Source organism: Lagenorhynchus albirostris, chromosome 18 (genome assembly GCF_949774975.1).
Source record: "Lagenorhynchus albirostris chromosome 18, mLagAlb1.1, whole genome shotgun sequence".
Classification (NCBI taxonomy): domain Eukaryota; kingdom Metazoa; phylum Chordata; class Mammalia; order Artiodactyla; family Delphinidae; genus Lagenorhynchus; species Lagenorhynchus albirostris.
In genome coordinates, this window is record NC_083112.1 from 39,511,932 (window position 1) to 39,800,289 (window position 288,358).

Sequence of the window (288,358 nt, forward strand, 5' to 3'; positions counted from 1 at the left end):
CTCTAGGACCTCATTAAGTTAGATTTTTGTTAGTAAAATATGTATTTTGAGCATTGGTAGTATATATGCTATACACAGTGTGTGTACAATACATTCTACATATTAACTATGTATGCATATATTCATGTATCCTATGTTGTGACACACATAGTAGAACAATTGAAGATCATAAAATATTTTTTATTATACAGCTATTATGGGAAATTTATTTAATAATTTAATTTAAAATTCATTACTCATCCATTAGGTCAATACTGAAATATTGATGTGCACACAAATCTTCAGGGGATCTTTTTAAAATGCAGATTCCTGAACCCAACTTCCAAAGATTTTTATCCAGTATGTTTGGAGGCCTGAATTTCTAACTCTCAGGTAACACTGATGCATAGACTTCAGTGTGAGGAGCATTACACTAGATTTATAAGTCTCTATTAGATTATAATCTACTTGGAAGCCTTGTACCTTAGTAACTTTCTTCCTCAAACTGCATGTTTTATCAAAGACAAACATCTGAGACACAGGAATACTTACATCAAGATTACGTATGCAAAAAAAAAAAAGATTATATATGCAACTATGAGGGCAAACCTAAGAGATTTATAGTGTAATGAAACATGTCTTACTGGTGAAAAAAAAAAGAAAAAAGAGACATCACCAGAGACACTGTATGGTGATCCTACCTTAATCGGTATTCTCATATTATTCCCATATTATTAAACATGAGTAATCCAACATTCAGAGATGTATCCACTAGAAGTTTAAGAATATTCTTGGAGGAGAAAAAAAGATTTCCATAGAATTCATTTGAATAACAGAGTACTTACGAATTTTATTTTTAAAAAACAAGTTAGTGGAAAAACAAAGTACATAAATTAATGGGTATTTTATATAATTCTTGACACAAAAAGCTAAGTAGACAAGAACACTGTTAGTTTCTCAGAATTTAATTAATATCAGAACATAGTCTATTACTTTGTCGACCACCAGGAGAGAGGATCTGACAGATGTTTTAGTGAGGAGGAGGTGGAATTTTATAACAGAAGTCATTAAATAAGCTTTATAGTTAGTTGTAAATGAATTTGTAGAAAATGCATACAGTTCTCAGTTTAAGAAAGCATTTAAACATTATTTGTAAGCTCTTTGACATCAAAGTGTTTTAGAAGTTTTCAGATATGATTTTGAACTTTGTTTTGAAGAATTCTACATTACAGTTATAATGAGGATTCCAGCAACAAAATAAACAGATACATTTAAAAGCACACTGTATAGAATTCTGTATTAACAAGGATTGTTTCTCTGGGTACACCATAACTTTTGAATCACGGTGAATTCATGGCTATTTTGTCCCTTTCTTTTGTCAGCTGCGTAAAATAGTAGCCATGATTTCTGAGTATTGAAAATCATCTTAGTAATATATATTTTGCTGTTCTATTCTAATATTCATTTTCCTTTTAAATAAAAAATGGCTAAAACAAAACACTTGTAATGATAGCCAGATCTTGCTTTTCTCTATTCTCATTTTTAACCAAACCAGTTTCTTTTACAATGAATAAGAAGGCTTTTAAAAGATAAAACTATAACACAATGATGTTTTATTTAATAGATGTCTGTTTCCATTTCCTAATATTTCTGGCAACCAATGTAGAAAGACTATAAAATTGCAGTGATTTTTAACTTGATATCTACTCTAAAATCTGTTTAAAAATACATTTCTACTGAAAAACCAAACCACTAATGTTTTAGAATGATATCTGAGTGTTTTTATTTTAAAAATCGAATAGTTATTAGAAAAGTATGTAAAAGTAAATAGAAAAAAAGGGTAGCAAAATATCAAAGGTGTCTGTATTATCACAGTCCTGGGTTTGATGCAGAAGTGCCATTTAGCATTTATTCCTATAGGAGAGAGCCATTCAGGAAACCCTGGAAAATCATCCAGTCCATGTTAGTCATATGCCATGTAGGGGTATGTTTGAGCAAAATCCTAGAGGTCCTATACCTGATTACAAGTTGAGCTGTTTTCATTCCCCATAACCCTCTATTAGTTTATAACCTCCCAGTGTCAGAAAATTTTCTTGCTATAAATCACTGAATCATTTCAACAACCTCTGGGTAAAAGCTACACCTGTTCCATATATAAATGGTCTAACAGGCTTTATTGTTAATCTATGAGCTATACAGAGTCAAAATAAATGCTATTGTTAATGATATTCAAAGTTTGTGATGCTAACCAAGAACCATGATAATATACTTTCTTCATTTTGGGCAGAAAGGAAAATGGAAGACTGAACAAACCAGTTAAGATAATAGCAAAAGTTCAGTTAGGACTCTTAAAATATTCATGCTCCAAAAGACCCCAAATTTTTGTAGTTGGAAAAATTTTTTATAGAGCAGAGAAAAGGAAAGGGTGTCAAATTCACACCCTAATGCCATCTCTTCTTGCGTTCAACTGCTAACATAAAATCCAGATTTATTTTCTATGTTCATAATTTCTTCTTTCTCTCACTCTATCTCAACTCCTGCTGTGGATTGACAAATTCATCAGATTTGTGGGTGGCCATTGTCTAAATGTTGTAACTATGTGTTGATTAGGTCAAAGTATTAGTCAAAATTATTTGAAGATTTATAACTTCTCTACTAACTTTTTGTTTTAGAAATAATGAAGAGACAGGTCCGTGCTCTTTTTGAATTTCTTCACCCCTCACACCTTTTATACAAAACTGGACTTTTCTCATTAAGTTAGACTTCTGTGTTCATGAAAACTCAAGGATTTATAAAATGATTTCTTCCTAGGGAAGAGATATCATTTATATACACTTGGGAAATGCTTAGATAAGATTATGCCGTGAGCTCTATGATCATTTTAGTAAACTATTAAGAATTATATGCTATCATATGATATAAGAAATTACATTCATTTATAAATTTTCTTTCACCATGACTTATCAAACCAATTATTCTTATTACCAACTAGCTTAGTGTTTGTTTCTGTTTTTCTTTCTTTACAATTGTTGCCATAATTTTATGTGTAAGCAGATTGGCCACCTTTGTAATTGATGAAAATTACGTATTATTTCAACTTCGTTAATAATGACAGACCAAGAATTGAAATACATTATAGCAGAACTTTAATATATCAGTCCTTAAATGAGTAACATTATTAACTGAAAAATAAAATGACACACTATACATTTTAATGAGTGTACATTTTAATGAATCTCAAAAAAGTTTGGAAGTCATTGGCAGTGTTTTACTTCTTATGGTTTTATAATAAGCTGTTCAACAAGAATAGGAAAATATAGTTAGTGTTTAAGTTTAAAGAAATCTAATTTTATACTACTACTAATAGTCCTCTAGGTTTTAATCTAATCCATTATATAATGGAGTGTTAATTTTTTATTTTTGAACATGTAAGAAAGTGTTGTCTCTGAGTATTTACTCCCAAAGGTAATCCTTTTCGGCTGAGAAGGTCATTGGGGAATTAGGATCTGAGCTCTTATTAGAATAAATATGTTATCTATTTTTTGCAGTATGTTTTATTTGTCGTGATCACTGTGACTGCTTAGATAACGTCTCCATTTTTGTACTTTGCTTAGACATCTATGTGTCACCCTCTCCATAGAATGTCAGTGGCTGAGAAATCGGAAATGGAGGAATCAAACATTTTCAGACCATTCTGTTATGGTATTAGTGACTATAAAAGATTATGTTTGAACTTAGTGGTATAAATTTAGAGTAAGCAATAGAAGGCAGGAGAAGCTGTATTAGCTAGGGCTTATCTAGCCTAAGATTTATACACAAAGGTGGTCAAGCTGAATGTTAATATCAGACAATCCAAGATTTGGTAGAAGGAAATAAGAAATGCTTACGCTGTTCCCATTAGATAAGGAAAAGAATGAGGAAAGCAAGGTAGAAGATAACCTGTCTCCTGTGTTCTTTCTCCAACTAGTTTTTTCTGTCAGTATTTTCATGAAACTTGAAGAAAAACAATTTAGTGTTTCCTAAAACACCTTGATTTCATGAGTCAGTTTCCATTATTGCAAAGGAGAATGAGGATTGTTTTCCATGCTAGTTAATCTGTCATCATGGGTCCACAGATGCAGAAAACTGTCTGTGATTTAATATATTCATCAGCAGAAGAAATATTTTTAAATAAGGCTTTAATTTTAAGCAAACACAACTAAAATCTATTTTTTATTCTCCAGATGACAGTTGGGAAATGTTTGTCTGGAAATAGTTATGATTATAAGTATTCCCCACCCGGGTTCACTTTGTTGTTTACAAACTGACCGGGTTTGCTATGTGCTGATTTACACATGCTTTGGGGAGTATTTTCTTACCTTTTAAAAGTGGCCACTTTTGAAAGTTTTCTTCAAAATGATGATAGTATTCAGTATGATATATAAAATATAAAATCATTATGATAAAATTAATAATTCTAGGGGGAACCTTCAAGAAGGTGGAGGAGTAAGACGTGGAGATCACCTTCCTCCCCACAGATACATCAGATATACATCTACATGTGGAACAACTCCTACAGAACACCTACTGAACGCTGGCTGAAGGCCTCAGACTTCCCAAAAGGCAAGAAACTCCCCATGTACCTGGGTAGGGCAAAAGAATAAAGAAAAAGAATAGGGATGGGACCTGCACCTCGGGGAAGGAGCAGTGAAGGAGGAAAACTTTCCACACACTAGGAAGCACCTTCACTGGTGGAGACGGGGGGTGGGTGGGGGGAAGCTTCAGAGCCATGGACGAGGGTGCAGAAACTGGGGCAGAGGGCAAAATGGAGAGATTCCCACACAGAGGATAGGTGTTGACAAGCAGTCATCAACCTGAGAGGCTTGTCTGCTCATCCACTGGGGCAGGTGGGGGCTGGGAGACAAGGCTCTGACTTTGGAGTTCAGATCCCAGGGAGAGGACTAAGTTTGGCTGCATGAACACAGCCAGAAGGGAGCTAGTGTACCACAGCTAGCCAGAAGGGAGTCCAGAAAATAGTCTGGAACTGCCTAAGAGGCAAGAGACCATTGTTTCATGGTGCTCAAGGAGAGGGGATTCTCCTAAACGAGCTCCAGAGACAGGCATGAGCCACAGCTATCAGCACAGACACCAGAGATGGGCATGAAATGCTAAGGCTGCTGCTGCAGCCACCTGGAATCGTGTGTAAGCACAGATCACTATCCATACCTCCCCACCCAGAACCCTGTGCAGCCCACCACTGCCAGTGTCCTGTGATCCAGGGACAACTTCCCCAGGAGAACACATGGCACACCTCAGGCTGTTACAATGTCGTGCGGGTCTCTGAAGCTGCAGGCTCACCCCACATTCCGTACCCTTCCCTCCCCCCCGCCCTGAGTGAGCCAGAGCTCCCTAATCAGCTGCTATTTTGTCTCCATCCTCTCTGGGCAGGGAACAGACGCCCTCAGGTGACCTACAGGCAAGGTGGGTGTGGGGGATAATCCAAAAGTGAACCCCAGGAGCTGTGTGAACAAAGAAGAGAAAGGGAAATTTCTCCCAGCAGCCTCATGAGCAGCAGATTAAATCTCCACAATCAACTTGATGTACACTGCATCTGTGGAATACCTAAATAGACAGCAAAGCATCCCAAAACTGAGGCAGTGAACTTTGGGAGCAACTGTGGACTTGGGGTTTGCTCTCTGTATCTAATTTGTTTCTGGTTTTATGTTTATCTTAGTTTAGTATTTAGACATTATTATCATTGGTAGATTTGTGTATTGGTTTGGTTGCTCTCTTCCTTCATTTTATATATATATATTTTTTTCTTTTTTATCTTTTTGTGAGTGTGTGTGTATGCTTCTTTATGTGATTTTGTCTGTATAGCTTTGTTTTTACCATTTGTCCTAGGGTTCTGTCTGACTGTTTTTTATTTTTAGTATAATTTTCAGCACTTGTTATCATTGGTGCATTTGCTTTTTGGTTTGGTTGCTCTCTTCTTTCTTTCTTTCTTTTTTTCTACTTTTAATTTTATTTTTTATTTTAATAACTTTATTTTATTTTTCTTTCTTTCTTGTTTTTCTCCCTTTTCTTCTGAGCCATGTAGCTGACACAGTCTTGCTGCTCTGGCCACATGTCAGGCCTGAGCCTCTAAGGTGGGGGAGCTGAGTTCAGGACATTGGACCACCAGAGACCTCCTGGCCCCATGTAATATCAAATGATGAAAGCTCTCCCAGAGATCTCCATCTCAATGCTAAGACCCAGCTCCACTCAAAGACCAGCCATCTCCAGTGGTGGACACCCCATGCCAAACAACTAGTGAGAAAGGAACAAAACACCATCCATTAGCAGAGAGGCTGCCTAAAATCATAATAAGATCAAAGACACCCAAAAACACATCACCAGATGTGCTCCTACTCACCAGAAAGACAAGATCCAGTCTCATCCACAAGAACACAGGCACAACTCCCCTCCACCAGGAAGCCTACATAACACACTGAACCAACTGTACCCACTGGTAGTAGAAACCAAAAACAGTGAGAACTACAAACCTGAAGCTGGTGAAAAGGAGACTGCAAACACAGTAAGTTAAGCAAAATGAGAAGACGGAGAAATACATAGCAGATGAAGGAACAAGGTAAAAACACACAAGACCAAACAAATGAAGAGGAAATAGGCAGTCTACCTGAAAACGAACTCAGAGTAATGTTACTAAAGATGACCTAAAATCTTGGAAATAGAATGGAGAAAATACAAGAAACGTTTAGCAAGGACTTAGAAGAATTAAAGAGCAAGCAAACGATGATGAACAACACAATAAATGAAATTTAAAAATCTCTAGAAGGAATCAATGCAGAATAACTGAGGCAGAAGAATGGATAAATGATGTGGAAGATAAAAGAGTGGAAATAACTACCACAGAACAGAATAAAGAAAAAAGAGTGAAAAGAATTGACGACAGTCTCAGAGACCTCTGGGACAACATTAAACATACTAACATTCGAATTCTAGGGGACCCAGATGAAGAAGAGAAAAAGAAAGGGACTGAGAAAATATTTGAAGAGATTATGGTTGAAAATTTCCGTAATATGGGAAAATAAATAGTCAATCAAGTCCAGGAAGCACAGAGAGTCCCATACAGGTTAAATTCAAGGAGAAACCACCAAGACACATATTAAACAAATTATCAAAAAATACAAAGAAAAAAATTCTTAAAAGCAGCAGGGAAAAGCAACAAATAACATACGGAGAATCCCCATAGGGTTGACAGCTGATCTTTCAGCAGAAACTCTGCAAGCCAGAAGGTAGTGGCAGGACATACTTAAACTGATGAAAGGGAAAAATGTACAACCAACATTACTTTTCCCAGCAAGGATCTCATTCAGATTCAAAAGAGAAATTAAAAACTTTACACACAAGCAAAAACTAAGAGGATTCAGCACCACCATACCAGCTTTACAACAAATGCTGAAGGAACTCCTCTAGGTAGGAAACACAAGAGAAGGAAAAGACGTACAATTACAAACCCAAACCAATTAAGAAAATGGTAATAGGAACATACATATAGATAACTACCTTAAATGTAAATGGATTAAATGCTCCAACCAAAAGACATAGACTGGCTGAATGGAAACAAAAACAAGACCCATATATACACTGTCTGCAAGAGTCCCACTTCAGACCTAGGGACACATACAGATTGAAAGTGAGAGTATGGAAAAAGACATCCCATGCAAATGGAAATGAAAAGAAAGCTGAAGTACCAATTCTCATATCAGACAAAATAGGCTTTAAAATAAAGACTATTACAAGAGAGAAAGAAGGACACTACATAATGATCAAGGGATCGATCCAAGAAGAAGATATAACAACTGTAAATATTTATGCAACCAACACAGATGCACCTCAATACATAAGGCAAATGTTAAAAGTCATAAAAGGTTAAATCAACAGTAACACAGTAATAGTAGGGGATTTTAACACCCCACTTTCACCAATGGACAGAACATCCAAAATGAAAATAAATAAGGAAACACAAGCTTTAAATAGTATATTATACAAGATGGACTTAATTGATATTTATGGGACATTCCATCCAAATACAACAGAATAAACTTTCTTCTCATGTGCTCATGGAATATTCTCCAGGATAGATCATATCTTGGGTCACAAATCAAGTCTTGGTAAATTTAGAAAATTGAAAACATATCAAGTATATTTTCTGACCACAATGTTATGAGAAAGGATATCAATTACAGGAAAAAAAACCTTAAAAATTCAAACATATGGAAGCTAAACAATACACTGCCAAATAACCAAGAGATCACTAATAAATCAAAGGGGAAATAAAAAAAAATACCTAGAAAAAAATGACAATGAAAAAACAATGGCCCAGAAACTATGGGATACAGCAAAAGCAGTTCAAAGAGGGAAGTTTATAGCAATACAATCCTACCTTAAAAACAAGAGAAATCTCATATAAACAACCTAACCTTACACCTAAAGTGATTAGAGAAAGTAGAAGAAGAAGGAAAAAAAAAAAAGAAACAAAGTTAGCAGAAGGAAAGAAATCCTAAAGATCAGAACAGAAATAAATGAAAGAAACAATAGCAAATATCAATGAAACTAAATGCTGGTTCTTTAAAAAGATAAACAAAATTGATAGACCATTAGCCAGACTGATCAAAAAAAAAAAAAAAGAGAGAGAGAAGACTCAAATAAATAGAATTAGAAATGAAAAAGAGAAGTAAAAATTGACACTGCAGAAATACAAAGGATCATGTGAGGTTACTACAAGCAACTCTATGCCAATAAAATGGACAACCTGGAAGAAATTGACACATTGTTATAAAAGAACAACTTCCATGACTGAACCAGCAAGGAATAGAAAATATAAACAGACCAATCACAAGCACTGAAATTGAGACTGTGATTAAAATTCTTCCAACAAACATAAGCCCAGGACTAGATGGCTTAACAGGCGAATTCTATTAAACATTTAGAGAAGAGCTAACACCTATCCTTCTCAAACTCTTCCAAAATATAGCAGAGCGAGGAACACTCTGAAACTCATTCTACAAGACCACCATCACTCTGATACCAAAACCAGACAAAGATATCACGAAAAAAAAAAAGAGAACTACAGGGCAATATCACTGATGAACAGAGATACAAAAATCCTCAACAAAATACCAGGAAACAGAATCCAACAGCACATTAAAAGGTTCATACAACATGATCACATGAGGTTTATCTCAGGAATGCAAGGATTATTCAATATACACAAATCAATCAATGTTATAAACCATATTAACAAACTGAAGGAGAAAAATGATATGATCATCTCAATAGACGCAGAAAAAGCTTTTGACAAAATTCAACACCCATTTATGATAAAAACCCTCCAGAATGTAGGCATAGAGGGAATTTATCTCAACATAATAAAGGCCATGTATGACAAACCCACAGCCAGCATCATTCTCAATGGTGAAATACTGAAACCATTTCCTCTAAGATCAGGAACAAGACAAGGTTGTCCATTCTCACCACTATTTTTCCACATAGTTTTGGAAGTTTTAGCCACAGCAATCAGAGAAGAAAAAGAAATAAAAGGAATCCAAATTGGAAAAGAAGTAAAACTGTCACTGTTTGCAGATGACATGATACTATACATAGAGAATCCCATATATGCTACCAGAAAACTACAAGGACTAATTAGTGAATTTGGTAAAGTAGCAAGATACAAAATTAATGCATAGAAATCTCTTGCATCCCTATACACTGGTGATGAAAAATCTGAAAGAGAAATTAAGGAAACACTCCCATATACCACTGCAACAAAATGAATAAAATGCCTACGAGTAAACCTACCTAAGGAGACAAAAGACCTGTATGCAGAAAACTATAAGACACTGATGAAAGAAATTAAAGATGATACCAACAGATGGAGAAATATACCATGTTCTTGGATTGGAAGATTCAACATTGTGAAAAGGACTATACTATCCAAAGCAATCTACAGATTCAGTGCAATCCCTACCAAACTAACAATGACATTTTTCACAGAGCTAGAACAAAAAATTTCATAATTTGTATGGAAACACAAAAGACCCTGAATAGCCAAAGCAATCTTGAGAAAGGAAAATGGCGCTACAGGTATCATGCTCCCAGACTTCAGACTATACTACAAAGCTACTGTAATCAAGACAGCATGGTACTGGCACAAAAACAGAAATACAGATCAGTGGAACAGGATAGAAAGCCCCGAGATAAACCCACATATATATGGTCACCTTATCTTTGATATAGGAGGCAAGAATATAGAGTAGAGAAAAGACAGCCTCTTCAAGAAGTGTTGCTGGGAAACCTAGACAGCTACATGTAAAAGAATGAAATGAGAACACTCCCTAACACCATACACAAAAATAATCTCAAAATGGATTAAAGACCTAAATGTAAGGTCAGACACTATAAAACTCTTAGAGGAAAATATAGGCAGAACACTCTATGACATATATCGCAGCAAGATCCTTTTTGACCCACCTCCTAGAGAAATGGAAATAAAAACAAATGGGACCCAATGGTACATAAAAGCTGTTGCACAGCAAAGGAAACCCTAAGCAAGATGAAAACACAATTCTCAGAATGGGAGTAAATGTTTGCAAATGAAGCAACTGACAAAGGATTAATCTCCAAAATATACAAGAAGCTTATGCAGCTCACTATCAAAAAATGAAACAACCCAATCCAAAAATGGACAGAAGACCTAAATAGACATTTCTCCAAAGAAGATATATAGTTGACCAACAAACACATGAAAGGATGCTTAACATCACTAATCATTAGAGAAATGCAGATCAAAACTACAATGAGGTATCACCTCACACCAGGGAGAATGACCATCATCAAAAAGTCTACAAACAATAAATGTTGGAGAGGATGTGGAGAAAAGGGAACCCTCCTGCACTGTTGGTGGGAATGTAAATTGGTACAGCCACTGTGGAAAACAGTATGGAAGTTCCTTAAAAATCTAGAAATAGAAGTATCGTATGACCCAGCAATCTGACTACTGGGCATATACCCTGAGAAAACAATAATTCAAAAAGAGTCTTGTACCAAAATTTTCAATAGCAGCTCTATTTACAATAGCCAGCAACCTAAGTGTCCATCGACAGATGAATGGATAAAGAAGATTTAGCACATATATACAATGGAATATTACTCAGCCATAAAAAGAAATGAAATTGAGTTACTTGTAGTGAGGTGGATGGACCTAGAGACTATCATACAGAGTATAATCTGTCAGAGAGGGAAAAATAAATACCTTATGCTAACACATATATATGGAATCTAAAAAATAAAGAAAAATCGTTCTGAAGAACCTAGGGGCAAGACAGGAATAAAGATTCAGACATATAGAATTGACATGAGGACATGGGGAGGGGGAAGGATATTCTGGGACTAAGTGAGAGAGAGGCATGGTCTTACATACACTGTTTTGAGTTATGTCATAGAGTGTTTTGCCTATGTTTTCCTCCAAGAGTTTTATAGTGTCTGGCCTTACATTTAGTTCTTTAACCCATTTTGAATGTATTTTTGTTCATGGTGTTAAGAAGTATTCTAAATTCATTCTTTTACTTATAGCTGTCCAGAATACTACTCAGCCATAAAAAGAAATGAAATTGAGTTACTTGTAGTGAGGTGGATGGACCTAGAGTCTGTCATACAGAGTGAAGTAAGTCAGAAAGAGGAAAACAAAAACCGTATGCTAACACATATATATGGAATCTAAAGAAAAAAAATGGTTCTCATGAACCTAGGGCCAGGATAGGAATAAAGATTCAGACATAAAGAATGGACTTGAGGACACAGGGAGAGGGAAGTGTAAGTTGGGACAAAATGAGAGAGTGACATGGACATATATACACTACCAAATGTAAAATAGATAACTAGTAGAAAGCAGCCACATAGCACAGGGAGATCAGCTTGGTGCTTTGTGTCCATCTAGAGAGGTGGGATAGGGAGGGTGGGAGGGAGATGCAAGAGGGAGGGTTTATGGGGATATATGTATACATATAGCTGATTCACTTTGTTATACCGCAGCAACTAACACAACATTGTAAAGCAATTATACTCCAATAAATATGTTTTAAAAAATTAATAATTCTAGACAATTAAACATATGAATGAATCAAATGAAAAATGTTATTTTCTTCTTAATAACCAAAACTATTTTAATGGTATAGTTGCTTTGAGGACACATCTCTGGGTTTCTTTTTCTCCTACTTTGAGCAATGAAAACACTGTTTGTAGTGCAACCATGATTACTTTCAACTTCATGTTAAACTAGTCTATGTATTAAAAATGTATAAGCTGCGTCTTTGAGGAAGCGATTGTAGATTAGGGTTTAGTTCTGTGTGGCACCTTACTTTCCTTAAGAAATCACTGTACTGGATTTTCTTCCAATTTCTAGGCTTCTATCCCTGCAGAGTGGGGAAGCAGCTGCCTTGCTCCCCCATACTGTACACTCCTGTCACATTGTGCTTTGAGGAAATGAAAGACACAGCCCAGCAAAGTGCTGCCTGTCCAGCTGCTTTGAGGAAGAATGCAGCCCTCCTCCAACTCCCAATTTCTCTTCCTCTTTGCATCTGCCCTTGTTAGTGAAGAGGGCGGGGTGTCCTTCAGACTTTCAAAAAAATGATTTCTAAGGGGGACATAAAAAGTCACCTGGGTTTCTGCCATTTGAAGTTATAAATATTCTGAATATTTTCTCTTTATAACTACACCAATAAATAAGCATCATTAGCATATGAATTCATGAAGGGTTTTAATGAAGAAGAGTTATATATTTGTTTATTAATTAAAAAAAAACTTATTTTCCTATACACAGGTAATTTATCTCTTATCTTTGAATATTGTTGAGTATTGTCACAGAGATTAGAAAAAAAGTAGAAAAGAAAGGACATTATAAGAGACAACACATGCCAAAGCAGAAAGGTAAATGTAAGGAGTCCCTGAAAAGGGAGAAAAAAATAAAATTGCTATTTAATAAAAATCATGTTCTAGTCTTCTGGCATATTATTCATCTTGTCTCCCTATTTGAAAGATTTTTCAGTTTAGCTCCTGTTGAATTCTATGTATGCTGAATTTTGAACTATATAAATTCCATATAATTTAGGCTAGCATTTATGCTCCTCCATAATGTGCCCCTAATTTTATCATGTATCTTTCCTTATACAGAATTCTCCACCTGAAATTCTTTTATCTCTGTCTTTACAAATATAAATTCTGTCAAAGCTTTGATAAAATGCCTCTTCTAACACTGAGATTTCCTTGATTCTTGAAATTTTCTTGGTATTTTCTCTGCTCTATCTGTCCTCAATGGAGTAGGAGAAAGAGAGAAAGTGGAGAATAACTTTTATTTCTTTGAACATTTATAGGACATTGACATCTTCTGGAAACGAACTGAACTGAACTGAACCATTATTGACTTAACTTCTATATTAGAACCTAAATGTTTTAAGATGATGTTCAGGTCTGATTAATCTTTGTACTGCCCAATGGCATTACATGGTATTTGCTCATAGTAAATGTTGATTCTATGTACAATAATTGCATGACATTTTTTGAAAAATAAGTAAATAAATCTTTATTATTTAATGTCTTATTTTATTAAATATTCAAAATATATTTATTCCATCAGTATTTCTTTTGAATTATTACAAATAATTCTCCACTTGCCTGAAGAAGGTAAATGACTTATATTTTCCCCATCTCTGCAGTTTTCTGCCTTTCTCATCAACTTAAGAATCATCTTAGTCAATGGTACCATGTGTATGTGGGTGGAGTAAATAAAAGTGAAGAATTTTATGGAAGATTATGGAAGGTATATTTGAGATATTTGATCTAGAATTCACTATTATATTTAAGGATTAATGGTATGGAGTATTTGAAATTATGATTATCATAGAAAATCTAGTAAGTATGGTACTATGTTTATTCAAATCTTCCATCATCGATAGGGCAGGGTGAGATGGGAAAAGGATCACCTAACTTAAAGATTATATATAGTGACATGGAATAGAAAAAATATGCCTGTAGATTATAATGATAAATATTTTATGAGATTCTAAGGTTGACTATGCACTAAGTAGTGGGATCTGAATTTAATCCATCCAATACTAATTAAATTAATACATTTGCCCCATGTAATTTCTGTTATATTTATTAAGGTGCACTGGATTTTATTAGGACTCATAACTGTCCTCTAATTTCTGTCTTTTCATGGTGTGATACCTACTGTTGGTGTTCTACCTCTCCTTTCTGGCTAAAATAGTTGTGGGGTTTGTTCCGGTGTTTGTCAAATACTGGACGATATCTCTAGAGAATGAACTCATTCATTTTGCTAATGATTCATTTAGAAATGGTTATATAACCAGGTTTGGCAAAAATATATAAGAGGAGATTTTATAGTAAAGAGAATTTCTTCAAAATACTTAATAGAAAGAAATGCTACTCAAGCTGTCTCACCATCTGTTCATCTCATACTTCTTTCTTCTTTTTGGACATTTTTATGCTTCTTAGGCATACTAAAAGCCATTTTGTAACCATAAAGAGATGGTCAAGAGCTCCACAGAGAAGCTGACCCAGATCCTGATATTATGGAGTCACTGAATAAATTCTGGAACTTCCAACCTAATTATATTTATTATGTTAGAATAATACATATTTTACACTTAAAAAAAGTGTATTCTATTTTTTGTAGCAAAAAACCATAATTGACATAAATATTAATTTTGGCATGTCCCCATCATCATATGAATTATCATTGCATTAAAGAGTATTTAATACTACATAAGGAAATCAGTAGCCTCCTGGCAATTAACCTTTAGAAACAATTTTTACTACAGTACAAACAATATATGATGTCTTCAAAATACCAAAGCCTGTTGAAAAACAATGCTAGTTGATATTATGGCAGAGGCTACCATTCAACCAAGAGTGGCACCTCACAGAAACTTTGGCTCCTTACCACCATTTAATGGAACTTCAAGCTCAGGAGATATGTGGTCTTCCTACCAAGGTATTTATAATGATGAGTTACCAAATAGTTTGTCATCGCCTGACAAAGATCTCTAACTTTCCAATCTCTGATATCACTTTTCTCACCCTGCCTGACCCTTATGCCAGTGCAACAATTTCTTTTTATATTACAGAGTAACTCCAGTTATACTACCAATACAGATGACTGAAGACTGAAGGAATAGGCCTTGAGTGACAAAGGTCTTGTAAGGCTTTTCATTTAAACAAATGACAGCATCATTAACATTAGAGCTCTAATCTGTAACAATAGGCTTTAATCTTTTCTGTGATGTTAAAGATCTGAGCCTTTTGTTTTGGATTGCCTTAAGGTAGCTGTCAGAAAATTAAAAGGGACAGGGACCATGGATGCAGGGAAGCCAAAAGCAAAAACAACAAAAAAAGGGCTTAAAAAATATTTACAGGAAGGTACTCTGAGTATGGTTACTTTACATGGAACAGACTTGAAAACATATCACATATACTATTTCTAAAATTTTTAATTTTGAAATTATTATAGATGCACCGGAAGTTGCAAATATAATGAAATAGGTCCCATGTATTCTGCATCCAGGTTCTCCCCATGGTAACTTCTTCCATAATTATAGTACAATATCAAAACCGGAATTTTGACATTGGTATAATGTCTATGTATAATTTTATATCACTTTATCACTTGTGTAGATTTGGATAATCACCACTGCAATCAAGATAACAAGCTATATTCCATTACCAAAAGATCTCCCTCATGTTATCTCTTTATAGTCAGGCTCACACCCTACTCCCCACCATCACAAACCATTGGCAAACATTAATGTGTTTTCCACCTCTATAATTCTGTAATTTCAAGAATTTTATAGAAATAAAATCTTTTAATATGTAAACTTCAAGGATTGGTGTTTTTCACTTAGTATAATTTTCTGGAGATGTATCATGTTGTTATTAATAGTTCTTTTTATTGCTCAATATCATTTATGGTATGGATGTACCTTGTTTGTCTAACCATTTGCTCATTGAAGAGCATGATTTGTTTCCAGATTTTGGAAAAAACTATTTTTGCTATTATGAATAAAACTGTTATAATTTTTTCTGTACAAATTTTTCTGTGGACATAAGTTGTAATTTCTCTAGGATAAATGTTCAGGAATGCAAGCATGGGCCAAATGAAAGTTACATGTTTAGTTTCTAAAGAAGCTGACAATCTGTTTTCCAGAGTGGCTGTGTAATTTTACACTCTGACATGCAATGTATAGGTGATCCAGTTTCCACCCTTGCCAAAATTTGATGTCACTATGTTTGTTTGTTTGTTTGTTTTAATTTTAGGTATTCTAATAGGTGTGTAGTGATATTTCATTGTGTTCAATTTGCATTTCCCTAATGGTTAATAATGCTTAACATCTTTTTATGTACTTATTTGCCATCTGCATATGCACTTTTGTGAAATATCTCTTCATGTCTTTTGCCCATTTTCTAATTGGATTTTTTTAACTTTTGAGTTTCCAGAATTATATTTTAAATTCTAGTCTTTTGTTTGATTTGTGCTTGTGATTTGCAAATATATTTTTTCCTGTCTGTAGCTTGAGTTTTCATCCTCTTAACAGAGTTTTTCATAGAACAAAAGTTTCTACTTTTGGTAAGGTAAAATTTATTGATTTTTCTTTTTATAGATTACATTTTTGGTGTCAAAATTCGTTACCATGTTGTTCTCAGAACCTGAGGTCACCAGCTACTCTTTCTTCTCTTTAACATTGAGTCATTTAACATCTGTTTATACATAATGGACAAGGTTTTCTGTTGTGCTTCTTTAGCAGGAGGAATAGGGAAAAGTATGAAATCAGTCTATACTAAGTTTTTGAGACAATTTTTCCTAAAAGAAACCACCTACATGGTCTTAAAAGAAACAGCTTGCAATAGTTTGACAAGCATTAAAACAACTTTCATAGGAAACAGACTAAGATCCTGTCCATTCTCCCGTGTCCAATTCAGATGTGTCCATAGAAGTTAATACATGCCCCAATTGTCAACTCAAGGATTAAGAGGAGATAATCCTCCTACAAAAGATCATCCATTTCTTTCTTTTTCTTTCTTCAATTTTTCTTTTTCTTTGGTCAGCTTTATTGTGATAAAATTGACATATAATATTGTATATGTTTAATGCATACAATGTGATGATATGATATGTGTATATACTGTGAAATACTACAATAAGGTTAGTTAAAACATTGTTTACCTCACATAATTACCATTTTGTTGTTGTTGTAGTTATGGTAAGAACATTAAACCTCTAACCTCATAGCAGCTTTCAATACAATATAGTATTGTTACTCTAATCACCATACTGTGCATTAGATCCCTGGAACTTATTCCTCTTCGAACTGGAAGTTTGTAACCTTACCACCATCTCCCCATTTCCCCCACCCCTCAGCCCTAGAAACTACCATTCTACTCTCTGTTTATATAAGTTCAATGTTTTCCAATTCCGCAAACATACAGTATTTTTCTTTGTCTGATTAGTTTGCTTATCCTAATGCCCTCAAAGTCCATTCATGTTGTCACAAATGGAGTAATTTCATTCTTTTTTCAATGATTGAATAATATTCCATTGTACATTTATACCAAAGGATACCAAATCCTTACTTCGTGAGGATACCAAATTCCTACTTTATCTCTTCATCTACGGTTGGAACTTTAGGAGGTTTTCATGCCTTGGCTATTGTGAATAATGCTGAAATGAACACAGAAGTGCAGATGTCTCTTTGAGATAGTGATTTCATCTTCTTCAGCTACTTCTGCAGAAGTAGGATTGCTAGATCATATGGCAGTTCTATTTTTAATTTTTTGAGGAACCTCCATACTGTTTTCCATAGTGGGCATACCAGTGTACATTTCTCCCAAAAGTATGCTGGATTTCCCTTTTCTCTACATCCTCACCAGTATTTATTACCTCTTGTCTTTTTGATAACCATTCTAATGGATGTGAAATGATACCTCACTGTGATTTTGATTTGCATTATCCCAATGATTAGTGATATTTAGCACTTTTCCATGTACCTGTTGGCCATTTGTATATCTACTTTGGAAAAAAGTTTATTCAGGTCCACCTTGTAACTTTATTTTTGGCCCACTTTTTAATTGGAATTTTTTTTTTTTTGCTTTTGAATTGTCTAAGTTCCTTATATATTTTAGATATCAACCCCTTATCAGATGCATGGTTTGCAAATATTTTCTCTCGTGCTCTAGGCTGCCTTTTTAGTTTGTTCACTGCTTCTTTTGCTGTGCAGAAGCTTTTAGTTTGATGTAGTCACACTTTGTTTTGTTTTGTTTTGCTTTTTTTGCTTGTGCTTTTGGTGTCATATCAAAAAAAAAATCATTGCAAAACCAAGGTCAAGGAGCTTTTCCTCTGTGTTTTCTTCTAGGAGTTTTATGGTGTTAGGTCTTGCATTTAAGTCTTAAATCCATATATTAAGTCCTTAATTTCTGTGAGTGTTATAAGTTAGGGGTCCAATTTCATTCTTTTTCATGTGGATTTCCAGTTTTCCCAATCCCATTAACTGGAGAGACTCTATTTTCTCCATTGAGTCTTCCTGGGAACCTTCTCAAATATTAATTTACCATACATGTGTGGATTTATTTCTGAGCTCTTGATTCTATCCTATTGGTCTATGTGTTTGTTTTTATGTCAATAGTATACTCTTTTGATAGTAAAAGCTTTGTCGTATAGTTTGAAATCAGGAAGTGTTATCTCTCCAGCTTTGTTATTTGTCAAGATTGTTTTGGCAATTTGGGTTTTTTTGTGGTTTCATGCAAATTTATTTATTTATTTTTTCGATTTCTGTGAAAAATGCCACTGAAATTTTGATAGTGATTGCATTGGCTCTATATGGCTTTTGGTAGTATAGACATTTTAACAATATTAACTTTTCCAGTCCATGAACATTGGATATCTTTTCATTTATTTGTGTCTTCAATTTCTTTCATCAATATCTTGTAGTTTCCATGATGGACATCTCACTTCCTCAGATAAATTTATTTCTAAGTATTTTATTGTTTTTATGCTATTGTGAATGGGATTGTTTTCTTCATTTCTTCTTCAAATAGTTCATTGTTACTGTATAGAAATGTTACTGATTTTGTATGTTGATTTTGTATCTTGCAGCTTTATTGAAATTGTTTATTAGTTCTAACAGTTGTTTTTGTGGAGTCTTTAGGATTTTTTATACATACGAAATCATGTCATATTCAAACAGAGAGAATTTTATTTCTCCCTTTCTGATTTGGATGACTTTTATTACTCTTCTTGTCTAATTGCTCTGGCTAGGACTTCCATCACACTCTTGAATAGGAGTGGTGAGAGTGTTCAGTCCTGTCATGTTCTTGATCTTAGAGGGAAAGCTTTTCAGCATTTCATCTTGGAGTATGATGTTAACTGTTGGTTTGCCATCTATTGTTTTTATTATGTTGAGGTATGTTTCCTTCTATGTTCAATTTTTGGGAAGTTTTTGTCATGAAATGGTGTCAAATATTGACAAATCCTCTTTCTGTATCCATTGAGATGATTATATGATTTTTGTCTTCCATACTATTAATGTGGTGTATCATATTTACTGATATACATATATTGAATCATCCTTGCATTGCAGAAATAAATCTCACTTGATCACAGTGTATGATACTTTTAATATGCTGTTAGATTCAGTTTAATAGTATTTTACTGAGAATTTTTACATCTATATTCATCAGGGATATTGGCCCATAATTATCTTGTCTAGATATGGTATCGTGGTAATTCTGGCCTCATCAAATGGTAAGCATTCCCTCATCTTTTTGGAAGAGTTTGAGAAGAATTATAAGAATTGACATCAATTCTCATTTAAGTATTTGGTAGAATTAACCCATGAAATGATCTGGTGCTAGTTTTTTTGTTTTGTTTTTAATTGAAAGTTTTTTTTTTATTACTAATTCAATCTCCTTATTTGTTACTGCTCTGTTCAGATTTTCTAGTTCTTTATGATTCAGACTTTATAGGTAATATGGTTCTAGAGATGTATTCATTTCTTCTAGGTTTTCCAGTTTGTTAGCATATAATTTTTCACAGTATTCTCTTTTGAGCTTTTGTATTTCTATGGTAAAATTTGTAATTCAGTGTAATATTTTTTTTTCACTTATAATTTTAACTATTTGAGCCATCTCTCTTTTTCTTGGTAAGTTAGCTAAAGGTTGGCCAATTTTTTTACCTTTTCAAAATACCATCTGTTAGTTTTGTTGATCTTTTCTATTATTTTTCTCTTCTCTATTTCATATATTTCTGCTTTGATCTTTGTTATCTCCATCCCTCTGATAATTCTGGGCTTTTTTTCCTAGATCCTTGAGGAGCAAAATTAGATTTTATTTGATATCTTTCTTTTTTTCTTCATGTAGGTATTTATCACTATAAACTCCCCTTTAGTACTCTTTTGCTGCCTCCCATTAGTTTTGGTGTGCTGTATTTTCATTTTCATTTATTTCAATATATTTTTAAATTTCTCTTCTGATTTCATTTTTTACCCAATGGATGTTCAGGAGTGTGTTATTTAATTTCCACACATTCATTAATTTCCCAGTTTTCCTCCTCTTGTTAATTTATAGTTTTATACCATTGTATTTAGAATAAATACTTAATATAATTTTAATCTTCTTAAATTTGCTGAGGATTGTTTTGTGACTACATATGATCTTTCTTGGAGTAGGTTCTGTGTGCACTTGGGAGAATGTGTATTCTGCTGCTATTGGATGGAGTGCTTTAATTATCTATCTTCAATTCCTGGATATCCATTTCTTTGGGCCCAGTTACTAAAGGTGTTCCATATTCCTTTCATGAAGAATTATTTCCTTGGTTCTTCTCCCTGTAACATTGTACCTCTGCATTTTAAGATGCTGTTACCTCTTCCAAAATTTATAAACTGTCTCCAATAAAAAAATCTTCACCTGTGGATGCAGGGATGATGAAGCTTGCTATGCTTAGTGAAGGAAACCAAGTGTGGAAGCCTGTTTAAACCAGGTCTCAGGACATGGTAACTCGTTGGCTTAGGTTATTGTAGTCCTCAGCATCAACAATCATATGGTCCTTGGTAAACACTGTGGGGTAATCCACAGAGACTGCAAGGGCTTTTATGGTCCTCAATGGTGCCTCCTAGTCTAGCATCTAAGATTGTGACAAGCAGTGGTATTGCCTGGAGCCAGTGGTGTGTACAATCTCAGTTGTGGGGGCCAGCTGCAGGTTTTTGTGTAGTAGCAGGGGCCAGTTACAAAAACATGTAGTGGTGAGAACTAAGGTATGCAGCAAGGTCTGGGGCCAACTGAGCACAATAGAAGCTGTAGGGGCCCTGGCTGTCAGTGTGCACTGCCATGATTGCTGGGTGTCTCCGTGGGTGGACAGCATTGGAGGCTGGTGAAGGGAGTTGGGGAAGGGTTGTCAGGTGTGCAGCTGGAAGAGTGAACACAGTGGTGCAGACCAGTGTCAGAAGATAGGGGAGAGCTGATGAAATCTACAGGGGTCTATGACAGCTCTGCTGACTGTTGATTTCTTCAGTGTCAAAAACTGTTGCAATTGTCTACAGAGCATGTTACTGGGAACACTCTTTCTCCTGCTATGTGACTGGTATTGGTAGCTTCTTCTTTTCTTTCTTGTTATTGGCCATCTCTATGAGTCTTACCTTTGCTGACCTCTTAGTGGGAGGTGAAACTGAAGCAGATCTGCAGGAAGTAAGCAAAAAAGCTGGGGTAACACCTTGCTCACTCAGTTCTTAGTTTCCCAGGAAGGAGAACTCTTTCTAGGTGGGGAGTTTCCTCTTGCTGCTGAGCAATGGCAGCTTTTGGGATGGGATAATGCAAACAAAATAAAGTTGTTCTTCCTTCTTTTTCTGTGTGGTTATTCTCAAGTTTTTTGTTCCTCTGTGTTGTTGAAGCTTCTGAAGTAGACTCCAGGGTTCTCCTAGTGTTGTTTTGGTATAGCTGTGTGTATAGCTTGTTTTGTTTATTGGGGTATAGTTGCTTTACAATGTTGTGTTAGTTTCTGCTGTACAACAAAGTGAATCATCTGTATGTATACATATAACCCCTCCCTCTTGGACCTCCCTCCAAGAGGCACATGAAAAGATGCCCCAAATCACTAGTTATTAGAGAGATTCAGATCAAAACTACAATGAGGGATCACCTCACACTAGTCAGAATGGCTATGATAAAAATCTACAAACAGTAAATGCTGGAGAGAGTGTGGAAAAAAGGGAACCCTCTTGCACTGTTGGTGGGAATGTAAATTGATAGAGCCACTGTGGAGAATGGTATGGAGGGTCCTTAAAAAACTAAAAATCAATGTCTAATTGTTAATCTTTTGGGGAGGATGGAAGCTGGAGCACCAGTTTATGACAGTCTGTGAAAAGCATCCTGGGAGGTCTTCAGTCACTCAGTCTACCCACCCTGGGCTGTCTGGGTTCTGGTGGCACTTTCTTCATCCCTTTCTTCCCTTCCTCCTTCCTCTCTCCTCTCCTCCTCCAGGCATGTGGCACCTCCATGCCCTATGCCTGTGCCAGGAGAGGCACAAAGGACCAGTAGGGACACTAGAATGGACTCAGTGATGCCACCATCAAGAGAGCAGGATGCGTGTGTCATTTTGGGGCTGAAGTTGTTAAGAAATGAACCTACCTTTCTCATGTTTACTTACTCCTTAAATAGTGACTTTTGAAGAAACATGTTGATGATGCAGACAAAATTTGGAAGGAACTTGACTCCCTGAATTGCTTCCTAGAAAGTTTCTTAATGAAAATCCACATTGGACTGCTCAGTGAGTGAGAAGGAAAATTCCACTAGAGTTTATCCCTTAGAATGATCATTATTATCATAACAATTACAGGACCTACAGAAACTATTACATTTAGTAGCCATATAATTCCAAAATTCTATTTTTTTTTCTCATGACTCTGAAGCTACAGAAAGTAGAGAGACACCACAAAATAGAAAGCAGAGTTAGTTTTCATAAAACCTAGAGTTTCTCTTTCTGTTACCTTAAATTTTCTTATGTCTTCTACTTCATTTATAAAGTAAGTATTTTAACCCCCAAACAGATAATAGAGTACTATATGTACTAACAAAATTCAGCACGTTTTTATTGTCCAAGTGAGCTAGTATGTAAGTAAATATGCATGAATAGTACATAAACACAAGTACTTTTTTTCTCCCTAGCATGAGTATAAAATGTGTTACCTTACTAGAAAAGCAAACAAAGATTATAATTTTCCATCTAAATGTTATGGTTCATACCAACTGGTGAAACTTCAGTGAGGGAAAGTACTGTTCTATGATATGTTATCCTTGTCTGTTTCAGGAAGAATAGAGCCTGGTGTTGAAAGACTTTATCTCATTCCCAGAGTTTAAATATGTATGAAGGAAGGTATTTGTTTTGATATACTGGACTAATAGTGTTAATATTTAAATGGTTCCTCTTTTATTCCTAAAGTAACGCTTCATTAATATGTGAAATATAATATCAGCTTTGGTCATATTGTTTCAGTCTGTTTGGCTGCAGGCCTTGTGTGACAACCTTGCATCGATTTACATAGTGAAGACTATTTTTGCTGCTGAAGGGGACTAAAACTTCATGTTTAAACATAGGCTTTTTACAAGGAATAAGAGAAACTGAATTATTAGGATTTGTAGATTACAAATGACTGTTGTATTTGAAATATGTTAGTATGTCTAATGGTTCTTCTCTTTGATTAAATAATATATGTTGGCATCTTAATCGTTAGAGATCATCATTAAACTGATAGAGATTGAAAATTTATATTCTCAAACTCTTTTAGGATTAGTAATATTTAACAACTTTCTTTCAAAAGTCAAACCCAGAAGTATTACTGATAAACATTTCTTAATATTTTTTATGAGTAAAACTTCTGTATTTAACTTTTTTTATTATGGAAAATTTTAGACATTTAAAAATGTATGATGAATAGTTTAATTAACCTCAAATTATTAATTCATGACCAATACTTTTTTATTTATATTCCCACCTATTTCTCCTCCTTCTGAATTGATATGAAGTAAATCCCAGATATCATAAAATTTCCTTAAATCAACAGCTTTAGCAGAATTAGCATTATGGTAAACAACAAAGACTATCAGTCCCAAAATATTTATGTATGTATATATATAGAGAGATAGATAGATAGATAGATAGATATAGATAGATAGATATAGATAGATATAGATATATAGATATAGATATATATATTCCACAATAATATACAGTTTGTACATATATACTGTTTCCCTTTCTTAGAATAATTAATTAATTGAGAGTAATTATCACCATCCCAATCTACTATAACTCATCTTCATTATTAATATTTCCTTAGCAGCTTACTATTTTTGTTAGTTGAAAAATACATTGTAAGACAACTCTTGCCATCCTGGAGCTTACATTATAGAAAGGTAGATAGAAATAGATGAGAAAACAACAGTGATGATAAGCCATATGTCAAACACACAATGTGACTTGTTAAAATACTAAGACAAGAGAAATGGAATAGAAAAATTTCAACTCCCTGTTTATTTTCATCTTCTTACTCATCTGTGAGTAGATGTGTTCACAGTTACTGGCTCAAGATGTAGCAGTAAATGTCTGTAGGGGAGCAAAATTTGCCAGCCCAAAGTGTGTCTCCTTGGCATGAGGATTAATTTAGGTTCATCATTTTAAATGCCTGACTCAGGAAAAACCTTTGACTTTCCCCCTAACTGCTTAAAAGAATGTAGATAGAGGAAGTGTTACAGGACGGGAGCTATCCCCACAGATAACTATAGTATGAGCTAGGTGTATAGACAGGAAGGAACCTAGCAAAGTCTGCTTGTTAAAATTCCTTTCTGTGTCCCATTGTCTCTACGAGTCCCAGAAAACATTTGCTTACCAAACATTTGCTTTTCCATCTCCATGCGAATTACATTCCACCCCTTTGAAGTCCCAAACCACTACCCCGAACATCCTCTTTAGTCTTTAACTGAAGATGGTATTATATTTATGGTAGGACTTTGGCCATTTTGGTGAATTACTCATTTTACCCCAGTCTCTCCCATGTATTAAAAATGTTATCAAGCTTTTGTTTGATTGTTCTCCTTTAATCTGTCTCATGTCAATTTAATTCTTAGGGGGCTTCCCTGGTGGTGCAGTGTTAAGAATCGACCTGCCAATGCAGGGGACATGGCTTTGATCCCTGCTCTGGGAAGATCCCATGTGCCGCAGAGCGACTAAGCCCATACACAACAACTACTGAGCCTGTGCTCTAGAAGCTGCAAGCCACAGCCACTGAAGCCTGTGCACCTAGAGCCTGTGCTCCACAACAAGAGAAGCTACTTCAGTGAGAAGCTCGTGCACCGCAACGAAGAGAAGCCTCTGCTCACCACAACTAGAGAAATCCTGCATGCAGCAAAAAAGGCCCAATGCAGCCAAAAATAAAATAAATAAATTTTAAAAAATTGATTCTTAAATGAATCAGAAGAACCAAGGAGGGTAAAGAAAGATTTCTTCCTCCCCAAAATACCCATGCCTATTTTTAGGAAGCACTGCCCATAGATATATCTAATGTACTTTAAAAAATGCATTGAACAGCCTCTGGATATAATTTTAAATTGTGAGCTATTCCTGATGTTTTGATGTTGACATCTTTAAACTGATTGCCTGAATATATGCTAACATAAGTAAGAGATAGGAACAAATATTACAGAATATATATATAGTACTTTGGAGATGGCTTCATATTCTTGGACAATCCTCCACCAAAATGTGGGGTTTGTGGTCCCTTCCTTTGAATTTTTGAGGACCTGTGATTAATTAACCAAAAAGAATATAGAAGAAGTGGATTGTGCCCATTTCTGGGCCAATGCCTTACAGAACTGGCAGGTTCTACTTCCTGTCTCTTAGAATATTTATTCTTGGAACTCAGCCACCACCTGGTAAGGAAGCTCAAGCTTCCCCATACAAAGGGGCTTGTGTAGAGGGGAACCCAGGTCCTACTACTAGCTTCAGCTATGCTTCCAACTGACTGCCTGTACCAATTTACTTGCTATGTGAACTTACCTTCTTAGAAATTGTCCTCCAGCCCAAATGGAGATGCTACATTTCAAATTGATTAAAACAGAGATGACTGATTTAAATTGCAGATTAAAAGCAAAATAATTGATTGCTGTTGTTTTAAGCCACTAAGTTTTATTTGCTATGAAACATTAGATGATCTTAAAAGAATAAAACTCCACATAAGTTACCTTTTTGGGTAATGGACTTTATGAAGGAGGGCTATTTCTGAGGTTTATTCTGTATTCTCAGACAATTACCATCATCATTAAAACATCAAGTTGTTTGTTGAATGATCTGTGTCCTCCTTCATGCCTCCACTGATGTTATATACTACTCTTCAAATTTCTTTCATTTCCCCCCCCCACTGTATGTCCTGCATTCCTCTTGCATTGGAATTTTTAAAAAGGCATAGTGTATGTTTGATATATTTTCAATAACATATGACGTATCAAAGTCTCCTCTTCATGGGGTATAAAATCTTTGAAAATAAGAACCAATTTTTTCATGACTTGAAGGATCATGTTTGTCACATAATCAATGTTTATTTTTGAATGAATGAATGATTTAAACATTACCTTGCTTAGTGCTCTTATTCCATGGGTTTATATTGTTTTTGCCTACTTAAATACATCTCACTATAGTAACTTTATAAACTCTATCCTTTTTCCAAAACAATTACTTGAAGTAGGTTGTAATGAAAATAATTTTTTTTATATATAAAAATGATATATGTGGAAATGAAACCCAGTAAGTTACCTGTAGGATACAGCTTTTTTGCCAGAGGAAAATACTATAAGTCAGTCTTATGATCCAGTGTTTTCTAAGGGGAAACTGTACATGCAAGGGAATTAAGGAGGGAAATTAACTTTGAATTTTTATCTTCTACTCAACTACTAGTAGCTAGGTGATAATTGCCAAAATTAAAAATAGTATATCAAGCAAGGTCCATTCAAGAGATTAGAGACAACATCATTATTTTAACAAAGAGAATTTAATATAATGATTTGCTAACAAAGTATTAGAGAAAGTAAAAGACAAAAGGGGACAGTAAGATGATAACTGTTTGGAGTATCTACCACATCTAGAGTGGGAAGAGGTAAAAATTATTATACTTCAAAAACTGGGTGAGGGGCACTGGATTTCTGAGAAAGGGGCTCAACAGGCTACAACTTGTTCTTCTGAAGGAAGATAAGGGGCTTCTTCTAATATAGGAAACTCAAACTGAAGCCAGCTGCTACTGGAGGAGCCAACAGCTACAGTCAAGGTGAAGAACCACTTGTAGAGCTTCATAGGAAGTGGAGTCCCCCTTCTTCCTCTTCTGGTAGCTAAGTCTCCTTCAGAGCTCTCTGTTGGCAGAGTTTAACAAGGGTCTTTTGGGAAAGCTGAATGTGTTTTCCAGAGTCCCAGCCTCATCATTACATAGCAAAGAGTAAAAGGGTTGCTTTGAAGATGAGGAGAAATAGCTTAAAAATCAACCCATATGGGGTGTTAAAAACCATTGCACAACTTTGGTTCCTGTACATTCTCACTCACCACGGTCTGTGTTTTACATTATAGTCATTTAATGTTCCTCTTTTAGAAGTTTTCTCATATAGGAAGGATATTGAATATTTTTCCCATAAGTAAAGGAAGGAATGTGGACTACTGATATAATAAGTGAATATACAATTACTCTGGATTAGTCAGGATTCAATAAGCTTGGACTAAAGTAATAATAAAATTGGATGCAGATACAGAAGGAAGTATGGTTATATGTGCATGTATGCCTATTTGCATTGCTTAGCAATTACAGGTGGAGCAATGCATGAAAAAGACAAAGGTAAAGGATGAAAAAATAAGTAGAAACAAGGATCAAGTAGGAATAAGAAGCAGATAAACAAATAAATAAGAAAATAATGATACTGACAGATTATTCAAAAGGAAACCAATCAAAAACTAGTGCAGGACCAATCTTTTGTAATCTAAGTGCAAAACATATTCCTAGCCTAATGTAATTTTAAGAAGTGAGGTCAGGAAAGAGTGTAATCACTTTGACTTCTTCAGAATAGATTACTCTACCTCTGCTTCTCTGTTCCTAAAGCCTCAATAAACTATTCCTGTAGTTAGCAGTTTGTAGCTTTGTATTCTTCCCATTTTGGCATCTGTAAGAATGGGTATATCTTAGGCATTTTTTGTTTTACAAGAAAAAACAACATTACCAGTTTAGTAGAACATGCTTATTACTTACAGAATTTCACTCCAAGTAAGAGATGCAGTACATTTTGTAAATCTATTAAGTATTGGGACATTATTTAAGATTGAGAAAGGTAAGAACTGAATATGGTGTAAGTCCTACAAATGTGACAAAGGAAAAGTCATTCTCTTATTCATTATATACCTATATTTATCTATCTGTATCTCTCTATATTCATATATTTTATGTTTATAAATATTAAATTTATGTTTAATAACTATTCACATACTTTGAAGAATGTTTCTGTAAACATGATAGACTATCACGCATCCAGGGAACAGTGCTTATATTTCCTAATTAGATTTTCTAGGATAAGTTGACCATGTGATGCAGCATGACCCTTGAGCCCTCTGTTCATTTCAGCCTGGACAGTGGCTCAGGGGATAAGTATTTTGACTAGCAACTAGTGGCAGTCATATGGCAATATAATCAACAATATTTGTATTTGTGTCTGTCTCCACCACCATCCATGTGTGAGTTTATGTTGTCATTAGATAACATTTTCAGCATCCTTACTAACATTTTCTTACCTTATGTTAATACCTTTCCTTACTTTAATTTGCCTGTATAAAAATATCAAAAGAAGAATAAACCCGCATCCCACTTAGTTATTTTCTTGGGCTATTATTCTTTGAAGGTTGGTGTCTGTCCCAAATGTATAAAACAAGCACAACCTTCCCTCTCAACTACATATTATGAACTTAGTCCATAAAGTATCCAATACTGTTTATATTCTTTTCCGTTTGGATACTGAATTGTCATGGTACTTTGATAAGAAAGACTAAAGTATTAGAAGATTGTTTCTTTACAGCCTCAATATTTATCATTTAAAATAAAAGGACCTAACTTAATACTTATGATTTTAATTAGATGGACTTAATTCAGTGAAACAATGAAACAGAATCTATAAATTTGCATCAATTTGGCCTGTTAGTTTGGTATTTGCCAAAAAATACATAGGTGAAGATACATATACAATGCCCAGGTATCTCCATTGGTTATTTTAATTGCATCTAAAACATTAAGATATTTCGTAAAAACAAAACAAAACAAAACAAATCTCCAAAATATTAACTACTTCAATGAGGGAGATAACAGAGAGGGTGAATAGGCTCTCATTTTCAAGTTTATTCTTTCATTAGGGACACAATTAAAATATTTGAAATTTTAAAAAAGGTAAGAAACAGGAAAAAAGAAGAGGGACAGCAGAAAGAAAAAGAGAGAAGGAAAATTTAAAAAAAAAGGAAATAAAAGAGTGAAATGAGAATTGAAGAGAGAGGAGATAGAGAAAGGAAAGGGAGAGTGAGAGTGAGAGCAAGCAGGTGAAAGAGAAAGATGTAAAATAGTACTGCTAAACGATGTCTGAGATTATATCTGATTCACTAGTGAAAAGAGACTGCAGAGTCATAGAAAATCTTCTAGTTTAGAAGTTGTTTTTTTATAACTGAATTGTCTAATGATATTAATCAGGATATGCTTTTATGTACATTATGCTTTACATAAGCATTTCTATTTTTTCAGATTCCAAAATTTCACTAAAGCTTAGAATTTTCCACTTTTAAAATACTCCACACATAGTAAATTAATGCATGATTTTCTTGTTAAAATCAGCATTGCCTAAAATGATCTGTAACTGAACAGGAGCAATAGCAAAGGTGTGAACTACTTCAGGGAAGTGCTAACTTCAGAGCCCAAATGAGAACATTTAAATGCTAAAATTTTTCAGCAACAGCAAACAGATATTTCTGCAAAATATCATTTTTTTCATGTTTTCCAAACTGCTTTTTCTATGTACATTTACTTCTTCATTCTTCAAACTTGGACTTTCCTGCCACTTTCCCAATTTTCTGTGCCCATTCATCCTTGAAATATTTCATTTTTACTTCTCAATTTCTCCTCCTCTGCAGTAATTGCAATGGAAGATGGGTGTTTGGTTCTGTTCTAAAAAATGTGTTCAGTATTAGTGACATGTACCAGGCTGATGACATTGCAAACTGAAGGCCATTGTTTTAATCACAGTAACCCAGGCACCAAACAACATTATCTCACAGTTGCCTGAACAACTATTCTCAGTTCTATTCTGAAAGAAGGGACAATAATTAAACCTTTGGCTTAAAACATAATTTGTGTTAATTTTTAAAACGACTGTGCATGATATAGGTTTCTGCTTGAAAAGACATATTGTATTGATGATGCCAATCAAATAGCCATTAGATGCTATTGAATTTGAATGGCTCACTAAGGCAGACACCTGCCTACTAATTTTAAGTTCCAATTAAGTTTGTGATTGCATAGAAATTAACTCTCAGAAAGAGATAAACACATATTTCAAAGGTAACTTGGATGATTCTAATGTCATTGTAAGCAAATATTTTATTCCACGGGGCATATACATTTCTAGTAATGTGTCTTCTAAAATATGAAGGAATTAAAACTCCTCTCTCCCTGCATAAGCATATATAACAACTACGTACAAACTGGTAACTCCAGAACAAGTTTCCTACTGTCTAAAACAACATCCTATCCCCACAAACATCAACTGATAGTGGTTTTGTGGGGCTAAGACAACAAAAATACACTAAGATGCAAGATGACTAGATTTACTAGATTTAAGTAAGATATAGATATAGGGTAGAGTAGATAATCACAAAGGTCTCATACTCATCTAATAGTTTCCAACTGAAATAGGCATGGCCTTTTGAAGCTAAAGCAAAGCCCTATGGAAATGTAGAGAAATCTAAAGAGTCTGTCTCAATGAATTTTTTAAAAGAGTATGACTTCTTTTGGGTAGTTAGACTCTTTCTCAATATTACTGTTTGATGTAGCCTTAAACAATTTCTAAAATGTAATCCCATCACATAACTTCACCCCACCATTGGGACTTATTTACTTTAATGGATTTTGCTCATCAAGATCCCCCTTAAACAGCAAATAACCTTTAGGATACACAATAATTTATGTTTTTTATTAGCTAATATAAGAACCCAGGTGGGTTTATTGCTTAAAACTGTGGGGGGATAGGACATAAACAAAAGATATGGGGCTTAAACCTTGTCTTTGAGAAAGGGAAGGGGATCAGAAAAGGAAAGAACAATTCCTAACTGCTAACTTAAGGATTTAGGAGACTAACTAGGTTACAGTTAATCAGCAATGTGATTAGGAAATGACAAATTCTAATTATGAGAGGTAAAAATGAATTAGAAGGATTTCGTTTAAAAAAAAAAACTAGAGAGTGAAGCTTGATAACATCTTCAAATATTAGAATGACTATCAGGGGATCAAGAGATTAAAATCTAAGGTCATAACCAGCACAAATGAATAGAAATTACATGAAGTAAATTACAATTAAATATCAGCATAAACTTCTTAATATTTATAACTGTATAGTTAAAAAATCATGTGTCTACAGAAGTAATAGTTTCTTCATCCTTGGAATTTAAGTAGTGTTTAAACAGCCATTGCCAGAAAAATATGCAACGTTCTTGCCTAAAATGAGCATTTAGGCATTTGGTAAAAAGTTTTCCACAAAATGTTAATTCCAAAGGTTATTAATTGTTACCTCTAAAGGGTAAAGGATTCTATTGTCAAATAGGTATGGTAAATACCATTGAAGTAAAGTTAATCATGCAACTTTAATGCACATCTTCTCCCAATCTTCAGTATAATAATGCACTATTCAAATCCCCAGTGGGAAATAGTCAGTGCTTATTAAACATGGAAGACCATGAAATCCCTTATGCATTAATGTTCATATGGTATGATGCTTTTGGGAAGTATAATCTATTTCACAAATTAGAAAATATCTTATGTTCTTTCAGAATTTAATCTGGTTCAAACTATTAATAGGCCCTGTTGAAGTATGATGTGGTAATTATGATTTAAATATGAAATATTTCTAAGCCATACCACTTTTTCCTTAAATCACACCTCATAGATAAATGCCCAGCTTACCTATATGAAAGATTGACTTCATATCTTTAGAAAGTTAATATTTAGCAATCTTTATTGGAAAAGCTATGGCAATACTATAAATATACATGATACTTTTTAAGAACTCAATATGAATCATGGCTGTTAATTCTTAGAATAAGCATATGAGGGTATATTATTATTGTCATTTTACAAATGAGAAAACTGAGTATCAGATAATTGAAATAACTTGTCCAAGGCTATAAACTTAAAAAATGAGTAGGACTCAGTGGTTTTTTTTCTTCAGAGTCTTTGTCCTAAAATTCTTACTACTTTATTATTAAATAAAATATGTGTGATTTTTTTCAGCAAGCTTTTAAGGAAAGATCTTTAAAAATAGAATAGGCCATGAGTCATCTTAATGATTCAAATACTTTCTTATATGAAAATACCAGGGTGGATAAATTATCTCTGGAACTTCTTTTTGGCTTTGTGATAGTAGATATAAATTGAAAAATAATTTTCATACAATAAAGAAATTTGCACACTGTTATTAGATAAAAAGGTTTCACAATCACTTGTTATAAACTTCTGTGAAAAACCGGATTGATTTTTATCAGTCTGAAATTTTTCAGTGGAAACAGTCATTGCTTAACACAGAAAAATGAACTAAATTGCTAAATGCCATTGCTAAATGCAATTTACATCCTATATGAATGTAGGAGGCAAATTTTAACTACTTTTCCTGGAAAAGATACATGTGATGAACATTAAAAGAAAAGATACATGGTCTTTTCTGAGACTTAATAAGTTTTTAAGCCAGTAACACTACCAATTTGCTAAGAAACATAAAGAAAATTAAGCTTTAAATTCAAGGCTATGAGGGAAAGTCTAGCATTACCATACGTATGTCAAGATGGTTTTTAATTCTTTGGATTGAGTATTTTAATTTTTTGAAAGTGCCACCTTTGTTAGGAGATGATAAACTAAATTAGTAGTTACTGCAAGAAAAAAAAAAGGTTGCATTTTCCCATTCATGGACATGGTTGAACATTAAATCTGCATTAATTATAGAGCCATGAAATATGTAGTTTCAGCTATTTTTTTCCTATTGTGAAAAATAGTAAAAATATAAAATATAAGCAGAAAAATTCTATCCTCAATAGTATGAGGCAAGAATAAATCAGAGATAAATAGTCTAGACCTAGTCTTGTCCATTTTTCAGATTTTGCTTTTCTGCTGACAGGTATATAATGTAAACCTTATTCTGAATCCACATATGAATGAGCTTTCAGGACTTATTAGATCAACTCAAGTTGTCTTTTCCAAAAAAAAAAAAAGTTACACTGTCCATGATTCTTAATTGCTAAGATGGTCAGAATCCATAAACAAAAAGACCACTAAATTCATCTATGGCTATCTAATTTTCTTTGGTTTTCCTTTATTTTATTGAGGAAGAGTTTGCATTGGCTCATAAATATGACTTTCAGACAATGTAAAGCTCAGTGACTTTGGTTTATCTAAGATGTCCTGGTAAGACACTCATGACTGAAGCATTAAAACCCATTATGTTGTTTGCTTCTATCACTGTAGTTTGTGGAGATATGACATTCTGAGGGAATGTCATATACTTTGTGAACATTCTGAAATGAACGATGCCTAGTTAACTAGTGAGTAGACCTCTAAAATATTGATTTTGTCTGCTGTCTTTTCCTTGATTTCTTTGTTTTGCATCTCAAAAATAGAAGCAAACAAACTGGAAGAGTAGAAAAAAATTGAAGGAAACAATTCTCTCTCTCCTCCCTAATATATGTATATGGAAACATTTAAATTTCCCATAATTCTGTAAAGTTATACAAAAATTTACTAGTCAATTATATTGCTGAAAACTCAGATAACTTCTCTCACCCTGCATTGTTCACATTTAGTAAGAATTAGATATTTTCTTTTCCAAAATCTGCAATTTGATTAGAGAAATCAGTTCTTTATTTTGATGAACAAAGTTTTTTTCATATATGACACATATTAAAAATAGTACTTTAGTATTTTCCTTGTCACAATTAGCTACTGATAATGTATGTTCTATAAATATATGTCCTATGAATATATTAAGGATTGTGGGTAGAGATAATAATATCTTCATGGAACAAGAATAAGATTTTCTCCAACTTTAAATTAAAAAAAAAACTGTTGAACAAAACTTTAGAAAAAATACAAAGGTTAGCCAAATTTTATACCATCTGGAAACTACAGTCATTCTCTGGATATTTAGAATGATGCAGTAGATCCCAATTGCTGGATACATGCCAGTAGTCACAAGGAACAGCTGACAATAGGTGAGTCTATTTCTACCCTGTTCTTCAGCATGTTTATGGGAGTCATTTAAGGTTTGAGATAATATCTTTTGTTTCTGTCCTTCTTCCTTCCTCCTTCCTCCCTTCCACTCTTCCTCCCTTCCTTCTTTCCTTCCCTCCTTCAATGATGATTGCTATTTTATTGCTAGGCTCTATGCTAAGATATGGGATTCAGTGGACAGTGCAATAATGTGGTAGTTCCCTTCATAGAGCTTAAAGTCAAAGGGGGAGATAGTAAACTATCAAAATTGTATACAAATAAATTTAAATATGAAAATTTTTATATTGTGTATTATGACAAGTATGAAGCCAATGGCCAAAGATTTTAAAATCAATTAATAGTGGTAGGGAGTATAACTACAGCATTAAATAGCATAGTAAAGGAAAGATTCTCTGAGAAAGTAGCACTTAATGATATTTGAAGAAAGAAGAGGAGACATCCCTGAAAAAGAATGTGTTTAAGGGAGAGAATAATTCACTCAAGAGACTAGCATAAACAGTTAGACTCTGCATGTGAAAGACAGGCCTTGTGGACAAATGGTATTGAGTAAGTGCAAGAGTCATTTGCCTTGAAGTTAGAGAAATAAGCATAGGCTGTATCAGACAGGTCTTACAATCTACATTAAGCACTTTGAATTCTTGTCTAAGTGTAATGGAGAAACATTGAAAATGCTAAGTGAAGGGATTATAAGCTGAATTGTATATTTACAAAATATCTCTGTAATTTGTATGGAAATATAGCAAGCAAGAAAGAGGTACATAAATTAGTGGTCTATTAAAATTATTAAGGTTAGTGTGGGTGATGGGGCAGACTAGTGCAAAAGAGAAGTAGGAAACTGGAAAGAATGTAAGTTTGATTTTTGAGGCAATTTTGCAGAATTAGTGATGATATGGAGTTCTCTGAGATGTAATGAGAAGAATCTAGTGTTATTCCTCAATTTTCAGTTTAAATGACTCAGCAAATAGTAATACCATTCACTGAAATGTGAATGCCTGGTGTTTGGGGGGAGGGAAAGAGAGGGGATAGGTGACAGTTTGTTATTGCATATGTTACATTTAAAAGTAGATTTTGTTTGCTTTTCTACACATTAAATGTGAATGAAAAATATTATCTGTGTTTGGAGACCTTCAAGATGGCTGAAGAGTAAGATGTGGAGATCACCATCCTCCCCACAAATACATCAGAAATACATCTACATGTGGAACAACTCCTACAGAACACCTACTGAATGCTGGCAGAAGACCCCCCAAAAGGCAAGAAACTCCCCATGTACCCAGGTAGGGCAAAAGAAAAAAAGGAAAAACAGACACAAAAGAATAGGGATGGGACCTAAACCAGTGGGAGGGAGCTGTGAAGGAGGAAAGGTTTCCACACACTAGGAAGTCCCTTCATGGGCGGAGACTGTGGGTGGCGGAGTGGGGAAGCTTCGGAGCCACGGAGAAGAACACAGCCACAGGGGTGCTGAGGGAAAAGCAGAGAGATTCCCACACAGATGAGGGGTGCCGACCAGCACTCACCAGCCTAAGAGGCTTGTCTGCTCACCTGCCAGCCAGGATGGGTGGGGGCTGGGATCTGAGGCTCGGGCTTCTGAGGTCACACCCCAGAGAGAGGACTGGGGTTGGCTGTGTGAACAGAGCCTGAAGGGGGCTAGTGTGCCACAGCTAGCCAGGAAGAAGTCCAGGAAAAAGCCTGGACCTGCCAAAGAGGCAAGAGACCATTGTTTTGGGGTGAAGGAAGAGAGGAGATTCAGAGCACCGCCTAAATGAGCTCCAGAGACAGGCGCGAGCCACAACTATCAGCACAGAAACGGGCATGAAATGCTAAGGCTGCTTTTGCAGCCACAAAGAATCCTGTGTGCAAGCACAGGTCACTATCCACAACTCCTCTTCTGGGACCCTGTGCACCCCACCACTGCCAGGGTTCCGTGATCCAGGGACAACTTCCCCGGGAGAACACACGGCATGCCTCAGGCTGGTGCAACGTCACTCTGGCCTCTGCTGTCAAACGCTCACCCTGCATTCCATAACCCTCCCTTCCCCTGGCCTGAGTGAGCCAGAGCCCCCTAATCAAAGGCTACTTTAACCCTGACCTGTCTGAGCAAAGAACAGACACCCTCAGGCAACCTACATGCAGAGGTGGGGCCAAGTCCAAAGCTGAACCTCAGGAGCTGTGCGAACAAAGAAGAGAAAGGGAAATCTCTCCCAGCAGCCTCAGGAGCAGCGGATTAAATCTCCACAATCAAGTTGCTGTACCCTGCATCTGTGGAATACCTGTATAGACAACAAATTATCCCAAATTGAGGTGGTGCACTTTGGAAGCAGCAATGTATATATATATCTTTTCCTTTTTCTCTTTTTGTGAGTGTGTATGTGTATGCTTTTTAGTATGATTTTGTCTGAATAGTTTTGCTTTCACCATTTGTCCTAGGGTTTTCTCTGTCCATTTGTTTGTTTGTTTGTTTTTTTTTTTTGTATACATTTTAGAACTGGTTATCATCAGTGGATTAGTTTTTTGGTTTGGTTACTCTCTTCTTTCTTCCTTCCTTTTTCTTTTATTATTACTTTTTAATTTTTTACTATTAATAATAATTTTTTTATTTTAATAATTTTATTTTATGTTTTTTCTTTCTTTCTTTATTTTTCTCTCACTTTTCTTCTGAGCCATGTGGCTGACAGGGTCTTGGTGCTCTGCCCAGGTGTCAGACCTGTTCCTGTAAGGGGGGAGAGCCGAGTTCAGGACATTCGTCCACCAGACACCTCCCAGCTCCATGTAATATCAAATGGTAAAAGATCTCCAAGAGATCTCCATTTCAAAGCTAAGACTCAGGTCCACACAATGACCAGCAAGCTACAGTGCTGCACACCCTATGCCAAACAACTAGTGAAACAGGAACACAACCCACCCTTTAGCAGAGGGGCTGCTTAAAATCATAATAAGTCCACAGACACCCCAAAACACACCACTGGATGTGGTACTGCCACCAGAAAGGCAAGATCAAGCTTCATCCACCCGAACACAAGCACAAGACACTTCAGCAGGAAGCATACATAACCCATTGAAGCAACCTTTCCCACTGGGGGCAGACACCAAAAAAACCCAGGAACTATGAACCTGCAAACTGCAAAAATGAGGTCCCAAGCACAGTAAGTTAAGCAAAATGAGAAGACAGAAAAACACACAGCAGGTGAAGGAGCAAGGTAAAAAACAACCAGACCAAACCAATGAAGAGGAAATAGGCAGTCTACCTAAAAAGGAATTCAGAATAATGATAGTAAAGATATCCAAAATCTTGGAAATAGAATGGAGAAAATACAAGAAACATTTAACAAGAAACCAGAAGAACTAAATAGCAAACAAACAATGATGAACAACACAATGAATAAAATAAAAAATTCTCTAGAAGAAATCAATAGCAGAATAACTGAGGCAAAAGAATGGATAAGTGATCTGGAAGATAAAATAGTCAAAATAACTATCACAGAACAGAATAAAGAAAAAAGAGTGAAAAAAATTGAGAACAGTCTCAGAGACCTCTGGGACAACATTAAATGCACCAGCATTCGAATTATAGGGGTCCCAGAAGAAGAGAGAAAGAAAGGGACTGAGAAAATACTTGAAGAGATTATAGTTGAAAACTTCCCTAATACAGGAAAGGAAATAATCAATCAAGTACAGGAAGTGCAGAGAGTCCCATTAAGGATAAATCCAAGGAGAAACACACCAAGACACATATAAAGCAAACTATAAAAAACTAAATACAAAGAAAAAATATTAAAAGCAGCAAGAGAAAAACAACAAATAACACACAAGGGAATCCCCATAAGGTTAACAGCTGATCTTTCAGCAGAAACTCTGCAAGCCAAAATGGAGTGGCAGGACATGTTTAAAGTGATGAAAGGGAAAAATCTACAACTAATACTACTCTACCCAGCAAGGATATCATTCAGATTTGATGGAGAAATTAAAATCTTTACAGACAAGTAAAAGCTAAGAGAATTCAGCACCACCAAACCCGTTTTACAACAAATGCTAAAGGAACTTCTCTAGGCAGAAAACACAAGAGAAGGAAAAGACCTACAATAGCAAATCCAAAACAATTAAGAAAATGGTAACAGGAACATGCATAATGATAATTACCTTAAATGTAAGTGGATTAAATGCTCCAACTAAAAGACATAAACTTGCTGAATGGATACAAAAATAAGACCCATATATATGTTGTCCACAAGAGACCCACTTCAGACCTAGGGACACATACATACTGAAAGTGAGGAGATGGAAAAAGATATTCCATGCAAAGGGAAATCAAAAGAAAGCTGGAGTAGCAATTCTCATATCAGGCAAAACAGACTTAAAAAGAAAGACTATTACAAGATGCAAAGAAGGACACTACACAATGATCAAGGGATCAATCCAAGAAGGTATAACAATTGTAAATATTTATACACCCAACATAGGAGCACCTCAATACATAAGGCAAATGCTAACAGCCATAAAAGAGGAAATCGACAGCAACACAATCATAATAGAGGACTTTGTCATCCCACTTTCACCAATGGACCGATCATCCAAAAGGAAATAAATAAGGAAACCAAAGCTTTAAAAGATATGGTAAACAATAACATATTGTTATGTTATTAATATATTGATATTTATAAGACATTGATATTTATAGGACATTCCATCCAAAAACAACAGAATATACTTTCTTCTTATGTGCTCATGGAACATTCTCCAGGATAGATCATATCTTGGGTCAAAAATCAAGACTTGGTAAATTTAAGAAAATTGAAATCATATCAGGTATGTTTTCCGACCACAACACTTTGAGACTAGATATCAATTACAGGAACAAATCTGTAAAAAATACAAACACATGGAGACTAAACAATACACTACTTAGTAACCAAGTGATCACTGAAGAAATCGAAGAGCAAATTAAAAATACCTAGAAACAAATGACAAAGAAAACATAACAACCCAAATCTATGGGATGCAGCAAAATCAGTTCTAAGAGGGAAGTTTATAGAAATGCAATCCTACCTCAACAAACAAGAAACATCTCCAATAAGCAACGTAACCTAACACCTAAAGCAATTAGAGAAAGAAGAACAAAAAAAAAAAAAACAAAGTTAGCAGAAGGAACAAAATCATAAACAGCACATCAGAAATAAATGAAAAAGTAATGAAGGAAACAATAACAAAGATCAATAAGACAAAAGCTGGTTCTTTGAGAAGGTAAACGAAATTGATAAACCACTAGCCAGACTCATCAAGAAAAAAAGAAGACTCAAATAAATAGAATTAGAAATGAAAGAGCAGAAGTAATAACTGACACTGCTGAAACACAAAGGATAATGAGACAATACTACAAGCCACTATATGCCAATAAAATGAACAACCTGGAATAAATGGACAAATTCTTAGAAAAGCACAACCTTCCAAGATTGAACCAGGAAGAAATAGGAAATATAAAGAGACCAATCACAAGAAATGAAATTGAGACTGGATTAAAAATCTGCCAACAAACAGAAGACTAGGACCAGATGTCTTCACAGGCGAATTCTAACAAACATTTAGAGAAGAGCTAACACCTGTCCTTTTCAAACTCTTCCAAAAAAAGAGCAGAGGGAGGAATACTCCCAAATTAATGCTACAAGGCCACCATCACGCTGATATACTAATCAGACGAAGAAGTCACAAAGAAAGAAACTACAGGCCAATATCACTGATGAAAATAGATACAAAATTCATCAACAACAAACTAGCAAACAGAATCCAACAGCACATTAAAAGGATCATACACCATGATCAAGTGAGTTTTATTCCCAGAATGCAAGAATTCTTTATTATATGCAAATCAATCCATGTGATACACCATATTAACAATTTGGAGGAGAAAAACCTTATCATCATCTCAATACATGCAGAGAAAGCTTTCGACAATATTCAACACCCATTTAGAATAAAAACCCTCCAGAAAGTAGGCAAAGAGGGGACTTACCTCAACATTATAAAGGTCATATATGACAAAACCACAGCCAATATCATTCTCAATGGTGAAAAACTGAAACCATTTCCACTAAGATAAGGAACAAGAGAAGGTTGTCTACTCTCACCACTATTATTCAAAATAGTTTTGGAAGTTTCAGCTACAGCAATTAGAGAAGAAAAAGTAATAAAAGGAATTCCAATCAGAAAAGATGAAGTGAAGCTCTCACTCTTTGCAGATGACATGATACTACACATAGAGAATCCTAAAGATGCTACCAGAAAACTAATAAAGCTAATCAATGAATTTGGTAAAGTAGCAGGATATGAAGTAAATTCACAGAAACCTCTTGCATTCCTATACATTAATGATGAAAAATCTGAAAGAGAAATTAAGGAAACACTCCCATTTACCATTGCAACAAAATGAGTAAAATACCTAGGAATAAACCTACCTAAGGAGACAAATGATGTGTATGAAGAAAACTATAAGACACTGATGAAAAAAATTAAAGATGATACAAATAGATGGAGAGATGTACTAAGTTTTTGGATTGGAAGAATCAACATTGTGAAAATGACTATACTATCCAAAGCTATCTACATATTCAATGCAATCCCTATCAAACTACCAATGGCGTTTTTCATGGAGCTAGAACAAAGAATTTCACAATTTGTATGGAAACACAAGAGACCCCAAATAGCCAAAACAATCTTGAGAAAGAAAAATGGAGCTGGAGGAATCAGGCTCCCAGACTTCAGACTATACTACAAAGCTAGAGTAATCAAGACAGTATGGTACTGGCACAAAAACAGAAATATAATCAATGGAACAGGATGGAAAGCCCAGAGATAAACCCATGCATGTATGGCCACCTTATTTTGGATAAAGGAAGCTAGTATATACAGTGGAGACAAGGCATCCTCTTCAATAAGTGGTGCTGAGACAACTGGATAGCTACATGTAAAAGAATGAAATTAGAACACTCCCTAACACCATACACAAAAATAAACTCAAAATGGATTAAAGACCTATATATAAGGCCAGACACTATAAAACTCTTAGAGGAAAACATAGGTAGAACACTCTATGGCTTAAATCACAAGATTCTTTTTGTCCCACCTTCTAGAGAAATGGAAATAAAAATAAACAAACAGGACCTAATGCAACTTAAAAGCTTTTCCACAGCAAAGGAAACCATAAACAAGATGAAAAGACAACCCTCAGAATGGGAGAAAATATTTGCAAATGAAGCAACTGACAAAAGATTGATCTCCAATATTTACAAGCAGCTCATGCAGCTCGATATGAAAAAAATATAGAACCCAATTCAAAAATGGGCAGAAGACCTAAATAGACATTTCTCCAAAGAAGATATACAGATTGCCAACAAACACATGAAAGAATGCTCAACATCATTAATCATTAGAGAAATGCAAGTCAAAACTACAATGAGGTATCACCTCATACCAGTCAGAATGGCCATTATCAAAAAATCTACAAACAATAAATGCTGGAGTGGGTGTGGAGAAAAGAGAACCCTCTTGCACTGTTGGTAGGAATGTAAATTGATATAGCCACTATGGAGAACAGTATGGAAGTTCCTTAAAAAACTAAAAATAGAACTACCATATGACCCAGCAATCCCTCTACTGGACATATGCCCTGATAAAACCATAATTCAAAAGGAGACATGTACCACAATGTTCATTGAAGCTCTCTTTGCAATAGCCAGGACATGGAAGCAACCTAAGTGTCCATCAGATGAATGGATAATGAAGACGTGGCACATACATACAATGGAATATCACTCAGCCATATAAAGAAAGGAAACTGAGTTATTTGTAGTGAGGTGGATGGACCTAGAGTCTGTCTTGGAGAGTGAAGTAAGTCAGAAATAGAAAAACAAACACCAGATGCTAACACATGTATATGGAATCTAAAAAAACAAATAAACAAACAAAAAAAAACGTTATTAAGAACCTAGGGCAGGATGGGAATAGAGATGCAGATGTGGAGAATGGATTTGAGGACACAGGGAGGGGGTAAGGTAAGGTGGGATGAGGTGAGAGAGTGGCATGGACTTATATACACTACAAAGTGTACAATCTATAGCTAGTGGTAGGCAGCAGCATAGCACAGGGAGATGAGCTCAGTGCTTTGTGACCCCCTAGAGCGATGGGATGGGGGGGGTGGGAGGGACACACAAGAGGGAGGAGATATGGGGACATATGTGTATGTATAGTTGGTTCACTTTGTTGTAGGGCAGAAATTAGCACACCTTGTGGAGCAATTATACTCCAGTAAAGATGTTAAAAAGAAGAAAGAAAGAAAGAGAGAGAGAAAGGAAGGAAGGAAGGAAAGAAGGAAAGAAAGAAACAAAGAAAGAAAGAAAAAGAAAGAAAGAAAGAAAGGAAGGAAGGAAGGAAGGAAGGAAGGAAGGAAGGAAGGAAGGAAGGAAGGAAGAAGGAAAGAAGGAAAGAAAGAAAGAGAAAGGAAGGAAGGAAGAAAGAAAGAAAGGGAAAGAAAAACAATACATTTTGAAAAATAAATAAATAAATAAAAGGCCCCCCAAAAAAATATTTTTTTTTCTGCCATATCAATAAACAAAGAATGTTGCAGCCATCAAGCCATCATATAACACAGCCCTGATGGTGAGCCCTGAGGGAACTCAGGATGAGAAAACACATGATAGTGACCCCAGATAGCTGAGGTGTATATCAAAGGGATGATTTCAGTGAGCCCAGACTCTTGCAACTTCCTGTACATAGAAAAGCACTAAATGCCTTAACTTGAAATACCTGGTTTTCTTTAATTAACAGTGATCTTTAGACGTTCCTACTACCTTGTCTTTGTTGCAAAATAACCCGGTTCCCCTGCCCCTGCCCTTGCCTCTTGGGAACAGTCCCTTAGAGTTATCTGAGTCGTGTCTCCCAGGCTTGAAGTCCTTAGATTGTCCGCCAAATAAAACATAAGTCTCAACTTTTAGGTTGTGCATTTTTTCAGTCAACACTTGCATTGATGATGTAAATTTGAATGGAATTTAATCTTGAGGAGAGAATAGGTCACTCTATTAGTTTCCTAGGACTGCTGTAACAAAGTACAAAAAAATGAGTGACTTTAAGTCACTTTAAGCAATAAAAATTGTTTTCTCATGGTGTTGGAGGTTTAATAAATCAAGGTGTCTGCAGGGTCATGCTCCCTCTGAAGTCTCTAAGGGGAGACATTTTGCTTTTTTTCTTGCAGCTTCTGTAAGGACTAGGTGTTCTTTGGGTGGCAGTATAACTATTATCTAGGTCCCCATATTTATATGGCCATCTTCCCTCTGTGGCTCCGTATCTTCACATGATGTCTGCTTTCTGTGTACATCTCTCACTTCTTCTTATAAGGACACTGATTATATTTGATGAAAGTCCCAGATTATTCCAGTATGATCTCATCTTAACTAATTACATCTGTGATGACATTATTTCCAAATGAGGTAACATTCTGAGGTATTAGGGATCAGGACTTCAACATATCTTTTTGTGGAACACAATTCAGCCCATAACTGTCACCTATAAAGAGAGTGTAGAGAAAGAAGAAACAAACTTAACAATGAACACCTGAGGAATTTCAGCACTTAGATTTCTTGTGGTGAAGGCCCTGATGGAAGGTCTGGAGTGTTAGTTAGGAGGAAGTCAGGCATGTATTTCCACCACATTAAGTGAAGAGAGTAATTAAGGCAGGAGTGGTAAAAAGCATTCAATTCTATTATGAGGAGTAAGATGAAGGCAGAAAATGGCTAAGTTCATCAATGAGCAATGGAATTGCTGATGTTTGTAATGATAATCCTGGCCATAAGTAAAACATTAAATTATGTCAAGTCAGCATTACTCAACAAAGCAAGAATATGTGAAGTGTCTTTTAGAAAGATTTACATTGAAGTTAGTACTAATATTATTATGTAATTTAGGTGTTGATGTTCTCTGGAAATTCTATGGTGAATAACAGCTAATTTTCAAGATTAAAAGGATTCTGTATGGCTAATTAGTCTTATGTTCTCTATGCATGTTCTCTATGTATATGATGAAATAGTGGAACATTCCTTTCAGCTCACTGTGGAAGAAAATATATTTGTACTTTTTACACTGAACAAAAATAAATTTTACCCCATAAGTGACATGAATGCAGAAAATAAAACCAACAAAAATTTGAAAATATAGAATCTGAGGGATTTTAAAAATATTGGAAAGCTAAAAGTTATAGAAGAATATATAAAAATATTTGGTTATATATATACATATATATGCAAAATATCGCAAGATATATCATAAGCCAAGTCAAGAAAACTAATTTAAAAATTATTTCTAATGCTAACATTTATAATAAATGACTCTCTTATATATTAATTTTACAAACACCAAAAATGAAAAGTCTACAGTAGGAGTGGAGTAAGAGAAAGAAAAACATTGAAAACAAATGTGTATATGGTAAAAATAACACTATGCTTTCTTATTTAAGTAAAAGTACATGTGTGTATGTATATATGCACAGCATATATATCTGTGTAAAGAGATGCATACAATTATAGTCTCTCAATGGAGTTTATTTTAAGGAGGTGAGAATTTAGGTGATATTTATTTCCTTTCACGTACTAATATTTGTAAATTTAATATAATGCAAAGAAAAGCAACAAATACCTTCTCATGAATAAATTAGTGGACTCAGCTTTCCTCGATATTTTTGGTTCTCTACAATTCTATCGTGTACATTTTTAATGATTTACTGAATAGATGTTTATGACTGTCTTCTCTGAATAAAGAATTAGGAACGAAAACTATATTCATGCCCTCATAGGATTGGTATTTTACTGGATTAAATCTCAAAATAAGTGCATTCTTTTAATATTTTTTTAAACTTTTTACTTTACAAGCACTGTAACACAGGCCAAGAATTTTATATATTAAGATTTTTTTGTATCTCTTGTTCCTTTTTCCTGTTCTTAAATGTCTCAGCTCTAGATAATTTTTACCCTGGACTGCTTATCTTGCCTAGTCTTAAAATTAATGAACAAGAGTTGGCTAAAGAGGTCAAAGTAGTAATAAAAAATAACTTTCATAAAAATGTGAATAAAATATGGAAATCACAAGAATATATGTACTTAAACATGTGAATTTTCATTTTATTAAAAAAGTACCCTCACGTTTCTCATGATAATACATAAAGGTGATGCAGTTCAGTAATGGTAAGATGTAATTCATTATGAGACAGGTAAATGCAATGTATTAGTGAGCCCAAGGCTAATCATATTAATTTGTGTGCCATTGTTTAGGAGAGAAAAAGGTCAAATTAATCCCATAAGCAAATTGGAAAATATTCCTAGTCCTCCAAAACTTTTGAATGAAGAAACAACATTGCAGTCTCTATATTACACTCAATGAAATAAGTAGAAAATAATGAAAATCTAGGGAAATGTAGGTTCATATTTATCCAGTATTGTTCTGAAATACTCCACAAGAAAATTTCTAGAACTGAGGAAGCGGAAAATATTCTCCCATCATTTTCCTGTACTCTCTCCATAAAGCTTGTTTGAAGGAGGAATTGCTCAGTTAATAGTTTCTATAGAAGCAGTTTAACCAGTTTCCTAGGGAGCATAGTTGCTTAGGAAACTCAAATATATTAGAGCACAGACGCTGTGATAAGACACCTGCTGGTGCCCTTTATCATTTTTTACCAGCTTCTTCTCACTCTCCTGGCTGTGCTCTCATATGGCAGAAATGCAGAGCTGGAAAACCAGTGTGGTTCTTGGCACGGGGTGGGGTTCGTATAATTGCTTACAGGCTTACCATAAAAACCACCTTTGGTAGACAAGTTGTTTTTGAGGGCAGATTGGGCAACATTTTCCTACTCTGCAAGTACATTCCATTGGCCAATGGGATAATCTCTGAGGATTTACTATAATCATATTCTCTGAAAACCCTGGCACATTAAGAAATGGTAATTGAATTTCATGAGAGCTATTTTCAAAATCTGCCCAGTTAAGAAAAAAAACAAGGACATAGTTATACAAGACACATTCTAAACCTTAGGCTGGTTTCCTGAAAATAGCAGTGATGTTTTCCCTTTGAAATGCTTAATGATATACAAAAATAGAGTACATGTTATAGAATCACTCTGGGATTTTTTAATCAATGAATAATTCTGGTGTTAATGAACTGTTTCTGTTTTTTATCAAAAATAAAAGTTGTATGAATGTTAAATTTTATGCCTGTTTTTCTACCTACTATCTAAACTGGTTTTGTAATGCTTTTGAAATTGGACCACTCATTTTCAGTTGATATCCTTTAAAAATGTGAAATGATGATGGCAACATGGGGACAAGTGCTGCAAATGTGACTTGAGATCTCAGCACACCAGGCTGCCACATTTCACAGCTGTTTGGTAGACATGAGGAACTAGGCTACAGGACCCATGCCAGTGGGCTGGGAACCCCTAGATGACGCAGCGTTATAAAAAGAGCAAAAAAAAAATAAAATTTGCAATTAACCAACAGCAATCCCTGAGGTTTGAGGCTCAGCATTATTCCTTGCCATCTGCATTCTCTCTGTGAAACTCTTAGAGAGAGGTCATCACGACTTTTTCTCAAAAATGTTTCATAACAGATTATGGTAAAGCTACTCATATTTTAACAGTCCTAGATATTCAGAGGGAGAGAGAGAGAGAAGAGAGAAGAATTTCCTAAACTTAATTCAAGTTACCCCAGAGTTAAAGTGAGCTTTAAATTGTTTTATAAATGTTTAATTTCCCAATTAACTTTGTGTGCTTTTGTGTGTGTGTGTGTGTGTGTGTGTGTGTGTGTGTGTGTGTGTGTTACGCGGGCCTCTCACTGTCGTGGCCTTTCCCGTTGCAGAGCACAGGCTCTGGACGCGCAGGCTCAGCAGCCATGGCTCACGGGCCCAGCCGCTCCGCGGCATGTGGGATATTCCCGGACCGGGGCACGAACCCGTGTCCCCTGCATCGTCAGGCAGACTCTCAACCACTGCACCACCAGGGAAGCCCCCACTTTGTGTGCTTTGATGGTGAATGGAACCCTGAGACTCTATTGTTCAGACACTACCTACCTGCTTAGGGTCAATATCATACTTCTGTTTTTCATCTTCCTTTTGTGTCAAGGTTTCCTTGGCCATAAAAGAGATAAATGCCAAATATTTTTATCCACAAATAACAGTCAATGGCATGATCTTCTAAAAAGAATCCTCTAATTTGGGCACCCCTCCGTGATCCCTGGCTCTCCAAATTGGAATGAACTCCCAGCCTCACTGCAGCTCATGCTCCATCTTGGACTTCTAGGAACATATGCCTGTTAGTGACCTGTTAATTGCTGGGCTGGTCTTTCTGGATTAAAGATAAATAGCACAAACTGTGCCTTCTCTAAGACAGCAGCTCAGAGATTCAAAATCTTCTCTTGCTTCTTCCACTTTTTTTTTTTAGTTGCAGTCAATATTTACTAGGCACTAACTTTGTGCTTAATTGTTCCAGGTACTGTATATCTATATCTATATCTATAGATATAGAATTAGATAGATAGATAAAAATATGACTCACCATCTTTGTGGAACTCACTTTCTCCCATCACTAATTGCAGGATCACACCCTCCTGAGGAACACTGGCTATGTCCAGGGCAATCTGTTGATGCTGACCTGATTGTACACCCTGGACCTTCTTGGTTTTTATGGCTGTTTGACAACATCCTTGGGGCCTTTCTTTAAGCAGAAGCAAATAGCTTCTTTAGGGAAACATTCTACTCCTGCTGATTATCTTGGTGTCTTCTGTTAAAAGGCAAGAAGAACATAGTGGAGGGTTACTATGAATGGGGAAAAAGAGCAAGAGGAAGAAATACCCCAAAGCTTATTAAATCATTTTATATATAACAAATATCTACATGTCTAAACTAACGAAATGACTCTAGGTCTATGGATATTTCCAACAAGGCAATGTAATCTTTTTTTTTTTTTTTTTTTTTTGCGGTACGCGGGCCTCTCACTGTTGTGGCCTCTCCCGTTGCGGAGCACAGGCTCCGGACGCACAGGCTCAGCAGCCATGGCTCACGGGCCCAGCCACTCCGCGGCATGTGGGATCTTCCCGGACCGGGGCATGAACCCGTGTCCCCTGCATCAGCAGGCAGACTCTCAACCACTGCACCACCAGGGAAGCGCAATGTAATAATTTTTATTTATCCTCAAGTTTTCCATTTTCTTTGCAGAATTTCATATTATTTAAAAAAAATACAATTTTACTTGGTTCAATAAAGATGTATTTTCCACAGAGCAGTCAAAAGGAGCCATTTCAAACTTTTTTTCAGATCCAATGCCCCTGCTCAAAACACCTCAGTGTCCTTCCATCACACCAAGGAAAAGCCTCAAAAGTCATGCAGTGGCCTACAAGCCCCTCCATGATCTGCCCCCTGATTACCTCCCTCCCCTTTGTATCCAGCACTGGCCTTTGCACTCTTCATCTGTGTGCCCTGCATGCTCCTGTCTTAGGTCCTTTTCCTCATTATTCCCTATGTCTTGAAAACTTGTCCCCAGATTGTTGATGGCCCATTCCCTCAATTCCTTTAGGACACTAAAAGTGCCTTCTTCTCAGGATGTTCTTTTCTAGCCCCATATCTAAATGTCAGTACTTATCCCTTTTTATTCCTTTACTCTCCTAATCATTTTATTCTTAGCCTGCTTTACAACACTATGTATTATATATCTATTATTTCATTCTGTTTACCAAATAGAGTGTAAGTTCCATGAAACAGAGATTATCTTGTTAACTGTTGCATTCTAAGCCTCTAGAAAACTACTTGGAAAACAGCTGAGCTTAAAAAAAAAATTAGTGATCTGAATGAAAGAATAAAAGAATGATTGGAAAGGTCTTTATAAGCAACAAGTAGAATATTGTTCATGGTTCTCTTGAGTTGCCTCAGAAAACCTCCTCAGAGCGCCACTTTTCCAGATGATTCTGGCTGTCTCTTCATGAGAAAAAAACAAAGAACATGCGTTGAAATACTTCTTTCAGTGATGGGTATGCAGCTTTCAGATGACCACTCATTATATTATAGAGGACAGTTTATCAACACTTCTTCTTGAGAACTTCAAAAGAAAACACATACGATTCTATGTCTTATTAATTAATATTAATATTTTATTGTGAAAAACATGAAATTATGTTAGTCTACGTGTTAGTAGTTTGTGCTATGGGATACATTCTGCTTTTGTATTTTGTTACATTTTATAATCAGGTGTTACAGTGAATACAATTTTGCGACGATGATTCAAATACCAAAAGGAACAGAAAAAAATGGTCTCCTGTGTTAGCTTGGGTGTCCTCAAAATAGGGTTGAGACAATGACTTGTGTGCAGATAGTTTGAGAAGCAATGCCAGAGAGTAAGTGGGAAGAACAGAAAGAGTGAGGCAGAGAGGGAAGAAAACCAGTGTAAAGGCACATTATCAATTCCACTGCTGTATGTAACAGATGCTTCTAGGAAGCACAGGAAATGCCTTCCAGGACTGACTACTTAAAGCATTTTTCCAACATTGCTCATGTCCATTGATCAAAAGTTGATTCCTTCAGAGTGTTTACACCTGTACTGCTGACCTGCCCACACTGTGAGCACTTCCTACTTCTACCCTAGAGAAACCCTGGGAAAGGCCAAGAGGATGTGAGGCTGGAGCATTAGCAATAAAGAGGTGAAAAGTCCACCCTGCCCTCCATCCACAAGTGCCTTGCATGAAATTCACTCTGTTACTGAGTCTTCAAAGTCTCTACTGATGACTTACTATGCCAGGGTTAGTGGGATAAGCTACAGTCCTCTTTTCTGAAACAGCTTAAGGCTGTTAGTGATATTTATCATGTCCCTTCTCCACCACCAATTCTAGATATGCCTCCCCTTCAAGCAGCATTTCATCTGTTCTTGGTTGCTTGTCTGATGGAATCACCCAAAACTTCATCTCCGAGAAGTCTAAGCCTGGAGATCCTCGGCCCTGACTGTGATTGCTGCAAAAGTTCTTTCACCATAGTACTAGGTATATAAGCACCAGGAGAGGCCCAAGTAGATCTCCTGTTGTCCACACATACTCCCTGCCCCCAGAGAACCTAGTTCTACTATGTTCCTGAGTAAAAATGTCCTCACCCTTCTACTCCCAAGAACCAGAACATCTAATCCAGCAGAAGTTAGGGCATTGGTCAAGGAAACATAAATTCCACATAGGTGACAGGCAGTGATGGTGAGAGAAGCCAAACCTACTTGATCTCTGCACTGCATGTTCTAGTTATTGGGTACTAAGTTCCATATTTCAAGAAGTCAGTTCAAGGCATACACTGCATCCAGACAGACAACATCTCAACCCTGAGAAGTGTTTTGTCAAAAACAGTTCCTTGGTTGAATCTTTAGTAAAATATTCTGTTATTCTGTTATGGCAGGTGGTTCTGGATAATACTGCATAGGGTAGAATCAGAGGGTCTCATAGTCATGTGCCCATCATAACACTACCTTCTCTGTTAAATCGACGTTTTAGACTGAGGTGACGCCACATGTTATAGATGTTGATGTTGGCAAAACCTATGGGCAGGGAAGGCAAGTCAGTACTAACATAAGATTCAATTCTCTTTGGGATGAAATACTACCTTCCAAGTTGGAAGGGCCTGATATAATTAGCTTGCCATGAAGTGACTGAACAAGTCTCCTTGAAGGACAGGACAACTTCATGGTCTCAGCATCGGTCTCTGCAATGAAAATTTCAGATGTTCAAGCATCAGTAGAAGGTAGACCTGCTTTTTGAGAAGAAGCTCAAACCACTGGGCCCATGCATAGTCTCCATCCCTGCTACAAGGAGTTTACTCATGACTTCTTCCACAAACGTAAGTGGTAAAGAGCAGAAGTTGGCTAATGTCTGCTGGTTGGGTCATCCTGTCCACTGATTTTTGAATGTGTCCTTTGTGTCATATCAACATTACTGGGCATTAATTTGAGATTCAAGAATCTTGACTCCTGTAAGTCTATCTGTGCACTATTTTCCAGACCTCTTTGACTCTGAACTTCTAATCTCACTCATCTCACGCCCCTCATCAACTGTCCAGACAACATGTGTAACCTGATCTCACTTCAGATCTTTCTTCACGACAAGTGACTGACCAAGTATACTCCCAGTTCTGCTCACAGTGAAGAGTCTCCTTGTCATTGCCCTTTAGTGCCACTTCTTTTTGTCTTGAATTGTGTCTCCAAAAGATCTGTTGAAATTCTATTAATGTGACCTTACTTGGAAACTTGGCAGATGTAATCAAGTTAAGATGAGATCATAATGAATTAGGGTGACCTTGATTCAATAAAGGGCATCTTTACAGGAGAAGGGAGAGGGAGATTTGGACACAGAGACACACACAGAGAAAATGTTGTGAGGCAATCAAGGCAGAGATTGGGGTGGTGCAGCTGCAAGACAAGGAACAACAGATTTGTGGTAACCACCAAAAGCTAGGAAGAGGCAGGAAAAGATCCTTCCCTGGAGCCTTGGAGTCAGCCTTCTAGTTTCCAGAACGATGAGAGAATACATTTCTGTTGTATTAAGCTGCCCAGCCTGTGGTGCATTTTTATGACAGTCCAAGGAGTCAGGTAAACTCCTCATTGTCTGTCCTGTGGTGGCTTTACATTTTCATCTTGCATCAAGATCTGAAGCCAGCCCATCTGTGAACTGTGCTTTTGTAAGCCATGTGACCAGAGTTGGGAGCTGAGGAAGACACACTAGTAAAACAGAGGCCAGGCTACCTGCCTCTGCAACTTTCTTGTGTCCTTCAGCTCTGTTCAGACCAGTTCCAGGATGTACTATTTCCAGTACACAATTGATTACTTCTGCAACCACCTGACCTTATGATTTGGTAACCTGACAATATGGGGATGATGTTGGCCTGCTCTGATAAAGTGTCCTTTGCTGTTTTTTGGTCAGGCATTCATCCATATAATAGGAGCTATTTTTCACAAAAAGAGTAGTTCTTTGCTGCTGAAGACAGGGCTTTGCTGTAGAACATGAGCATCTGTGCCAGGATACTCTAATTAGGGCTTTCTGGAGACCACATACAGCTTCTCCATCTCACACAGGGGCCTTTAGTATCATCGTGTTCACTGAGTCAGATCCTCAAGCTACAGGGTCTCTTGCACAACAGCTTGGACCTATTTGCAAAGACTTCTCTTTGTCCCTTGAGCTATATTTTACTAATCAGGACAGGTTTTATGCTTTAAAGTCAGGAATTCACTCATTTTCTTGAGCTACATGTCCCTATGTGGTAAGTAGACCTATGAAAAGTTTCATTCCTTGGGCTGACTGAGTTTTCAGGATCAAATTTCTTTCTCTTATTTTGGAAAATCTGCAAGCATACTGTGATGTGAGTTTAATCAAGCCAAGGCCATCACTGCAGATTTCTCTATTTCTCTCTCACCATTAGTCTGATAACAGGTGTCCCAAAATACTGCTGAGAGAGGAAGGACATTGAGATGATTAGGGTCTCATTTAGCCTTCGATTCTAACTCTGTGTTCCAGTGCTGACTTTTCTTGAGTTTGATGGTGTGTAGGGGTTATAAATGCTATTTATAAAGTGGTAGCTTGATTCACTCTGCAGATATTCCTTTTGAATAAATCTCCATCTAGGGCAAGATTTGAGTGTTTTTGCATCTCTGGACATAAAAACTATCAAACTCTATTAGAAAGTTAACCTTTATCTATAGCAATGCCATTCCATTTTCTCTTTTTAGATAAGTAGATGTCTAAAGTACCCTAAAGAGATATTTATAGCTTTCTCCAACAATTAGGTCTGTATCAGGTATGTATACAACAATAGTCTCTGAATTTGACTTTTAATGTCCCAAGGGATTAGTTTAATTACTGTAACCCCAAGTACATTTTCAGAAAAGGCCTCCTTACTTATTATTCAGTAAAAGCATACAAAAAAATGTCCATTTCATTGTTAGGCCTTGTAACCTTATATTACCCTCCCCCAGCAGAACCCAATCTTCATGCCATACACATTTGACTGTTCAGTGTGGAATTATGCCAGTATATGCTTACATGGACTAAACTTTTCACTATCACTTCAGAGTTTTACAGGGAACATGCCCAAGAAATGAACCCATTTAATATACTGTAAATGTGAAGCTAATTAGAAAAAAAATCTTTCCTCAAGTTTTGCTTCTGAGAAATAATATCCAAAACATGCAAAATTTGGCTCAAATCCATTCCTGTATACAACAGAAGAAATGCAAAACAAATGTGTCTGTTTGTTAATAAGAATCTTTTGTTTGCTTCTAGAGTATGTGAGCAGCAGTTACACAAGGTGTGATGTTTCTGAAGTTTAAAAATAATGTTGAAATAGCTTCATGATCTAAGGTTTTTTGTTTAAAAAGTTTGATTCCTAAAATTTAGTAATAAATTATAATTAGTTATATAATTTCTTTCTGAATATTTTCCTGATTAATTTTCTATGTAATTGCCTGGATATATTTTGAAGTTTTGGCTTTAGGTCACTTTCTTGATGCTCATTTTCATCTCTTTTTGTCTTTATTGTGATGAAGGGAACAGAATGAGGTACTCCTTTTCCTCCATTCTCATCTCTCTCTCTCTCTTTCTCTGGCTCCTTCTTCCTCTCTCTCTCCCCCTCTTTCTCCCTTTCTTTCACCCTCTCTCTTCCCTTTCCTCTCTCTTTCTCTCTCTTTCAGTCTCTTCAAACACTCATTGGTTATCCTATTTGTGCTGTCCAAAGAACATTCAATGACTTGCTGACAGAAAAGAATGCCTTTTCCTTACTGTATTATATATATATATATATATATATATATATATATATATATAACCAGAATCCTCTATCCTCACTAATTAAAAAGTAGAACATTAGTTTGTCTTTATCTTGAAGTTGATGATTATCTTGGGTGGGCCTGATGTAGCCAGTTAAGCCTTATTTAAAAAACGGTGAAACATCAGAGAGACTCTCTCCTGCTGACCTTGAATATACAGCTTCCATGAGTTTTATAGCTGCAAGGAGGTAAATTCTTCTGAAACCCCGCAAGCTTGGGAAAGGAACTTAAACCTCAGATGAGACTCTGATCCAGGCTGACACTTGATGCAGCCTTATGAGAACCACAGTAGAGACCCCTGCTGAACCTCGACCTACAGACTGTAAGAAACGAAAAGCTGTTGTTTTAAGTCACTAAGTTTGTGGCATTTGTTACACAACAATAGAAAATGAACATACTGAACCAGGGTTAGAAGGAGACAGCTCACAGGTGCTATGATTGTATTTGTTCATCATTCTAACTAAATTGATTTCCATTAAAAAGAGCTATTATTAAAATATTAACAATAACAATTGTAATATATGGAATGCCTTAACTCTTTATATGTATTAGCTAATATAATTATTATTAAAAACTCTATGAGATAAGCATTAGAGTTCTGAATTCATAGGCAGTAAAGGGAGTATCAGGGAACCAAGCTCTCTTATCAGAAGTGGCAGAAGTCGTGTGTAAAGTGCTGACTGGGAGGGATGTGGAAAAGCCCTCTGGCAGACAAGTCCTCTCATGTGGTTTCCTAACCCACACCCTTTCCACTTCAGTACACTGCACTGTATTATTTATAGGAAATTACATACAAGGTATCCTGTACCAGCTTGCTAAGATCAATAAGGTATGAGCTTATAATGAAGAGCTGTAAAATCTAGTGGGGAAAACAGATATGAATTACCCAGTATCACCCAAGATCTAATGAAGTACTTGCACACTGGGGTTATATTCTGGCGGGATTAGAAAATGCTTAGAGAAGTCATGGCAACTGAGCTAAGCCTTAAATACTCTAAATAATCTCTCTGGTAGAAAAATTGGGGCAGCAATTATTTGGGTGAAGAAATAAACTGCTGCATTTGGAATTGTGACTGTATGGAACATGTTCACAGAATGTTGAGTAGACAGGAGCACAGGGGATTCAAAGGTATAAATAGTTTTTAATCCTAAATGTATGCTTCCTACATTGTTTACATGTTTTCTCTGTTCATCTCTGTCTGTTTCCTTCTCTCAATCTCCACACTCCCAGTCTAAATGGTTTTTGCCTAGTAAACTGCAAATGCTTGGATCACGGTTTTAGCACCACATTTTGAAAAATACCTCAGTCAAAACTTCATTTTAAGACCAGTAACACACTCACACATACTCACACACACACATGCACACAGGCACACACACCTTATATGTGTTTGTAGTTTATTGTCAGAATCATGGTTGATGCTTAGAATACATAGTATATGTTACTTATTTATCCTTTGTCCTCAATATCTAGAAGTATTTTTTTCAAGTGATATTCCTGATTCCTAGTGGTGCATGACAAAATCCTAGGTATTAAGGACAAAGAAATTAATCAGTTTGGCAAGTACACTGATATTTTAATGTGTGGGAATGATGGCTGTTAGGGAAAATATACCAGGACAAAACTAAATGAAGGTGTGTCAGAGAACAGTAAATCTTAGAGAATGAAACAGAATAATACGTAGGAAGTGACTGAGGAAACTATATTAGAAGAGGTGGTCAGAGAAGAGCTTTCTAAAGAGATAACACCTGAGCATGTATAAATTCTCTGATCTATCAAATATATAGTTTACAATGAACTATTTCTGACTAGGAAGAACTTTTGCTTAATTAAGTGTAGCTTCCAACAGAAGGAAAATATTGTAGAAAAACCTGACTTCTGTATAAGGAAAATATACATGTCTAAGAAAAAATAAATATAAAATACTGTAGAAGTCACTATTAATGTATTATAAAAATAAAAGCTGCTAAAAATATGTGATCATGGACAATTTTCACAAGCAGAGTAAATTTATCAAATTAATTTCCCTGTTGTATTAATATTACCAATAACAAATAAATTAGATAAACTGAACTGAACTGAAAGGCACCTATCAACTTTTCCAAAATTATCATTCAGGGATTCTTATAATTCAAACATTTTATATAGAGGAGGTGTAAGTTTTACATGCTCTTTAATTTCACAAACTCAGGTATGTATCCTCTTTATGGGCTTTTTCTTTTTTAACCTTCGAAGAAAAAAATGAAAGAATAAAAAGCCCCTCACAAAACAGTTAATCACTTCACTTGTGGGAAAAGCCAGAGTAATATACATCTAGCAGCAACTGAGAACAATGCAGGAGAGGCAATTTTTGTGCTCATTGGAGAAATATAAATCTTCAAAAATTTTTTCCACTTATCATTTCTTGTATTCTATTTGGTATGTTAAATTCATATACAATAAACTTGAAAAACAGTCATTTTACATGAAACTAATTACATTCAGTGGAGACCCAGAGGACAGATTCATCCTGACAGAGTACTTTCAACACCATTTACTTGTATGTAGCTTGCTGTACACAGCACAATGCCTCAGGTGGAATCATAGCTAGTGACCTACTCTTCCTAACTCACTGGCAGTTATTTTTATGTTGTTATTTATTTAATTCTTTTTGAAAGACTCATGAAAAATGTTTCCCAGATATGTATGGATTAAAGGAAGCATTGATTTTGAAATTATAATTTATATACACACAGAATAATAACTGATTTCACAGTTCATTAATTCAATTGATGAACAGCAATAAAAGAGAGGTATAGCAAAATATAACCAGGGTATAAGGTGGGAGAGGAAGTGTATAGTTTTACCCACTCACTATTCAAGGGAAATAAATGATCAGATGTACTTTATATAAGATGGTAAATTCACTATAGAAAAACATTAACTTTAATTAAGATAGAGTTTCAAAATTGTACTTCAAGTATGAAATTGGAGGGGTAATTCTTTTGGAAATATGCAATTCTGACATAATTTAAGAAGATTTAAATTTGTGCTATGGGGAATAAAGTCTACTGTTTACAGTGAATTACATAAAATGTCCAGCTTTCCTTCTGAGTTAATTTGTGTTTGATAGTTGCAGAAAATATAGATGTTGTATGAACTACATATATGTGATATTTTGTATTCACAGTAGGGATGTATTTTTTTTTCTAGTTCTGTATATTTTTTAATGCTTATTACTCTATTTTCTCAATGAAAATGGACAGGTTTTATTTTTCAAATATAGATCATATTAATAGGAAGATATGGCATATTTTTCAAAAACTCTGTTTCCAAATGAAAATAAATTTCACAATATATAAACTTTCATGTTTGTGGATAAAAATATATATAGTGAAAAATGTGTGTATATATATACATATATGTATATATATATGTATATCATGATGAGAATAGGGGAAACATGTTAGATAATTTCTGCATTTTATTACTTTACCATCTTGTAAATCTTCACTAGTTTAAATAATTCCAATGGTATAGATGGATATATATATATATATATATATATCTTAATAAATGTCATAGCTTTTTTATGTTAAGTTATAAAAAATATTAATTTTGTATGTGGGTATGTAAATAAAATTCCCACTCTAATGAACCTAGAGAGAAAAGTAAAAGGAGCATTTTCTTCTTCTCATCATGGGAAGAAAGGTCAGTAAAGTACTTTTTAAATGCCAGGATAAAGTAGCCATCCATAAGCTAGTCCAACAAGTGATTATATTAACATTATTCTACAATTAGAAATACTGTCTCATAACCGGAACTTTATTATTTCCAAATGAATGTTTAAAATAATAAAATAAGTTTACTTTATTTTATTTTTTTGCGGTACACGGGCCTCTGACTGTTGTGGTCTCTCCCGTTGCGGAGCACAGGCTCCGGACACGCAGGCTCAGCAGCCATGGCTCACGGGCCCAGCCACCCCGCAGCATGTGGGATCTTCCCGGACCGGGGAACGAACCCGTGTCCCCTTCATCGGCAGGCGGACTCTCAACCACTGTGCCACCAGGGAAGCCCAAAATAAGTTTATTTTGAAGGTTAAGTGTATTCAAGTCTGAACACTATGGAGCACAAATAAAGATTAAAAATGGAGGGTCTGCAGCATGAAGTCTTTAGAATTAATGTAACGTGACTGAGGTAGTGACAGAGCCGATGAGTCATTGCCCACTCTGAATAAATACTCGAAGCAGCTACAGAGAAACTGCCAAGGTCAAAGCTCAGTGCTATTTCAGACGGATGTTATTCTCTATACAGCAGTCACTCTCTCCTGCTTCCAGCTTTCCAAAAGGAGCTGGTGCACTGCAGGTACTCAGGATGAATCAGCCAGGTTTAATAATAATCAAGAACACTCAAATAAATGTCTCCAGCAAGAGAAGCTATTGAAAAACTTAAAAATAAAAACTATTTGAACTGTGGCTCATCTCAGAAGGCACACTTTTCTTGACTCATTTCAGAACAAAGGTACTAAAGAAGAATAGGGATGAAACTCCTGGAGAGTCTTTCCTTGCAGCCACAAGGATTAGCACACGTGTCAATTACCTTGGTCATTCTAATAACCACACAGCAAACATTCTTGGGCAATGCAAAGGTGGATAGGAGCAAGCCACTTTGAATCAATATTCATTGGTGGAGATTTGTTTTTATTTTAATGCAACTGTACGGCAGGTAGGTAGTTCAGCCTTCTAAAATTTAGAGTGAAAGATTTAGCAAAGCTGTGATGTTGAAGAGAAAATAGGAAACAAGTATATTCTGAGAACTATTTGAGTGCTTCATAGTATCAGTGTTTGAGTAATTTTTTTTCCTTGCTACTATATTCTTTTCTTCTTTTGGGATGGTAGGTGTATTCCTAACTTTGGCTGTCACTTAGCCTATCACATAAAATGTTTCCAAGTGGAACTTGTGACATCTTGTGTGTATTTTGGCTATCAATACAATTTTGACATTGCAACAGAATAAATAGAATTTTTGAAAGTTCTAAACAGTAAAAGTTAATTAGGAAATACCTTAAGTCAAGAAAGTCATCACCTCACCACATTTCACTACTGTGACAGCCACCACTTCTCAGAGCAATTTTCATACAACATCATTACTCATTTAATAGAGTGTCCATGAGAGATGCAGATATTTTATCTAGGAACACTCTTTTAATCACATTAGTCATACATAGCTTACAAGATATTCTGAAACAATGGGATGTTCTAGCTACTATTTATGTGTAACAAATATCCAAGATTGCACAATTCTGCATTGACCATTCATTGGATGCAGGTTGACCACAGAACAAGTCATGACTTTGGGTGAGGTGGCTCTCTTCTGGAAGGCAATTTCCAGGTAGGCAATCAGTTGAGAACTGACAATCCCTAGAAGTTGTGGGATTGCTTCATTTCTGAAAGAGGTGGGGCTGGGGCTGGATCTTGCACAACAGCATCTTCTTTCACTAGTTTCTTTTTTTTTTTTCAAATCTCTCTACCTTGTTCCAGTCTACGGCCACCATTCTAATCAAGGCTACATCTAGGTTATTGCCATGGCTCTTCATTGTTTTCAGCCTATTTACATTGCATAGTGAGTTAATATTACCAACAGAAAATCTCTTCCTATCAGATACTTCTTTCTTAATACACTTGGATATTTTCTCACTCATTACTCTATGTAAAATAAAACACTCTAAGAATTGTTTACAAAGCTCATCATGACATTGTTATTTCACTACCTTTATATACTCATGCTCTCCCACATTTTTCCTTCACTCTTTGTCTCCAGACTGAAAGGGTATTTTTAAGATCTAGTAGCCCTTGTGATTTCCACATAAGGGCTTTCAGACGTATTATTTCTTCATCCTAAAACATCCTCCAACTTCACTTTTCTCCCTTGCCCTTGGCATAACAAATGTTTACCAATCTTTGAAAATCCACTTAGTCAAGGCTCCCAGATGTGTTTAGGAACCAATAACATTTTGTCTACAGCCAGACCATCAGTCAAATATTGAACCTTACAGGACTAAAGATAGAGGCATGACAAACTTCTTGAAAATTGATATTGATATATTAACTCACATTGTTTTTGATCCCAACACCAGACACTGCCTGACTATAAGTAGATTTTCAATTAATATTTGTGAATAAGTAAATAAGCCAGGTAAGAATACACTTAATTATTAGAAACCATCCATTTATATCTGTTCATTTTATCCCAAATAATATCATGAATGACTCTGTCAAATGCTTGGAAAATTTTCAGATACATTATATCTATAACAATTGTTCTCAACCATGTGAAATTTTGCCCACCAAGGAAGAGAGACAGTTTGTTACAACACCAGGAAGTTGAGAGGGAAGGAAAGATCCTTCTAGCATCTAGTTGGTTGAAGCCAGGAACACTGCTAAACATCCTAGAAGACAACCTCCTTCCCCCAACAAAAAAATATCAGGATAATGACAATGCAATGCCAACACTGAGAAAACTAATCTATATAATTTCTTCAATTAGCTATGGCAAGTGCATACAAATAAAGAAGGAAAGAATGAAAGAACAAAGGAAGGAAGGATGGGGGAAAGAGAGAGAAGGAGAAAGAAAAAGAGAGAGAGAAGGCGGAAGGAAGGAAAGAAAAAGGGAAGGAAGAAGGGAAGAAAAAAGGAAAGGAGGTATGCTTGATGAGACTTGATATTTGTTTGTTCTTTGTGGTTTTATTCTGTTAACAATGACCTCTTCCCTTCTTGCCTTTCTAAGTTCTCAGAGGCATCTACTTGATAAAACCTTCTTAAGCTGTGTCTGTCATTTTCCACAAATTAGCCAGCCTGACAACTTCTGGGACTGTGTTATTTTCAACACAGTTCCTCAGAGATCATTAACTGTAGTTCAGTCATATCAATGCAGATCTTACTGCACCTCAGAAAATAATTTGTCAGACTCAGGACATCCAAAATTCCTTAGAGTACCAAGGTGCTCACCTGTTATATCCTAATGTATTTTGGACTTGTATTATCCTCTATCAAAGATGATTCTGCCTCTTTCATATGATAATCATTAGACTTGAAAGGGAAGTTGAAGGTGATATATTCCTCATCAGTTTCTACATTTAATGGACATTTCCAAGCCTCTGCACCTTGTTCCATGATGTTTCTTCAGATTTTATAACTCTTCCTCTTTCTTGCATATTTGAAAAGGCATCTTCTAACCATAAAGTCTTCCATAACCATACATAAGCATCTCTCAACTCCTATTTCAGAACCATATTCTACTCCATTTTTTATCTCTCAAATCACTGAATACTGTATCTTGTACAAGTGTTTAATAGTGTTCCTAGAATCAAGGATTCAGAATACAAAGGAAATTAACCTATGTATATTTTATACATAGGTTTGTTAATATGTCTACTCATACTTAATTTGTACCTTGACATTTCCAACTTTGTTTGGTCCCTTTAAAAGAATAAAAAACAAAATTTAGAATTTAATTACATTCTTATAATTTTTAAATTTATTTGGTAAATGGTTTGACTATCCATATTTTATTAATGTATAATATTTCATACTGATTTATTTTTGCTTCTTAAATGTATCATTCTCTTTCATCTTAAAAAACTGCTTTATTCTCTTGAAATTTTACTTTCTTTCTTGGATGTCACTCTTGTGATTACATGTAGGTTTATCCCACAGAATGGCATATTAAACCTTGTTTTGTATTTGATATAAATCTCACTTTTAACTTTTATTATAACAAATATTTTCCATGTATTTTTATTTTTGCATATTTTGAACATTTATATTTTAACCAAATTTACCTGTTCTGCTTTCAGAAATATTGTGTGTATCATCCTGAGGATATTATCAGGTACACTATAGAACAGATGGTAAAAGGCCTTCTAGTGACATTCTTCCTGGAAAATATCTCTTTTATCCCAATACTCAGAATGCACATAGAAGGTAAAAGTGAATAAATCAAAATGTTAGCATGTATAATTCAGTGGCTTACAGCTTAGCATCACACTGCATTTAGTACTAAACCAGAATGACTTATGTGATCTGTTAGAATGGAAAGATTTAATGGTCAGTGTGGAGCCAGTCTTGACTGCAACAGTACAACTTGTAGAGTCAAAGAAAGGATTACTTTCCTTTGAAGATGGCAGTGGTGGGAGATAAAGACCAATGAGAGCAATGATATGCTACAATGAGAAGACATCTGAAGCTCCATTTGAACAAGTGACAGCTACAAAAAATATGTTATGCTAAGAGTTATGGGAGCAGGACAGCAATAGGTACAGTGTTTACGGTAATGCTACACATGGTTGTACAGGAACCAAGAGAAGGCAATGTAAAATTGACAACAGTAAAATTGTAACAGTAGCTAAGAAGTATTTTAATAAGGATAGGAAACCCTTACTGGAATTATGGAGGCCATGTTTAGCAAAATAAACTCATTACCAGAAGTCTACCAGAGGATTATTTTTAACTTGTGAAATCATTTATATTAACAACCTTGCAAATAATTTAAAAATTATGTTAAATGATTTTTTAAAAGTATGTAAAATCAAGCTGACCTGTATGGTCCTAGCTATACCGTTATTTTAACTACAGCAGGTATACATTGAGAATCTGCAAAGGAAATCTTTGAGACACAGAATTAATGGTTGAGTAATTTACTGTCAGGTGGTGGAATAGGAAATAACATTCCAGAGATAAATGGAACTTGGTCACAAGGAATTTTTCATTAAACAAAACAATCAATAATGGTTCCCTTCACACTTTTGAAAATGTAAATCCTACGTAAGTTTAGAGAATGGACAATTCTAGAAAAAAAATACTATTAGTAATATGAAATGATATGAAGTTCGAGATTTGAAAAGCTAACCTCTGCTAGATGCCTATTCCACCATAACTCTTTTATACTCAGGTTAAACCTGGTATTTATTATTATTAGATACATTCTTTCACTTAAATATTTTTAAGTGATTAAATTGACCCAATTAAAAAAAACTTTCTAAAAATTCTGTCAAGGAATTTTATCATTGTTCTCATGACAGAGCTTAATTGAAATAAATTTAAACCCTTCCCCACCAAAAAAATCTAGATGATATGGACATATATCTAGTCATTATTCTATGAAGGAGACAGTACATTGATTTATTTTGTATGTCATTAAAAAGGAACTTAAATTTAAACAGAACATTTAAAAATTGGACCTAAGTCCTAAGATCCCTAAATAAAATATTAGCTAATAAGGAAAAAACTTGCAATAGATAAGTGATAGATAAATTAGCTTGTTTATGGACAATGAATTCAAGAGTCTAATAGGAGATTTTATAATCCTTAATCATACTTTTGCAATATTTGACTAATAATTTAGTGAAGTATTTACCTCAGTGAATTATTTGAGCACGTGCCCAACTTTGTCTCAGCACATATACTCCGAAGGTTCTGAGACAAAAAAGAAATAGGGGAAGCAAATTGTAACTAGGCAAATTTACCTGCTTAATTATTTTGCCAAAGGCTCATTTTTTAGACATCATTGCCTTAGTTAAAAAAAAAATTTTGTGTGTGAGTGAGCATGTGTTTACGTTTGACCCTAAGGAAGGGTCAAAAATGTGTGTTGAGATAAAGCATAGGGTGGGAGACTTTGAATAAACTTTCTTCCCTGTCATCCTAGGGAAGTACTTAAGAATTTTTATGTTTTTAAATACAACAGTCCCATTCTCAAAAAAAAAATGTGATATAGCATTTTTTAAAGTGGTAGTAAATACTAAGAGGGAACTCAATTAGAATAATTCTCCAAATTGTGCTCTGAATACCTAGATGTTAAAGTATCCTTTATACATATATACGGAAATAAAACACATTTCAAAGGTGGCTGCCAACTCTGACCTGCCGTGCTGTCTCCATCAATAGAATATCATTTTGCCCTTGGAGACTTCTCTTTCATTTATTTAAGGAGGAACAGGAGGTAAATGAATACATTAAATAAAACAAAAAAGTATAATTTCACTTTGCAAATTTTTGTGTTCTTGTCAGCTAACTTATTTAGATATCTGTTATTAATTGTATTCCACCCATTGCTTTGCAATATATATACTGCATCTCAAAGAGCTGGTTCTACTTCCCTGATATACTTTATTATTTCTTCCTCTTTCTAGCTTGTTATATGTTTTTATTCCATCTTAAAATTCACCCCCAACATGGGTAGATATTTTGATTTGTTCATGTTAAGGCCTAGAAGGGCCTTGCATCTGCAGCCCACCTGTGGCTTTTGCTCTCAATTTTAGTTGAAATCTGGGTTTCAAGCTTTTAAAAATGGATTCTAGACAACAAGAATAATTTAACTTCTATGTGAGACATCATTACCATAACACAGGGAATGTCCTTATTCCAAAGAACAGGTTTACCAGTATGACACAGTAATACAGTAAAATGCTGTTTGTATTACTTAAGGCATCTCAGGTTGCAAGTGACGGAAAATGAACTCAACCTAGCTTAATCAAAAGATTATATTGGCTTAGAGTACATCCTCCAATTACATAAATTAATATGTATATGTACTTATATATTTATACTTATATTTATACTTAAAATACATAGATGGAAGGACAGGAATGAAGGTTGACTTCAAAAGAACTGCAAATCTACCATTCTCATTTCTGTTTCTCTTTGGATATAGGTTCACAACTTCATTGCAGATTATTTTCCTTCATTAGGCAGAAACCAGAGTCAACCAACAATACCAGAGTCCTATCCAAAACTCCTAAAAGAAGTAATTGTTTCTTTTTCTCTTCTCCTCCTCCTGTTTCTTCTTCTTCTTCTTCCTCCTCCCCATTCTCCCCCCTAACTCCTCCTCCTCTTCCTCCTCTTCTCCTTCTCCTTCCTCTTCCCCTTCTTCTTCTTCTCCTTCTGCTTCTCCTTCCCCTTCCCCTCCTTCTTCTCATTCTCCTTCTCCTTCTCCTTCTTCTTCTTCTTCTTCCTCTTCTTCTTCACCTGCTTGAACCAATCAAATATGGGAGATTGAATTTGTGGGAGAAACAAGCAACTCCTGTGAGAACAGTATGGAAGAGGTAAGTAGGAGAAAAATACCGAGAAATGTAGTTTGCTTTCTTAAAATGAGGAAGTGTTCTGGAAAGAGGAATGATTTACTAAAATTTATCAAGTATTAACCACACTGGAATAAGAAAGTCTTGCTTTCTAGAACATTTATATAAATGTACAACTTAAAATCTGGAAATGGAGGACTTCCCTGGCAGTCCAGTTGTTGGGAATCTGCCTTCCAGTGCAGGGGGCGTGGGTTCAGTCCCTGGTTGAGAGAACTAAGATCCTGCATGCCGTGGAGCAACTAAGCTGGTGCACTGCAGCTAGAGAGCCTGCATGCTGCAACTACTGAGCCCACGAGCCCTGGATCCCACATGCCACAGCTAGAGAGAAGCCCGCACACTGCAACAAAGAGCCTGCTCACCACAACGAGGATAACGCATGCTGCAACTAAGACCCAATGCAGCCAAATAAATTTAATTTAAAAAATGGAAATGGAAAAGAATACAGAAATATGTAATTATGACCAGATTTATGAGAAGACTATTTCAATGTAGCCATCAAAGCATTTTAATATTGCAAATATTATAGAATAGATCAAATATTGCTGTATTTTTCAAGTTTTAACTAAGAAAATGAAACCAACAAATTTAAAGCAGAGAGAACTTAATAAAGAAAATTGGTTGCACTGGCAATGGAAAAACTGAGCAAGAAAATGGGGACAATGATATGTTGCAGATATTGGCAACAATGGGGAGCCAATAGTATTTTTTGGCTAGAGGTACAAAGAAAAGAGGCCATGTTACCTGTGTTCAGGAGAAAGGTTTATCTGCAATAGCTGGATTCAGGCAGTCCTGTTTAATGGGTGTTAGAGCCCCAGAGGTGATATAGACATTGCTGGAGTTATCACTGTCAGAGTAATAAAAATTTTGGCAAAGGGGAAGAAATCCTTTGGCTTCTTCCTTCCTCACATTCCTCTGTCTCCTACCAGCACTTCTTATTGGCCAGAGTCAGATGTCTGCTGCCTTGAGAGCTCAGGAAATGAACCCCTCGAAGGTCAGGAACCTTATCATATAAGCAGAGAAAGCAAATAGTGAGGAATTGATCTTAAGGGAGTATATTTCTGTTTTTCTTTTCAGAGTAATAGAATTGCTTTACTACCTTTTTTTTTTTCTACTTAGCTTGTTTTTACTGAGAGATTACTAAAACATCATCTGAAGTATACTAAATATTGTCTATTTCTGACTTCCAAGAAAATGAAATCTAGTTTTTAAATGTAAAGATTTAAAACAGTCTACTTATATAAATTTACTACAGATTTGTTCAAATTGTATTTATTTTTAGTTTATGCATCATAATATTATTTCAGGGAAAGTAGTTGTCCTCGGTGTGCTTAAGATTCTAGAAGTTCACAATGGCAGCAATCAAAAATGAACAGATTGAGTGTGTACAAGACATAAGGATGTGTATTGAAAGCCGACATACAAAGAAATAAGTATTGGAAACATGAGAGTCCTTGAGGATAGGAGAAGGATCCAAACAACACTGTTGTACTTGATGATGTTTGTTTCCTCCGCCCAAGGCTGAATAATTTTTCCTGCTGATTTGTTCAGTGAAAAAGACAACAATAACCCTTTCAGTATTTTTTCATTTATAATACAAAATATCTGCTTACTGGTTATTTCCTATCTAAATTGCTCTGATATGAGAAACGCATGTCATAGCCATCGTTTCCCCTTAAACATGGGTTCAGTTTAATACCCTGTCTTCCTTTCCAGCAAAATACTTTGTATGAACCTTGGTTGTTTAGAAAAAGAAGGTTCTGTTTCTTTTCTTTCTTGTTTTAAATTTTTGTGTGTTTTTACTTCATGGAAGATGAATGACCAGCAATCATGAAAGCCTTTTTCTTCTTCAAACTTTGAACAGTGAAAACATTGTGTCCTTCTGAATTGAGAAAGAAAAGGGTAGCTTTTCACCTTTTTTCCAGTTTCCTTGATATCACAGTTTCCCATTGCCTTCTAGTAGTTTTTAAAAGTATAACTCTCTCTTTCTTCTAACCTTCCCCCTCCTCCCATATCATTCTCTCTTCACCATGTTTTATTTCTTCATAATATCTACTGCTAGTTACTTTTCCTTATTTGTCTATTTGTTTATATTGTGTTTCTATTCTGCCCCACTGAACTGTGAGCTCCTTGAAATTATGGAACTTTTCTTACTTGTCATTCCATCTCCCAGGCCTAGAACAATGCAACACATTCCACGTTCTCTTTAAATATTTATTAACTGATGGACAAGGAACAAATTAATATGCATGTCACATAAGAGCTCCATATATAGAAAGGGATAGGTATTAATCTATTATTTAATATTCCACTAGTTCAGGAGATTCTCAAAAATAAGGACTTGGTTTGAATCAATTGTATAATGTAACAGGAACAGGCAGTGACTAACATTCGGTTATTCATCAGATGGTTACTGAGTGAGAGACTACATGAATGAGTAAGGGTCTACTAAGTCTCTTTCAAACACTCACTGATTCACTGATTGACTCATTCAACAAGTATTTGAGTACCTGTTATGTGCCAACATCTGTCTAGACAAAAAAGCTATATCAATTATAAAACAAATTATCTGCTCTCATGTATCTTACAAATAGATTTTAGAAAAAAGCAAACAGAAAGAAGATTTATTAATAATAACTGTCCTATGAACTGGTGACCAAATGGTATTAGTTCATGTGTTCTTAACCTCTGTTGGAAGGCATGCATATTTATTTGAAACTTGGTCAGCCGTTCCTAAATTTGAGGTCAAAGACTTTGTCAGCCTGGTGAGCAGCAGATATTTTCCTTTGGGTAAATGTTTTCCTGGGAGGAACACTACTAGCAAGGTACAGCATTGCCTTATCAAATTGTGGGCCATGGCCCATTTAGCAAATTATAAACTCACTTTATTTTATTTTGATCATTTTATCATTGATCATTTATTTAGATTAAATGAGACAGAAGACTAGAATAAAAAGTAGACTAGGATAGAATAAAATAGGAAAAAATAGAAAATTCAGAATGCTGACACTTGCCAATTCACTTGTAAAGGGTTAGTATTATTTAATACATGTATTTAAGTGTGTTTGTGTTTGTGTGAATCTTTGTATTACCTCATTAGGTTATACATTATTTGATGTAAGCTGAAGGAAAAAAAAAGAAAGAAAGAAAGAAAGAAAGAAAAGAAAGGAAGAAAAAAGATTGGAGCCATTAGCTGATAGATAAACAAGAAGAGGGTCCAAACCCTAAGATAAAGAATGGGCAGCAAAATAAGGCTAGGACTCAGAGAAGGATTAGTGGCGCTGAAGTGAGAGTGGATTGAGTAAATCTCCTACCCACCACAGGAAAAACTGTCCAAAGGCAAGGAAATGAGGTGGGAGTGATGAAGTGGTGGCTAGTCCTGTGAATGGGAGACACAAGGGGATGACTAAATATGATGTGTGTGTGAGCAAGTGCGTGAACAAGGTGGTGGTGGATTGGGGTGTAGTGGGATGGAGTTGTCCAGTGGGATTACTGGTTTACAAAGGAGAAAAAAGTGGATAGGTAATTACTTTAATAAGGCAGGGTCTAGCAGGGTGTTCAGATACTGAACCAGACATGCTGAATCACAGTTTCAGATACATAAAATAGATGATACGTAATAGACTAAAGCAAAGCAAAATTTCCTGTATTCTGAAATGGGGGTGAGAAAGTGCTGAGAATATGAGAATAGCTGCTGTTCTCATTGAATGCAGTTGACTCAGAACCTGGTTGAAGTTTCTGCATTTGTAGAAGTTTCTCTGTGTGTTTCATGGGGAAAGGCTTGATAAGCCTGAGAAGCTGGAAATAAACTAGCAACTGCAGATTCACAGTGTTGCTAGAGTTTATTTACTAATCTTTCAAATGAAGACAAGAAGGCTTGACTTATCTATCTCCAGGACTACTGAGAGAATCAACTGAGATAACATATGTACAAAGCCCTGATTGTTTAGGAATAGACATTATTACTGTTGTTTTTGTTGTTGTTTTATTATTATTTCTTCTTAGTGAGTAGGTGAGCTACCATACAGCAGAGATTGGAGAAATAGCTTTAGAGCAGGAGAATAAAGCCCTGACTGAAGTAAGATGGTGGAGAGGAAAGTTATAATAGAGTAAGTCTTCAGTACTAAAGACTGTTAGAAGGGACAACAATAATAATAAGAGCAGAGGAAGAGAACATTTAGTTGAAAAGGATTATTTTTTCTAATTGCTTCAGATTCTCAAAGATAAATATACATATGTGAGCTGTGTGATTCTTGTACTTGGTGATCACATTACAATTCACATTCTTTCTATCCATTTAGATATGCCAACTCAGTTTCTTGGCTTTTACTTATTTCTTCTACACTGATTACTTTGCTATTGATCTTAGAATTTTTATTATTTTTTTATTTTTAATTTGAACTGTCTTCATTATATGGAGAAACCATTTTTAACCTCATGGAAGAAATAGTGACTTTTCTTAAAAATTTATCATAAGTGATTTCTTTTAAAAAGGGTGTAAATGGATATGGTGAGGTCCAAATGAAGAGGACCTGTCACATTTTCTTTGGATGTTTAAAGGAACCAGTGAATACTAGTAAAAATATAAAACTAAGAATTTGTCTTTTCTTTGCCCTAAGCTACTTAGGATAGGTCCTGATCAAGGGAATGAGTGGCACTTGATAAATATCTGTTGAACTTAATTACGTGGATGTGGCAAAATTGTCCTACAAAGGTTTAAAATTTGTGTTTTTCCTAAAAAATTCAAAATCAGAAAAATATTTTTGGACATTCATGCTTAATAAATCAAACTGGATTTCTTGCTTCATATTTCAGACACGAATAAAACAGTTCTAAACTGAATGTTAGCCCATGAAGTCAGCATCTGTTTAGCAAGCAAATATTTGGTGAGGATAACTTTCAACCATGTGAAAAGGAGTCACACTGGCCTTTTCAGGGTGCTACTGATTCCAAATCTAGTTCATATGCTGCCAAAGCAAGCTAAATTCTACACTCAATTGGACAAAGTTCACGACGCTTGGAATAAATTACATTAAAATAGTCCCTTACCTTTATCTGCCATCTAATGGAATAAAAAAAAAATCTATTATTTTCTTCAAGTTTTAAAATCAAAATTAGTAGAAGTTTAAATGTTAATTTTGTGGGTTGCTAAGAGTAACCTTCAAAATTTGGGTTTCTTAGATGTTAAATTTCTTTTGCTGTGACTGATGTATATGCTTAAAAGTTATTTCTTTGGAAAATATCCACTCTTATTTAAAATCTATTAAGATTTTTAAATAGAAATTTTTAGATTTATCATCTTAGCAATGTAGTTTTATTAAACAAAAATCCTCAAAGTTTAAAGCCAACTGAAACTTCTAATTTTCCAAGCTGAAGAAGAGATCATCTTAGGTCATTTTGAGGTCCTCAGTGGAGCACATTTATTCACTTTATTATACAGATCATCTATCATCCAGAATAGTAGTTTTCTCAGAATATCCCAGTGACACAAAAAAGAACTTAAGTTTGAAGAGTCATAAGACCTACTTAGACCTGCATCACATCTTTGAACTCCTTATGGAAATCTGGATGAAATCTCCTTTCTGGGATGCTGCACTTAGCAATCTACAACAGCAACACATTTATGTGGGTCTCTTAAACGGTCATTACCTGGTGAACTCTAAAGAAGTTTCAGTTCCAGCAGTGATCCCATTAAAAGTTTGTTATCCTCTTAAATTTACAATTTGGGGAAAAATAAAAAATGACCCCATGATTTTACACAGGACAGCAACCCAAGGAAAACTTAATTTAAATCATTTCCCTGTGGTTCTGAACATAAAGTTTGGTTATTTATATCTTATAAGAAGAATTCAAAATAAAAGTGTCTTGTATTTTCTGATTCTTTACTTCAATAAATGGGAAATATTGCCATTGTATAGAATAATTACTTCTGCAGAATATAATGTAAGAAATCTTTTACTGTTTTTTAAATTACATATATATATATTCCACAGGTAATAATAAAACTGATGAGGATTCTAACACTTGGAAATTGTCAGGTCAAAAATATCACACTTCAAAATACAATGATATTTTATTATATTGAAACCCAATTTATATCTTAAAATTGTAGGTGTCAGTGTATTTCTTATTAAACTGATATAAGTACACATTAGAATAACTAAAAGCAAAGTTGAATGGCTAATAATTTTCCTTCTTTCAAAAATATATCTGGTAGAATATTACATTGAGATATTAAACTAGGCCATCTTCCATTATATTACAATGTACCCCTTGACTGCTCTCAAAATAGTTAATTTCAAAAGCCAAGGCTAGAAAGTTGGATTTAAGAAACATTAATTTTATAAACAAAGATTAAGAAGAGTAGATTGAGTCAAGACTAAAATGAACCAGATAAGGATGCCCTAGATTGAGAAAAAGTAAATGATTGAACCAGATGTTAAGAAGCTTATTACTGCTTAACTCTAAGAAAGAGTGTTGTTAGAATATCCAGATAATTTGGGCAATTGAGAGTAAGGTCCTTTGCCTGAGCCCTCCAGCACCTAAGTCTCCAAGTGTTCCTGCACCAATGTGGTGAGAGATGAGTAGAAATGTCTTCATGAGCTGTCTACACAAGTGTGTCTGAGGCAGCCTGCAAAGTTTTTTCTGACTCCAGTGTGCTTTCCATGTACCCAAGAGTACCATGGACACAGTGTCAAGAACCAATAAACTTGATGGGTTTTGCAGTCTGGATGAGGTGGAAACAGCCGTGAAATACACAGACCTCTAAAGATCAGCTACAAAAGTAGGTCTCTCCTACTAGAGAATGGACTTGAGGATATGGGGAGGGGGAAGGGTAAGCTGTGACAAAGCGAGAGACAGGCATGGACATATATACACTACTAAACGTAAGGTAGATAGCTAGTGGGAAGCAGCCGCATAGCACAGGGAGATCAGCTTGGTGCTTTGTGACCGCCTGGAATGGTGGGATAGGGAGGGTGAGAGGGAGGGAGATGCAAGAGGGAAGAGATATGGGAACATATGTATATATGTGACTGATTCATTTTGTTGTAAAGCAGAAACTAACACACCATTGTAAAGCAATTATACTCCAATAAAGATGTTAAAAAAAAGAGTAGATCTCTGTGTAAATCAGTGAAATTAGATGTTAATACCTCTCAACATACAATAGTCTTCTAATGTCTCAAGCCCTTGCAACTCTGATTCAACCACAGGAAACTGAAGCAAGTGGGGACAGAAGAGATGGGAAGAAGCTGAATTGACTGAAAATCAGTATCTTCTGTGTGCAGGACAGAAGTTCATAAAACAAAGCCCTTTGCATGTTTGAAGGGTGGCAATAAATATTTTGTACAATTGAATTTATGGAATAAGATGCTTACCAGTTACATATGTGTAACCTATATAAACAGTCCCTGACTTAAGATGGTTTCACTTACAATTTTTCAACTTTAAGACTTGATGATGGTGCAAAAGCATACCCTTTTAGTAGAAACTGTACTTCAAATTTTTAATTTTGATCTTTTCCCAGGTTAACAATTTGTGGTAAGCTACTCTCTTGATGCTGAGCTGCAGCAGCAAGCTACAGCTCCCACTCAGTGAAGCGATCACAAGGGTAAACAATCTTTACTCTCACAACCATTCTGTTCCCATAGTGCCATTCTGTTTTTCAATTTCAATACAGTATTCAGTAAACTACAGGAGTAGTCAACACTTTATTATAAAATAGGCTTTGTGTTAGATGGTTTTGCCCAACTCTAGGCTAATGTAAGTGTTCTGAGCACGTTTAAAGTAAGCTAAGCTAAGCTCTGATGTTTGGTAGATGAAGTGTAATAAATGCAATCTCAACTTAGGAAATTTTCAATTTTCTATGGGTTTATCGAGAGGCAAGCCCATCGTATGTCAAGGAAGATCTGTACTCCAGTTAACACTATTCATTTTTAACTATGTGTTATAATTTGTTAATCATTTGTGATATATACATCAAATATTGGCATACATCATATTGGAATTATACCATGGTGATGTGACATGGTTATGTGGTGTAGATAGAAGTAGGGAAAGGGCTCTAGCAGAATAAAGAGTGATACTGTGGTACAATGCACAAAACAACAGACTGGGATTCTTGTTTTATCATTGTATAGGTGTTTGAAAACGTTCTCTATAGTGTGCCTTAGTGTCCTTGGACAATTTGCTTTGACAAAGAGAAAAAGAGCCACTGAAAGCTAAGAGATGGTCTGACACTATCATTTATGATAATGATCTCACTAGTGATCTCACTTTTATGTATTTGGCTATTTCATGTTAACTATAATTTAACAATATGTTATGTAGAACTGTGTGGAAACTGAATATCAAGTCAGCTATGGAATCATTTATGCCTCAAGGTAGCTCAAAGAGTAACAACTTTTCGATATTTTGCTATGTTTGAAGCTCAAAATAATACATGACCAATATCTTAAACTTATTAGTGACTGGATCATATTTTTTATAAATATCAGGTTTCTTACTGATATTTATAAAAAATAGCTTTCCAAAATTTATGCTGATGTTCTGAATATTTTCCATATCTTATGGGAAGTTTATAACAATGTTTGTGGTTCTCCAGGTATTTTGTCTGGTGCAATCTTAATATTTCCTAGAGACTGCTGATGATTATAATTTTTTTTGCACAATTGCACATTACAAAATTTCTGAATAATTCACCAGATATTGATTAATATATAAACTAAAATACAGCCTGTAAGGTCAAGGTAACTGCATCACTCGTTAAAATTTCTAATGTATTAATAATGTTGTATTTAAATCATTCTAAAAATATTATGTTATCAACTAAATAAATGAATATTTTGATTAATGAAAAAATTATTTAGAGTGGAAAGGTATGGAGATGTTTACTAACACACTGTAATTTAAAAATGAACAGAATATTGGTCTTTATGTTTAACATTAGCATCACAAGTAGGGACATATTCACAAACACACAATCCTGGAATACAGCCAACCCAATAGCAGTGAGGTTATATTTGTTACAATGCAGCTCCACTGGACTGCAGAAGTGTAAAAAATGGATGGCAGCAGGATACCTGGCCAGCTCTTGTATGGTGAGCTGAAGTGGGGCGATATCAAATAGGGCAAGCTGAAGGAACATGATCCAGACACACTGAAGAACAATTTCAAGTAATGAAGCATGGCTGCAGAATACTAGGAAATAATATCAGTGGAAAGACCAACCCAGTGTGGAGAAATCAGAGCGGCAAAGGTGGTGTGCAGCCAGGTGAAGAAGCAGCGCTTCAGATTGCAGCAGCTTTTGCAAAGAGCATTCACTCCCCCAAAGAACTCTGGCCACCAGTATTCATTGAGTATCATGGCTGATTTCTTACCAAATATTTTAGTAGTATTACCAATAAACAAAAATATTATATTCTCATGAAGAAAATTCCTGTCAAAGCTATCTTCCCAATTATGTACAATGATGTCTAGTTTCCTAACATTGTTGCATAAAGACTAGTATTATATGCAAACAAAACATATAGCATATTTAGATACATGTTCGCAGGTGTCCAATCATACAGCAGTCCAATAATTGCTGTATAATTGTGTTAAGGAATTTTCACATACAGGGAGATTTTTGCTTTGGAAACTTTCCTGGAAGGTCAGTTAAACTGTGACTGGTAAGATATAGTGAAGTAGTTAAGATCAGTCTCAGGAGTCAGGCCATCCGAGAGTTGAAATCATATACCTGACAATTTACCCAATTTTCTCCCTGGGCAAGTTGTGAACTTCTCTTAGCTTCAGTTACTGTATCTGTATAAAGGGGCACTCTATTGGGAATAAAATGCACAGAAAGTGTTCAGCACTGTGCCTGACCACATGTTATTACCAGCAGATATATAAATATTTTCTTAATGGTCTATATAAACCAGTAAGAATTCAGTAGTTCCCATTCACAGTGTTGGTACCTGAAGCATGTGTAGAATCCATGCAGAATGAGGTGTGTTTTCCAGCCAATATTACTGTACATTTTTTATGTAAAAAGAAACTAAAAGTGGTAAAGAAAAAAATGGTTTCTGAAGGCATGCTTAAATGAAAGTGAATAAAATTTCCTTATGAATTATGTTTGAAACTGACTAGTAACTGAATTCTAGGAGGATCTTGCATTTTTCATCTTTATATATCTGGTGCCTAGCACAGTGCCTGGGAAAATTATTTAGAAAGTAAATAGTTGTAGTTGGAATGAATGTGTGTGCACATAAATCAACCTCTAGGGCATGATTTAGTTACTAATCTAATAGATATTATTTAATTTTAATAAATCTTTGGCAAGCGATTATGTCTTCTTGTCTTCAAATATCAGAAGATGCTGTTAAAAAAATAACATTATTTGGTCCCCTGACAATTGCATGAAATTGGGCTTCCTTTTCTGAATTGTATATCTAAAGCACAATAAAACTTAAAATAATTGAATAATTCTTAGTTTTTCCTTTACTTTGTGAAGGACAGGACCACAATACATATTTTTTTTAATTATTTATCTCTTTTAGTGAATGTCTTCATATCCTTAAAGGATCCATCTTTGATCTTATTAATTTTCTTTATTTTAATTCCTCTGTATTTGCCTTATTAAACTGTCTAATCATTTTTTCCAAATGTATAGTTTGCAGATTATATAATATGTGATTTACAATTTTCCATATTGGTATAGCAATAATCTATGGCCATTTCCTGCTATTTTTCATAAGTAAAGTAGAAATTTATCTTGATCTTAACATATGTCAAATAATAATCTCTCTCTGCCAAAAAGCAATTTTTTAAAAAGATATGTTTTGAGTTGCATCTATATGTTGTATAATACTTTCTACCAGATATTTAGAAACCATTGGAAATTCAGTCGTGGAGATTAAATAATTTACCTTAAATTTTACATTGGTTTGTTTTTGGTGCCTAATTTCCCATGTTATGTTTTGTGCTTGTTGCAAACCAAGATTTTTAATCTTTGGCTTCAAGGTTCCCACTGTTCTTAATAGGGGCCTTGGATGCCCTGAGGTAGACAGAAAGATTAAGAACTGTCATTGAAAATGCCAGTTAACTGGAGACTGGTAACATACAGAAAATTTTAGGTGATAAGGTTGGAAGCAAATACAATGATTGGAAGAAATGTATAGTCCAAACCAGAGCTCTCCTACCATTGCCATTAATATGGCTAAACTATTTAAAGGCATTTAGTGTCTTTGCCATATCTACCTCCTTAGTAAAACTTTCTACAGACATATCTTTATGTCTTTGCCATATCTACTTCATTAGTAAAACTTTTCTACAGTTTGATTGACCTTACTGTCAAAAAGTTTTTCAAATACCTAAGATAAATATAACTTTCTTCAATTTCATTTCAACATGGGTAGTTTTAACAATGGCATCTGTTGTTAGTATTTCTTCCTCATCTTTGCCAGAAACTTTAATGTCACCAGAAACCTTAATTACCTATCATATTTTATTTCTAAATTATTTTCCTGATTTTTTAAAGTGAAATATCAATGTAGTTTTATTGCTTTTATGATGTATCCATTCAAAATTCACAGTAGTTTTGTCTTTCAAAGAGCTAAGCACTTGTAGAGATCACCCCATAGATCTTCACTACTTTCCTGTGAAGCAAAACAAAGCATTTATACCATGTAGGGAGATATCTTATAATTCTGATTTCCAACTACTTAACTAGAAAAGATTTACCACCCCACAGTACAATTCAGGATTGCTCCTTCATTTATCAATCTATATATCCTTTTCATTTTACCTTGTGCATTTAAATATAGCATTTGTCTGAATAATTGACTACATTGCTCTCTTTGAAATATTGTATAATCTTTTGGCATTATATTCTTAATATCAGTAACAACTTTTTATCACAGAATAAAAGTACCTAGAAAACAGGTTCTTAATATCTCTTCTAAGCAATTTTGATTCCCAGTGCACCTTTGGCAGGGAGCTAGAAAAGATGGTTAAACAGGGTTACTAGAAAGAAGGTTCACAGTCATTTTGAAAGGCTACTAAAAAGCACAGGTTGTACGTAATTGGTAATCAAATTACATTAATCTATTCCTTAGGATACATATATTCAAGTAATTTTAGTTAATGTATATCAGAGAATTCTTAGATTTTTTAAAATAGTAGATAGTGACTTTAAAAAATGTTTCCATCAGGAAAAGAAAATGTAAAAAATTTAATAACCGTAACTACATAGCCAAAAATTTTAGTTCTACATCCACGCTAAGAAATTAGTTTTCCTTTCCTAATATTGGAATTAGTTAATCATTATGCTCTAAATCCTTTCAGTATTTGCTGACCAGCTATATAAAAACCTGGGGGGTAGGGGCGAGGATGAAGACATACAAAGAAATACATCCTCCCAAAAATATTTTTCATAAAATTTTAGTAATTCTTTTTTAAATAGGAAATAATAATTGTTAAATTATTTAAAATGAATTTAATAATAGAAGTCTTATTTCCTTAATGATTATTCTCAGCTTCCACTTAACCTTCTTCTAGTTCTTTAATTCTAGCCATTTTAGAGGTTCTAGCTTGTTCTTAGTGACTTTGTTTAAAATCCATATTGACCATCAATTACTCCTAAATATTCATCTCCAACCCTCACTGATTTCCTGAGTTCTAATCTTCAGTTTTCAGTGGTCTGCTAGAGAACTTCACAAAGATGTCTTGGTTTAATGTTAGTTCAACAAATTAGATGCAACAGGTGACATCTAAGGCAATGAGGACAGCTGGGAATTCAACAGAACATAATCAGTCTTTGTGAAAATAATATCCCAATATGTGGGACTGAAATAAATACAGTTAGAGGGTATTGTATGTTAAAAAAGATAATAATTACTTTTGGAAAAAAAAATCAGACTATATAAGAGGTGTGTGGGTGTCAGGATGTTGCAGTAAACCTTATCGAGAATTTGACATTTGAATAAAAACCAAAAGATGGGGAAGCAACTCATGCATACGTCTGGGGTGTGGAGCGTGAACATTCCAGGTATAGGAAACAGCTAATGCAAAGATGGTGTTGCAGGAATATTCCTGGTATAATTAAAGAACAACAAAAAGGTAATTGTGACAATAATATGGGGGATTAGTAGAAGAATAGATAAATAATAGAAGGTCAGAACTTGTAGGTCATCAAAGGCTATTGTTAGCTTTTACTATTAAAGAAAAATGGGACCATTATAAGGCTTTTTTAAAATGTGACAATTCATGTTTTAAAACTATCACTCTGTCTTCTCTATTAATAAAAGAGACACATATCCAAACATAAAATAATGGTGGTTTAGACAAAGATAGTAGGTAGCACTGCTGATGGAAGAAGTTTTCAGCCATTATTTCTTCTATTTCTAGTTTTCTGGTCCTTTCTCTCTTTCTTCTCCTTCTGGGACCCCTATTATATTCCATAAGTCTGTTGGGTCTTTTCATTCTTTTCCTTTTTTTCTCTTCTGATTGGTTAATGTTCACTGCTCTGTCTTCTTGTTTGTTTGCTTGTTTGTTTGGCTGCATTGCACAGCATGCAGGATCTTAGTTCCCCAACCAGGGATCAAACCCGGGCCCCCTGCAGTGGAAGTGTGGAGTCTTAACCACTGCACCACCAGGGACATCCCCCACTGCTCTGTCTTTAAGTTTGCTGATCCTTCCTTTTGCTTGATCTAGACTGATTTAAACCCCTCTATTGAATTTTTCAGTTTAGTTATTGTATTCTCCGTGATTTGTCTTTGGTGCTTTTTTTACTGTTTTCTTTTTGTTGAAATTCTCACTTTATTCATTCTTTGCTCTCCTGACTTCAGCGAGCACCATTATTTTGCATTCTCTATCAGGTAAATCACTTATCCCTATTTCATTACATTAGTTTCTGAAGATTTATGTTGTTTTTCATTTAAAACATATTATCTTATTTTTTTCCTTTTCCTTGACTCTCTGCGTTGGTTTCTGCAGAGTAGATGAAACAGCCACCTCTTCTTGTCTTGACAGACTGGGCTCATATAGAAAGTAACCTTGTCAATCAGCCAGCCCCAAGCTCCTGGTTGCCTTTCAAACCTTTGTGATCATCCAAGCATCCAAATTTGTTCTTAGTGGCCACCCATAGTTGAGGGTGTTCCAAGACCTATCAGTGTCCCCAAAACTTGGGAAATGCCCATTAGTGTGTTCAGGCCCCAAAGGACTGCAAATTGCCTGCCCCTTCAGTTACCCACTGCAGGCTAATTGGAAGCCCCACCTTCACGCAGCAGTTGGGAAAACCAAGATATTAGATATACAGTTTAACCCCTATTAGGGAGAAACTGGGGGCTGGATGTTTTTGCTTATACTCACTCTGTGCTGAGCCAGAGGAATAGCCATTGGGAGTGCCTATGTGCCCAGATAGAACCACATCTTTGTTGTGTGGTACAGGGGGAAGTCATGAATGCCAGTTCTTTGTCAGAGCTAGTTGATTGGGAGCCAGTCCCTTAAGTGGCAGCCATAGCAGTTCGAGTGCTTGATGTGTGGACAAGCTCTTTCCAGGGAGAAGCTGGAGGCTTGGTGTGACTGTTGGAGGCAGCTGTGGGGAGACATGGGGGACATGTCACCAGCTCTGCCAGACTCTGTAGGATCCTGGTCATCTCCTACATGAAGCAGACAGGTTGAAAGCTGGAGTGTCAAGCATCATCTGGGAATGATGCAGTAAAATCCCTTCCAGGGAGAAACTAGGAGGTGGGTGTTTTTGCCTGCTCCCTCTTTGTTGAATCCTGGGAAGGAGCTGTTGGAAGTGCTTGTGTGCCCATTTGAAAATTGTTTCTTTTGTTGTTTGATATGTTCCTGTGGGACTTGAATGCAAAGCCCTGTTGGTTATCAGAGCTAGGTGATTTGAGGGTCTATCTTTCAGGTAGCAGCTGCAAAATTTGGGGCTGTAGCTGTATTGGCAAGTTGCCTCCAGGGAGAAGCTGGAGACTTGGTTTTGTTGTTGGAGCTAGCCAGGGGGAGAAGGTAGGGGAAAAGCCCACTGGCTCTTTCAGGTTCCAGAGAGGATCCCATTCAGCACCTAGATGTGGACTAATTAGGAGCCACACCCTCAGGCAGCATCTGAGAAATCATAAAGTTAAATCTCTTCCAGGGAAAATCTGAGAGATGCGTGTTTTTTTTCTTCTCCGTCCAGACTGAGCCTGGAGAGTGTAGCCACAAGAGTGCTTACACACCAACTTGATAACCCCCTCTTTGTCTTCTGTAGTCCTGTGGGATTCATAAACACAAGCCCTGTTGGCTCTCAGAGCTAGATGATTTCGGGGCCCTTTCTTCAGCTAGCAGCTTTAAAAGTTGGGGTGCTAAATGTTAAGTCCAAATCCTTCACTCCTCAGGGAGAAGCTGGGAGTTGGAAGTTCCCTCCTCACTGCAATGTTCTGTGGCTGTGTCAGTGGAGAACTTTACGGTTGAGAGTGTCTCAGCCTTTCCTATCTGTTTCAATGTGGGTATTTTCTGTTGCTGAATGTGTAGTTTCTGGAATTCTCTCAGAGGGGATTGATCTATGGGTAGTTGTATGCCTTCATGGGAGGAGGGAATTTCAGGAGCATCCTTTTTGACATCGCTTTTAGATATTTTTTTTTTGTTTTTTTCCCAGTTTTATTGAGACATAATTGACATACAGCATTGTATAAGTTTAGGTAGAACAGCATACTGATTTGACTTACATACATCATGAAATGATTACCACAATAAATTTAGTAAACATCCATCACCTTATATAGATACAAAATTAAAGAAATAGAAAAAAAATGTTTCCTTCTGATGAGAACTCTTAGGATTTACACTCTTAACTTTCATATGTAGCATAAAACAGTGTTAATTATGTTTATCATGTTGTACATTACAGCCCTAGTACTTATTTATCTTATAACTGGAAATTTGTACCTTTTGTCAGCCTTCATCCAATTCCCCCTCCCTCCAATCTCTGGCTCTAGTAACCACATATCTCATCTCTTTTTTTCTATGAGTTTGTTTTCTTGTTTTTGAAGTATAATTAAACTACAACACTATGTTAGTTCTTGGTACACAACATGGTGATTCGATACTTCTGTACATTACAAAATGATCACCATGATAAGTCTAGTCACCATCTTCCACCATACACATATATTACATAATTATTGACTATATTCCCCATACCGTACATTTATATCCATGACTCATTTATTTTGCAACTGGAAGTTTGTAACTCAGTCTCTCTCACCTGTTTCTTTCATCCCCCAACCTGCCTCCCCTCTGTCAACTATTTGTCCTCTGTATCAATGATGGTTTCTGTTTTGTCTTTTTTGTCCATTTGTTTTGTTTTGTTTTTCTTTTAGGTAGGTAAAGATGTTTTTCTTAATAAGATTGCATATAATAGATACTCAAGTTTTATAAAAAAATGTATAAAATGCATGCACCCATTTTATTTGGTTTCCTCACACAGCACAAAGCAAGCAGAAAACTAAGAGCTATTTTTGCATGACTCAACAACTAGACTGTCTGCTAATTCAAAGACAATAGATAAGGGACATAAGTGAAAAAGGAGGTTAGATTAGATCTTAAATATCAGGATATAATGTGATGTCAAATGATACAATTTACTCCATCAATTTTTTTAAAAAAAATATTAATGTGTGTGTATGTTTGCTCTTTTTTATGTGAATGCTAAGGCAACATACAGGTTCATTTTTCCACAATGAAAATAGCAATATTATATGTGTCCTTTACATAGTTTACCTCTAGTAATTACCAGTATACAATTGGTACTTAATAAAGTTCCTGATTTTTACTTTTTCAAATTATTTTCCATTTTTTATGACAATAAATGATAATAACATATATGTGATAAAAATATCTTTGATAGTGTGTTTCATTGAATCAGAGATACCTATTGATTTGTTACTCTAGTTTTAAAGAGGGGGAGCCTAGATAAAAAAATAAATATTCTTTGGTATTATTTCTTTCTCTGCTTGCTTCTTTGCATCTATAAAGCCTTCAGTAAATATTATAATCTTTCAGTTTTTCAGTGTAAATTATTTTCATTGTATCATTTTTGATAAGAAGTCTCTATATTTATAAGTATAATAAAATTTCATTTTTCCATTTATACATAAAATCATGTATCAGTTAGATTCCACAAGAGACAATCTAATAAAATCAAAATTTCTGTGACCAAAGAAATGCTAGCAAACCACCTCTGCTCAATTGTTTACAGCTAAGCATGCTACTCATTTTCAATGCAATCAGTAATCTATCTTTTTTCTATTTATTCCTACTATGAGACACACTAATTAAATTCCCCTTTGCCCAATTCTTTTTGTGTACCACATGAATAACAGGTAAAGTCAATTTGTGAACTCATTGTCCTTGACACAGTGTAGAAGTGTTTCCAGCTGGAACTGATTATGTTTATTCTTCTGTGTTATCCAGGTAAAAAATAATGCAAAAGATAACAGTAAATAATTGCAGCTCTAACTGTATTTAAATTTATTCTGCTACTGTTATGGAACAATGCAGATAAATAGCAAAGGATCTTTCACACTGTCCAAAGAATGTCGCCATAGCTGTAATTATCTTCTTGCACATGACCATGTGCTCTCTGCAGCAGGTGATAGGTAAATGATTTTAAAATAAAGAAAATCAAATTGAGATACTCACTATCCTTTGAGGAAATAGATTTAGCACTAGGATATGCAAGTCCTGTACTCCATCTTCCTGAGCAAGGCAATATTATACACATTTTATAAGGTAAACTTTTTTTAAAAATTACCATTTTTAAAAATTGTGATAAGAACAGATAATGTGAGATCTACCCTCCCAATAAATTTTAAATACACAATATAGTATCCTTAACTATAGGCACAATGTTGTACAGTAGATCTCTAGAATTTATTCATTTTGTACAATTGAAACTTTTTATCCATTAAGCAGCAACTCCTCATTCCCCCTCCCCAGAGCCCTGGTAATCAATCACCCTTCTACTTTCTGCTTCTATGAGTTTGACTATTTTAGATACCTCATATAAGTGGAATCATGCAGTATTTTTCTGTGTCTGGTGTTTTTCACTTAGCATAATGCTCTCAAAGTTCATCCAAGATATTGTATATGGCAGTGTCTCCTTTTTAATGGTTAAATAATATTCCTTTTTAATGTATATACACCACATCTTCTTATCCATTCATCTATCAATGAGCATTTAGGCTGTTTCCACATTTTGACTATTCTGAATAATGCCACAATATACCTGGGGATGCATATATCTCTTCAAGATCTAGACTTTAATTCTTTTGATTAAATACCCTGAAGTGGGATTCTTGGATCATATCATAATTTTCAATTTTTTTAGGTAAACTTTTATGTATATCTGAAAGAAACATTTGGGCTTTCTCCTATAACATACTCTTAAAGAAGTGATTCTTGCAGGCTAATCACAGTGATTATTTTCAACATGTCAAAGGTTGGTATACAAACATGACAGAATCTTTAAACTATATTTTGGACAGTGTGAGAGTATGTATACATATTATGTAAATATTATTCAAGTAATATAAATGCATTATATTAATATATATAATGCTCATATATCATACTTTATAATTTTATGTAATATTTAAAACCTTAGTGATACAACTAATATATAAGTGCCAAATTTCATAAACTGAATTTTTTCTGTGTGTGTGTGGTTCTTGGGCCCCTCACTGCCACGGCCTCTACCACCGTGGAACACAAGCTCCAGACGCGCAGGCCCAGCGGCCACAGCCCACAGGCCCAGCCACTCCACGGCATGCGGGACCCTCCCGGACCAGGGCACGAACCCGCGCCCCCTGCATCGGCCAGTGGACTCTCAACTACTGCACCACCAGGGGAGCCCCTGAATTTTTGAAAAGAAATAATCTAGACTTTACTTACATAATATTTTAAATTTCAGGCAAAAGTACTGAACATCTAAGAAGTAATTCATTTTATTGAAACTGAACAGTGTGCTATGGTTTTTAAACTCATATGGACTTGTGAATTTTAAACACAGGCAGAATAAAAAAAAAAACTTACATGTGCTAAGTTATATTAATTTGGAATATACACATACAATTTAAATAACACTGCTTTGGGTATTTAATACCTCTAATGAATGTTTGTCAGTCCATAGAAAATATATTGTAATTAGAAAGTAGTATCTTTCAATCTTGGAGGTTTATAAACTTTAATCCATTAAAAAAACTTATTTTTTATAATGTATCTATATTAATTTCCTTTTAAAATGAAATGATGAAATGATGTATGGTGTATTAAAACATTATCCTATGTAGTTTATTTCATCATATAAGAACTCCCCTTATGTTTTACTTGTTTTCATTTGAAGCTAATTTACATTTCATGGAAAACTATATACAATGTCAGGGAGGAAAAGATACTTTATGAGAAATAGGTAACACTTAAAAGATATTTTAGCATTTTATCAAATAAAACAAAGTCTCATAAATGTATCCAATTTTTTTACATTAAATTTATCCAATTATTTATACCAAAGATATAATATACTAACACTAACACTAACACAGTTCTATATAAACCAAATCTCTGAATAATCCAGCATGGATCAAAGTTAATATGTTAAATCAAATTCATTTTTGTAGAGAATCTCATTTTGTGTTTAGTTCTCTTAATCTTACTTGATAAGTTCCTCAGAGTTTAATGTTTACTTGTAGAATCATAAACTTCAGACCTTGATTTTCATTTTACTCTGAGATGCATGATCTTGTTTGGTTCTGTTCAAGTTTATGATGGAAAGAGAGACAGTACTGCCATGCCAACTAATGAGTGAATGTGTGGGCTAGAGAGATTAGGTGGTTTTTTACATGTCATACAGTAAGTTTGTTGCATAGTTGAATGTATGGACAATTTCTTCCAAGCCTTGTAGCCAATTATGTTGTGGATTTCTTCTCCTTAGCACTTTTTATGAGGATTCAATATTTAAAACACACACACATGCACACACACACACACACACACAGTCATTAAAATTGATATTTGTGATAATTTTAAATAAGTAAAGATTGGTAAAAAAAATGGAATAAAATTCAAAATGCAGCATAAGAGATTTGTGAAGGGAAAGAGAAATAATACAAACCCTAGTCTTTTTACCTAGCAGCTAATGGATATAATAGGTTGATGTTAGATGGTTAAATGTGAATGTTTAAACATCTCAGGGATTTGGGTCACAGGGTGAAGCATTTTTCCCGGTGCTTCCTCTCCTAACCTTTTGTCACTAATCCCTGAAGCAATGGAATTCACCATAATATATTTTGCTACATTTTCAACTACAATCCAGTGATATACTCTTCTTTACTTGGACTCAAGGTCCTGCCCTGGACTTTGCCATTACCTGTATCTTAATCCTTGAAATAACTTTCTTCAATATCCCAGCTCAAACTACAGCCTTTCTTTTCCTTGCTTCAGGTATAACTATGAGTCTAACCGTCTTCTGACCCTGAATTCTCTTCTAATTCTTCTGTGGCTCCTGTGTTTATATCCTTACTTCTTCATCTGGAAATCAGGATTCCTTTACTTTCATCATTTTCTTCTCAGTGACTTGAAACTCTCTGCTCCATCTTCTATATGAAGACAACAGTTCCTCATTTATCAATATATTTGTCATTTCTGTACCCCATTTCTGAGCATTAATTAAAAAAATCACCCAGTTGTATAGATTAGTGATAATATACTTGTAAAAAACCTTATCTTTATCCTCAGTAATGTCTACACATTATTCTGTTTCCATTATCTGTTTCTTTTCCATTTCTCGCTTGCAGTGTCCTGAATTCCCTATTCTGCCTTCACTTTCTGTTGACAACATTAATTTCTGTTTCCCATGGAAAATAAAGAGCAAGATAATAATAGCTTTACTGTTCTATATGCCCTGCCCCACTTAAAAATGTATTTATATCCACTATCTTCTTTCCTTCCCTCCTGTAGAATTGGGAAAATGTTTCTCTTCTTGCCTGAGGTTTCTAGATCCATGTGTGTGCTAATTGCCACTTTCTTCTTCGTAGACCTTGCTCTCCTTCAATTCCTTTATTTTGAAACCTTAATTTCTTTCTCCTGCTTCCCCAGCATCTGAATGTGAACAAGTCTCTTCTCTAAGCCAAACCAATCAGAACATTTACATCCACCAATTTACACTCACTGCTTTTAATGTAGTGTATCCTATTTATACTTTAACATTTTTACAATAAATACATTTTACACAGTAAAAAGTCTATTTAGTAGATTTGTGCAGTCTAAAGAATAATAAAGAAACACCCACTTACTCATTACCTACCTTAGAACATGGAAAATCACCAAAAAACTCAAAACCACCTGTGTTCTCCTCCACAGTTGCATTATTCTACATTCCCCAGGAAGTAAAGACTATCCTGCACTTTAAATGTTTTTTTAAAGATTTTATGACATATGCATACTTTTGTATTTCATATAAATTAATTTATATTATATGCATTGTTTCATGATTTGTTTTCTTCATATTTTTACTTTCTGATATTTCAGTATTAATATGCATTGCATTATTTTATTCATCTTCACAACTGTAATATTCCATTTTTAAAAGATGCCTTAAGTTATTTAGCCATTCCACCACGGATGAACGTTTGGATTATTTCCATATTGTTTCTGTGATAAACAATACAGCTTCATGTTCATGTCTCCTGGTGACATTTGCTAGGCAACATATCTGTATATCTCTATGCCTATATAGGTGTATAGAGATATAGATATAGATATAGATATAGATATAGATATAGCTGTGTGTATGTTTGTGTATACAAAACCTAGAATAGAATTTCAGGTCATAAAGTTATGCATGATAATGGTAAATCGTTTTTCAAAGTTGTTACATCAATTTATATCCTATTAGCAATGCATGGGAAATCCCTTTGACTTACAATCACAGTAGCAAATAATTATCCTTCGTAGCTTTTACTTGAATTTTCCTGATTCCTAAAGTGAAGTTGAGCACTTTTTTATATAATTGCGTGCTGTTTCTGTTTGTGTTTTATTTATTGGGAAGTTTTTGTGGATGATATTCCGCCATTGTTCTCCTGGGTTGTTGGTGTTACTGATTTTTAGGTGTTTATATTCTTCATATGAATCCTGCTATGGTATACATGTTGAAAATATTTACTTCCAGTATAAGGTTTATATTTGTTACTTTTTGGGGATATATTTTAGTGAATATAATTTGAATTTTAATATGTTTGAAGTCATTATTCTTATCATGCATAGATTGGCTTTTGTTTTGCTTATGAAATACTTTACCACTGCAAGTTTATAAAAATATTTTCCCATGTTTTCTCCTAAAGGTTTTAAAAGTTCTAAAATGTTGAATTTTTAATGTAAGCCCAGATAACACTAGCAATTGTTTTGACACTTGGTATATATAGAGATAAAAACATGCTTTTAAATATTATATTCTTTCAACACTGATCTAAAATACCAGCTCTATTGTATTCAATATATCAGATTCTCACTTTAGGCCTTGGATACCCTTTGCTAATTATATGTTAGTGCCAGACAAAAATACATGCACACACATACCAAACATCCAGGTTATATGCTTTTTCTTACTTAATGATTTTTCTTTCTATGAATGAAATTTATGATTTTTATATTAATATTATTATTGAACCTAATTTGAACACTTTATATTATTATAACCTTCTTTATTCTGTATGACTGTTATAAAATCTAATAGTAATATGCACATAGTAGTTAACTATTTATTGACATAATAACACTATGAAAGTCAGTACAATGAGGTACTTCTCCATTCTCAAAAACTTTTACATATAATATCCAAAGGAAAAAGAAGTGCAGTAATATAGCTCATTGTAATAATGAAGTAAATGTAGATTGAATTTTGAAAATCTGCAAGGCAGTATTGGGACACTACAAATTATTTCATTCCAAGGAGAGTTTCCATTTTTTTTAAGTCTCTAAAGAGTGTGTGGATAGTATATGTAGAGTTGTTCTCCCTATTTAGTCAGAGACTGCCACCTTTAGGAATATGTGTATGGTACTAATTCAAATGATAACATAATGGCCTTGTCAAGAATCTTTGCTTTGAGAGAGTGTTTCATATCAAAATGAAACTGAAACTGTATGCTCATCTCCAACTAAGGTGGTTGAATACAGGTTAGGATGAGATCCTGTTCTGAGTTCCTGTTTTACAGTATCATTAACAAATAGAAACAATTCAACAGTTCAGATTCTTGCTTCTGTAAAATATTCTTCAGAGTAAGTCATATATTTTATGAAGAGTAAGATAAAAAGACATTTAATTATTATTAACAAATAGAATTTTATAATATTTATATTTAATTTAGAAAGATAAGAATCTGTGCCTTAGTAGAATGATTTAGAGATTTACAGAAAAAAGTTTACTACACTGTTATTGCATTTTACTGATTTCCAAAATAAGCCTGTAACAAGTTCAAAATCTCTATACTTCAGGTGCTTCGTCAAGATCAAGGGGACAATAATATTAGCAGTTTCCCCGTGATATTGTATAAATTATAAAGTGCTTTGAGGATATGTCATGCTGTATGCATGCCATAAATATATCTGTTGAAAAATGTAATATATTTGGTGTTTTAAGGAGATATCTTTAAAAAGTTACAGGCTATGAATTATGTATATTGCCATTATGGCTCTTGAAATTATCGACTTTAAACTACTGGACACTATATTAAAAGTACCTAATTTTTCTTTAAAATATTTGCAAATTTTTCAAGTTTTCCAAAAATCATTAGGAAAGTTTCTTCAACTATTTCATGTCAGTAAGTTAATATACAACAGAAAACAGAAATGTATAAAGCTATTTATGATCATCAGTTATATGGTACACTGTAGATTTATAATATGATTATGAGACTTAGTTTACTTGAACTTTGATATTATCTAGAGTCATATCTAATATATGCTAATTTGAGATAAGTTTATCTGAATTTCTTATTAAGAATGATAGGGAATAAATTTACCTTAGTCGTGTTTTTTCTTTGTTTGTTTTTTGTTTTTTTGTTTTTTTTTTACTTTCAGTAAGAAGAAAATAGTGTTTAACATTTAATTCCTGACATAAAAAAGGATCAAGGAAGCAGATAGAGAAAAACAGCTGGAGTATACAGATATTCAGTTTGGTTTTGCTTTAAAAAGGCTTCACTCTAGAAAGAAAAATAAAGGAAATGGTGGTAATGATTCCAAGAGGCCTTAAGTGCTTTGGCACAACAATAGGTAAATAACTCCACTGAAGTAACTCATTGATACAGAGAACTGTTGCTAACTTGAGGCAACATTAATTTCAAAAGTTCTTAATAATCTAAGCAAATGCATTCATATTGGTAAATCACACATTTTCATATGTGACTGGTAGATCATTTTGTTTTTACACCCTACTTTGCCATTTCTTTTACAATTCAGTGTGGATGTTAACTACAACCAGCATTCTGAATCCACCTTGGAAGAGCAACATCATGTGTGATTTAGTATATAATGTTGTACTTATTGGTAAAATAACTCTAAACTTTTTCTAACAGGAAAATTTTGGGGATAGTATTAGACACTTAGTTTTCAGGCCAAGTTAGCAAGTAACATCAGTAGCTAAATCCTGAAGCTTTAGACACATGTGCATGCACACAAACATATAGACACACATACACACACACCCCATGCTCCTCTCCCACCAACACACACAAGCAAGAAGAAATAAAACTGGAGAGTTTAAATTCTATTTAAGATAAAGTACCTTAGGTCAAAGAAAATTTGAAGGGAAGACACAGACTAAAATACAGTACCAGTGTATTGATAGGTCCTATCTGTGCAGTCCATTGACTAAAATGTTAGCTTAGTAATTTTCAGACTGCAAGTAATCACAAAATATAGAATGTAAATATTATAAAAGGAAATGAAGAAACAACAACATATTGATTATCAGTACATGATGTTTAAATAACTAATACTATACCTAAAAGATTGCTTGGATATGAAAAATTGATATAGTCTTTTTTCCTCTAATTAAATAGAAGCAGTAGTCTGAAGAGAGGTTTTTATGCCAAATATGTAGCTTTCTTTTTCAAAATTCAGATACAAGGAGAAGGAATATCAATAATCTCAACCAGCATACAATTCAAATAGATTATAGATAATAATACACTAATTCAATTAGTATATCCAATTTAGCAATCTATATTTGTTATACTAATATTAACATTGAATACCATTAATTATTCTTTTTCAATAGGACATGTTGTCAAATTTTAAAAAGATCTTAGTAAATATCATTAGGACTTATAAATGACTATGTATGTGATTGAATACTTGCCCATTATTTCTATATTTAAGGAATTTGTTCATATTTTCAAGCTACTTATACATATTGAATGTGAATGATCCAAAGAAAGAATGATCAAAATTTTATTTTAAATATGGATATAAACAAATTTTAGTTATTTTAAGTAAGTTTTTCAAGTAAAATTTGGCTTTGAATAATGATTTCTATTGTTAATACTTTTAAATGTTATACCATTTTCTTCATTTATTTAATAGTCTACATTTTTTCTAAGTTAATAGAAAAGATTTTTAAAACCTGACAAGAAATAAAATAAAGTTAAGGAAAGGCATTTTTGAAAAGGAAATGTTTAATTCATTTTAAACTTTGTTTCCACTGTAATGTATTACAACAAATTTACTTATGTCGATGAAAGAAAGTAATTTGTTTGACTTTATATTTACATTTTATGAAAAATAAAGGATTAAAATAGCTACAAAGCAGGCAAGGATGTGAATAGCAAATTCCCCCATTTCTTACGTGAGTGTAGCTGTTGCTATAGCTACTGAGTGGCTTACCTTCAACATTGGTTTAGATTTGACCTTCAGATTAACCTATGACTCCAACATTATGGGTGTATGCTATAGGGTATCATTTTCTTTCTTCTTGTTTTTTTTTTTTTTTTAACCAACAGATGAATTGCCTGTAAGGTAAAACCCACGAAGAATACATACTGACAAATTTCAATTTACATAGACTGAAAGGTGATTATAAACTATGCATGTATGAATTTTTCCAAATTATTTACCATTGAAGGCTATTTATGTATCCCATTCACCATTTTATTTCCTGAAATAATTTATCTTCCAGATATACTTCTTTTATAACTGTAACTTTGAAATTTCTTCAACTTTGCTCTCACTACTGAAATTATTTACAACTTTATCTAGTAAGGTTATAACACTGCTAATTTATTCACTTTTAATTATATTTAGATATGACACTTTTTAATCTGATAGGTCTTTTATCATTTCTTCTTTATTACACACAATCACTTACAGATAAAAATATGACTTGGAGGGGCTTCCCTGGTGGCACAGTGGTTGAGACTCCGTCTGTCGATTCAGAGGACACGGGTTCGTGCCCCAGTCCGGGAAGATCCCACATGCCGTGGAGCAGCTGGGCCTGTGAGCCAAGGCCGCTGAGCCTGTGCATCCGGAGCCTGTGCTCCGCAACGGGAGAAGCCACAACAGTGAGAGGCCCACGTACCACACACACACACACACAAATATATATATATATATATATATATATGACTTGGAAAAATAATGTATTTACATATTAATTTAATTGTTATATTTCTATGTACATACTATAGAAGTACTCTGAAGTCCAAAGGTATATTGGCATTGACAACAGAAAATGAGAGACATATTGAGAAAAATAAGTTTAAGGTAATGACTTTGAAAATAGTCAAAGAAGTAATTTTAAAGGGCATGTTTTAGATAATGTTTGGAGACTACAGTCATACCATATAAGGCTATACAAGATGTTCAAGACACATCTCTAAAAGCTGCTATTCATAAAAATCACAATAATAATTTGTTTCCCTGGAGTTTTATAGTGTGGTGGCCTTTGGACTGTTTATATGAAAATTTGTGCATATAAATGAAAAGCATAAAAAGACAATAGTAAAAAGTAAATATGTGGGTTAATATATAAGGCTTTTCATAAAATTGTTATTCATAAATAGATATGTTTACATTGTTAAAACATTGCTAAGGGATTATTGCATTGTAGGAATAAAATATATGAGAACAAGAACACAAAAAGTAGAAAGGTAGTAAATGAAATCAAACTGAAGTAAAATTCTTACATTTTTCAGGATGTAGATTATTTCTGGAATAACCTGATGACTTAAAGATACTTGCTCTACTATCTAGAACAACAAATAACATATAACACATAAATAGATCTAAAAAATCAATAAGCAAGATAAAGTAAGATAGTAACAAATATTTGATTCACTTGAAAGAAGTATGGTAATGAGAAACAGAGAATCATAGATCAACAGAAGCAAATAACAAGAAGGTAAATTTTAACCCAACTGTAACAATAATCACCATAAAAGTAAATGGACTAAACACACTAATTAAAAGGCAGAGATTTAAAAATATTGAATCATATGCTGTTTAAAAACATTTTAAATATTGAGAACAGAACAGCTTGAAATAAAAGGGGAGAAACATGTATCATTGCAAACACATTGAGTATTAGAAAGTTGATGTAGCTACATTAATATAGAAATACACATTATGGCCAAGTTAAAGAGGGATATTTCACAGTATAAAAGAGTCAATTCATCAAGTTATAATAATCTTAAATGTGTACACACTTAATAACAAAACTACTTTAGAGCAGTAAAACTGACAGAACTACAGGAAAAAGTCACAGTAATATTATGTGATTTGGAGAATCTTCTCTTGGTGTTAGGCTAATAAAAATGTTAGAAAATAAAAGATTTGAGCAACACTATTAAACAATTTGACCTAAATGACAATTGCAGAACACTGTAGCTACCACTGAATGCATGTTTATTTTCACTTGCACATAAAACATCCATTAAAAAAGTATCAATACATTTCAAATGATTGAAATAATGCAGAATGTGCTCTTTGATCAAAGTGATATTAAATTAGAAATAAATAACAGTACTGTATATTAAAAAACTCTAAACACTGGGCTTCCCTGGTGGCGCAGTTGTTGAGAGTCCGCCTGCCGATGCAAGGGACACGGGTTCATGCTCCGGTCCAGGAAGATCCCACATGCCGCGGAGCAGCTGGGCCTGTGAGCCATAGCCACTGATCCTGCATGTCTGGAGCCTGTGCTCCGCAATGGGAGAGGCCACAACAGTGAGAGGTCCGCATACCGCAGAAAAAACAAAACAAAACAAAACAAACTCTAAATATTTGGAAATAAAATAATATTGTTCTACATAGTCCATGATTCAAGAAATCAAGAAAAAATTTTAAACATATGAACTAAATGATAATAAAAACATCAAAATTTGTAACATACAGATAAGGCAGTACTTAGAAATCTTATTGTGTATGGGAAGTAAATAATTAATTTCTATGAATTTTATTTTATTATATATATTACTCTCCATAAAAAGGGAGAAAAAAAGATAAACATTGAGGAAATTATCTAATTCAGTGTCACACCAAATAAAAAATTGATCAATGGAGATGATGATGATAATAATGATGATGATGTTATACATAAGTCAGGTAAACTTTAAAAGTAAGAACTTCTGGACTATTTGAATATGGTGACATTAATATATTTTTCATAATATTTAGTTTTAATTACAGTTTTGTTTTATTTTGTATCTTTCTCCTTCAGTTATCAATATCTCCTTTGCTTTCTAAATGTCTTCCAAATGTGAAGGAAATTATATACTTTCAATGTTTTACTTTCAAAATTAGAGGTCCCTTTTTTTCATATTCTTTCAAAGTTTTCAAAGCTTCATATTCATAGTTTTGCGTATTGATTTCAGTCAGACTGTAAATTTTTCCAAGCAGAAATATTCATTTAAAAAAAATTTATCAGGGCTTCCCTGGTGGCACAGTGGTTGACAGTCCGCCTGCTGATGCAGGGGACACGGGTTCGTGACCCGGTCTGGGAAGATCCCACATGCTGCAGAGTGGCTGGGCCCATGAGTCATGGCCGCTGAACCTGCGTGTCTGGAGCCTGTGCTCCGCAATGGGAGAAGCCACAACAGCGAGAGGCCCGCATACCGCAAAAAATAATAATAATAATAATAACAATTTATCTTATTGTATGTTGAAATATTTATTACTGTTATTTGTAAAAGTTCAGACATCAATGAACAGAGGAAAGATAAAGGAGAAGAATCATCACTACTCACACACTATTCATAAAGCTTTTCTGAACCAATTCCTGCTTGAGGAATTTTAGAATGTCTTTTCATAAGAAAACCCTCTGTAAAAAAGTCAAAATCCATTTTGTATCTTAACAAAATATTATTTCTTCTTGTAGCCCTCATTTTCCTTAGAAAGGGTAGCAGTGGGATTACAGGATTTGGATTCTGTTTTGGCACTTGTAAATTTACTGAAAGGTATAAATTACATGTACTATTTTAACCTCCTCTTTTAAAAATATTGACCTTGTCCTGTCTTTGCACAGGTGAACCTCCTCCTTTTTACCTGCTGTAATTTTAAATTATCCCATGTTGCAAAGCTTCATCATCAAATACATTTGGTATACCAACACAGATTTCTATGTCTCCTCTATTAATCTCAAGTCTACTGATAAAAGTTTTGACATTGTATACAGTGTATAGAGGTGATATGGATTATCAATATTGGTGTGGCAATTAAGAAGCAGTACACAGAAACAAACTCCAATTTCTTGTTCTGACTTTAGCAATAAGTATCCAGATTTTATTTATAATTGAATTTTTGTTTCATCACTTTTAAAATATAGAAATAAATTGTTATAAACACTCACTTATTTCTTGTAAGAATAAAATAGAACAATAAAGTATAGAAAAGTTTTTTCAAAAACTTCAAAACATTTAAAATCAGACATTGATATCACTTGATGAACATTTTTAAATTAGCTTATGTAATTTTAATTAACAGTAAAGGTATCTCAATGTATTGAATCCCAATGTTACTATAAGTAAAAAACAAAATATCAGTTATTTTATTGATTTTTTGCATATATTATTTTACACATACTTAAAAAGTGCAGGATGTTGTTTCTATGTCTCTTTTCAAATTCTTGTATAATCATAGGAACTTGATTTGTGGATGTAGTTGAAATTTTGGAATGCAGAAATTAGGGAAAACTGTGTGTTTCCCTTAAAAGATATGGTTTATTAGACATTTTGCAATGATTGAATTGATCTTTAGTGCATTATTTTCCTTGTATCACAATCAACATTTTAGCAGAAAATTGGAACTCAACACATATGCTTTGAGGCAGATAATCTAATAATTAGTAATAATATGTATTTCTATCTACTAATGGAAAAAACATGATTAAAATGGTTAATGAAGGGGGAGACCAAGACGGTGGAGTAGGAGGATGTGAAACTCAACTTTCCTGTAAACATATCAAAAATATATCTACACAGGGAGCAATTATCACTGAAAACTAACTGGAGACTGGCAGAAAGACTCCCATACAACAAAGGCTGTAAGGAAAATCCACACAGAATTGGGTAAAAAGGGAAGAAAAGTGATTAGGTAGAGACCTGTGTCCCTGGGACGGGACTCAGAGGAAAAGGGAGGTTACATGGGCAGAGATCCTCCCTGGGGAGTGAGTGATTCAAGCTACATACTGGATGCCCGAGGCCTGTGGTCTGCCACAAGGAAGAAGAGCCACCTTAGCTGGTTGGAAGGCCAGTAGGACTAACAGGAATTCTGCGGGAAGCCTGGACTCTCCTTGTGAAGAGCATGAGCACACATGCTTGCTTCTGAATCAGGGAGGTGAAGGTGGATTAAAAATTGCACCAGTAGCTGGTCAGTATTCCATGAGCACACCAGAACATGACACTTCCTGACACCAGTGATTGCTCTAACACCACTTGATTTCTGACTCAGCTCTGCATTGTGAAGAGGGCTTGGCTGTGAGGCACAAAAGCAGAGCTTGGCTGTGAGACATGAAATCAACTCAGACCCTGCCATAAGACAAAGAGGTGGCATCTTCAGACCTACATGGCATCTGAGCAGGGTATGGGCAGCCATTACAGGTCCTAACACACAGCATCAGAAACAGTCTGGATCTTGAACCCCAGGCAAACCACCACAGCCTGTGTCCTGACACATGCTGAATGCCAACACCAGCCCCACCATGCCAACACTGCTTGCTTCAGCACTGCTTCCCTTGGGGGTGAGATTGCCAGTGCTGGGAGGTGGGAGAACACATGTTTACATGGAAAAAATCCAGCTCAGACCTGACCCTCAGGCCTTCTGCTCCAGCAACTTGAGACCAGACTTCCACCCTGATAGGGCAGTAATGGCCACTGAGAAGCGGGGAAGCCTCAGTTCACACTTAGCTCTGGCTCTAGACATCTCATCTTCAGCCCCACCTCCCACCAAGCTGAGAGATGCCAAACAAACCTGAGAAAATATGTGACTCGTGTTCACATCAATCCAGCTCTCCCACAAAGCCACTGTGCACACCAATTATATAGGGACAATCAAACACAAGTAAACCTCTTCAAGAATGCAATAGGTAATTGTATCACATAATTTCACAGAGATAGGAAAAGTTAAGCAAAATGAGAAGAGGAAGGAATGCATCTCAATTGAAAGAGCAAGAGAAAACCCCTGGAAAAATAACTAAAGAAACAGAAACAGACAACTTATTGGATAAAGAATTCAAAGCATTAGTAGTAATAATAGGAATTGGATTAGGGGAAATAATAGATGAACATAGTTAGAACTCTAACAAAGAACTAGAAATATATAATAGAATGAGTCAGACCTTAAGACTAAAATAACTGAAATGAAAAACACAAAAGAAGAAATGAATGGCAATCTAGGTGATACAGAAGAATGCCTATATGATCAAGAAGAATAATAATGGAAATCACCTAGTGAGAACAGCAAGACAAAAAACAAATTTTAAAAATGTGAACAGTTTAAATGATCTTGGGGTAACATCAAGCTTACCAATATTCACATTATAAGGGTCCCCGAAGGAGAAGAAAGAGGGAAGAGGGTCAAAAATGCATATGATGAAATGATGGCTGAAACTTCCCAAACCTGAAAAAGGAAACAGATATCCAGGTACAAGAAGCACAGAGGGACCCAAACACGATGAACCCAAGAGACCCACACAAAGATATATCATAATTAAAATGGCAAAAGGTAAAGATAAAGAGATAATTCTAAAGACAGCAAGAGAAAAACAAAGAGTCACATACAAGGGGATCCCCACAAGGCTACCAGCTGATTTTTCTGCAGAAACTTTGCAGGCCAGAGAGGAATGGTGTGATACATTCAAAATGTTGAAAGAGAAAAGCCTGTAACCTAGGGTAATCTACCCAGCAAGATTATCATTTAGAATTGAAGGAAAGATAAAGAACTTCTCAGACAAGCATATACTAAAAAAGTTCATCAATAATAAACCTACCATCAAAGAAATGTTAAGGGGTCTTCTCTAAGTGGAAAAAATGCTATAAGAAGAAGAAAGAATCTATAGGAAAAGAAAAATCCAGCTAATAAAGCAAATATATAATGAAGGCTGAAGATCAACCACTTAAATAAGCTAGTATGAAGAGTAAAATACAAAAAAATTATAAAATCAACTGTAATGATAATAATCAGTAAAAGGATAAACATGAAGATGTTAAATATGACATCCAAAACACAAAAAGTGATGGAGGGGAGTAAAAAATGTAGATACAGTAGAAAGTGTTTGAACTTAAAGGACTACCTGTTTAAACCAAGTAGATATAGTTATAGCTTAACATATATGAACCACATGGTAATCACAAATAGAAAACCTAAAATAGATACACAAAAACTAGAGAGAAAAGAACACAAGCAACCACTAAAGAAAATCATCAAACCACAAGAGAAGAAACAAAAAGAAGAAAGAACAGAGAAGAACTACAGAAACAACTTGAAAACAATTAATAAAATGGCATTAAGTACATACTTATCAATAATTACTTTAAATGTCAATGGACAAAATGTTCCAATCAAAAGGCACAGTATGGCTGATTGGATTAAAAAAAACAAGATCCATCTATATGCCACTTTCAAGTGACTTATTTCAGAGCTAAAGACACACACAGACTGAAAGTTAGGAGATGGAAAGAGATATTTCATGCAAATGGAAATGACAGGGAAGCAGGGGTAGCAATACTCATCAGACAAAATAATATTTTAAACAAATCTATAAAACAAGACAAAGAAGGATGTTATAAAACAATAAACAGACCAATAAAAGAAGAGGATATTACCCTCGTTAACATATATGCACCCAAAACAGGTGTGCCTAAGTATAAAATCAAATATTAACAGACATAAAGGGAGAGATTGACAATAATACAATAATAGTAGGGGACTTTAACACCCCACTTTCGTCAATGGACAGATCATCCAGACAGAAAAATCAGTAAGACAACAGTGACACAATAGACCAGTTGGACTTAATAGATATCTACTTCACATTACATTAGAAAACAGCAGAATATACACTCTTTTCAAGTGAACAGGGAATAGTCTCAAAAATAGATCACATTTGGGAGTTTCCTGGTGGCCTAGAGGTTAGGATCTCAGGTTTTTGCTGCTGTGGCCCAGGTTCAGGCCCTCAGGTTGAGCAACTGAAATCCCACAAGCTGTGCTGCATGGCCAAAAACAAACAAACAAAATAGATCACATTCTAGGCTACAAAACAAGTATCAACAAATTTAAGATAGAAATTATATCAAGCATTTTTTTCCAACCACAATGGTATAGAACTAGAAATCAATTACAGAAAGAAAAATGAGAAAAGCACAAACATATGAAGACTAAACCACATACTACTAAAAAATCAATAGGTCCAGGACATAATTACAAAGGAAATCAGATAATACCAGAAGAAAAATGAAAATGGAAACATGACTTTCCAAAATCTATGGATTGCATCAAAAGCATTTCTAAGATGTAAATTTATACTGATATAGCCTACCTGAAGAAACAAGAAAAATCTCAAATAAACAACTTAACCTACCATCTAAAGAGTTAGAAAAGCAAGAACAAACAAAGCCCAAAGTCAGTAGAAGGAAGGAAATAATAAAGATCAGAGAGGAAATAAATTAGAGACACAAACAAACAAACAAACAATAAAAAGAATTAGTGAAACCAAGAGTTAGTTTTCTGAAAAGATAAACAAAATTGATAAACTTATAGGTAGGCTCATTGAAAAGAAAAGAGAGAGGACTCAAGTAAACAAAATAATAAATGAAAGAGTAGAAATTATAACCAATACCACAGAGACACAAAAAATCATAAGAGAATACTATGAACAGTTATATGCCAAAAAATTGGACAACCTAGAAGAAATGGATACATTTTTGGAAATATACAAACTTTGAAGTCTGAATCAGGAAGGGACAAACAATCTGAACAAACCTATCACTATTAATGAAATTGAATTTGTAATAATAATAATAATAATCATAAATTCCAGCAAACAAAAGTCTGGGACCAGAGAGTTTCCACAGGGGAATTCTATCAAACATATAAAGAACTTATGGGCTTCCCTGGTGGTTGAGAGTCCACCTGCCAATGCAGGGGACGCAGGTTCGTGCCCCAGTCTGGGAAGATCCCACATGCTGCCATGGTCACTGAGCCTGCGTGTCCGGAGCCTGTGCTCCACAATGGGAGAGGCCACAACAGTGAGAGGCCCGTGTGCCACAAAAAAAAACAAAAAACAAACAAACAAAAAAACTTATACCTATCCTTCTCAAACTATTCCAAAAAAATTGAAGATGGAACATTCCCAAATCCATTCAGGGCCGTCATTACCCTGACACTAAAACCAGATGAAGACACTACAAAAAAAGGAAAATTACAGGCCAATATCTCCAATAAATATAGATGCAAAAATCCTCAACAAAATATTAGCAAACCAAATTCAAAAATATGTAAAAAGGATCATATACCATTATCAAATGAGATTTATTCTGGGGATACAAGGATGGTTCAATATTCGCAAATCAATCAATGTGATACACCACATTAACAAAGGAAGTACAAAATCACACAATCAACTCAATAGAAGCAGAAAATCATTTGACAAAATTCAAAATACATTTATGATAAAAACTCTCATCAACATGAATATAGAGGAAACATAATAAAGACATGACAAACCCACAGCTAATATTATATTCAATGATGAAAAGCTGAAAGGCTTTCCTCTAAAATCAGGAAGAAGACAAGGATGCACACTCTTACCACTTATATTTAACATAGTATTAGAAGTCCTACCCACAGCAACCAGACAGAAAAAGAAATAAAAGTCACCAGAATTGGAAGGGAAGAAGTAAAACTGTAACTATTTGCAGATGACATGACACTATATATATATATATGGTGTCATTAAAGTCTCCACCAAAAAATTGTTAGAACTAATAAATGAATTCAGTAAAGTTGCACAATGCAAGATGAATATACAAAAATCTGTTGCTTTTCTATACACTAATAATGGACTATTTGAAAAGGAAAGCAAGAAAATAATCCTGTTTAAAATGTGTCAAAAATAATCAAATACCCAGGAATTAAATTAACCAAGGAGGTGAAAGACTTATTCTCTGAAAACTGTAAAACACTGATGAAGGAAATTGAAGATGATACAAAGAAATGGAAAGATATTCAGTGTTCTTTGATGGAAGAATTAATATTGTTAGAATGTTCATACTACCAAAAGCAATCTACAAATTTAATATAATCCTTATTAAAATACCCATGACATTTTACACAGAAGTGGAACAAATAATCCTAATATTTATATTGAACACCAAAAGACCCCAAATTGTCAATGCAATCTTGAGAAAAATGAACAAAGCTGGAGGTAGCACACTCCCTGATTTCAGACTATACTACACAGCTACAGTAATCAAAACAGTATGGTACTGGCACAAACACAGATATATAGATCAGTGGAACAGAATAGAGAGCCCAGAATTAAACCCACACACAAGTGTCCCATTAATCTAAAACAAAGGAGGCAAGGCAATACAATGGAGAATAAACAGTCCTTCAATAAGTGGTGCTGGGAAAAATGGACAGCTACATGTAAAAGAATGAGATTAGAATGGTTCCTCACACCCTATACAAAAATAAACTCAAAATGGATTAAAGACATTAATGTGAGCCCTGAAACCATAAAACTCATAGAAGAGACCATAGGCAGAACAATCTTTGACATAATTCATGTCAATGTATTTTTGTATCTGTCTCCTAAGGCAAAAGAAACAGAAGCAAAAATAAATAAATGGGACATAATTAAACTTAAAACCTTTTGCACTACAAAGGAAACCATCAACAAAATTAAAAGACAACCTACTGAATGGGAGAAAATATTTGAAAATGACATGACTGATAAGGGGTTAATATCCAAAATATATAAACACCTCATACAACTCAATGTCAAAAAACAAAAACCTGGATTAGAAAATGAGCAGAAGACATGAATAGACATTTTTCCAAAGAAGGCATACAGATGACCAACAAACACATGAAAGTTGCTTAATATAGCTAATGGTCAGAGAAATGCAAATAAAAACTACAATGAGATATCACCTCATACCTGTTATAATGGCTATCATCAAAATGACACGGCACTAATGTTTGTGTGGATGTAGAGAAAAGGGAGCACTCATACACTGTTAGTGGGAATGTAAATTGGTGCAGCCACTCTGAAAAACGAGAGGGAGGTTCCTCAGAAAACTGAAAATAGAATTACCATATGATTCAGGAATTCTTCTCTTGGGTCTATATCAGAAAGAAACAAAAACACTAATTTGAAATAATACATACACCTTAATGTTTATAGCAACATTATTCACAATAGCTAAGATATGGAAGAAACCTAAGTGTCCATCAACAGATGAATGGACAAAGACGATATGGTATTTATACATACAATGGAAAATTACTCAGCCATTAAAAAGGGAAATTCTGTGATTTGCAGAAAGTGGATAAACCTAAAGAATGTTGAGCTTAGTGAAATAAGTGAGACATAGAAATACAAATACTCTATCTTATCACTTACATGGATAATCTAAAAAATAAAAAAAATGTGTATAACAGAACAGAAACAGACTTACAGATATAGAAAACAAACTAGTTGTTCCCAGTGGGGAGAGTGGAGGGGATAGGGGCAAAATAGGTGAAAGGAATTAAAAGATGCAAACTACTAGGTATAAAATAAATAAGCACAGGGAATATAGTCAGTATTTTACAATAAATCTGTATGGAATATATTCTATAAAAATATTGAATTATTGTTTGTACACCTGAAACTAATACAATATTGTAAATCAACTATACTTCAATTTGAAAAAAGGGCAAATGAAACACTTCTTCAGCTTAGGTCAAAATGAACAGACTTTGGTATTCATATTAACATTAGAATATGAACTGTGATTGTAATCAAGGATTAATCAATTTTGTATCCCTAAAGTCTAGCAGTGAACTTAACCTATAGTCAGTGCTCAAATTAATGTTCTTGGGTGGATCTTCTAAGCCATATTATGTATTCTACAAATGTATATATATGAATCTCATTCCTTCCTTCTCCGTTTTCGCTATCTTCCATCTTCTGGTCTAATATTGGCAAAGATGAAAAGAGGAACCTCAGGAAAGAAGCATCAGAAAATGTTATAGTATCAGAACCCTTCATACACTGGGAAATGTTGAAATGGTTCAGCTGTACATAATTTAACACAATGGCAAAAATTTTGAAGACCACAATAGTTATCTTGGTTTCAAAGGTCAGTACGCACATTGCTTTACATCTTCTGAAGACTTGAGGAAAAGAATAAATGAAAATTTTTTTCTCATTCTTCCTATGAGAAAGGGAATTCTTTCTACCAAATTTTTAAAATTCTTTTTAAATTTTAAAATAAAAAAAAAAATCTACCAATACCATATTCTCCTGTCTCCATTGCCATTTAGATTTCAGACCTTTTATCCACACTTAATGGCTTATAGTTGATAAAGCATCTCTTCTCCCAAGGGAATCTTTGAATTTTAATAGGAATCAAAGCCTAAGGATAAAAGGATTAACCTCAAAAATAAAACCTCCTTTGGATTTTTCTTAATTAACACTAAATGTTTATCTACTCTGTGCATAAAAGTGACCTAGGATATTGAACTTTAATGATATTCTTTAGCTTGTTCTGTTACTATTAAGAAAAAAAACTGCAGCAATCTATTATTTTAATGGTGTAAAGTAGTTGTATACAATGGAAGATTTTGTCTTTTATGTATGCATGATTTAGAAACTCCATATCTATTGTGGAGATTCTGCAAATGTGCCAATAAACAAACATTTTCAATCCTTTTTTTAGTATCTAAATATAACATGATTTTACGTGTACACATGATGAATTAGAGAGATGAAAAATATGTCATTGATGTTGGTTATACTTTGTAAAATCTACAAGGGATTTACTTTAAGTAGATTAGAACATTTATTTCAGATTCCAATGGTGATATTTTAAAATTTTATAAACTATCTTGCAATTCTTGTTATAAAATTGAAAAAAAGATAAATTGAAGAAAAATTTAGTCATAGTCACTTTATCGTCAAGGGTTTAGAAATAAACCTATCTCAACATTTCTAAGGGGCTTTAGATAGGATTCATGGATTTTATCACATAATACCCACCCACAGAATCACAACTCTATTGTAAACATTTGTAGATATTGTACAGTTTGAAGTTTATTTGGGAGAAATTAGCTTATTGAGAGCCTTTTCTAAAATGCAAAGTAATCACTATCAATTTCATACTCAGCAATCTCAGATACTTTCAAGTAAAACAAGATGGAGTGTGGGAAATGACAATCAACAGGAAAGATTTAAGGTGATCAGGTGGGTGGGTGAAATGGAAAGATTTTGGCCATTTAGAGTTGAAGAATGTGAAAACAAAGTAAAATTTAAAAATTGACAGTGTAACAGACTCTTGAAAAACTGTAATTTGAAGATTGACTATTACAATGCTTAATCTATTTTTCCAAATATTCTCATTCTTTTTTTTTCTCTAGTTAAGAAATAGCAATTCTTCTATTTATAGAAAATGTAGAATTTTCCTTCTTAATTGCAATTTTTCTCTCTCTTGGATATTCTTGTAAATGTTTTCAGGTAAAACTAGTTTAGCTATATAATCCATAAGTTTCACACTTAATTTACCCTCCTCTCTTAAGTATATAGTCTTTAATATTTATGCATATCTAGTAGTGGTAGTCTGGGGAAAAAGAGCCTGCTGTTTTCCCAACTACAATTACCTATAACATATACTTTTTCTTCATATGAAATGAAAATTTTATGATTTAGTAAAATTGATCCAGGCATTTCAGCTTGCAGAAACATACTAGAGTATAACACTTTTTATTTGACACTTTCCATTTTCTAATACTATTCTACCTGTTTCAGGAATCTCATGATCCTTAACTCTAGCACACATCTGCTATCTCATCACATCATGGTTGGATTAGTTATTTCCATTGGAAATCAGGCTGATTGTCTTATTCTCCTTCTCTCCTAAAATATTGTTTTGCAAGTGTTTGAACAAAGGTTATGTGAATATCTTATCACAATGCCTTTCTGTTTTAAAGTATTTCACAAAAGAGCCCAGAGTATCTCATAGAAGAAAAGATATATATTTTGAAGAATATGAAGTAAGTACAGAATGATTAATACATTAAAAAATTTATTGAAAAATATAGGTCTAAAACATTGTTAAGGCTTATATATACTGTGTTGCTGAATCATCTCAAAGCCTCATGTGTATTAAAGTACAGCTACATTTATTTTAACTAATAGAAACTGAGTATCAGAGTTGAAATATCATTAAAAATAGTACTCTCCCAGGTAAATAATAATAACAGTTATAGCCTATATATACCTAGATTGAAGTGTTATCGATGCTGATTGAAAATACTGAGGAATATTATTTTAAAAACAAATATAAAAGTTGGCATTCCAGAATATATTTTTAAGCTACATTTCAAAACAACTTAAAATGTGTTATATACATGATTTAGGACATCACTTTGATTTTGGGAAAAAAAATCAGCTGAAAGGGATATCTTAACATGTTATATTTCTCAGTCAATAAATTGCAGTACAAATTTGAAAAGTGTTTAATGGGGTGGGGGAGGGGTGAGGTGGTAAGTTATATTCTCTCATTCAAGCTTTGAATTTCATGTACCCTTAAGATTACTTAATTCATAATAAGACGTTTTTGAAAATGCCAGTCAAGAAAGTAAAGTTGTATTCACTTTTAAAGTTAAAATAACTTTGTATCTCTCTCCCTCTCTTTTTTCTCTAAATCTTACTCTGAGAGTCCATACTATTTTTTTTTTCCTTTTGGCTAGTTTTTAATGTGGGCAGTTGTACTTTAGCTCTGATGAAATGTCATTCTCTGTCTACCTAGAAATAAGATTGTTCTTGACATTGGGAGTTTGTCATTGATTAAATTGTCATAGTCTATTTGAAATCTAAATGCTGCCTTTAGTCATTGTTATTTTTCTTCTTTAGAAAGTGAACTTTGTGAATAATTGCATGCCCCAGATGTGTCAAAATGAAGAGAAAGCAGCATTCCTAACTATGAACATACTATATACTATTTGTCTCTGCTGTCTTGAGCAGCTTTACAAAGTGAAATATTTCAAAACTGTATTGTAGAGTCAAAGACTTAGTCTTAGGTGTAAGATAAATTTAGTGTAGAACTATAGGATTTATTGATGTTCTTCATTTTCCCACCAATACCAATTTATTAATATTATTATATTACATTCCTAAGAAAAATTATAAAACATTTGTGACCTTAAGCTTTAAATATTTGTAAAGATGATGGATTCCAAAATGTAAGGACATTTTAAAATGTATTTATTCATTATATCCTCTTTGGGCACATCGGGGAATTTTAAGTATCTCCTCATGTAAAAGGAGTAATATTTTCTCAAGGTGCTTTTAAAAATATCTCTAACACTTTTAGGGACATCCCTGGCAGTCCAATATTTCCACCCTTACACTGCAAGGGGTACCGGTTCAATCCCTGATCAGGGAACCAAGATCCCACATGCCTTGCTGTGCAGCCAAAAAAATAAAAAATAAAAAAATAAAAACTCTATCACTTTTGACTTAAAGTAATTTATATTAGTGCAGGTATGTAAAAATCGTTACAAATATAGTATGTACACATACTTATTTGTAAATTAGTATTTTTTTATAAATTTAACTCTTTTACTACCTACATTTAGATTTATAAACCACTTTCCAACTTTAATAGTTGAAGGTACTTTAAATTGTACTTCCTTGATGAGCATGACTAAGAATATAAAAGGTAGCTTCTCACACCGCAGGAAGTAAATATGTAAATAAGACATACATAAATAAGCAATAATATTCAGGGTACAAGATATAAGAGAGTTTGAAATCTAAAGAAGAAATAAAGACAAATATCATATGATATCACTTATATGTGGAATCTACAAAAAGGTTACAAGTGAACTTATTTACAAACAGAATTAGAGTCACAAATTAGGAAACAAACATGGTTACCAGGGGATGGGGTGAGAAATAAATTGGGAGATTGGGATTGACATGTACACACTACTATATATAAAATATATAACCAGTAAGAACCTGCTGTATAGCACAGGGAACTCTACTCAATACTCTGTAATGGTCTATGTGGGAAAAGAATCTAAAAAAAAGCGTGGATATATGTATATGTATAACTGGTTTACTTTGCTGTACACCTGAAACTAACACAACATTGTAAATCGACTATACTCTAATAAAATATTTTAAAAAAACATATAAAGAAGAAATAGTTCAACATGGGGTAGAAGGAGAATTAACGGATATATTTAAATTTAGCTTTAAATGATGTATTTCATATGGGTATAGAGACGGGAAGAAAAAATAAAATAATTTGAAGCTGGGTACTAACATACTGAATGATATGGAGGAGAAAATAAATATGGTCCACTGTTGCTAAGAAAATAAATAAAATAGTAAGTTAATTTTAAAACGATCCAATCTTATCAAAAGATTTTAGAAGTTTGGTTTGGGAGGAATGTGTGTGTGTGTGTTCTTTTTACATAGATTACTGTAAACCACTCTGGGTTTTTGTATGGGGGCAAAAATAATGAAAAATGTCTTTTCAAATACAGTCTGGTGGTAGTGGATTGTAGAAAGAATCTGGAGGCAGTGACCTAGATAGAAAATATTTATAGTTATTCAAGAGTGAGTTAAGGGATTAGAGTGAGGACCATGGGAAAAGAAATATAAAGGATAGGTTCAAGAGGGACTGTGAAGGTCGTACTAAGAGCAAACAAAGCAAAAAAAGACAAAAATAAAGAATATTGATTTCAAGATGATGCCAAAATTTCTAGCCTTGGACATACCAATAATTAAACAGAAAATCTGTAAGGAGAAAGACATATAAAGAAGAAAATTTATTTGTTTTTAACCTGGCAAGGCTGAGGTAAAAGTCCATTATCTAAATCATGCCACATTTCAAGGTGTTAGGTTATGGTCCTGCATGTAAAAGATCAAAATTGGACAAGTGGTTTTCAATGTAAATGTAGTAGATGGAGTCATGATCATTGGTAAACTTATTTAGCAAGGTATAAATATAAGAACAAAGGATATAAGACTAAGAGATAAGTTAGAATCAATAGAACCAACGGAGAAAAAGGGAAAGTTCCAGAAGAGGATTGAAAGAATTAGAAATATGAAGGGATGCTGATGCTATGAACAAAATAATTTATGTAAATTTTTTAAAAATGTAAATATTAGAAAACTCTTGAGCTACACAAATCTTTTCTGCAACTTTACTACAGCCGGGAGATATCAAATAACCACGTTCTGTAGATGATTGTGTATATATAATTATAATCTTAAGCAGAAGCCACTTAGATCCATAATCATCCCAGGATGGGAACGTACTTCCCTCCCCTTGCCACCAGGATATACAACACATTCACCTAGCATTCAGCTGTGTGGCTACTAGATGTCAGGAACTATGTCAAGTACAAAAATGAAAAGGTGAACTAGGAAATCAAAGACCCTAATCCTCTGCATATACTTTTGCAAGAAATAGACAATAAGCAAGTAAAACAATAAATACTACTCTCAGAGACTGGAACAAGTGTTATGAAGGGATAACAAAAATCCAAATGATGAGATTAAACACTGAACTAGTAAAGGCCACTTTAAATGAGGAACTACAGAATAGCCTCCATAAGGTGACATTTTTAGTTCAGAACCCCAAAACCAGCCTTTGAAGAAGTAACTTTACAGTTACCGAATGTAAATCATGCAAAGGCCTAGAGGAAGGGAAAAGTTTGTGTTTACAGAACAAAGGAGACCAGTGTGTCTAGACGAGAGTAGTGTGTAGGAAATAAAATAGTTTAGGTTGAGTTTGCAGAAGTGAGAAACAGCCATATTACATCCAACTGAAAAGCTGTGATTAAACACTGCATTTTCATTTGAGGGTGATGGGAGTACACTGAATAGTTTAAATAAAAAGATGACATTTTTTTAAAACATCACTCTGCCTGAAGTATAGAGAATTAATTGAACATTACAAGAATGGAAGCAAGAGATCAGTTAGAAGAGGCTTCTAGGGGCTCTCAGGGCAGCTTGGGCTAAAATGATGTCAGCAAAAATTCACAATGTATCTTCAAGGGTCTGGGTGAGGAAAAGGACAGAAACTAACTATGAGAATGTTGTGGTTTGTTTATTAGGCATAATATAAAATACAAAAGAGTGAATCACAATTATGTATCTTTATACATGTAAAAACATTTGACATTTAGATCCACATACAATCACACACACTTATTACATACTTTGAGATATAGGACTCTGAAGAAGACTGTTTTCTAAATTAAGTAAATGTTCATATTTATTACAACCTTGTTATATTTCTTAACCTCCCTGTAAATGTAGTCTGCTGAGCCCAAAAAAGTGAGGCACTTTTACTCTCTTGAGGTTATTTTCTGAGCAGAGAAGACCTTGAAACAAGTTTTCCCTTGTGGAATTTACAGGAGAGATAGAGAAATACAACAAAAACAACAACAAATATTCTTGAGTATAGTCTCTCAATCTGTCTTTGTGTTATTTTACCTAAGTTTTAAAATTTCCCTGCTGGAAGAATAAAGAGATGGATAGAAGCATGCTGTGGATTTAACCCTCCATTATCTTGAGAGTACAAGAGACGTTTTCAGTGACATGTATATAGAAATGCATGCCTACTTTATATGGATTTGTGCTTATTGGGAGGACCTAGAAGCGAGAGTAGAAATATGTTAGGGTTATAAATAGCTCTTAATACATTTGCATTTCCTTAACCAGAAGAGCTGGGATTTACTTTATGAATAATTGGTTTACATTGCTGTTATCACAATATCTCTCTTATCTTTGATTATCATTTGTGTTCCAGGAGGAGAATTCTTTGAAACAAGCACACAATTTTCACCACTTAACCAAATGTATGAGACACATAGTAGGTACACAAAACTATTTTAGTGAATAAATGGCTATAAGATGTTGAATTATCTGTTGCAAATTTCTGATGCATTGTTAAGTGGAAAGCTAGGATTGAACTATGTAATATATAATACCAATTTGATTTAAATTATGCATAGAAGTAAAGCATATCCTCCAAGACATTAATTAAAAATGTAATTACAAAATCATACTAAACCCAATTATAAATAATTCTTACATCATCTTTTATTTGGTGTTTTATGTTTCAACTCCTTATCTCGAGTGTTTACAAGATAACATTCACTCTAGCTCTGTGTTGAACACTACAACTTTTTTTTCCTGCTGGGGAAAAAAAAAATGTCTTCATATAAACCAAACTGTGAAAGATTCTGAAGATTTTCGAGGTTCATGCCAAAAACTGATCATTTAGATTAAAAGAGAAAAGGCAGCCAAGTAATAAATTTTTCTTGAGTTACCAGAGGATGCTAGCAAAAGGTCACTCAGTCTAATTCAACTAGGATCTATATAATCTAATTATGTTCATTTCTAAAGTAAATGTGTTATTTGCACTGCATTGGTATGCAGATTACAAAGGGTTATTATAGGATTATAAATGGAATGCTGGTTAGTACTTTGTATGAAAAAGACCTGTAAATACAATTTAGCTTCACTTTTATGTGGCTGGGATTTAGTGCACACTAAAAGGCTTAGCAAGTACAATATTAGAGTTCAAGATAGTGAAGTCAGCTAACTGAGCTAAATAAAGCCCCTCAAGTGTAGTTTCAGGCTCATCTCTTCATCTATTACATTTTCTTTCATCAATCAGAAATATGAAGTTAATAAATCTGATGTTTCATCCCTCTAACAATTAAAGAAACTTTTGTTTTAACCAATTAGAATAAGAATTCTTTTGTGGGAATCAAATCACTGAGCCATTTTTTTTGAGATTTGATGCATATACTTTCATACCATATTTATACATGAAGCTAGGAGGCAAATGCCTTTGCTTACTTTCTTTAAAGAATTGTGTAAAATACAGTTTGGGGACTCTGGCAGGTTTAATAATATTTGCCTCTGCAGTTAGTACTATTGCGGTTTAACAGCTGCATTCGCAATGATGCTTCAACATGATTTTCAAGTAATGCATTACTTCCCTTTCTCATGCATTAAATTTAATATAGCTTGCAGGTTTTAATTCATCTTCATGCATACTAATAAATTGTGCACTACAAATAAATTCTGCATTAGTTTTAAAGCAATTTCACTTCATCTATATATCAAATATGAAGTCGTTGTTTGGTTTGTAGCTAGCTACAAGTAAGTCCAGAATCTTATCTATGTACTTACTTACATGATCAATGACTATAATAACCCATATTTGTAAAGATAATATATTCCTTTAAAAATTTTTTAAAAGACAATATATACATATATACACACATATATGTATTTATAAATATTTACTTTCTAAGGCAAAAACTCTTCAGGTCACCACTCTAGTATTTGAATGAACTCAATGAAAGCATCTTAAAATTCATATGCCATACCACAACAATTCTCTCCTTTTATATCTGGGCTTTATAACTAGAACTGCAGGGGAAAGAAAATCTTCATTCCTCTCCCCTCTTGGATGCTTCTATCAAATTGCTTTAGTGCTGGCAGTCTTTGCAGCTGCTGAATGACAGTTTCTTAAGCAGTTTTCATAGCTAAGAAAAGGAATTGGCAAGACTGTGGCACTGATGTTGAGCAGGGTAGGAGTGGAAAGCACCTATGCATACAATAACAATATAATATGCTTATATAGTGCTTTATCATTTAAAAAGCAATTTCATGTATATCATTCTATTTGAATATTAGAATATTTTTAATTGAGATATAATTGACATATAACATTGTGTAAGTTTATGGTGCACAGTGTGTTGACTTGATACATTTATATATTTAAATATGATTGCCACTGTAGCATTAGCTAATATCTCCATCAGGTCCCATGATTATAGTTTCTTTTTTGTCATGAGAACACAAGATTTAATCTCTCAACAACTTTCAAGTGTATAATACAGTATTATTAACTATAATTACAATGCTGTGCACTAGATCTCCAGGACTTATCCATTTTCTAATTGTAAGTTTGTACCCTTTGACCAACATCTCCTCATTTCCCACCCTTCAGCCCCTTGGTACCATCATTCTACTCTCTGTTTCTATAAGTTCACCTTTTTTATTCCCACATGTAAGTAATGCCATACAGTCTTTTCTTCATCTGAATTGTCTTATTTAGCATAATTCCCTTATCCATGTCACAATTGGCAGGAATTTATTCTTCTCATGGCTGAATAATATTCTGTTGTATATTAATACCACATCTTCTTTACCATTCATCTATTGAAAAAACTTCAGTTGTTTCCATATCTTGGCTATTGTGAATAATGCTGCTATAAACATGGAAGTGCAGACATCTCTTTGATATCCTTTTATTTCCTTTGGATATAAACCCAACAGTGGGCTTGCTGGATGATATGGTTGTTCTATTTTTCATTTTTTGAGGAACTTCTAGATGGAATAATCTCAATCTTGCATGAAAGGAATTTAAAAAAAAATAATGTTACATGAATTCAATGCTGAAACTTATAATCAAATTTAAGTTGTCTGATAAAGAAATAGTTTTTTTTTCTCCCTGTATCACACTTTATCCTGTGCTTCTGTCTGTTTATCCCACATAAAATGTGGGTTAAATTTTTTACTCTATTCCTCAATAAGGTCTCCAGAAGAAATATTTTAGTCATACTTGTTTTAACTGCAAGTTTGGGAGGAAACTCTCTTAAAACTGTGCTACTCAAAATGTGGCATGTGGATGAGTAGCATTAGTATCACCTGGGGGTTTGTTAGAAATGCAGAGTACAGGGCTCACCCCAGGTCTGCTGAATCTAATTCTCCATTTCAGCAAGGTCCCAGGTTATACGTAAGCAACTTGAAATTTGAGAAACACTGTTTTTGAAGGAAACAGAAATCAGTTGTAGAAAAAGGTCTTTGGAGTAAGATAGTACAAAAAAAAAATCAGTAAGACGGAAAAAAAATTCAATAAGATAGAAAACAATTGAACCAACATTGAAGTGATAGAGTATATATACGTGTGTGTGTATATATATATATATATATATATATATATATATATGATTTATCTCACACACAGAATTTTTGAAGTTCTATAATATTTATAATACTTCTTCCACCCATTCATTTTTGGCGGTATATTTGCTGTACGTGTCAGCAAAGTACATGAGTGATGGGGGAGATTCTGTCTAGAGAAGTTTCTGAATTGTAAGAAATTGACTAGGAAATGAAAATTTGAATAATAGAAATTGTGCTTATGAAATCTGTGTATTATATGTCAGATTGCTTCAGTAGCTTTAAGGTTATGACAAACAAATTTGTAATGAAACTAAGTATTTTCTCCAATCTGTTTCCTGGCTCTAATACAAGGAAGTAACCAGCTCTTTGTATAGTTATGCCAAAATTTCTTAGCTTATTAAACTAAATGGAATTTATTTCATAATCAATGTATAATCATTTTAAGGTAGTCTTTTTGTTGTCCTTATAAACACATCAACCCTTAATTTTCCATTGTTTCTGAAGATAAGTACCAGGAATTTTACTGTCCTAATCATTACTTTCAGTGTTTAATTTATGTGCAAATTATGCAGGTCCAATCATTGGTATACCTTACAAAATTATAACTGGGCAGCCCTCTTGCAAAGACATGGCACAAAATGTGATTAGAATGTGGACATAAACACATTGTTTGTTGATGTAATTATCTTGGAGGATTACTCTCCTAACACAATCAATGTTGAAGCACATGGAACTTTTCGATGACCCTGGGGAAGAGCTGGTTTATTTGCAGTTAGACTGATAAACAGCAGACTGAGATAGATAGATAGCTAGATAGCTAGATAGCTAGATAGATAATAGATAGAAACTATCCTGTGTGTGTGTTTATCTGTTATATCATGTTATATGAACAGCATACCTTGGATTCTGGCCAGACTTATCCAGTTTTTCTTTTTAATAATTGAATGTTAGTTTGATTCTGGATTTAGGTCTGAACTTTGCATTTCTTACTGACTTCTAGAATATTCACAACACTGCTTTAAATGAAACCATCACCCTATTCTTACTCATATAACTGCTGTGTGATTAAATTTAACTATATATCTTGAAATACTATTGTTCCAGGGAACAAGGGATAGTGGGTAACTATTAATAATAATAAGTATAAATAATTACTCTGAAATATCTTTTCAGAGGCTCACCTATTCTGTTTAGTGAAAATACTATCCAAAATTTTGTATTTCTCTAGTTCAATAAACGAAAGGAAAGAGCAAATTTTAAAATTTCCCCTTTTAAAATTTCCCTCTTTTCATGGAAAATATGCTATTATTCTTGTTAACTGAAAAGTGCATGTTGTGGGGGGGGGAGTCCATTTTATTGTATGTTTGGAACAGGACAACTTTTTTTACATAAATTTGAAAACTTAGAGGCAAACTTGTTATATATGGAATCACAAAGTTTGAATATCTCAGAAAGAATCAGTTCAAATCATCCTTTTATAAATCCAGAAACACACATTTCAGTTAACATAAAAAGCTTGTAGCAGCGTAGAAATTGGAATTCTAATATACTCAAACCAGTAGTGCAGTGCCTCTCAAAATTGAATGTACATATGGATTCCCAAGGAGATGTTCTTAGAAAGTTGATCAGGGTTCTAGCAAGCTCCCATGAAATGCTGTTGTAGCTTGATCGCTGAACACAATTTGAATAGCCAGGCTCTAGTAAGCATGCCCAATTTCTTAAATAATGAGACAAAGTGACAGAATATGCTATCTTGCCTTTTTAATCTTTAAGATCATTCCTGGTGACACATCATATTTTGCTATTTTTACTATCAGCTGCCTTCTTTTCTTGTATATTTTTCAACCTTCACCTCTATGAGTCTTGTGAAGCTGGATCTGTGATTTTCTCCTCTTTATGTTTATATTACCTGCCTCCTGCCTTTAAATACTTCAAGCACCACAGTTGCAACTCTTTCAGGCTTTTCCACAGATTCCATTTCTCTTCAGGAGGAATCCAGTAACTCTACATTTAGGCAATTTTTCTACTTGGCTCTTCCTTATATTGTGGCCTAGTTTGATTACTAGGCTTAACATTATCACTTTTAAACTTATTATTAACATTTTTCTTTCTATCTGACATGATCCATTCTTTACTTGTGTTAAGTGAGCTCCGTCTGTCTGTTATAGGATGAATTTTGTCTTTCCAAGAAATAAATGCAGAAGTCTTGTCCCTCATTACATCAGAATATGACTTTACTTGGAATAGGGTAGATGCAATTACTTAAGAAGACATCATACTTGAGTAAGATGGACCCCTAATCCAATATGACTAGTGTCCTTATAACAACAAAACCATACGAAGTCTGAGACACACAAGAAGAACACCATGTAACAAGGAAGCAAGAGAGTGGGGTTATGCTGCTACAAGCCAAGGAACGCTGAAGCTTGCCGGCAAACCACGAGAATCTAGGAAGACTTAAGAACCCGCAGGGAAGGAAGTAATGTCACACATGTCCATATCTAGTAAACGTCAGGTAAACTCACACCATTACAAGAATATTGGTATTTGTACTTTTAACACAAACAGTTTTGGGGGTTTATCTAAATGAGAGCAATAGGTATTAAATGAAAGGAGTTGAGGTTTCTTAGGTATGTTCTGTTAGTAAAATAGTCCCCCCCCCTTATTTTTAAGTAGGGGAAATAGATTTTTCTTAATTGTGGAAGAAATCTAAAGTAATCAATTAGAAAAACAGTAGACAAAGTGAAAAGTTACTTTTTTTTTTCTTTTTTAAAAAGACTGGCTAATAAATTTAAGAGGTGCCTCTGGAACCAATTAAAAATTTCAAAAGGAAAAGAAAGAACTTTTTCAACAAAGCTCTTTATCTTCCAAATTTCTTTTAGTTAAAAAATTACCACTGTTTCATCTAAACAGGCATTTCTACAAAAAGCAAGTGACCACTTAAATCTCTGGAAGATGCTGTCATTTACATTATCCTCAATATATTTAATCCTAAAGGCTAAGTCCTACAAAGAAAAAATTATAACCCATCAGCTCATCTCATATTTCAAAGATCCTGCTCAATGTGAAGTCATATTCATTGATCATTGTGAGTATAGCTATTTTATTCATTCTTAATATATAAAGAAGATGTGTAGTGAAAGCTTCTTTGCTTTATGAATTTTCAGTGTGGGCCATACAGTGACTGCACTGAATAGTTGCCAATGTTACATCCAAGCCCATAAACATATCTGAGTTTGATAGGCTTGCAGGCATACATGGGACAAATAACACTTTAAAATAAAGTGTAACCTACATATTTATCACAACTAAACTACAGTAGGGGTAATTTGTTTGCCTGCTGCTTCTTTTAACCAACTCCTATTTGGTGAAAGCCTTAGAAAAAACAAAATTTGTAAATTTAATTATACATTTCTGAGCTTTGAAGTATTTTTTTGTAAAATACATAATAAAACCGGGGAGTTATGATGGATTATTAACCAATGGAAATCTAGCATGTATAAAATTTCATATATTCATTATTCAACATTAATATAATTTAATATTATATGCTATATTATTAGTAAGAAATTGAGGCGGGTACATATATATTTCTGATCTTTTGTGAACTGATATGTTTTGGAAACCCAAGGATAAAATCATTTTGCTAGAGTGTAATTGAAGAATACTGTGTAGTTAATAAAATTTCATGTCTTGCCTCATACATTGTTTCTTAAAAAGAAAATATTAGTAATTTATATAGAGGAATTAAGTATCTGGATAGTTGTATATCAATCTGTTACTGTATTACATTTCTAAAAATAGAAAGCAAATATGTGCTTTACGTTCATTTTAGCAAAATAATATTTTCATATATAATATGTAAAAACTGAGTGTTCAAAAAGTGGATATATAGTTTTCTCTCATGTTCACTTAGTTTGATGGTTGAATTTTATTTTACATTTCAACCTTTTTAAAGTAGTGAAAAAAGATGATGCTTTAGATATTTTTGAAACCATGGCATATGTCATGCCATGGCATATGGCATATGATGGTACAGTCTAAATTTATCTTCCTCATTACTGCTTAATATGTCTCTGGCATATAATGGCTAATCAATGGGTACATATAGGGTAAATGAATACATGAATAAAAGCTTGAGATTGTGAAAGAAGAAAAACTAGAACTCAAAAGCTCAAAAAATTATCAATAAAATAGAAAACTATGTGTTACTCTTTCCCATATCTTAGAAATTTCAAAGGTAAACAAACTAGCAGTCTCAACATAATTATTTTTCACAACAGTATGTTAAATAAAATATTTTCCTCTGTTTAATTTTAATTTTACTTGGAAAAGATGTATATTATCTAAAATTAATTGGACCGTAGGTACGTTTGAATTTCTTTCAAAGATATACAATGAATGAAAGGATTTATATGTTTGGATTCTTTAGGTTAACTTTCTTATCAAATATATGAATTAAAGATGTTTATGCTTTAGGCTAAACTGTTTAACATTATTAACATTCTCTTATCTTTGATAGCCACATATTCAAAAGTAATCTATAGGAAGTAAATTAAATATCAGAATAGTAATATAATATGCTATTTCAGTTTATAGAAATAAATATTAGCTGGTAGCCATAATCTAGTTAAAGCTTAATTTTGTGATGCTAAAAGGGTCTTCATGATTAGAATTCTGATACTCAAATGGGTCCAGAAGCTAAGAAATAATAATAAAATTGTCAGTCTGGACTATTACTGATTTTGGAAGTTTAAGTTTTAAAGTAGTTTTTAAGGCAAATCAGTAAATATTTTAAAAAATTAACTTGGAGTTAACTTATTTCAGATATAAGATTTTAAGTATCATAAGCTTCTCTATAAAATATGAGCAGAAATAAATTACACATGGTGAAATACATATATTTTTAATGTTCTTAAAAACAAAGCAAAAGACATATTTGTCATTAGAAAAATATAAAGTTCAGAAAATAAAATTGCAGGAGAGAACATTTTAAAACATGCTTTAGCTATGGAAATATTCCCTTCACCTGTATGTTAAAGAAAAAATACTACTTTGAGAGATTGTCTTACATTGAATTATCCACTTTTCACTTTACAAGGTTTGTAGTGTTTACTCCAGCATCCTTTTCTTTAAATTCCACCTGGGCAAAAGATCAAATTCACTGAGCAAGAAGTGCTTGGGACAATCAAATCACATCTGATTAACATGTTGGTAGATGTCACTGGCATCATTTTTGAATGACTTTCATAATACAAATAGGAAATTTTCTAATTGAATAATAATGTTAAAATGTCACTTTGTGTCCAACACAGAGACTGTTCTTTGAGTTTCTAATATGCTGAATATATCTTACTCTCAATCTCATTTGTCTGGAGAATAAAGCATATGATTCATTGACAATCAATATGGAGGCTACTAGAATGCTGAAAAGAATACTATTGTCTTAAGTTCCACCTGAGGACTAGTAGCCATTCTATCATTTGTGTTACTTAAATTACTTACAAGATTTACATAAACTATATATATATATATATATATATTAGTACTCTCATCCATGTGATGGGCATAGCAATATTTGCTCTCTCTGACATGCACATGTCAAGCTCAAATGAAATCCACTTGTGAATGAAGGGTGCACTCTGTGAAGAAACTGATGTGGCCATAGATGTTGAAAAAGAAGAGTACTAACTTTCACAGCAACTGTGAAAGATGTTCAGATAGAAGTATCAAATTTTTCAAGGAAAGAAAAATAGGAAAACAAAATAAGAATCTTATAATAACCTCAGCTTTTTGCCTTCTCTAGTATTATCCAGGGTTCTGTGAAATCTATATCTATATCTTTACTGCTATCTGAAGAATTGTTAAAGTTTTCTTGATTTTTGTCTCTTTTTTTCTCTTCATTTCATAAGTCATTGCATATTTATTCTTAAATTGTTCATGTAAATACTTGATTTAACAAATAGTAAATATCACCCCTCTACCAGAATAAGATGAGGACATTTGGGTGAGTTACCTCATCATGCCATCTATATTATTACCATCTTGTATTTTAGTTCTTCCTTTTTTTCTAAACCCCATTAGTTAATATAATTATCAGAATTATTGTTCTACTAGCAATGTTTGTTTTGACTTGCCTATATATTTACTAGTCTCCATTCCCTGTTCCTTCTGTCATCCATCCAAGTCAGTCTTTTAAATTTCCTATTTCTTTTCTGAAAATAAACTTGAATCATGCAACTGAGAATAAGCAAGACTATTCATTCAGTGATTACTATAGCAAGCTGAGCAACCACTACCATTTTCTTTCGCAGAGACTCAAAGGCTCAAAGACTTCAGGTGTGTTCTTATTGGAGGTTGTTGACATGGGGAAACTGGAGGAAGACTAAGTAGAAATGGGGCATCTTACGTAATTGGTTGGGAAAACATATTTGGTTTCATCTGTTTTGTGCTGTGTTAGAGAAATACAGGCAAATTATAGGGAAGTTGGTCATTCCTGGACAAATGGCCCCAGAATTTATTGTTTGGTTTCCTGGAATGTTTGCTGCAGAGTTTTGGGGTGAGAGTCCCATTCTCGTATATAGTCTGGCCATTGTCCATTTGTATATTCAGTCTCTCACCTTATTCCTAAGGACACTGTAATTATTACTCTAAACTCTTTGAGTTGTAAACCTTCTCATTTGTAGCATTTAAATATATTTTTGGTTTTTCCCCACTCTTGAATAACAATTTTTTTGAATTGAGAATTTCATTGTGTTGGATTTCTTCTCCACAAAAATTTGAAGATATCTCAATGTTTTCTAATAGCAGACTTCTTCTTCTAGTGAAGAATAGATGTTTCAAAATTCTTATTTCTAGAATATGTGTCCTGCCTCCTTCACAAACTAGCTGATTCTCTCTCTCTCTCTTTCCCTCTCTCTCTCTCTCTCTCTCTCTCTCTCTCTCTCTCTCTATATATATATATATATATATATGGATTTCAGCTGATTCGTTGCCTAGTCAGAAAATTTCTGACCATCCTGTTAAAAGTAGGCCCTTCACTAGATTTTCATTTTGTTTATGTTTCATATTTGCTATAATATTTATTACAACTTAAAACAATTTTTACTCATCTGTTTTCTTTCTCTCCCTCTAGAATATACACTCTTTGAAACCATGTACTCTGTTTGGTTGTAATATTGGGATTTCTGGGCTTACTGCAGTAACCAGAATGTTTTTGTAATTACAATTGTCTTACTTCTATACTCTTCATATTCTTTGGGAGCATATTGTTTATGTAAATTTTTAAATCAAAAGTCATAAAATATAATAATTTGGAAGTTAAAAGAATGTGTGTATATTATAATTCTTGTTCTTTTCCAGCAAATATATTTAAATCAGATTTGAATTCGTATAAAGGGTAGGAATTATGAGAAAAATTGTGATCTACTCTTATGAATGAAGGAGAATGTGTAGGGTATATAAAACATATAGAGTTTTAAAATTTTAATCTCATATTAAATTTAGGGGGACCGGGCTTCTGGTGGCACAGTGGTTGAGAGTCCACCTGCTGATGCAGGGGACACGGATTCGTGCCCCGGTCCAGGAAGATCCTACATGCCGCGGAGCGGCTGGGCCCGTGAGCCATGGCCTCTGAGCCTGCGCGTCCGGAGCCTGTGCTCTGCAACGAGAGAGGCCACAGCAGTGAGAGGCCCGTGTACCGCAAAAAAATAAACATAAAAATAAATTTAGGGGGACCGTAAGTATTATTTTATGACAAGATGTTTTGGAACTTTTTTATGTGTGCACGCATAATTGATATGTGTAATGTACTTCAGTATTTTACAGACACAAACTGATTAAAAAGAGACACAGTGTGGCAGTAGAGATAAGATACAGTCATTAAACAAAAAAAAGACATTCTGCTTTTCACAAGTAGGATTTGAGGTAAGAGAAATGACATGAGGCATAAGTCACATTAAGAAAAGGTTGTAACAGATCACTACTTGTCAGTTTCAGCACAAGCCGGAACTTTAGGAAATAAGAATGTTTTATTCTTTGAGAAAACCATCACAAAATTAGTCAAAGCCTTTTATACCCTTGAGGGATGTCTCTTAAAGGACTTGATTAGTTCTGGATACCTCATTTTAAGATGGACATCTACAAACAAATTGAATCCAGACATTGTAACAGTGGGGCATAAAGATGTCATGTGGAAAGAAATAAGGGAATAGAGAACTTTAGCCTGGAAGAGACAACACTTAAAGCAGCATACCAAATTGTAAACTTTATATATATATGTATACATACATGTATATATATATATATATATATAATATTGTGTTATGAAATAGAAATGTGCCTTAGTCTGCATAGGTGCAGAATTCTTAAGTAGAGTCAACAAAAGAATGTGTGTTGAGAGACTGCTTTCTAATATAGAACAAATGTTAGGATGTATTTTCTGACAATGAGAAAGGTTAAACATAAGATGGGCTAATGTGGTGGAGTAATAAACTGCATTTAAGGATTGATATTCAAATGAAAGATGGTTGACCCCTTTCCAGAAATATTATACATAAATGTATAAATGAATACATTATTTCAGTTAGCGTTTCAACTATTAGACTTCAGATATGTCATCAAAATTTCCATGATAAGCAAAGGTGCCTTATTCACTAGCCATTGTAAGATGAAGTTGAAAGTCTTTTAAACATAATTAGTGATTTTTTTCAGTTTTAGAAAACCAAAAAAAATGATAAATCAAGCTTTGATGCAAAAATTCTACTCAAATTTCCAGGTGTATGAGAATTTTTCAATGCCCAAGTAGCTATTATGTACAACTTTGCTAGATAATAAAAGTCATCATAGCATGACATTATTTACTAATAACACAGATTTAACTGGCTCCCACTTCTAATTTCCTTCTGCTTCCCAACAATATTTATCCCAATACACTGAGCAACATCTTTTTCAGTCATTTTCCTTCTGATTTTGGGTTACTGTATACATCTAACAAACCCATATAGTATAATGCAAAGTGGAATTGCAATCTTATAAGAACTACATGATTTCATGAACCTGATGAAGTAAAGGTACAATTATTTGTGTCACAAGTAAAGAAAGTCTTTGACAAATGAGGGTGTAGCAGAGTTAGACTGGTCAAAAATTGAAGAAATATATTGGTAAGAATGATGATAGAATATGTGCTTCAAAAGAGAATGATTTGACTATCAAGGAATTGAAAGAGGTCCTTGGGAAATTTGCTGAAGCCCTAAAATATTTTGGCAAAATGGCCTTCTTTGTGATTGTTCTCTGAAACAATCACAGTGTAATATGCTATTAAATTTTGACAAAATTACAAACCCAAACAAATACACAAACACAAGTTAGCTTAATTCATTTTTGAAGTATTCAAATAATTAATGCCATTAAAATAACCTTATCCTATTGTACCTTATAAGATAAATTGAATTATTTTAAATATTTATATTATTTTAGATGCATTTTCTAGATAAAATCATAATCACATCTTTTTTTAACCATTCTTCTATGAAATTATGGTGAATGCTTTAACTACTTTAAAGTGTCTTTTTTTTTTTTAGAACTAATTATGTTTATATAATGGTGATCTCTCATGTGTTCTTTTAGCAAGTCTCATAGGATGTCATTTTTGTGCTACTGATAATGAGTGTTATTATAATTTGTGAGTGTGAAAAGTGATCTGTAAGTACTAAACTGCTGTACCACTGATTTTTAAAAATCTTTTCATCAGCAGTACATCAGCTAATATTACGGCTATAGCCACACAGAACCTGTACATTTCTTAGAAACTACAAAAGGAACCCCAATATATTAACTACATCATTCACTACCCACTACTGATTTTCCATGAAGAATATTAATTTTTAAAAAAACTGAAATAACACAGTTAAAAAAAGATTTTAGAGTTGGTATCACACATAGATGAAAAATAAATTGACATAATATCCTGTGGGTAAACCTTCAGCCATTTAAGAACGTGCAAAAAATTGTAAACATAACTTACAGAAAGAAAAAAGTAATTAACAGTGAGTCTCTGTGTTTGGCAAGATTATATTCTGTATGTATTAGGATTTGTGCATCTGTGACCCAGCAGGTTGTTAAATTGTTCAGCTATCAGAGATAGCATTTGCCATTTGTTCAGATGAGATAACTTGCTAGAAACTACATGAAGCTGCTTTAAAAGAGCCTACTAGTATTTGTTTTTCAAATTTCTGCTGTCTTGAGGTGTAATCAATATTAATAGATATGTATTTCAAAATATAAAGGCCTATATTAAATTTACTAGACATTATTCAAAGTATGTTATAAATTCATTGGCTTATGAATCTATTTTATGTTTATTTTTACACATTATTTTTGTTTTGCTCCATATTCTTCACAGAGTTGAAAAATTATTTATACTTGTGAAATTGATAGAAGGTTATGAGATTATTGATGTAATTCAGAGTGGGGGTGTTGTTCTTTTGTTCCAGTATGATTTTATATTATCATTTAAATGAGAGGGTTGAAATTCTTCAGATAGTTAATTAAATTTTCTATTTTGTTAACTTGTCACGTATAGGCATACCAATAGAAATTTCTTCACTTGAAAGTCAGTGTAGGTTTGTTATCCTGAATATTTTGACAATATTTTAATAATACCGTCCAGTGTAAATTCAGGCAGTATAATAATTGCTAGCATTTTTGAGCTTACTCTATGCTCCCTTAAGTGTTTTGCATAAGTTTGGCCATTATATCCTCAAAAGAATCTTGTATGGAAAAATTTAAGCTTATTTTACAGATGAAGAAACTGAGAAAAGAGCAATAAAAGTAACCTTCCTAAGTATGTTCACCTAGCAAGGTATGGCTCCAAGATTTTGCATGGCATTAGCAGTCTGACTCTTGAAAGCTGAAGACTGACAGCTCACACTTAAGTGACAAGCTGTTCTTTCTCTGCTATTGTACCTTTTAGAAAATATCACATAAGCACATACAAACATGCATTTCATAGCAACTTAAAATTTAATTCTATAATATCCACCTAAAGAAATTTGGACATAATAAAAAAAAAGATTTTAATGTGTTACAATATATATACAATATCTCTTCCATTTCAACAACTTTTTTTTTCTTTCTTTCTTTCTTTTTTTTTTTTTTTGCGGTACGCGGGCCTCTCACTGTTGTGGAGCACAGGCTCCAGATGCGCAGGCTCAGCGGCCATGGCTCACGGGCCCAGTCGCTCCGCGGCATGTGGGATCTTCCCGGACCGGGGCACGAACCTGTGTCCTCTGCATCAGCAGGCAGACTCTCAACCACTGCACCACCAGGGAAGCCCTCAACCACTTTTAAAGGTACAAATCAATAACATTAATTGCATTCACAGTACTGTGTAATCTATCACCACTATTGATTTCCAAAAATTTTTATCATTCCAAACAGAAACTCTGTTACCATTAAGTAATAACATTCTCCACTATTCCCAAACCCTGGTAACCAATAATCTACTTTTTGTTACTATTCCTCTATTGTAGGTATTTCATGTGAATGGGATACCATAATTTCTTTATGTGTCTGGCTTATTTCACTTTATCATAATTTTTTCAAGATCCATCTATGTTGTATCATAGATGTATACTTGTGAGTATATCATGTCCTTTTATACTCACAAGTTTTTAATTTCGATGAAGTATAATTTGCATGTTTTTTCTTTTGTTGTTCATGCTTTTAATGACATATCTCAATTATCAATATATTCCATTAGTGCATATGTCTATTCTTATGCCAGTGAAACACTGTTTTGAAACAGTGTAGCATTGTACACTGTAGCATTGTAGTACAACACTGTAGCATTGTACTAGGTTTTGAAATCAGGAAATGTGAGTCTTTCATCATTGTTCCTATTTTTTAAGATCATTTTGGCTATTTAAGTTGCTTGCAACTCCATGTGAATTTGATGATTGGCTTTCCCATCGCAGCAAAAAAGTGCTGTTGGAATTTTAATATGGATTGCATTGAATCTGTGTGTTGCTTTGAGTAGAACAATATCAAGTGTTCTTATCCATGAATGTAGGATATCTTTACATTTCTTTACAAGATTTTCACCTCTTTGACAATTTACTCTGAGCTATTTTATTCTTTTACATGATATTATAGGTGGTACTGATTTCTCATTTTCCTTCTCAGGTTGTTCATTGCTGGTACATAGAAACACAACTGATTTTAATGTGTTGATTTTACACCCTGTAGTTTTGATGCATTTGTTTATTGCTCTAGTTGCTTTCCTGTGCATTCTTTGGGAGAAAAAAAGAAAAAACAAATAAACAAACACCTCTCCCAATTTTTGCAAATAGGCTCTGTGCTGGAGCACTCATTCGACTTTTTTAAAATTTTAAAAAATATTTATTTATTTTGGCTGCACCAGGTCTCAGTTACTGCATGCAGGATCTTCATTGCCACATGTAGGATCTTCATTGTGGCATGCGGGATCTTTAGTTACAGCATGCAAACTCTTAGTTGTGGCATGCATGTGGGATCTAGTTCCCTGATCAGAGATAGAACCTGGGCCCCCTGCAGTAGGAGTGCAGAGTCTTAGCCACTGGACCACCAGTGCTTACACTGAGCCTAGGAATCAGCTCCAGGTGAAAACTTAGGGTTTTCTCAGGTCTTTTCTTGGGCATGTTGTGACCTTCTAAATTCTCCTATATACATTTGCATGTCCTAATTTCCCAAAGACACTTTCAGCAGATTTTTCTCTCCCAGGTGGTCTATTGTATGTTTCCATTGTAATATTTTAATGTCAGGTTACCTGTGAGTCCTTAGTTCTGCTTGCAGTGTTTTCAAGTAATGCACCATTTCCAGCTTGAAAACCACATTAGTCAAAACAGAGCCAAACACAAAATCCTTCAGGTAGTCCTCAGACAGATTAGAACAGACACGCACAAAACTTTTCAAATAAATTTATGCTCTCTTAAACTGCAGACCAGAGTCCCACACTGGGAAATCAGACTTCCCTCTTTGAGAGCACACTGCACTGGGAAAGTGGTGGGGCAAGCACAGATAAAAATGTTGCAGTTTTCCTACCATTATTAAGTTGCCTTTTTCTTAATCCAGCTTTTTCTTGGTTGCTGTAAACCTTTGACTCTTTCAGAGTTCTAACAAAGTTGGTTCTGATAGTTTCTGCTTGTTTTTGATGTTTCCATAAGGGGGAGGGGGTGGAGCAAGAGCTAAGAGCTGCTTACTCTGCCATTTTGTTCATGTTCTGAAAATAAATTGCTGTTATTTATATTTAAGCTCTTAAAAATAAATTCAACTGTCTTTACAACTAAGTTTAGAGTATAAGAGAAGAAAGTTGAAAATATGAATAATTATGAATTGAAGAATTTGTGACTGGAAAAATGTTATAGGATTCACATTTTTCAAAATATATTAAAAGATTTTCAATATTTTTAATGAGATGTGGGAAACTAATTATGCAACAAAAGGAAATGATTAAATAAGGTATAAACTATTTCAATAGGATGGAATACCAACACAATATTAAAATTGTTTTCCTAAAAGAATTAAAAGTTTTGGAGAAACTCTGACAATGTAATGTAAATAAAAAAAGCATACCTCCCAATTAAGAAGGAATTTGAATACATATATCTACTCTTCTATATCCTCAAAAACCATTATAGCAATGGTAAAGATAAAAAAAAATTATATCTGTAAATTTATTTGTTTATTTATTTATGTTATAGTAAACACCCAGAAAGGAGAATAGTAAATGACATATCATCAATGAAACTATTGATGTTGGAAATAAAATGGATCTGTTCTAAAACTATTTAGAAAAGCTACCCAAATTGAATCCTTGGTTAGCACTGAGGAAAGCTAAGAAATAACTGAGTTTGTACCTTAAAATATTCCCAAAGCTTTCACCTACCACTGAGAATGTGGAAGAGGGCAAAAATTAGGCTAAAATAAGGAGATTTAATCAACAGACTGCAAAGAATATTTTACATTTCTTGATGCCGTACAATATCAAAGAAAGCCGGTATCTGCCATCTTCTACTGTGGCAAAAAGGCCTGAGAATTATTCTCTGAAGAGGGTAGAACAAAGCATCTCTTTTTGCATCTCTATTTAAAGTCAATTTTGCCAAATTTCATTTTCTTTGTTTCTGTCAAGCATGTTTTTCTTTTCTTCCTTTTTGGTCTCCTCAATCCTTAACAAAGTTTTGTTCTTTAGATATCTTATCCTCTGTTCATACATAAAAGTATATGACTAGTTGATTAGCAATTCTCTGAGCTATAGAGAAAATAACATTTTAAAAACAAACCTTTAAGCTAACAAATGAAGTCTATTTAAAAAAGGGAATGATAGAATAAAATTAGACTCTAGAAAGAAAAAAAAAGACAAATTCTCAAGAAAAAGAAGGGAAGATATTGCATTCATGAAGCAAACAGGATGATTATATATAATATATGTGGGTATACACATAAATATATGTGTGTGCATGTATATGTATTATATATATGTATAAACAAAAGGACATTGTTTTGCAATTGGAAATTAAAAACTCAATACTATGGTTGAAAGATAAAGTTGAGAAAATCTTACAGAAAGACGAGAAAAAAAAACGAAGAAAAAGATAATAATGGAGAAGAGGATAAGAAGTATAAGAAAATGAGAGACATGTTCCATTAATTTAAATATCCAAATAATAGGAGTTTGAAGAAAAAACTACATGAGATTAAAAAGAAAAAAATAAATAATTTGAGTAGTTTTTATAGATATTAAGGGCATGCATTTTTTTAATTTTAATGCTTCATTAAATGTGCATAACTAGTTGAGAAAACTAGACCAATGCCAAAGGCATACATTTGTGAAATTTCAGAATATTGGGTTAAATGGGAAGATCCTATAATATTCCAGAAAAAAAAAAAAAAAAACAGTCTACACACTGAGACACAGTCATTAGTATGTCCTCAGGCTTTTTATGAGAAACAATAGAAACTAAAAAGAAGTGGAAAATACCTTAAAAATTCAGAAGAAAAGTGAAAACTAAACTAGATCCATAATCAGACAAACTATCATTCAACTGTTAGTCTAATATAGACATTTTTATAGAGTGCAGGGACTCAAAAATTAAAGTTTGTTACTTAGATCTGAATAACATACGTACAGTAATCATGAAATAAATACAAATATTTATTTAACCAAAATTATGACAAATCATAATGAGAGGATAGGGTGATGGGTGGAAAGTGATGAGTGTGTATTGTAGTTAGAAACAGAAACAAATTAAATGCTTATTCTTCACCGAGGGAAGAGAATACATATGTTTTAAAAATAAATATAGCAATACTAGCTTATTTAGAGATATAAACCAGTCCTAAAATAATGCCTAAAATATGTGAATGTAGCTGTTTCTGCTGCATAGTAAATGTAAGATGATAAAAATGGAAGATGAGACAGAGAAATATTTTGAAGAAATTCTGTAAAAACTGTTGAACATTTAATATTTTCATATTTATACACATACTACTGGGTTTCAAAATGTAAGCACATACATAAATATAGTAACAGATTTTGGGGGACTACTCATAATGATAATTCTCTTTTTATGTTTTCATTTTTAAAAAAAATCTACAGTTTCTATATATGTTTTAATAAGCTTAATTAAAAGAAATGGCATAGAAATATACATTTCTTTTGAGATCTTTTGTGTTGAACATTATGTCTACCTAAGTGAGCCAGGGCAAATCACAAAGACTTATCCAAGTTTAACGTGTGTTGACAAAAAGTAATTCCAACTACACTATAAGGATAAGCTAAGTTATTCCACTGTAACAAACTTTAAACAAGAGTGACTTTAAAGATAAAGATTTACTTTTACTAAATATGTCCTCTGCAGAGCAGCAACCATCTCTGTTTCATACAGCATCATTCATGAGCCTAACAGAGGGATCCATACAAGATGCTGTGGCAAGACTAAGAGTACACAGTGAATTTATTCTGGATCATGAATACTTTGACTGAAAGGAGCACATTGTTTTTGCTTACTTTTAATTGGCCAAAGTAAGTCATATGATCATAATTAAATCTGAGGGAATAAGTAGTACAATCTTCCCATGTGCTCAGAATGGGAAGTAAACTGGCACAAATCCACAAGGTCTCAGCTAAGGTTAATTATTACTACGATTATTATTATTTTAACTTAGTTTCCTTACTGAGCCCGCAGGTTGAAAACCTTGTTTCCCTGCACATTTGCAGGCCCAAGAAGTATAAATTACGGATTATTCTTGTTACTAGATGGCTTAAAATCAAATTTCTGTTTTATTAAAAAACAAAACAGGGACTTCCCTGGTGGTGCAGTGGTTGAGAGTCCGCCTGCCGATGCAGGGGACACGGGTTCATACCTCGGTCGGCGGCTAGGCCCATGAGCCACGGATGCTGAGCCTGAGCGTCCAGAGCCTGTTGCTCCACAATGGGAGAGGCCACAACAGTGAGAGGCCCACGTACCAAAAAAAAAAACAAAACAAAACAGGACTTCCCTGGTGATCCAGTGGTTAAGACTCTGCACTTCTACTGCAGGGGACGCGGGTTTGACCCTTAGTCAGGATCCTTGATCAGGGAAGTCCTGTGTGCTGCATGAAGTTCTGGCCAAAAACAATAAAAAAACCCACCCTGTTATCTGTAACCCAGACAAATTTATAATATTTATATTTATAATATTTCTTCCTCTGCTACTTATATTTGTATGATTTTAGCACATTACATAAACTTTCTTATCTATAAAATGATAATAATAGATCTTATCAATTTTTTGTAAGGATTTAATAAGTTAATATATATACAGTTTTTAAAATAGTGCTTGGAAAATAGTAAGTTTATTAAGTGTTTTCTGTTATTACTACCAGTAGTAGTATATTTTTATTTTTGTCTCAGGGTGATTATGGAGGCATAAGATGGGGGGTATGTAGACAAAAAAAATGATCTCCTTTGATGCCTAGTGTTTAAATTTCAAGAATGTCCTAGAAGGGCTAGAACTACAATGAAATTCCTAAACAGCTCACTTCTGACTGTGTCAGACTGATCAACCTCTAACTCTAGTCTCTTACAGAAGGAAGAATGTTCCCTCAGGTGGAAGGGGGAGAATACAAATGTAAACACACACACACGCGTGCGCACACACACACACACACACATACACAACCTGCTTCACCTCTATTGTTCTCTACATGCAAGAGTAAAGCATTGCAAGCCATGTAAAGATGCAATGTGACATAAAATTAAAAAAACAAAATCAGTCAAAAGAAAGAGATGCACTAATGTTCCACATATTGGAGTTGGAGTTAAATACAAGAGCTTTGATCCAAAAGAAGAAAAAAATTAGGAGGTTACTATGTTTAATGCAAGGTGTTTTAACCAAAAAACATGGGAAATGTATTCAACATAGAATAATAGTAAATTGAATTGTTCCCAAATACTAAATGAAATATTTTAATAATAACTATTAACATTTAATAATTAAAATGACAGGAAACATGGAAGGATAAGCATGGTATAAGCATATGCAAGATCAAATAATTATATACATTATAATTAATTCTAGAGAAAATAAGAAAATAAGTTGAAAGAAAATGTAAAAATTAATTGTATTTAGTTTGTATCTTGGCATTAAGAAGGTTTTATCTTTTCTAATTTTTAATGAATTTATACAAAATTTATAATGAAAAACATGTTTAAGATTCTAAAATGTATTTTTATATGTTAGAAGACTGAGGAATGAGAAATGAAAAAATAATATGATTGATTTAGGCTAATAGAAGAAACTGGAAAACTGAGTTTCTGATGTTAATTTTAGAGTATGCATATCATGGTGGTAAAATATTTTATACTAGTCATGATTTGGATGGAGTACTGGAATTTCAGTCCTTTGACATAACATTTCATAATATATATATAATATATACACCTATTATATATGTACATATATATACAAATTATATTTTCTGTTTTACATATTAGAAAATTTATTCACAACCATATTAAGAACTTTCATTTCTGAAGCCATGATTCAATCCCAATTCAATCTGACATTTTTTTCATCAGTCCATATTTTCAAAACTTTTGTAAACTTTCACCCTATAAAATAATGCAAAGAGTTATATTAATGCAATATTTGCAGGTCCCTTATAATAATCAGATCTCAAAGAAATAGTTTTAAGTCATGGCACTGAAAGAATCAGCTTGTATATACTTAGGCATTTTCAAAAATTTAATAGATCCAGGAAATTCTCATTAATGATTTTTAACACAACAAAAAGGGAGTCAATTGGGTATTATTTACTTCCTAAAAGGTATACAATCCAAATATGAAGTGTACAAAACAAAAACAATTTGAAAAAACCTCAGTCTTCAAAATAAGGGGACAGAAAATATTTTCTGTAGAGTCAGAAAGTAAATACTTTAGGTTTTATTCACCATGAGGTCTCTGTTATGACTACTCAACTCTGACTTTTTAAGTGACAAAAACCATACACAATACATAAATGAATGGTTGTGGCTATTTTCCAATATTTTTTTTTAATAAAAATAAGCTGCAGGCTGTATTTGGTCATAGTCTATAATTTGCCAACCCCTACTGCCTACCTAATTAACAATTTCAGGAAATGCATAGGACAAAAAATGTGTTTAAAAATGCTATGAGGAAAAATTCAGCAAAATCCAGACTTCAGAGAATACTACAGGACAAATATCACATTTTTTTCAAAAAAGTTAATTGCAAGAAAGAAAAAATAAAGATGGAATAGTAACCTACATATTAAAATACAGTTATGAGACATATCAACTAATCTAAATGTAAGGACTTTATTTTGATACAAATCCAAATAAGGAAATTGTAAAAAACATAAGATGAACAGGAAAAAATTGGTAATTTCTTTTTATTTTTTCATTAAAAAAATTTTTATTGGGGTATAATTGATTTATTATGTTAGTTTCAGATGTACAGCAAAGTGAATGTTATACAAATACATATATCCACTCTTTTATAGATTATTTTCCTATATAGACCATTAGGGAGTATTGAGTTCCCTGAGCTATACAATAGGCCCTTATTAGTTATCTATTTTATGTATAGTAGTGTGTATTTGTCAATCCCAGTCTTCCAATTTATCCCTCCCCCCTTGCACCCCCAGTAACCATAAGTTTATTTTCTACATCTGTAGAACTATTTCAGTTTTGTAGATAAGTTCATTTGTAACCATATTTTAGATTCCACATATAAGTTATATCATTTGATATGTGTCTTTCCTTGTCTGACATACTTCACTCGGTATGACTCAGTATGAAAATCTCTAGGTCTATCCATGTTGCTGAAAATGGCATTATTTTGTTCCTTTTTATGATTGAGCAATATTCCTTTGTATCTATGTACCATATCTTTTTTATTCATTCCTCTGTTGATGGACATTTAGGTAGCTTCCATGTCCTCACTGTTGTGAATATTGCTACAATGAACATTGGGGTTCAAGTATATTTTTGAATTATGGTTTTCTCCAGATATTCACCCAGGAGTGGGATTGCTGGATCATATAGTAGCTCTATATTCAGTTTTGTTTTTGTTTTTTTTTTTTTTGCAGTACACGGGCCTCTCACTGTTGTGGCCTCTCCTGTTGTGGAGCACAGGCTCAGTGGCCATGGCTCACAGGCCCAGCCGGTCCGCAGCATGTGGGATCCTCCCGGACTGGGGCACGAACCCGTGTTCCCTGCATTGGCAGGTGGACTCTCAACCACTGCACCACTAGGGAAGCCCTATATTCTGTTTTTTAAGGAATCTCCATACTGTTCTCCATAGTGGCTCTATCAGTTCGATTTCCCACCAACAGTTTAGGAGGGTTCCTTTTTTCCACACCTTCTCCAACATTTATTGTTTGTAGATATTTTGGTGATGGCCATTATGACAGATGTGAGGTGATACCACATTGTAGTTTTGATTTACATTTCTCTAATAATTAGTGATGTTGAGCATCTTTTCATGTGCTTTTTAGCTATCTCTATGTCTTCTTGGAGAAATCTCTATTTAGATCTTCTGCCCATTTTTGATTCAGGTATTTGTTTTTTTCCTATTGAGCTGTAGGAGCTATTTGTATATTTTGGAGATTAATCCCTTGTCAGTTGCTTTGTTTGCAAATATTTTCTACGATTCTGAGGGTTCTTTTTTTGTTTTGTTTATGGTTTCCTTTCCTGTGCAAAAGCTTTTAAGTTTAATTAGGTCCCATCTGTTTATTTTTGTTTTTATTTTCATTATTCTAAGAGGAGAATTGAAAAAGATCTTGCTGTGATTTATGTCAGAGAGTGTTCTCCCTATGTTTTCCTTGAAGAGTATCTAGCCTTACATTTAGGTCTTTAATCCATTTTGAGTTTATTTTTGTGTATGCTTTTAGGAAGTGTTCTAATTTCATTCTTTTACATGTAGCTGTCCAATTGTCCCAGCACCACTTATTGAAGAGACTGTCTTTTCTCCATTGTATATTCTTGCCTCCTTTGTCATAGATTAGGTGACCATAAGTGCGTGGGTTTATCTCTGGACTTTCTATCCTGTTCCATTGATCTATATTTCTTTTTTTGTGTCAATACCATATTGTTTTGATGACTGTAGCTTTATAGTATAGCCCGGTCAGGGAGCCTGATTCCTCCAGCTTCTTTTTTCATTCTTAGGATTGCTTTGGCTATTTGGAGTCTTTTGTGTTTCCATACAAATTGTAAGTCTTTTTATTCTAATTCTGTGAAAAATGCCATTGGTAGTTCGACAGGGATTGCATTGATTGTTTTGGGTAGTATAGTCATTTTCACAATATTGATTCTTCCAATCCAAGAATGGGGTTTATCTCTCCATCTGTTTGTGTCATCTTTGATTTCTTTCATCAGTATCTTATAGTTTTCTGAGTACAGGTTTTTTCCCTCCTGATGTCAGTTTATTCCTATGTATTTTATTCTTTCTGATGCAGTGGTGAATGTGATTGTTTCCTTAATCTTTTTTCTGATCTTTTGTTGTTAATGTACAGGAAAGCAAGAGATTTCTGTGTATGTATTTTTTTTCCTGCAACTTTACTAAATTCATTTATGAGTGCTAGTATTTTTCTGGTAGCATGTTTAGTATTTTCTATGTGTAGTATCATGTTATTAGCCAACACTGACAGTTTTACTTCTTCTTTTCCAATCTGGATTATTTTTATTTCTTTTTCTTCTCTGATAACCATGGTTAGGACTTCCAAAGCTATGTGAATAAAGGAGCAAGAGTGGACATCTGTGTCTTGTTCCTCATCTTAGAGGAAATGCTTTCAGCTTTTCACCATTGAGTATGATGTAAGCTGTAAGTCTGTCATACATGACCGTTATTATGTTGAGGTAGGTTCCCTCTAAGCCCACTTTTTGGAGAGTTTTTATGATAAATCAGTGTTGAAATTTGTCAACAGCTTTTCCAGCATCTATTGTGGTAATTATATGGATTTTATTCTTCAGTTTGTTAATATGATGTATCATATTGATTGATTTGCTTATATTGAAGAATCCTTGCATCTCTGGCATAAATCCCACATGATCATGGTGTATGATCCTTTTAATGTATTGTTGGATTCTATTTGCTGGTATTTTGTTGAGGATTTTTGCATCTATATTCATCAGTGTTATTGGTCTATAATTTTTTTTTTTGTAGTATCTTTGTCTGGTTTTGGTATCAGGGTGATGGTGGCCTTGTAGAATGTGTTTGGAAGTGTTCCTTCCTCTGCAATTTTTCGAAGAGTTTGAGAAGAATAGGTGTTAGCTCTTCTCTAATTGTTTAATAGAATTCACCTGTGAAGCCACCTAGTCCTGGACTTTTGTTTGTTGGAAGATTTTTAATCACAGTTTCAATTTCATTACTTGTAATTGGTCTGTTCATATTTTCTATTTCTTCCTGGTTCAGTCTTGGAAAGTTATACCTTTCTAAGAATTTGTCCATTTCTTCCAGGTTGTCTGTTTTATTGCCATAGAGTTGCTTGTAATAGTCTCTTATGATGATTTGTATTTCTGTGGTGTCCATTGTAACTTCTTTTTCAATTCTAATTTTATTGATTTGAGTTCTCTCTCTCTTTTCCTTGGTGAGTTTGGCTAAATGTTTATCAATTTTGTTTATCTTCTCAAAGAACTAGGTTTTAGTTTTATTGATCTTTGTTATTGTTTTCTTTGTTTCTGTTTCATTTATTTCTGCTCTGATCTTTATGATTTCTTTCCTTGTATTAACTTTGGGTTTTGTTTGTTCTTATTTCTCTAGTTCCTTTAGGTGTAAGGTTAGATTGTTAATTGAGATTTTTCTTGCTTCTTGAGGTAGGATTGTATTGCTATAAACTTCCCTCTTAAAACTGCTATTGCTGCATCCCATAGATTTTGGGTTGTTGTGTTTTCACTGCCATTTGTCTCTATGTATTTTTTAATTTCCTCTTTGAGATTTTTCAGTGATCTCTTGGTTATTTAGTAATGTACTGTTTAGCCTCCATGTTTTTGTGTTTTTTACATTTTTTTCCCTGTAATTTAATTCTTATCTCATAGCATTGTGGGTGGAACAGATGCTTGATATGATTTCAATTTTCTTAAATTTACTGAGGCTTGATTTGTGACCCAAGATGTGATCTATCCTGGAGAACGTTCTGTGTGCACTTGAGAAGAAAGTGTAATCTGCTGTTTTCAGATGGAATGTCCTACAAATATCAATTAAATCTTTTTGCTCTCTTGTGTCATTTAAAACTTGTTTTCCCTTATTAATTATCTGTCTGGATGATCTATCCACTGGTGTAAGTAAAGTGTTAAAGTCCCCTACTATTACTGTGTTACTGTCGATTTCCTCTTTTATAGCTGTTAACATTTGCCTTATGTATTGAAGTGCTCCTATTTGGGTGCATAAATATTTATAATTTTTATAACTTCTTCTTGGATTGATTCCTTGATCATTATGTAATGTCCTTCCTTATCTCTTGTAACAGTCTTTATTTTAATGTCTATTATATCTGATATGAGTATTGCTACTCCAGCTTTCATTTGATTTCCATTTGCGTGGAATATCTTTTTCTATCCCCTCACTTTCAGTCTGTATGTGTCCCTAGGTGTGAAGTGGGTCTCTTGTAGACAACATATATATGGGTCTTGTTTTTGTATCCATTCAGTGAGCCAGTGTCCTTTGGGTGGAGGATTTAATCCATTCACATTTAGGGAAATTATTGATACGTATGTTCCTATTACCATTTTCTTAATTGTTTTTGGTTTGTTTTTGAAGGTCCTTTTCTTCTCTTGTGCTTTCCGTTTTAGCATTTGTTGTAGAGTTGGTTTTGTGGTGCTGAATTCTCTTAGCTTTTGCTTGTCTGTAAGCTTTTTATTTCTCCATTGAATCTGAATGAGAGCTTGCTGGGTATAGTATTCTTGGTTGTAGGTTTTTCCCTTTCATCACTTTCAAGATATCATGTTACTCCCTTCTATCCTGCAGAATTTCTGCTAAAAAATCAGCTGATAACCCTATGGGGATTCCCTTGTACGTTATTTGTTGCTTTTCCTTGTGGCTTTTAATATTTTTTGTTTGTATTATTTTTTGTTAGTTTGATTATATTTGTTTTGGCATGTTTCTCCTTGGGTTTATCCTGTATGGAACTCTCTGCACTGCCTGGACTTCAGTGACTATTTCCTTTCCCATGTTAGGGAAGTTATTGACTATAATTTCTTTAAATATTTTCTCAGACCCTTTCTCTTTCTCTTCTTCTTCTGGGACCCCTATAATTTGAATATTGTTGCATTTAATATCGTCCCAGATTTCTCTGAGACTGCCCTCTTTCTTTTCATTCTTTTATTCTTTATTTTGTTCCATGGCAGTGATTTCCACCAGTCTGTATTTAAGCTCACTTATATGTTATTCTGCTATTGATTCTTTCTGCTGTATTTTTCATTTCATTTACTGTATTGTTCATAAGTGTTTATTTGTTCTTCTAGGTCCTTGTTAAACATTTCTTATATCTTCTTGATCTGTGCCTCCATTCTGTTTCCAAGATCTTGGGCCATGTTTACTATCTTTACTTGAATTCTTTTTCAAGTAGATTGCCTATCTCCTCTTCATTTATTTGGTCTTTTAGGTTTTTACCTTGCTCCTTTGTCTGCAACATATTTTTCTGTTGTCTTATTTTGTCTGACTTACTGTTTTTGTGGTCTCCTTTCCACAGGCTGCAGTGTAGTAGTTCCTCTTGCTTCTGGTGTCTGTCCCCTGTTAGGTGAAGTTTGTTCAAGGGCTTGCATAGGCTTCCTGGTGGTAAGGACTAGTGCCTGCGCTCTGGTGGGTGGAGCTGGCTCTTGTGTCTCTGGTTTGCCAGGTAGTGCCAAGAGGTGTGTTTTGGTGTGTCTGTGAACTTAGTACAACTTTAGGCAGCCTGTCTGCTGATGGGTAGTTTTGTGTTCCTGTCTTGCTGGTTGTTTGGCCTGAGGCATCCAGAAGCACTGGAGCTTGCAGGCTGTTGGGAGTGAGCTGGATCTTGGTGCTGAGATGGCGACCTTGGGGAGAGCTCACGCTTATCAATATTCCCTGGGGCTAGAAATTCTCTGGTGGTCCAGTGGCCAGGACTCGGCACTCCCAGACTTTACTCCTGGCCAGGGAACCATGACCCCAGAAGCCACATGGTGTGGCCAAATAAAATGGTGGGGGGGGGGTGGGAAGAAAGCAAACAAAGAAAAACCAAGATATACAATAAAAACACAAGCAAACAAAAAACTTGAAAAACACAAAGAAACCAGAAAAGAAGAAAACAATTAAAGAAACAAACAAAAAAGAAACAAACAATAAAAAGGAAACTAACAAAAACAAAAATCAAAACAACAAAAAAGCAAAGAAAATAAAAAATAAAATGACACAAACAAAATGACAGCAAAACAAAACAAAAACCCACAAAAAACAAAAAAGACAACAACAAAAAATATTAAAAGAGACAAAAATATATATATTTAGTAATTAAAAATAATAATCAAAAAATGTTAAAAATTAAAAATATAACTAAAGCAACAACAAAACAAAACAACAACAAAAAATTTCCTAGAACCTCTACCATCAGTGTCCTTGCCCCCACAGTGAACATCCACATACCCTCACCTCCCCAGGAGGCCCACCAAGACCTCTAGGTAGGTCTCTGGACCTGCTGATAGCAGTGTGGGGGCAGCTCAGATTCTGACCTGGCCCAACCCGTACTTGTACATGTCCCCAAAGTCCACAGCTGCTAAAGCTCGACCAGTCTCAGTTGTGGGAGTCCTTGTTGTCCATTCAGATGTTCTGCAGGCGTTGGATATACCAGGCCAATCTTGGGGGTTTAATCCATACCTTGTACAGTTGCACAGAGAGGTTTCAGTTCCTCTTCCTTAGTTGCACAGCCCCTGGGGCTTAGCTTCGGTTTTGGCCCCTCCTCTGCATGTGGGCCACCCTCAGGGTTCTGCTCCCCACCCAGATGAGAGGGAGCAAAGATCACAACTGAGGGGAGCCATGCTTGCTTGCTTAGGTGGGATGGGCCAGAGGTGGCAACAGATTGGTGCACACGTACTTGCTCAGGCAGGAGGGGCATAAGTTGACTGACTGCAGTAAACATACTTGCACTGATGGTTTCCCCCTCCAGTGCCCGCAGATGCCGGGGTCAGCAGGAAGCAGTCATAGACTGGGCATGCACACTTGCTCTGGTGGGAGTCCCTCCCAGTGCCCATGGAGGCAGGGGCTGGAGTGTGGGGAGAGAGGCTGCGATGGTAGCCCTGCCCATTTCATGCCACTCAACAATGGCGCCTCACTTCCAAGGCAGTCCATGCTTCCTTCAGAAGCATTCTTGGATGCAGAGCTCCTCACTCCCATCCCTTCAGGCTATCTCTGGGCAGCCAACAACAGTCCTCTTCCCGGGTCCACTCTCCTAACCCCATGCTTCAGCACCCAGACCCCACCAGCACTGGCAGACATCTATCTCAAGCTGGGACATGCAGGGCTGTGACACAGACAGCCAGTGAAAGTCTCTCTGTGTCCTGCCTGCCAAAGACTGGCCATTGCACTTTCTTCCACTAGCTCCCAAAGCCCCCCTCTATTTCAGTATATCTTGCCTCTGGTGAGGGGGCCTCCTGGATGTGGTAACCTCTCCTCTCCTTCAGCTCCCCCGGAGGTGTGTGGGTCCCATCCCATTTTCTCTTTTCTTTTTCTTCCCTTTTTCTCCTTTGTCCTACCTGGTTATGTGGGGATCTTTTCTTGTCCTTTAGGTGTAAAGGTCCTCTGCTAGTGTTCACCAAGTGCTCTGTGTAAATTGTTCCACTTGTAGATATATTCTTAGTGTACATGTGGGGAGAAGTGAACCCCAAGTCCTCCTATTCCAACATCTTGACCACTCTTGGTAATTTCTTTTTAAATGTGATAATGGTATACTTGTTAGAATATACATATAAATGATTTCTTGTATTTTGAAGGTATAGATTTAAATAATTTTAGATAAAATAATTCTGGTGTCTGATTTGATTCAAAATAATCTGGGATAAGGTAAGAGAGTGTGATAAGTGGGTCTGGTTACAGATGAGACAAATTAGGCCAAGAGGTGACAATTATTGAAGGTGGATGATAGGCACATGGGAGTTCATTATACTATTTTACTTTGCAGACATTTAAAATTTTCTGTAATAAATTAATTTTTTTTTAATTTAAAGTTGCACACAGCAACACATAATAGGAATGCCACTAACCTTGTTATATGGATACATCAAGAAATACTTTGACTAGAATTGTGTAGAATTACAATGGGGTTAATTGGCAAAATAACAAAGCTGATAGGTTTGTTTGGTGCTTTCTTTTCTTTTCTTTTTTCATCTACTCTTCACCTATTCAACTTCTATAACTTATTCATTTTTTAATCTCTTTTTCTTCCCGTCCAGGCCCACCTTACCTGAACAATTTATTTTCCTACAGAAGAAACTCTCAAGATTTCCATTGTTAGGTTAAACTGATTTTAGTTAACTAACAGGGTTGGAAAAGATTCTGACCTAATGTCAAATTACATTCCTGGAATTTCACATATTCTCTTTGGAATGAAGTATGTTTTTCTATTCTAAGGCACTGAGTGGGTATAAACATACTAAGAAATGGAGTTTGTACATCCAGTCTAAGAGGCTGAGTGTGAATGTCCATGCTGAAGAATTGAGTAGGTATATCCATGCCAAGGAACTGAGTGGGTATGTGCTGCTAAGGAAAGGAGTTCATCATCCATGCTAAGGAATTAAGTGGGTATGTCCACACTAAGGAAGTATGTTTAGTAAAATTTATATGAGTTTTTGATGTTCTCACTCTCTTGTGCCGATGAGAAAATCATTAAGCTGCTGGTTTGGATAAGTAACATTTTTCCCTATGAGGATGCAAAATCCCAGAATTGTAGTGTTGCAGTGTAATCCTGGAACTGAGCAGAACCCTGCAGAGCCCCCCATAGAGGGGACATAAAGACCCCTCTATGTCCCCTGCCTCTTGTTTATAGAAAAACTGAAGTCTCCCAGGCCTCCCTGAATCACAAAAGAGCAGGCTCGAGCAGTTAATGATTAGGACAATAAAGTCACAGACTAAGTGTCTGATACACATTCTTGAGTTGTTTGGCAGATACTGACACTAGAAGGAAAAAGCTAACTGTGTGATGACCAGACTGTAACCATGATATAAACTGTTCTATCTTGGGCAGTACTGAATCTATGGTTAGCACAATTTCAAGGACTGGCCTCAAGCAAATGGGATTAACATTATTGCTCAAAATAATCTATATCTTTGTGGACATCAACATATTTGTAGCTTGCTCTGCCCCTATATGTAAGTGGGCAAATAAAATTTTCAGCAAAGAGATGATACATACCCATGTCAACATCTTCCACTCTGAAAATATGGCACCCTATGTCAGTATGAAGAAGTTACAGAAGACAGATTTTGCCCCTAATCCCATAGAAATGAGACAAGTGGGGATTTGTAAGCCGCTCTTTTGCCCCTTTCCTGTTTGTCTGTTTCTGTTCCCCTCAAACCTTAATTATATAAATGAAATTACTATGTAACATTTAACCTAATTTTTGACTTCTGCTCTACTGAATGTGCACAATGCCTTACCTAATCTGTTGATACCTTTCCTGGATTAAAAGGAGTAGGAATGAAGAATTAAGTAGTTAAAGAATGACTGGCTCTCTACACCTAGCTTCCCCCTTAGCAAATTTGCAGGCAGACCACACAGGCAAGATAGCATCCAAAGGAAGATCAGAAGTCAGCAGGTCTACATGCAATGGGAAAGTGACAAAAAATCTGACCTCTTACCTTAATAATTAACTGAGATTTTTTCCCTTTTTCCCTTTAAAAATTGTCATGGCTGAGCAGAATCTTTGGAGTTGGTCTCAGGATATGAGTCCACCTTCTTCCCAGATTGCCAGCTTTTCTGAATAAAGCTGCTTTCCTGTCTACCACCACTTGCCCCTCAACTATTGGCTTTTGAGCAGTGAGCAGCCAAACCTGAGTTCTATTACAATCCTAAATGAAAAAGAAATGGTCAGAGGAAGTACTAAAAAAAACAAAAGAAAACAAGATCATAAGCTTCAAGAAGGCAATTTGTTTTGATGTTAAAAAGCCATTTTGTTTCATTTCTGTGACTCAGACATGCATCTTTCCTTTCACTGCTCCTTATTTTTCTCCACTTAAGATAAATATGTGAAAACATAAGCTGTTAGTAAAGTTTAAATTAAACTCAGAAAATTCTTGTCATTTGAATTTCTGCAAATTTAAGATTGACTATAAATAGTTATAACTGGGTTTCTTTCCAATACAGAGTTGCTGATTTACCTAATTTTTAAAAAAATTTCCTTACATTTATTTGTATAGCATTTGATTTTGAACTCTATGTAGAACAAATAATTATGTAAATAAAAAATTAGATCTTTCAACCCTTCAAAACCCCACAACAAATTTAATTCCTATAGGATACCACAAAGAATCAGTTCATTCCAGAATAGTTCAGCATCTGCTAACAAATGAAGTGAGAATGCTGAATTTATTGTAAATCTACAGATGCATTGTGACATAGCAGGTGGTATTTTTAATGGCCCTGAGAGTTATAGTGAAAAATTAGATGAAAAAAATAGTCAGTGGCAGAAGCTTTACTACTGCAATATGGATAGGGAATAAAAGTTTTTCCAGCACCAAATAGTTAATGAGCATCTATATGTGCAAAGCACTGTAGAGAGGGCAGATCATTTTATTTCCTTGGAACTTAGTTTGGTGCCAGAAAAGGAATTTTATGTGTTGAGTTGACTGGTACAATCTTTCAGGTACAGTACTTTCTGCATACTACAGAAAAACATCAGACAATTTATTTTCAGGAAGACTTCCAAATGCTGCAGCATTAGCAAAGATTGAACAAGGGGCCGTCTGATCTTAAGTAAACCTCCCATCCTTCTAAAGATGTTTGTGTTGAGAGAAATGATCTTTGAAAGTGTTTGCTTGGAAATGTCATGAGCACAAACAATTACCAGGCATGGTGGCACTGCACATTGGAAAAGGTACAAAAAGTTGCAACTGAGAGTGGAGAGGGGGCTGCTTAACAGAAAAATGATGAGTTTAAATTAGTGGTATGATATAATTTGAATTTAAATGATTTGTTATGGTATTATGTGTCATGACAGAAAAAAAATTGTCATTTGCTGTCATGAAAGAAAATTTAAGATAAACTATAAAGTGGCCTTAGTCCTTTTAGGTATTAATTTTGAAGTACTAATTTGAAATAATAAGAAAAGTGTATCTGTGTCATTATTTTCTGTTTCAGATTTGTAAAAAGTAATATTTTTCCTACTATATACTTTAGCAAGTAGAGGCCTTTATGCTCTGTTATTAAAAATTCTGACTTTAATTTAGAACTTTGGAACTCATGACATAATTTAATTAGGTATTCTCTTAAAAGAGGAAAATATCTAAAGAAAAAAATGATCTAAGGTTGTTTTCTATTTAGTGTAAGTACTTTGATGGCAAGATATTTTTTTACAGTGGTTGATGCAATTAGATCTCATTAACAATAAATATGGAAAATGAACAAAATTTAAATCAGAACCTCTTAACTAGAGGATATTTTTTGTCACTTTATCAAATGTATTTAATTATTTGTTTTTAATTATAATCCCCAGATTATATTTTTAGAAAATAATTAAGACAAAAATAGAATACTTACTAAAGGTCAATCAGTAAAACTGTGAATGACAGAAATTAGAATAAGAACCAGCAGTCCTGACTTGTTGGAAGCGATTCATTTTTAAATATCCAGAGCAAAACCATTAATCATTATTACATGTATTATTTGCCAGTTTCTATATAAAAGTTTCAGTTAGCAGAAGCATTTCTTGAGTTCACCTGGCACAGTTACTATTTTGGAAAGTTGCAACTCTGTTTTTCCTGTTCTAATTAGTGTTCCTGTATGAGTCATTCAGCAAAAATTTTAATAATCTGTTCTCTGAATATTTAAACATTGTTATCCACAAAATGGAAAACTATCATTAAAGCACAATTAGTGGAGGAGAATCAGGTTTAGTGAAACTACTGTTTGAAGTGTTTTAGCAGCCTTTCTTTAGACAGATAGATTTATGTGATTAGCAAAACAATATTACAGAAACAATACTGGCTTTATAAGAATTCTGTGCACAAAGGAGGTTTAGATTGACTACTTACTTTAGTACATCAGTGCATTAATGAAAGTCTTTGTATGGAAATGCTGGCAAAACAACTTGCATAAGAGATGGAAAGATTATGTGTGTTTATCTATAAAGGAAAAATTTAATAATAATCCATAAATTTATGATCAAAAGATTTTTCAGAACAAATACAATCTCAAGCAATTTGTTGAAATTATGTCATTATACTCTCTCCACTAATTTCTTACTACCATCCTTTTCTGTGGCAATGTTCACTCAGCCATGCAGGATGGCTTAGATGGTAACAAAAGTAGAATAAGAAGTACTGAGTGTTTCTGTTCTTTTTTATGGCTGAATAGTATTCCATTGTATATAAGTACCACATTTTCTTTATCCATTCCTCTGTTGATGGACATTCAGGTTGCTTCCATGTCCTAGCTATGGTAAATAGTGCTGCAGTGAACATTGGGGTGCATGTATCTTTTTTTTTTTTTGTGGTACACGGACCTCTCACTGTTGTGGCCTCTCCCGTTGCGGAGCACAGGCTCCAGACGCACAGGCTCAGCAGCCTTGGCTCATGGGCCTAGCCGCTCCGTGGCATGTGGGATCTTCCCAGACTGGGGCATGAACCTGTGTCCCCTGGATCGGCAGGCGGACTCTCAACCACTGTGCCACCAGGGAAGGCCGCATGTATATTTTTGAATTATGGTTTTCTTCAGGTATATGCCTAGGAGTGGGATTGCTGGGTCATATGGTAGTTCTATTTTTAGATTTTTAAGGAACCTCCATACTGTTCCCCATAGTGTCTTTGCCAATTTATATTCCCACCAACAATGTAGAAGGGTTCCCTTTTCTCCATATCCTCTCCAGTATTTATTGTTTATTGATTTTTTTGATGATGGCCATTCTGACTGGTGTGAGGTGATACCTCATTGTAGTTTTGATTTTCATTTCTCTAATAATTAGTGATGTTGAGCATATTTTCATGAGCTTTTTGGCTATCTGTATGTCTTCTTTGGAGAAATATCGATTTAGATCTTCCACCCATTTTTTGATTGGGTTATTTGTGGGGGTTTTTTTTGATATTGATCTGTATGAACCATTTGTATATTTTGGAGATTTAATCCATCAGTTGCTTCATTTGCAAATATTTTATCCCATTCTGACAGTTGTCTTTTTTGTTTTGTTTATGGTTTCCTTTGCTGTGCAAAAGCTTTTAATTAGGTGCTGTTTATTTATTTTTGTTTTTATTTTCATTATTCTAGGAGGTGGATTTAAAAAGATCTTGCTGCTATTTATGTCAAAGAGTGTTCTGCCTATGTTTTCCTCTAAGAGTTTTATAGTATCTACCTTACATGTAGGTCTTTAATCCATTTTGAGTTTATTTTTGTGTATGGTGTTGGGGGTGTTCTAATTTCATTCTTTTCCATGTAGCTGTCCAGTTTTCCCAGCACCCCTTATTGAAAAGACTGTCTTTTCTCCATTGTATATTCTTGCTTCCTTTGTCATAGATTAGGTGACCATAGGTGCATAAGTTTATCTCTGGGCTTTCTATCCTCTTCCATTGATCTATATTTCTGTTTTTGTCATACTGAGTGAAGTAAATCAGACACAGAAAGACAAACATCATATGATATTTTCATTTTTAAAATCTTAAAAAAAGGGTAGAAATGAACTTATTTACAAAACAGAAGTAGAGTCACAGATGTAGAAAACAAACATGGTTACCAGGTGATGGTGGGGGGCGGGATAAATTGGGAGATTGGAACTGACATATACACACTACTATATATAAAATAGATAACTAATAAGAACCTGCTGTATAGCACAGGGAACTCTATTTAATACTCTTTAATGGCCTATATGGGAAAATAATTTTTAAAAAGGGTAGATACATGTATATGTATAACTGGTTCACTTTTCTGTGCACCTGAAACTAACACAACGTTATAAATCAACTATATTCCAACAAAAATTAAAAAAAACCAAAAAGTACGAAGTGTTAATCTCACTTGAACAAGCAAACCAAAGTTTAATTACTTTCTTTTTTACAAAGAATTAAGTTTCAGAGATGACTGTAGTGATTTAATGGAAGAGGACTAATTCTTGAACCTCTTCCTCCATAAAGTGTCAGTTTTAAGGCAGGTTTTCAACTATATACAAAACTTAAATATTTTCTCAAAAGAAATCATCTATTTGTTTTTTAAATCTGAAACGGCAGTTCAATATTCTTAATATATTATGTAAATTTTAAATGAGAATAATAACAGCAATTTCTACTACATTTAGAATGTTCAGAATGTGTATGTTTCCCAATTTATTCAATAAATTGTGAACTTGCCTGTTTACTTTAATGATTATTAATGGGGAGAGAAAGAGAGGAGAGAGAGGATTACCCACTATATTGTCAGATGGAGCACCTACACCACAGTCCACAGTATGATATTAAAGGAGAAATCTGGCTAAACAAAGTTAAAAATATTTAGTTTACAATGCCTTAATCCAGAAAGTGGTTAAGTCATCTTGCAGATATTCATAAAATATGGAGTGATAACTTGGAAAAAGAACTAAATTAGACAATGAACTAAGGGAAATCAAGGATGGATGAGGATTTTAAATGAAACCAGGAATAAAATGAGCACATTCAATGCACACCCTAAAATCTTGCAATGTTTACAAAAATTCAGAGATAGTGAAACCTGAATTTTACCACTACCATAAGAATAAAACTGGTTATTTGTAGGATAAGCCTCCATTTTTGCCAATTTTTAATTTTACTAGAAGCAGTGTATGCACAGTGTAAGCAATATCAAATAGATACTTTCAATAAGAATCAATAGTTATTCACCCTAACTTTCTCTCCCTCCAGCCGCATTACCCATAAACAATTTTAACTTTTTTTTTTTTGGTGGGGAGGGATTCTTTCTTGTGATCCCTTATCATTTTAAATAACATGATTAAGTCTCTATCTTTTGATTCATCAACCTGCATATTCTCCAATGTGTACCTTCCATGTAAGATGAATATCCAGCTCAATACTTTAATTTTCCTCAACCTTTACTGTTTTTTTTTAAATAATTAACAATTCTTCTCTGAATGATTCTTTTAAATTTGAATAACATATTTAAAACTATATTTCTAACTCTGTCAGGTTTCTGTAGTATGTCTTATCTCCGTACAATGAGGTTAAACCAAATTGTTTCCACTAAAAATTTGTTACTAATATTACATTCACTTTTGCATGGGCAAAACAAAAAATATACTACTAATATAATAAACTGTAATAAAGTAATAAGAATAATGAAATAGTATCATAATAATTAATGTCAATAGTAAATGCAATAATATTGTAATATGTAATCATACTAAGAGTTTTTAATCTTCTTGTTAACCTCCTTTAAATCTTCAGACTTTGCCTTTGCTGCATTGTGGATATCTAATTAAAAGCCAACATATAACATGTACATTAGTTGAATACAGTTTCTGTTAAAGACAATAAAGATGCAAAGATCATTCACAGGCATACCTTGGAGATATTGTGGATTCAGTTCCAGACCATTGCAATAAAATATTGCAATAAAGCAAGTTGCACAAGTGTTTTGGTTTCCTAGTGCATATAATTGTTGAAGAGTTGTCACAAACCTTCAATTTGTGAACAAAGCAATACCTGTGAAGCACAGGAAAGCAAAATGAAATAAAATGAGATATACCTGCATATATTCCTCTATAATCCAACGGGGGAAAAAATCCTATGTCAATTAAAGGAGAAATCTCTTAAAGGAAGGTAATTATTTTTCTTAATAGTATCAGTTGTTCAAATTCATTTGTATCATATTTGAGTAACAACTTCTTGTACAAAACTTGGGGTTGTGTTTTCTTTGTTTGATTTTCCTTATTTGTTATTGCATGCTTTATTCAATTTGAAAAATAAAGATATACTTTATTTTAACAATATCTGTAAGATCTTCCTGGTTTTATTCACTTATTTTATTGACTTGCATCCAAGTCCCACTATATTTAGAAAACATTTCTTTTGAAATTTTTACCAATTGAAAATAAACAGTTTTTTTTGGTTCATGGATATTTTTTACTATAAGGAGACTATGCCAATACATTCTTATTATGAAAATTTAACTAAGCAGATAGGGAAAAACATATATTCTTAATCCCTGGTTGCCACAGTTTCTGATTTCCTCCCTAGAAGTAAACACTTGTTGTCATTATGGCTTTCATGTTTCTAGGCATTTATATACATTTATAAATATGTATGTATAAACATATATGTAGATCAGGTGATGGTGGGCCACCCAGATTCTCCTTTCAAGACTAAAGATTCTCTTTTCATATTCCCAGTTGGCTAATAACTCTCAACTGAATCTCTCTTCAGAAATCATCTTCTACTGAAAAGAGTCACCTCACCCAAAGTCATGCATCCTGCCTGATGGTAGTCCACATCTAATACCTATTTGATATAAAGGTATAAAGGTTTGGTCTTCTTACCTCAATTTGGGGTATATCTGAAGGGCCTTAACAAAATACCTGTGGGATTAGCTGAGGCCTTTGTTTCAACTCTGCTGCAGTTCAATTTCTTCCTCTGCCCAATCCTCCTACATTCATATGTGAGAACATATGTTGACTATGAGAGCATTTCCCCACAAACTTCTTGTATCTCTCTGTGTTTATTTCCTAAGGAACAAAATCTAAAAGAGTCAAAAGCAAGAGTGGGCTAAGGAAGCAACTGTGAAATGGGAATTGGAGTCAGATCATGTACTGGTTAGCTGGTAATAAAGACCAAGTACTAATAGTAGGTGCAGAAATAATAATCCTTGTCTTGTGGTGGTAATCCAATTGTTAAACCATTCATCTCTGGTGCACTGGAATGGGTGCAGTTAATGAGAATTCACTGATGAATGTAAGGAATCTGGCATATAAGGACTACAGTGAAAAGCTCTAATTATAAAGATTATGGAATTAAGTGGTATTTACCTGAGAAAATTGATTCACTGGAAAAAGATAAAAGGTTAAGGGTGATTAATCACCAATTAAAGGTTAAGAGTGACTTTGAGGAGGCTTTCTTGGTACCATAAAAATATTATAATTTCCTATAGCTGGAGGAAAAAATAAAAATAAACCAATGTTCAAGCCCAGGATTTACATAATTAGCAGAGATATAAAGAAAGTTTGAGTTTTCAGTTTTGGCAAGTCCCCTACACCAAACCCTGAGGGCTGATTAGGAAGGACTGAGATTCTGAGTTTGTATATGTGGGCAGTTGGATTTGTACACATGAATATATTAAATCCTCAGAATTCATGTGTATGTGGTACCTATGGAAGAAGCCTACTCCCCTCTCTGAAGTTTTACACTATCCCTAAGCCTGAAAATGATGCAAAACTCTCTGCTTGCAAGAAAACATGTGTTTTCTTCAAGGTAAGACACCTGTTTCCCTGGCCACCAAACTAATAATTACTGTGAAGTCACATAACTATTCAGGTCAGATTACTTGACATAACCAGAACCCCTCTACTTCTAGTAAAAGGGAAAAGTAACCGTATCCAGGAAGAAGCTCAGGATCTCACCAATATGTAAGAGCAGAAATCCAGGGAATATATCTGATGCTGGATCTGAAGATGCTCAATCAACCATGCCAAACAGAAGGGTGATATTTTATGATTATGAGAGACGTTTCTCATGATATAGGATTAATTTCTTGGCAAGAGTCAGTGCTAACACACCATGAGAAAGCAAAGCCCCTTATAAGGTGAAGTAGAAATACTAGAATTACCATGTCAGTTTGTGGTAGTAGCGATTAAAAGTGCTCCAGGAATTGGGTTAGTAAAGTAGGGAAACTCACCAGATAACTACAGTCTACTGGAAGGCCTTGATGTCAATCCATTCACTAAAGTGATAAGAAATGGACAGGTGAGAGGGGAAAAAGCATCACTGAGACATGCAGTGGTAACTGCTCTCTATATAGGTGATTCCAGTGGTGGCAGAAGATGCTATTACAGCATTAGGCTCAGTACTATCAAAAGAGTTAAAGAATCATGAAATAATAGAGGCCCAACTATCAAAGTTTAACTGTCAAAAGCAAGGTGGGAGAAAATACAGTGATGAGTGATGCCATTAAAATTGCAGCATGATAAAAAATGATTATTGCAATATGATAAGCAATACAGATTATCAAACAATCTTTGCCAAATGAATGAATGACAGCCTGAGGGGCAGTCAAACCAAATCACTGGACCTGAGCCAGTTTTCTTCAAAGGACACAATGACTGAAGGAGAGTTTGGATCCTCAGTAGCAATAACCCTGCAACACCATGGAAAATGTACATGATAATAATATTGGGTTAGCCAAAAAATTTCCTTTGGGTTTTTCCATAACAACTTAAGGAAAATCCAAACGAACTTTTTGGCCAAACCAATATATCCAGTTCTTCTACAAAGACACTATCTTCCATTTACTCAGAAAACTACACTGGAGAAAGGGGAATACATAAACATTTTGACGACTGTTGGAAAAAGTTTCCAACTTTACATTAATATCTAGAGATTTGAAGCTTCATCCTGTGCCCCTTCCTGGATTCTTTCCTACTTGCTGTAGTCTTCCTTGCCCATATCTTGATCTCCCATCTTAGATCAGACTAATGATCCCAGGAGAGAGGGGAAGCTACCTGATAGAAGCTCACTTGTAAATATTCTTTCTCTAGAATATTACTCTTTTTCTCCTTGCTATTTCCACAGAAATATAACGCTTTAAAATTATAATATTTTTAAAATGTACTCCTCTTTCTAGTTGCTGTTAATGCAAATTTTGATCTGTTATGACCTCCTACTTAGAGGTAGAAATTTTTCTTGAATTTCTTTTAACTTAACATTGAGCCAGATCAACTACTTTCTGAATTAAGTTCCATATAGGTTTTCACTCTCATTTGATTGTGATATGTTCTCAACTAATTTCTTCAGAAAAGATAGATACAGATGTTGATATAGGTATAGATGTTAACTATATATATATATATATATATACACTTATTTTTTAATTTTGTAATGCAAAAAATCCGTATATATGTTCATTTGTGTTTTCATAAGTGTATAAGAATGTATTTATTTTTCCTTGCCTTTAGTCGATAATTTGGCCTGTAAAGATATAAAAATATTTTCCCTCAGACCTTTTAACTTATGGCTTTTTTCTTCTTTTTTATCTATTATCTAGAGATTTGAAGCCTGTCTCTCACTTATTTTGAATTTTTTATTTTGTATTGCTAACCACTCACTCTCACCCTAAATTTTCAAGACTAATTTTAATTCTCTCTTTATTTATCTTATTTTATTTTCAAAGAATCCTTTCATGCTTAAGATGCAGGAACTTTTTCATCTTTGGAAACATTTTTTATTATTGTTGATAATTTTCCTCCTCCAGTTTCTTTGTTTCTTTATTGCACTCATATTAATAGGTTGTTATACATTCTGAATAGTTCTTATATTTTTCATCTTATTTTACATTTTCCAACTCTTTGAATTTCTGTTCTGTGTTCTGTGAAATATTGTCAAGTTTAATCTCTAACGCAATGATTGAAATGTTATTTCTAAAACTTAAAAAAAAATTCTCAAGAGCATTTTCTTTTCTCTGTTGGCTCCTGTCAATTAAATAGATAGCAATTTGCTCTTGAGTCTCTGAATTATTTCATGTTTTTGTCCTCTGGGATTCATTTTATAATTTATTTCAGTGTTTTTAAATTTATTTTAATTTCATGAGTTTTCTTTATATGCATATTAATCTTAGGTGGTCCTTTATTATATTGGATGAAGGTTCAGTTTGACTTCTCTGTTGTATAAGTTAATCTTTTCTGAAGTCATCATTTTAGCAGAATGAGAAAGATGACTGAAGTCTGTATATGCCTGAAGCATGTCAATTACTTGACGGGCTTCTAATTTAGAGTGATAAAAGAGGCTTTTCCTATGAGGTAAGCTGAGAGGCTTTCCAAATTTTAGAAGGTTTTTCTTTAGGGAAACTTTCTATCAATATTTGTCCCTCACCCCCAGGATATCCATTCAAGTTATTTAGTGATCATTATTTTAACCTGATTTAGAGTAAATGTTAACTTAAGATGTTTTATAATTACATGTTTTCTCATGCCCATTTTTAGTACCTCCTGACTCTAAACTCCAAAAGTTTGTAAACATTCCAGAGACCATGTTAAATGTGCTTCAGATACTATCTTATGTAAGTTTCAAATTAATTATTATTTTGATATTTGGATGAAGGACTTAATAAGAGTAAGTAAATTTCCCATGACTACATAAGTTTGGATTTGAACATAGCAGTGTGGATCCCAAAACTACCCCTTTTACCACTGGTATATAGATCATCCATTTCCTACTGCAGTCCTTTCCTCTTTCTGTTTTTCTTGACAGCTATATCTATACTCATTGATCCATTATTCTTCCAAACTAGTTATGTTAATATTGTATTGAGATTTGACTTTGTTAGAGAATTGGGACTTTTTTATTACTACTGCCTGAAACAAAAGTATGCCAAAATAATTTTGTTTATATTTCATATAGTTAAATAATATGGAACCTTAACAACTTTATTAATGTGTCCATGGGTAAAGATTATTTTTTAAAGAAAATCCTTTTTTTATATTCAGACACTCTCTGATTCAAATCTGAATGGATATATTGTAGTGATAATATACATGCTATTTTGTCCTAAGCCTTTGCTAGCTTCCTTAGTTTTCATGAAAGATGCTTAACTTTCTAGAACCAAGATCAGGTCAGGTACATGAGACAGATTTCAACCCACAAATAGCAGAGTTACACTCCAGGCATTACCCAGGGGGGATAATTTCAAGCTTACAACCATTCAATGTTTATCAAAAGTTTAGTTCAGAGAAATGATATGTGTGAAGGATTGCCTGAAGGACGTAAAAATTCATGTGTTCCTCTGGTTTCTATGAAATATATCTGTAGGTTTCCCCAGACCTTCAAAGTGGTGTATCATATTGTTCTTGTAATTAATACCCATGAATTTAATCGTTTTTATTATATGTCATTAAGTTATGGTGACAAACTCTCCAAGAAATGAGTCTTAAGGAACCTGTCACTATATTCTTAAGAAATCTGTCACTATATTCTCAATAAGGATACTGTTGAATACAGAGTAGACTATTCTCTCCTTTTTTAATATTTTAGGATAATATTTTTAATTGTTTATGGACCAAATATGGTAGCACTATGACTAAGAAATTATCTGGTTTTAAATATACGCCTATCGTGAGTTGTGTAACATTGGAAGCTGGCCGCTCTAGAAGTCTAAATGACTTTGTAGAATCATTTGCCATCATGGCTACATATTCAACTTTAATAACACTAGTACATTTAAAAAAAAATCTTTCTGTTGTTAATCATATCATCTTGATCTAATTTTTGAATCCTGATATGATGCTTTAATAACTTCTAGGTAAAAGAAATAAAAGAAAATAATTAAATTAAAAATGAGGAAATCAGAATAATTTTGATAAAAATTTAACTTTTTTTCTAGAAGTCAAAAGAAAAGCTTAAACATATTTAGTTTTGAATTCACCAGTACATTAAGAATAAAGTAAATACACTTTTCAGAAATGCAACTATTTCTAAGAACAAGAAAAAGTTCTATAAGACACCACTAAATAAGAAAACTGTGTAATATAACAAAATCCTCCTCAATACAGTATAACTTTGAGAGGACTTTTAAACTACTTTTCTAAATATTTGCTGATAGAATATCAACTAAGCATAATTCAGTAAAAATAAACTTTATTTGCAGGAGGTGCAATGTGGTTAGGGAGAATACAAACATAATTCAGTTAATAATTATTTTGAAGCCCAGTTATATGTCCATACTACAATACAGCATTTCACTTACATTATTTAACTCAAAACTCTGTGAAGATTATGCCAACAGATTTTTTTTTTTTGCATACAGATACACTTGCAAACAATTATATTAATTTTGGTGGATAATTTCAAACTAAATAAATAAGAAACTGTAGGTACCAAGCATAACTTAGCATCATGCTGGATATATAGCAAGCACTTTCAGTTCTTATTGATTTTTTATTATTCTAATAATTTATACAGTAAATACATTTACTAATATTGAAGATAGCTAGAGTTTTGTTTAACAATTTTTGGTAGAAAATATCCCATTGCTAATTAAGAGGATATTTAAATCGTGACACTACACAAGGTTGTCACTAATATATAGAGATATATATTTCTAACATATGCATGTCTATATTAGATATATGCACATACATTTGTATTGTTTCCCAAATTATAGTCTTATTGGATTTTTTATTGCTCACTTTCCTTCATTTAATAAAGCAATGCACACAGTCTCCCTACATGCTTTTAAATTAGCCAGTTGTGAGGCAAGGGAAAGGGATAATGAAGGTGTGTGCCAAAATTGGTGTCTTAATCTGTATCTTATTCAAATTTAGAAAACTAGTTCTCTGTAAATAATTCAATTTTAATATAATTTAATGTATATTTGCTAAACATGCTTAATATTAAAACAATTTATCGAATGCTGTTCACAGTCACTAATGTAGTATATATAATTTTTAATCTATAGCAACTATATGCCTAATATGCTTTTTTTTTAATATCTTTATTGGAGTATAATTGCTTTACAATGTTGTGTTAGTTTCTGCTGTATAACAAAGTGAATCAGCTGTATGTATCCATATATCCCCATATCCCCTCCCTCTTGTGCCTCCTTCCCCCCCTCCCTATCTCACCCCTCTAGGTGGTCACAAAGCACTGAGCTGATCTCCTTGTGTTATGCAACTGCTTTCTACTAGCTATCTACTTTACATTTGGTAGTGTAAATATGTCAATGTTACCCTCTCACTTCATCCCCGCTTACTCTTCTCCCTCCCTGTGTCCTCAAGTCCATTCTCTATGTCTGTCTTTATTCCTGTCCTGACCCTAGGTTCATCAGAACCATTTTTATTTTTATTTTTTTTTAGATTCTATATATATGTGTTAGCATACGGTATTTGTTTTTTCTATTTCTGACTTACTTCACTCTGTATGACAGACTCTAGGTCCATCCACCTCACTACAAATAACTCAATTTCATTTATTTTTATGACTGAGTAGTATTCAGAACAGCTACATGTAAAAGAATGGATTTAGAACACTTCTTAACACCATACACAAAAATAAACTCAAAATAGATTAAAGACCTAAATGTAAGGCCAGACACTATAAAACTCTTAGAGGAAAACATAGATAGAACACTCTATGACATAAATCACAGCAAGATCCTTTTTGACCCACCTCTTAGAGAAATGGAAATAAAAACAAAAATAAACAAATGTAGTACAATTTTATTGAACATTACACATATTTTTCTAGTAGTGCTAATGTGGAAAATCTGCAAATTTAATCTCAGGGTAAGGCAAAGAAAAGAAAAAGAGCCAGGAATTCTATTCTCATATATTTAAACTATGTGTTTAAAGAATTGCAGAAAAACACTGACTGACTTTTCTTATCTCCACTTTTAGTGTATAGCTTTATTAATATTTATAAGTTGTATTAGTTCCCTTTTTTCTAATAAGAAAGTGAAACAGCTCTGAAAACCTACATTAAACCAAGACTTCCACAATATATCTTTCTAAGACTAGGCAAACTTTGTAATGGCTTGGGATGTAAATAATTAAATGAACTGCATACTTTTTCTTTTAATATTTTTCTTGACAGTTTAATTATTTAATTAAATTGAAATACAAGGAAAGTAATATAGAAGTATGAATAATGCTGTATTGACTGCTTATTGTTTTATGAAGCTGTATACTATATTTTTCATAGGATAAATTTTTAAGGCATTTTAATCCAGTTCTTGGGAAAGTGAACATGACAGAACTCTTCAGTAGCCTGTATAGAATCAAATTCAAGTCTGTAGATTAAACTAATCAGTACCTAGGATCAATGATTACATTTTGTACTCGAGATGGACATTAGATTATAATACTTTAAATTGTATGTAAACATAAAATAAAACCTAAAGATAAATTGCCTCACCAAGCATCATATTCAGTTACGTCACATATAAAATTACAATTCCCAGATCTGAATCATTTATCTGCCTTACAATAAACATACAGTGTGTGTAATACAAGTATTATCCTTATTACCCAACAGCAGCATTAAATGGATTTTACTATCTGTATTTTCAGTTAAAAATGTATATTTCTTTTTGTGAGACTTCTTTTTGTTCCCATTGAACAAGGCTTCAATTTTTTCATCTGGGATGTTAGGTGAGAAAGTAACCAAAAGAAGTCTATATAACATAACTCATGAAAACTTAAAATTGAAAAAGAAAAATATATTCAAAATGGTCAGACAAAATAGAATGCTGGAAGGAGTAACAACGCTTTATGATGGATTAAAATATTTTGAGAAACTGCAGCAAAGAGTTACAAAAATGGCCTAATTAGCAAAATTATATTTTAAAATAATTTATTTGCTAGAATAACACATATTAAGAACACCTATCATACAATTGCTAGAAATCACCTTTATTGCTCTAGTATTAAAGAATGTTGGTGCCACTATACTGAACACTAAGATACATTCTATATATATATATATATATATATGTCTACAAAATGTCCATTTAGGAGGTAGGCTTTGTAGGATGCATGTGGCAAGCCATTAACTTGCCATTATAATAAAAAATATAACCTATTAAAAATAATTTCAAGTTTGAGCTGTAAATGTAAAAATACTTATTTTCATAAATTCCAGGTGTATGATATCTGGTAAACTGCCTTGGTGTTTATTTGATCTGAAGATGACATTGGTAATTTCATGGAAGTTTGAATTAGGTTATTATTTATTACCAGAGCTAACTGAAAAGGTACCAGAACATATTTAATATGTGCAGTTTACTTATTGACTAGAAAAGTAAATGTAAGGGTGGATTATCAAGGAAGTTGTAGCATCTTCTATATGATCATAGAAATTCTTAATCTAGAGATAATTCACTTTGTTTCTGCTTTTGATAAAGTTATTAACAATATTCCAGTCATACTTATATATCTACTTACTCTTTTGTCAGTTTCATAAACAATGAAAATTGTCACAGGCAACATTTCCTATTCCATGTAACCCTTCTTTATTAAACATGTAATGAAAAATCACCATTTTATAAATAGTAAATAAACTCTTGGATTACCTTTACTAAAAATAATTTACTACATTACTCAGATCTAGCAATGTTGATTTTAATATTTCTTACAAAAGCTGTTTAATCATATCCTAGAACATTTTTTTTTCTTCTGTACAGTTCATATTACTTATTTTTGGAAAATGGTCCTACAAATGCCTCGAAAATGGAATGATTTTATATGACCAGACTAAAATAAAATTGAAGTTCTTCCTCTTCCAACTGAAAACAAATTCAAATAGTAGAGGTTTTATTTACATAAGATATGCTATAATTTAATGAGTCTGATTACATTTTATTCTTTATACTAATCAGAGAAGACAATAGATAATATTTTGCCAAAAATAAATGTTTTTAATACAAATACCATTAAATTATAACATTCTGATAGAGATAATATCATACATATATTGGAAATTTATCAAATCTGGATGGTTATCTTACCTTTTAATTGAGTTTTTAAGATCATAAGAAAGCTTCAAATAACTCTTCTTTCTTTCCTGGGAAATAATTTTTTTTATAAAATGAAATTGATTTGATATTTTTTGCTATCATATTTAATATTTTGGATAATTTTGAAACTGCTTAGTAACCTTTCATTTCTGACAAAATTACTGGCTCAGTTGCCACTATGCTTCCTAAAGTAATAAAATATAGATAGAGTAATATTTAAATATCTGTATCTATTATGGGGAATTGCCTTCTGGATTCATGCATTATTAAAAGTTTCTAACAACTTATAATGATTGTAAGATAATAGAATATCAAATATAATGAGTGTTTTAAAAGATCATCTTACTGTGCTTGTCAAGGGCTTATAATGTGGATAATAGAGAAGTACAAAAATATTAGGCATAAAGTTTCTCAAGTACCTAAGACATTAATTTTCTTCCTCATGCACCTTTTAAATAAATTAATGACTTTTTAAAAAATAATTAATTTCAAGCATATGTTATAACAATATCACAAAAATAACCACCTTGTTAATCCCAAATATTTTAGCAAATTCAATTTAACTGATATATAAATAAATTAAAGTGTTTATTTATGTAATACAAGCTATGTTGATCATGTTACTTTGAAATAGTTCAAAATAAATTTTTGGAAATTATCCTAATGAAAGATAAGGATAATCCTGATTATCCTAATGAAGATCTCTTTTGATGATACAATTACAGGAAATATTTGGAAATATCCCTAACAAATGATCAAGTCACCATTGTTATCATTTCAGCATAGTGCAAAATGCACTATATGAAATACCATGCAGTAGACACCTAAACTCAAGAAAATAAAAGAATTTTTTTTTAATAAATTTATTTTATTTATTTATTTTTGGCTGTGTTGGGTCTTTGTTGCTGCACATGGGCTTTCTCTAGTTGCAGTTAGCGGGGGCTACTCTTCATTTAGGTGCGTGGGTTTCTCATTGTGCTGGCTCCTTTTGTTGCAGAACATGGGCTCTAGGTGCACAGACTTCAGTAGTTGTGGCTTAAGGGCTCTAGAGCGCAGGCTCAGTAGTTGTGGCACATGGGCTTAGTTGCTTCGCGGTATGTGGGAGCATCACAGACCAGGGCTCGAACCCATGTCCCCTGTATTGGCAGGCAGATTCTTAACAACTGTGGCACCAGGGAAGCCCTAAAAGAAATTTTGATATACACCATACCTACCTAATAGATTTCACACATATCTCCAGTAAGAACGCATTTTTGTCATCTTAAATTACAAACTACATTAACGAATGTTCAGTTGTCTGACTTAAGTGTTTGATTTACATGAGAATAAATTTTATATTATTTAAAACAGAGATTTTGAGATCCCTTTTATTTTTGCTGAATACTTTTAAAATGACATTGTAACAATTTTCTTGAGTTTAAATTATTTCTCAGGATATATGTTTGGCAGCAGCTCCCCTGGGAACTGGTTAGAAATGAGAATCATATTTTAGACTTAGTGGATCAGAATCTGCATTTTTACAAGATTCCCAAGTTATTCCTAGGCACATTAAAATGTGAGAAGCCATTTTGGTTGAAGAAGTTGAGGTAGGAAAATTTTGAACTTACCTTCTCCTGTAGACACACAAATCTACAGCTATATGTGGAACAATTTCCTCTGGAAAAAAAAACCCTGAAATCTGGCAAAGCAACCCTTTCACACTGGGCAAACAAATGGGAAACCACATCAAAGTAGGCAGGAAATCTCACTATTAATTCCACTGTAGCATGGTGACCCACAGTCAGGAGGCAGCTCAAAATCTGGAGATATTTCCTGAGGAGTGAAGGCATACCAACTTTTAAAACCAACAACTGAGAGATGAGCCTCCCAAACATCTGGCTTTGAAAACCAACGGGCTCCTGCCCAGGAGACCTAATGGGCTATGGTGAACTGAATAACTCAATATAGACACCCGCCTCAGGGCTCGGAGTAGAAGCAGCCCTTTGAAAATTGCTTACACTTTATGGGAAAGAGAATCATTTCCTAATTTTAAAACATTGATCTGAGGGGGAGGGATCTGCTGAGATGGAGGCTGGTGGGTATCATTTCCTGCTCTCTCTCTGCTTTCCTAAAGACAGCAGGTGTCATTTTGTTTGTTTGTTTTTTCCTTTCTCAAGGGTGCCGTCTTTATGCTCCAGCCAGTGGGCATTTTCTTCTTTGCTCTTTCTTCCCTGTGAAAGCTGGCGTGCATCATCTTTCTTTCTCCCTTTTTTCTTCTTTTCTTTTTTCTTCTTTCCTTTCCATTTTTTCTTTTCATTTTCTATTTTTTACCTTTTTTTAGTGAGTGCCATCTTTGCACTCCCCTCTGCCACATTCCAGAGCACCAGTACCTCCCAGAGAGTAGCTTCTATACTACCTGGTGCCCTGGTTTTCACACTTAATGACCTGTTTTTGGCAGCTGCCACCCAGGGGATGTCCCTTGATTGCCTGGCTTTAGAGGCCAGGGGGCTTGCTTTCCTGGGTTCCATGTGGGTATAAAAATCCAAGAGAGAAAGTTCTTGGCAGACTGTCATTTCCTACCTGAGCACTGCTCAGGTAGCCGACTGATATGCCTCCAGTCTTTCTGAGAAAGGCCTAAAATCTGACAAGTACTGATGTAAAGACATTTTTTTACTGATTATCATGGATATTTTCTCCCTGACATAGTTTAGCACTTTTCTTGCTTATGCTTTGGTGCCCCAAAGACACTGCATTTATTGAGTTCCAATGTTAGTATAGGGAACTCTAAATGAGAACAAGACTTATTCTCTACATTTAAGTCCTAAATCGGTGTTCTTAACCCTGTTTTGTTGCTCAAAATAAATTTCGGACTTTCTTATTTACAAATAGAATAAGTAGGTCCCACCCAGAATGAATTGGTTAAATATAGTTTGAGGAAAAATACAGATGTCAGTATTTTCAAAATGCTGTAAGGATGACTGGAGTCAAGTCATGTTTGAGGAGATGGAAAACAAGGAGCATATTTGCTAATAATCTGGATCCCACAACTTTCTTGGATAAAGATGGTCTCAGGAATACTGTCAGCAGTATAGAACAAAGAAATGTGGTGAATTCAAGGGGCCACTAAAACCCAACTAGACCAAAACATATTTTCCACTTTGTGTCAGAGCAAGAGCACCAGAAACATATAGTTTAAGATTTATTTTATAATGCATTTGCTATGTAGATAGAAATGTAAATTTACCAGCTAGGTATATAATAGATAGATAGATAGATGGATAGATAGATATGTGTGTGTGTGTGTGTTTTTATTAAGGAGTCCTTAATGAGAATCTCTGATATATAGTCATATAGATACTTAAAACATGTCAGTCTATTTATTTCCACAGACACTTCAAAGAGTTGAGACATATAATGTAATAAGTCCTGATAAATTTTGATTATGTATGGGTGAAAAAATTTAAATTGATTCATGGAAACATAAAATGAGTGATTTCAGGTGGACATAAGAAGCTTCAGAATGGGAAAATAAAGAATATCAATGATAGAAAGGAAGTATCTACTAAAAAATTTAGAGGGGACAGACATAGATAAAGAAAAATTTTGTCCATCCCAAATTTTACTTAAAACAAATTCTGATTCCCAAGTAAGAAATATACAGAATTTTTCATTACAAATGACAGTATTTGTCCTCCAAAATTATAATTATCTATTACATCCTTTACCATAGGCTTTTTATAGTGGCCTGTCATGTAATCTTGTAATCAAATCCAAATTGGTGTTTTCATGAATTGTGGCAGTAATAATGGCAATGAGTTAAACAGTTACTGAACATGAATATTATGTTCCAGAAAGTGTGCTATCAGTTAATACAAGTAAATCTATTAACACTGGGTCTTACGCATGATAAGCAGTCAACATATGTTAACTGCTGCTGCTACTGCTACTACCACTACCACTATTATTACTGTTAATACTATTTAATCCTCAAAACAATCCTGTAAAATATGTATTATTCTTACGATATTTTATGTAAGAGAATGTGAGATTCAGAAAGGTTAAATAACTTGTGCAATATCACCCAGTTCTGAAGTGAAGTAGGGGTATTTTCAATTAAAATTATCTGATTCCAGAGCCTAAATTTATAATATGCATTAAATTATATTCCTCAACTTCTATCATAATATGTCTTCTAATCAAGGACACAATAAGTTCAAAGAAAAATACACTCACATTATAAATTTTATATTATCAACCCTCTGTAAATTTTCATCCCCTGCTCTCACTGAATCTATTAATTATCCAGATCAAATAGATACCTTTTGCATTACAAAATAGAAATTTAATAAAAGCAAAAAATATTTTATAAGTAATGACTATAGTCTAAAATCAAAGGTTGAAATTGTAGCATTTATTTTATACCACATGATATTGTTTCTATCAAAAATATTACCCATATTCTTTCATTTCCTATTGTTTGGAATAACATTTCTCACATTAATGGAACTTTATTAGTTTTGGGATGGATAGCATGGAAAAATATTATTGGATTAGGTCACATAAATCTATCTTTAATACATTGGATTAGAAAAGAAACACTTCAAGGAGGAGTGATGCAAGCAAGATAGAAAAATAGGAAATTACCAGCTGAACTCTAAAGAAATAAAAAATATGAACACACCTATGAAGAGTAAGGGATTGAAACAGTAATTAAAAAAAAACTCCCAACTCAGAGTTCAGAGACTGATCATTTCAATGGAGAGTTCTACCAAACATTTAAAGAAGAAAACATTCAAAGAAAATAAGAAAAAAGAACACTCCCCAACTCATTCTATGAGGTCAGCTTTACCCTAATATCAAAGCTAGACAAAGAAACAACAGGAAAAAAAATTACAGACCAATATCCCTGATAAATATTAATGTAAAAATTTTCAAAAAATACTAGCAAAACAAATTAACAGCACATTAACATCATTATATATCATAATCAAATTAGATTTCTACCTGGATTGGATTTATACCATGCAAGCATGGCTCAGTATAGGAAAATCAATTAATGTAATACATCACATTAACAGAATCTAGGGTAAGAAACCACATAACTATCTCAATTGATTCTGAAAAAAACATTTGACAAAATTCAGCACACTTTATGATAAAAAATTCAGAAAACTGGTAATAGAAGGAAATTCAGTATATAAATGCTTATATATGAGAAACCCTCAGCTAACATCATAGCCAATGATGAAAGACTAAATGTTTTTTTCTAAGATTGGGAAGAAAACAAGGATTCCCATTTGTACCATTTCTAATCAATATAGTATTAGAAATCATAGCCAGAAATATTCGACAAGAAAAAAATATATCCAAACTAGAAAGAAAGAAGTAAAATTACCTCTCTTGGCAGATGACATGATCTTGTACTTACAAAACCCTACAGATCCCACACAAACACTCACGAACTGTTAAAGCTAATAAGTGATTTTGGCAGTTTGAGGATACAAATCAACAACTAATACAAACTAGTTGTGTTTTTATACACTAACAGTGACCAATCTGGAAAATAATTTTTTAAAAACCCATTTACAATATCATGGACAAGAATAAAATACTTAGGAATAAACTTAACCAAGGAGGCAAAATAACAAAATAAAATGGCAACCCACAGAATGGGAGAAAATATTTGCAAACAATGTGACCCACAAGAGATTAATCTCTAAAATTTATGAACAGCTTAAGCAGCTCAATATCAAAAAACAAATCAATCAAAAAGTGGATTGACCTAAATAGACGTTTCTCCAAAGAAGATACAGATGGCCAAGAGGCACATGAAAAGATGCTCAACATTGCTAATTATTAGAGAAATGCAAATCAAAACTACAATGAGATATCACCTCATATTTGTCATAATAGCCACCATCAAAATGTCTACCAAAAAAAAATGCTGGAGAGGGTGTAGAGAAAAGGGCACCTTCCTACACTGTTGGGAATGTAATTGGTATAGCCACTATGGAGAACAGTATGCAGGTTCCTCAAAAACCTAAAAATAGAGCTACCATATGATCCAGCAATCCCACTCCTGGACATATATCTGGAGAAAAACATTGTTTGAAAGGATGCATGCCCCCCTACGATCACTGCAACACTGTTTACAATAGCCAAGACATGAAGGCAACCTAAATGTCTATCGACAGATGAATAGATAAAGAGCATGTGGTACATATAAACAATGAAATATTACCATTTGCAGCAACATGGATGGACCTGGAGATTATTATACTAAGTGGAGTAAGACAGACAAAGAAAGACAAGTATCATATGATAATGCTTATATGTGGGACCTTAAAAAACATGATATAAATGTCCTTAATGTCCTTATTTACAAAACAGAAACAGACTCACAGACTTCAAAAACAAACTTATGGATATCAAAGGGCAAATGTGGTGGTGGTGGGGGGAGAGGAATAAATTGGGAGTTGGATTAACATATGCACACTACTATGTTTAAAATAACCAACAAGGATCTACTGTATAGAACAGGGAACTCTGCTCAATATTCTGTAATAACCTAAACAGGAAAAAAATTTGAAAAAGAACAGATACATGTATACTGAATCACTTTGCTGTACACCTGAAACTGACACAACATTGCTAATAAACTATAATCCAATATGAAATATTTTTTTAAAAAAAAGAGGCAAAAGACTTGTACACTGAAAATGGAAAACATTGCTCAAAGAAATCAAGGAAGGTATAAATAAATGAAAAAAAACATTCCATATTAATGGGTTGGAAGAATTAATATTGTTAAAATGCCCATACTGCCCAAAGTAATTTACAGATTCAATGCAATCTCTATGTAAACCCCAGAGCGTTTTTTGCAAATATGGAAAAATCCATCCTAAAATTCATATAAAAAGTCAAGGGACTCAAATAGCTAAAACAATCTTCCAACAAAGTTGGAAGACTCACATACCTGATTTCAAAATATAAAACAAAGCAGCTGTAATCACAATGATGTGATAGCATAAAGGCAGGCATATAGAGGAATGGAACAGAATAGAGAGCCCAGAAAAAAATTCTTGTGTATACAGTCAAATTATCTTCAACAAAGTTGCCAATACTACCCAATGGTAAATGGAAAGTTTTCAAAATATAATGTTGGGAAAACTGGATATCCACAAATGAAAGAATAAAGTTGGATCCTTACCTTACTCTACATATAAAAATCAACTCAAACTATTTTAATGACATAAATATAAGATGTAAAATGGAAAAAAATCCTTGAAAAAACATAGCAGAAAATCTTCAGGGCATTGTATTTGATGATGATTCTTGGATGTGACATCAATGACACAGTCAACAAACCAAAAATAGACAAATGGGAGTAGAGCAAACTTAAAAACTCAGTACACCAAAGGAAATAATTAGGGGCAGAATCAAGATGGCAGAGTGGGAAGATGCAGATTTCACATCTCGCCACAACTAGGGCACCTACCAGGCACTGGTGGGGAACCTCGACACCCAAGGGGATGGGAGGAACCCCTGAGCAAGTGGGTAGGACATGGCAGGGGAGCAAGAGGGGAGGAGAGGTGGAGGCCAGATGAGACAGGCACCCCGAGGGGTGGCTGGGGGAGGGGAGGTGTTCCAATGTCTGGAGGGATCCTCGGGAGTTTGGAGGATCGGGAGAAAGGCAGCTAGCATGTCTCACACCCATGCAGGCCTCTGGGAGCCTGCTGGGCTCCTGGGCATTGTCCCCAGCTTTCCAGAGCACCCTCCAACTGCATGGGCCCTAGGGATATAGGAAGGAGGGAGGGGCAAATTAGAGGGGAGGTAATAGGGAGGGACCACTGGGATCAGAGGATTGAGGGGGTAAGCATGGATAGTGTTTCCCCCTCACCCACTCAGGCCCCGAGAAGCAGCTGGGGTCCCGGGCCTGATCATCCACACCTTGAGGCCAGAGGCACTCCAGGGTCCCTCCAGCCACACTGAGCCTAAGCCCTGATCCCCAAACACCCAGGGAATTTTCCAGCAGTGTGAGTCCTAAGCATAGGCCCCACTCCCACCTAATTACCACCTCTGCCTAATCCTCGCCTTCACCTAACACCCCCCACAATCAAGACTTTTTTTTAAAAAAACAACTTTATTGGAGTATAATTGTTTTACAGTGGTGTGTTAGTTTCTGCTTTATAACAAAGTGAATCAGCTACACATATATATATATATATATATATATATATATATAGAATTTGTTTTATGTTATCTTCTAAAAGTTATATAATTTTGCATTTTACATTTAGGGCTAGGTCCATTTTGATTTAATTTTGTGAAAGATGTAAGGTCTGTGTCTAGATTTTGTTTTTATACTTGTCTATGTCCACTTGTTCCAGCACCACTTGTTGAAGAGACTATCTTTGTTCCATCATATTGCCTAAAATATTTTGTCAAAGATCAGTTTACAATATTTGTATGGGACTGTTTATGGTCTCTCTATTCTGTTCCATTTATTTATTTGTCTATTCTTTCACCAGTAATACATTGTCTTTATTACTGTAATGTTGTAGTAAGCACTGTAACAGAAATGTCTTTGATAATATCATCAGTAGACTGGATATGGCTGAGGAAAGAATATCTTAGAGTGAGAATATGAAAATAGAAACTTGCAAACCTGAAAAGCAAACCAAAAAAATACTGAAAAAAAATCCAGAATGTCTAAGAACTGTAGTACAACTATAAAAGGAGTCACATAGTCATAATGGGAATGCTAGATGGAGAAAAAAGAGAAAGAAGAAAACAGAAATTTGAAGCAATAATGACTGAGAATTTTCCCTAAATTAATGTCAGACACCAAACCACAGGTCCAGGAAGCTCAGACAACACCAAGCTCAGTGAACACAAAACTAGGCATATCATATTTAAACTATGGAAAAACAGAGACAAAGAAAAAATCTTGAAAGAAGCCAGAGGAAAAAGAACAACTTACCTATAGAGAAGTAAGGTTAAGAACTACATCCAACTTCTCTTCACAATGCAAGCAAGATGAAAGTGCAGTGAAGTATAAAGTGTTGCAAGAGAATAAATCCACCAACCTCGAATTCTGTACCCTGTGAAATTATCCTTTAAAACTGAAGTTGAATTAAATAGTCTTGGGCAAACAAAAATTGAGCAAATTTGTTATCAGTAGATCTGCCTTGTAATAAATGTTAAAAGTAGTTCTTCAGTAAAAAAGAGAATGATATAGATCAAAAATTAGTATCTACTTAAATAAGGGAAGAACATATGAAAATTAATAAGTGAAGATAAAATAAAAATTGTTATTTTTTACTCTTGATCAGATAAGTCCTTGTTCAAAATGATGTATTTATATCTAAAATACATAAATAAATATTTATGTTTGATTATGCATAATTGAAGTGAATGACAACAATCTTACAAAGGACAAGTGAGAAATATTTGTTATTAAAGGGCACTTGCACTACCCATAAAGCACTTAGTGTTATTTTAAAGTGGATTTGTATTAAACGTAAATCTATACTGCAAACTCCAGAATAAACACTAGAAAAAAAAAAGCATAACTGATAGGCTGAAAAGGAGACAAAATGGAATTAGATCTCAATTAAAATAATAAAAGGCAGAAAAACCGTGGAAGACAAAATTAAGAACAAAGAAAAGGGAAACAAATAGAAAACAGTAATACATGTGGTAGATATTAACCCAACTGTATGAAAAATAATTTTAAATATCAGTGATCTAAGTGCCCTAATTAAAGACAGAGATTGTCAGAATGGAGCAAAAAACAAGATTCAACTATATATTGTCAACAAGAAATCACTTTAAATATAAAGACACACATGGATAAAGTTAAGGGATGGAGAAAAACATACTATGCAAATTCTAATCAAACAAAAGAGGGGTTAGATATGTTAATTTCAAACACAATAGACTTCAGAACTATGAAAGTTATCAGGGATATAGAGGGACATTACAGAAAAATGGGTCAATTCTTCTAGAAGTTATAATCCTTATTGTGTATGTATATAATAAGAGAACATCAAAATACATGAGGCAAAAACTGATGGAACTGCAAAGAGAAATTAATAAATCTGCTATCATAGATGGAGACTTTCACATCGCTTTAGTAGAAATGGTCAGACCCAGCATGCAGAAATCAGTAAGAACACAGTTGAACTCAGCAACACCATCATTTAACTGGTTAAAATTGACATCTATAGACTACTTTATTCAATAAAAGAAAATTACACATTCTTCTCAGGTTCACATGAAACATTTACCAAGATAGATCACATTCTGGGTCATGAAACATAAAATTTAAAGAATAGAAATTGTACAATGTTTGATCTTAGATTACAATAGAATTAAACTAGAAGTCAATAAAAGAAAGCCCCCCAAATCTTAGAGATTAAAAACATACTTCTAAATGATAATGATTTAAAAAAGAAATATCATGATAAATTTTAAACCATTTTGAGCTAAGTGACAATAAAAAATACAATATTAAAATTTGTGGGATTTGGTGAAAGCAGTGCTTAGAGGGAAATCTATAGCATTGAAAAGCATATATTAGAAAGGATAAAAGGCCTAAAATCAATAATTTAAGATTCCACCTTTGAAACTAGAAGAAAAGAGAAAATTAAATCCAAACTAAACAGAGAGAAGAAAAGTAGTAAAAAGTAGAACATAAATCAATGATATTGAATTTCATGGAAAATCAATAGAGAAAATTCAACCAAACTAAAATTTGGTTCTTTAAAAAGACCAATAAAATCTATAAGCCTCTAGCCAAGCTAACTAAGAAAAAAAGGAAGACACAAATTACTAATATTAGAGATGAAAAAGGAGATATCACTACAGACCTCCTGGACATAAAAATATAATAAAAAAAATTATGAACTACTCTATGTCCACAAATTTGATTCCTGAGATGAAATGGACCGATTCCTTGAAAGACACAATGTGCCAAAATTCACAAAGGAAGAAATAATTTGAATAGACCCTATCTATTAAAGAAATTGAATCAATAACAAATAACATTTCAAATCATAAAGAACCAGATCTAACTGAGTTCACTAGTGAATTCTACTGAAAAATTAAGGGTGAATTTATAATGATTCTCTATCTTCCAGAAGATAGAAAAAGAGGGAATACTTCCCACTTATTCTGAGTCCACCATTACCCTAATATCAAAATCACATATAAATCAAGAAAAGAAAATTACAGACTAATATACTTCATGAATATAGATACCAAAATCCTCAACGAATTACTAACAAATTGAATCCAATACTGTATAAAAAATTACACACCAAGTGGGATGTGTACCAAGTATATAAGGCTGGCTGAATATGTGAAAATCAATTATGTAGTTTAATCTATTATGTCAACAGACTACAGAAGCAAAATCATATAATCATATCAATAATGTTGAATTTTAAATAAATATCCATATGACTATATTTTCATGCAAAAGTGTTCTGAATAATTTATGTAGATACTCCACCCTCCAGAAGGTAAAGGATGACTCCTCACTTGTTTAGTGTGTGCTCGTATAGTGACATACTTGACAATAGTATAGTATGTTAAGAGGGAGAAAAAGTAACTTTATGTCAGAGAAACCCTACAAATACTACCACTGTCAGTTGATCAAATTTAACATCAACATGGAGAAGTCATGTTAATAGTATGGACCATTGGGATAATTTGATTAAAATAGCTTTTTACCTCTTGTGGTCTTCCTCCTAATCCAAGAAAAAACATCATAAAATCCCATTGACAGATATTCAAAAATATAACAGATTAATACTTCTCAAAATTGTCAAGGTCATCAAATACAAGGAAGGTCTGAGAAACATACACAGTGGAAAGAACTCTAAGAAGTTACAATTAAATCAAATGTGGTATCCTAGATGAGATCTTGGTGCTTAAAAATGACATTAGATAAAACCTAAGGAAATCTGAATAAAGTATGGACTTTAGTTAATAATAATAATACAGCAATATTGGTTTATTAAGAGTGACAAATAATCCATACTAATGTAGTTAATTATAGGAGAAACAGGTTTGGGGTATATGGGAACACTAATATCTTTACAAATTTTAGGTAAATTTACATTTATTTTGAAATGTTTTAAGTTTATTAAAAGAGCTTATTTTCTTACTGGTCTTCTGTTTTAGCTGCCCACCCCATCATGAACATTTCCTCATTAGTCAGCATGATACTGAAGCACTTACTGTTTCCATTAAAACTTAACATTTCACAAGGTGAGGAGGGTTCTTTCTCAAGTCACTTAACTCTGTAGTGTACATGTTACATCTTTGCCAGACTTTAGTCATAACCTACCTGCTATTAACTCCCAATTTTATATCTACCATATAACTTTTCTCTGAGGTTCAAATTACTTTCATATCCTCAGATACATGTCTCAAAGACACATTCAACTTGTCCAAAAGTGATCTCATGATTCACACTTCCACTATCTCCACCCTGGAACTACAATTCAGGGTAGATCATCATCTCAGTGGATGAACCATCATCTTTTGAATTGCATAATCCAGACACCTAGTGTTATTCTCTGAACCTCCCTCTCTGATTCCCTCATAACCATAAAAACTTCTTTCAATTACACCTTTAATACATTTATTATTTTTCTTCACTTACACATCTTCACCTAAGCCCAATCATTGCCATTTGAGTTATTAACATAACCTTTAATCAATTTTCTGATATAATTAATCCATTTCTCAAAATGTAGAAAGAGTGACTTCTATTTTTTTTTTTTTTTTGCGGTATGTGGGCCTCTCACCGTTGTGGCCTCTCCCGTTGAGAAGCACAGGCTCCGGACGCGCAGGCTCAGCGGCCATGGCTCATGGGCCCAGCCGCTCCATGGCATGTGGGATCTTCCTGGACTGGGGCACGAACCCGTGTCCCCTGCATTGGCAGGCGGACTCTCAACCACTGTGCCACCAGGGAAGCCCAAGAGTGACTTCTTGAAAGCACATAATGGTCATATCCCTTTTGTGTTTTAAAACATTTAATGACTACTCATTCATTTTATAAAAATTAATGTTTACTGGAGTATAGTTGTTTTACAATATTGTGTTAGTTTCTGCTGTACAGTAAAATGAATCAGCTATACATATACATATTTCCCCTTTTTTTGAATTTCCTTCCCATTTAAGTCACAACAGAGCACTGAGTAGAATTCCCTGTGCTGTACTGTAGGTTATCATTAGTTATCTATTTTATATACAGAGTGTATATATGTCAATCCTATTCTCCTAATTCATCCCACTCTCCCTTCCCCCCCCCCGATATCCATAGGTCTGTTCTCTGTGTCTGTGTCTCTATTTCTGCTTTGCAAATAAGTTCATCTGTACCATTTTTCTGGATATGACATATAAGCAATATTATACGATATTTATTTTTCTCTTTCTGACTTACTTCACTCTGTATAATAGTCTCTAGGTCTATCCACATCTCTTCAAATGGCACTATTTCATTCCTTTTTATGGCTGAGTAATATTCCATTGTATATATGTATTGATCTTCTTTATCTATTCCTCTGTTGATGGACATTTAAATTGTTTCCTTGTCCTGGCTATTGTAAATAGTGCTGCAATGAACATTGGGGTACATGTGTCTTTTGGAATTATGGTTTTCTCCAGGTATATGCCCAGGAGTGTGACTGCTGGGTCATATGGTAGTTCTCTTTTTAGTTTTTTGTGGAACCTCCATAATGTTTTCCACAGTGGCTATACCAATTTACATTCCAACCAATAGAGGAGGAGGGTTCCCTTCTCTCCACATCCTCTCCAGCATTTATTGTTTGTAGATTTTTTTGATAATGGCCATCCTGACCAGTGTGAGGTGACACCTCATTGTAGTTTTGATTTGCATTTCTCTAATGATTAGTGATGTCGAGCAGCTTTTCATGTGTTTGTTGGCCATCTTTGTGTCTTCTATGTTATGTCTGTTATGTCTATTTAGGCTTCTGCCCATTTTTTTGATTGGGTTGTTTGTTTTTTTGATATTGAGCTCCATGAGCTGTTTGTATATTTTGGAGATTAATCCCTTGTCAGTTTCTTCATTTGCAAATATTTTATCCCATTCTGAGGGTTGTCTTTCATTTTGTTTATGGTTTCCTTTGCTGTGCAAAAGCTTTTAAGTTTAATTAGGTCCCATTTGTTTATTTTTGTTTCTATTTTCATTACTCTAGGAGGTGGGTCAAAAAAGATCTTGCTGTAATTTATGTCAAAGTGTGTTCTGCCTATGTTTACCTACCTAAGGAGACAAAAGACCTGTACTCAGAAAACTAGAGGATACTGATGAAAGAAATCAAAGACAACACAAACCGATGGAGAGATATAACATGTTCTTGGATTGGAAGTATCAATATTGTGAAAATGACTCTACTACCCAAGGCAATCTACAGATTCAATGCAATCCCTATCAAATTATCCATGGCATTTTTCACAGGTTTAGAACAAAAAATTTTATAATTTGTATGGAAACACAAAAGGTCCCGAATTGCCAGAACAATCTTGAGAAATAAAAATGGAGCTGGAAGAATAAGGCTCCCTGACTTCAGACTATACTACAAAGCTACAGTAATCAAGAGAGTATGGTAGTGGCACAAAAACAGAAATATAGATCAAAGGAACAGGATAGAAAGCCCAGAGATAAACCCACATACCTACAGTCACTTAATCTATGACAAAGGAGGCAAGAATATACAATGGAGAAGAGACAGTCTCTTCAGTAAGTGGTGCTGGGAAAACTGGACAGCTACATGTAAAAGAATGAAATTAGAACACTCCCTAACACCACACACAAAAATAAACTCTAGATTAAAGACCTAAATTTAAGGCCAGACACTAATGGCTACTCATTCTTAACATAAGATGAAGGCTAATCTTCTTACAAGGTATCATGATGAATCTTTACTTTTTTCTTTTAATTTATCCTGTATGTATAATAGCCTAACATTATGGGATTTTCTAAAGAGTACACTTTAGTGAATAAGGTTAAATAGATTAAAACTATTTTCAGAGATATTTTTCTAGGAGAAAAAAACAGGACTTTTATACAAAATAATGAATTTTACATCAAAATATTTTTAAATACTACAATTGTGACCAGAAGGTAAATTACCAATTGGTTACCTATGCTGAGAGAAATGTGACAGAGTTGTTGTTGCTGTTGTTCATGCTGAACTATTACTGAAAGAAATAGGTAATGGAAGAGGTTTGATGCAAATGTCAATCTTATCCCTGGGGAGGGGACAAGATGTTGTTGTAACATCTGTTGAGATTTAAAGAAGAAATTAGAATGGTTATTTCAGGGTAATTAGAATTCCATTTTTACTAGTCATTCAGTGGGTTACATGCCTGATACATTCTGTTCTTTATTTATTTTTTTCCTGAGTAGACAAGCCTAATATTACAAGAAAGAAGCACTTTAGGGAAATAACCAAAAATTGCTGAAGGAGTGAATTTTTTAATGTCTTATACACATATGCCAGCAATGTAGTCAGCAATTATAGTATCTTGGGAGATTCTTTTCTTTTTTAAATATATATATATATATATATAAAATTTATTTATTTAATTTATTTGTTTATTTTGACTGTCCCAGGTCTTAGTTGTGGCACGTGAGATCTTCACTGTGGCATGTTTAGTTGTGGTATGTGGACTTCTTAGTTGCAGCATGCATGTGGGATCTAGTTCCCAGACCAGGGATTGAACCCAGGCCCCCTGAATTGGGAGCACAGAGTCTTACCCACTGGACCACCAGGGAAGTCCCATACCTTGGAACATTCTTAAACTTAAGTTTATGTCCTTGTAAAGTAAGAAGGATGAATATTAATACATGGATTTTTACTTTTAGTCTTAATGAGTGATTGGAGAGAAAGATAATGAATCAGTTTTCTCTTGTCATTACCAGCACTTGGAATCAGTAGTTAGAACACCAGGAAGTAATTTTCTTTGATTTGGAGGAGTGATGGCCACCTAAAATCCCCATAGCATGATTAGTTCATGCTGACTGAAATTTGTCAATACCTACAATTTTCTCTAGTGTTAATTTCATTTCTAAAATCTATCAGCAATCAGCTTCTTCAAGGTATTTAGCTGCTTAGTGTCCCCTTCACCTGCATCTCACCTTGAATTGCCCTCAGTTGTAAACCACATGCTTCCACACTATCCTCCCCTGAAAAAAAAAAGGAAAGAAAAAAGAAAAACATCTTTTCCTTAAAGCATGAGAGTAGGAAAGGAGAGAGGACCATGTGGGTCATACATTCATAAATTCAAGCACCAGTTTATTAATTTGTTTGGCTATGGAATTAATTTCATATTCAAAGAATGGTTGTCAAATGTCAACCGCTATAGTTAACCCCTCATCTGTTGATATTCTTATATTATCCTTCTCTATAAAGAGGTTATAAATTTTCTTTCAATTAATGAGTGCTTGAGGAAACTTAAACCGTTAGAGAAATAAAATGGTTTAGTAAAATATCACACAATAATAGATAGATCTGGGCTTCCCTGGTGGCGCAGTGGTTGAGAGTCTGCCTGCCGATGCAGGGGACATGGGTTCGTGCCCCGGTCCGGGAAGATTCCACATGCCGCGGAGCGGCTGGGCCCGTGAGCCATGGCCGCTGAGCCTGCGCGTCCGGAGCCTGTGCTCCGCAACGGGAGAGGCCACAACAGTGAGAGGCCGGCGTACCGCAAAAATAATAATAATAACAATAGATAGATCTGTTATAAGGTCTACTTTTTCTAAATGTCCTCTGCTGTTTTCTCATTCTCTCTCTCTCTCCCTGCCCCCACACTCCTCTCATTAAGACATATTTCAGGAGCTGTACAATTCACTCACTTAAAATGTACAATTCATTTTTTTATATTCAGTCAGGCAACCATCAACACAATCTAAGTTTAGAACATTATCAATAAACCCAAAAAGAAACCCATGACTATTAGCAGTGACTTCTCATTTCACAATATCTCTTGAGCCCTAAGCCCCAGAGAGCCACTAATCTACTTTCTCTCAGCAGGTTTCTCTATTCTGCACATTTTATATAAATGGAATAAAAAATGTGACCTTTTATAGTGGGCTCTGTCACTTAGCGTGTTTTCAAGTTTCATTCATACTGAATCATGTATCAGTACTTCATTCTTTTATTGCTGAATATATTCCATTGTATGCATATACTGCATTTTTTGTATCTATTGATCAGTTGATGGACACTTCGGTTGTTTCTACTTCTTGGCTTTTATGATTACTGATGCTATGAAGGCTTGTGTAAAAGTTTGTGTGTAGACATTTATTTTTGTTCACTCCTGTTTTACTTTTTGGAAAACTTTCTAAAGAATTAATAATAATTCTTCTTTAAATTTGAGTTAGAATTCACAAGTGAATCTATCTAAGCCTTGTCTTTTCCTTGTGTGAAATTTTTAATGACAAATTCAATCTCTTTACTTGTTTTACACATACTCATACTTTCTGTATCTTCTTTTGTCTGTTTCTGCAGTCAAATTCTGTTTTGTTGTCATATATTTTCTCACGTTATTCTCTTAATATGTCTTTCATATGTATACAGTCAATACGATGCTTTCTCTTTCATTCCTGATTTAATCAGTTGAGTCTCCTCTTTTAGTCTTGTTTAGTTTAGCTAAAACTTTGTCAATTTTTGTTGATCTTACCATAGAACTAACTTTTTTTCATTTAATTTTCTATTCTCTCTTTTACCAATTTCTGCTGTATTATTTATTCTGCTTGCTTTAGACTTAGTTTGCTCTTCTATCAGTATCTTTAGGTGAAATGTTAGCTTATTGATTTCAGATATTTTTGTTTTTGAATAAAGTTATTAACATACATAAATTTAATTATAATCACTGCTTTATATACATCACATAATTTCTGGTATATAGTGTTTTAATTTCCATTCATCTAAAAGTACATTCTAATTTTTCTTGTGATTTCCTTAACTTACTGATTAGCAGTGTGTTTTCTTTAGCTTTCATATATTGTGTATTCTCTAAATATCTTATTATACTGATTTTTAATCTCATTGCAGTGTAGTCAGATAACATATTTAGTATGACTTTATTTCTTTCAAATTTATTAAGGAATGTTTTGTGCTCTAGTGTGTGGTCTATCCTGGAGACTGTCCTCTGTTCAACGTGCACTTGAGAAGAATATATACTCCACTGCTTGGGGGGGTGGGTAGAATTATTTATAGATGTCTGTTAAGTCTATTTTGCTTATAGTTTTGTTTGAGATGCCTTTATTTTTATTAATCTTCTGCCTAGTTTTCTCTCTATTATTGAAAGTATGGTACTGAAGACTATAACCATTATTGTATTATCAATATTCCTTTATTTCTCTTAGAATTTACTTAATGTATTTTGTGACTCTGTTGTTAGGTGCATATATGTATATAATCTTTATAGCTTCATGATTGACTGACATTTTATCATCATAAAATGTCCCACTTTGCTGTAGGAACTTCTTGCTTTAAAGGATTTTTTTTTTATTCTGCCTGATGAATACAGCCATACTTATGGATGCTGTTTATATGACATATTTTTTAAAAACCTTTTAAATTTTATTATATTTGTGTCTTTGAATCTAAAGTGTGCCTCCTCTAGAAAGCACAAAGTTGGATCTTGCATTATTTTTTTAATCCAGGGAGAGAATAAACGTCTATATTTATATATTTATTGTTGGCCAAAAAGTTTGTTTGGATTTTTCTGTAAGATGTTACAGAAAAACACTGAATGAACTATTTGGCCAACCCAATATATTATTTGTTTATATTAACATTCTTATTTACCCTTTCCTGTTCTCTTAATTTGTTACTGAGAGTTCAAGTTAACATCTGATTTTATTTCCTTATTTGGTGCAGGTTTTCTACAACTCACTTCTTTTGGGCTATTATCGAACACTATACTAAATTTCTGCATGTATTTTGACCAATAGTATATATATATATGTATGTATTTTTTAAATATATATATTAAAAGATATATATTTAAAAGACAGTAGGATAGATTATATGCATATATATTGCTAAATGTATATATATATATATATATATATATGTTGTTTTACACAGCCACTTTAGCAAATAAAGAAAAAATATACATTTATACTGTCTTAAAATTGCATGATTACCTTTATCAGTGCTCTTTATTTCTTTCATGTGGATTCAAATTACTCTCTGTGTCACTTGTTCTTAGCCTGAAGAAATTCATTCAGTATTTGTTGTAAAGTGAGCCTTCTAGCAACCACTTCTCCCCATTTTTTGGTTTGGAAATGTCTTTATCTCACATTAATTATTGAAAGATAATTTAACTGCTGATAAGATTCTTGTTTGACTTTTTTTTTCTTTCAGCATTTTGACTATGTCATCTTACTGTCTTGTGACCTCAATTGATATTGATGAGAAGTCTGCTATCAATCTTATTGAGGTTTCTTTGTATATGACAAGTTATTTTTCTCTTGCTCATTTCAAGGCTTACTTTTTCAGTGTTTGATTTCCAACATTCTTTTTATGATATGTCTGGTGGTGAATGTTTTCATGTTTATCCACTTAGATTTCATTTAAATCTGTAGATTAATAATTTCATCACATTTGGGAAGTGTTCAGCCTTACTCCTCAAATGTTCTTTTTTGCTTCTTTTCCTCCCACTTCTTTTTGGCATACTTCTTTTATACATATGTTAGTGCACTTAATGGTATCCCATTATTCTGAGGTTCTGTTTATTTTTCTTTATTCCTTCTTCTTTCTAGTCTTCTGATTGCATAAGCTTTGTTAAACTATTTTCAATTTTGCTGTTCTTTCTTCTGCCAATCTAAACATACTGTTTGGCACTACTAATGACTTTTTTAAAAAGTTTTAGTTATTGTATTTTCAATTCCAGAATTTCCATTTGATTTTTTTCTTTTTATTATTTCGATCTCTTGACTCATGTTCTCTTATTTTCCTTTACTTCTTAAGCATTGTTTCCTTCAATGAAAATATTTGTAAATGTTTACAATAGCTGCTTTGAAATCTTTGCTTACTAAATCTGATTTTGGGTCCCTTTCAAAGGCTATTTCTATTGTCTTTTTTTTTTTTTCTGAGTATACATCACACTTCCCTGGTTTTTGCAAAGAAGTGGTTTTTTAAACTGGACATTTTAGATAATATATTGTACCAAAATCAATACTCCCCCCCACTCCCCATTATGGCTTGTTGTTGCTCTTTGTTTGCTCAGTCACTTACTACTTGGATATACTATTTAATGTAGCTTATTTCTTCTTACAAGATCAGTTTCTTATGTTGCTCCTTCTAATCAGTAAACCTGTTCTGCACTCTGTCCCCTGAGATAACACTTAGAGTAGCTGTGCTATCTTTGGCTGTCTCCCCAAATATTTCTGTTAAGCAGTCTGTCTCTATTTGTATCACACCCAGCTGTTTGTCTTCATTAATTGCAGACTGCATGCTCTATTGTTTTGACAGTTACCTGAAGGCATAAATTGCTCCAAATTTTGATCCCTTTCAATTTAGTCCTTTACAAGGGAAATTTTAAACCAGTTTTAAAACTGCAGTCTTTGTGGTTCATTCTAAATTCAGGAGGGCTCCTCCCTTTAGTTCTCTCTGTTAAACTTCTAGATGGTTTAATGGTTAGCTCTCATAGAGTGACAGCCTATTCATAAATATCTACCACCAAAATCTCTATTGTTTTTGACATTCCCATTCACTCTTTCAAATGAAGTCAATTTTATTGAGAAGAACTTCCAAAGTCTCTCTCTGTTCTTATAGCCTGCCTCTCCCTTTGGTCAAAATGTCTCTGCTGCTGCTCTGGATCTGGGTGTGCAGATATTTGTCCATTTCTTTGCTGGTCCAGAATATTAGCCTCCAGTCTTCTCAGATTTACTCTCCCTATGTGGAACCAATGTACTATGGGTAAGGCACACAAGGATGATTGGGACTCCATTATTCTCAGTTTCTGCCCTATAAATGTGGTTTGGGTGGAGAAAGGAGTCCCAGATGGCTCAGATTATCTTGCCTGGAATAGAATTTCCAAAAAATAGAGCTGTGGGATTGGGAAAACTTGATAGCTTCCCCCTTCTGTGGAGATAAATTATCTCTTGTCTGGTATGTAGGAGAAGAGGGAGCACCAAGCTCTTGAATGTTCTTACCAGGATTACAGATTCCATTACAATGAACTGATGGGGGAAGTGAGTGGGCTATAGCTCAAACATCACAGACTATTGCTATTCTTAGTGAGATTTACATTTTCTTGAATAAATACTTCTTAATTTACTCTCTGCCTTTAGAACAATTCCTAAAAACTTTAAATGGTTGTGGGTTTGTTTGTTTTTAATAATTTTCATCAGTTAAACTTGCTTTGTCAGGAAAATATGTGCCAAGTTCCTCATATCACCATTCTGAACTTGTTCTCCTTATTATCTTATTATACTAGTGCTCCCTTCCTTTTATTTTCTCCAAGATTTATGACTGGTGACTATGCTCTCGTGCTAATACCCCCTTACTTCCACCAATAAGCAATTGAGAGCTAACTGTATAAGGAGCCAGACAATATTACTAAATCACCAAGATATACTACACAGAGACAAGTACTAAACAATATGAAATGTCTACCTAGTGAAAGTACTAAATCTATTTGACTCATTTATTTCTAGACTTTTAATGGCTTAGCCATATTTTTTCTACTACCACAATTATTATAACATCAGTTGTTTTCTACCTATATTTTGTTTGTTGTCTTCACTTTCTTAACCTAAAGTGTTGGGGTATATACCACCTTAGTAAACACAGCCTTATTAATCTGAAGGTATTCCTTTTTTTTATCTTTTCTCTGATAGTATCAGGCTGATGTCCCCTGAATTTTATGAACCAGAAACACAGGCTGCTTGTCTCTCTAAGGGCCAATATGATGCTTATCCTATTGTATAATTTAATAAATTTCATTTATATATTAAGGAAAAAAGCTATTATGTATTAAAAAAATAAATTAGAACAAGATTTGAGGAGGAAAGTGAAGGTAAACTAAATGCAATTTTATGTCAGGTGCTGGAGAAACATTATCTTGATGTGAGGTAAGAACTATCATTTTCATTTTACATTTAAGATTCATGAAACTCAGAAAAAAATAAGTCATGTGTAATTAGAGTCAGAGCTAGTATTTGAAACCATTTTCTGTAGGGTCCATGTTTTGAAGCAAAATCTCTGTAACATACCATGAATAATGACACCCCTAGGAATGTCTCCTAAGATAGAGTGCCCACATATAGTAATGAAAATAAGCTGAAATTCCAGAGACTTGTACCAATCCTCATAAATTTTTGACATTAAGAGAGGTTATACTGTAATACTGCAATAAATACACCACTAAGGATTAAGGAAGAGGTTAAATCAAACTACGATAAAAAATTTTGTGACAGGGGCTTCCCTGGTGGCACAGTGCTTGAGACTCCGCCTGTTGATGCAGGGGACACGGGTTCGTGCCCCGGTCTGGGAGGATCCCACATGCCACGGAACGGCTGGGCCCGTGAGCCATGGCCTCTGAGCCTGCGTGTCCGGAGCCTGTGTTCTGCAACGGGAGAGGGCACAGCAGTAAGAGGCCCACGTACTGCAAAAAAAAAAAAAAAAAAAAGTTAGTGACAAAAAATTTATCTAAAGTGTGTAAAGATTTGTTTTATTATAACACCGAGTTATTTTAAACAAGTTTTTAATCTTTGTTTAAAAGTATTCATTCTTGACAAAATCTTTTGAAAAAATAGGCCCTATGACTTGAATAATCTGCTCAGATTACTAACAACTATCCTCATTTCTAGAGAGGATCTATGAAGAAAACAATTTTTGAGTGCTTCATGCTACAAAGTCAAAATGCAAAATGACAGCCATTGCCACAAGGTGTTTTAAGAAAAAATATGCAGAGAAAAATTTCCAAATTGGATGGAGTTACATATTTGCTACAAGGCATATTTCCTTTATACAAATTGTTTTGTAAATTTGATATTTTTATTGAGATTTATGGACAATTTTTAAATATTTTTGTACCATCCAAAATAATTTTAATTTTAAGCTAATGTGTGTGTGTTAAGGAAACAAGCTAGTTGAAGGTTATATTTAATTAAATTTAATTAAAATCATTTATATGCTGTAACTGAGGTATTATTTTGCTCATCAAAAAACAAAAAAGAAAAAAAAATTTCTACATAATAACTTCCATTCACTTTTAACATAATAGCCCCCAATAATTATCAAGTCATTTTTATCATCTTATCAAGGTAAGAAAACTTTTTTTCTACGTACAAGAATTACATTTTACCATGAATGTTAGCAATGTATTTTATTTTGAGGGTAGTATAGATAAAGACAACACTTTGAGATTGTTTTCATTGATAATATTTTTAAAGTTTCTCTTCAAAAGCAGTTAAAAATTAATTTACATGATAAATGTAATAGCTAAATTAAACATTATGTTAAAGATCAACAACCTCAGTTAGTTTATAAAGAGGAAGCTGTTATGCTTCATATCATATTAGAAGTTTTTGGAGCTAAATCATGTGAAAAGCAAGTGCCTTCTGCCACCAAACATTTTTGTCAACATAGCTAGGAAAAGGCTGTTGAAACTTACATATTTTTGTAACAGAGAACAACAATTATATCCAGAATCAAATTCTTTAGAAGTCTGGACAGAGAATTTTTTTATTTTTAAGTTTAAAAAAATAGTGTTATTTAATAAATAACTTGCCACTCATTATTTTTATGACTTTTATATTGTATAGATTTCCAAAAATATTTAGAAATTTTCACATTTTATACTATTATATTTCAAAGGATTTAATGGTTATATATTGAAGCTTCATGGTAGTATACAATTCAGACTTTAGAACAAGACTGCTCAGATTTCATCTACTAGCTACTAACTTGGGGAAAGTTACTGTGAACTATAAGCCTAAGTATTCTTAAATATAAAACAAGGATCATATGCATAAGAGTAATCATAAGCATGAACATGTTTGCAGAGATACTGAGAGTATCCTGGGGATAATGAATTTTCCATGAAGGTTGCTCATCCCTATTACCATATAATATAGATTTTCTTATATATAAGGGACTAAATATTTTAACTTTAATAATCGTGTTAATCATTATAATATCTTAAATGTTTTGCTTCTACATTCCCACACAAACAACTGTATTATATATGTGCATTCATTTTTTTGTTTCAGCAGAAGTGTTATTTATATTTATGTGGTGAATATGATAATATGAAAAATAGAAACGTTCAGTATAATTTAAAGGTAAGCAGAAATTCCTATTATAGCAATATCTATGCTTTGATAATTTTTAGACTGTATCAGGGTTCTCCAGAGAAATGGAACCAAAAGGATCCTCCCACTCCCTCTCTCTCTCATTTCTTTCTCTCCCTTTCTCCCTCTTTTATGAGATTTCTCATAAGGAATTGCCTCATGTGATTATGAAGGCTGAGAAGTCCCACAATCTGCAATCTGTGAATTGGAGATCCAGGAAAGCTTGTGTTGTAGTTGGAAGGCCTGAAAGCCAGAGAGCTGTTGGTGTAGATTCTACTCCATGTCTAAAAGCCTGAGAACCCAGGGTGCCTAGGTCAGGAAAAGATCAAAGTCCCAGCTCACACAGTCAGGCAGAGAGTGAAATCAACAGTTCTCTACCTTTTTCTCTATTCAGGCCCTGAAGGGTAGATACACACACATAACTGAAGTGTTCATATTTTCATAAAAAATATTTCACAATAATATGCCTATCTATGTGTGTTTAATATACTGGGTTGTTCATTCAAAAAATATTAGGTTCTAATAAAGTATAGTTGATTCACAGTGTTGTGCTAGTTTCAGGTGTACAGCAAAGTGATTCAGTTATTTATGTATATATATATATATATATTATTTTTCAGATTATTTTCCCTTATAGATTATTATAAAATATTGAGTATAGTTCCCTATACTATACAGTAAGTCTTTGTTGGTTATCTATTTTATATATAGTAGTGTGTTTATGTTAATCCCAACACTGTAAATCAACTATTCTTCAATAAAGTAAAGAAAAAAAAATTAATGAGATTCTGTTTTTTTCAGCACTCACATAAACAGATGTATAAAGTAAATTGCTATTGTATTGCTGAATATCATAAAATTTTTACATATCATATATTCATATGTATTTTTATTTCATCTGCTTTTCACTTCATTTTCATCACACAAACTTGAATTTCACTTAAAAATATTTTTTGTTGGGCTTCCCTGGTGGTGCAGTGGTTGAAAGTCCGCCTGTCGATACAGGGGACGTGGGTTCATGCCCCGGTCCGGGAAGATCCCACATGCCGCGGAGCAGCTGGGCCCGTGAGCCATGGCCGCTGAGCCTGCGCATCTGGAGACTGTGCTCCGCAACGGGAGAGGCCACAGCAGTGAGAGGCCCGTGTACCACAAAAAATATATATATATATATATTTTTTGTTTGTTTGCTGTTTTCAGTTTAGCTAAGAATAATTAAGAATAATTGTTAAAATAATTAAATAAAATAATTATTTTTATTAAGAATAATACTTTTTAATAATTTTAGAAATTATCTAACTTTTCTACCCAGGGTAATGATTGTTTATTGAGAGCTTACAATATAAAATAACATAATAGGTAATGAATAAGAAAAACTGAATTCCTTATGCTTTTTAGAACTGGAAAGTACAAATAGAAATTCAAAGCACAAACAAAATAAGTAGTTAAAACCTGAAGAAATGTACATATATGGTGTTAGGCTAATGGTAAAAAATAGGAAATTAGGAAGATTTTTTTCAGGCATTGGTGTCAATACCTGTGGAGAGGAGCAAGTAGTAGAGAATCAAATATGCTATAAAGGGACTTAAGTGATATCAGTTTGGCAGCTATTTCTGCTGTTTTCAAGCTATTTTATCTAAGCACACCAAAACGAATTCAGAGATTAGCTTAGCGTCTGAACCAGCTGTCCTCATAACTGAATAGGATTAGACAACTTATTTATTACTGCTCAAATCTCTCTTCCTCTCTTTCAGCAAACATATGGATATCTTCCAGTTCTCTTAATTTTCAATACTGCTGGGACTCAATCTCTGAGGGTGACATGTGGCATGTTTCATAATTACACTCATGGGAGCAAACAGATGTTTCTAGAAAAATCATGTACATATATGTGCAAGTGTGTGAATAAATATACATACACACAAAATTTTCTATGTGAAAGTTTCTGGATAATAATGTTAAGACTTATATAAATATGGAAATGACACATATTTTGCCAGGTATCGGTTGGTCTCAATCATGTATCAAATCATATTTCCACAGGATTTGGTTAGTGGTTACTGCTTTAATTAATGAAAACTAGAGACAAATTTACTCATCTAACTGGGAAAATTTGGAAATACTGTAAAGCATTGCAAAACATGAGATGATTTTACTGTCACACTTAAACATTACATTTTATGTATATTTAAAATGGAATTACACATTCAATCAGGACTGGTGTTCCTAGGCTAAAACTGACCTCTTTTGGTGATTGGTGGGTTCTTTTGTTCTGTGTCAAACAGAAATGTCATCTCTGACAAATATTGTTTACATCCTATTTTAACCACATTCACATAAATCCTGCAACATAGGATAATTGTACTCTTTCCCCATACTTCTTGTTGAGATTTATTTATTCCCAATGGCATCTTTTGATCAGACTAATTTTAATTAGTCATCAATTAACAGACAGTTTCATGGATATATACTATTACATAAGCTAACCAGAAAGACAGAAAATAAAATAATTTATCATTTTAAGGAATCACTCAACTTTCTGTATAAAGCACTATCCTCATTCTATATTTCCTAATTATCTCAAAATTTTACCAATGATTCTCCCTTTTTAAAAGATGACTTTAGTATTTTTTTAGTGACTATAAGTTATTTGGACTGATATAGCCACATGAAAACTTGAGGAAGCACATACAACATTCTAAACTCTTTTGGGACAGGAAATCAGAGAGTCATATAATGTGATCAATAAGATGAAAACCTGCCCAAGGGTTTACAGAAAATATTTAGAATCAAAATTGAGACCCTTATTTCTGAAAAAAATAAACAATGGGTAGACCTCAAACTTTCATGTAAAATAGATATTTATAAATTGCTTTACTGATATTTGAATTCAAGTGTCTATCCACAATTTTGTGTAGAGATAGGTAAATACATAAGTACTGAAGAAATAAATCACTAATTTCTTAATTCGTTTACATTTATTCAAGAAATTAATTTTTAACATACTTAGTAATAGGGTAACTAGTAATAATATTGGTATTTAGCGTTGCAGTCAAGATAGGAATCCAAACCCAATGTTTGTAGAAAATATTCATCTAGGTCACATTGGATAATATCTGAAACACTTTATGTTCCAAAAATGTCACACTTTATTACTCAATCAAGGACTATCTTTACCAATACCAATGACATGCATACTGAAAAACAGACAAAAAAACCCTGTACTTAAAACATCTTACACATGTTAGCATTTGACAATTAAAAACATTTCACCATATCTCTGTGAGATAAACATGACAGATATTATTGTCCTCTTTTTATAAACTAAGAAATTGTAGGTCAAAGAGATTTTCCAAGGTCATGTGGGTAATATTTAACAAAACCAAAATAAGTAATTATTTACTTTGATTTCTACACAGTGACCCATTACTTATGCTATGATAAAATTAATTTGTCTAAAATCACACAGCAGTAGAGCAAGAGGGAGCTTAAATTCACATGAAATTTGAAAGTTAAGGGAAACTATCACTGTGAAAAGAATACTGCTTCCCAGGTATCCATTTTTGTGTATATTCTAAATGATTTCTACTGCTGTATAATCATGTCTTTTAAAGGAAATATGCTGCAGACAATCATTAAGACCCAAAAACCAAACAGTGAGAATCACTGAGTCTGTGGTTAACATAAAATAGTTCATGTAAAGTATGAATTTTTGAGAACCCAGAGGCAAGGTCAAATCTACTGTAGTACATTTAACTGAAGAAGGTCGCAGCTTGCAGTTTACATGCATTGACTGCTTCTCTGTCGGATTTTCATTGGACCCCAACGATCCTGCTGATAGACTTGTCTGGAAGATGACCTCTGATTATTATGGTATGTTGTTTTCAGAGCAGATAACAGTGTGCGTTCATTTTAGGTTTTCTGCTATAAGGATGCATTAGATGAAAGTGGTCATATACTGGCTCCTAATTAAAGCTCACAAACATTCTCATGAGGCCTGCTGTTTGGTACAATGTACAGATTTTAGAATACCTAAGGACAGTTCAGTATAGAACTCTGGCAACATGAAAGGGCACTCTGAATCAACTTTTTCCCATCTTTTTATTATATGATATTTTTAACATCTTTAGGAAAATACACGGTATTCACATATCATGTAAATAACTCATTGGATATTTTCCTTTTTGATAGGTACAAACTTATTAGTAAATATTGTGTATTTATGTTGAATAGGACTAGTGCATCTATTTTCTCTAGTCCTGTTAACTTTTATCAATGATTGGTACAAAAGAAAAAATGAAAATAACAGAGTTTAAATGTAAGAAATCTTTAATTAAAATAATTTTAACTCCTCTTAACAATTTAGCTGTGCATAAATATTTTTGTGATATAATACTATACAAATCAATTCACAACTTACAGAATGAATGGTCTCCTGCATACGTAGCAATGAAACAAACTGAAAACATTTCTACTGCATGTTTTCACACCACACAGATGGATTTAGCAGTTATATGGGTTAAAAATTCATTGTTTGCCTTATGCCTAATCAAATGAGTTCAAAATCAAAATGTGTTCAGAATTCTCTCTTGTTTCAACAGCTCTACTCTGGTCTTTTACAAAATTAAGTTAGATCAAGGCACCCCTCCGCTCAGCCTCTTCAGTGTCACTCAGAGTAAATGACAAGGACTTACAATGTCCTAGGGGTCTCCATGTGATCTGATTTCTACTACTCACCTCTTTACTCCTTTTTGAGTATAGCAGACAAACCCCAGTCTTACAGTTTAGCGCTTCCTGTTTCCATTGTGTAGAACGTTCTTTTCTTTGGCTTGTCCCATCAGCTTCTTCAGGTCTCTGCTCAGATGACATTTTCTCTTTGGCTTTTGTGGTCATTCTACATAAAAGTCCAAACCATGCTCCATCCACAAACACACAAACAGCTGGGATATCCTAGGCCCTTCACTTAATTTTCTCTAAAGCACTCACCATCATTTGAAAGTATATGTTTTGCTTATTGTCTGCCTTCTCCTACTAGATACAAACTCTAAAATAGCAAAGATTTTCATCATTTTTTCATTCCTAGAACCAAACTTTTAAAATATTATCTGACACATAGTAGGTGTTTAACAATTATTTCTTGGTTGATTGGTTATGCTAATGGCAATGTAGTCCACTGGTCAACTAAACAAAATGTGAATTTGAAATCAAACAATAAATAAGGGTTTTTTGTATTACTTTTCCAAGCATTATCTATTTACCCAGTTGCTCTATGTTCTAGCTTGTTTGCTTTGAGTAAGTTTTCATTGCTAAGAAAACAATAAAAAGTAACATTTGTATCTTGGCTTTATGAGTAGTTTTCTCACAATATTTTATGAACTTACAAAACTACACTTATACAGTGTACAGTTAACCTTAAGAGACTAATAAGTTCAATGATGGTAGAAGTATACTATTTAAAAATTAATTTGAACAAAAAATCATAAGAATTAAAAAATAATGAGATGCCACATTATTAAAATTATAACTATTAATTCTAACAATTTAATAACATAAAGTCTAGTGACATTAAATGCTCAAATTTCTAGATGATCTGCCAAACTTTTACTTTTAATAAATTTATCCAATAATTTATTTTTACCATAGAATTTAATTAAATATTATAAGTGTATTTCTTTTGGAAACGTGTATATGAGTATATATTTTAAATGAAAATACATATTTATATACATATTAATGTGGATATTTTTTCATTAAATATCTAATTTTAACAAACTATGGTACAATAAACTATGAGATTCTATTTAATCCAGGTCAAGGGGAATATTTTTCCACTGAGTATTAAATGTGGATTAATTTACTGACATTTGCCCATCTTTATTTTAAGAAATTTATACATAAACTCTCATACACATAAACAGAGAGAGAAATTATGTGTATAAACAGAGAGAGAAATTATCTTATAACCATTCGAGACTCTTAGTCTTACTGAACTTTAATAAGTGTGTTTTGTGCAAACTTATATTCCCTACTTTGCACACTGAAAGGTTTAAAAATTATATATAGGGTCTCAAAAATACTATAGAGAACCACTACAGAGACCACTGCTGCCTGGCTGCATGATGGCACTTGGATGACTAATTAGCCATAACTCAGCTTAGGGCTTCACATCTTCTAGAGCTGGAGATTTTCTGTGTAGAATTTTCCATGTAAATTATGGATATGTGGGTTCTTAATTCTTCTTTGTCACATAATTCTTCAGCATGCATCATTTCAATACTTTTGAAAAACTCATTCTCTGCCCCAAGTTTTGATAGCTTCCAGAAATTTTTATTATATCTATGTTATAACTGAAAAATACTATAACCAATGTATAATCATAAAATAATAAATTTAAGTCAAATTGAAGATACTGAAATATACTATATTAAATTTACTATTTAATATACTATATTAAATTTATACATTTTATAATTTTATTCAATCTGTAATATAAATGTTCAATATAAATCATTTTCAAACATATCAATAAATGATATCAAATATGGGGCATTTTTCAATGTAGTTCAATTTGGAAGATGGTAGTTAGGTTTATTAGCCTATTGAAAAACAATTACACAAGGTCAGTTTACCAATATTCATGAAGCTTCTTACACTGGGTATGAGACTGAATAAGACATAGCCCTTCTCATTTTTTCTACTTCTAAGATTTCTTTAAAGAAAGGCAGCATTATTGTGGATTAATATTTAATTTTATTTAATATTAAAAATATGCACATCACTGTTCTGAGTTTTAATTATTTCAGGCTTAACCTATTGTAAACACCTATGGAAAAATTTTAAGTTGTATTATCAAATACTGGGAAAAAAATTTTTTTTTGCAAGGCAACCAATATCTTCTGTTCTTGTCTTTCCAAACTATGGAAACTTTCACTTTTCTTTTACAACAGGTTTCCATGGAAAAAACTGAATGAATACATGGGAAATGGACTTTGGGGCTATAATATGTTTACAAAGTGTCTATAATCAATGAACTGTTAGAGGAAGTCACGCGATATGGTGGGCTTAAATTCATGGAAACTGGGTTCACTTCCTTGCTTCATAAACTTGAGCAAGAAATTCCCAATCTATCAGTTTCACCCTTCTGTTCTATAAATCTGATATTAATGCCTGTCTTGCCTTCCTCTCACAGTGCTTGTATAGATACAAATAAAAATTAAATGATGCATATTAAGATATTTTATAAACTATAAATTGCTATGCAAATAAATACAAGAGAATTAAAATTCCAAAACCATAGTTCACATAATAGTATTTCTAAAACAGCTTCAAATAAAAAAGGAGATTAGATTTCCTAATGTGTTAACCTCAAAGGACTATTGATTCCTTTGAGGTTACCGCATTAATAACATAACAAGGTGAGTTCAAGATTTGCCTGAAGGGATTTTTTTTCTGCTTCATTCCTTTGTCCTTCATTTCTTCTTGTTTATACCTGAAATTGAAAATGTAAACAACCTCAAAAATTGACTCTGTTTTCTCATAATACAGAAAACCAAAATATTAGACAAAAGAGTAGTACTTCATGAAAAAGATAACTTAAATAAGAGCTATTAATGTAACTTTCTCCTTCGAATGTTTGTCTGTCTTTCTGTCTTTGTCAATTAAAAAATCTTAAACTTTCTCACAATTTTTATGTCACTGTTTTACATATAGATTATAGCTTATAGTGTTACTACATATGCAGTCCTGATTTTTGTGTTCAGTTTATATTTTAAAATCATTGAATGGCTTACTATCTCAGGCTTATCTGTACAGAAACAGAATTATTTTTATTCATGTCCAAGGGTATCCCTAATGTTTTTCTTTTATCATATTAAGATTACAGAGACACCTTTTGGAACATAGTATGTACTTAGTAATACCTTTAGTAACTCATAAGTAATTATCTTGCTTGGACTCTTTAACATAATATGAATACCTAAATATATTTTTCCACAGTTCTTTGCTAAATAACTTTGTTTTTTAAGTCCATATATTTGTTCATGGGTAAGTCTGAGAAGGGAGTCTAGGAAGATGAATTAGGAAAAGAAAGTGAGAAAAAAAGTAGCCCTATTCCAATGACCTTAAAGATGAGAAGAGAATGCATTTTCTGAATTTGATTTAAAAGTGCAAAAGCCTAAATTTGAGTACTTGCTGGATTTATTTGATTAGACTCACACCCTCCTTTGAGGTTTTAGGGTGTTGACCATTTATAATATCTTCAATTAAAATCCTCAAAAATATCCGTGAGCAGGTCCTAAAAGTGGTCATAAATGAATAATTGAATTATAAGTTTCTAACTCTGGATAGTTTTCCCTAATTAGAGTAATGCTAGCTGGCAGAAAAAGAAAGTGTAATACATGTTAACTTAATTCAGATTCTGGGGGGGAATACAAATATCCAAAAGTTCCTTTCTATCTCAACATTTATTTTCTTCAATTCACCAACCATCCTGATATTTATTTAAACTCATATTCATTTAACCCCATAGAAACATCATGTATAAGAAATGGAGGAAATTAATAACAATTAAGATAAAATACTCATTTTACAAATAAGAAACTCAAAGACAAAAATCACAGAGGGAATGTGAGTAGAGTTAGTATATGGTGCACTATTCTGGTTTATAAAATTAGAATACTAATTGATGAAATAAAGTACAGGGTTGAGGCATCATTGAGTACTTTGTAGAAAAAAAAGTTAAACTGCCTTCAACATCAATGTCATTTCCCCTCTATAATCAAGAGGTTAGTCCAGAGGCCCTTCTAAAACATTGGTGCAAATATTTTTTTAACTCCCAAAATAATTCGTGAAGGAAATACTTTCCCATAGGAGCTTCCAATCTTAAAGATAATACAAACAATTATTTTGCTATTTAGTGTTTGTTGGCAATTGAAAAGGAGAAAAGTGCCTTTTTAAGCCAGAAAAACATTAATCTATCAGGCACTTCTCCCTATGAAACCAAAAAAAAAAAAGTCTTAGATCAAAATATGTGTTGGCTTCAAGTCCTTGGGAATTTTACCTGATTTTAATTCCTTCAAATGCTAGAAATTTAAGGCATCATCCTCAGGTCCAGAGATATTTTGTAGATACATAGAATCTTGTTTGACATTTTAGGAATTATAAGAGAAAAGGGAAATGAAAAGACAGTTGTAGAATACAATGATAAAAGAATAGAATAAACGTCATTTAATGTTTTAAGAAACCAAATATGGTTGTTTTATGATACACAAAGGATCTTTTATTCAAATTCTCACTTAGTGTATAGAGGAAATTTTAGCTATGATCAGTTTGGCAAAAGGAGCATTGTAGGTTGTTAATTTTAGAAAAAATGAACTTTTTTTGGTGCTTTCCACAAGTATTAAATATCACATCTGGAAGTAAAAAACTACTTTAAAACAAATAAGATATATTTTTATACTTCTATGTATGCTTCATTGAAATTCTTTGCTGTTGTTTCAGACTTATTATAGAGATTAATAAAGTAAAATCTAAAATACTCAGAATGTTTTCATCTTACAAACTGCCAATACATTAAAATACTTCTCTTTAGTGGCTATGTTTTATCTTTCTCCCAACTCTCAGCTTCATGTATTTGTAATTGAAAATATTGCATGTTAATGGCTTGAAGAAACACTATTTAGAAGTTTTTAGTTACTTAGTACAGGAAAATTTGAAAATATGTTGTTGATATAATGAAGGATATCAAATGTTAAACCATTTTCTGTGATGTAAATAAAGACCAATGCTAATTAGCAATGTGAGAAAGCAATATTTTGATACATTTGTATTATTTACATGAGGAGCTTATCTCTGGAAAGACATTGGTAGAGACTGAATAGTTGTCTCTCTCCAATATTCGTATGTTGAAACCTAAGCCCCAATGTGATGGTATTTGGAGGTAGGGCCTTTGAGGGTTATTAGGTCACGAGGGTGGAGCCCTCATGAATGGAACCTGTGCCGTTATAAAAGGGACTTCAGTAGGCTTTCTTGCCTCTCCTGCCGTGTGAGAACAGGGTGAAAAGTTGTCAGTCTGCAGTCCAGAAAACGGTTCCCAACAGAATCTCACCACACTGGCACCCTGATCTTGAACTTCCAGCGTCCATAAGTATGAGAAATAAATTTCTGCTATTTATAAGACCCTCAGGCTATGGTATTTGTTATAGCAGCCTGAACAGACTAAAACAGACATGTAATAGAATTTTCATAAAATATTCTGCAAAGTTCTCAATAATGTGGGAGGATTAATCAATCTGGTTAATTTTCCAGTTACTACAATTTCCCCCACTCCTCAAGCTAATACAAAACTCCACCACTTTTCCTTCTGAATTCCTTTCATCTTTCAAAAATCAGTTCTTTACTGAAAGCCTCTAACATTCATTACTTAGGTTTTTCTGAATATAGTGAGAGAAAATGCAAGTAATGAGTAAAAAGAAGAGTGCTTCCTAATGTAATACAAAGGACTCTATTCCATTTCATCTATCAGCATGACTTACTTACACCTTTTTGCTTTAGCTCATTGAGCTAAATTTACTCATAACACATTTTGATAGATGCCAGCAAATAGTCTCTTGGTTTCCAAAAATAAGAAACACTTCTTTTAGTCCACCAAAAGGGAAAATAATTCTTGAATGTGTCATGAAATTACAGATTCACCTATCTTTCAGGACAATGGGAACCTCATTATAGCCCTCTCTTAAATTTTTTTTTTATATTTTATTTTTTTAACATCTTTATTGGAGTATAATTGCTTCACAATGTTGTGTTAGTTTCTGCTGTATAACAAAGTGAATCAGCTTTACGTATACATATACCCCCATATTCCCTCCCTCTTGTGTCTACCTGCAAGCCTCCATATCCCACCCCTCTAGGTGGTCACAAAGAATGGAGCTGATCTCCCTGTGCTATGCAGCTGCTTCCTACTACTTATCTATTTTACATTTTGTAGTGTATATATGTTAAGGCCACCCTCTCACTTCATCCCAGCTTACCCTTCTCCCTCCCCATGTCTTCAAGCCCATTCTCTATGTCTGTGCCTTTATTGCTGTCCTATCTCTAGGTTCTTCAGAACCTTTTTCTAATTTCCACATACATGTGTTAGCATACAGTATTTGTTTTTCTATTTCTGACTTACTTCAATCTGTATGACACACTCTAGGCCCGTCCACCTCACTAAAAATAACTCAATTGAGGTTCTTTTATGGTTGAGTAATATTCCATTGTATATATATATATATGCCACATCTTTTTTTTTTTAACATCTTTATTGGGGTATAATTGCTTTACAATGGTGTGTTAGTTTCTGCTTTATAACAAAGTGAATCAGTTATACTTATACATATGTTCCCATATCTCTTCCCTCTTGCATCTCCCTCCCTCCCACCTTCCCTTGCCCACCCACCCAGGCGGTCACAAAGCACAGGGCTGATGTCCCTGTGCCATGCAGCTGCTTCCCACTAGCTATCTACCTTAAGTTTGTTAGTGTGTATATGTCCATGACTCTCTCTCGCCCTGTCACAGCTCACCCTTCCCCCTCCCCATATCCTCAAGTCCATTCTCCAGTAGGTCTGTGTCTTTATTCCTGTCTTATCCCTAGGCTCTTCATGACATTTTTTTCTCTTCTTAACTTACATATATATGTGTTAGCATACAGTATTTGTCTTTTTCTTTCTGACTTATTTCGCTCTGTATGACAGACTGTAGGTCTATCCACCTCATTACAAATAGCTCAATTTCGTTTCTTTTTATGGCTGAATAATATTCCATTGTATATATGTGCCACATCTTCTTTTTTATTATTATTTTTTATTTATTTATTTATCTTTTTAACATCTTTATTGGGGTATAATTGCTTTACAATGGTGTGTTAGTTTCTGCTTCATAACAAAGTGAATCAGTCATACATAAACATATGTTCCCATATGTCTTCCCTCTTGCATCTCCCTCCCTCCCACCCTCCCTATCCCACCCCTCCAGGCTGTAACAAAGCACCGAGCCAATATCCCTGTGCCATGCGGCTGCATCCCACTAGCTATCTACCTTACTACGGTTGTTAGTGTGTATATGTCTATGACTCTCTCTCGCCCTGTCACAGCTCACTCTTTCCCCTCCCCATAACCTCAAGTCCGTTCTCTAGGAGGTCTGCATCTTTATTCCTGCCTTACCCCTAGGTTCTTCATGACATTTTTTTTTCTAAAATTCCATATATATGTGTTAGCATACGGTATTTGTCTTTTTCTTTCTGACTTACTTCACTCTGTATGACAGACTCTAGGTCTATCCACCTCATTACAAATAGCTCAATTTTGTTTCTTTTTATGGCTGAGTAATATTCCATTGCATATATGTGCCACATATTCTTTATCCATTCATCCGATTATGGGCACTTAGGTTGTTTCCATCTCTGGGCTATTGTAAATAGAGCTGCAATGAACATTTTGGTACATGACTCTTTTTGAATTTTGGTTTTCTCAGGGTATATGCCCAGTAGTGGGATTGCTGGGTCATATGGTAGTTCTATTTATAGTTTTTTAAGGAACCTCCATACTGTTCTCCATAGTGGCTGAACCAACTCACATTCCCACCAGCAGTGCAAGAGTGTTCCCTTTTCTCCACACCCTCTCCAGCATTTATTGTTTCTAGATTTTTTGATGATGGCCATTCTGACTGGTGTGAGATGGTATCTCATTGTAGTTTTGATTTGCATTTCTCTAATGATTAATGATGTTGAGCATTCTTTCATGTGTTTGTTGGTACTCTGTATATCTTCTTTGGAGAAATGTCTATTTAGGTCTTCTGCCCATTTTTGGATTGGGTTGTTTGGTTTTTTGTTATTGAGCTGCATGAGCTGCTTGTAAATTTTGGAGATTAATCCTTTGTCAGTTGCTTCATTTGCAAATATTTTCTGCCATTCTGAGGGTTGTCTTTTGGTCCTGTTTATGGTTTCCTTTGCTATGCAAAAGCTTTGAAGTTTCATTAGGTCCCATTTGTTTATTTTTGTTTTTATTTCCATTACTCTAGGAGGTGGGTCAGAAAGGATCTTGCTGTGATTTATGTCATAGAGTGTTCTGCCTATGTTTTCCTCTAAGAGTTTGATAGTTTCTGGCTTTACATTTAGGTCTTTAATCCATTCTGAGCTTATTTTTGTGTTTGGTGTTAGGGAGGGATCTAATCTCATACTTTTACATGTAGCTGTCCAGTTTTCCCAGCACCACTTATTGAAGAGGCTGTCCTTTCTCCACTGTACATTCCTGCCACCTTTATCAAAGATAAGGTGTCCATATGTATGTGGGTTTATCTCTGGGCTTTCTATCCTGTTCCATTGATCTATCTTTCTGTTTTTGTGCCAGTACCATACTGTCTTGATTACTGTAGCTTTATAGTATAGTTTGAAGTCAGGAAGTCTGACTCCTCCAGCTCCTTATTTCATTCTCAAGATTGCTTTAGCTATTCGGGGTCTTTTGTGTTTCCATACAAGTTGCAAAATTTTTTGTTCTAGTTCTGTGAAAAATGTCAGTGGTAGTTTGATAGGGATTGCATTGAACCTATAGATTGCTTTGGGTAGTAGAGTCATTTTCACAATGTTGATTCTTCCAATCCAAGAACATGGTATATCTCTCCATCTATTTGTATCATCTTTAATTTCTTTCATCAGTGTCTTATAATTTTCTGCATACAGGTCTTTTGTCTCCTTAGGTAGGTTTATTCCTAGGTATTTTATTCTTTTTGTTGTGATGGTAAATGGGAGTGTTTTCTTGATTTCACTTTCAGATTTTTCATCATTAGTATATAGGAATGCCAGAGATTTCTGTGCATTAATTTTGTATCCTTCTACTTTACCAAATTCATTGATTAGCTCTAGTAGTTTTCTGGTAGAATCTTTAGGATTCTCTATGTATAATATCATGTCATCTGCAAACAGTGACAGCTTTACTTCTTCTTTTCTGATTTGGATTCCTTTTATTTATTTTTCTTCTCTGATTGCTGTGGCTAAAACTTCCAAAACTATGGTGAATAACAGTGGTCAGAGTGGGCAACCTTGTCTTGTTCCTGATCTTAGTGGAAATGCTTTCGGTTTTTCACCATTGAGGATGATGTTGGCTGTGGGCTTGTCATATATGGACTTTATTATGTTGAAGAAAGTTCCCCCTATGCCTACTTTCTGGAGTGTTTTTATCATAAATGGGTGTTGAATTTTGTCAAAAGCTTTCTCTGCATCTATTGAGATGATCATATGCTTTTTCTCCTTCAATTTGTTAATATGGTTTATCACATTGATAGATTTGCATATATTGAAGAATCCTTGCATTCCTGGAATAAACCTCACTTGATCATGGTGTATGATCCTTTTAATGTGCTGTTGGATTCTGTTTGCTAGTATTTTGTTGAGGATTTTTGCATCTATGTTCATCAGTGATATTGGCCTGTAGTTTTCTTTCTTTGTGACATCCTTGTCTGGTATCAAGGTGATGGTGACCTTGTAGAATGAATTTGGGAGTGTTCCTCCCTCTGCTATATTTTGGAAGAGTTTGAGAAGGATAGGTGTTAGCTCTTCTCTAAATATTTGATAGAATTCACCTGTGAAGCCATCTGGTCCTGGGCTTTTGTTTGTTGGAAGATTTTTAATCAAAGTTTCAATTTCAGTGCTTGTGATTGGTCTGTTCATATTTTGTATTTCTTCCTGATTCAGTCTTTGCAGGTGTCAGGTTGTGCATTTCTTAGAATTTGTCCATTTCTTCCAGATTGTCCATTTTATTGGCATAGAGTTGCTTGTAGTAATCTCTCATGATCTTTTATATTTCTGCAGTGTCAGTTGTTACTTCTCCTTTTTCATTTCTAATTCTATTGATTTGAGTCTTCTCCCTTTTTTTCTTGTTGAGTCTGGCTAGTGGTTTATCTATTGTGTTTATCTTCTCAAAGAACCAGCTTTTAGTTTTATTGATCTTTGCTATTGTTTCCTTCATTTCTTTTTCATTTATTTCTGATCTGATTTTTATGATTTCTTTCCTTCTGCCTGATTTGGGGGTTTTTTGTTCTTCTTTCTCTAATTGCTTGAGTTGCAAGGTTAGGTTGTTTATTCGAGATGTTTCCTGCTTCTTAAGGTGGGCTTGTATTGCTATAAACTTCCCCCTTAGAACTGCTTTTGCTGCATCCCATAGGTTTTGGGCCGTTGTGTCTCCATTGTCATTTGTTTCTAGGTATTTTTTGATTTCCTGTTTGTTTTCTTCAGTGATCACTTCATTATTCAGTAGTGTATTGTTTAGCCTCCATGTGTTTGTATTTTTTACAGATCTTTTCCTGTAATTGATATCTAGTCTCATGGCATTGTGGTCAGAAAAGATACTTGATACAATTTTCTTAAATTTACCAAGGCTTGATTTGTGACCCAAGATATGATCTATCCTGGAGAATGTTCCATGAGCACTTGAGAAAAATGTGCATTCTGTTGTTTTTGGATGGAGTGTCCTATAAATATCAATTAAGTCCATCTTGTTTAATGTATCATTTAAAGCTTGTGTTTCCTTCTTTATTTTCATTTTGGATGACCTGTCCATGGGTGAAAGTGGGGTGTTAAAGTCCCCTACTATGAATGTGTTACTGTAGATTTCCCCTTTTATGGCTGTTAGTATTTGCCTTATGTATTGAGGTGCTCCTATGTTGGGTGCATAAATATTTACAATTGTTATATCTTCTTCTTGGATCGATCCCTTGATTATTATGTAGTGTCCTTCTTTGTCTCTTCTAATAGTCCTTATTTTAAAGTCTATTTTGTCTGATATGAGAATTGCTACTCCAGTTTTCTTTTGGTTTCCATTTGCATGGAATATCTTTTTCCATCCCCTTACTTTCAGTCTGTATGTGTCTCTAGGTCTGAAGTGGGTCTCTTGTAGACAGCACATATAAGGGTCTTGTTTTTTTATCCATTCAGCCAATCTGTGTCTTTTGGTGGGAGCATTTTAGTCCATTTACATTTAAGGTAATTATCAATATGTATGTTCCTATTCCCATTTTCTAAATTGTTTTGGGTTCGTTATTATAGGTCTTTTCCTTCTCTTGTGTTTCTTGCCTAGAGAAGTTCCTTTAGCATTTGTTGTAAAGATGGTTTTGTGGTGCTGAACTCTCTCAGCTTTTGCTTGTCTGTAAATGTTTTAATTTCTCCATCAAATCTGAATAAGATCCTTGCTGGGTAGAGTAGTCTTGGCTGCAGGTTTTTCTCCTTCATCACTTTCAGTATGTCCTGCCACTCCCTTCTGGCTTGCAGGGTTTCTGCTGAGAGATCAGCTGTTAACCTTATGGGGATTCCCTTGTGTGTTGTTTTTCCCTTGCTGCTTTTAATATGCTTTCTTTGTATTTAATTTTTGAGAGTTTGATTAATATGTGTCTTGGTGTATTTCTCCTTGGATTTATCCTGTATGGGACTCTCTGTGCTTCCTGGACTTGATTAACTATTTCCTTTCCCATATTAGGGAAGTTTTCAACTATAATCTCTTCAAATATTTTCTCAGTCCCTTTCTTTTTCTCTTCTTCTTCTGGAACCCCTATAATTCGAATGTAGGTGTGTTTAATGTTGTCCCAGATGTCTCTGAGACTGTCCTCAGTTCTTTTCATTCTTTTTTCTTTATTCTGCTCTGCAGTAGTTATTTCCACTATTTTATCTTCTAGGTCACTTATCCGTTCTTCTGCCTCAGTTATTCTGTTATTGATCCCATCTAGAGTACTTTTAATTTCATTTATTGTGTTGTTCATCGTTGCTTGTTTCATCTTTATTTCTTCTAGGTCCTTGTTAACTGTTTCTTGCATTTTGTCCATGCTATTTCCAAGATTTCAGATCATCCTTACTATCATTATTCTGAATTCTTTTTCAGGTAGACTGCCTATTTCCTCTTCATTTGTTAGGTCTGGTGCATTTTTATCTTGCTCCTTTATCTGCTGTGTGTTTTTCTGTCTTCTCATTTTGCTTATCTTACTGTGTTTGGGGTCTCCTTTTTGCAGGCTGCAGGTTCGTAGTTCCTGCTGTTTTTGATGTCTGTCTCCAGTGGCTAAGGTTGGTTCAGTGGGTTGTGTAGGCTTCCTGGTGGAGGGTACTAGTGCCTGTGTTGTGGTGGATGAGGCTGGATCTTGTCTCTCTAGTGGGCAGGTTCATGTCTAGTGGTGTGTTTTGAGGTGTCTGTGGACTTATTATGATTTTAGGTAGCCTCTCTGCTGATGGATGGGGTTGTGTTCCTGTTTTGCTAGTTGTTTGGCATATGTTGTCCAGCACTGTAGCTTGCTGGTCGTTGAGTGAAGCTGGGTGCTGGTGTTAAGATGGAGGTCTCTGGGAGATTTTTGCAGTTTGATATTATGTGGAGCTGGAAGGTCTCTTGTTGACCAGTGTCCTGAAGTTGGCTCTCCTACCTCAGAGGCAGAGCCCTGACTCCAGACTGGAGCACCAAGAGACTTTCATCCACACAGCTCAGAATAAAAGGGAGAAAAAGTAGAGAGAATTAGTAGAAGTATGAAGAAAGAAAGAAAGAAAGAAAAGAAAGAAAGAAAGAAAGAAAGATAGAAAGAAAGAAAGAAAGAAAGGAGGGAAGGAAGGAAGGAAGAAAGAAAGAAGCAAAGAAGGAAAGAAGGGGGAGGAAGGAAGGAAGGAGGGAAAGAAGGAAAAAAGACAGAAAGAAAGAAGATACAGTAAAATAAAATAATGTATAATAAAGTTATTGAATTAAAAAATACTTATTTAGGAAAAAAAAAAGGGACGGATAGAACCTTAGGACAAATGTTGGAAGCAAAGCTATACAGACAAAATCTTGCACAGAAGCATACACATAACACCCTCACAAAAAGAGGTAAAGGGGAAAAAATCATAAATCTTGCTCTCAGAGACCACCTCCTCAATTTGAGATGATTCGTTGTCTAAAGGAGGGAAGGAAAGAAGGAAGGTAGGAAGGAAAGAAAGAAAGAAAGAAAGAAAGAAAGAAAGAAAGAAAGAAAGAAAGAAAGAAAGAAAGAAAGAAAGAAAGAAAGAAAAGTATAATGAAGTTTTTAAAATTAATTATTAAGAAAAAAATTAAAAAAAAAAAACATGGTCAGATAGAACCCTAGGACAAATGGTGGAAGCAAAACTATGCAGACAAGATCTCACACAGAAGCATACACATACACATTCACAAAAAGAGGAAAAGGGGAAAAAATCATAGACCTTGCTCTCGAAGCCCACCTCCTCAATTTGGGATGACTCGTTGTCTATTCATGTATTCCACAGATGCAGGTACATCAAGTTGATTGTGGAGATTTAATCCTCTATTTCTGAGGCTTCTGGGAGAGATTTCCCTTTCTCTTCTTTGTTCTCACAGCTCACCGGGGCTCAGCTTTGGATTTGGCCCTGCCTCTGCGTGTAGGTCGCTGGAGAGCATCTGTTTTTTGCTCAGACAGGACGGGGTTAAAGGAGCCGCTGATTCGGGGGCTCTGGTGCACTCAGGCCGGGGGGAGGGAGGGGCACTGCGTGCGGGGTGGGCCTGCGGTGGCAGAGGCCAGCGTGACGTTGCACCGGCCTGAGGTCCGCCGTGCGTCCTCCCGGGGAAGTTGTCCCTGGATCCCTGGAACCTGGCAGTGGCGGGCTGCACAGGCTCCGCGGAAGAGGGGTGTAGATAGTGACCTGTGCTCGCACACAGGCCCCTTGGTGGCGGCAGCAGCAGCCTCAGCGTCTCCCGCCCGTCCCTGGGGTCTGTGCTTTTAGCCGCGGCTCATGCCTGTCTCTGGGGTTCACGCTTTTAGCCGCGGCTTGCGCCCGTCTCTGGAGTTCCTTTAATCAGCGCTCTTAAACCCCTCTCCTTGCGCACCAGGAAACAAAGAGGGAAGAAAATGTCTCTTGCCTCTTCTGCAGGTGCAGACTTTTCCCCGGACTCCCTCCTGGCTAGCCGTGGTACACTAACTCCTTCAGGCTATGTTCAAGACGCCAACCCCAGTCCTCTCCCTGAGCTCTGACGGAAACCGAAACCCAAGCCTCAGCTCGCAGACCCGCCCACCCCGGCGGATGAGCAGACAAGCCTCTCGGGCTGATGAGTGCCGGTCGGCACCGATCCTCTGTGCGGGGATCTCCCCACTTTGCCCTCCGCACCCCTGTTGCTGTGCGCTCCTCCGCAGCTCCGAAGCTCCCCCCTCCGCCTCCCGCGGTCTCCGCCCGCGAAGGGGCTTCCTAGTGTGTGGAAACTTTTCCTCCTTCACAGTTCCCTCCCACTGGTGCAGGTGCCGTCCCTATTTTTTTGTCTCTGTTTTTTTTCTTTTTTTCCTTTGCCCACCCGGGTACGTGGGGAGTTTCTTGCCTTTTGGGAGGTCTGAGTTCTTCTGCCAGCGTTCAGTAGGTGTTCTGTAGGAGTTGTTCCATGTGTAGATGTATTTCTGGTGTATCTGTGGGGAGGAAGGTGATCTCCGCGTCTTACACTTCCACCATCTTCAAGGTCCTCCACCACATCTTCTTTACCCATTCATCTGTTGATGGACACTTAGGTTACTTCCATGTCATGACTATTGTAAATAGTGCTGCAGTGAACATTTTGGTACAAGACTCTTTTTGAATTATGGTTTTCTCAGGGTATATGTCCATTAGAGGGGTTGCTGGGTCATATGGTAGTTCTCTTTTTAGTTTTTTACGTAAACTCCATAATGTTCACCATAGCGGCTGTATCAATTTACATTCCCACCAACAGTGCAAAGGGCTCCCTTTTTCCCACACACTCTCCAGCTTTCATTCTTTGTAGATTTTTTGATGATGGCCATTCTGACTGGGGTGAGGTGATACCTCATTGTAGTTTTGATTTGCATTTCTCTAATGATTAGTGAAGTTGAGCATCCTTTCATGGGTTTGTTGCCAATCTGTATATCTTCTTTGGAGAAATGTCTATCTGGTCTTCTGCCCATTTTTGGATTGAGTTTTTTTTCTTTTGTTTTGATATCAAGCTGCATGAGTTTCTTGTATGTTTTGGAGATTAATCCTTTGTCATTTGCTTCATTTGCAAATATTTTCTCCCATTCTGAGGGTTATCTTTTGTCTTTATGATTTTCTTTGCTGTGCAAAAGCTTTTAATTTTCATTAGGTCTCATTTGTTTATTTTTGGTTTTATTTCCATTCCTCTAGGAGGTGGGTCAAAAAGTTTGTTGCTGTGATTTATGTCATAGATTGTTCTGCCTATGTTTGCCTCTAAGAGATTTACAGTGTCTGGTCTTACATTCAGGTATTTGATCCATTTTGAGTTTGTTTTTGCATATGGTATTACTGAGTGTTCTAATTTCATTCTTTTACATGTAGCTGTACAGTTTTCCCAGCACCGCTTATTGAAGAGGCTGTCTTTTCTCCATTGTATATCCTTGCCTCCTTTTTCAAAGACAAGGTGACCACTGTGCATGTTTTTTTCTCTGGGTTTTCTATACTGTTCCATTGATGTATATCTCTGTTTTTGTGCCCATACCATACTGTCTTGATTACTGTACCTTTGTAGTATAGTCTGAAGTCCAGGAGCCTGAATCCTCCAACTCCATTTTTGTCTCTCAAGATTGCCTTGGCTATTCAGGGTCTTTTGTGTTTCCATACAAATTGTGAAAATTTTTGTTGTAGCTCTGTGAAAAACTACCATTGGTAGTTTGATAGGGATTACATTGAATCTGGAGATTGCTTTGGGTTGTATAGTCATTTTCACAATGTTGATTCTTCCAATCCAAGAACATGACATATTTCTACATCTGTTCATATCATCTTTAATTTCTTTCATCAGTGTCTTTTAGTTTTCTGTATACAGGTGTTTTGTCTCCTTAGGTAGGTTTATTATTAGGTATTTTATTTATTTTGTTCCAGTGGTACATGAGAGTGTTTCCTTAATTTCTCTCTCAGATTTTTCATCATTAGTGTACAGGAATGCAAGAGATTTCTGTGCATTAATTTTGTATCCTGCTACTTTACCAAATTCATTGATAGGCTTTAGCAGCTTTCTGGTAGTGTCTTTAGGATTTTCTGTGTATAGTTTCATGTCATCTGCATACACTGAGTTTTACTTCTTCTTTTCCATTTAGATTCATTTGATTTCTTCTTCTTCTCTCGTTTCTGTGGCTAAAACTTCCACAATTATGTTGAATAACAGTGCTGAGAGTGGGAAACCTTGTCTTGTTTGTGATCTTAGTGGAAATGCTTTCAGTTTTTCACCATTGAGAATGATGTGGGCTGTGGGTTTGTCATATATGGCCTTTATTATGTTGAGGTAAGTTCCCTCTATGCCTACTTTCTGGAGGGTTTTCAACATAAATGGGTGTTAAATTTTGTCAAAAGTTTTCTCTGCATCTTTTGAAATGATCATATGGCTTTTATCATTTAATTGGTTAATATGGTGTATCACATTGATTATTTGCGTATATTGAAGAGTCTTTGCATTCCTGGGATAAATCTCACTTGAACATCGTGTATAATCCTTTTAATGTGCTCTTGTATTCTGTTTCCTAGTATTTTATTGAGTACTTTTGCATCTATGTTCATCAGTGATATTGGCCTGGAGTTTTCTTTTTTTTTTTGACATCTTTGTCTGGTTTTGGTATCAGGGTGATGGTGGCCTCATAGAATGAATTTGTGTGTTCCTCCCTCTGTTATATTTTGGAAGAGATTGAGAAGGATAGGTGTTAGCTTTTCTCTAAATGTTTGAAAGGATTGGCCTGTGAAACCATCTGGTCCTGGGCTTTTGTTTGTTGGAAGATTTTTAATCACAGTTTCAATTTCTGTGCTTGGGATTGGTCAGTTGATATTTTCTATTTCTTCCTGGTTCAGTCTCAGAAGGTTGTGCTTTTCTAAGAATTTGTCCATTTCTTCAAGGTTGTCCATTTTATTGGCATAGAGTTGCTTGTAGTAATCTCTCATGATCCTTGTATTTCTGCAGTGTCAGTGGTTACTTCTCTTTCATTTCTAATTCTGTTGATTTGAGTCATTTCCCTTTTTTTCTTGATGACTCTGGCTAATGGTTTATCAATTTTGTTTAACTTCTCAAAGAACCAGCTTTCAGTTTATTCACCTTTACTATCATTTCCTTCATTTCTTTTTCATTTATTTCTGACCTGATTTTTATGGTTTCCTTTCTTCTGCTAATTTTGAGGGTGTTTTTGTTATTTTCTCTCTAATGGCTTTAGGTGTAAGATTAGGTTGTTTTTTTGAGATTTTTCTTGTTTCCTAAGGTAGGATTGTTTTGCTGTAAACTTCTGTCTTAGAACTGCTTTTGCTGCATCCTATAGGTTTTCCTTCATCATGCTTTCATTATAATTTTTTTCTAGGTATTTTTTGATTTCCTTTTTGATTTATTCAGTGATCTCTTGATTATTTAGTAGTGTATTGTTTAGCCTCCCTGTGTTTGTATTTTTTTTACAGTGTTTCCCTCTAATTGATATCTAGTCTCTTAGAATTATTGCTGGAAAAGATACTTGATATGATTTCAATTTTCTTAAATTACTGGGGCTTGATATTTGACACAAGATATGATCTATCCTGGAGGATGTTCTATGAGCACTTGAGAAGAAAGTATATTATGTTGTTTTTGGATGGAACGTCTTATAGATATCAAGTCCATCCTGTTTAATGTGTCATTTAAAGCTTGTGTTTCCTTATTTATTTTCATTTTGGATGATCTGTCCATTGGGGAAAGTGGGGTGTTAAAGTCACCTACTATGATTGTGTTACTGTTGATTTCCCCTTTTATGGTTGTTAGCATTTGCCTTATGTATTGAAGTGCTCCTGTATTGGGTGCATAAATATTTACACTTGTTATATCTTCTTCTTGGATTGTTCCCTTGATCATTATACAGTGTCCTTCTTTGTCTCTTGTAATAGTCTTTATTTTAAAGTTTGTTTTGTGTGATATGAGAATTACTGTTCCAGCTTTCTTTTGATTTCCATTTGCATGGAATATCTTTTTCCATCCCTTCACTTTCAGTCTGTATGTGTCCCTTGGTCTGAAGTGGGTCTCTCGTAGGCAGCATATATCCATGTCTTGTGTTTTTATCCATTCAGTGAGTCTATGTCTTTTGGGCGGAGCATTTAATACATTTATATTTAAGGTAATTATCAATATGTAAGTTCCTATTACCATTTTCTTAAATGTTTTGGGTTTGTAATTGTAGGTCTTTTCCTTCTCTTGTGTTTCCTGCCTAGAGACGTTCCTTTAGGATTTATTGTAAAGCTGGTTTGGTGGTGCTGAATTCTCTTAGCTTTTGTTTGCCTGTAAATGTTTTAATTTCTTCATCAATTCTGAATGAGATTCTTCCTAGGTAGAGTCATCTTGGTTGTAGGTTTTTCCTTTTCATCACTGTAAAATTGTACTGCCACTTGCTTCTGACTTGCAGAGTTTCTCCTGAAAGATCAGCTGTTAACCTTATGGGGATTCACTTGTATGTTATTTGTTGCTTTTCCCTTGCTGCTTTTTTAAATTTTATATAATAAATATATGTTATATTTGTTATATTTCATTAATTACCATTGGCATACATGATAAAGAGGAAATTATTTTTGAATTTTATTTTATTTATTTTTTATACAGCAGGTTCTTATTAGTCATCAATTTTATATGCTCAGTGTATACATGTCAATCCCAATCACCCAATTTATCACAACACCACCCCCATCCCCTGCCGCTTCCCCCCTTGATGTCCATATGTTTGTTCTCTATATCTCTGTCTCAATTTCTGCCCTGGAAACTGCTTCATCTGTACTACTTTTCAAGATTCCATATATATGTGTTAATATACAGTATTTGCTTTTCTTTTTCTGACTTACTTCACTATATATGACAGTCTCTAGATCCATCCATGTCTCAACAAATGACCTAAACTCGGTCTTTTTTATGGCCGAGTAATAGTCCATTGTATATATGTACCACATCTTCTTTATACATTCATCTGTCGATGGGCATTTAGGCTGCTTCCCTGACTTGGCTATTGTAAACAGGGCTGCAATGAACATTGGGTTCCATGTATCTTTTTGAATTATGGTTTTCTCTGGGCATATACCTAGTAGTGGGATTGCTGTATCATATGGTAATTTCATTTTTAGATTTTTAATGAACCTCCATACTGTTCTCCATAGTGGCTGTATCAATTTACATTCCCACCAACAGTGGAAGAGGGTTCCTTTCTCTCCACAACGCCTTCAGTATTTGTTGTTTGTAGATTGTCTGGAGATGCCTATTCTAACTGATGTGAGGTGGTACCTCATTGTAGTTTTAATTTGAATTTCTCTAATAATTAGTGATGTTGAGTAGCTTTTCATGTGCTTCTTGGCCATCTGTATGTCTTCTTTAGAAAAATGTCTATTTAGGTCTTCTGCCCATTTTTGGATTGGGTTGTTTGCTTTTTGCATATTGAGCTTCATGAGCTATTTATATATTTTGGAGATTAATCCTTTGTCCGTTGATTCATTTGCAAATATTTTCTCCCATTCTGAGAGTTGTCTTTCCATCTTGTTTATGGTCCTTTACTGTGCAAAGTTTGAAGTTTCATTAGGTCCCATTTGTTTATTTTTGTTTCCATTACTCTAGAAGGTGAATCAAAAAATATCTTGCTGTAATTTATGTCAAAGAATGTTCTTCCTATGTTTTCCTCTAAGAGTTTTATAGTGTCCAGTCTTACATTTAGGTCTCTAATCCATTTTGAATATGTTTTTGTGTATGGTGTTAGAGAGTGTTCTAATTTCATTCTTTTACACGTAGCTGTCCAGTTTTCCCAGCACCACTTATTGAAGAGACTGTCTTTTCTCCATTGTACATCCTTGCCTCCTTTGTCATAGATTAGCTGACCATAGGTGCGTGGGTTTATCTCTGGGCTTTCTATCTTGTTCCATTGATTTATATTTCTGTTTTTGTGCCAGTACCATATTGTCTTGATTGCTGTAGCTTTGTAGTACAGACTGAAGTCAGGGAGTCTGATTCCTCTAGCCCCACTTTTTCCCTTAAGACTGCTTTGCCTATTCAGGGTCTTTTGTGTCTCCGTGCAAATTTTAAGAGTTTTTGTTCTAGTTCTGTAAAAAATGCCATTGGTAATTTTATGGGGATTGCATTGAATCTGGAGATTGCTTTGGGTAATATAGTCATTTTCACAATGTTGATTTTTCCAATCCAAGAATATAGTGTATCTCTCTTTCTGATGGTATTATCTTTAATTTCTTTCTGCAGTGTCTTATAGTTTTCTACACACAGTTCTTTGCTCTCCCTAGGTAGGTTTATTCCTAGGTATTTTATTCTTTTGTTGCATTGGTAAATGAGAGTGTTTCCTTAATTTCTCTTTCAGATAATTCATCATTAGTATATAGGAATGAAAGATTTCTGTGCATTAATTTTGTATGCTGCAACTTTACCATATTCATTGATTAGCTTTAGTAATTTTCTGGTGGCCTCTTTAGCATTCTACATGTATAGTATCATGTCATCTGCAAACAGTGACAGATTTACTTCTTCTTTTCCAATTTGTATTCTTTTTATTTATTTTTCTTCTCTGACTGACATTGCTAGGACTTCCAAAACTATGTTGAATAATAGTGGTGAGAGTGGACATCCTTGTATTGTCCCTTATCTTAGAGGAAATGCTTTCAGTTTTTCACCATTGAGAATGATGTTTGCTGTGGGCTTGTTGTATGTGGCCTTTATTACATTGAGGTAGGTTCCCTCTATGTCCACTTTCTGGAGAGTTTTGATCACAAATGGGTGTTGAATTTTGTCAAAAATTTTTCTGCATCTATCGAGATGATCATATGTTTTTTCTTCTTCAATTTGTTAATATGGTGTATCACGTTGATTGATCTGCATATATTGAAGAATCCTTGCATTCCTGGGATAAATCCCACTTGATCATGGTGTATCATCCTTTTAATGTGTTGTTGGATTCTATTTGCTAGTATTTGGTTGAGGATTATTGCATCTATATTCATCAGTGTTATTGGTCTGTAATTTTCTTTTTTTGTTCTATCTTTGTCTAGTTTTGGTATCAGGGTGATGGTGGCCTCATAGAATGAGTTTGGGAGTGTTCCTTCCTCCACAATTTTTTGGAAGAGTTTGAGTAGGATGGGTGTTAGTTTTTCTGTAAATGTTTGATAGAAATCACCTGTGAAGCCATCTGGTCCTGGACTTTTGTTTGTTGAATGATTTTTAATCACAGTTTCAACTTCATTACTTGTGATTGGTTTGTTCATATTTTCTATTTCTGACTGGTTTAGTCTTGGAAGTTTATACCCTTCTAAGAATTTGTCCATTTCTTTCAGGTTGTCCATTTTATTGACATAGAATTGCTTGTAGTAGTCTGTTAGGGTGCTTTGTATTTCTGTGGTTTCTGTTGTAAGTTCTTTTACATTTTTAATTTTATTGATTTGAGTCCTCTCTTTCTTTTTCTTGATGAGTCTGATTAATGGTTTATCAATTTTGTTTATCTTCTCAAAGAACAAGTTTTTATTTTTATTGATCTTTTCTATTGTTTTCTTTGTTTCTATTTCATTTATTTCTGCTCTGATCTTTATGATTTCTTTCCTTCTGCTAACTTTGGATTTTGTTTGTTCTTATTTCTCTAGTTCCTTTTGGTGTAAGATTAGATTGTTTACTTGAGATTTTTCTTGTTTCTTGAGGTAGGCTAGTATAGCTATAAACTTCCCTCTTAGAATTTCTTCTGCTGCATCCCATAGGTTTTGGATCACCATAATTTCGTTGTCATTTGTCTCTAGGTATTTTTTTTTTAATTTTCTCTTTGATTTCTTCAGTGATCTCTTGGTGATTGGGTAACATATTTTTTAGGCTCCATGTATTTGTGTTTTTTATGGTTATTTCCCCTGTAATTCATTCCTAATCTCATAGCATTGTGGTCAGAAAAGAGGCTTTTTATGATTTCAATTTTCTTAAATTTACTGAGGCTTGATTTGTTACCCAAGATGTGATCTATCCTGGAGAATGTTCCATGCACACTTGAGAAGAAAGTGTAATCTGCTGCTTTTGGATGGAAAATCCTATAAATATCAATTAAATCTATCTGTTCTATTGTGTTATTTAGAGCTTCTGTTTCCTTATTTATCTTCATTTTGAAGGATATGTCCATTGGTGAAAGTGGGGTATTAAAGTTCCCCACTATTATTGTGTTACTGTCAATTTCCTCTTTTATAGATGTTAGCAGTTGCCGTATATATTGAGGTGCTCCTATTTTGGGTGCATATATATTTATAATTGTTATATCTTCTTCTTGGATTGATCCCTTGATCATTATGTAGTGTCCTTTCTTGTCTCTTGTAACACTCTTTATTTTAAAGCCTATTTATCTGATATGAGTATTGTTACTCAAGCTTTCTTTTGATTTCCATTTGCATGGAATATCTTTTTCCATTCCCTCACTTTCAGCCTGTATGTGTCCCTAGGTCTGAAGTGGATTTCTTGTAGACAGCATATATATGGGTCTTGTTTTTGTATCCATTCTGCAAACCTGTGTCTTTTGGTTGGAGCATTTAATCCAATCATGTTTAAGATAATTATCTATATGTATGTTCCTATGACCATTTTCTTAATTGTTTTGGGTTTGTTTTTGTAGGTTCTTTTCTTCTCTTGTGTTTTCTACTTAGAGAGGTTCCTTTAGTACTTGTTGTAGAGCTGGTTTGGTGGTGCTGAATTCTCTTAACTTCTGCTTGGCTGTAAAGCTTTTGATTTCTCCATTGGATCTGAATGAGATCCTTGCCGGGTAGAGTAATCTTTGTTGTAGGTTCTTCCCTTTCATCACTTTAAGTATATCATGCCACTCACTTCTGGCGTGTAGAGTTTCTGCTGAGAAATCAGCTGTTAACCTTATGGGAGTTCCCTTGTATGATATTTGTCATTTTTTCCTTGTTGCTTTCAATAATTTTTCTTTGTCTTTAATTTTTGCCAGTTTGATTATTATGTGTCTTGGTATATTTCTCCTTGGGTTTATCCTGTATGGGACTCTCTGAGCTCCCTGGACTTGGGTGGCTATTTCCTTTCCCATGTTAGGGAAGTTTTCAACTATAATCTCTTCAAATATTTTCTCTGGTCCTTCCTCTCTCTCTTCTCCTTTTGGGACCCCTATAATGCAAATGTTGTTGTGTTTATTGTTTTCCCAGAGGTCTCTTAGGCTGTCTTCATTTCTTTTCATTCTTTTTTCTTTATTCTGTTCAGCAACAGTGAATTCCCCTATTCTGTCTTCCAGGTCACTTATCCATTCTTCAGCATCATTTATTCTGCTATTGATTCCTACTAGTGTAGTTTTCATTTCAGTTATTGTATTGTTCATCTCTTTGTTTGTTCTTTAATTCTTTTAGTTGTTTGTTAAACATTTCTTGCCTCTTCTCCATCTTTGACTCCATTTTTTTCTGAGGTCTTGGATCATCTTCACTATCATTATTCTGAATTTTTTTTCTGGAAAGTTGCCTATATACACTTAATTTAGTTGTTTTTCTGGGGTTTTATCTTGTTCTTTCATCTGGTGCATAGCCCTCTGTGTTTTCATCTTTTCTATCTTTCTGTGAATGTGGTTTTTGTTCCACAGGCTGCAGGATTGTAGTTCTTCTTGCTTCTGCTGTCTGCCCTCTCCCTTGCTGCTTTTAATAATTTTTTTCTTTATTTAATTTTTGATTGTTTGATTAATATGTGTCTTGGCATGTTTCTCCTTGGATTTATCCTGTATGGGACTCTCTGCACTTTCTGGACTTGATTAACTATTTTCTTTCCCATGTTAGGGAAGTTTTCAACTATAATCTCTTCAAATATTTTCTCAGTCCCTTTCTTTTTCTCTTCTTCTTCTGAGTCCACTATAATTCAAATGCTGGTGTGTTTAATGTTGTCCCACAGCCTGTTGGTCTCTGAGACTGTCCTCAAGCCTTTTCATTCTTTTTTCTTTATTCTGCTCTGTGGTAGTTATTTCCACTATTTTATCTTCCATGTCACTTATCCATTCTTTTGCCTCAGTTATTCTGCTTTTGATTCCTTCTAGAGAATTTTTAATTTCATTTATTGTGTTGTTCATTATTGTTTGTTTGCTCTTTAGTTGTTCTAGATCCTTGTTAATCGTTTCTTATATTTTCTCCATTCTATTTCCAAGATTTCATATCATGTTTACTATCATTACTCTGAATTCTTTTTTAGGTAGACTACCTATTTCCTCTTAATTTGTTTGGTTTTTTGGGTTTTTACTTTGCTCCTTCATCTGCTGCATATTTCTATTTCTTCTCATTTTGCTTAACTTACTGTGTGGGGTCTCTTTTTTGCAGGCTACAGGTTCATAGTTCTCATTGTTTTTATTGTCTGCCCCCAGTTGTTAATTGGTTCAGTGGGTTGTGTAGGCTTCCTGGTGGAGAGGACTGGTGCCTGTGTTCTGGTAGATGAGGCTGGATCTTGTCTTCCTTGTGGGTATGGCCACTTCTGGTGATGTGTTTTGGGATGTCTGTGAACTTAGTATGATTTTAAGCAGCCTCTCTGTTAATGGGTGGTGTTATGTTCCTGTCTTGCTAGTTATCTGGCATGGGTGTACAGCACTGGAGCTTGCTGGTCAATGAGTGGAGCTGGATATTAGCCGTGAGATGGAGCTCTCTGGGGGAGCTCTTCCTGATTGATATTATGTGGGGCCAGGAGCTCTCTGGTGGTCCAATGTCCTGAACTCAGCTCTCCCACCTCAGAGGCTCAGGCCTGACACTGGCTGTAGAACCAAGACCCTTTCAGCCATATGGCTTTTGGGAAGTCTGAGGTCTTCTGCCAGCGTTCAGTGGGGGTTCTGTAGGAGTTGTTCTACATGTAGATGTAGTTTTGATATTTTTGTGGGGAGGAAGTTGATGTCCACGTCTTACTCCTTTGATGTCTTGAAGGTCCTCCTCAAGATATTTTAGACATGCCCATCTTTTGGGTCAGCCAATGTAGGTGAAAGTAAATGTGGAGTCTGGGTATCTGAAATCAGGCAGGGCATGGTCATTGCAGGGCCAGGAGTGCTCAAGGCACGGGGGAGCCCTATGAATCAGCCTTTACCCTTGCTGCACAGTTTCCATGCCCACTCCTCTCTTAAATTTTAAAGCAAGGATGTTTGAGACAATGAAGAATAATTTTTCAGGCCTTGCTTCCATTTCATTTTAGTGTAGACTAGAGGCAAATGATTGCACAAGAGCAAGAAATTGGAAAACCATAATTTTAGCCTATGAGAAAGAGAGAATGTGATGGAGAAATAGAAACACAACAATCTACAAAAATTTAGAAAGAAATGTGCTGCTATTAGGCCTCTTCAGAAAAGAGTAATGAGAAATAAACTTGGTTAACTTGCTCTTGAAGGAATAAAGAATGATACTAATCCTACTAAACTTGTGGAGTGATTGAGCCTAAAGAAGTGAGTTAGTTAGGAAATTTTTTTTTTTTTGTGGGCACTATCATTTTAGACCTGATAAATGATTAAATCTTACCTTTTGAAATGGGGATAATGAGTTCATTTTCTTTGTCATTATTTCACAAGACTCTTCAGTGGCATCCTGTGTTTGATCCTTACTTACTACCTGATAAAATGTTAAAGTAACAGATGGACATATAGAAGTTTCTGAGCACCATCAGATCAATAATCCTGGGTATGATAATGAAATTAAAGTAAGACAAAAAGGCTCAGTTTCTTTTATACAAATATGACAGATCTTTTGATCTCTATTTGAGGTACGAGTTACTTAAATTTTTTTTGGTAGTTGTGATAGATTGTTAATTAACCAACTGCACACTTTCCCTTATTAACTCTAGTAATTAAAAGCTGACCACTACAAGACAACATCCTTGATATTGAAAGAGGGTGTAAGGTTATGTAACCGACCACAGTTAAATAGAACACAGCAAATAGTGATAAAGTTTTGTTTGTTGGTTTGTTGGTTTGCTTGTTTTTAACTCTCACAAAATTTTATCAAGACATTTTAAGCTAGAAGGCTCAGGAAAATATTCATTGTCCAATGAATTTATAGGTTTCTTATTTTTAGACTTATGTAGTGAATATAGCTGGTTTTCTTTGTTCTGTTCTCATTTTTCATTATGAGAGTTCACAATCTTAACTATTCCTATAGATTAATGCTTATCTAAATGTTTTCTGTGTATTACAAGTGTCAGGGAATATTAATGTGTATTTGACATAAAAAATGGGTTTTATAGTGGATTTGAAAAGAATTCAAGCAGTCTTTTTTAGTGCAATATTCCCACAGCTTTATGAATACTAACATAAATTGTGTATGAAGAGGGAATTATGTGTATTTCCAGAAATTGTTTGGGTATTAACACATCCCCCCCCCCCATAGAATATTTCTAGGAACCAGGGTCTATGTTTCTTGTGACTAGGTTTGGAAAATTCTACTGTACTCTTCAGTCTATAGAATTTCTTAAGTAAAATATGTATAACTTCTCCTTGTATCCATTAATTATGTATTCCTGGGTAAATGATTTAAAATATTCTGAGGTTCTTTTTTATATATATATTTAGGACAATAGAGTTGCAAAATTAAAATAATTTATTCGTGAAATCCTTAGCACAGAACCTGATACATAGAGTGCAACACATAAGTTAATAAGGATCATTATTTTTTATTTTCCAAATATAAAAATGGAGAATGGTTGTGTGAATAAATGAGGATATGTAGGTTGAATGTTCATTTCCTATGATGGAGGACAGTGGATCCAGACTACAAATTGCTGTAAGATAGAGTCATGACTGGGTTTTATTTGCCCAGATGCAAACCTACACTTTGGCTTGTACTAAGGACTTCTAAGTGTTTGCTAAAATTAAAAAAAAAAATAAGTAAACTAATTTTTAAATGAAAAAATAAAATAAATAAATTGAGAGCTTTGGATGAGTTTGAGTTTATTTCATTGTAACATTCGGAAAGTTGAATTTTCCTATGCTCTATCTTAAACTACAATGGACTGTGTGAAACTTATAAATGAAATGAAATATACAAGCATAAATAAATTATCTAAGTTTCCAGGTCCAAAAATCAAATAAGAATTTGCCCCTCTGAAATTCTAGTAATGAGGATTTTATAATTTAAATTCCGTCTTCTATTCAGAAAAATGTATCAGAAAATGTCCTGGGTTCTGTTATTGAATTTTTAGCTTTATGTGAGTAACTATTCCTTATAAAGTATCAGACATTTTACCTACATTGCAAGAAAAAAATAGAAAATTAGGAGGAAGATTTACCTTACCTGCAGAGATATAGTGGAAGTATTTATATTGAAGAATAGGCAGGATTTCATTTTATTACGCACATTTATTAGAAATTCCAAAGATGACTTTTTATGGGGAAACATCCATAGCAAAGGCTGGGAAGTTAAATGAAAAATATTACCCATTGATAGTCTGAAAAGGAGTGAAAATACAATATACAGTTATTTCTCTATTCTGGTACACTTTTGTATGTACTAGTGCACTTCAACTGTGAGTGTGGGCAGTATTTCACACTAATCAGTTAAAGACCCTTGAAATCTCAGAATATTAAATGACTTAACCGGCAACCTATAATTAGTGCTTTTAAAATAGAATGTGCTATTTTTCATAGAACATCTTTCGATTCTTAAATTTGTAATATTTTACCAGATTATGCTGTTAATTTCTTATATTGTTATAGAAAACCAAGTTGGAATTTACATTTTTATTAATTCAGTATATTCTACCTAGAAGATGATATAGTTACAAGTAGTAATAATGACTATTTTTACATATGCTTACAAATTTAATGTTTTCATCTGTGAGTTTAGTGTTTAACCTCCTCTATAGCATACACAGCCTTTCATTGGCTCCCTGTTGCTTAATTTGTGTTGGAGCATAATCATTTCATGCATACTATTACTTTGCAGTTACAGTACAATCAAATTTACTTTTTACCAAAAAGAAAATGACTTTTCCCTTTCAATAATTCCTATGGAGATAGACTATGAACTACAATTTTCTCTTGTGCTGTACCATATTTGACTTGTCTGATTTACACAGCAGAATAAATAGTTCTCCTAACTGAAAAGCTGAAATGCATGCCATCAGTTTGCACATGGGACATCTGGCTGAGTATACAAATAGCTGATTATGGTGGGTGTCACTCTCATTTCTCAAACCCCACTGAATCCAGTGATATGTATTGACCAAGTAAAAATGGGTTTCTTCTCTGTGGCTAAACTTTCAGCAGATTTTTTTATTTCTCCAATGTCAAAGTGACAAAATAGATTTTGATCAGATATAGGTAGCTGCCAGAGCTCTCTAATCTGTGAGTGGCATTAATGCTAATTATACTCTAAGTGACCTGTAATGATCATTTAACTGTTTTTCTTCAGCATTTTGACATAGTCAACTTTCATATTAAGTCTGAGGATCACCTACACAAACGAACATATTAGTAGAAAGAACCAGAACACATTAACCATGTTTCACTTCATTATGAAATGAATTAAGGAACATTAAAGGTTCTTTGTGAAAATGTATATGTTTTGCCAAGCTTATTTTAATTTTAGAATATGTGCTAATAAGAAGTAAAGAAAAAGGGAAAAATAAAACTAGATTTTTCATAAATATTTCTTTAACATAAAGAACTCATATTTATGAGTAATGTAATTGCATGTTCCCAGCTACCCTGCATTCTCAACAGAAAAATGTTTTAAAGATACTTTTTTGTAAAAAATATAAGATAATTCTGCTTGTATGTATTGGTTTCCCTGTGAAAACTATAACACTCATGTAATGCTTCTTGTTTCCTTGTACTTTCCTGTTTGCTTAAGTGTCACCAAATGTTTTCACCTTTACCTTTTATCCAAAAAATATAAATTCATCCTTACATTAAACATATTTTTACTCTAGCTTGAAAGAATTCCAGAGGACTCTAATATGCATAAAGAGTTTTTAAAAAATTCCTGTTATGGACGTTGTAATGACTTCTGGTCATTAATCTCTCTTGCTCTCTTCTTTCTTCTACTCTTCCCATCTCCCACCCACTTCTCACCCTTCTCCTCCTGCTCCTCCTCCTCCGTCTCTTCCTCTTTCTCTCTCTCTCCCTCTAATTGTAATTTCATATCTGTATCTATATTTTATTTACATTTAACTCTCCATTTCCAGTCTTATCTAACTCTATATTTTTACTTATTTCTACATATAAGTGAAATTACTTAATTTTTATTTTAAACACAAAAGAAGTCAACTTATAGATAGTTTTCAGCATTTTTTTTAACTTTGTATATTGTGAACATTTTCCATACTAACACTATTAATAAGTGTGAATGGGCATATATCATTTACTATATTACAGGTACTATGCTAAAAGTTTTATATATATTAACTGATATAAATATCACAACAACCTTATGAGGTAGGTCTGTTATTCCCATTTTACAGATGAGAAAACAGAAGTACAGAGAGATTAAGTAACTAGCACATGATCACTAGCTGAGATTCTATCCCAGGTAATCTAGCTCCAGAGAACTTTGTTCTTCAATATTGCACAATACTTCCTTTCTACAGAAAGGCCGCCCTCATCCTTTTAACAGCTGTCTACCACTACATAATATACATGTATCATAATGAATTTAAGACTTTCCTCGTTAATGGACTTTTAGCTTTTCTCTAGTTTTTCATGGTTTTAAATAGCACTGTAGTAAGCATCTATGTACATATATTCTTGCAAGCCTGTGTTATTTTTGCAAGATCATTTTCTAGCAAATAACTTGTTTAAAGAGTTTAAAAATTTTTGTCAGTACTGAAAACTTTCCTTTACTTTAAGAAAATAATTCTAAACACGTGACTTTAATTTTTCATTGTTAGGCTGCTTCAAGATCTTTCTGAAAACTTAATTATTCTTCAGTATTAACTGGTGTGACTAGCTTTATGTGATTGGCAAATTTGATAAGCATGCCATCTAAATCTCTAAGACATTGACAAATACATTGAATAAAAAAGATAAGATTAGTGATTTTTCTCTGGGGCTTGAATATAGATATCTTCTCTATCCCAGCTCATTTATTGCTTCAATAATAATTACTGTTAATTGAACAATACTGAATAACATTTATTACTAGCTTATTGTATGCTTCCTAACAAGACTAATATAATCACTGATGATAAGAAATTTATGAAAATGCATATTATTATCCCCTTGTTTGTTGTTGCACGCAGGCTTTCTCTAGCACGGGCTTCTCATTGCAGTGGTCTCTCTTGTTGTGGAGCACTGACTGTAAGGCACACAGACTTCAGTATTTGTGGCTCACAGGCTCTAGAGCACACACAGACTCAGTAGTTGGGGCATACAGGCTTAGTTGCTCTGTGGCATGTGGGATCTTCCTAGACCAGGAATCGAATCTGTGTCCCCTGCATAGGCAGGCAGATTCTTAACCATTGCCCCACCAGGGAAGTCCCTCTCCCCATTTTACAAAGTATAAAACTAGGCTCTGAAAGATTACATGGTCAAAGCCAAAAATCAATATTTGTAAGAGTTGACATAAAATTTCGTGTTTGTCTTATTTGAAAACTTTCACTCATCCTCTGAACCATACATCCTATCTTATTTACGTTTCATGGCAGTAAGAAACAGATTTATTGAGGTTACCTCACAAACAGGAGTTAGTGTTAAAAATACACATAAACACAAACGACTTTCTTCGTGGGCAAAGATAACACGAAGAGGACTGCCCATGTAGGGCTCAAGGGAAATGAGACCATGGTTTAGGAACCTGTGTTTATTCAGGGTCAGATGAAGCTCTGTCTGTGTTTGTTTCTCATGCTATCAATAGATGGGGCTTATTTATTTTCTTTCTTTTCTTTGAGGGGGAGTGCTTACTGATTTTCCATTACTTTGTAGGATTAATCTATAGCAGAGCAGAATTTGAGCCTTTACTTCCTCATAGTCTCTACTTTTTCAATACATCTGCACACTGTAGTCTTCCTGGGTATTCTTTAACTTATTTTCCCATTACCAAGGGCATATTTTGGAAACACTACTAAGTGCTGCAGGTAGAAAATAAGACATCCTTCATGGACATGAGCACTTTGCTTGTAACTGTAATGGACTTCATGTAGTTCCTCAAATTTCCCATGGCATTTCTCACTTACTTTTGTTTATATATGTTCTTTTTAATCTTATATATGTTTTTTGTTCTTTGGTCTTGTTACAAAACTCTATTTAGTTTCAATAGCATGAATCAAATATTACCTTGTCTAGAAATCCTTCCCTAATGTCATCTACAACCCAGAGTCAAGTGCCATTTGATATGTGTATTTCCCATGTTTATGCCTCTGTAATCACTCTTTGCACAACGTGTAATTATTCCTTTTATTACAAGTATTAATTAATACAATTATTATTATGTATGACTTTCTTATCTGTAACTCTTCCCCATTTGTCTGTGAGGCCCTTGTTGGCAGGATTTCTATCTCTTCCTCTTTGTGGTTGCTGATCTCATACAGTCATGGAAGCTAATAAATACTCAGCATATATCAGTAGAAGGAATGAATGATCAAAATAACTTATACTTTCTCTACTGTTTTTCCCAGTGAAACTTTTTAAGGGCCTACCCAAGATCATATATTCATTTACTAGGGTAGTAACATTAAGATGTTTACTTAATTCCTTGAATTCTTTGAGGAAAATATGAATTTCTGTGTTTATTAGATTTTTTCATATTTTACTTATAAAACACCCATAAATCATATACAGTCTTCTTTTGCTAGTTTCTCTTTGTATTTTTAATACACTTGTATGCCTCTCATTAAACTTTTCTATTATTAAAAAGTCAAAATTATTGCAGAATGACATATCTTTAACAATGTATACTTATTCAAGCAAACTCTCAAATTTTGACTAATAATTTATTCTTTTTGTTATATAAGTTTTTCATCTATGGCAAACATTTTTTTCCTATTAACAACCCATATTAGATCAGGTTTAAAAACACATGTGTACATTGTTTAGAGGCAAAATTACCATTTGACCTTGAACTTTCCTCTCCTCTGAAACAGAAAATGTGTATGTGTGCTGTGTGTGTGTTTTAAACATGAAGCTGGTTGAAGACTAGAAGAAAAATAATTGGCAATTATTCATTCTTGAAAATTTGACACAAAAAGCTAAAGTGCCTAACTTCAGGAGAAATCTTTTTTTCCCTGAGGCTATTTCAACTTCACTTAATAAAACTGCCAATGTGTCTTTCCCTTAAACATAACCCTCCACAAAGAAAAATGTTTTATTCTTAGATAATAAAAAGTTATATAATTCAAATTAAAATGTAATAGATGTACTAGATATGAGTGACATTAAATACATGTTCAAATATTACTAACTTTTCTAATATTTTTATTCAAGATATACTTAATTTCAATACAAATTAACAGGTATAATAAAAACAAATGACACAATTTTTTCATAATGGAAATATTATTTCTATCGTTTTTGTCACAGTTTGGAACTTTTTTTTGTGGCCTCTCCCTTTGCAGAGCGCAGGCTCCAGATGTGCAGGCTCAGCGGCCATGGCTCACGGGCCCAGCCGTTCCACGGCATGTGGGAGCTTCCCGGACCAGGGCACGAACCCAAGTCCCCTGCATCGGCAGGCAACTCTCAACCACTGTGCCACCAGGGAAGCCCCAGTTTGGAACTTTTAATAGAAGCACTTGTAAACCCCTGTTGTCCAAACTTGGCAGCTTACCAGTCACCTGGGATGCTTTAAAAGTAGATAGGTTCCTGGGCCCCAATTTAGACATTGTGATTCACTATGTCTGAGACTGGGGCCTGGAATAATTTTAATAAATATTTCAGTTTGTTTGACTCAAGTAGAAAGCATATTCATGTGTGAAAACACTTTTCACATATGAGAGTTTATGAATAAATACTGAATTAGTTACTAAATTTGAAAGGCAGAGAGGATGCTTAACTTGGGGAAGTGTTTGTTCAATCATAATTTGGATTGATATACATCACTGTCAGAGACTAATCAATTATATTTTCACTTTACAGAAAGTAAATGCATAATTGCATTCTAATCAAGCTTATATACCTATATATATTATCAAGTATATGTATACATATCCACATATCTATATTAATACATCCATCAGAGATCAAGATCTGCATGTATGTATCAATTAAAGTGTGCATAGATGTCTCATGGTATATCCTTAAAAACTAGTTTGTTTTGCTGTATATGTGTTTTTTAATTTGCATAAATTATATTGTGTTATAAACTGGGCTTTCAAAGTTTTATTGTTGATATCAGTGAATGGTACTCTGTGTTGCTCTAACTCAGTCCTTCTATCTGCTGCATTATACCCATCATACACAGATATGCAGTGTGTCTATCACTTATTGATGAAAACCTATGTTATGTCCAACTTTTTGTCCTCACAATGTCACAATGAGTCATCTTAAAAATTTAAGTCAGTTTCTGAAAACTGAAAATAGAATTGCTGGTATACAGGGTATTCAGATTCGTAATTTTACTAAATGGGGTTGCAATACTCTTCTAAATTGTATCAACTGCTTACATTTCTGAAGTAGTTACTATACACCATCTCCAATACTCAATCTTATACCACATTCTACTTTTTGCTAATCTAATTGTTGTACAGCATTGTCTTGATGTTACTTTAATTTAAAATTCCCTGAACACTTATGATTTTGTAATGCCATATTGATTACATATGAAGCTCCCAAGCATATATGTATTTATAATTTTGAACTATATATTTACTTATTTAACTGATACTGAACCATACTAAATGACTGTTAATATGTCTCCATATATGACAAGCTGAGTCTTTTGTCATTTGCTATTATTTTTCAATATTAGTATTAGCTTTTTATTACCCTTTATTACTTGATATGAATTTTAGAATAAACTTGTCTGGCTTATCTAAAAATCTGGCATTGAATTAATTACCTTTATTTATTGGTTTAGGAAACTGACATAATTACAATATTTAATCATCCTATAACAATGTAGGTCTCTCTTGTAATAAAATATTCTTATATACAATAATGGAGTTTTTTTTAAAAAAATTCTGTTTAAAGATCCAATTTTGGTATTTATATGCATTTTAAAGTTGTCACTGTGGCAAATATTCTGGGTATTTTTTTTACATTTCCCAGGTTGTTATTTTTGATATAAACACTCATCTTTTTGCTATGAATCTTTTAACAGTCAAAATTGCTAAACTCTTTTATTGATCTACTATTTGGTCCATTGATTCTCTTGAGTTTTCTATTTAAAACATTATAATGTCTCCAAATAATAAAATTTTAACATTTCACTTCCAAGTATTATACTACTTGCATGTTTTGTTATTTTAGATACATAATTACTATATTTAATTTTCCCTCTTTTATTTTTTCATGTATGTCTTTTTTAAAAATATATACAATTTTTAAAGGTATCTTTCCATTTACAGTTATTACAAAATATTGACTATATTCCCCGTGTTGTACAATACATCCTTGAGCCTATCTTATCCCCAATAGTTTGTGCCTCCCATTCCCCCACACCTAAATTTCCCCTCCCCCCTCCTCACTGGTAACCAGTAGTTTGTTCTCTGTATATCTGAGTCTGCTTCTATTTTGTTATATTCACTAATTTGTTGTATATTTTAGGTTTCACATATAAGTGATATCATGCTGTATTTGTCTTTCTCTGTCTGACTTATTTCATTAGCATAATGACCTCCAAGTCCATGTTGCTGTAAATGGCAAAATTTCATTATTTTTATGGCAGAGTAGTATTCCATTGTGTGTGTGTGTGTGTGTGTGTGTGTGTGTGTATATATATATATATATATATATATATACCATATCTTCTTTATCCATTAATTTGTCGATTGACACTTAACGTTGCTTCCAGATCTTAGCTATTGTAAGTAATGCTTCTATGAACATTGGGGTGCATGTATCTTTTTGAATTAGTGTTTTAGGTATTTTGGATACATACTGAGGAGTAGAATTGCTGGGCCATATGGTAGTCTATTTTTAGTTGTTCGAGAAACCTCCATAATGTTTTCCACAGAGGCTGCATCAATTTATATTCCCAGCAACAATGTATGAGTTTTCCCTTTTCTCCACATCTTTGCCAACATTTATTATTTGTCATCTTTTTGCTGATAGCCATTTTAATGGATATGAGGTGATATCTCATTAAGGTTTTGATTTGCATTTCCCTGATGATTAGTGATGTTGAGCATCTTTTCATGTGCCTGTTGACCATCTGCATTTCCTTTCCGGAAAAATGTCTATTCAGTTCTTCTGCCCATTTTTTAATTGGGTTGTTTGTTTTCTTGAAATTGAGTGGTATAAGCTGTTTATATGTTACATATTAATCCCTTATCAGTCATATCATTTTCAAATATTCTCTCCCATTCTGTAAGTTGTCTTTTTGTTTTGTTGATGGTTCCCTTTACTGTACAAAAGCTTTTAAGTTTAATTAGGTCCCATTTGTTTATTTTTGCTTTTATTTCCTTTACTTCAGGAGACAGATCCAAAAAAATATTACTGTGATTTATGTGGAAGAGTGTTCTGCCTATGTTGTCCTCTAGGAGTTTTATAGTATCTGGTCTTACATTTAGGTCTTTAATCCATTTTGAGTTTATTTTTGTATATGGTGTTAGAGAATGTTCTAATTTTATTATTTTACATGTAGCTGTCCAGTTTTCCAAGCAACACTTATTGAAAAGACTGTCATTTCTCCATTGTATATTCTTGGCCTCCTTTGTCATAAATTAATTGACCATAAGTTTGTGAGTTTATTTCTGGGCTCTCTATCCTGTCCCATTAATCCGTGTGTCGGTTTTTGTGCTGGTACTATACTCTTTTGCTGACTGTAACTTTGTATTATAGTCTGAGTCAGGGAGTGTAATTTCTCCAGCTCTGGTTTTCTTTCTCGATTGTTTTGGCTATTCATGGTCTTTCCAGTTTACCTACAAATTTTAAAATTATTTGTTCCTGTTCTGTGAAAAATTCCATTGGCATTTTGATAAAGACTGCATTGAATCTGTAGATTGCCTTGGGTAGCAAAGTCATTGTTTTTTTTTTTTTTTATTGGAGTATAGTTTCTTTACACTGCTGTGTCAGTTTCTGCTGTATAGAAAAGCAGCAATGCCTATACATATATCTCCTCTTTTTTGGATTTCCTTCCTGTTTAGGCCACCACAGAGCGCTGAGTAGAGTTCCTTGTGCTACACAGTAGGTTCTCATTAGTTATCTATTTTATACATACTAGTGTATATGTCAATCTCAATCTCCCAATTCATCTCACCCTCCCTTTTCCCCCTTGGTATCCATATTTTTGTTCTCTACGTCTGTGTCTCTATTTCTGCTTTGCAAATAAGATCATCTATACCATTTTTCTAGATCCCACGTATATGCATTAATATACGATATCTGTTTTTCTCTTTCTGACTTACTTCACTCTGTGTGACAGTCTCTAGATCCATCCACATCTCTGCAAATGACACAATTCCATTCCTTTTTGTGGCTGAGCAATATTCCATTGTATATTATGGTCATTATAACAATACTAATTCTTCAAATTGAAGAACATAGTATATCTTTCCATCTGTTTGTGTTGTCTTCACTTTCTTTCATCAGTGTCTTTCAGTTTTTGGAGTACAGGTCTTTTGCCTCCTAAGGTTTATTCCTAGGTATTTTATTACTTTCAATGAGATGGTAAATGGGGTTGTTTTCTTAATTTCTCTTTCTGATATTTTGTTGCCAATGTATAGAAATGCATCAGATTTCTGTATATTAATTTTGTATCCTGCACCTTTATGTAATTTATTGATGAGATCTGGTAGTTTTCTGGTGGCATCTTTAGGATAGTCTGTGTATAGTATCATGTCATGTGCAAACAGTGACAATTTAACTTATTCCTTTCCAGTTTGGATTATTTTATTTCTTTTTCTTCTCTGATTGCTAAGGTTAGGACTTCCAAAACTATGCTGAATAAAAGTGGTGAGAGTGTGCACCCTTGTCTTGTTCCTGATCTTAGAGGAAATGCTTTCAGCTTTTCACCATTGAGTATGATGTTAGCTGTGGGTTTGTCATATATGGCCTTTATTTTGTTGAGTTAAGTTCCCTCTATGCCCACTTTCTGGAGAGTTCTTATCATAAATGGATGTTGAATTTTATCAAAAGCTTTTTCTGCATCTATTGAGATGATCATATAGTTTTCATTCTCCAGTTTTTTAATGTGGTGTATCACACTGATTGATATGTAGATTTTGAAAAATCCTTGCATCCGTGAAATAACTCATGGTGCATCATCCCTTTAATGTATTGTTGGATTCAGTTCACTAGTATTTTGTTGAGGATTTTTGCATCTGTGTTTATCAATGATATTGGCCTGTAATTGTCTTTTTTTGTGTGTGATATCTTTGTCTGGTTTTGGTATCAGGGTAATGCTCTCCCTCATAGAATGTGTCTGGAGGTGTTCCTTCCTCTGTAATTTTTCGAATAGCTTGAGAAGGATAGGTGTTAATTCTTCTGTAAATGTTTAGTAGAATTCACATGTGAAGCCATCCAGTCCTGGACTTTTGTTTGTTGGGAGTTTTTAAATTACTGATTCAATTTCATTACTGATAATTGGTTGTTCATATTTTCTATTTCTTCTTGTCCACTCTTGGGGGATTGTACCTTTCTAAGAATTTGTCTATTTCTTCTAGGTTGTCTATTTTATTGGCATATAGTTGTTCATAGTAGTTTCTTATGATCCATTTTATTTCTGTTGGTTGTAACTTCTTCTTTTTAATTTTTGATTTTATTAATTGGGTCCTCTCCCTTTTTTTCTTGATAAGTCTGGGTAAAGGTCTACCAATTTTGTTTATCTTTTCAAAGAACTGGCTTTAAGTTTCATTGATCTTTGTTATTGTTTTCTTCATCTCTATTTTATTTATTTCTGCTCTGATCTTTATGATTTCTTTCCCTCTACTAACTTTGGGTTTTGTTTGTTCTTTCTCTAGTTCCTTTAGGTGTGAGTTTAGGTTGTCTCTACCCTGATATTGGATCAGATCTGGGGAAAGGGGTGGAGAAAAGGAGGAGACAGTGGCTCAGTAACAGTGACAACACCTGATGGCCTTGGGTCACCAACTCAGGCTGTGAAGGAGACAGGGGCACGGTCCATTTCTCCACCATAACCACCTGGATGCCTTTTCCACAATGAGGCAGAGGCTCCTCAGATTGTTGGCCCCTGGGCTCTGGACAAGCTTAGGGCTCCAACTTTCTGGAGACTGTGGAAAGAGAAAAACACTTTACACCCAGTTGGTATTCTGTTACTCAAATCGGCCTGAGCCTTCGCTTTACAACAAACTAGAAGATGGAATTTAGAGGAACAAACTCTATTAGAAACAAAGCCTTCCCTCCAAGTAAGAAGAGGGGACATTGAAAAAGGGTCAAAAGGCAGCCCATGTTTTCCTCCAGATAAAGAATTGCTTCCAGACCCTTACTGAATCTCTTTCCAGAAAAGATGTTTTACAAAACAAATTTATTTAAATCACACTAATTGAAAAACTTACACATCCTTTGTTATATACCAGGTACTCTTTTGAGTGCTTAATATATTGTAAGTGGTTTATATACCTAGGAGGTAGGTTGCACTATTATGCCCATTTTCAGACATGGAAACGAAAGCACAGAGTGGCCCACAGACCCGTCTAAGCTGATAGCATGAATATGAGTATCTTCATTGCATGTTACTCTGCACATTGTATGAGTAGGTATTATTCTTATTGCCAGTTCACCTAGGATACAAATACGGCTCACAGAGGTTAACATACTGCTCAGAAATCACACAGTCAGTGACTAGCAGAACCAAGACTCAAACCCAGATCTACTAACACAAAGGTCATATTTTTGCTTCCTTGCCCTGCTGCCAAACATCTCTTAATATGGAATCTTCTTTACACTTTGTTATAGAAACATAAAAATACAACAGCATAACATCTCTTTATCTGTCAGGGCATTTTCCACCTAGTGGTGGACACAATTACAAGGTAGCCCTTTCCCATCCATCACTTACTCCTAATCATCTCCCCTCTTAGAAATGTTCTTGTTCTATCCCATAGGTTTTGGACTGTCGTGTTTTTGTTTCATTTGTTTCTAGGTTTTTTTTTTTTAATTTCCTCTTCGATTTTCAGTGATCCATTGCTTGTTTAGTGTTTATTAATTTCTAAATATATAGTATACATTTCTGAATGTAGTAGTGGTAATGAACATTCTTATTTTATTCCAAACATTAAGCAATGTTTATAATATTATTATTTTTTTGTATTGCACTGTGGTATTTTTTTTTGATAAATAAATCTTATCAGGGTAATACAATTATCCTCTATTCCTTCTTTCATTATAATGTTTAACTCCAGGGACTTAAACATTGTTTCTCATTATTTTGAACCCTCTAACAATTTATCTTTGAATTATCTTTCTTCTTCATAAATGTCCCCCATCATGAGTTTTTCTGGCCACCACTATTCTTTGTTGAAACACCTCACTTCCCAACTTTCCCAATCAAGAATTACTCACTTTCTATCTCCCACATGTTTATCATCAATTTATTTTTTGTGGTTGTTGTTTCTGCTGTTTTTATTGAAGGTCATTATCAATTAATTTATGTTGTGGTTATTGTTGTTGTTATTGTTGCTTCATAAAAAAAAATGTTCTCAACCTCTTCCTCCTCTTCTATCTCTATGGTTTCGTTCTAGAATTAATCCAGAGTCTTGGTTAATGTGACATCTTGTCCAAAACTGCCATTGTGTTTATAAATTAAACTTCAGAAGACTTAGCTATTTCTTGATGCAAAACAAAAATAATAAATGTGATGGTAAATGTTAGGTTCTGAACAGATCCTTGGCCATTACCAAGAAACAATCAATGTAGGGTACCTGCTATTTCTCAGATATTTGAGAGATATTCACTTTAGTGCATTTAACATATGCTACCCAGAGAATTTTTCCTCCTGAGCTTGTTTTTTGTTATCAAAGTTGTAGAGACTTTTCCCTTGTTCAAAATACTTAGGTTAGGAATAATGTCTACTGGTCCATTTCTTTGTTGATATTTACTAGAAAATATAAAACAATTTATTTTTGAAGTATCTTTCTTATTCAAGAGTGTTCCAGATCTCCAAGTTCTTCTTTATTTTTGCCCACAGGAGGATCCATTCATATTTACCTATGATTGAGTAATCCCCAGTTAAAAAAGCACAGGTCTTTTGAAATGCCTTACTCTTCCTAGAAAGATACCTGATACAAGATGCCTATGTCTTTATTTTCTAATTAAGAATGGAACCATTTTACACATCGACTATTATTCAAAAGACATGCTGGGAACTTGTGTTCATAGTGATCAAATAAAATGTAATAACTCTGCTTGGTATGTATTACGTCAGAGATGCCCAATTAATTTTTGTTATTAAAAAATGAAATCAGGGCTTCCCTGGGGGTGCAGTGGTTGAGAATCTGTCTGCCGATGCAGCGGACACAGGTTCGTGTTCCGATCCAGGAAGATCCCACATGCCACGGAGCGGCTAGGCCCGTGAATCATGGCCGCTGAGCCTGCATGTCTGGAGCCTGTGCTCCGCAATGGGAGAGGCCATAACAGTGAGAGGCCTGCATACCGCAAAAAAAAAAAAAAAAAAAAGTGAAATCAGTGCAAGATTTGAATAAGTAATATAAGGTACAGGTTATTTTTTGTGTATCTCCATATGTTTTATTGTACAATTACACATAGATTCTTAATGAGTATCAATTAAGTTCAGTTGTATTAAATTGAACCAATACCAATATATGTTGCAAGGCAGTAATGCTAATTTGATCATTTGATTTGATTAAATTTGGTGGACAAACCTGTTGTAATAAAAAGGAGAAGACACCAAATACAGTAATTCTAATTCATTGTTTAATATGCTCAAAATGAATCATTTATGTACTTACAATTTGGTGTTGACAACGTATTAGCTACTTTACCAAAAAGGTAAGATTAACTTAAATATTGGTACCAAACCCATACTAATGGAAATCACAATACTAACCCAGCTGTCATGGTTACTCTTATTTACAGTTGGTAAACATTAATATAATTAATTGCAGTGCCTGGCATTTTTTTCTTTGTTCAATAGTATTCTCACTAACCACATAAAATGGGAATCAGACATGCCTATGATTAGGTGCATTCAATTCTCCCAAAGAAAAACAACCTATATTCATTAAAATAAATAAACTTGGAATTAATTTATATGGGAGAGATAATTCCCCAAATATGTTCACACAGTACTTAAAGGTAATAACCAGAGAAAAGTATGTGGGTTTTTCAAGTATTAAACTGATACTCTTTATAAAGATGTATTTCATTATTCACAACAGTGTGATAAGACTAAGTATATAGAATAATTTCACAAAAGGAACATTGCTTCAGCAATGCCCATCAATTTGTGAAATGCTTAGCAGTTTTGAAGTAACATTTTATGTTTCAATGGCTTAGGCTATCAGCATCTATCTGCAGTCATTTAATTAAGAACGTTGCTGTTCTCTCTGATGCTTTATGTCATTTATTAATGAAACACACATACATGCACGTGTCAATTTAAAGCTTAAGAAGATATTTTTAAATCTGATATTTCCAGTGTTTTAATATTAATGAAATATTCTATAAAATTACAAAATTAAATTTTTCTTAAAAATTTTCACCAAGTATCAGAATAAAGTCATTCTCTCTTCTTATTTTGGTTGCAAGTGAGCCTTTAATGGAAAATGACAGCAATAGCTTGGAGATAAAATAATACTAGAACTTGTAAACAAAATACTGAGAAATATTAGACTACCTAAAAACAGGAAGACCTTGAGCATACTTTAATTTCAAATTATAACAGGAAGTCAGTAAAGGAAAATTTCTGAGTAAATTAGTCAACACTTTGTTCAGAAAAGTGAGGATTTAAAAAATTTAAGTTAGTTAATATACAATTAATTAGGTCTTAGCTAATATTTTGAATAGAATATTTAAAGGGTATGCAAAAAAATTATTGAATAAATATTTATGTAGATGTGTATATAAAAATCTTAATAATTTCCCTTATATATATGTAATTTTAGCTACCAGTAAGTTTGACCTTTTCTTTAAAATCACTTTGTTCTAGAGAGTTATCTAATATATTTCTGTAATGATAAGCTCCAATGAATGATGATACTTTTAATTCAGAGAAGCACTCTAACCAATGATATAATAGAATGTAATTATAATTATCTTTCACATTAACCATTGTATCTTTGGTCCCTGGATATCACTTCATAAGTACTCTCTTCTTTTACCAAGTATCTCTGACAGAAATATATTGGTAATCTATTACTAAAGTAAAGACTATAGAAACTAAATAGATTAATCTCAAATAAGATCACAAGAAAGACATACAAAGCAGGAACTCATGCATTTAGTGTGAATTCTTGGAAGTAGGTAAATAATTTCATATATTACTATCCATTAAGATAGTCATTTGATTTTTATTCACTGAACATACTCACTGAAATTTAAATAGCTAATGCAGACTTAATACATGTGAGACACTTGAAGATAGCAAGTGTCAGTACAATGAAACATTAGGAAAATCTCTAGTACCTAATACCTTATAGTATATTGGCAGAGTTAGAGGGAGAGACTGAATATAAGAGTGAGTGAGCAGACGAGGGGAAGATGGCAGAAGAGTAAGATGCAGAGATCACCTTCCTCCCCACAGATACACCAGAAATACATCTACATGAGGAAAAACTCCTACAGAACACCTGCTGAACGCTGGCAGAAGACATCAGACCTCCCAAAAGGCAAGAAACTCCCCACGTACCTGGGTAGGGCAAAAGAAAAAAAAAACAGAAACAAAAGAATGGGGACGGGACCTGCACCAGTGGGAGGGAGCTGTGAAGGAGGAAAGGTTTGCACACACTAGGAAGCCCCTTCGTGGGCAGAGACTGTGGGTGGTAGAGGGGGGGAGCTTCGGAGGCATGGAGAGCGCAGCCAAAGGTGTGCAGAGGGCAAAGTGGAGAGATTCCCGCACAGAGGATTGGTGCTGACCGGCACTCACCAGACAGAGAGGCTTGTCTGCTCACCCGCTGGGGTGGGCGGGGTTGTGAGCTGAGGCTTGGGCTTTGGTTGGAGAGCAGAGAGAGGACAGGGGTTGGCGGTGTGAACACAGACTGAAAGGGTTAGTGCACCACGGCTAGCCGGGAGGGAGTCTGGGAAAGGTCGGGAGCTGCCGAAGAGGCAAAAGACGTTTTCTTCCCTCTTTGTTTCCTGGTGCACGAGGAGAGGGGATTAAGAGTGCTGCTTGAAGGAGCTCCAGAGATGGGTGCGAGCCGCGGCTAAAAGTGCAGACACCAGAGACGGGCATGAGACGCTAAGGCTGCTGCTGCCGCCACCAAGAAGCCTGTGTTAGAGCACAGGTCACTAGCCACACTGCCCTTCCGGGGAGTCTGTGCAGCCCGCCACTGCCAGGTTCCCGGGATCCAGGGACAACTTCCCCGGGAGAACGCATGGCGAGCCTCAGGCTGTTGCAACATCACACTGGCCTCTGCCGCCGCAGGCTTGCCCCGCACTCCGAGCCCCTCCCTCCTTCCAGCCTGAGTGAGCCAGAGCCCCCGAATTAGTGGCTCCTTTAACCCCGTCCTGTCTGAGCGAAAAACAGATGCCCTCTGGTGACCTACACGCAGAGGCGGGGCCAAATCCAAAGCTGAGCTCCAGGGAGCTGTGAGAAGAAAGAAGAGAAAGGGATATCTCTCCCAGCAGCCTCAGAAGCAACGGATTAAAGCTCCACAGTCAACTTGATGTACCCTGCATCTGTGGAATACATGAATAGACAACGAATAATCCCAAATTGAGGAGGTGGACTTTGAGAGCAAGATTTATGATTTTTTCCCCTTTTCCTCTTTTTGTGAGTGTGTATGTGTATGCTTCTGTATGAGATTTTGTCTGTACAGCTTTGCTTCCACTATTTGTCCTAAGCTTCTATCCATCCCTTTTTTTGGTTTGTTTTTGTTCTGCTTTGGTTTTGTTTGTTTTTTTAATTTTTTTCCTTAAAAATTATTTTTTAATTTAATAACTTTATTATATTTTACTTTATCTTATTTCTTTCTTTCCTTTTTCCTTCCCTCTTTCCTTCCTTCATTCCTCCCACCATCACTCCCTCCCTCCCTCCCTCCCTCTTTTCTTTCTTTCTTTCTTTCTTTCTTTCTTCCTTTCTTTCTTTCTTTCTTTCTTTCTTTCTTCCTTCCTTTCTTTCTTTCTTTCTTTCTTTCTTTCTTTCTTTCTTTCTTTCTTTCTTTCTTTCTTTCTTTCTTTCTTTCTTTCTTTCTTTCTTCCTACTTCTACCAATTCTTTCTCTCTACTTTTTCTCCCTTTTATTCTGAGCCATGTGGATGACAGGCTCTTGGTGCTACAGCCAGGGGTCAGTGCTGTGCCTCTGAGGTGGGAGAGCCAACTTCAGGACACTGGTCAACAAGAGACCTCCAATCTCCACATATTATCAAATGGCAAAAATCTCCCAGAGATCTCTATCTCAATACCAGCACCCAGCTACACTCAACAACCAGCAAGCTACAGCGCTGGGCACCCTATGTCACACAACTAGCAAAACAGGAACACAACCCCACCCATTAGCAGAGAGACTGCTTAAAATCATAAGTCCACAGACACCCCAAAACACATCACCAGACATGGACCTGCCCACCAGAGAGACAAGATCCAGCCTCATCCACCAGAACACAGGCACTAGTCCCCTCCACCAGGAAACCTACACAACCCACTGAACCAAACTTAGCCACTGGGGACAGACACCAAAAACAACAGGAACTACAAACCTGCAGCTTGCAAAAAGGAGACCCCAAACACAGTAAGATAAGCAAAATGAGAAGACAGAAAAACACACCACAGATGAAGGAGCAAGATAAAAACCAACAAGACCTAACAAATGAAGTGGAAATAGGCAATCTACCTGAAAAAGAATTCAGAATAATGATAGTAAAGATATCCAAAATCTTGGAAATAGAATAGACAAAATGCAAGAAACAGTTAACAAGGACCTAGAAGAGTTAAAGATGAAAGAAACAACGATGAACAACACAATAAATGAAATGAAAAATACTCTAGATGGGATCAATAGCAGAATAACTGAGGCAGAAGAACGGATAAGTGACCGGAAGATAAAATAGTGGAAATAACTACTGCAGAGCAGAATAAAGAAAAAAAGAATAAAAAGAACGGAGGACAGTTTCAGAGACCTCTGGGACAACATTAAATGCACCAACATTCGAATTATAGGGGTTCTGGAAGAAGAAGAGAAAAAGAAAGGGACTGAAAAAATATTTGAAGGGATTATAGTTGAAAACTTCCCTAATATGGGAAAGGAAATAGTTAATCAAGTCCAGGAAGCACAGAGAGTCCAATATAGGATAAATCCAAGGAGAAATACACCAAGACACATATTAATCAAACTCTCAAAAATTAAATACAAAGAAAGCATATTAAAAGCAGCAAGGGAAAAACAACAAATAACACACAAGGGAATCCCCATAAGGTTAACAGCTGATCTTTCAGCAGAAACTCTGCAAGCTAGAAGGGAGTGGCAGGACATATTTAAAGTGATGAAGGAGAAAAACCTGCAAACAAGATTACTCTATCCAGCAAGGATCTCATTCAGATTTGATGGAGAAATTAAAACATTTACAGACAAGCAAAAGCTGAGAGAGTTCAACACCACCAAATCACCTTTACAACAAATGCTAAAGGAACTTCTCTAGGCAAGAAACGCAAGAGAAGGAAAAGACCTACAATAACGAACCCAAAACAATTTAGAAAATGGGAATAGGAACATACCTATCGATAATTACCTTAAATGTAAATGGATTAAATGCTCCCACCAAAAGACACAGATTGGCTGAATGGATACAGAAACAATACCCATATATAAGCTGTCTACCAGAGACCCACTTCAGACCTAGAGACACATACAGACTGAAAGTAAGGGGATGGAAAAAAAAATTCCATGCAAATGGAAACCGAAAGAAAGCTGGAATAGCAATTCTCATATCAGACAAAATATACTTTAAAATAAGGACTATTAAAAGAGACAAAGAAGGACACTACATAATAATCAAGGGATTGATCCAAGAAGAAGATATAACAATTGTAAATATTTAAGCACCCAACAGAGTAGCACCTCAATACATAAGGAAAATACTAACAGCCATAAAATGGGAAATCAACAATAACACTTTCATAGTAGGGGACTTTAACACCCCATTTTCACTAATGGACAGATTATCGAAAATGAAAATAAAGAAGGAAACACAAGCTTTAAATGATACATTAAACAAGATGGACTTAATTGATATTTATAGGGCACTCCATCCAAAAACAACAGAATACACATTTTTCTCAAGTGCTCATGGAACATTCTCCAGGATAGATCATATCTTCAGTCACAAATCAAGCCTTGGTAAATTTAAGAAAATTGATATTGTATCAAGTATCTTTTCTGACCACAACACTATGAGACTAGATATCAATTACAGGAAAAGATCTGTAAAAAATACAAACACATGGGGGCTAAACAATACACCACTTCATAAAGAAGTGATCACTGAAGAAATCAAAAAGGAGATAAAAAAATACTTAGAAACAAATGACAATGGAGACACGATGACCCAAAACCTAGGGGATACAGCAAAAGCACTTCTAAGAGAGAAGTTTATAGCAATACAAGCCCACCTGAAGAAACAGGAAACATCTAGAATAAACAACCTAAATTTGAACCTAAAGCAATTAGAGAAAGAAGAACAAACAAACAAAAAAAAAACCAAAGTTAGCAGAAGGAAAGAAATCATAAAAATCAGATCAGAAATAAATGAAAAAGAAATGAAGGAAACGATAGCAAAGATCAATAAAACTAAAAGCTGGTTCTTTGAGAAGATAATCAAAATTGATAAACCATTAGCCAGACTCATCAAGAAAAAAAGGGAGAAGACTCAAATCAGTAGAATAAGAAATGAAAAGGGAGAAGTAACAACTGACACTGCAGAAATACAACAGATCATGAGAGATTACTACAAGCAACTCTATGCCAATAAAATGGACAACCTGGAAGAAATGGACAAATTCTTAGAAATGCACAACCTGCCAAGACTGAATCAGGAAGAAATAGAAAATATGGACAGACCAATCACAAGCACTGAATTTGAAGCTGTGATTAAAATTCTTCCAACAAACAAAAGCCCAGGACCTGATGGTTTCACAGGCGACTTCTATCAAACATTTAGAGAAGAGCTAACACCTATCCTTCTCAAACTCTTCCAAAATATAGCAGAGGGAGGAACACTCCCAAATTCATTCTACGAGGCCACCATCACCTTGATACCAAAGCCAGACAAGGATGTCACAAAGAAAGAAAACTACAGGTCAATATCACTGATGAACATAGATGCAAAAATCCTCAACAAAATACTAGCAAACAGAATCCAAGAGCACATTACAAGGATCCTACAAGATGATCAAGTGGGGTTTATTCCAGGAATGCAAGGATTCTTCAAGATACGCAAATCAATCAATGTGATAAACCACATTAACTAATAGAAGGAGTAAAACCATATGATCATCTCAATAGATGCAGAGAAAGCTTTCGACAAAATTCAACACCCATTTACGATAAAAACCTTGCAGAATGTAGGCATAGAGGGAACTTTCCTCAACATAATAAAGGCCATATATGACAAACCCACAGCCAACATCATCGTCAATGGTGAAAAACTGAAAGTATTTCCACTAAGATCAGGAACAAGACAAGGTTGCCCTCTCTCACCACTGTTATTCAACATAGATTTGGAAGTTTTAGCCACAGCAATCAGAGAAGAAAAGGAAATAAGGGAATCCAAATCAGAAAAGAAGAAGTAAAGCTGTCACTGTTTGCAGATGACATGATACTATACATAGAGAATCCTAACAATGCTACCAGAAAACTACTAGAGCTAATCAATGAATTTGGTAAAGTTGCAGGATAGAAAATTAATGCACAGAAATCTCTGGCATTCCTATATACTAATGATGAAAAATCTGAAAGTGAAATCAAGAAAACACTCCCATTACCATTGCAACAAAAAAGAATAAAATATTTAGTAATAAACCTACCTAAGGAGACAAAAGACCTGTATGCAGAAAATTATAAGACAATGATGAAAGAAATTAAAGAAGATACAAATAGATGGAGAGATATACCATGTTCTTGGATTGGGAGAATCAACATTGTGAAAATGACGCTACTACCCAAAGCAATCTACAGATTCAATGCAATCCCTATCAAACTACCACTGGCATTTCTCACATAACTAGAACAAAAAATTTCACAATTTGTATGGAAACACAAAAGACCCTGGGTAACCAAAGCAATCTTGAGAACAAAATACAGAGCTGGAGGAGTCAGGCTCCCTGACTTCAGACTACACTACAAAGCTACAGTAATCAAGACAGTATGGTACTGGCACAATTATAGAAAGATAGATCAATGGAACAGGATAGAAAGCCCGGAGATAAACCCACGCACATATGGTTACCTTATCTTTGATAAAGTAAGCAGAAATGTACAATGGAGAAAGGACAACCTCTTCAATAAGTGGTGTTGGAAAAACTGGACAGATACATGTAAAAGTATGAGATTAGATCACTCCCTAACACCGTACACAAAAATAAGCTCAGAATGGATTAAGGACCTAAATGTAAGGCCAGAAACTCTCAAACTCTTAGAGGAAAACATAGGCAGAACACTCTATGACATTAATCACAGCAAAATTCTTTTTGACCCACCTCATTGAGATATGGAAATAAAAATAAACAAATGAGACCTAATGAAACTTCAAAGCTTTTGCACAGCAAAGGAAACTATAAACAAGATGAAAAGACAACCCTCAGAATGGGAAAAAAATATTTGCAAATGAAGCAACTGACAAAGGATTAATCTCCAAAATTTACAAGCAGCTCATGCAGCTCAATAACAAGAAACAAACAACCCAATCCAAAAATGGGCAGAAGACCTAAATAGACATTTCTCCAAAGAAGATATACAGACTGACAAGAAACACATGAAAGAATGCTCAACATCATTAATCATTAGAGAAATGCAAATCAAAACTACAATGAGATGTTATCTCACACCAGTCAGAATGGCCATCATCAAAAAAAATCTAGAAACAATAAATTCTGGAGAGGGTGTGGAGAAAAGGGAACACTCTTGCACTGCTGGTGGGAATGTGAATTGGTACAGCCACTATGGAGAACAATATGGAGGTTCCTTAAAAACCTGCATATAGAACTACCATATGACCCAGCAATCCCACTACTGGGCATATACCCTGAGAAAACCAAAATTCCAAGAGTCTTGTACCAAAATGTTCATTGCAGCTCTATTTACAATAGCCTGGAGATGGAAACAAGCTAAGTGCTCATCATCAGGTGAATGGATAAAGAAGATGTGGCACATATATACAATGGAATATTACTCGCCATAAAAAGAAACGAAATTGAGCTATTTGTAATGAGGTGGATAGACCTAGAGTCTGTCATACAGAGTGAAGTAAGTCAGAAAGAGAAAGACAAATACCGTATGCTAACACATATATGTGGAATTTTAGAAAAAAAAAAGTCATGAAGAACCTAGGAGTAATAGAGGAATAAAGACACAGACCTACTAGAGAACGGACTTGAGGATATGAGGAGGGAGAAGGGTGAGCTGTGACAAAGCGAGAGAGAGGCATGGACATATATACACTACCAAATGTAAGGTAGATCGCTATTGGGTAGCAGCCACATAGCACAGGGAGATCAGCTCGGTGCTTTGTGACTGCCTGGAGGGGTGGGATAGGGAGGGTGGGAGGGAGGGAGACACAAGAGGGAAGAGATTTGGGAACATATGTATATGTATAACTGATTCACTTTGTTATAAAGCAGAAACTAACACACCATTGTAAAGCAATTATACCCCAATAAAGATGTTAAAAAAAAGAAATAATAACAAAGCATTCATCATTTTAAAAATGTATGTTGTTTTGCATGTTATTTATTAGTCTATGCTTTAGTTTCCCTATATGTAAACTGGTAATGACAATAATAACTAGACAGTAGGGGTGTGTGTGTATGTGTGTGTGTGTGTGTGTGTGTGTGTGTGTGTGTGTGATGGCCAATTGAGATAATATATATAAAGTGCTTAGAACAAGATCTCACAAGTTTTTGCTAGAGGACGTATAGGAGGAGTATATTACCCTATAAATTTTGCCAAATGAACTAACTTTAAATCAACGCTTTTAGGACTAAAATAATGTAACCAAGCAAGGCATAGTGGGATGGTAATAAGACTGGGAAATTTCTTCTAGACAGAGATAAAATTGGCACATCTGAAATACAGGATGTGATGTGTTCAGAAAATGTTCATAGACAAAAAGGTGCTATTACTGAAAAATCTGCATTATTTCAGAGAAGGATGTCAGCATAGTGATTTGGTCACTAGCTCTGAAAGCTGTACTGCTTGTCTGTTCTTGAATTTCATATAAATAGAATCATACACTATGTACCCTTTGGCACCTGACACTTTTCACTCAACATAGTGATAGTAAGATTCATATACGTTATTATGTAAAACATTTGTTCTTGCTTTGCAATATTCCATTATATGAATATACCAAAATGTATTTATCACTAATGAACATGTAGATTTACCATGTTTGTTATTTATGCTACTATAAATATTGTGTACAAATCATTTTGTTGGCAAATGTTCTCAGTTCATTGGGAATTGATAGCTAGGTAAATATATACCCAGGGATAAAAGATAGGCATATGATTAACTTTAATAGATCCTGTCAAATAGTTTTACAAAATCATTATGCCAATTTATACTGCCACGAGCAATGTGTGAGAATCCAATCTTTTTGCCAATAATTGTTTTTGTAAATTGTTTTAGTTGTAGCCATTGTGATGGGTTTATGGGTGTAACAGACTTGGTGTTAAAGAACCTGACACAGGGAATGTAGGCTAACAGCAGTTGTCCATATTATCTGACTTAGACTTTGAACTGAGACCATGTAATTTTCTGGCCAGTGTTCAGTCAGTGATGGAGCCAAACATTGCCACAATGTCTTGCCACTTCTCAGAAGTGCAGGATTTCTTTATGGGCAACATTTGCGCTGGAGCTCTTCACTGAGCTGGCTAAAACATTCTCAGGGCTCCTTGCAGTCTGAGTTTATTCCTCTCTGATCCTCAGTTTCTGCCCAGCTCCTTTCACAGATTTGCACTGAAACCTTAAGGATTTTACTTGCTTCTTCTACCCTTGATCTTTCACAGGAATTCTCCCCAACAAATTTCATGTATCAACCATCCATTTGATGCCTGCTTCCCAGAGAAACCAGTCAACACAGTAGTGATAGTTCACGTGAGTCATAATATTCATTTCTCTAATAATAAAAAAACTTGATCTTCTTGTCATAGATCTGTTGGCTATATTAATATCTTCTTCTGTAATACACCATTTCAAACCTTTTGCAGACACTGCTGTTGGGATACTTACCTTCTTTTATCGAGAAGTTCTTTATATATTCTGGATAAGAGTTTAATTCAAAAAGATACATGCACCCCAATGTTAATAGCATTATTATTTACAACTGCCAAGATATGGAACTAAGCTAAGTATCCATCAACAGATGAATGGAAAAAGAAGATGTGGTATATATATACACAATGGAATGGGAGAGTGGGAGATACAAACTATTGGGTGAAAGATAGGTTCAAGGATGTATTGTTCAACACAAGAAATATAGCCAATATTTTGTAACACTTGTACATGGAAAGTAATCTTTAAAATTTGTATAAAAATAAAAAAAATTGAAAAATAAGAGTATTAATTATCTAACTTCTGAAACAACAAAGAAGATTCATTTTTCCAATATAGTATTACAGATATATTTTACCACGTTTGTGAATTACTGATTCACAATTTTATTGTTTTTGGGTGAACAGTTTCTTCATTTTAATAATGGTATTCTTTTCATGTTTTTTATAGATAGTGGGTGTTTTGTATTTTTGGTCCTTTTCCTTTTAACTATTTCTTCTTTAATAACATAGTATCTTACTCTTTTAATTTCTTTACATTCCATACAAATTAACCACATTAACAAAATGGAGAAGAATGAAAATACATGACCATTGTGTTAGATGCAAAAAAGTATTTGGAAACATTTAACACTCGTTTATTTTATTTTATTTATTTATTTATTAAACAGCTTTATTGGAGTATAATTGCTTTACCATTGTGTGTTAAGTTTCTGCTGTGTTTAAGTGACATCTCTTCACAGTTTGTGAAAATTTTATCATGAGTTAAATGAGTTAAAACACTCATTTATGATAAAAACTTTCACAAACTGTGAAGAGATGTCACTTAAACACAGACACAATGTTTATAAAAAATCTTCAATAAACATATGACTTAAATGTTAAAATTAAGTGTTTCTCTCCTAAGTTTAGAATCAAAACAAAGATGTGTATTATCAGTGGTTCTACTAAACATTGAACTGACAATACCAATGTGGGGCTTTATAATATTTAAAGACTCTTTTGATACCATGACACAACACACTGACACTTACATAGAGGAAAAGGAGAACTCTTTACATGTAGATAAGGCCACCTGGTATAGTAATACAAGGAGATGCACCTGGGGACAGGGTAGCAACAAGCTAAGACGACAGGAAGCAGCTTACGTATGATGGGCAAGGTGAGATTATTTAGATTTTGCAGTATTACTGTCAGTTGACTCATTTGAATAATTTCCCCCTCCTCTAAGGCATGAGAGCTATTCCTAGTTGTCAGGTCTCTGGTGAGAGAGATGATTTGGGAGGATGCATAAAGACAATTGATTGTCAGATGCTGATAAGGGAAGTGGGGTGTAGACTTAATCAGCTGCTTAAGAATGGAGGTGACTAGACTATACTTGGGCCTCAAAACTGAGTCAAGACATTTCAAAACAAAACAAAACAAAAGCTGTATAACATAGGTAAATTACTTTGGTTAATTTTTCAAAACTTAATTCAACCTTCCATTTCTGAAATAAACTTGTTTTGGATATGAAGTACTATTCTTTTTAAGTTTTGTTTTTGTTTCTGTTTTTGGCTGCGTGGCTTGCAGGAATTTATTTCCCCTACCAGGGATTGAACCTGGGCCCTTGGCAGTGAAAGCATGGAGTCCTATCCACTGGCCCAGGAGGGAACTCCCATGAAGTACTATTCTTTATGTGTTACTAAATTCAATTTGCTAGATTATGCTTAAGATGTTTATATTTATAGTCATAAAATATATTGACTCATTATTTTCTTTTCTTGTAATATCCTTTTCATGTTTTGATATCAGGACTGTACTGTCCCATAAAATTGGTTGGGAAATGCACCCTTTTCTATCCTTTGAAGTATTTTACATAATATTAGTATATTTTTTTTCTTAAATTCTTGAATGAGTTTACATGAAGCCATTTGGATTTGGAGTTTCATTTGTGAGATAGTATTCTCTGAGCTTTGTGAGTCAAGTTACTACCTATGTCCATTATTTTTATTCATTTCAGTTCATCTCATGATTTTAATTACTTGTGTGTATTGCTTTACATAAGAAATTTTCTATATTTTTTTCTGTTTTCTCCTCAATCTACTGAAAGATGAAATTTATTTTCCCCTTAGGATGCCCTTCCTGAGTAGTTTTTTGATAATTCATCTTGCTTTTTTATAATTATCCAACTTTTTTATAAAAGGTTTTAATATATTCAAATGTTTCTTTTTCTCTCATCCCTGACTAATCCTTGACAGTAGATGGTATTATGCATCTTGATTTTTTTTTTAAGAAACAAAATAAAAGTCTAATATTTGAGTATCTAACTTATTTCATATATACTTCACATTTAAGGTTGAGCACCACTATTTACACAGTCAATTTTAAAATGTTATTGACAATAATAACTAATTTTTAAAGAATATTTAAAATGTAAAGCATTGGTATCTCATAATAATTGATTCACGACACATATCTAGTAAGTGAACACTAGCAAGTGACACAGCAGGCACTGAAACAATGTTTGTCTTAATCAAAAACCCTGTGTTTATCTATTAAATTATATTGACTCACATGAATATTAATGTGATCTTTAATTGATTTTGCTTTTAGAATTGTCTAAAATAATGCATCTGCTTTTAATCAAGTTCTACAGCACTGGGCATTGTGCTTGATGCTTTATCAATAATAAACTTTTACCTAAAATAAACTAGTGTTTTGTAAAGTGTAATGGAAAATTGTGCATGTGTATATGTGTTTAATTTATTTGATAAATAAGTAAACGGGACTGAGAGATATGTCAATATTGGCAAGAAATAAAATCTAATAATTATTCAAAGTTCTTTGAAATACACCTCTTTCTGTTAAGAAGTATACCTGGAGACAATTACATGAGACCCTTATACATACTGTGCTACAATAATTATGTTTTAACCTAATCACAGAAATATTCCGTTCTCATGCTTTGTCAATGTTTTTAGTTTGTTTGTTTTTTGTATATTTTTGGTGGGGTGGAGGCAGTGTCAGAACTTTATTTCACTGATTTGGATATTTTTACCATGAAATTCACTGAAGGTCTCATTCCATTTTTCTAGCTACTTACAATACACTTCTATGTGGTTGTCCTAGTTCACTCTAAATGCATAGTGGCCAAATCTAGGGGAAGTTTTGACTTTACTGAAACTATTCTTCTTAGGTATCCCTGGCTCTTGACATTTACTCACCAAATCTTTCCTCAAATGCCACTTCTAATCTTATATTCTTAAAGGTTTTTTTTTCTTCATTCCCCCACTATAATCAGGAATCTATATTGATCTCTGGTTATCTATAATTTCATGTCTGAAGCCCTCAGCTGCCTTTAAAGTTCACTGATAATCCACCCCTTGTCATCAAAATGTCTTTGCTCCCATCCCTTAAAACAACACCTCATCTTTTCTTACTACTCCCTATCTATACTAGGGTACTGGTGCCCACTGTTGCATAATCCCTGGAACATTTTTTTAAAGGAAAATATATTCTGAAATGTTGTCTGAAAAAACTTTGATTCAAAACTTAATTATTATACTCAACAAACATTTCACTTGTAAGGTATCACTTCAAAACAAATGGTTTGTAATATATGTATTCATATGTATATGAATTTAAATATCTATGAAACATAATGCATATAAAGTATGGTTGTGTATATATGTGTGCATGATACCTAGTGATCTACAAATTTTATTTTAATAAAACAGAACATCAATTTCTTTGATTATGCCAAACCTATATCTGAAATATTATCCTCATGTAATCATATTTCACCCTTACTTTTGAGTTTCAGATCATGAAGAAACCATTCCCAGCTAACCCAATTCTAATGATTTTTCTTTTTTGTCTAGATTCCTATTCTTTATAGTAAAGAAACCCACTTAACACTTGATTCCAAATTTAACTGTACCACTTCTACTTGCCTGGCTAGTACAATTGAAATGGATCTTTCATTAACTTCTTATAGGATCTAAAGTTGTGTACATATGCACATTACAGTTTCTTGATGGATATGTCTTCATTATTTAGTATACTGATAAACAAAAGTAGAATTTGAAAAGACCTAATCGATCTTGTTTATGAATTAAATAACTTTCCCTAATTTGATTGTCCATTTTGTTTCATTTTTTTGTCTTATGAATAATAGGTTTATTGGCTGAAGCAGACAGAGAGATTGAAAGATAATGTTAAATAAAAACACATTGTGGAGAAAATTTCTTTTAATGTTAATTAGACGATGTCACAATAAAATATATCAAAACAATTAAGAGAAATCTAAAAATTTTTGAATATACCTGCCACATAATCCAGTTCTGGATTTTTGCCCCTAGGTATTTATTGTGTATGCATGTGAAAACTGCGCAAGATGTTTTTAATCCATTCTCTATGTCTATCCGAATTCTTTCCATGCTTTCTTTACAGTTTCTAGTAAAACATTATGCACTTTTAGTTCTCAATAACTTTTAATTGGTTGAACACAGAATCAGACAAAACACTTTAGAACATATATAAAATGTACTGAATTTATTTTACTTTAACAATGAAGACTAACATAAAGCGTAGTATCAGTACACACGTTGTAATTAAGCAGAATGTGAAAAGACTATTTTAAGCTATCCATACATTTGAAACAAATATAAGTAATCATTTTAAAATTAAAAATTGCAGTGAGTTGGATTAATGGTGCACTTTCTCTAAAATGGACTGGTGAAACTTAATAACACAAAGAGATTCAAAATCACCTCCCTCTAAAATCTCATATAAGTCACAGTATATATTTCACATTACAATAATCTTTTTATTGTTCTTAGAAAAAATAAGTTTTAATACATACATTTTCTGTGCTTCATTCATAGCATCTGTTTACTTACAGTATGAACATTTCTAATTTAATATTCTGAACAATTTTATTTAATATAAGTACACTCCTCTTTTCAGCAAGTTACCCTCTATATGTTTTATTCAAATTTTATTCAGAGATGTTAGAAAACATATTAGCTTTCATTAATAGTTCAGAAGTCTGTGTTATTTCAAGGTTTAAAAAAACACACAAGTGAATATGAGAAAATTGCACGGTACTGTAGTTTGTTTTCAAATGAAAATTGTCTCAAAGGCGTATTTTCTCTAAGGCTTTAAGACATTGTAACTTGTTTTGACTGTGTCTCATTTTCTTTCCAGTTGTTCTTGTTACTCTTCAGTTGCTCCAACTGAAAGCCATGTCTCCACACATTTTAGTCTTTTTCTGCTATACAAACCCAGCAGAATAGCTGACCAAACCATGCTATAAATACTCATTTCAATCAAAGCCTAAGTAAAAAGTCTGTGCAGTTTCAAACTAAAAAATGGTTTGAAGATATTTTCAGCTTCTAAATCTTTCTTATTATGTAGAGGGAGATTCTAATTTAAAAGATAGTACTTCTACTCCAGTTAATATATGGTGCTGCCCTTAAAAATGCAATTAAGCTGTGTTAGTGGAGAAGTCATGTCAGAAATCATGGAAATTAAACATTTATAACATTGGATCAAACATGATTTGTGAATCACACTGATGATCTTCCATTTATACAATTACCACATCCTTGGATTGCTTGGGTCTCAAAACAGAAAAACCATTAAGAGAGCAAAAATAAGTATGAAATGAGTATTAGATGCAGTTTCTAATGAGAAATGTATTAGTCCATGCTAATACAAGCAAACAGAAGTTAAAAAGGTGGGGTAACCATGCTCAGCTGCAATAACGTAATCATTCATGATGCTCCTGGCAGTAGAAAAATTAATGTTTCCAAAAGCCTGGAAATTTTAGTAAAGTGTGTGAAGTACAAAAACTAAGGCTCATACTTTGCACTGGAGCAATCTTTTCTGTTTTGAACATGACATTTTAATAGGAATATTAATAAAAATTTACTTATATCAAAAGGAGAATTCAAATATCTTTCATGTACACACTAGAAGTTGGCTAGTAAACCAAGAATAAAATAGAATTCCTCTTTTATGAACTTGCAGTCTAGTTAAAGGAGAGAGGCAAAAATAAATAAACCATAATTCAAGAAGAAAAATGATAAATTGTGTGTGTACAGGATCTTATAGCAAAATAGGTGAGAGGAAGTCATATATTAATAAAGGAAAGAAGGAAGGAAACATTGAAGTGGAGGATTGTATAAGGGTAAACTGAAAACGTTTTCTTTGAGGAGTGAGGCAGCAGCTGCATCCCTATTCATCCTTCTGTAGGGTGTCTCCTTGAAAGCAGAATAGACCAGATAAGAGGACCAAAGATTTGATTTTACAATGCAGAGTTGTAGCCTTTCTGACTCTTGGTACCATGTATATATAACGTTGAAATTAACCTTCTCATAATCAACAAAGGAGACAACCACTAGGTACATCTATTTGTTTCTTAAGGAGATAAAAGTTTTAATTTTTCTTTCTTCCACTTTACTATTTAATTTGTGTGAAATTCCATCCAGACTCGTAGTCATTTTTGTGCTAACTTACATGCACGCACATTGATAATGTTTATTTAATGTTAAATTGTTTTCCATCTCTCTTCAGTATTCACATGAAGGGAACTTTGTTGGCAGGATTATTTTATTTTGCCAGCACTGGACAATCACATATCAAGAATTTTGCAGAACATTTTCCTGAATTGGAAAGAAGATTGCTAAATTCCCTTTTACTTGTAAGTTCTATTTTATAATTCCATTATTTTCATTAAAGGCTCCATTACACAGGATATACTAAGGTAATAACATTAATTTAGTTACCAAAAATGTGAGAATTAAGCATCATATGACTTTCTTTAAATCAATGTATTATGATCATCAAAACCATCTACAGCCACAGAGCCCTCAGTTTCTACCAACACAAATTTCTTATTGTACTATCTTCATCAATACGACATTATACTACTACTTAAAAGAATACTTGTCAAGGGAGATACAAGTTGCAAATAATGTCATTGTTCTGAAAAACCCATTGAATAAACATTAAACTTTTCTGTTTTCAAAAGAGAGCATCAAGTGACTCCCCAAGACTTTTTGAAATACTCAGGTCAAAAGCTTTACTTTGCTAAATCCACTAATGCTCAACTATCATATCATGGTTTTCACCCAAACTTAACCAAGTCCATGTGTTGAGAGATGTAATTTAAACAAGACTCAAAACTTCAAAATTATTGTGACTTTGCCTTTCCTGCTTTGAGGTGTTACTAGGACTCTGTCAAGATGGCAATAAGAACAAACTCAGTTTTGCTTTTTTTTTTTTTTTTTGTGATACGTGGGCCTCTCACTGTTGCGGCCTCTCTTGTTGTGGAGCGCAGGCTCAGCGGCCATGGCTCACGGGCCTAGCCGCTCCGCGGCATGTGGGATCTTCCCGGACAGGGGCACGAACCCATGTCCCCTGCATTGGCAGGCGGACTCTCAACCACTGCGCCACCAGGGAAGCCCTCAGTTTTGCTTTATAGACATATTGTTTGGGTGTTCTTTAGGTACATGTAAACTGTATTGATGCACAGAATTAAAAGCGTAATTCACATAAGAAAGAAATTAAGAGATTTGAGTCTACTTAAATAAAAGTTCTGTAAGTCCAAATTCACCACTAAATTTTATGGCTTGTGTGGCAGAGTAATGCCAGACAAAATAAAGGCTACTCAACATTGCTAAATTTTTTTTTTAAAAAGTGAAAAGAAGAATGCAATTTAACTGATTACAACCTGTATCTCTGTATCTCTTTATTTATCTACATCTATAGCTATATTTCTGTCTATATCTATTATGTATATCTATATATCACAATAATCCAAGCAAAAACAGATGAAAATGCAGATGATTGCCTACTTTCCCAAGTGGATTTGAGAAGCAAGGAAAGGCAAAGAGAAATCTCTTAGCTCTTAATCTTGCTCATTCTCCCCTCACATAGACCAAACAAAAAGTTTTGTGAAGATGAGATACAAGAGAGAAAAAAATTAAGCAGACGGTAATCTTGACATTTCTTTTACTCCTAATTTGGAGAGAAGCAGATGGTTAGGTAAAGCAGAAATTCTGGGAATAGATACACAAATCTAAAACATCCTAATAACAGAAGCTACTCATAAAGCTTGTGTAAAAAAACAGTTTGCTAAGCATTTTTTGTGTGTGTGTGTGTGCCTATTGGAGAGTGAAGACAAAATTATCATAATCACCCAGAGCTAATTATCTCCTTCAGTAAACAGGAATTTAGCAGAAAGGAAGTTAAATGAGAAAATAGATAAGGCAAAATCCTCTAGGGGAGTATGAAGGCCAAGGAAATAAAGTATTCCAGGAACTCATTTGAAGTTTTCTCTCCAGCTGGACACTAACAATGACCTGGACCACAAACGTGTTGTGCTAGCAGTTCCTTCAAGGATCCTTACTTGGAATGGTAGTGGGTGAGAATGAGGCTGTGAGGAGTGACAGGGAGATAGGGAAGCAAAATATTGTAAGACAAATTGCCATTGTTGAAGTGTATCTTTAGGAGACCCTCAAAATGGGGAAAAGATAAAAACCTAATTCATGTGTTCCTCGTAAATGCAAGAGTCTTCTACTTGTGTGTCCAGGAAGTAGTGGAGAACTCATTAAGGGCACTCACCACTTAAAAACAGAATCAATTATTCACTAAATAGCCATGACAATAAGCTAAATGTTTCAGAATAATTAATAAAGCAATGTTGATTCAGAAATAAATTCCAGAAGAATCCAAAATTGTTTATTAATAACCTCCACCTTGGAACCATCAACAAACTCATATTTTGAAGGTATCTGTTGTGGCTGGGGGAGGGAGGCTGCAGAGGTGAGAGACAGTAAATGAGGAAACTTCCATAATGTCTACCTGGAATAATGTTTTGATGAATTTAATAATTGTTTTTGAGTATTTCAGAATCATAAAATTTTAAAGAAATATCATTCAAAATAATATCTTTCATTGAATGGTATTGTTGATGCTGAACTTATGAAAATTTTGAAGTTCATTAATCACAGGATATAGCTTGAATATATTCTTTCTAAAAATAGCTGATTTTTAAAAGTAAATTTTCTTTATTTTAACAAAATGATTTAAAAAACCACTTCCTATTACTCAAGATTCAAATGAAGTATAAGTTTATTGTAACATTATCTTCTTTAGGATGATTTCATGGCAAACAACTACTGAAAAACATTAAAATTTCTTATCAAACTGAAATCATAACTCCACACAAATACTACTAATACTTTCCAGACAACAGTGGGCCATACATATACTTAATACACTTTTATCATCTCCAAGACATATAAACATTTAAACATTTTTTCTGAGATCTTCCCTAACATACAACACTCATTTAAAATATCACATGATTTCTCTAAAGCCTCAATTCATTTGAAATAGTTAAGCTTTTTCTTAAAAACATTTTATAAATTAATTTAAATTACATATTCACACACATGAACAAGCACCAAAAAAAAAAAAAGCACAAACAGATGTTTGAGTTGAGGTACACATCTGTTGGCAAGTAAAGAAATTTTATGTATGCTAAATTTCATCTGCCCCTTATTTTTCTCTTGATGGTAAATATTATAACTAAAAATAGTATTTTACCAATTAAAATAATGATCACCAGGAAGTGAAGTTTCTACTTTTGTACTCCACATGTTACATTTATTCCAAATTTTTCTTTTATAAAGGAAATCTCTGAGAAAGAGTATTTTGTGTATCAAAAGTGGGATCTATCTGTAAAGTCATATTTGTAATGATTAATTGCAGCTGTATTCTATTAACAATTATTAGAAGAATTGTATTGGGATACATTATGTCATCAACTGACTTTATTGTTATTAGCAAGCAAGACACTAATTAAAACCACTTTGTAATTACATATCTACATATTTTGTATTGATATAAATAGCTGCATTATTTTGTTGACACCACGAAGAATAAAAAAGAATTATGATTTATTGCCAATCTGTGAAAAATCATTTAAGTAAAACTGAATGAGAAAACTCTAAAAATTGGTGCACACATTTAAAAGGACTGCAGTAATCTAAAGGACAAAATGTGTGGTAATTATACCACCCATCTATTACATTTACATATTGTTGGTTTCTGGAAATATCTGAGAACATGTTTAAGTTGATCAAACAATTTACTAAAATAGCCTATAGGAAAAGTTAAGTAAATAGGCAAAAATAATTTAGAGACTTTGTGGGGATACAATAGATAATGAAATTATCCACGAGAAAAAAAAGAGAAATACTTTTTTTTAAATGTCAATCTTCATGGCAATGCCTTCATCTTAAAGCATATATTCCTCAATATTTGATGGAGAATCCCAGTTTTCTCAGCTTTTCACCATACTTATCCCCAGCCACTTACTATTTTTTCACACACGGGATAAAGTCAAGAGTACTGCACTGTAGTTAGAAAATCCAATTTCAAATATTAGAATAGGTACTTTTTTGCATGTCATAATTTTTGCATAAATCATCTGGCCTCTGAAATTTTGTGTAAAACTAGCTTAATATTTTTGACATAGGAATTTAGGTAGTATAGAAGATTATAGTGCATATTACACTACTCTAACTCAGTGTTTTTATTTTAAAAATTGCTTTTCTTTCCTGACTGCTTACTTTCTCTTGAAGTATTTATTCCTAAAAGCCAAATTTAGAAGGTATCAGGTAGTTTAACTTTTAATCAACTGCCTTTACAAACATATATTTCTTTTTGTAAGAGCCAATATTATACATTTCAAAATAATTATATTTTAAATTAAAAAGTAAATTTCATATGTTAAATGTATATTAGTAAAATATATGGTATGTTCAACATAAATATACTTTTAGATCAGGAAATGTATTGGAAATCACAGTATGGAATAAAAGTTTGCGATGACTGAACATTTAATCTCAAAAGTGTAATTAAAAAAAAATAAGGATCAATTCCTAGAGTTTTTTTCTGTCTAATACTAGTTGGAGTTCTTTTTTGTATATAGCAAAAGGGATGATGTTTGAAAATATCCTTACTACTTAACATTTTACTCCTTCTATAAGAAAATCAGTTCTTTTTTCCAGATGAAATCTTATAAATCAAGTATCTTGAATTTGAGGAGTCTCTTTCCCATGCTACCATCATTTCTCTAATACAATTTCTAACAAAAGTATCCCTTCATCAAAGCCCTTATTCATAACAGAGAGTATTTTAGATTTGATATCTGTCTCAAATACATACATTTCTTGGATGTCTCTTTTAAAATCTGAAGGTAGGGGAAGTTCAAAGAATCTATTCCTAATTTTACTGCAGTTTTTATATAGGGATATATTTATGCATAACTTATGCTCACTTATTCAAACATAATGTTGATGTTTGAATTTTTTTTTGCGGTACGCGGGCCTCTCACCACTGCGGCCTCTCCCGCCATGGAGCACAGGCTCCAGACGTGCAGGCCCAATGGCCATGGCCCACGGGACCAGCCTCCCCACGGCATGTGGGATCCTCCCGGGCAGGGGCACGAACCTGCGTCCCCTGCATTGGCAGGTGGACTCCCAACCACTGCGCCACCAGGGAAGCCCTGATGTTTTGATTTTGAGGAAGCATATTCTATGACAAATGTTTAATGTACAAATACTCATTAAGCCTATGGAAAGGAGGAGAGGAAGCAGGATTGGGCACAGGGAGAAACTGAGCAGCAATGCAGCTGCAACAGTTTCTACTGATCTCACATAAACTTGTGAAAGTAAAATGGTCCCTCAGACTTTTGACAGCGGAAAACCTTAAAAGGATGTGATGTGGCCTTGAGCAAAGTGGCTTCTGCAGTGGAGGCAATTCCTCAAGGGGCTGATGGCTACAAAATATCTGCTAACAGTGCTCTAAGCAATTAGGTTAACAAGTCCTTCCTTGAAGAGGGATGGGAGTGGCACATCTTCTACCCTACACAGAGTATTGAAAAGCACATACAGAAAAGACATCATTGACATCAGGATGTTTCCACCAGATCGTTGATGGCATATATATGTGTGGATATATGTAGTGAGTGTCTGTCAAATATTTCACTATAAAATAATCTACATTAAGTCCATTTAGGATATAATTATCTTAGGGAGATGAGACATAAGTTTTAATAATTGACATTTATGATTTTCGGTTAAACATTAATATTTAATGTATAGTTTTATTTAAATCTTTCTTGTCTCTACTTTCCAATTTTTTTCTGAGTTTGTGTAAAATTTGAATTGATTCTTCACTATATACTTAAAGGAACTCATCATTAAGCAGTGTTGTTGGCAATTATATGAAAATGCATTTATCTTATTGATTCAATTTTTTAAGTTTATAGGAATATTTTAATTTTCTATTTTTTATCTCAGATTTCATCATTTACATTTTCTTAGAGATTTGATTTTGCCCACATTTATTTTATTTTTCTTTGCAAATTTTATATTATTTATTTATTTTTAATTGAAGTATATTAGATTTACAATGTTGTGTTAGCTTCAGTGAAAAGTGATTCCGTTTTATATATATATATGTACATATATATGTATATATAAATATATATATACATTTTTTTTCGATTCTTTTCCCTTATAGATTATTACAACATGTTGAGTATAGTTCCGTGTGCTATACAGTTGGTTCTTGTTGGTTATCTATTTTATATTTATTACTGTGTAATAAATTAGGTTAATCCCAAACTCCTAATTTACCTGTCCACCCCTTTCCCCTTTGGTAACCGTAAGTTTGTTTTCTATGTCTGTGAGTTTATTTCTATTTTGGACATAAGTTCATTTGTGTCATTTTTTTTAGATTCCACATATTAACAATAATATATATTTGTCTTTGTCTGACTTACTTCACTTAGTATGATAATCTCTAGGTCCATTCATGCTTCTGCAAAAGACATTATTTCATTCATTTCTATGGCTGAGAAATATTCCATTGAATATATGTATACCACATCTATATTTTTTTACTTTTTTTTTTAATTAAAATTTACTTTTCTTTCTTTTTTTTAAACATCTTTATCTATTCATCTGTCGATGGACATTTAGATTGCTTCCATGTCTTGGCTAATGTAAATAATGTGACAATGAACATTGTGGTGCATGTTTCTTTTCAAATTACAGTTTTCTCTGGATATATGACCAGGAGTGGGATTGCTGGATACAATACCTTATGGTATTCTATTTTTCAGTATTTTAAGGAGCATCTAGAGTGTCTTCACCAATTTACATTCCACCAACAGTACAGGAGGATTTCTTTTTTCCCACACCCTCTCCAACGTTTATTATTTGTAGATGTTTTAATGATGGCCATTCTGACCAGTGTGAGGTGGTACCTCATCGTACTTTTGATTTGCATTTCTCTAATAATTAGCGATGTTGGGCATTTTTTCATGTGCCTATTGGCTATCTGTATGAATTCTTTGGAGAACTGTCTCTTTAGATTTTCTGCTCATTTTTTTGATTGGGTTGTTTGTTTTTCTGATATTGAACTGTATGAGCTGTTCATATATTTTGGTAACTACTCGTCAGTAGCAACTTGTCAGTAGCAACTTGTCACTTGTCAGTAGCAACTTTGCAAATATTTTCTCCCTTTCCATACATCAGCTTTTCTATTTGTTTATAGTTTCCTTTGCTGTGCAAAGCTTTTAAGTTTAATTAGGTCTCATTTGTTTATTTTGTCTTTATTTCCATTACTCTAAGAAATGGATCCAGAAAACATTGATGTAATTTAACTTAAAGGGTGGTCTGCCTATGTTTTCTCTAGGAGTTTTATAGTATCTGGTCTTACATTTAGATCTTTAATCCATTTTGAGTATATTTTTGTATATTGTGTTAAAGAATGTTCTGATTTCATTCTTTTAAATGTAGCTGTCCAGTTTCCCAGCACCATTTATTGAAGAGATGGTCTTTTCTCCATTCTTGCTTCCTTTGTAATAGTTTAATTGACCACAGGTGCATGGGTTTATTTATGTCTTGTTCCAGTGATCTATATTTTTGTTTTCATGCCAGTACCATAATGTTTTGATTACTGTAGCTTTGTAGTAGTCTGAAGTCAGGGAGCCTGATTCTTCCAGCTCCGTTTTTCTTTCTCAAGATTGCTTGGGCTATTTGGGGTCTTTTGTGTTTCCATATAAATGTGAAAAAAATTTGTTCTGGTTCTGTGAAAAATGCCATGGGTAATTTGATATGGATTGCATTGAATCTATAGATAGCCTTGGGGAGTATGGTCATTTTAACAATGTTGATACTTCAAATCCAAGAACATGGTATATCTTTCCATCTGTTTGTGTCATCTTTGATTTCTTTCAACAGCATCTTATAGTTTTCAGAGTACAGGTGTTTTGCCTCCTTAAGTAGGTTTATTCCTAGGTATTTTAATATTTTTGATGTGATGGTAAATGGGGTTGTTTCTTTAATTTATCTTTCTGATCTTTTATTGTCAGTGTATAAAAATGCAACAGATTTCTGTGTATTAATTTTGTACCCTGCAACTTTACCAAATTCATTGATAAGCTCTAGTAGTTTTCTTGCAGCATCTTTAGAGTTTTCTATGTATAGTATCATGTCATCTGCAAACAGAGACAGTTTTAATTCTTCTTTTCCAGTTTGGCTTCCTTTTATTTCTTTGTCTTCTCTGATTGCTGTGGCTGGGACTTGCAAAGCTATACTGAATAAAGTGGAGAGAGCAGGTATACTTGTCTTGTTCCTGATCTTAGAGGAAATGCTATCAGCTTTTCACTGTTTAGTATGATGTTAGCTGTAGGTTTGTCATATATGGCCTTTATTATGTTGAGGTATTTTTCCTCTATTCTCACTTTCTAGAGAGTTATAAATGAATAGTGAATTTTATCAAAAGCCTTTTCTTCATCTATTGAGATGATCACATAGTTTTTATTCTTCAATTTGTTACTGTGGTACATCACATTGATTGATTTACAGATAGTGAAAAATCCTTGCATCACAGGGATAAATCCCACTTGATCAAGGTGAATGATCCTTTTAATATATTGTTGGAGTCACTTTGCTGGTATCTTATTGGGGATTTTTGCATACATGTTCATCAGTGTTATTGGTCTCTAGTTTTCTTTTCTTGTAATATCTTCACCTGGTTTCAGTATCAGGGTGATGTTGGCCTCATAGGATGAGTTCAGATGGTATTCCTTCCTCTGCAATTTTTTGGAATAGTTTGAGAAGGATAGGTATTAACTCTTCTCTAAATGTTTGGTAGAATTCACCTGTGAAGCCACCTGGTCCAGGACTTTGTTGGGAGTTTTTAAATTACTGATTCAATTTCATTACTGGCAATTGGTCTGTTTATATTTTCTATTTGTTCCAAGTTCAGTCTTGGGAGGTTGTACTTCTTTAAGAATTTGTCTATTTTTTCTAGGTTGCCCATTTTATTGGCATATAGTTGTTTGTAGAAAATATGAACCTTTGTATTTCTGTGGTGTTTGTTGTAAAGTGTCCTTTTTCATTTCTGATTTTATTGATTTGGCCCCTTTCCCTTTTTTTCTTGGAGTCTGGCTTGAGGTTTATGAATTTTGTTTATCCTTTAAAAAAAACAGCTTTTATTTTCATTGATATTCTATTTTGTTTTTTTAGTTTCTACTTCATTTATTTCTGCTCTGTTCTTTATGATTTATTTACTTCTACTAACTTTGAATTCTCTTTGTTCTTCTTTCTCTAGTTGCTTGAGGTATAAAATTAGGTTTTTCAATTGAGATTTTTCTTGATTCCTGAGGTAAGCTTGTACCACTATAAACTGCCCTCTTAGAACTGCTTTTTCTGTGTTCCATAACTTTTCTATTGTCATGGTTTTGTTTTCCTTTGTCTCTAGGTATTTTTGATTTTCTCTTTGATTTTTTCATCAATCCATTGATTATTTAGTAGCATATTGTTTAGCCTCCATGTGTTTGTGTACTTTTCAGTTTTTTTCCTTGTAGTTGATTTCTAATCTCATAGCATTGTGATCAGAAAAGATGCTTGATATGATTTCAATTTTCTTAAATTTACTGAGGCTTGCTTTATGGCCCAGCATGTGGTCTATCCTGGAGAATGTTCCATGTACACTTGTAAAGAATGTGTATTCTGCATCTTTCAGATGGAATGCTCTATAAATATCAATTACATTCTATTGGTCTAATGTGTCATTTAAGGCCTGTGTTTCCTTTTGATTATCTCTCTGAATGACCTGTCCATTGATGTAAGTGGGGTGTTAAAGTTCCCTACTATTATCATGTTATTGTTGATCTCTCCTTTTTTGTCTGTTAACATTTGCTTTATATTTAGGTGCTCCTATGTTGGGTGCATACATATTTACATTTGTTATATCTTCTTCTTGGATTAATCCCTGATCATTATGTAGCATCCTTCTTTGTCTCTTGTAACAGGTTTTATTTGAAAATCTATCTTTTCTGAAATGAGTATTGCCACTCTAGCTTTCTTTTGATTTCCATTTACATGGAATAACTTTTTCCATCCCCTCATTTTCAGTCTGTATTTGTCTCTAGATTTGAAGTGGGTCTCTTGTAGACAGCATATATAAGAGTCTTGTTTTTGTGTCCATTCAGCCAGTCTGTGCCTTTTGGTTGGAGTATTTAATCTGTTTACATTTAAGGTAATTATTGATATGTATGTTCTTACTGCCATTTTGTTAATTGTTTTATATTTGTTTTTGTAAGTGTTTTGTTTTTCTTTCCTCTTTTGCTGTCCTCTCTTGTGGTTTGTTAACTATCGTTAGTAATATACTTGGATTCCTTTTTCTTTTTTGTATGTACATCTATTATAGGTTTTTGGTTTGCAGCATATATATATATATATATATATATATATCCTTAATTGTTTTAAATTGTTGATCTCTTAATTTCAAATGCATAATAATTATTCACCCTCACCAATTTGAATTTTTCCCAGGTATACAAGGCTGGCTCAACATTCAAAAAATCAACTAATGTAATCCATCACATCAACAGATAAAAGCATAAAAATCACATGATCATACCAATAGATGCAGAAAAACTATTTGATAAAATCCAACACTCATTAATGATAAAATTATTGGTAAACTAAGGAAGCTTCCTCAATTAGTTAAAGAATAGCTACAAAATTTGCAGCTAATATCACGCCTAATGGTGAGAAAATAAAAGTTTTCCCACTAAGATCAGGAACAAGGGAAGAGCATTGCTTCTTACCATTTTTAATCAACATCATACTGGAATTCCTAGCTAACGTAATAAGACAAGACAAGAAAATAAAATGTGTATTGAATGGGAAGGAAGAATTAAAACTTTAATTTTAAAGTTTTTTGTTCATAGATGAAATGATTGTGTAGAAAATCCAAGAGAATAAATTTTAAAATTCCTGGGACCAATAAACTATAGAATAGTTGCAGGATAGAAGGTTCATATAAAAAATTCAATCACTTACCTACATACCAGCAATGAACAAGTGAAATTTGAAGTCTGATGAAGAAATCAAAGAAGAACTAAATAAATGGAGAGATATTCCATGTTCATGTATAGGGAGACTCAACATATCAGTTTTCCCAGCTTGCTCTATAGATTCAATGAAATCCTACTTGAATTTCCAGCAAGTTACTTTGTCAATATTGACAAACAGATTATCAAGTTTATTTGGAGAGGTGAAAGACTCAGAAATGCTGACACACTATTAAAGGAGAATAATAAAGTTAGAAGAATGATGCTACCCAATTTCAATACTTACTATAAAGTTACAATAATCAAGACTTTTTGATATTGCCAAAATAATGAATAAAGAGATCAGTGGAACAGAATAAAGAGCCAAGAAATAGATCCACACAAATATATCAACTGATCTTTAACACAGGAACAAAGGCAATACAATGGACTAAAGATAGTCTTTCCAACAAATGGTGCTGGGACAACTGACACACACATGTAAAAGAAATGAACCAGATAGAGCCCTTGCACCCTTCATAAAAAGTTAACTCAAAAATATTTCAGAATTAAATGCAAAACATAGAAATATAAAACTCATGGAAGATAAGATAGGAGAAAATCTAAGTGACCTTGAGTTTGGTGATGACTTTTTTGGATATAACCTCCATGATCCATGAAAGAAAGACTTGACAAGCCTGACTTCATTAAAATTAAAAGTTTTACCTCTGCAAAATATACTCTTAAGAGAATGAGCAGGTAAACCGCACTGGGAGAAAATATTTGCATGATATATATCTTATAAAGAATTGCTATCCAAAACATTAAGAAAACTCTTAAAACTCCACAATGAGAAAGTAAACAACACAAGAAAAAATGTGCCCAAAACTTTAACAGACACCTCACCAAAGTATATATATACAGATTGCAAATAAGCATATGAAAAAATCCTCAATATCATATTTCATCAGGGGAGTGAAAATTAAACCAAAAATGAGACACCAGTACATATATACTAGAAGAATCCATATTCAAATCACTGACAGTACCAAATGCTGGTGGAAATATGTAGTAACAGAAACTCATTCATTGTTGGTGGAAATGCAAAATGCCCACTTTGGAAGACAGTTTGACAATTTATTACAAAACTAAATATTATCTTACCATACAATCCTGCAATTGTACTCCTTGGTTTTCCACAACATAATTCAAAATCTATGTTCACACAAGAACCTTCACATGGCTATCCATAAGAGATTTATTCATAATTGTCAAAGCATGAACATCCAGCTTTTGGATAAATAAGTTGTGGTACATCCAGACAATGAAATACTATTCAGCACTACAAAGAAATGAGCTATCAAGTAATGATAAGAAATGGTAGAACCTTAAATGCTTATTACTAAGTTGAAGAAGCCAATTAGAAAAATCTACGTACTGTATGATCCCAACTGTGACAAGGCATTCCAACTCTGGAAAAGTCAAAACTATGGAGGCAGTTGAAAGGTCAGTGGTTGCCAGGGTTTAGGGGACAGGGAAGAATGAATTCACAGAGCAGAGTATTTTTAGAACAGTGAAACTACTCTGTATAATACTATAACTGTGGCTGCATGTCAATATACACTTGTCAAAAGCCATAGAATGTACTAGGAGTGTACCCTAATGAAAATTGTGGAGCTTGGGTGATAATTATGCATCAATGTAGGTTTATGAAATATACAAACGTACTACTCTGATAAAGGATGTTGATAATGGGGGAGGCTATGCATGTGTATATGGCAAACCTATGTACCTTCTGCACAATTTCACTATGAACCTAAAACTACTCTAGAAAATAAAGTTTATTTTAAAAACAGACAAAAATGTGAAAAAAAAATGTGACTTGTTCTCTTTCATCTCTACACAGTTCAGTTCATATAGCATTTTTTGTGTATGTGAGTGCTTGTGTTTGTGTTTTTATATGAAATTTTTCTGTTCTATGATATTTCTCTTTTATCATCTATATTTTGTAACTCCTTTTACATGTGATCTTTAACTTACAGATTGGTGTATGATATATTCAATAAATATTTCTTTAGTTTCCCAATTTTATGTTTTATGGGTGTTTTGTGATGAGAAGAATGTTACATATGGAAGACATGCTGCGTCATTGAAGATGATGTATTTGGTCCCCTGTAGAACCTTTGCCTCTGTTACATCTAGATACTTCAGCAGTCAATTAATAACTAATGGAGCTAAAGTTCAATAGTAAATAAGAATAGTATCACCAGATGATTGTTAAATCAACATTATTGCTAATTTGAAATTATATTCAATGTAGGTCAAAACAGAATTTAGTAAGAAATGATCAAAAAGGAAGTTTTAATTTAGGAATGTAGAAGGCATTCTTTCAATAATGAAATTAAAGAAAACAAAGCAGATTTGTAAGTGAATAGAAAACATATATAAGTCTATCCTTAGGAAAGCAACAGTGGCTTATAATATGTATTAAAATTAATATAAAATATTAAATTAGGCAAGTATGACATAATAAAATATTGATTAGCAGTACTAATATAAAATATTTTAAAATTAAAGGTATCATTTCCCTCCTCCATCTTTTATTTCTTTCTTCCTTCCTTCCTTCCTTCCTTTCTTTCTTTCAAACCCCTACACAATGGTCTCGCAAAGAAAGTACCTGGATGCTCTATCACAAATCTTTATGTGCATATTCCAAGTGGAACACATAAAAAATTTAAGATTAGTATACCTTGCCAATAGTATTATCTATAAATGTAAAATATTATTTGTAAATTTATGTAAACAACATTTATACTATTAGCATATTTTAAATTGATAATATTATGTATAAAGTAAATTGTTAAAGCATTATCTATTGTCTATAATTCAGCATAATAATTATGTTGAAGGCATATTTAACTATTTTCATACCTGAAGAGAAGATAATACACAAAATGAATTCTTTAAATCACTTCCTAATCTATGATTCCATTTAAATATCACTCAATAAACTAAATTAAAAGTCAGGCCATAATCAGCATCTCCAGTTATTTTATTTTTCCCTAGGCAATGTAATTACCAATAAAACCAATCTCTTTGATTGTTTTAAATACAAATTAAAACAATATGCCTGAATATGACTATTAAAATATACTTTTAAAAATGCAACTGTAGTGTGTTAAATTAAGTGATTTAAACAATACAAAGGAATTTTTCTTTTCAACCAACAAAAAGTCAGATTATAGCTAGCACACATTGTTTAGAATAATGCTGCATTTTAATTATCACTGTCACTATTGTTAGTGGTTACCAAAGAACTTCCTTCACTTCTTTAGCTATCACAAGATACATTTATCATGTTAAATGAAACAAAAGCTAAACTGATGTTTTTAAGTTTCCATCATCTTTGACAGCAAGGCACAATTTAGAATGATTGATTTTTATTACGTTAATTTAATATAATGGAATTAAAGTTAAATAAACAGCCAATATTAAAAGGGATAATTTCTAGTTGTTTTCTAATAACTGCAAGTCAACAATTTTCCTCTAATTGTTCAATGTAAGACTGATGAAGACATTGAAGAGATCCTTTCTCTAAGCAGACAATGAAATATAACAGTGTAAACTTGAGATATAAAAACTAGAAAGGAGTTCTTCACAGGAAAAAATTTGAGACAAACACTAGGGTTTTAAAGGTCAGTTTTAGGTATTGTGAATGAACCGTATGTTCTCATCACTGGCATCTGTTAGTTATGGTAATCAGGTTAAGTACTTTTTCAATAAATTAAAATATTTTGTTCTAGTTCTGTGAAAAATGCCATTGGTAGTTTGATAGGGATTGAAATTAATCTGTAGATTGCTTTGGGTAGTGTAGTCATTTTCACAATGTTGATTCTTCAAATCCAAGAACACGGTATATCTCTACATCTGTTTGTATCATCATTAATTTCTTTAATCAGTGTCTTATAGTTTTCTGAATACAGATTTTTTTGTCTCCTTAGGTAGGTTTATTCCTAGGTATTTTATTCTCTTTCTTGCAGTGGTAAACGGAAGTGTTTCCTTAACTTCTCTTTCAGATTTTCATCATTAGTGTATAGGAATGCAAGAAATTTCTGTGCATTAATTTTGTATCCTGCTACTTTACCAAATTCATTGATTGACTCTAGTAGTTTTCTGGTAGCACCTTTAGGATTCTCTGTGTATAGTATCATGTCATCTACAAACAGTGACAGCTTTACTTCTTCTTTTCCAATTTGGATTCCTTTTACTTCTTCTTCTCTGATTGCTGTGGTTAAAACTTCCAAGACTATGTTGAATAATAGTGGTAAGAGTGGACAACCTTGCCTTTTTCCTTATCTTAGAGGAAACGGTTTCAGTTTTTCACCATAAGAATGATGTTGGCTGTGGGTTTGTCATATATGGCCTTTATTATGTTGAGGTAACTTCCCTCTATGCTTACTTTCTGGAGGATTTTAATCAAAAATCGGTGCTGAATTTTGTCGAAAGATTTTTCTGCATCTATTGAGATGATCATATGATTTTTCTACTTCAATAAGTTAATACAGTGTGTCACATGGACTGATTTGTGCATATTGAAGAGTCCTTGCATTCCTGGGATAAACCCCCTTTGATCATGGTGTATGATCCTTTTAATGTGCTGTTGGATTCTGTTTGCTAGCATTTTGTTGAGGATTTTTGCAATTATATTCATCTGTGATATTGGCCTGTAGTTTTCTTTCTTTGTGACATCTTTATCTGGTTTTGGTATCAGGGTGATGGTGGCCTTGTAAAATGAGTTTGGGAGTGTTCCTTCCTCTGCTCTATTTTGGAAGAATTTGAGAAGGATAGGTGTTAGCTCTTCTCTAAATGTGTGATAGAATTCTCCTCTGAAGCCATCTGGTCCTGGGCTTTTGTTTGTTGGAAGATTTTTACTCACAGGCTCAATTTCAGTGCTTGTTATTGGTCTGTTCATATTTTCTATTTCTTCCTGGTTCAGTCTCAGATGTGCTTTTCTAAGAATTTGTCCATTTCTTCCAGGTTGTCCATTTTATTGGCATATAGTTGCTTATAGTAAACACTCATGAACCTTTTCTGCAGTGTCAGTTGTTATTTCTGCAGTGTCAGTTGTTATTTCTCCTTTTTCATTTCTAATTCTACTGATATGAGTCTTCTCCTTTTTTTTCTTTATGAGTGTTATTAATGGTTTATCAATTTTTTTATCTTCACAAAAAAATCAGCTTTTAATTTTATTGATTTTTGCTATTGTTTCCTTCATTTCTCTTTCATTTATTTCTGATCTGTTTTTTATGATTTCTTTCCTTCTGCTAACTTTGGAATTTTTTTGTTCTTCTTTTCCTAATTGCTTTAGGTGTAAGGTTAAGTTGTTTATTTGCGTTGTTCCTTGTGTCCTGAGGTAGGATTGTATTGCTCTAAACTCCCCTCTTAGAACTGATTTTGCTGCATCCCATAGGTTTTTAGTTGTCGTGTTTTCATTGTCATTTTTTTCTAGGTATTTTTTGATTTCTTTGGTGACCTCTTGGTTATTTAATAGTGTATTTGTGTGGAAACACAAAAAAACCCGAATAGCCAAAACAATCTTCAGAAAGAAAAAAGGAGCTGGAGAAATCAAGCTCCTGGACTTCAGACTATATTACAAAGCTACAGTAATCAAGACAGTATGGTACTGGCACAAAAACAGAAATATAGATCAATGGAAAAGGATGGAAAGCCCAGAGATATACCCATGCACATATGGTCACCTTATATTTGATAAAAGAGGCAATAATGTACAATGGAGAAAAGACAGCCTCTTCAATTAGTGGTTCTGGGAAAACTGGACAGGTACATGTAAAAGAGTGAAATTAGAACACCCCCTAACACCATATGCAAAAATAAACTCAAAGTGGATTAAATACCTAAATGTAAGGCCAGACACTATAAAACTCTTAGAGCAAAACTTAGGCACAACACTCTATGACATAAATTGCAGCGAGATGCTTTTTGACCCACCTGCTAGAGAAATGGAAATAAAAACAAAAATAAACAAATGGGCCCTAATGAAACTTAAAAGCTTTTGCACAGCAAAGGAAACCATAAACAAGGTGAAAAGGCAACTCTCAGAATGGGAGAAAATATTTGTGAATGAAGCAACTCACAAAGGATTAATCTTTAAAATTTACAAGCAGCTCATGCAGCTCAATATCGAAAAAACAAACAATCCAATCCAAAAATGGACAGAAGACCTAAATAGACATTTCTCCAAAGAAGAAAATCAGATTGGGAACAAAGACATTAAAGGATGTTGAACATCACTAATCGTTAGAGAAATGCAAATCAAAACTACAATGAGTTATCACCTCACACCTGTCAGAATGGCCATCATCAAAAAATCTATAAACAATAAAACCTGGAGAAGGTGTGGCAAAAAGGGAACCCTCTTACACAGTTGGTGGCGATGTAACTTGATACAGCCACTGTGGAAAACAGTATGGAGGTTCCTAAAAAAGTAAAATTAGAACTACCATACAACTCAGCAATCTCACTACTGGTCATATACCCTGAGAAAACCATAATTCAAAAAGAGTCATGTACCGCAATGTTCATTGCAGCTCTATTTACAATAGCCAAGACATGGAAGCAACCTAAGTGTCCATCAACAGATGAACGGATAAATAAGATGTGGCACATATATATAAGGGAATATTACTCAGCCATAAAAAGAAACAAAATTAAGTTATTTGTAGTGAGTTGGATGGACCTAGAGTCTGTCATACAGAGTGAAGTAAGTCAGAAAGAAAGACAAATACCATATGCTAACACATATATATGGAATCTAAAAAAAAAAAAAAAAAAGGTTCTGAAGATCCCAGGGTAGGACAGGAATAAAGACGCAGATGTAGAAAATGGACTTGAGGACACAGGGAGAGGGAAGGGTAAGATGGAACAGAGTGAGAGAGCGTTGTGGACATATATATACTACCAAATGTAAAATAGATAGCTAGTGGGAAGCAGCTGCACAGCACAGGGGGATCAGCTCCATGCTTTGTGACCACCTAGAGGGATGGGATAGGGCAGGTGGGAGGGAGATGCAAGAGGGAGGAGATATGGGGATATATGTATATGTATAGCTGATTCACTTTGTTATAAAGCAGAAACTAACACACCATTGTAAAGCAATTTTACTCCAATAAAGATGTTAAAAAAATACAATTGAAAAATATTTTGAATTGCTTCTTTTTTAAGAAAGTGGAGGCCATGCAATGAACTAAATAGAATGTGTTTTTGTTTTGCTTTGAAGATCTTGGTTAAGGATTCCTAATAGTCACCATTTATATCTCCTGTTGAAAAAAATGTATATAATGTTCATAAACTTTGCATTTCTTAACATTCTCTAAGCTGTTCTAAGGGATGGTTAAAATGCTTATGTTTAAAATATGTATTTTCAGGAATTCCCTGGTGGTCCAATGGCTAGGATTCTGTGCTTCCACTTGCTGGGAGCACAGGTTCTATCCCAGGTCAGGGAAATAAGATCCTGCATGGTGCAGCCAGAAAAATAAAAAAAAATAAGAAAAATACATACTCTCATTTCGAACTTTCAGCAATTAACATAATCCTTTCAAACAACATTTACCCATGTGGTTGAGCATTAAGTTATTTTGAGATTTCACACAGGTCATTCCAATTACCAGATATTCCTGGCATCATTAGTACTGCACTCTGACAGTGTAACTAGGAAGTACACTAATTTCTCTAGCAATTGTAGGTTTACATTAACCATGAAGCAGACCCAAAGAGTTTTTCATTGATTTTTGGAACTAATGAATAAAGTAGATCGTATTGAATTCCCTAAAACTGATGAAAAGATTTCAGGACATTTGAAAAACTTCTTAAACAGTTAAAAATTCCAATGACTGGTAGTTTACAATCTTGCAGAATACACTCTGGCATCTGTGGATGTGCCTTAAAAAGGTTAGGAGGAGGTGGCTCAGAAATATGAAGAAAGAATGTGTTGGTTGAAGAGGTTTTCTTGTTTTATGGATAGTTTGTATTTTACTATGAACTATGCTTTTTGGTTATATGAATTATTATTATATTCATCAATACCAATTGTGTAGAACTAATTAACATTTAGGTTAGTTAGCATCCTCAAAATTATATTCTTGGGAAAACTATGACTTTAAAATTTGCACATAGATGCACCACACAATACATATGCGTGGTGAAAACAAACCTATTTAAACTACACCTATAGGGCAAAGATGGCAAACATTTTTATTTGTTGCTTTACAGATTAATTGTAAAACTAAATATATTTTTTTATGATTATGATTTTGTATGAGTAGGAAAATATAGAAAATTGAGGTAATATTGCAGTGTGATTATTTTAAGAAAACTTTGAGAAAGAGACAACAATATAAATTCCAGGCCTTTTTACCTTTTTTGGTGCATCTGTTGGAGAAACCCTATTTCCCATAAATTTACATGTCTGCTTTTCTACATGTTATCACCAAAGCAGCTGAGCTATAATAGAAAAACTCCATAAACCCTGTAGGTTCTATTTAAATTCTTAACCACCTATTTCAAAGTCTTTCTTATTAGGATCCAGAAGTAATATATGTATTCCCACCTCTTATGGTGATTTTTTTTTTTTATGGTGATTTTTTAAATATTCTTAATTTTTCTTACAAGTACAGAAGTAATACATGCTTGTTGGAAAAGATAAAATGGTACAGAAACATATAAGATATAGTAATTTAGCACTTATACCTATGCAAGATCATATAAGAATTATAGGATAGAAGGAGACACAAGCAATCATCAAAACGATCACCAAATGAATTTAAATTACAAATTATAAGCTTATTAATGAGAGTTACATAATACTATGAAACAGGAGGACTGGTCCTCATTGGAGTTGTCAGGCAAAACTTCCCCAAAGAAATGGATGGCTAACCTAGATTTGAAAATGAGGAATTAATTAGGTGGAAAGTTCAGCATGCAAACAAGCTTTGAGGTGCAAGATGTACCCCTTAGGAAACACTAAAAGAGACCAGTAGGGCTGGAACTAGAGGAAGAGGACCTTTGTGAAGCATCAGAATTAGTCCAGGGTCAGATGACTTTGTTTTCACCTTGGATCAGTAAGAAAAGAAGAAACCCTTCACCTGTTCTAAGTAGGAAGGGAAATATTCTGTTCTGATACAGTCATGTTGAACTCTGCTTCCTCAGCCCAGTAAGGCTGCCCTCCTCTGCTGGTGTTCTAGTCACCTTGCCATCAGACAAAGCCAGCTAGATTGATATATCATCTAGCATGCTTCTCTTCATGCAAAGGTGGAATCTCTTCCAATGTCTGCCTGCTTCTCCTGACTCTCCTGTGCCTTTTGTTTGCTTTTGAAATTTTCCTCTCAGATTATATCATTTTTCACTGGCAAGAAAGTAAGTGCAATAAAAGAACATATAGATAGATATAGATATAGACATAGACACAAATATATAGATATACCTATACCTATACATATATGTATATATATTTGTTTTAAGTAAATTATTTTCTCTTTTCTCTCTTTCTTTAAGAAAGACCCTTTCTCTTCTGAACCTGGTAAATAACCAGGCTCAAATTCAGATCTGATAATACATAGCAACCACCAACAAAACAAAATTTTGTTTTTTCTCTTAAACATAAATTAGAAGAATGTTCTCATGCTATTTGAATCACATAACATCAAATATTATCTGGTAATATTTCTTCAGTGAGGTTGAATACATTAATTCTTGAGGTAAGTGGAAAGGATACAAAGTGGAATGTGAAACTAAAATAAAAACAACTCTTCAGGGCTTCACTGGTGGCGCAGTGGTTGAGAGTCTGCCTGCCGGTGCAGGGGACGCAGGTTCGTGCCCCGGTCCGGGAAGATCCCACATGCCGTGGAGCGGCTGGGCTTGTGAGCCATGGCCACTGAGCCTGCGTGTCCGGAGCCTGTGCTCCACAACGGGAGAGGCCACAACAGTGAGAGGCCCATATACTGCAAAAAAAAACCAAAAAACAAAACAAAAAAAACCTCTTCAACTGATTAGAAAGCACTGCTTTGCCAAGAAATAATTCACTGTTTTTAAATTGTAAGTTCCTTTCTACTGATTTTTAAATTCCTTATTGCCCTTATTCAGTCAAATATGTAAGTATTTAAAGGTGATTTGCAAATGCATGAATGGCTGAATGCTTTCCCTTTTCTGCTTCTGAGAGTACAGTTTGCTTCTATGTATTTCATGCTTTGTGTATATACTCAAAAGACACATTTTTGGTTAATATTTAGGTATTTTCACACACTCTAGAAGAAATTTAGGGTACACCTAAACAGATCACCAAACTGAAAAATCATGTTTACTTATGTTCTGGAATTCTGACCATTATTTCATGAGTATCAGTGAAAATGCCGTTTAAATGCCAGGAAAAATTACTTGTAAACCTCTATTTCTATTTTATTCAGAGTTCTCAAAAGTCTAAAGTATTTATATTTTCAACAGTAATGATCTTTTGCTGTAATGTCCTACTGAAGTCCCTGAGACATGAATGATTTGCTCTATTAATATCTTCTTGTTTTTGATGAAAGGGTTGTTTTAGTTATCTTTGCTATGTAATAAATTATTACCAATTTTGTGGCTTAAAGTAAGATTCAGATTCTCTAGGGCAGAGGCTTGGCCATTGTTTGGCTGGATGATCTGCTCAGGGTCTTCACCAGGCTTCAGGAAATCAAGGTGGCAGTCAGGGCTGCAAACTCATCTGAAGCTCAGAGTTTTCTTCCAAGTTCACTGGTTATTGTCAGCTCCTTAAATTTTAAGACTGAGCCCCTGAGCTTGTGGAGATCACCTATTATTCCCTGACACATGGCCCTCTCCACAACATGGCAGTTGTTGTTTCAAGGCCCAGAGGAGTGTCTACTGCTGCTTCCTGATATTTACTTCTAATGCCTCTTTTATAGGGCTTAGCTGATTATGTCACAAACACACCCAGGGATAATTTCTCTACTGATTACCTCAAAGTCAGCTGATGAGAGATTATAATTACATCTGCAAAATCCATTTACTTTTGCCATCTAGTGTAATTTAAGCAAGGGAAACATACGCCATTGTATTCACAGAATCCATCCACACTTAATAGGAGGAAATTACAGAGAATGTCCACTAGGGGGGGCAGAAATCTTGCAGTCACCTTAGAATTCTGCCTACCATGTAAATTTGAAAGAAAGTATTAAACAATATGATTAACATAACTGTTTCAGGAAAGTAAGTGTGCAACCAAAGTGTTTATTTTATGAATGATACACTCTGTGTTTCTAGAATGTAGTAGTCAGTTAAACATGTAATATTTTTCATATGAAAATGATATGTAATCCTCTAGTAGGCAAAGTAAACTGTAGGTTTAGGTAGGTGGAACAAAATTAAATCAAACATTGCTTTCTCACATGTTTCAATCTGTTTACAATTTTCTAAGGATTTTTAAAGCTTCTACATGAGGAAGAACATATTTATTGAATGCAGTTGGAATTAAATACAATTAGATGAGCTCTGATTTATAATGTTACTGAATTCTTTTCCATTATCCAGTAAGGAAATGCCCGAAATGTGAAGGAGAACCCTGAATTAACTTCCATATTACATGAAGCACACTTACTAGCCTCAGCCTATTTAATAATATGTAGGGAGCTCTATCATTTCTGCTTTTCACTACTTGGTCCTGAACTAAATAGCAAGTAACTAATATGGTCCATAGTTTTTCACCTTATTGTTGCTACCAAATTAAGTTTTCATTACTTAAGTGTACTTGGACCTGTTTGATGGCACTTTGGAACATGGTTCTGTTTCTTTTTATAGCATTCAGTGTCTTAGAAGGGCTTATATTAATTAAACTATTTATATGAGGACTGTAAATTTTTGACTTTAGGAAGATTACTGTAAATCAGTTCTGCTGTCATTTTTTTTAAGATGTCTTGATAGGTAGAACACATAAAAGAAAAATTATGATATTGAACTGATCTTTAATAATATTCACTCCATTGTAAGAGTTCATCTTGCTAAACAGCTTTTCATTAAGTAAATCAAATATTTGGGGGCATCATTGTAATTATATATTCCTTAATGTTAAATTTATTCAATATCTATTTTTCAGTTAGCTAGATGAAACTTTATCTTTCAATATTTAACATTCATATGGTGCATACTGCTGTGTGAAACTTAAATCCTTCAGTTTTGCTTTACACGATTAACATTTCACCCAGCTTAATCTGTATATTTCATTTTAAACTTCTGGGATGGTCTGAGATGCATGTTTTGAATGAAAAAACAACAGCCTCAACTCTGAGAAGATGATTTTGTTATGGTCTTACTAGCAGAACCGATCCATTTGCTATCAATTTCTTGGACTTTACAATTCACTTGTATATGTGTATGTGTGTGCTTCATTCACATACTGGCTTGTGCAAAAAACTTTGGTTACCTTTCAAACACCATAAGAAATATAGTCAGTTTATTCATCTGTTCTTTCATGTAGAGGATTTCTATTTCTGAAAACTTTCCACAATTGTATTGAATGAAACAAAATAGAAAAAAAACAAAACAAAAAACATAAAGCAGTGTGCTATTTTTTGTGGGGTGAGGGGATTTAATGACCTCACCACATGTTACATAAGAGTTTATTAGGTAAAAATTTCAGCATAGCTCAACAATCTTCTTGTTCTAACCTTTATTCTTTATCTCTTGTTTTTCAAGTACTATACATTATTGTTGTATACCTGTTGCCAAAATTTTTATGCAATTTTAAGTAAGAGTAAACTTAAGTAATCAGAGTTTGAATTTAATTTCTAATATCCTTCACCACAGAAATCACAAGAGAATAGGGGGTCCACATTGCCTATTTTAAGAGAATTTTTTTTTTTTTTTTTTTGCGGTACGTGGGTCTCTCACTGTTGTGGCCTCTTCCGTTGCGGAGCACAGGCTCCGGACGCACAGGCTCAGCAGCCATGGCTTATGGGCCCAGACGCTCTGTGGCATGTGGGATCTTCCCAGACCGGGGCATGAACCCGTATCCCCTGCATCAGCAGGCAGACTCTCAACCACTGCACCACCAGGGAAGCCCTAAGAGAAATATTTTATTTCCTCAATTCCCTGTATCAGTCACTCCCTCCCAAATCTAGTTGCTGGCTCCTTTGAGAACATGACACACACTATCAACCTATATTCTTACAAAAAAGCACTTAATACTTTCTCACTAACTGGAAAAACAGTGCATAGTCTCATAATTCCTGATGATTATGATCAACTGTTACTTTTATGGCATCCATTAAAAAGATTCTTGGTTTCTTCTGGACCAGAGACATATTCAGATGTGTATATAACATTACCGTGGAGGATCTTGTGAGTATAAAATAATATACCTTGTTTATGGATTGGAAAATTTATGAGCTACTTAATATATATGCATGCAACACATACAATGTGCAAGGTACTATGCTAGTGTCTGGATTTAAAATATATATATTTAATGAAAATGTGCTCATCTCTAGCCATTATGGAAATAAAAATAAAAACCACAATGAGATATCACTATATACCTATCAAATGGCTATTTTTTTTTAAAGTGTTATCTCACAATCGTCTTTTTGGGCTTAAAGACTCTGTGCCCCAGAAAGCTAAAGTCAAAGCCAAAGTAGGCACCTGCCCTTCAGAACCTTCTCAAACTGGAGCAGAGTCATTCAGAAGAGCAAGTGGTTCTTCTGATCAGGGCAGCCTCCGGGAGGTTGACTTAATCCAAAAGGACTCCTTTAATTTGAGGGGAAAAAAGAGTTAATTTTAACTGGAACATCAGTTTTCCTTCAGACATAAGTGAGGTTAATAGCAATTTTGAGGTTTTAAAATATAATTTAAATAATTTAATTGAAATTAAAATTTTAAATTATGTGCAATAAAATAAAAAAGTTATCCCAAAATAATGAAAATATATATTTACCACAGATTTATCAAAAGAACAGTAACATGTCTGCAGTAGAAATTTGGCATAGGCTTGCTATATAGCAAGGATTATTATTTTGTAATTGTGGTGTCTTATACTTCAATACAAGTTTATGAGTATATTAATCTTACTGTATTATTGAGTATGACATCTTCATAAACTTTTTGGTTAATTCATAGTGCCATACCAAATTTCAGGTCAATGTGTTAGGTCCATAACTTGTCATTCATTCTTACCAATAACAATTATGTTGTAAATATGAGCACATAATAAATAGAATGGTGTTCTTTAGCACCATCTAGCTTACTTTTAACACAATTCACACCAATACAATTACTTTTATAACTGGATAATAATTTTAGATATGTATAGCTATGAAGGTCTATGAAGTTAGATCAAAATGACTAATAGTATTAATGTCTTTTTAAAAAATTACTATATGCACACTATTTTCTCATAGCATTAAGGGACTTGTCTTTCAGTGCTGTCACCACATCTTCAGAAATCATTTTCTTTGTGCTAATTGCCAGAAATGCTTCACTTAAAACAGTAGGAACATTTCACTCAATTGCCCTTCAGTTGCTGATAATCTTTAGAATGAATGTATTGTTTAAAACTTAAGATTGAGAGCACTTTATAAAAATAATATATTAATGCTCACTGTCTTTTTATCATGAAGCGCAAGTTATTACCATTGTCCTGACAGAAAGCAGTAAGTCACAGGTAGAGAGAATAAGGAAGCAAAATTCAGTATATTAACCTATACTTAGTAGATAAACACAGTTAATCATAGGAAAATAGAGAGACCTTCAAAATGGCAGAGGAGTAAGATGTGGAGATCATCTTCCTCCCCATAAATACAACAGAAATACATCTACATGTGGAACAACTCCTATAGAACACCTACTGAACACTGGCAGAAGATCACAGACTTCTGAAAAGGCAAGAAACTCCCCATGTACCTGGGTAGGGCAAAAGAAAAATGAATAAACAGAGGAAAAAGAATAGGGATGGGACCTGCATCAGTGGGAGGGAGCTGTGAAGGATGAAAGGTTTCCACACACTAGGAAGCCCCTTCACTGGCAGAGACAGTGGGTGGGCAGGGGGGAAGCTTCAGAGCCATGGAAGATAGAGCAGCAACAGGGGTATGGAGGGCAAAGTGGAGAGGTTCCCACACAGAGGATGGGTGCCAACCAGCACTCACCAGCCCAAGAGCCTTGTCGGCTCACCCGCCAACCAGGACGGATGGAGGTTGGGAGCTGAGGCTCGAGTTTCAGGGTCAGATCCCAGGGAGAGGACTGGGGTTGGCTGCGCGAACACAGCCTGAAGGGGGCTAATGTACCACAGCTAGCCAGAAGGGAGTCCAGGAAAAGGTCTGGACCTGCCTAAGAGGCAAGAGACCATTGTTTCAGGGTGCACAAGGAGAGGGGATTCAGAACACCACCTAAAGAAGCTCCAGAGATGGGCGCAAGCTGCGGCTATCAGCAAGGACACCAGAGACGGGCGTGAAATGCTAAGGCTGCTGCTGCAGCCACCAAGAAGCCTGTGTGCAAGCACAGGTCACTATCCACACCTCCCCTTCCAGGACGCTGTGCAGCCTGCCACTGCCAGGGTCCTGTGATCTAGGCACAACTTCCCCAGGAGAACACACAGCATGTCTCAGGCTGTTGCAACATCACACTGGCTGCTGCTGCCACAGGCTCACCCTGCATTTTGTACCCCTCCCTTCCCCATGGAGCCTGAGTGAGGCAGAGCTCCCTAATCAGCTGCTCCTTTAACCCCGTCCTGTCTGAGCAAAGAGCAGACACTCTCAGGTGACCTACACACAGAGGTGGGGCCAAATCCAAAGCTGAACCCAAGGAGTTGTGCAAACAAAAAAGAGAAAGGGAAATCTCTCCCAGCAGCCTCAGGAGCAGTGGATTAAATCTCCACAATAAACTTGAGTTACACTGCATGTGTGGAATACCTGAATAGACAATGAATCATCCCAAAATTGAGGCGGTGGACTTTAGGAGCAATGATATGTAGTTTTTTTAAATTTTTCTCTTTTTGTGAGTGTGTGTGTATTGTCTGAATAGCTTTGCTTTTACCATTTGTCCTAGGGTTCTGTCTGTCTTTTTTTTTTTTTAATATAGTTTTAGTGCTTGTTATCATTGGTGGATTTGTTTTTTCGGTTTTGTTGCTCTCTTTCTTTCTTACTTTTTTAAAATTATTTTTAGATTTCAATAATTATTTTTTACTTTTATAACTTTATTTTATTTTTTTCTATATTTCTTTCTTTTTTCTCCCTTTTGTTCAGAGCTGTGTGGCTAACGGTATTGGTACTCCAGCCAGGTGGCAGGCCTTTACCTCTGGCATGGGAGAACCAAGTTCAGGGCACTGGTCCACCAGAGACCTCCCAGTGCCACATACTATAAAAGGGTGAAATCTCTCCTAGAGATCTCAATCTGAATGCTAAGACCCAACTCCACTCAACGACCAGCAAGCTACAGTGCCAGACACCCTATGCTAGCAAGCCAGGAACACAACCTCACCCATTAGAAGAGAGGCTACCTAAAATCATAATAAGGTCACAGACACACAAAAACACAACACTGCCCACCAGAAAGACAAGATCCAGCTTCATCCACCAGAACACAGGCACTAGTCCCCTCCACTAGGAAGCCTACACAACCCACTGAATCAACCTTGGCTACTGGGGGCAGACACCAAAAACAATAGGAAGTACAAACTTGAAGCCTACAAAAAGGAGACCCACAACACAGTAAGATAGGAAATTGAGAAGACAGAGTAACACACCAGCAGTAAAGGACCAAGGTAAAAATGCACGAGACAAAACAAATAAAGAGGAAATATGAAGTCTACCTAAAAAAATTCAGAGAAATGATAGTAAAGATGATCCAAAATCTTGGAAATAGAATGGAGAAAATAAAAGAAACTTTTAAAAAGACAAAGAAGAACTAAAGAGCAAATAAACAATGATGAACAACGCAACAAATGAAATTGAAAAATCTCTAGAAGGAATCAATAGCAGAATAACTGAGGCAAGAGAACAGATAAGTGACCTGGAAGATAAAAGAGTGGAGATAACTACCACAGAGCAGAATAAAGAAAAAAGAATGAGAAGAATTGAGGACAATCTCAGAGACCTCTGTGACAATAATAAACACACCAACATATGAATTACAGGGGTCCAAGAAGAAGAAAAGAAAAACAAAGGGACTGAGAAAATATTTGAAGAGATTATAGTTGAAAACTTCACTAATATGAGAAAGGAAACAGTTAATCAAGTCCAGGAAGTGCAGAGAGTCACACACAGGATAAATCCAAGGAGAAACATGCCAAGACACATGCTAATCAAACTATCAAGAATTACATACAAAGAAAAAATATTAAAAGCAGCAAGGGTAAAACAACAAATGACATACAAGGGAATCCCCATAAGGTTAACAGCTGATCTTTCAGCAGAAACTGCAAGCCAGAAGGAGGGGCAGGACATATTTAAAGTGATGAAGGAGAAAAACCTCAACCAAGATTACTTGGTCAGATTCGACCAATAAATTAAAACCTTTACAGACAAGCAAAAGCTAAGAAAATTCAGGATCACCCAACCAGCTTTACAACAAATGCTAAAGGAACTTCTCTAGGCAGGAAACACAAGAGAGGAAAAGACTTACAAAAAGAAACCAGAAACAGTTAAGGAAATGATAATAAGAACATACATATTGATAATAACCTTAAATGTAAATGGATTAAATCCTTCCACCAAAACACATAGACTGGCTGAATAGATACAAAAACAAGAACCATATAAATGCTGCTACAAGAGGCCCACTTCAGAACTAGGGACACATACAGACTGAAAGTAAGGGGATGGAAAAAGATATTCCATGCAAGTGGATATCAAAAGAAAGCTGGAATAGTAGTTCTCATATCACACAAAACAAACTTTAAAATAAAGACTATTACAAGAGACAAAGAAGGACACTACATAATGATCAAGGGATCAATCCAGGAAAAGATATAACAAATGTAAATATTTATGCACACAACATAGGAGCACTTCAATACAAAAGGCAAATGCTAACAGCCATAAAAGGGGAAATCGACAGTAACAAAATCATAGTTGGGGACTTTAACATCCTACCTGCACCAATGCACAGATCCTCCAAAATGAAAATAAATAAGGAAACACAAGCTTTAAATGATAAATTATACAAGATGGATTTCACTGAAATTTATAGGACATTCCGTTCAAAAATAACAGAATACACATTCTTCTCAAGTGCTCATGGAACATTCTCCAGGGTAGATCATATCTTCAGTCACAAATCAAGCCTTGGTAAATTTAAGAAAACTGAAATCATATCAAGTATCTTTTCTGACCAAAACACTATGAGATTAGAAATCAATTATAGGAAAAAATCTGTAAAAAATACAAACGTATGGATGTTAAACAATACACTACTTTATGACCAAGAGATTACTGAAGAAATCAAAGAGAAAATCAAAAAATACCTAGAAATAAATGACAATGAAAACACGATGACCCAAAATCTATGGGATGCAGCAAAAGGAGTTCTGAGAGGTAAGTTTAGAGCAAAACAATACTATCTCAAGAAACAAGAAACATCTCAAGTAAACAACCTAACCTTACACCTAAAGCAGTCAGAGAAAGAAGAACAAAAAAGCCAAAGTTAACAGAAGGAAAGAAATCATAAAGGTCAGAGCAGAAATAAATGAAAAATAAATGAAGGAAACAGTAGAAAAGATCAATAAAACTAAAACCTGGTTCTTTGAGAAGATAAATAAAATTGATAAACCATTAGCCTGAGTCATCAAAAAAAAAGGGGAGAAGACTCAAATCAGTATTAGAAATTAGATTTGAGAATTAGAATTAGAAATGAAAAAGGAGAAATAACAACTGATACTGCAGAAATACAAAGGTTCATGAGAGTTTACTACAAGCAAGTATATGCCAATAAAATGGACAACCTGGAAGAAATGGACAAATTCTTAGAAAAGCACAACCTTCTGAGATTGAACCTGGAAGAAATAGAAAATATAAACAGACCAATCACAAGCACTGAAATTGAGACTGTGATTTAAAATCTTCCAACAAACAAAAGCCCAGGACCAGGTGGCTTCACAGGTGAATTCTATCAAATATTTAGAGACGAGCTAACACCTATCCTTCTCAAACTCTTCCAAAATATAGCAGAGGGAGGAACACTTCCAAACTCATTCTACAAGGCCACCATCACCCTGATACCAAAACCAGACAAAGATGTCACAAAGAAAGAAAACTACAGGCCAATATCACTGATGAACATAGATGCAAAAATCCTCAACAAAATACTAGCAAACAGAATCAAACAACACATTAAGAGGATTATACACCATGATCAAATGGGGTTTATCTCAGGAATGCAAGGATTCTTCAATACATGCAAATCAATCCATGTGATACACCATATTAACTAACTGAAGGGAAAAAAATCTTATGATCATCTCAATAGATACATAAAAAGCTTTGAACAAAATTCAACACCCATTTATGATAAAAACCCTCCAGAAAGTAGGCATAGAGGGAACTTACCTCAGTATAATAAAGGCAATATATGACAAAACAACAGCCAACATCATTCTCAATGGGGAAAAACTGAAACAATTTCCACTAGGATCAGGAAAAAGACAAGGTTGCCTCCTCTCAGCATGACTATTCAACATAATTTTAGAAGTTTTAGCCACAACAATCAGAGAATAAAAAGAAGTAAAAGGAATCCAAATCAGAAAAGAAGACGTAAAGCTGTCACTGTTTGCAGATGACAAGATACCATACATAAAAATCTTAAAGACTCTAACAGAAAACTACTAGACCTAATCAATGAAATTGGTAAAGTAGCAGGATACAAAATTAAAGCACAGAAATTTCTTGCATTCCTATAAACTAATGCTGAAAAATCTGAAAGCGAAATTAAAGAAACACTCCCATTTACCACAAGAAAAAAAGAATAAAATACCTAGGAATAAAGCTATCTAAGGAGACAAAAGACCTGTATGCATAAAGCTCTAAGACACTGATGAAAGAAATTAAAGATGATACAAATAGATGGAAAGATATACCATGTTCTTGGACTGGAAGAATCAACATTGTGAAAATGACTACACTACCCAAAGCAATCTACAGATTCCATGCAATCCCTATCAGATTACCACTGGCATTTTTCACAGAACTAGACAAAAATTTTTGCAATTTGTATGGGAACACAAAAGACCCTGAATAGCCAATGTAACCTTAAGAAAGAAAAATGGAGCTGGAGAAATCAGGCTCCCAGACTTCAGACTATACTACAAAGCTACAGTAATCAAGACAGTATGTTATTGCCAGTAAAACAGAAATATAGATCAAAGGAACAGGATAGAAAGCCCAGAGACAAACCCATGCACATATGGTCACCTTATCTTTGATAAAGGAGGGAAGACTATACAGTGGAGAAAAGACAGCCTCTTCAATAAGTGGTGCTGGGAAACCTGGACAGCTACATGTAAAAGAATGAAATTAGAACATTCTCTAACACCATACACAAAAACATATTCAAAATGGATTAGAGACCTAAATGTAAGACTGGACACTATAAAACTCTTAGAGGAAAACATAGGAAGAACATTCTTTGACATAAATTACAGCAAGATATTTTTTGATTCACCTTCTAGAGTAATGGAAACAAAAATAAACAAATGGGACCTAATGAAACTTCAAACTTTGCACAGTAAAGGACCATAAACAAGATGGAAAGACAACTCTCAGAATGGGAGAAAAATATTTGCCAAAGAAGCAGCTGACAAAGGATTAATCTCCAAATTTTACAAGCAGCTCATGCAGCTCAATATCAAAGAAAAAAACAACCCAATCCAAAAATGGGCAGAAGACCTAGACATTTCTCCAAAGAAGATATGCAGATTGCTAGCAAACACATGAAAGAATGCTCAACATCATTAATCATTAGAGAAATGCATATGAAGGCTACAATGTGATATCACCTCAAACCAGTCAGAATGGCCATCATCAAAATATCTACAAACAATACGTGCTGGAGAAGGTGTGGAATAAAGCGAACCCTCTTGCACTGTTGGTGGGAATGTAAAATGATACAGCAACTATGGAGAACAGTATGGACCATCCTTAAAAAACTAAAAATAGAACTTCCATATGATCCAGCAATCCCACTATTGGGCATATACCCTGAGAAAACCATAATTCAAAAAGAGTCATGTACCACAATGTTCATTGCAGCTCTATTTACAATAGCCAGGATATGGAAGCAACCTATGTGTCCAATGACAGAAGAATGGATAAAGAAGATGTGGCACATATATACAAGGGAATATTACTCAGCCATAAAAAGAAGTGAAATTGAGTTATTTGTAGTGATGTGGATGGACCTAGAGTCTGTCATACAGAATGAAGTAAGTCAGAAAGAGAAAAACAAATGCCATATGCTAACACATATATATGGAATCTAAAAAAAAAAGGTTTTGAAGAACCTAGGGGCAGCACAGGAATAAACATGCAGACGTAGAGAATGGACTTGAGGACATGAGGCTGGGGAAGAGTAAGCTGCGACGAAGTGAGAGATTGACATGGACATATATACACTACCAAATGTAAAATAGATAGCTAGTGGGAAGAAGCCACATAGCACAGGGAGATCAACTCTGTGCTTTTTGACCACCTAGAGGGGTGGGATAGAGCAGGTGGGAGGGAGACACAAGAGGGAGGAGGTATGGCGATATATGTATATGTATATGCATAGCTGATTCACTTTGTTATAAAGCAGAAGCTAGCACACCATTGTAAAGCAATTATACTCCAATAAAGGTGTTAAAAAATAAATAAATAAATAAAATAAAAGTGAAGTCACCCACAAAAAAATAAATAAACCATAGGAAAATAATACCTATTGTTTACCAAATATTTTCTAAAAGAAAATATTTTGATCAATTTCTGATTGGATATCCTAGGTTATTCAGACATTTCCTAGTAGTTTGCATTTCTCTATCACTTTTTAAATTTATCTATTCTTCTTGAGATTGCCACTCTTCATATTACTTTACAATAGCTGAATGTAACTTTATGATTTATCACAGTTTCCAGTCCAGCAAATCTATTGAGAGAGCACAGAACTCTGATAAATGTAAAATATGCACTAGTGTAATGTTTTTTGTTTTTTTCGTTGTTTGTTGTTTTGTTTTTTGCAGTATGCGGGCCTCTCACTGTTGTGGTCTCTCCGGTTGCGGAGCACAGGCTCCGGACGCGCAGGCTCAGTGGCCATGGCTCACAGGCCTAGCCACTCCGCGGCATGTGGGGTCTGCCCGGACAGGGGCATGAACCCGTGTCCCCTGCATCGGCAGGCGGACTCTCAACCACTGCGCCACCAGGGAAGCCCTAGTGTAATGTTTTTTTAAGAATATTTGATGAATGTTAGCTTAGAAAATTAGTAAAGCAATAGTGATTTTGAAACCAACTAAGGTTTTAAGAAGCTAATAATATGGATATTCAAGGAAATATTAAAATATTTTGATACACTCTATTTACAGTATGAGCATATAATTTGGTTACCTTACTTTAGGTGAATGCAATAAAATATGTTTAAGGAGTAATCTATTGTTTTGTTGAAGCATCAAGTAAATAATTATTGATATGAGTCTAGTGTCTGGACTAGAAGTTAAGGTAGGAAATATAGCTTTTAAAATCATCTCTGCATCTCTGCATTCACAGATTTTTTTCCCTAGAAACCTACTTAAAATAGTTTCAATCACTGGTTTTATATGCATAAGAACAATAGTTCTAGTAAAGAGCACATCCTTACCCCATTCATCTTTTACAAAATCCCTGTCCCCCGTGCTATTTTCTTTATAGGACTTTGGACTCAACAGCACAGTAGATGATAGAAACAGAAGTGAATGTAGCTATAATGGCTACTGTATACCTAGATGCAGTGTATAGGAGAAGCATCATATAGAGCAAAAATATCCCAATCTGCTACACTTACCCAAACCTTAGCATTTTATCTCATGCCTGTTTTGCAGGATGCAGCTACTTTTCTGTACTTAATTGAATTTACAATAGTTTGCTGATGGCCAGGATTCCATATTTCCTCACATTATCCTCTTAACATCTGCCTTTTTCATTCCTCGATCATTGTCTATAAGATTAAAAACTCTACTCAGCAAAGCCTTGTTTTTACCCCATGCTCTGCCAACCTGGAAATAGCTCCAGAGTCTTATCTCATATTTATACAGAATGCCAAATCCTATTCCCTTAATTGCCTCAGCTGGGGAGCCAAGAGTGCATAAAACAGCTGGTGGCAAGTGTGTATATAGCAAATAGGTAGGGCAGACTCTCCTGCAAAATGCAATGCTGTATTAAGAATTTTGCAGTTAGGGGCTTTTTCCTCTGGAGGAAACCAACCCAACTAGTTCTGTTAAAACTCATTTACTATACACAACCACCTTCCAGATGGTAGCCTCTGACACCACAAAGTGCCAGAGGCAGAGCTGTGACTGTAAGATGTACATGTGGATGTGGTAGGGTAATAAATACTTTTTTTATTAGCAACTGAAGAAAGTATTTATGAAATGGAGACTTTGTGGCTGCTCTTCACACTTGGTGGTAATGCTGCTGTGCTTTGCAATCAGCATAAACCTGAATTCTATTTTGCTCATTTGTACATGTGTTAAAGGTCTATTTTAGGGCTTCATTGTTTTTCTATGAAAGTGTAACATGCTTTTGAAGATGAAAATTCTACAATTTTTTTATATTTTGTTCATAATATCTTTTATTTTGAAGAGCGTTCTATTTCTAAACCTATGAATTTAGATCACTATGAAGTTTAATTCTAGTAGAAAGCCATTATCACTTTGTCTATTATCTTTGTTTTCATTTTTCAGCCTTAGAGAATGAAAGGTCACATTTACTGTGCACCAATAATATTTTTATTCATGCCTCAATTCCATCCTCATGTATTTTCTATTGATTTCAAAATTAGACCCAAACTTGGATAAGTCATATAGGACATAGGAAAAAGGTTTGAAATTAATAACTTAATATTACATTCCATATTTGGAATCAATATAATAATCACAATTAAGAAATTTTTTTTTTGATTAGGTAATGTCTTGCTAACGTTATTTTAAAATAAAATTAAATTCCAAAGTTAAAAGGTGCAGATTGCTAATTTGATGCATAAAACACTATATAATTATTTTGATTTTTTAAAAAAAATATCTCCCTCATTCAGAAGAGAATGTATTAAAACTAGTAGAATATGTAAACTTTTAAGAAATTCAGAATAGCTATACTGGGAAACTAAATGTTAAAAGTGGTCTTGGGGTACATAATAAATTTTTTTATGATAGCATGATTTTATGTTCCTAGAATATCAGAGTGTTGAGATTAAGACTTCAAGACTTTTCATGGGAGATAAAAGTCGGTTTGTAATATAAATAATTTGACAATTAGCTTTATACATAACTATGCCATTTATTCGTGCATTAAATGTATTATTGGTCTACTATATGTTAGATCCTGCTGATACTGCAAGGGTACAGTGTTAAGTCAACTAGCAAACAGGTACAAACTTTAAAATATGGCCCATATAGCAGAAATTAAAAGTGAAATGAAGTGGCTGAAAATTTAAAAGTGCAAAATAAGGCTACCTAACCCTACTTTCATATAACGTGCATAATGAGGAAACAAGAGAACCAATTATAAATATAATTTGCTAAGAAACTGACATTCAAGAAAGAGAAGGAAATTTACCAATATAGAATAATATAAACAGAAAAAAATGACTATAACCGTGTTCCTCCAATTCTTGGTGACAAATTCATTTGATTTTGATGCATGGAAAGTATGCATCCATCAATTTGCTTTTATTCAGAGATATTTCTGAGAAGGATCTTGCTAGTCTGTTGTGGAAATTAGTTTTAAAAGTTGCATTTGCCAGAATGTCATTCTTGGAATTTGTTTTTAAGTAAATCCCTTTGAGATGATAAAGAAATACAAAATATGAAAAGTTATTTTCAAATCAAATAATAAAATGTTTTTATGTATATTTTATATCCTTACTTAATAATAAAATAATTTGTATTTTCACCAGATGTCATTATTATATTAGTCCAGATTTTTCTATTTCTCATGTGAGATCAGGCCATTTAATATACTACACATTGGGGAAATAATAGGGAAAAGTGAAAAATTAGTATTTATAAGTTTGTGATAGTCCTAGATAATAGGAACTCAAGTAGATTGTTTCTTCCATGTATTTCTCAGAGGGAACAGGTGGACTTTTTGACTATATATTCATTTCTATCCTACAAAATATATTTAGTTATAGATATTAAAGGATGTCATGAAATTTGGCACAGATGAAAAAGAACAAACTTCTCAGAGTGTGTGTATATAAACACTCATTTATGAGAAATTATAGACACTGCATTAAAATTGAATACTTTATATGTATTTAAATTTAGAATATTTATAAATATATAAAATATTATAATAATATACACTAATAATTATTTTTAATTAAACTTTAAACTTGTAAGAAATAATGTTGAAATAAATCTAAGATTAAAAAAGGGAAATTGTGATTGTGGGGCTTACTGTTCCACAAAAATCTCACCTTAAACTAAAGGAAAAACAAATATATATTTTAAAATATTCTTTCAGCATGTATTGGCATGTCTTTGTCTCTCTGTTTCTCTTTATAAATATACTCAGTTAACTCACATGCTAATAAAGTAATTAATCGACTGAGTTTGACAACCCAAATATAAATAATACATATATTTATATAAATTATAAGTAATATATATGATATATATTATATATATTTACAACTAAATATTCTGTTATTAGATAGGCTTTATTTAAAAATAATGTTTATTGATTCTACAAGTTATTACATCTATTTCTATTTTGTTTTTGCTTTAAAGATTTTCTTTAAATAGTCTGATGAAATAAGGTCAATAAGGTCTGGTATATCAATATAGTATAAATTGAAAGCAAAAATGAAAGCACAAATACAATGAATAACTCAATATAGACCTTCAACAAGTTAATAACAATGGTTTCCACTTTTAAATACTGACAAATCATGAAAAATTTGTCTATAAAATTTATGTTAAAATTTATCAGTTTTAACTCAGCATCATTGTGGTAAAAATAATTTGTCTATGAAAATGAACTACACTTTTTCGTACTGATTAGTGTATTATAGTATAAAACTCACAGATGCATCTATCACACGTTGAATTACTAAAGAAGGATGCTATAGAATTGTATGACTTTTTAAAAAAATCCATTTGATATATATTGAGGTCCTACGGATTATCAACCCCTTAATTAACTGCTGGCAACACAATAATAGACAAAGTAATATCTCATTAGCCTATATGCCAATTTAGAGATCACAATGATCAATTTTATCATTTTCTAGAGAAACAAACCAAATCCAGCAAGATTAATGCCTTAGACAAACTCACACAGCATACAAAGTTTGCAACAAGTATAGGAAAATCACAAAAAACTGTAGCAGTGTGGGGACATGTAGATTGGAGAAAAATCTGTTACCATTGCAAGGCCTTAAAGTGTTACTGAACTGGTCTACTGGACCCTCTCCAGGGTCCTAACCTGGGACAAGTCCCCTTGTCTCAGCCAGGGAGGTTCTTTTTCCTATCAGATTCTCACAGCTGATAACAAAATGTATGCTGAGACTGGAACAGCACAAGCTTTACGCCATGACCAAAAATAGAGAAGGGGAAACTAGTTCACAAAGGAAATCAACTTCTCAACCCAAGTTCAGTTGGAGACACTAAATATATAGTAGGGTTGAGGTAAAAGAGGGATTTGGAAAGCGTAGGAGGAATATTCGTGAGTTATGTGAGAACAGGGGTGTGGTTTGGACCTGGAACTGATGCAACTCTCCTTTTAGTCCTTTTATGGGCTTTTCCAGTTGTTGCCATGGCAGTTACCAACTGTCGTGGTGCTGGTGGGTGTCATTTAGCATGCTAATGAATTACAATGAGCTCAAGGTCTACTGGCAGTCAAATATTCTGTTATCTTAGGCCTTCTTGGTTTCAATCAGTTCTTGCTTTTATCTCCTTGCAAGCTTCCTGAAGCACAGCTAAGAGTAATTGCTTTCTCTTCAAGGCAGGGGCAGAGGTATGATTCTGGGGCAACAGTCTTGGTAAAAAACGGCAAGGAGAGGGTGTGGCTGATGAAACCTAAAAAGAGAGGAAGCTGTGAAAGGTCATCTGGCAGTAGCTGTGGCCTTCAGCTGAGGGGCTCTGCTGGTACAAAGTGAAAGGAAACTGGAGAAGATCATAATGCAACCTCCCATTCATCTCTCCCTCTGGTCTCCTGCTAGACTTCCAGTGTAATATGTTGCCTGAAACCAATTGGAAGCAAGGAGGCTATAGAGCTAAATTAGGTACACTGAACCAGCTCCTATCCTGAGGCACTGAGCAATATATAGCAGGATGGAGAGTGGATCTGGATAGACGAGTGAATGATATCTCTCATCATCAACACTTTTTACCATCAGTATCTCCTTCTTTTCTTTGCTTAAGTGAAATATTGTGTCCCCCAAACAGTTTTTAATCCTCTATTCTATAATCATACTGTTACTACCCACCTGAAACTTAAAATATTAGCTTTCCAGGGTTCTTTATATGAGATAGTGAGAGGGGGTTGGTAAAATGAAATAATGTTTTTGGATAAAGCATATTGCCTTAGTCTTCTCTTTATGTTTAGTCATGAGACCTAATATTATAATAATATCCACTTTCTTCCCCTTCCATGTTCTCTTTAACTTCAGCTGGACAGGATCTTTCACTTAGTGGAGAAACCAAAATCTTCACTCCATATCCTCTGGGTTTTTCGGGACCTTATCTTTATTGAGTTGATCTTATTGGGACTCTCATTCAGGAAGAATTAAAAAGTACCACAGTGAGTCATAATGGTTAGAAAAAGAAACTTCACTGTCTCTATTGTGAAGCAGTGAGCCAGTTTTTTCTAAGTACAGTTGATACACAGCCTTCTCCTCTGCTGTAGACTCAATGGATAAGGACCCCAAAATGACAGTCTCAGCTTCTATTTTATCAGAACTGTGACTTACTTCTCTCAGAGAAGCATTCATCCTTTGGTCACCAGGACTTCCCAGCTGATCAAGACTGTAGGGACAAAAGCAAATTTCCTTCAGTCAGTTGATAGTTTTAATAGTGTAATGAGCTACTCCCATCTCTTTTCCTTGGTTTCGATACATTCTGTCTATGGAAGAGATGTCCACATATAGAGACCTTTTGTTTAAGAAATATTTTCTATCATGTGGGACAGCAACTTGGTTGCTTGGTTTCCTTAAATTAATTTTTTCTGGCCATTTTTTTTAGTGCCAGTTGCTTCTGAATGATGGATAATCATAAGGCCAGTGAATTTGTATGGGAATGAACCTATTTTCTTATGTAGTAGTCATGTTTGGATAAAGTTACCTCTTTAAAACACAGATCTGATTATAACATTCCTGTTTTACAAGCACTCAATAGCTTCTCATTTCCTCCAAAATAAAGCTCAAAACCTATAATATAAAATATACATTTAAGCTCAGGCTTTATTTTTTTTTCATTTTTATTCTTTACTAAGAATTTCTAGATTTTCAAATTAAAACTAGATTAGACCACTTGTCACTTACTTTTTCCAACTTTTGTCTTTATTTCTGAATATAGCTAATTTACCATTTTTACTTATCCAACACTCATTATTAAAATTCAGCTCAAAGACTAACTTCTAAATTTGCTAGGACCTGAGGGCAATTATACTTTTTGTTTCCCTTCTCTCTCTTTTTTATTGTCTGTCAAAATCTCTCTGAGAGCAGTCAATATAAATATACTGCACAGGCAGACCTCATTTTATTGCATTTCACTTTATTGCACTTCACAGATATTGCATTTTTCACTAATTGATGGTTTACGGCAACCTTGCTTCTAGCAAGTCTACCTGCACAGTGTTTCCAGCAGTATTTGCTCACTTCTTGTCTGTGTCACATTCATATTTCAAACTTTTTCTCTATTGTTATATTTGTTATGGTGATCTATAATCATTGACCTTTAATGTCACCATTTTAATATTTTGAGGTTCCACAAACCATGCCCATATAAGACAGCAAACTTAATTGATAAATGTCTGTGTTCTGATTGCTCTACCCACCAGTTATTCCTCAGTGCCACCCCCTCTTTCTCTCTCTCTCATCAGTCTTCCTCATTCCCTGAGGCACAACAATATTGAAATTAGGCCAATTAATAACCCTACAATGGCCTCTAAGGTTCAAGTGAAAGAAAGACTTGCAAGTCTCTCACTTTAAATAAAAAGTTAGAAGATTAAACTTAGTAAGGAAGGCATATTGAAAGCTGAGATAGGTTTAAATCTAGGTCTCTTATGCCAAACAGTCAATTTGTGAATGCAAAGGAAAAGTCTTGAAGGGAATTAAAAGTACTACTCCGGTGAACACATGAATGTAAGATAGCAAAACAGCCTTTTTGCTGATATGAAGAAAGTTTTAGTGGTCTGGATAGGAGATCAAACCAGCCACAATATTCCCTTAAGCCAAAGCCTGATCCAGAACAAGACTGTAACTCTTTTTAGTTCTATGAAGGCTGAGAGTGGTGAGGAAGCTGAAGAAGAAAAGTTTGAAGCTAGCAGAGTATGTTTCATGAAGTTTAAGGAAAGAAGACATCTTTGTAACATAGAAGTGCAAGGTGAAAGAGCATGTGCTGATGGAGAAGCTGCAGCAAGTTATCCAGAAGATCTAGCTTAGAAAATGAATGAAGCAGGCTACACTAAAAAACAACAGCCATCAACTAGGAGGTAAGACCCTACACCAACAAAAAGATTATGACTCACTGAAGGCTCAGATGATGGTTAGCATTTTTTAGCAACAAAGTATTATTTAACTGAGACATGTACATTGTTTTTTTAGACATAATGCTATTGCAACATAATAGACTGCAGGATAGTAGATACAACTTGTGTATGTCTTGGGAAATCAAAAACCTTATGTGACTCACTCTATTGTAGTATTCACTTTATTGTGGTGGTCTGTAACCAAACCCTCAATAGCTCCAAGGTATGCTGGTACCTCTATGTAACTCAGTGGCTCATTTCTTGTTTTAAGCTCCTTGAAGCCAGAGATCACATTATATAATTTTGTGAACTATGGTACCAAGCTAAGGAGGTTTTCATCAGTTCTTTGTTGAATTTGAATTAATGTAAATATTTATATTAAGTAAAGTATGATAAAATCATTGCAAAGGTAAATCATACTTTATTATAAATGTTACAATATGTTTTCCTTTTTCTTTTTTTTTTTTTAGGGATCTATGTCATAAACAGAGTGCTTGAGTGGTCCTATTTACATTCTTGATGTATTATAAAGTATATTTGATACTTCTCTGCTATCAACTTTTGCAGAAGTGGCTGCTCCAAGGAGAAAGGCAAAACATCTTCAAAGTCTCCTGCTGACTTAACACTGAAAATACTGTTGAATAGGTTAGTGGGTACTTAGATGTTATTTGTTGTCAATGATGATTAAATCAGTAAACATTTCTTAAAATATGGATAAACCTATGCTATAATAATATAATAGCATCTTACCCTAAGAGTGTAGGATCATTGTTATTTTCAGTGACTAAAGTATATGTAATCATTTAGTTCTACAACAAATTTTGTTAAATACAAAAGCATGACAAGTGTTAAAAATATTTTAAAACTCTAGATTATTGTGCAAAAACATTCATTTGTGTATATGTTTCCTCTTATTCTGTGATATGGCCAAATGTGTACCCAATAGTTGCGTGAAGACAAAAGCTGAAAGTTTCAGTCCCAAAGACAGTTTGAAATTTTCCAATTATTTCAATTAGATAATAATAATTTGTCAGGAAATAATGCAAAGTTGGCTGAATACTATAGTTTTTATTAGCAGTACATGAGACTACAATGTTACAGTAATTTAAATTTAAATTGAACCTAAAGTTTGGTTAAATTTAAAGTAAACCTAACATTTGTTAGTTAAGATAATGTTATGCTTTTTTTTTTTTTTTTTTTGTGGTATGTGGGCCTCTCACTGTTGTGGCCTCTCCCGTTTGCGGAGCACAGGCTCCGGACACGCAGGCTCAGCGGCCATGGCTCACGGGCCCAGCTGCTCCGTGGCATGTGGGATCTTCCTGGACTGGGGCACGAACCCGTGTCCCCTGAATCAGCAGGCAGACTCTCAACAACTGCGCCACCAGGGAAGCCCGATAATGTTATGCTTTTATGTGTAATTTTTATTTTATTTTGAACTTTAATAATCTTTGCAATCTTCTTGGCATCAAATATAAAGTTGATGTGAGTGTATTTAATTTTTGCTTTTGACTCAATTTTTGAAAACTTAATAAACATAATTATTAGTAAATGTACATGTGTTAAAATTAGGAAATTAAGCAATTCATATATGTATAAATAACAAATTTGCTCATTTGTTTGTTCATTCATAATATTTTACTCAATTTTTTTACCCATTCAATACTTGATATATACTATTTATTAACATTGGAAGACTCTAGGAACACAATGATAAACAAAGCAAATGATATGTAATAAACACCCTGTAACGATATGTAAATTTAATAAAAATCTAAATAAATGACTACAGATAGATCAAAGGTACCTAAGTGGATGGATGGAGAAAGAGAGAGAGAGAATTATGGATAGATATGTAGTTTAAAAGATTAATTAATATAGAGAAAAACTAAATATAAATTTAAGTGAGTATAACAGCAATACTTATTTGGGATTTGAGAGTCAGATTAGGTCTATTTGAAAAACAAAATGCTATAGGAAGTAGTCAATTAAAGAGCAGGAGAAGGTCATTCCTTGGAATGGGAAGAATATTTTCTTTGGTTTAATGACTACATTGTGTACAAGAAACTAGAAAAAAGTCCACAGTAAGTAGAACTGGTACATAAAGTGGAAAGTGACAGCAAGAAAGACAAGAGTAGTGAGTAAAGCATGAATAGAAAGTGGCACACAAGCAGGGAACAAACATGTAGGCTTGTGAATTAGCCTAATTACTATGGGGAATGATTGAATTATTTAAATCATAGAAAGGTTGGAGTATTATGCTTATTTAAAAACCACTCTACTGTATGGAGAATAAATTGGAAGTGTGTTTTG